Here is a 280,473-nt window from a genome sequence, read left to right on the forward strand (position 1 = left end):
AACACCTCCCCCAGGCAGGAATTGTCACACCTGGCGGTGAGCCTCAAAGGCTCACCTCCTTTGTGCCAGCCCAGCAGGACACTCCAGCTAGTGGAGTTGCCCGCCCCCTCCGGCCAGGCCCCACTTTTGGCGGCAAGGCCGGAGAAAATAATGAGAAAAACAAGGAGGAGTCACTGGCCAGTCAGGACAGCCCCTAAGGTGTCCTGAGCTGAAGTGACTCTAACTTTTAGAAATCCTCCATCTTGCAGATGGAGGATTCCCCCAATAGGGTTAGGATTGTGACCCCCTCCCCTTGGGAGGAGGCACAAAGAGGGTGTACCCACCCTCAGGGCTAGTAGCCATTGGCTACTAACCCCCCAGACCTAAACACGCCCTTAAATTTAGTATTTAAGGGCTACCCTGAACCCTAGAAAATTAGATTCCTGCAACTACAAGAAGAAGGACTGCCTAGCTGAAAACCCCTGCAGCGGAAGACCAGAAGACGACAACTGCCTTGGCTCCAGAAACTCACCGGCCTGTCTCCTGCCTTCCAAAGATCCTGCTCCAGCGACGCCTTCCAAAGGGACCAGCGACCTCGACATCCTCTGAGGACTGCCCCTGCTTCGAAAAGACAAGAAACTGCCGAGGACAGCGGACCTGCTCCAAGAAAAGCTGCAACTTTGTTTCCAGCAGCTTTAAAGAACCCTGCAAGCTCCCCGCAAGAAGCGTGAGACTTGCAACACTGCACCCGGCGACCCCGACTCGGCTGGTGGAGATCCAACACCTCAGGAGGGACCCCAGGACTACTCTGATACTGTGAGTACCAAAACCTGTCCCCCCTGAGCCCCCACAGCGCCGCCTGCAGAGGGAATCCCGAGGCTTCCCCTGACCGCGACTCTTTGAATCCTAAGTCCCGACGCCTGGGAGAGACCCTGCACCCGCAGCCCCCAGGACCTGAAGGACCGGACTTTCACTGGAGAAGTGACCCCCAGGAGTCCCTCTCCCTTGCCCAAGTGGAGGTTTCCCCGAGGAACCCCCCCCTTGCCTGCCTGCAGCGCTGAAGAGATCCCGAGATCTCTCATAGACTAACATTGCGAACCCGACGCCTGTTTCTACACTGCACCCGGCCGCCCCCGCGCTGCTGAGGGTGAAATTTCTGTGTGGGCTTGTGTCCCCCCCCGGTGCCCTACAAAACCCCCCTGGTCTGCCCTCCGAAGACGCGGGTACTTACCTGCAAGCAGACCGGAACCGGGGCACCCCCTTCTCTCCATTCTAGCCTATGTGTTTTGGGCACCACTTTGAACTCTGCACCTGACCGGCCCTGAGCTGCTGGTGTGGTGACTTTGGGGTTGCTCTGAACCCCCAACGGTGGGCTACCTTGGACCAAGAACTAAGCCCTGTAAGTGTCTTACTTACCTGGTTAATCTAACAAATACTTACCTCCCCTAGGAACTGTGAAAATTGCACTGTGTCCACTTTTAAAACAGCTATTTGTGAATAACTTGAAAGGTATACATGCAATTTTGATGATTTGAAGTTCCTAAAGTACTTACCTGCAATACCTTTCGAATGAGATATTACATGTAGAATTTGAACCTGTGGTTCTTAAAATAAACTAAGAAAAGATATTTTTCTATATAAAAACCTATTGGCTGGATTTGTCTCTGAGTGTGTGTACCTCATTTATTGTCTAGGTGTATGTACAACAAATGCTTAACACTACTCCTTGGATAAGCCTACTGCTCGACCACACTACCACAAAATAGAGCATTAGTATTATCTATTTTTACCACTATTTTACCTCTAAGGGGAACCCTTGGACTCTGTGCATGCTATTCCTTACTTTGAAATAGCACATACAGAGCCAACTTCCTACATTGGTGGATCAGCGGTGGGGTACAAGACTTTGCATTTGCTGGACTACTCAGCCAATACCTGATCACACGACAAATTCCAAAATTGTCATTAGAAATTCATTTTTGCAATTTGAAATTTTTCTAAATTCTTAAACGTCCTGCTAGGGCCTTGTGTGTTAAGTCCCTGTTTAGCATTGTCTTTTAGAGTTTAAAAGTTTGTTAAAAGTTTGAAAGTAGATTCTAGAAACAGTTTTAGATTCTTTAAAAAGTCTTCCAACTCTTAGCAAAATAATGTCTGATACAGAGATGAATGTGGTGGAACTCGACACCACACCTTACCTCCATCTTAAGATGAGGGAGCTAAGGTCTCTCTGTAATATCAAAAAAATAACCATTGGCTCCAGACCTACCAAAATTCAGCTCCAGGAGCTGTTGGCAGAGTTTGAAAAAGCCAACCCCTCTGATGATGACCTCACAGAGGAAGAAATTAGTGACTTGGAGGCCAATGTCCCTCCTCCAGTCCTAAATAGGGAGAACAGGACCCCTCAAGTCCTGTCTCCAACTGTGTTAGTCAGAAATAGTGAGTCCCTCACAGGAGGGTCCCACATTTCTGAAATCACTGAGGATGCTCTCAGTGAAGATGACCTCCTGTTAGCCAGGATGGCCAAAAGATTGGCTTTAGAGAGACAGCTCCTAGCCATAGAAAGGGAAAGACAAGAGATGGGCCTAGGACCCATCAATGGTGGCAGCAATATAAATAGGGTCAGAGATTCTCCTGACATGTTAAAAATCCCCAAAGGGATTGTGACAAAATTTGAAGATGGTGATGACATCACCAAGTGGTTCACAGCTTTTGAGAGGGCTTGTGTAACCAGAAAAGTGAACAGATCTCACTGGGGTGCTCTCCTTTGGGAAATGTTCACTGGAAAGTGTAGGGATAGACTCCTCACACTCTCTGGAAAAGATGCAGAATCTTATGACCTCATGAAGGGTACCCTGATTGAGGGCTTTGGATTCTCCACTGAGGAGTACAGGATTAGGTTCAGGGGGGCTCAAAAATCCTCGAGCCAGACCTGGGTTGACTTTGTTGACTACTCAGTGAAAACACTAGATGGTTGGATTCAAGGCAGTGGTGTAAGTAATTATGATGGGCTGTACAATTTATTTGTGAAAGAACACCTGTTAAGTAATTGTTTCAATGATAAACTGCATCAGCATCTGGTAGACCTAGGACCAATTTCTCCCCAAGAATTGGGAAAGAAGGCGGACCATTGGGTCAAGACAAGGGTGTCCAAGACTTCAACAGGGGGTGACCAAAAGAAAGGGGTCACAAAGACTCCCCAGGGGAAGAGTGATGAGACAACCAAAACTAAAAATAGTAAAGAGTCTTCTACAGGCCCCCAAAAACCTGCACAGGAGGGTGGGCCCAGAGCCTCTTCACAAAACAATGGGTACAAGGGTAAAAACTTTGATCCCAAAAAGGCCTGGTGTCATAGCTGTAAACAGCATGGACACCAAACTGGAGACAAGGCCTGTCCCAAGAAAGGTTCCACTCCAAACTCCCATCCAGGTAACACTGGTATGGCTAGTCTCCAAGTGGGATCAACAGTGTGCCCAGAGCAAATCAGGGTCCACACTGAAGCTACTCTAGTTTCTGAGGGTGGGGTGGATTTAGCCACACTAGCTGTCTGGCCGCCTAACATGCAAAAATACAGACAGCAACTCTTAATTAATGGGACTAGAATAGAGGGCCTGAGGGATACAGGTGCCAGTGTCACCATGGTGACAGAGAAACTGGTTTCCCCTGGCCAATACCTGACTGGAAAAACTTACACAGTCACCAACGCTGACAATCAGAGAAAAGTACATCCCATGGCAATGGTTACTTTAGAATGGGGAGGGGTCAATGGCCTGAAACAGGTGGTGGTCTCCTCAAATATCCCAGTGGACTGTCTGCTTGGAAATGACCTGGAGTCCTCAGCATGGGCTGAGGTAGAACTAAAAACCCATGCAGCAATGCTGGGTATCCCTGAACTGGTGTGTGTGAAAACAAGAGCACAGTGCAAGGCACAGGGTGAACAAGTAGAGCTGGAGTCTGGAAGAATGGCCCAGCCTACCAAGAGAACAGGAAAGTCAGTTGGGAAACCAACTGCAACACAGCAAAAGAAAGGGAACCTCTCTTCTCAGGAAGAAGTTCTGCCCTCTGAGGGAACTGAGCCTTTGGAGCTTGAACCTTACCAGGTTGAGCTCTTGGGCCCAGGGGGACCCTCAAGGGAGGAGCTGTGTAAGGGACAAGAAACCTGTCCCTCTCTTGAAGGCCTTAGGCAGCAAGCTGCTGAAGAGTCCAAAGGCAAGAAAAATGGAACACATAGGGTCTATTGGGAAGATGGACTCCTGTACACTGAGGCCAGAGACCCCAAACCTGGTGCCACTAGGAGAGTGGTAGTGCCTCAGCTGTTCAGGAAGTTCATCCTAACATTGGCCCATGACATTCCCCTTGCTGGACATTTGGGACAAACCAAGACGTGGGAGAGGTTAGTCAACCACTTCTACTGGCCCAATATGTCCAACATGGTTAAGGAGTTTTGCCTCTCCTGCCCCACCTGTCAAGCCAGTGGTAAGACAGGTGGACATCCAAAGGCCCCCCTCATTCCACTTCCAGTGGTGGGGGTTCCCTTTGAAAGAGTGGGTGTGGACATAGTTGGTCCACTAGAACCTCCCACAGCCTCAGGAAATATGTATATCCTGGTAGTAGTGGATCATGCTACCAGGTATCCTGAAGCTATTCCCCTTAGGTCGACTACTGCCCCTGCAGTAGCCAAGGCCCTCATTGGTATCTTTACCAGAGTGGGTTTCCCTAAGGAGGTGGTGTCTGACAGAGGTACCAACTTCATGTCAGCATACCTAAAGCACATGTGGAATGAGTGTGGGGTGACTTATAAATTCACTACACCATACCATCCACAAACTAATGGCTTAGTTGAGAGATTCAACAAGACATTAAAGGGCATGATCATGGGGCTCCCAGAAAAACTCAAAAGGAGATGGGATGTCCTCTTGCCATGTCTGCTTTTCGCTTACAGAGAGGTGCCACAGAAGGGAGTAGGATTCTCACCCTTTGAACTTCTGTTTGGTCATCCTGTAAGAGGACCACTTGCTCTTGTTAAAGAAGGCTGGGAGAGACCTCTCCATGAGCCTAAACAAGACATAGTGGACTATGTACTTGGCCTTCGCTCTAGAATGGCAGAGTACATGGAAAAGGCAACCAAAAACCTTGAGGCCAGCCAACAGCTCCAGAAGTTTTGGTATGACCAAAAGGCTGCACTGGTTGAGTTCCAACCAGGGCAGAAAGTCTGGGTTCTGGAGCCTGTGGCTCCCAGGGCACTCCAGGACAAATGGAGTGGCCCTTACCCAGTACTAGAAAGGAAGAGTCAGGTCACCTACCTGGTGGACCTGGGCACAAGCAGGAGCCCCAAGAGGGTGATCCATGTGAACCGCCTTAAGCTCTTCCATGACAGGGCTGATGTGAATCTGTTGATGGTAACAGATGAGGATCAGGAGGCAGAGAGTGAACCTCTCCCTGATCTTCTGTCATCAGACCCAAAAGATGGCACAGTAGATGGAGTGATCTACTCAGACACCCTCTCTGGCCAACAGCAAGCTGATTGTAGGAGAGTCCTACAACAGTTTCCTGAACTCTTCTCCTTAACCCCTGGTCAGACACACCTGTGTACCCATGATGTGGACACAGGAGACAGCATGCCTGTCAAAAACAAAATCTTTAGACAGTCCGACCATGTTAAGGAAAGCATCAAGGTGGAAGTCCACAAGATGCTGGAATTGGGAGTAATTGAGCGCTCTGACAGCCCCTGGGCTAGCCCAGTGGTCTTAGTCCCCAAACCTCACACCAAAGATGGAAAGAAAGAGATGAGGTTTTGTGTGGACTACAGAGGGCTCAATTCTGTCACCAAGACAGATGCTCATCCAATTCCTAGAGCTGATGAGCTCATAGACAAATTAGGTGCTGCCAAATTCTTAAGTACCTTTGACTTGACAGCAGGGTACTGGCAAATAAAAATGGCACCTGGAGCAAAAGAGAAAACAGCATTCTCCACACCTGATGGGCATTATCAGTTTACTGTTATGCCCTTTGGTTTAAAGAATGCCCCTGCCACCTTCCAAAGGTTGGTGAATCAAGTCCTTGCTGGTTTGGAGTCCTTTAGCACAGCTTATCTTGATGATATTGCTGTCTTTAGCTCCACCTGGCAGGATCACCTGGTCCACCTGAAGAAGGTTTTGAAGGCTCTGCAATCTGCAGGCCTCTCTATCAAGGCATCCAAATGCCAGATAGGGCAGGGAACTGTGGTTTACTTGGGCCACCTTGTAGGTGGAGGCCAAGTTCAGCCACTCCAACCCAAGATCCAGACTATTCTGGACTGGGTAGCTCCAAAAACCCAGACTCAAGTCAGGGCATTCCTTGGCTTGACTGGGTATTACAGGAGGTTTGTGAAGGGATATGGATCCATTGTGACAGCCCTCACTGAACTCACCTCCAAGAAAATGCCCAAGAAAGTGAACTGGACTGTGGAATGCCAACAGGCCTTTGACACCCTGAAACAAGCAATGTGCTCAGCACCAGTTCTAAAAGCTCCAGATTATTCTAAGCAGTTCATTGTGCAGACTGATGCCTCTGAACATGGGATAGGGGCAGTTTTGTCCCAAACAAATGATGATGGCCTTGACCAGCCTGTTGCTTTCATTAGCAGGAGGTTACTCCCCAGGGAGCAGCGTTGGAGTGCCATTGAGAGGGAGGCCTTTGCTGTGGTTTGGTCCCTGAAGAAGCTGAGACCATACCTCTTTGGGACTCACTTCCTAGTTCAAACTGACCACAGACCTCTCAAATGGCTGATGCAAATGAAAGGTGAAAATCCTAAACTGTTGAGGTGGTCCATCTCCCTACAGGGAATGGACTTTATAGTGGAACACAGACCTGGGACTGCCCATGCCAATGCAGATGGCCTTTCCAGGTTCTTCCACTTAGAAAATGAAGACTCTCTTGGGAAAGGTTAGTCTCATCCTCTTTCGTTTGGGGGGGGGGTTGTGTAAGGAAATGCCTCCTTGGCATGGTTGCCCCCTGACTTTTTGCCTTTGCTGATGCTATGTTTACAATTGAAAGTGTGCTGAGGCCTGCTAACCAGGCCCCAGCACCAGTGTTCTTTCCCTAACCTGTACTTTTGTATCCACAATTGGCAGACCCTGGCATCCAGATAAGTCCCTTGTAACTGGTACTTCTAGTACCAAGGGCCCTGATGCCAAGGAAGGTCTCTAAGGGCTGCAGCATGTCTTATGCCACCCTGGAGACCTCTCACTCAGCACAGACACACTGCTTGCCAGCTTGTGTGTGCTAGTGAGGACAAAACGAGTAAGTCGACATGGCACTCCCCTCAGGGTGCCATGCCAGCCTCTCACTGCCTATGCAGTATAGGTAAGACACCCCTCTAGCAGGCCTTACAGCCCTAAGGCAGGGTGCACTATACCATAGGTGAGGGTACCAGTGCATGAGCATGGTACCCCTACAGTGTCTAAACAAAACCTTAGACATTGTAAGTGCAGGGTAGCCATAAGAGTATATGGTCTGGGAGTTTGTCAACCACGAACTCCACAGCACCATAATGGCTACACTGAAAACTGGGAAGTTTGGTATCAAACTTCTCAGCACAATAAATGCCCACTGATGCCAGTGTACATTTTATTGTAAAATACACCCCAGAGGGCACCTTAGAGGTGCCCCCTGAAACTTAACCGACTATCTGTGTAGGCTGACTAGTTTTAGCAGCCTGCCACAAACCGAGACATGTTGCTGGCCCCATGGGGAGAGTGCCTTTGTCACTCTGAGGCCAGTAACAAAGCCTGCACTGGGTGGAGATGCTAACACCTCCCCCAGGCAGGAATTGTCACACCTGGCGGTGAGCCTCAAAGGCTCACCTCCTTTGTGCCAACCCAGCAGGACACTCCAGCTAGTGGAGTTGCCCGCCCCCTCCGGCCAGGCCCCACTTTTGGCGGCAAGGCCGGAGAAAATAATGAGAAAAACAAGGAGGAGTCACTGGCCAGTCAGGACAGCCCCTAAGGTGTCCTGAGCTGAAGTGACTCTAACTTTTAGAAATCCTCCATCTTGCAGATGGAGGATTCCCCCAATAGGGTTAGGATTGTGACCCCCTCCCCTTGGGAGGAGGCACAAAGAGGGTGTACCCACCCTCAGGGCTAGTAGCCATTGGCTACTAACCCCCCAGACCTAAACACGCCCTTAAATTTAGTATTTAAGGGCTACCCTGAACCCTAGAAAATTAGATTCCTGCAACTACAAGAAGAAGGACTGCCTAGCTGAAAACCCCTGCAGCGGAAGACCAGAAGACGACAACTGCCTTGGCTCCAGAAACTCACCGGCCTGTCTCCTGCCTTCCAAAGATCCTGCTCCAGCGACGCCTTCCAAAGGGACCAGCGACCTCGACATCCTCTGAGGACTGCCCCTGCTTCGAAAAGACAAGAAACTCCCGAGGACAGCGGACCTGCTCCAAGAAAAGCTGCAACTTTGTTTCCAGCAGCTTTAAAGAACCCTGCAAGCTCCCCGCAAGAAGCGTGAGACTTGCAACACTGCACCCGGCGACCCCGACTCGGCTGGTGGAGATCCAACACCTCAGGAGGGACCCCAGGACTACTCTGATACTGTGAGTACCAAAACCTGTCCCCCCTGAGCCCCCACAGCGCCGCCTGCAGAGGGAATGCCGAGGCTTCCCCTGACCGCGACTCTTTGAATCCTAAGTCCCGACGCCTGGGAGAGACCCTGCACCCGCAGCCCCCAGGACCTGAAGGACCGGACTTTCACTGGAGAAGTGACCCCCAGGAGTCCCTCTCCCTTGCCCAAGTGGAGGTTTCCCCGAGGAACCCCCCCCTTGCCTGCCTGCAGCGCTGAAGAGATCCCGAGATCTCTCATAGACTAACATTGCGAACCCGACGCCTGTTTCTACACTGCACCCGGCCGCCCCCGCGCTGCTGAGGGTGAAATTTCTGTGTGGGCTTGTGTCCCCCCCGGTGCCCTACAAAACCCCCCTGGTCTGCCCTCCGAAGACGCGGGTACTTACCTGCAAGCAGACCGGAACCGGGGCACCCCCTTCTCTCCATTCTAGCCTATGTGTTTTGGGCACCACTTTGAACTCTGCACCTGACCGGCCCTGAGCTGCTGGTGTGGTGACTTTGGGGTTGCTCTGAACCCCCAACGGTGGGCTACCTTGGACCAAGAACTAAGCCCTGTAAGTGTCTTACTTACCTGGTTAATCTAACAAATACTTACCTCCCCTAGGAACTGTGAAAATTGCACTAAGTGTCCACTTTTAAAACAGCTATTTGTGAATAACTTGAAAGGTATACATGCAATTTTGATGATTTGAAGTTCCTAAAGTACTTACCTGCAATACCTTTCGAATGAGATATTACATGTAGAATTTGAACCTGTGGTTCTTAAAATAAACTAAGAAAATATATTTTTCTATATAAAAACCTATTGGCTGGATTTGTCTCTGAGTGTGTGTACCTCATTTATTGTCTAGGTGTATGTACAACAAATGCTTAACACTACTCCTTGGATAAGCCTACTGCTCGACCACACTACCACAAAATAGAGCATTAGTATTATCTATTTTTACCACTATTTTACCTCTAAGGGGAACCCTTGGACTCTGTGCATGCTATTCCTTACTTTGAAATAGCACATACAGAGCCAACTTCCTACACTCTATCTTCTACATAAGAAAAACCACACTGCATTCAGAACTCGACTGCCAGACTACTCCTACATGTAAAGTTACTAGACCACATCTCCCCTGCCTTGAGGGCCCTGCATTGGTTACCAGCTGCCAGAAGATCCACCTTTAAGCTGCTTTGTATCACCCACAAAGCAATACATGGAACAGGAACGCTTTTCATCAGAAATAAAATCACCAAATACATTCAACAAAGGAACCTCCGCTCAAGATTGGAACCCAGCCTCAAGGCACCACCATATAAGAAAAAGACAATAGGTGGTACATCTTTCTCTGTTCAAGTGGTCAAACTATGGAATTCATTACCCCCAAATATAAGATCCATGGCTCTTTCCTACATAATCACCAGACTCAAACAGCAATAGACTGCACATCACATTCTTGTGTATGTAAACATGGTGTAATTTGATTATGTGAATTTTTTTTTACAAATATGTATAATAACTACTTTATCTTAAAATATATACATACTCTTTAGACCTGTTTAACATATGTATATTTTACATAAGTTAAATGTATAATATGTATGTATTTGTATGTGTACATATATTATGTATATGCTTCTATATATGTGCATATTATTCTACACTTGATATGTTCATAGGTCATTGCGTTGTTTCTATTAAAGTTGCTTGATTAGATGCCTATGAGTCTCTTCATTTTATCTATCACAATAGGTAAATATTATCTTAACTATTTATCTACAATCATTTCTCTATTGAAAGCTTGAGGAAAGGTATACAAGTACACAATAAATTAACTTCAAATACTGTAACTGTTGAAAGCTTGTGTTTATACGATACAACTTTAAATCTCAATATATTATATTCCTTACACATCTATTCACTTAATCGTGTATCTATGTATTCATTACGATAATCCTACTGTACAAGAGAGAAAGAAAGTACTCTCTCAAAGCTCTACTCTGTCTTACATCAGCCTATACCTCTATCTCCACTCTCTGACTCATCCCAAACCCATTCTACTACTATGATCTCCAAAATAACCCTTCCCAGACTCTTCCCTCTTCTATCCTGCCTGGCTCACCCCAAACCTCAGTTTACAACTATGATATTCCAAACAAGCCTACTAAATTCTCCCTCACGTATCTCTCCTATGGCTCATCCAAAACCCCATTTAACTACTATGATGTCCCTTATCCCTTTCTACAGACTCTTCCATCCTCCACCTCTCCTTTACTCATCCCAAACCTCATCTTACTACTATGATATCCCAATTAACACTGCTGGATTCTTCCTTCCTTTATCCCTCAATTATTCTATTCAAACCAACTAACAGATTCATGTCCTTCGCTCAAATTAACTCATTCCTCCCTATACTACAGGGAGTGCAGAATTATTAGGCAAGTAGTATTTTTGAGGATTAATTTTATTATTGAACAACAACCATGTTCTCAATGAACCCAAAAAACTCATTAATATCAAAGCTGAATATTTTTGGAAGTAGTTTGTAGTTTGTTTTTAGTTTTAGCTATGTTAGGGGGATATCTGTGTGTGCAGGTGACTATTACTGTGCATAATTATTAGGCAACTTAACAAAAAAATATATATACCCATTTCAATTATTTATTATTACCAGTGAAACCAATATAACATCTCAACATTCACAAATATACATTTCTGACATTCAAAAACAAAACAAAAACAAATCAGTGACCAATATAGCCACCTTTCTTTGCAAGGACACTCAAAAGCCTGCCATCCATGGATTCTGTCAGTGTTTTGATCTGTTCACCATCAACATTGTGTGCAGCAGCAACCACAGCCTCCCAGACACTGTTCAGAGAGGTGTACTGTTTTCCCTCCTTGTAAATCTCACATTTGATGATGGACCACAGGTTCTCAATGGGGTTCAGATCAGGTGAACAAGGAGGCCATGTCATTAGATTTCCTTCTTTTATACCCTTTCTTGCCAGCCACGCTGTGGAGTACTTGGACGCGTGTGATGGAGCATTGTCCTGCATGAAAATCATGTTTTTCTTGAAGGATGCAGACTTCTTCCTGTACCACTGCTTGAAGAAGGTGTCTTCCAGGAACTGGCAGTAGGACTGGGAGTTGAGCTTGACTCAATCCTCAACCCGAAAAGGCCCCACAAGCTCATCTTTGATGATACCAGCCCAAACCAGTACTCCACCTCCACCTTGCTGGCGTCTGAGTCAGACTGGAGCTCTCTGCCCTTTACCAATCCAGCCACGGGCCCATCCATCTGGCCCATCAAGACTCACTCTCATTTCATCAGTCCATAAAACCTTAGAAAAATCAGTCTTGAGATATTTCTTGGCCCAGTCTTGACGTTTCAGCTTGTGTGTCTTGTTCAGTGGTGGTCGTCTTTCAGCCTTTCTTACCTTGGCCATGTCTCTGAGTATTGCACACCTTGTGCTTTTGGGCACTCCAGTGATGTTGCAGCTCTGAAATATGGCCAAACTGGTGCCAAGTGGCATCGTGGCAGCTGCACGCTTGACTTTTCTCAGTTCATGGGCAGTTATTTTGCGCCTTGGTTTTTCCACACGCTTCTTGCGACCCTGTTGACTATTTTGAATGAAACGCTTGATTGTTCGATGATCACGCTTCAGAAGCTTTGCAATTTTAAGAGTGCTGCATCCCTCTGCAAGATATCTCACTATTTTGGACTTTTCTGAGCCTGTCAAGTCCTTCTTTTGACCCATTTTGCCAAAGGAAAGGAAGTTGCCTAATAATTATGCACACCTGATATAGGGTGTTGATGTCATTAGACCACACCCCTTCTCATTACAGAGATGCACATCACCTAATATGCTTAATTGGTAGTAGGCTGTCGAGCCTATACAGCTTGGAGTAAGACAACATGCATAAAGAGGATGATGTGGTCAAAATACTCATTTGCCTAATAATTCTGCACTCCCTGTAATACTGTACCCTTATTTCCCTACACTAATCAACCACTCCCCCTTTTGGGTTCTGGAGTAGCGTGTACTCGAAAAGCGCCTCGATACCTCGTCAGTGGTAGTAAGCGCTTGATAAATACAATTACAACAGTAAGGAAACAGAAAGATGTCCATCTCTGAAGATGTTAACTTCAACTAAGAATAATATGCTGGCCGAAGAAAACTCAAACTTGTGCAGTATGAACATAAGACGCTAGCCTACTACGTGGCTCATTTGTACATCGACGTCAGATAAACGGTTTTTATTGACGTCACTTGTGTACAGCCCCTGTCATAAAAGTCACTCAACTGTCCCCGCCCAGCACCAGGCAGGAGCCACCCGACAGAGGACGTTGCTTACGCACTGCGCACAGTATGGGAAGTAGCTGTACGTAATTTCTCCTCGCTGCTAAGGGTCATTCCTCTAATGTAAACAAGTCATCCTTCCTAATGCCATTCCCAAGTACTGTCGTTGTGGCCCCGGGCGGCTCTGTGAGCACTTCCGGTGCCGCGCACGTGCCGGCGCTCTGTCTGCTTCCTAGCCTGTATCTCCCTCACCAAGGGTAACGGTGCAACCCACAGCGGGCACACCCCTGGTGAAAGGTCAGTCCCGCTTCACTCTCCGAAGAAAGGTGGATCTAACACCCCGGTGCCCCGGGCGCTTACTCTCGCAGTGAAACAGCGGCGTGTGTGATCTACTTCTCTGTCCACTTCAGTCAAGGGACTACTTCTAACGGGGATCGCTCACTGGCAAGGGGGTGAAACTACTGTAACCTGCCCCATACTGCCCGTGCGTGTCATTGCTAAGGGTATCCTGGGGGAAGGGGTAGAGCCGGTAGCCCGGTTTGTCACCTCCCTACTTAAATTACTTCCTTCATTAATATCGTTCAGATCCCGCCTCCCTCCTCGCTGGTGGAAGAGCGGAGTATGCAGAGTTCAACTTATTTTTACTCTTTTCAGTGGAGTGGATCCGGCCCCTTCCCTGGTGGAAGATAAGCCCTTCCCTTGTGTACTTGTGCACCTGTAACAACGGCCCCAACAGCTTTATAAAAGCCTGGCCCTCCTCCCCGGTATTATGTTTCTCTATCTTGCTTATCACAGCAGCTTCACCTCTGTTTGTTTTACTGATAGCGAGGACGTGCATTTAGCTCTTATCTCCGTCGCATCCCATCCTTTAAGTTGTTTGCAGTTTTTCAGAACAAGTTTTTTTTCTACTCCTGGAGCCCTACTCACCCTCCTTGTTATCCGTGCATGTGTGTTTTTTGGTATTTCCTCTGCAGTTAAGATTTCTTCTCTACTCTTTTTAGTGTGTTCCAGTGCATACATCGCCCCGCGCATATTCTAACTTGTGGAATATCCATCAGGCACATTGTGGTCTACAGCGTGTGGAATACTATGGGCATTTGGACTCGAGTAGGACTCTTGGGTTCAATGTTTTACTACATGCACAGGAAGAGGACGGTGTACGCCGATCATGTTGGGGGTGGAGAGAAGCGCAGAAGAGATCGTGATGACCACTGGAGAGATGGCACCAACCGTTTCCATGACTATGAACTTAAACTAGTACAGGTCATGTTTCGACATGGAGCAAGGACACCCTTAAAACCTATTCCACACAAAGAGCAGGTGAGGTGCATCTCCTATGATAAGATAATTTTGCTTCTTCCTTAAATTTGTTTTTTCTCACATACTGCTAAGTGAGCAACGTCTGCACATCCTGGACTATAGAAGTTGGGGTGACTTGCATCGATTCCACAACATTTCTGCACCCTTGTACGCTTGGTTAAGAAGCACTTATTAGCATTATTTAACAACTACATAACTGCATCTTCAGATTGGCAACAGTTGGTTCTATAGCTGTCATTTTCCCTGGCTCCTCTTCGAGATAGTCATCAAGTGTGCTTGGTTTAATTTCCCTTAAGCTGATTACATTTTGAACAAATGTGCGTCAAAATACAACTCTTACGTGCTATACGTAAGGAGTGCTGGTTTGATTGTACAATTATAAATGCAATTTGCAAAATGAAAGCACACAGACGTTATACATTACAACTGAAGGTTACGGACAATGCGAGACACCTGAACCATAAATCAGCTTGAGCAAATATAGCAGTATACCTATACTTTGAACATTTTGTAAAAGTGATACTATTGTATATATTTGCCTGCACTTCATATTAAAAAGCTACATTCACTATGTGGCAGCGGTTTACCACAAATACACAACAGAAGGCACTAATTATAGGGCTCTTATGGCCTTTTTCTTTGGAGGGTAGGTAGAACACTAACAGCTTGTATATCCTTCAACCTGTAATTCGGGTAGTTTGTTAGTGCGATGGTGTTTATCTCTCGTTGCTTTTTGGTCCACTTTTATCATCCAAGGAACCGTGAATCCAATGAACAATAGCCAACACGTGTTTCGTCATCAAGACTTTCTCAAGGCATACATTTGAAAAAGTAGTATCCCAGTAAGAAAGCGAGAATCCTGTTAGTAAGGTAACACAAATTGTTAGGCTGTCTTGCCAAATACTGACTGGTTAATGAGTCTTGCAAGCATACACGTCCATGATAAGCTGCAACGGGTTCGTACCATGTAGTGAGAGGAAGTGTGTAAACAGGTCGTGCTATCGGGATTGATGACGACACATGTGTCGGCTGTTGTTCATTGGATTCATGGTTCCTTGGATGAATAACATTTCAACTGTTTACAGATGCTGATTCGGAACTTTGATTGATACACTCTACCAAGAAATTGACTTTATGGGCTATTGTGGTGAGCCTTGGTAATTCAGTATCAAATTTCTCTGTGTTGATTGGGTGCTGTACCAGTTTGGCACCCTCTGAGCACTATCTGTGATCTCTTAACGCTATTTCCCAAAAATATTATACACACATTTAGGAAGTGCGACCTGTAAGCAAAGCCACCTTTTCCATATTTCCGTGAAGTGTTAATTAGTACAACGATAAATGTGGGGAAAAGGCTTCTGAATTGTTTGCGTCGTCGTTTTGTCAAAAACAGACATACACTCCAGCGCCAACTGTTTTTTAAGCACCTATTGTTCTTCATGATGTGCAGGCATTTTTATGTTCAGAAGAATTAACTCTGTAATTTTTTTAAGCAAAACTCTGTTGGTTTTATTCTATCATCTTTAATTACTGGTTTGTATATATCAGTCATCGGCTATAGGTTGTGTGTTGGCCTAGCTGCGCTTCTAATGGTCTGTTTCAGTTGCTATAATGCTCTAGATTGATTAAGAACCTATCCCGGGATACGGTTGGTGTGTGTTTGGCAGGCTGTGCATAATGTCGCCTGCGCATAGGCAAGTAGTTAAGCAATACTTGTTTTCGTATGTAGGCGTAGGCTTTTGGAACATAGTTACATCTAGGATCACAGGATATTATATACACGTGTTATGGAGAACAGTGAGTGAGTTGCCTATTGAATTACTGTAGTGGTGTGGAGAGTGGAAACCTGCAGGGACCAGAGAAAATTCGGAATTTACAGTGATAGAGTGGGGAGTTTTAATCTTTGATGTTCTGTTATGCAGAGGAAATAAAATGGCACCTACTGGCATTTTAGTTACTGTGCAGGTAGGACATGTGGAAGTGACTGTTTTACTAGCTTTTGTGCAGGTCCCCAAGTATCTGAGCTGCCACGTGATGGACAGGAAATTATGAAACATTCAGTAGCTGTGTAACTAACCGAAGGCACAATTAATTTAGGATTTATCAAATCCATACAGCCTCCCTGTTGTTTTGCAGGAAATAAATAAAAGTAACATTGACATTAATTCTATATTTGCCATTAGTAACAGGCTGTTTGAAGAGACCGCCAGACTGAGATGCAAGAGTTTTTTAAACTCTCATGCATCCACCAATAATTCCAGTTCCCTGCGCTCATGACGTAGTGTGATAACGAATTTCCATCAGTCACTTACATGAAAAAAAAAATCATTCTTTAAAGGGTATAGTATTCTACCAGTACAGTTGTTTGTTTTAATATTTTATCACGTTTGTCCTGTTGAGTTTATCTGCATTTTCCATTGAACACTTTTTTGCTTCCACTGCTTTATCACAGATGAGTCATGTGTGTTACAGATGGAGGTTCAGGGGTGCAGGTCTGTTACTTTGCAACCATTCAGCAAGCCCCCTTTGAGTATTCAGGGAAATATCAGCCGAAGTATCACTTTGCACACTGACGATTTCCACTACCGCAGTCATGTGCTCGTCCAACAACTTTCAAGGACTTTTCCTCTCGGGAATTGAATAAGTCTCTTGTGTCATTTCATCAGCTACAAATGTGTTCTTCATAGAAGGTTGATGATGCATTTCCCTTAAAAGTTTCTGTCTTATGAGATGTTTCATATGATCTTGGTGTTGTCCCGCCGTCACCTTGCTCCTTCTCTTGTTGGTGACTTTCATAGGCCAGGTGTTGAAAATTATAATGAATATTTGTCTTTCAAAAGCATAAAGTCCCCCACATAGATGTCGGCTTGATGGGCACCCCATCTGCCCCTTTTGTCATTGTTGGGTTTCTCCTTTCCTCAAATTCGGTATGGCACTACAAAGAGTGCATCAAAGAAGCGGTACAAGATGGTGACCTATAACCGCGCCTGGCGGTCGGTGTGTCGAGGTGTAGAGAATAGGCAGATGCATCTGAATACTTGGGAATTGCAAGCTCTAAGTTAATTACCTTTTCTTCCATTAAGCTTTTAGGCCACTCGACCACTTGGGAGCGATGGTCGGATGCTTGATGCAAAGTGTCTTCAGGTATCCCTAGATTTCCCAGTCCTGGATTGGCTTTGGCAGTCTCTATTGCATGCAGCATTCTGGTTGAAGACATAATTTCTCTAAGTTGTTCATCACTGCTTTGGCTGATGTCGAGTTGGCGACCTGTACCTTTTGGCATGTGTAGAACTTCTCTTTTATGAGGAACAGCTTCTTTACTTCTGGTGTGCAGCAGCAGTCGGGGCTGACACTCTCCCATGGTTTTATGCACAGTTCTTTTGAAAGGAAGGTCTTTTCCATGCCTCACAGCCAGGGGCAATATTGTAGCTCTTTCTCTGCCAGCATGTCCACCTCTAGAATCTGCCCGTTTTTCCAATTTGCATTTTTTTTTCTTGTCAATCAATTTGTAGAAGAAAAACACAAAACCTGTAAAGTCTAAAGTGTTTAATGCAAAATTGCCTGCAAGCAATCGAAAAATAATGCAAGACAGTTGCCATTTCAATGGACTAGAGCTTCGCCCTTGATCATTTGGTACATGTATTGCTAAATTCCATACAATGTTTACTCTTTTTATTGTGTTGCGTGACTGCTCAGCTGTCACTTGGTTTGATGTGATCATCAGGAAAAAGAGCTTCAAGTAGCACTACTGGGATAGTAGCTTCAACTCCAGCCACGTATTGCTGGACATCCTTACAGGATTTCGCTGGGCAGAAGTGCTTGCACTGGTAAAGGGTTTGTTGCACTCCTGTTGACTCACAAGGGATTTTTTTTTTCACCCACTATGACTGGCGCATTCAAATGTATTGATGCTGCGACATCATACATGCTGCATAGTTTTAAACATAAAAATGCTGGGTTTCCATTTTACTGCTCCTGCTGGGCACGGTGTTGCAGCTGATTCATTGCTATCTGGTGGAGCAGTGGGCCTAACTTCCAGAATCAGAGTATCCCCTTCTAGGAGGCTGGCCTGGCTTATCGTGGGTACCTGATGGTATTTACACCTTGTGCCAGGTCCAGTTATCCCTTATTAGTAGATTTGTAGTGCTCTAGCAGCTTAGGCTGATAGAGGTAGCTATAGCAGAGCAGCTTAGGCTGAACTAGGAGACATGCAAAGCTCCCACTATACCACTTTTTTCATATAGGTACTATATCATAAGAAACACAATACACAGGGTTACTAAAAATAAATGTACTTTATTTTAGTGACAATGTGCCAAAAATATCTCAGAGGAAACACTCCCTTAGGAGGTAAGTAAAACACACAAAATATACACACAAACCAAAATCAGGTAAGTAAAACAGTCAGAAAATAGTGCAAACACTGTAGAATACAATAGGATGCAGTAGGGCTAGGGGCAACACAAACCATATACTAAGAAAGTGGAATGCGAACCACAAATGGACCCCTAGGTTAGTGTAGTGTGTAGAGGTTTGCTGCTGGGAGTGTAAGAAAACACTAAGGGTGTCCGAGATACCCCACCCCAAGACCCTAGAAAGTAGGAGTAAAGTACTACTCTTTCCCCAAAAACGCACTACACTCGTGATAGCGAATTTTGCAAAGACCACAACAGACTGCAACGCACTGAAGACGGATTCCTGGACCTGAGGACCAGCACAGGAAGGGGACCAAGTCCAAGAGTCGGGAAAGTGTCCCCAGACGAAGGTGCAAAATTGCCACCTCCTGATGGAAGAAACTGAAGATTCTGCAACATCGAAAGTTGCTAGGAACTTCTCCTCCATGCGAAAGATGTCCCACGGAGTGCTGGAGGATGCAGAATTGTTTCTTTGGCAAAAGACCGCAAACAAGCCTTGCTAGCTGCAAGAGTCGCAGTTGAAGAAAAAAGGTGCTGCCCGGGCCCAGGAAGGAACAGGATGTCTACTCTTGGGAGAGGAAACAGAGGGGGCCCTCAGCAATGTAGAGAGCCCACGCACAAGAAGGCAGCACCTGCAGAAGTCCTTGAACACAGGTTTAGGAAGACTGAGCACAGCGGTCGTCTCAACACTACAAAAGAGGCTCCCACGAAGCCGTAGGTCAACTCTGGGAGTTGAGCAATGCAGGATGGAGTGCTGGGGACCTGGGCTTGGCTGTGCCCGAAGGATTCCTTGGAAAGGTGCACAGAAGCCCTAGCAGCTGCAGTTCACGCGGTGCACAGGATTACTGTAGGAAGTTGGCTCTGTATGTGCTATTTCAAAGTAAGGAATAGCATGCACAGAGTCCAAGGGTTCCCCTTAGAGGTAAGATAGTGGCAAAAAGAGATAATACTAATGCTCTATTTTGTGGTAGTGTGGTCGAGCAGTAGGCTTATCAAAGGAGTAGTGTTAAGCATTTGTTGTACATACACACAGGCAATAAATGAGGAACACACACTCAGAGACAAATCCAGCCAATAGGTTTTGTTATAGAAAAATATATTTTCTTAGTTTATTTTAAGAACCACAGGTTCACATTCTACATGTAATATCTCATTTGAAAGGTATTGCAGGTAAGTACTTTAGGAACTTTGAATAATTACAGTAGCATATATACTTTTCACATAAAACACAAATAGCTGTTTTAAAAGTGGACACAGTGCAATTTTCACAGTTCCTGGGGGAGGTAAAGTATTGTTAGGTTTTGCAGGTAAGTTCACCACCTACGGGGTTAAGGTTGGGGTCCAAGGTAGCCCACTGTTGGGGGTTCAGAGCAGCCCCAAAGTTACCACACCAGCAGCTCAGGGCCGGTCAGGTGCAGAGGTCAAAGAGGTGCCCAAAACACATAGGCTTCAATGGAGAGAAGGGGATGCCCCGGTTCCAGTCTGCCAGCAGGTAAGTACCCGCGTCTTCAGAGGGCAGACCAGGGGGGTTTTGTAGGGCACCGGGGGGGACACAAGTCCACACAGAAAGTACACCCTCAGCAGCGCGGGGGCGGCCGGGTGCAGTGTGCAAACAAGCGTCGGGTTCTCTGTAGGTTTCAATGGGAGACCAAGGGGTCTCTTCAGCGGTGCAGGCAGGCAAGGGGGGGGGCTCCTCAGGGTAGCCACCACCTAGGCAAGGGAGAGGGCCTCCTGGGGGTCACTCCTGCACTGAAGTTCCGTTCCTTCAGGTGCTGGGGGCTGCGGGTGCAGGGTCTTTTCTTGCCGTCGGGATCTTAGAGTCAGGCAGTCGCGGCCAGGGGGAGCATCGGGATTCCCTCTGCAGGCGTCGCTATGGGGGGTCAGGGGGGACAACTTTGGTTACTCACGGTCTCGGAGTCGCCGTAGGGTCCTCCCTGAGGTGTTGGTTCTCCACCAGTCGAGTCGGGGTCGCCGGGTGCAGTGTTGCAAGTCTCACGCTTCTTGCGGGGATTTGCAAGGGTCTTTAAATCTGCTCCTCTGTAACAAAGTTGCAGTCTTTTTGGAACAGGGCAGCTGTCCTCGGGAGTTTCTAGTATTTCTTGAAGCAGGGCAGTCCTCTGAGGATTCAGAGGTCGCTGGTCCTGGGGAAAGCGTCGCTGGAGCAGGTTTCTTTAGAAGACAGGAGACAGGCCGGTAGGACTGGGGCCAAAGCAGTTGGTGTCTTCTTTTCTTCTTCTGCAGGGGTCTTTCAGCTCAGCAGTCCTCTTCTTCTTGTAAGTTGCAGGAATCTAAATTCTTAGGTTCAGGGGAGCCCTTAAATACTAAATTTAAGGGCGTGTTTAGGTCTGGGGGGGTTAGTAGTCAATGGCTACTAGCCCTGAGGTTGGGTACACCCTCTTTGTGCCTCCTCCCAAGGGGAGGGGGTCACATTCCTATCCCTATTGGGGGAATCCTCCATCTTCAAGATGGAGGATTTCTAAAAGTCAGAGTCACCTCAGCTCAGGACACCTTAGGGGCTGTCCTGACTGGCCAGTGACTCCTCCTTGTTTTTCTCATTATCTCTCCTGGACTTGCCACCAAAAGTGTGGGCTGTGTCCAGGGGGCGGGCATCTCCACTAGCTGGAGTGCCCTGGGGCATTGTAACACGAAGCTTGAGCCTTTGAAGCTCACTGCTAGGTGTTACAGTTCCTGCAGGGGGGAGGTGTGAAGCACCTCCACCCAGAGCAGGCTTTGTTTCTGTCCTCCGAGAGCACAAAGGCTGTCACCGCATGGGGTCAGAAACTCGTCTCTCAGCAGCAGGCTGGCACAGACCAGTCAGTCCTGCACTGAACAATTGGGTAAAATACAGGGGGCATCTCTAAGGTGCCCTCTGTGTGCATTTTTTAATAAATCCAACACTGGCATCAGTGTGGGTTTATTATTCTGAGAAGTTTGGTTCCAAACTTCCCAGTATTCAGTGTAGCCATTATGGAGCTGTGGAGTTCGTTTTTGACAGACTACCAGACCATATTCTCTTATGGCTACCCTGCACTTACAATGTCTAAGGTTTTGCTTAGACACTGTAGGGGCATAGTGCTCATGCACCTATGCCCTCACCTCTGGTATAGTGCACCCTGCCTTAGGGCTGTAAGGCCTGCTAGAGGGGTGACTTACCTATTCCACAGGCAGTGTGAGGTTGGCATGGCACCCTGAGGGGAGTGCCATGTCGACTTAGTCATTTTCTCACCACCAGCACACACGAGCTGGCAAGCAGTGTGTCTGTGCTGAGTGAGGGGTCCCTAGGGTGGCATAAGACATGCTGCATCCCTTAGAGACCTTCCCTGGCATCAGGGCCCTTGGTACCTGGGGTACCAATTACAAGGGGCTTACCTAGGTGCCAGGGTTGTGCCAATTGTGGAAACAATGGTACATTTTAGGTGAAAGAACACTGGTGCTGGGGCCTGGTTAGCAGGGTCCCAGCACACTTCTCAGTCAAGTCAGCATCAGTATCAGGCAAAAAGTGGGGGGTAACTGCAACAGGGAGCCATTTCTTTACACAAGCCCCCCCAGCCCAAAGGCCAGGAGACTCCGCCAAAGCTGGGAGAGTCTTCCTAGTATGTCAGGCGAGGAAGAGTAGAGGAAATAGGCTGGTTTGTTGCAGGGCCTACTCTGCCTTACATCCTCCTGTTCAGGTCATTCCCTCTGGGGAACTGACCCACTTCCACAGTGATAGGACCTAGTCTGAATTGCCTCTTGTCTGTGTCTTTAATGTCTCCACCCATTCTCTCTATTTTGGGGTTAGAGGTATCCACCTCTGCTAATCTTATTTTAGTCAGGGTCACCCCTAGCTTACCCAAAGAGGTTACCCAGAGCTGGAGTAACCCCACCATGACCAAGAGGGTCAGGGGGCCTATCTTGCTATTTGGCATGGGGTCTGACCACCATGCCAAGGATAGTGCAGCCATAAAGGCTAACACCCAGCAGAGGCCACTGACAGCTGTCAGTGCCCAGAACCACACCTTTAGCTCTTCACCTACAAAGGAAGGGGCTAAGTTACAGGTTTCTTTGGGTTCAGGGTGCCTGTCTGCTGTATTAGAGTGGGGGGTTACCACATCTTGTAGTAAACACCCTTCTTCCACTCTTTCTTCTGTTAGCTGAGGAGCCACCCACTCAGGCTTAACAGTTGCCTGACTAGCCAGGACTTCTTGTGGGTCAGGTTGGACTTTACCAGTGCCACTTTTGGAGTTCTCCCCTACTGGAGCAGAGCAGAATCTCCTTGGCTTGCTGGAACCTTGGCTAAAGGTTGTCCACCCTTCCTACACTGTTTTCTTTTCTCTTTCTTCTGGGGCCTACTTGCATTTACTGCAGAGGCAGGAACTCCAGAATCCTTGGGAGAGGACTGGCACTGGTAAAGTTCCTCTCTTGGGCTCTGACTAACCTCTGGGTAGTCATTTCCAAGGAGACCATCAAGGGGGAGGTCTGTACTGACTACCACCCTTCTCCAGCTAAAAGTCCCACCCACTTCTATGGGCACAAAAGCCACAGGCCTATCAGTGACCCTGTCTGGGCTAACTCTTACTCTGGCCATCTCACCTGGGATGTACTGGTTTGAGAACACCAGCCTGTCATGCACAATAGTGTGACTGGCACAAGTGTCTCTCAGGGCAGTGGCTGGGATTCCATTCACCTGTAGGTGGTGGAAGTGTCTACTTCCCTCTGGAATCTCCAACTCACCTGTTGGGCCCTTTTTCCAGTTGAAGGCTATGAAGACCTCCTCATCTGAGGAGTCATCCCCAATGGCTACACTGGTCACCCCTGGGATTTTGCTAGGGGGTTTGTTTTTGGGACAAGAAGTGTCCTTGGTGTGGTGCCCTGTCTGTCTACAGTTTTGGCACCATGCCTTAGTGGCATCCCAGTTCTTACCCTGGTACCCACCTTGGTTTTGGGTTGTGTCTCGGAGCCCACCCACCTGTTCTGGTTTTTGGGGGCCTATAGAGGACTCTTTTTCTTTGTTTCTAGTGTCACCCACTTTCTCCTGGGGAATCTTTGTAACCCCTTTCTTTTGGTCACCCCCAGTGGAAGTTTTGGTTACCCTAGTCTTGACCCAGTGGTCTGCCTTCTTTCCCAATTCTTGGGGAGAAATTGGACCTAGGTCTACCAGATACTGATGCAACTTTTCATTGAAGCAGTTACTTAAAATGTGTTCTTTCATAAACAAATTATAAAGCCCAACATAGTCATGCACTTCATTTCCAGTTACCCAACCATCCAGTGTTTTCACTGAGTAGTCTACAAAATCAACCCAGGTCTGGCTCGAGGATTTTTGAGCCCCCCTGAATCTAATTCTATACTCCTCAGTGAAGAATCCAAAGCCCTCAATCAGGGTTCCCTTCATGAGGTCATAGGATTCTGCATCTTTTCCAGAGAGTGTGAGGAGTCTATCCCTACACTTTCCAATGAACATTTCCCAAAGGAGAGCACCCCAGTGAGATCTGTTCACTTTTCTGGTTACACAAGCCCTCTCAAAAGCTGTGAACCATTTGGTGATGTCATCACCATCTTCATATTTAGTCACAATCCCTTTAGGGATTTTTAACATGTCAGGAGAATCTCTGACCCTAGTTATGTTGCTGCCACCATTGATGGGTCCTAGACCCATCTCTTGTCTTTCCCTTTCTATGGCTAGGATCTGTTTTTCCAAAGCCAATCTTTTGGCCATCCTGGCTAACTGGATGTCCTCTTCACTGGGATTATCCTCAGTGATTTCAGAGAGGTGGGTCCCTCCTGTGAGGGAAACAGCCTCTCTGACTATTATGTTTGGAGACAGGGCTTGAGAGGCCCTGTTCTCCCTAGTTAGGACTGGTAGGTGGGAATTTTCCTCCCAGTCACTATCTTCATCCTCTGTTATACCATCCTCAGAGGGGTTGGCTCTGTCAAACTCTGCCAAAAGCTCCTGGAGCTGTAGTTTGGAAGGTCTGGGGCCCATTGTTATTTTCTTTAATTTACAGAGTGACCTTAGCTCCCTCATCTTAAGATGGAGGTAAGGGGTGATGTCGAGTTCCATCACATTCACATCTGTACTAGACATTATGCTTCTAAAAGTTGGAATACTTTTTAAGAATCTAAAACTAGTTCTAGAATCTAATTCAAACTTTCACAAAACTTTTAAACTCTAAAAGAAATGCTAACAGGGACTAACACAAAGCCCTAGCAGGACTTTTAAAAATTTAGAAAAATTGTTAAAATTGCAAAAATAAATTTTTAATGACAATTTTTGGAATTTGTCGTGTGATCAGGTATTGGCTGAGTAGTCCAGCAAATGCAAAGTCTTGTACCCCACCGCTGATCCACCAATGTAGGAAGTTGGCTCTGTATGTGCTATTTCAAAGTAAGGAATAGCATGCACAGAGTCCAAGGGTTCCCCTTAGAGGTAAGATAGTGGCAAAAAGAGATAATACTAATGCTCTATTTTGTGGTAGTGTGGTCGAGCAGTAGGCTTATCAAAGGAGTAGTGTTAAGCATTTGTTGTACATACACACAGGCAATAAATGAGGAACACACACTCAGAGACAAATCCAGCAAATAGGTTTTGTTATAGAAAAATATATTTTCTTAGTTTATTTTAAGAACCACAGGTTCAAATTCTACATGTAATATCTCATTTGAAAGGTATTGCAGGTAAGTACTTTAGGAACTTTGAATAATTACAGTAGCATATATACTTTTTACATAAAACATAAATAGCTGTTTTAAAAGTGGACACAGTGCAATTTTCACAGTTCCTGGGGGAGGTAAAGTATCGTTAGGTTTTGCAGGTAAGTTCACCACCTACGGGGTTAAGGTTGGGGTCCAAGGTAGCCCACCGTTGGGGGTTCAGAGCAACCCCAAAGTTACCACACCAGCAGGTCAGGGCCGGTCAGGTGCAGAGGTCAAAGAGGTGCCCAAAACACATAGGCTTCAATGGAGAGAAGGGGATGCCCCGGTTCCAGTCTGCCAACAGGTAAGTACCCGCGTCTTCGGAGGGCAGACCAGGGGGGTATTGTAGGGCACCGGGGGACACACAAGTCCACACAGAAAGTACACCCTCAGCAGCGCGGGGGCGGCCGGGTGCATGTGCAAACAAGCGTCGGGTTCTCTGTAGATTTCAATGGGAGACCAAGGGGTCTCTTCAGCGGTGCAGGCAGGCAAGGGGGGGGCTCCTCGGGGTAGCCACCACCTGGGCAAGGGAGAGGGCCTCCTGGGGGTCACTCCTGCACAGAAGTTCCATTCCTTCAGGTGCTGGGGGCTGCGGGTGCAGGGTTTTTTCCAGCCGTCGGGACTTTAGGTTCAGGCAGTCGCGGTCAGGGGGAGCCTCAGGATTCCCTCTGCAGGCGTCGCTGTGGGGGCTCAGGGGGGACAACTTTGGTTACTCACGGTCTCGGAGTCGCCGGAGGGTCCTCCCTGAGGTGTTGGTTCTCCACCAGTCGAGTCGGGGTCGCCGGGTGCAGTGTTGCAAGTCTCACGCTTCTTGCGGGGATTTGCAGGGGTCTTTAAATCTGCTCCTCTGTAACAAAGTTGCAGTTCTTTTGGAGCAGTGCCGCTGTCCTCAGGAGTTTCTTGTCTTTCTTGAAGCAGGGCAGTCCTCAGAGGATTCAGAGGTCGCTGGTCCCTTGGAAAGCGTCGCTGGAGCAGGTTTCTTTGGAAGGCAGGATACAGGACGATAAGTCTGGGGCCAAAGCAGTTGGTGTCTTCTGTTTTTCCTCTGCAGGGGTTTTTCAGCTCAGCAGTCCTCTTCCTGTAGTTTCAGGAATCTAAAGTTTTAGGTTCAGGGAAGCCCTTAAATACTAAATTTAAGGGCGTGTTTAGGTCTGGGGGGTTAGTAGCCAATGGCTACTAGCCCTGAGGGTGAGTACATCCTCTTTGTGCCTCCTCCCAGGGGGAGGGGGTCACATCCCTAATCCTATTGGGGGAATCCTCCATCTGCAAGATGGAGGATTTCTAAAAGTTAGAGTCACTTCAGCTCAGGACACCTTAGGGGCTGTCCTGACTGGCCAGTGACTCCTCCTTGTTTTTCTCATTATTTTCTCCGGCCTTGCCACCAAAAGTGGGGGCCGTGGCCGGAGGGGGCGGGCAACTCCACTAGCTGGAGTGTCCTGCGGTGCTGGAACAAAGGGGTGAGCCTTTGAGGCTCACCGCCAGGTGTTACAGCTCCTGCCTGGGGGAGGTGTTAGCATCTCCACCCAGTGCAGGCTTTGTTACTGGCCTCAGAGTGACAAAGGCACTCTCCCCATGGGGCCAGCAACATGTCTCTAGTGTGGCAGGCTGCTGGAACCAGTCAGCCTACACAGATAGTCGGTTAAGGTTTCAGGGGGCACCTCTAAGGTGCCCTCTGGGGTGTATTTCACAATAAAATGTACACTGGCATCAATCAATCAATCACGATATTTATAAAGCGCGCTATGTACCCGTCAGGGTTTCGAGGCGCTGGGGGGAAAAGGGGGGGGGGGGGTGGAGGTGTGCTGCAGTTAGCGGTCGAAGAGCCAGGTTTTGAGGAGTCTCCTGAAGGTGAGGAGGTCCTGGGTCTGGCATAGAGATGTGGGGAGAGAGTTCCAGGACTTGGCGGCGAGGAAGGAGAAGGATCTGCCGCCGCAGGTCTTGCGCTGGATTCGGGGGACGACGGCGAGGGCGAGGTTGGCGGATCGAAGTTGACGTGTGGGAGCGTAGAAATTGAGTCTGGAGTTGAGGTAGGAGGGTCCGGCGTTGTGAAGTGCCTTGTGAGCGTGGGTGAGGAGTTTAAAGGTGATCCTCTTCTCCACCGGGAGCCAGTGGAGTTCCCTCAGGTGAGGGGAGATGTGACATCGGCGGGGTATGTCGAGGATCAGTCGGGCGGAGGCATTTTGGATACGCTGGAGTCGTTTGATGTCTTTGGTTGGGATGCCTGTGTAGAGTGCGTTGCCGTAGTCAAGTCTGCTGCTGACGAGGGCTTGGGTCACCATCTTTCTGGTCTCTGTTGGAATCCACTTGAAGATTCTGCGGAGCATGCGGAGGGTGTTGAAACAGGAGGAGGAGACGGTGCTGACCTGTTTGGACATGGTGAGTGCAGAGTCCAGGATGAAGCCGAGGTTTCTTGCGTGGCTGGCAGGGGTGGGTGGGGGTCCGAGGTCGGCGGGCCACCATGAGTCGTTCCAGGCCGAAGGAGAGCGCCCGAGGATGAGGATTTCCGTCTTGTCGGAGTTGAGTTTCAGGCGACTATTGTTCATCCATTCGGCGATGGATTTTAGTCCTTCGTGGAGGTTTGTTTTGGCGGTGAGTGGGTCTTTGGTCAGGGAGAGGACGAGCTGGGTGTCGTCGGCGTAGGAGTTGATGCTGAGGTGATGCTGGCGGGCCAGTTTTGCGAGGGGGGCCATGTAGACGTTGAACAAAGTAGGGCTGAGGGAGGATCCTTGGGGGACGCCGCAGATGAGGTTGGTGGCTTTGGAGCAAAAGGGGGAGAGTCGGACTCTGAGTTCTGTCGGAGAGAAAGGATGAGATCCAGTGGAGGGCTTTGTCTTGGATGCCGGCTTCCTGGAGGCGGGTCAGTAGGGTCCGGTGGCAGACTGTGTCAAAAGCGGCTGATAGGTCGAGGAGGATGAGGGCCGAGTTTTCGCCGTCTGATGTCATCTGTGGCGGCGAGGAGAGCAGTCTCCGTGCTGTGGTTTCGTCTGAATCCGGATTGTGAGGGGTCCAGGATGGAGTTGTCTTCGAGGAAGTGGGTGAGTTGTGTGTTGACGATCTTCTCGATGACTTTTGCTGGAAAAGGGAGGAGAGAGATCGGGCGGAAGTTTTTGAGATCGTTGGGGTCGGCCTTGGGTTTCTTGAGGAGGGGTTGGATTTCAGCGTGTTTCCAGCTGTCCGGGAAGGTGGCGGAAGTGAAGGAGAGGTTGATGATCTTGCGGAATTTGGGGGCGATGGTGGCGTTGGCTGTGTTGAAAACATGATGAGGGCATGGGTCCGTGGGGGAGCCTGAGTGGATGGTGTTCATGGTTGCCATGGTTTCTGCGTCGTCCACGTGGGTCCAGGCGGTGAGGCGGCAGTCGCGGTTGGAGACGTCGGGGGGGGGGGGGGATCTGGCGGTGGGCCGGTGTTGAAGCTGTTGTGGATGGTAGCGATTTTCTGGTGGAAGAAGGTGGAGAGGTCGTCGCAGAGTTTCTGGGAGGGCGGGATGTCGTTGGCTTTTGGATTTGAGAGTTCTTTCACGATGCCGAAGAGTTCTTTGCAGTCGTGGGCGTTGTTGTTGATGCGTTCGGTGAAGTGGGCGCGCTTGGCGACGCGGATCCGTTGGTGGTGTTCACGGTTTGCGTCTTTGAGGGAGGCGAGGTTGTCGGGCGTGCGTTCTAGGATCCATTTCTTTTTGAGCTTCTGACAACGGCTTTTGGAGGTGGTCAGTTCGTCTGTGAACCAGGCTGGTTTTTTCTTTCCTTGGTTGGCGGTGGGCTTCTGGAGTGGGGCTAAGGTGTTGGCGCAGTCGAGGATCCATTGATGGAGGTTGATGGCGGCTGTGCTCGGGTCGGTCGCGTCGGGTGGAGGGTTTTTAACGAGGGTGCTGGTCAGTTGGTCTTGGGTGACTTTGCCCCAGCGGCGGTAGGGGGGTAGATGGATGCGGTGCTGCTCGGTAATTTTCTTATAGGAGAAAAGGACGCATCAGTGGGCATTTATTGTGCTGAGAAGTTTGATACCAAACTTCCCAGTTTTCAGTGTAGCCAGTATGGTGCTGTGGAGTTCGTGTTTGACAAACTTCCAGACCATATACTCTTATGGCTACCCTGCACTTACAATGTCTAAGGTTTGGCTTAGACACTGTAGGGGCACAGTGCTCATGCACTGGTGCCCTCACCTATGGTATAGTGCACCCTGCCTTAGGGCTGTAAGGCCTGCTAGAGGGGTTACTTATCTATACTTGCATAGGCAGTGAGAGGCTGGCATGGCACCCTGAGGGGAGTGCCATGTCGACTTACTCATTTTGTTCACACCAGCACACACAAGCTGGCAAGCAGTGTGTCTGTGCTGAGTGAGGGGTCTCCAGAGTGGCATAAGACATGCTGCAGCCCTTAGAGACCTTCCCTGGCATCAGGGCCCTTGGTACCAGAGGTACCAGTTACAAGGGACTTACCTGGATGCCAGGGTGTGCCAATTGTCGATACAAAAGTACAGGTTAGGGAAAGAACACTGGTGCTGGGGCCTGGTTAGCGGGCCTCAGCACACTTTCAATTCAAAACATAGCATCAGCAAAGGCAAAAAGTCAGGGGGTAACCATGCCAAGGAGGCATTTCCTTACAGGTGGTATACCATATACCCAGGAACTGTAAGTTAAATGATGCTACTAGTGGGCCTGCAGCACTCATTGTGCCTCCCACTCAAGTGGTACTTTAAAACCTATCCCAGGCCTGCCATTGCAGCCTGAATGAAGTTTTAAACTGCCATGGCAACTTGGCATTTAAAGCCTAAAAGTCCCTTTTTAGAAAATATATCACCCCTAAGGTAGGTCATACATAGCCTATAGCACAGGGTGCTGTGTAATTAAAATGTTGGATATGCACTTTTGAGTTTTACATGTCCTGGTAGTGAAAAGCTCTTAAATTTGTTTTTCACTACTGTGAGACCTGCCCATCATATATGATAACTTTGGGGATTCCTTATGACATTTAATAAGCTGTAATTTTCAATTGGGAGCAGGTGATTGTCATGCTTGGTATCTATGAAATTGTAATGATAAACCCTTTTTAATGGTAAAATCAAATTGTTCATTATAATTTTGAAAATGCCACTTTTAGAAAGTTAAAAGAATAGATAATGGACTGAATGCTGAACAGTGTCAAACATTTACCCCAGTCAACAATCTGGGCCTAAATTGTTTTTTGCCCATCATGCCACCCCAGTTTTGATGCAGCCATATGCAAATCAGTCTTCACCCTGCTTCTCCACGTGTAAGCCCCCACACCACCCTCATTGTTCGTCGCACTGTGGCTTGGAACTTGTGGTGCACAAACCTAATGTACACGTTAAGTGCTGGGGCTGTTAGGAATCCAGCAGAACATGAAAACACTGCCTGCCAACTCATAAAAGATGCTCCCAGGTAATCATAAGATCACAATAGGTGTTTTACAAAACAGCCAAAGAAATGAATACATAACTAACTTGCCCCTCATCCATTACACTGGACTGAACTTTTATTCAGCACTGTACCTTGCACTGCAGTCAATTGGTGGGGTGGATAGGTAGTTGTTACACTGCTGTACTCTTCATTCCATCGGAACAGCAGAATCTTAACAGTGTCTCAATCCTGTTCCCTCTGTCAGCTGGTGTGTCTCCTGGTAGTCTAATTTCTAAGTAGTATGTTCAGCAGTGCCTTATGGTTATATATGTCCCAGCTCTGGTTCTCTTTGTCACCGCCATCTCCCTGGTAACCATCCATTTTCTAGCAGACCGTTTTGTTTATACAGTTGTTTCTCACAGTTAAAGATCTTTCCGCCCTAGTACCCCCATCATTTGTCTCACCTGAAGGTTTCCCTCCTTGGGCAGATGTTTTTGTACTGTCAACTACCCATAGTTTGCTTGGTTTGCTACAAAGTATTTGTTTGCCTCACTGACCCTGCCCTTCCCAGCTGCATGTGATATCAGAAACACCCTATATTTGCATTTACTTCTAAATGAGTAAATGTCGCCTCTTGAATTTTATTTCTTCTGCCTTAAGTCGAAAATGGGACAGCAAAGTATGCTGGCACTGTACATTACATCATTCCTCCGACTTCCCCAAGCATGGATTTGCAGGACCTGTTCTGTCCCTAGATCCCTAGTGACTCTGTCTGGGTGCACGTCAGCATGTCTCTGTATCAGTGCAAGGTGACTTGTCTGCCTCTGTGTTACAAATGGAAGGATGTGTCTTTAGCAGTGTAGGTTGAGAGTAGCGTCTGAGTACATGGTGAGAGATGTACATTTTTGGTGCAGGGTGAAGGGTATGCCATTGTGACTGCAGAGTGAGCAGTGTTCCTGACTGCAGGGTGAGTGGTGTGCAGGTTGAATGCAGGGTGGGGGTGCAGAGTGTCTAAGTGCAGTGTGATCTGTGTGTTTGCGGGGTGAGAGATGAGTATTTGGAGTGGATGTTGAGTGGTGCATCTCATGAGTGCATGGTAAGTGTGCCTTTGTGAGATTACACTGAACAGTGTGCCTGCATGGGTGCAGGGTGAGCAATGTGAGTGTAGGCTGAATGGTGTGCATTGTGAGTGCAGAATAAAGGAACTGCTTGTGCGAGTGTAGAATGGGTCATGTGTGAGTGTTTGGTTAGTAGTGTGCCTGTGAACATTGTACCTGCATTGGTGAATCATGTGCCTGAGTGCAGGATATCAGTGAGTAATGTGAGTGTGTTTGAATGTAAGGTAATCAGTCTGTCTCCGTAAGTTTATGCTAAGTGGTGGTCTGGGAGAGTGGTGTGCCTTTGTGAGTGCAGGGTGCAGCACATTAAAGCCAACACCTATTGGTATTGCCAATACATGTAATATATATTTTCTATCAATTCATATGAATAGATGCAAGCCCACGAGGTAAAATAAAACAACAACAAAAACTTGAAGATAACAACTAATGAACAGGTGCCAGAATCTTCTCATTGGAAGGAATGTAAGAAGTCCTTGACAATGTGAAACAATTAACACCAACAGGAGCTAACTCTCTACTTTATAAAATCCTTGCTTTGTTGTGCCAACCTCATAACGAGGTGATGCTTTACTAACATACTTGAGTAAATGTGCATAGTACTACATGTAGTTGCCTTGCCAAAGTGCATTTAAAATGTGTACGTTTGCAGGAACATTAAGGTTTTAATGGTTTTTCAACCCAAAATGAAAATACATAGCAAATGATTAATAAAACGTAACAGCATATGTTAAAAAAAACAGAAACATAAGCATTTACGTACTAAAAACATATGTAATAAGACGCGTGTATGGGTAAATCTTCTTTCTCACATTGATATGTTCATTTTTATGTTAACTGATGTTTGTAAAGTTAAATGTACATTCTTGAAAACCCGTCTGGCGCTAACTCTTAAAATGGCATCTATCAACAGTAAGTTGATCTGCAAGAGGGGAGCAAAGCTTCAGTTTCATGGTAAAGAGCCACATTTTCAGTTTTTTTCTAAAACTGAATTCTGCTCCATAGCTCCCTTGCCAGTATCCTGAATACTCTGCCTCCTGCTCTCTTCACTTTAAATTTCAGAATAGCGAACAAAGCCACTGTTTGTGACCTCAGGGGACGCCTGCGTCACTGGTTCTATTTTCCTGGCCATTCAATCTATTGGCCTGGAAATGTGACCCTGTGTTGTTTAAAGTCCTGTAAACTGTAGAGGTGGCTTTAAACATAATGGGTCTGTGGACTGATAACCAGTGTAGTTGGCTCAGAAAGGATGAGACACTATGAACCTTTCTTAAGTTGAATCTACTGCAGCCTCTGTGCGTCTTTCAGGGGATGTTAATTTAGATTGAATTACAGAAGTCAAATCGGGAGAGGATGAATACATTAGCAGCACCAATCCTCTGAGGAAAAGTGAGAAATGAAAAATGTGCAAATGTGGAAGAGGCATGGCTTAATTATGAAGAGATAAGTGTGATAAGATCTACGTTAGTGTTAAACTGTACCCCAGGGTCCCAGGCTTGGTGAGCTGGTGTGGGGCAAGTCCCTTGGCGGTCGGGGGCCCCTTGTGTCCCAGCTTTCATATTATTTGCAGTTACCACAATTTCAGACTTGGATTGGAAGATTTTTTCTAAGACTTTATCCATCAATCACTTCACTGTCTCCAAAGTCCTAGGTTAGTCTGAGGCTGTCCAGGTCTTGAGTATCTTCAGCATGCGTAATTATGGTAATCCCATAGAAGATAGATCACAACAGACTGGTACCTTGATTATGGGTTTTCATGCAGGGATTTTCTGCATACTGTAGAAGGCCTGGATCCACTGAGCTCTTACTTCTCAGAAGTGATTCTGCTGACAAGTCTCGTGAGAGAGGCTTCACTTTGGACTGGAATGTTAACTTCATAGTTGAAGGAACACTAGCTCCAGTAGAATCTTTCTATGATGCGGCAATGTCATACCTGCAAAGTAATATATGCTATATTAGATATAGTAGAGAGTGCTGGGAGCTTTTGTGTCCCATGCTTTAAATCTGGCCTTTTGTTGGTGCTCTGTTGCTGTGAAAAGAGGAGGACGCTGTTCTGTGGTAATGTCTTTGTCAGTCTGCTTCTGTTGTTGAATATATTGTTCTTTTTGGTTTTTATGGCAGGTGGAGTGGCCTTCTTCCATATTAGATGCACCTGAACGGACTCAGTTCAATTACATAGTCACTAGTTTAACCGGTGGGCCACAGCCTCCCTCCAGCCTTGAGGAGCGATACAGGTCTACCACGCTTAAGGTGAGCGCAACACAAGCCTTTGATCGGCACCTTCATCCATAAAACCGCACCCTTTGCTCATTCTTTGATTTTTGATCTCCTTTTTCTAGGGTGGTACGTTTGCTGGTCAGCTCACGACAGTTGGAATGATGCAAATGTTTAGGCTTGGTGAAAGGCTGAGACAGAGCTATGTTGAGGAACAGAACTTTCTTTCTCCGGTTTTCAAACCCTCAGAGGTGTTGTAAGTTGCATAGTAGCTGAGATTTTAATTTTCAATTTTATTGAAGAAACAGTGCCTTGTGGTGTGTGGTTTTTTTTTTTTTTCTTTTTCTCTAGACCTACATGAAGTACCAGAAATAAAGAAAGGTCTTTTCATATTTCTTGATGTATCACGATGGGTGTAGCTAATGTCTTTTTTTTGGATTATGCAACAAAGAGAATCATACTAGCTGGCAAGGTTACATTAATTATGGGTCAATAAAATACATCTCAGGGGACTTTGTGTGTGATTTAAAACAAATCATGGGCACAGGCTGTAGTCTACAGTTTAGCTAGTGCACTGTTTCGACACATATAGGCACTGAGACAAAATTGGCCTGTGTGCTTCAGAAAATGGACCAAACATTATTTAAAATGGTATTTACCAAAAGCACATCGTGATAGCTAAGGAGAGTAAAACAACATGAGGGAGGGAGGAAAGAAATGAAATGTAGTGAACTCAAACGCAGAATGTCAAAAAAAGTGGATAAGGAAAACATGTTAAAATGGAGCACCAGAATGGAAAAAGATTTCTTAGCTAAGTATTGTCCTGGACAGTATTAGTTGCCTGTTTTACAATCGCCCATGTCATGGAGCAGATTAAGGCATGTCTTTGCCCTTCCATGTCACCCACTGAGAGAACCATAGCAGTCCTACACTCTGAAATGGTCCAGTCTTGTATCAGTTTCCTACCACAAATAAAGTAGGTGATTACACAGGTGATGCTAACAGACTGTGTTGTATGCAGCCTTTCCTCTTCTCTACATGCTACTTGATTTGCCCTCATTGGTGATCATTGTTAATTTATCCAAAATCACATGAAATCCATAATTTTATGACCTACATTATGTCACCATTTTTCCTTGGTGAATGGTTCTTTTAGCATTTCTTCATTTATTTCAATGTGCAGGTAAAGAATTGTAATCCTGAAAAGCCATTTTTACCAAAGGTAGCAAATGAGTGATCATAAATCTATCAAATTGTATTGGAGAAATGCTCAGCTACTTTCCATCAAAAGGCATTCTGTGATTTGCCTATAGCTTTACCACTACCCCAACAGTTCTTTACCAAATTTGACGTTTGCCTAGCTTACCAAGCTAAGGCCTGGCATGCTAGATTTTGAGTAGTTCTGTGCATGGAGTTAAAAAGTTAGGGGACGCTGGTCAAAAAGACACCAGAAACTTTGCTTGCATCTACAGTCAAAACCACAGAATGGATTTGCACCCAACATGGCATAAAAGCAGATCTTTACTCAGAAAAGTGATTTGTTGGTTTGGTGTACATCTATCCAGAAGATTTTGTGGTATTTGACAGTGTTATGTGTTTTTGTAAGCATGCAAAAAGTTGCAAGGGTATCCTGGCGCTGAGCAGGTGTATATGCCTAGCCCTGCCTGTGCTAGGTTGGTTAATTGAAAAGTTAGTTCTTCAGCTTCTTGAGATTTCAGGAAGAGATGAGGAGGGTCTGATGTGAAGTTGGAGGCCGTTTCACGCTTTAGGAGTGATGTAAAATAACTCCAGTCCTCCTGATCTAGTTCTGTGTATGATTGGAATGTGTGTGAGTAGAAGTCCTATGGAATGGAGGTGTGTCGCTGGTTAATGGAAGATGTGGCTGATCAGGTAGGTAGGGCTTAGCAGGTGTGGTGCCTTCAATGAATGTGTGAGGAGTTTGAAATTTGTGTCTAATGCTTTTAATCCTTTGAAGGGTTAACACTTTTGTATATTTTAGTCCATAAATTAAAATAATAATAAAAAAAAAAAGTACAGAGACCTTCCATTGGACAAGTAGAAGTAAATGCTCCTGTTGTTCATTTTGGATCTCCTGGTTGCAGGACTGAGAATCTGGACACAAATGTCCTGTTTGTCTGGCTGCAAGGCATCAATGTCTCTTTCAGCTGCCTTGCAGGACGCTGAAGTATGGTTCATATGTCCCAAATAAAAGGTAATTTCGATAAGGGGTAGGTTGAGCACGCCCTGACCACCAAGACTTAGTGGGTGAACCCCTAAAAAGCCCCTTCCCACGAGATGTTAAAAATGAAAAAAATATCTTTGTGCCAAGGTACGCAGACAAATGCAAAAAGAACAGATGATGGACGGAATGCTGAACATTGCAAACATTCATCCCCAGTCACAAAGATCTGGGTTTAATCCATCGTGTTTTTGCTCACCATGCCACCCCAGTTTGGACCCAGCCATATGCAAATCAGTCTTGATCCTGCTCCCCATGGGAACATTCCAGCCCGAACTGCCAGGCCAGGTCTTCCCTGGACTGGAAACTAGCATCCTGGGACCAGTTTCGGGGTGTCTGGAAGCCAGACCCCACTGTTAACTGCTCAAGGCCATGCACAGTAAGGTTTGGCCACCTGACAAGGGTAGGGTGCCGGTATTGGCTTTAGACTCGCCTCGCTCCCCTGTAAATCAAAAGAAAAATATAGATGAAGGGACAATGTCATTGACTAGTTTAAACAAGTGTTTGCAAAGCCAATAGGTTTCACCTATGCAAGAGCTATTGGCTTTGCCAGTGTCTTTTAACTATGTTGTACAGTAGAGTGGATTGAGTGGCTTGAAGTGAAGTTGAGTCGAGTGGCATAGAGTTTAGTGGCATAGGGTAAAGTAGAGAGGACTGGTGTCGAGTGGCGTAGAGTGCAGTGGTGAGGAGTGGGTTAAACTGGAGTGGGGTAGAGAAAAGTGGCAGAGTAGGGTAGCATTGTGTGGAGTGGGATAAAGTGGCATTGAGTGGAGTGGCGTACAGTGTAGTGCAATGGCAATAAGTGGAGTGGCATACAGTGAGAGTGGTGTAGGGTGAAGTACAGAATGGCATACAGCGGAGTAGAGTAGCATAGAGTAGTGGTGTACAGTAGAGTAGACTGGTGTAGAGTGCAGTGGCGTAGAGTGGAACTGGTGTAGAGTACAGTGGCATAGATTAGAGTGGTGCAGAGTAGAGTACAGTGGTGCAGACTAGAGTGTAATGGCAGAGTAGAGTGTCTTAGAGTACAGTGGTGCAGAGTAGAGAGCAGTGGCGTAGAATGCAGTAGCACAGAGTGGGGAAGAGTAGAGTGGCCTAGAATGCAGTGGTGTAGCATGGAGAGATGCAGAGTATTGTGGTGTAGACTGCAGTGGAATAGAGTAGAGAAGAGTGGTGTAGTCTGGCATGGTGCAGAGTAGTGTGGCCTAGAGTGCAGCAGCGTAGAGTAGAGTGGTGCAGAGTACAGCGCAGTGGTGTAGCTTAGAGTGGCATAGTGTGCAGTCAAGTAAGGTGAGGGGTGCAGAGTATAGTGCAGTGGAGGGGAGTGGTGTAGAATGGAGTGGCATAGAGTGTAGTTGTGCTGATTAAGAATGTTGTGGGGTGGCTTCGAGTGGCCTAGAGGAATGCAGTGGTCTAGAGGAATGCAGTCCGAGTGTTATGTCAGACCTCAGGTCAAGTTCGACGGGGTCCTTTATCTCTGAAGAGAACCCACTTTCATGGGTTTTGTCATTGTTTCACAGAGGCACTTCACTGGTGAGTACTGTATTTTGGAGAAAGTAGAAGAAAGCACCAGAAACACTGTTTTACTTTGTAAATCATATTTGGGAGACAAATAATGTTGCGTTGTTCTCTATTTGGAAGCCATGCAGAATAACAGTCATACTTTACAGTACAAGAAAATGTGTATTCTGTGTTGCTTTGTTGTCATAATTGAGCTGATTTGCTTTGACACCGGGTGAGAGGGAAACGAAGCAACATGGAAAGTGGGCTGGTTGGAGGTAATGGAAGCAACATGGACAGGGTTATGGGAGATGGAATAAAAAACGAACTCTCATATGGAGTGCTTGAACCTAAAAAACAAGTAGCTCCATAAGTGGCAGCAGTGGAAGCACACAAGTACTTTGTCAGCGCTCCAGGGGAGCGCTAAACACAAGAAGAGGACATGATCCACGCATCCTGTGGCAAACTGGAGTGAAGTAAATGAGAGTGATGCTGGAGCTAACCAGTGGTAAGCTATGGGTGGGCTGTAAACCCACTGAATGTGAATAAAATATCTCTGAGACAGCGCATATGCTGTCTAAGCGAGACCTAAAATAAAAATGCCATTATTGTCCAAGTAAAACGACATTTTTAATGCCATATGTTTGCACATTTTAGAAAAAGAATAGAATTATGAAATTAATTACTCTGTGATTAATCTCCTGAGATTGACAGAGTAGTTAATGGATCTGAACTATTAACGTGGAACTGGTTTTACTCCTTCCACCCTACTTTGGGGCTCTTAACTCCCTGACATGCCATTTGAAGATCTTAGAGAATACCAGCTGCCTCTTATGTGAGAACCACATGTTCATAACTCAGTTTTTTTCCCTTTGAGTTCATGGATTATCTTCCTAAAGCTTGAGCCTGTTACTGTTGGCTTTGTGAAGCAAACTGCAGTCACTGCCACTGGAAAGCCTTCTTGGGAGGCTGCATGTTGCTTCCAATTTCAGTGTTTTTCAGTCTAATGAGAAGGAGGCAGATCCACTTCCATAACCTGCCATCTGCTGCTCGGTTTATAAATAGTGGTACACCAGCTCCACTAACTTGGATCTTGAATGTAGAAACCAACTTTGTTTCTTTAGTTAGCCAATAATGTGATGTATTTTTGGAACGTTTCAATTTCACCTGTAGATTATACTCCTTTCTATCTGCTAGAGGGGCAGGCATGGTTGATTGTGAAAATGCAAGATGACTGGTAAACACGCTAAATTGCATGCACAGGACAAAATGTTACAAATAATAGGTACGTGAATTACTAGATGAGTATTGGCCATTCCCTCTCCCCTGTGCTCTTTAGGGTGTCTCTCTAACATGTTCAATCTGGTTCATATCCGGCCTTTCACTTTTTTCTTTTAATATAGTGTTCGCTCTACAAATGTTGTGCGGAATATGGAGTCCACGCGATGTCTTTTAGCAGGACTGTTCCAGCAGAAGCAAGACGGTTAGTATTGATATGCAGGAGCTGAACGTCCTGCTCTTTATTTATATTACATATTATTAGCAATAATTGCTCTGTTTCATATCCCAGCTTGAGTGTTTTTGTCGATGATGATTTTTAGCTCACGTCATCTCAGTTTCTCCTAAGTTATAGATGTGTTCAAGCGACAATTTGTCATTGTTTTGCTTACCTTGAAAACTATTTATTGTTTGCCTAATGCATCATGACAGGCAGCTGTTGTCCTGTTTCTAGTGTCAATATTCTGCTCATGTTGTAAGGTGGATTTGAATCATCCATGTACATCAGAAAATCCAACTATGATGTCTGACTTCTTTGAATAGGGGAATAATTCCTGTAATTGGGAATGAAGGGAAGAGCCACCTGGGTTCCCAGACAAGCTCTTTAGACAGCATGCAATTCCCACATCCTAACATTCAGAGAACCTCATCTATAATACCTATGTGCAAAAGGATTACTGCTGCTAATGGTGTTATTAACACTTGTGTGTTTTGGGAATGGTTTATATTGTTTTTCTGGGCTTATTTCTCCTTATGTGGTGGTTTGTGATAACGTCTGGTATGTATTTGTGTTTATCACTTTGTGAGTTGTAGAACTTGGTTTATTTTTGTTGCTCATGTGCGAATAGGTTTTCATTTGTATCTGTCAATACGGTGTAGGTCACATAGTTGTGCAGTTCAAGTTCTCTGAGTTGTCTTATGAAATGATCTTTTCATTCTCATTGAATTGTCTCTGTTTTTGAACGTGTCTCATTTGAATGTATTATATGCCTATAGAAAATTTGACCTGACAAAAAATGATAAAATTAAACCATAGAAAGAAACATTGCATTTGACTTGTTAAAATTACATTTTGCTTTTTTATGAATCGATAGTCGATGTCTAAAGAGAAAAAGAAATAAAGAAATTTAAGTGATAAAGGAATGTTGCTGTCCACCATCCTGCTAGCACTGTAATTCCCAGAACTCCTCTCGTAGTGCTGTCGGGAAGTGTAGGAATTCTGGCTTGGATGGAACATGGATGTCTGCAGAGGTTGCTTCAGTGCTTTGGAGAAGCAGTTTACTTGTTGATGGACTTGGTGGCACGCATGGAATTATGATCAAAAGGAGCAGCATTCTAGAATTCTTGAAATAGCCTTCGAGCTCTGCTCTCCACACTTTAGTAGAGAATGCAAAGCCTTACTAAGGAATGCAGGAAGCACAGATGCAGTGGATGGACTGCAGAGCATTAGTTCAAGCGAGGGGAGTCTCCCGTCCATCCCCTTCCACAAAATAATCTATTGCGCTTGTGGTAATGATTCAATCCCCTAATCTGTAAATTGACTGATTGTTATGATTTATATTCCTTTTCAGTGTCTGTTTTGTTGTATTGGTTCATGCCATATGTTTAAGTGGGGCTTTGGCTTTAGAATATAGTCTTGCTCATTGAGCTATGTGAGATTAAGCTGCTGGTTTTAACAGCTCAGCTTTATTCGATAACCTGTTGTGAATAAGCTGATTGTCTGCAGGCTATTTTGTTCGATGATCCATGTCCAAATAAACTGTTACTGCTTATATGGTCTTGTTGATAAGCTGTTGATTGTAGTACATGTCTTAGTTCAGTGGCCTGTCTGTATATACAGTTCGCTGAAGGGTGTGGTCTTGCTCGGTGCATTCTTGTGAATACGCTGTTGTCTAAAAGTGAGTCTATTTTAATTTCCGATGTGTGGTTTTTTATAGGCTCTGATCTCCATCAGTGACAGGTGTGTATTTAAGAGCAGTTGCATGTATGGCATTGTAGAGACTCAAGTGTGGAACAAAACTGTTAACCTGCTTAATGGTAGGTGTGTGTATAATGTGTTGATTGTAGAGTTTTGCTAAGCTTGGTAAGTTGTGAATATGCTATTAGTTGTATGATGTAGTCTTGTTTAAGGACTTGTGGGTGAAAATGTTGCGGTTTGTTAATGTTCACTAATTTGGATATGAATAAGTTGTTTAGTTTTAGATGATGATTTTGATCTGTGACCTTTGGATAAATAAGCTGTTAATTGTTGTTTGTGATCTCATTCATTAACAAGTGTGTGAATACATTGTTGTGTTATGGTCTTATTTAAGAGCATGTATGCGAAAAAGTGTTGGTTATAGGATGTGTGTCACTCAGGAGGCTTTGTTTGAATAAGCTTTTAATATTTAGTTGTGGTCATGTGTTAAGTATTTATGCTGAGAATTAATTGATAGACTTTCATAGGGTTGGCATGATTTGGGGCCTAACTGCTGTAAACCTAATTTCGGTAAAGCTAGAAATTAATGGGAAATGTTTTAATTTTTTACGAGCAACCAATTGCATTCGGATCAAAAAGGTTCATCTTTACTTTTAGCCAAGAACCGACTCCGTCATCTATATGTTAGCTCTGACAGTCACTTAGGCTGTCATTATGAACATGGTGGGATGCACCACCGCCGACCGTGCTGATGGTGGACAGAAGACCGCCAGTGGCGGCAGCAGGCATCCCGCCATATTCCGATGAATGGAGCCTCACTGTCATTGATGGCAGTGAAGCCCGCCATGTGCCATGCTGGCGGTCGGTGGTGCGGGTGGATGCTGCTCCACCCTCACCCTCACCGCCACGTCAGTCCATACACCGCCACACCTATAATGATGGAGTTACAAGCGTGGCAGTTTATGGAGGTGTGGCGATGCCAGCGGAGCAGCATCCAAGGAGCCCGTTCCCTCCCGGAGCAGCACAACGGAACAGGTAAGTGCTGCCCGAGACGGAAGGGGGGAGGGGTGTCTGTGTTTGAATGTGTGAATGCATGTGCGTGAGTGTTTGTGAAAGGGGTGTGTGTCTGAGTGTATCAATGCGTGTGTGCATGTAGGTGTATGGGTGCATGAGGATGTGGATGGGTTGGGGTTTAGGGGGACCTGTATGTAAGGGGGTGGGTTGGGGATGGTGAGGGGGGACCTGGGAGGCGTACATGGAGATTTTGGGGGGGGGAGGGTAGAGTTAGGGGGTCGCTGTTTGGGGGGTGTGGGGGCGGTTCTAGGAACTTGGGTGTGTAGGGGTAATGGCAAGGGGAGGGGCCTGGCGTGTCACATACAGGTGACAGGAATCTGAATTCCTGTCACCAGTATGCTTTCCGCCAGGGATTACCTGGCGGGGTATCTTGCCAGGAAATCCCTGGTGGAAATGGGATCATAATCCCACCGCCGGTCAGGCCTCCACCGCCGGGTCGAATGTGCCTACAGTCGAACCGGCGGTCGATTCTGGGATGGCGGTGGGTGGCAGTGAACTGGCTGCTTTGCCAGTTAACTACTGTGTTCAGGATATGGCGGTCTGGACTGCCATGCCGTTGGCGGTTAAGACCACCGCCGGCATGGCAGTCATTACCGCCATGTTCATAATTGACCACCTTAGTGTCTCAGTTGAACATTTCTTCTCTGCTTCTCCCCTTCTTTCGCTCCTGGGTGTCATCATTCTCTTTCTCTGAGGGGTAGACTGGGCAACATTTGTATGGTATATACTACTCTGCAAGGTTTCCTTACCACTATTGCTGTGAAGAAAAGTTATGGATCTTGGAGCTGCACAGGTGCAAAATATGTTCAGCCTGTTTAGTTCTATAATTGCAGGTCGTTGTCTCTCCTTTGAGCTCAGTGGTACTCTGAATGTTCCTGTGCTTTAATTTTTAATAATTTGAAAGTCACAATACCCTGTATCTCTTTATTTTCTATATCCATGTATACCTTTCTATGTAGTTATGTATCTATATAGTTATTACTTTACTCCTACTGTAGAAAAAACACCTTCAACTCTCTCCAATTCAGTACGCTCTCATTCTGTATCTTTTTCAATAGATCCTCTACCTCCACTCACTCTCTGACTGATCCCAAACATCATTGCACTACTATGATCTCCCTAATAACCAGTTTATGCTCTTCCATCCTCCTGTGTTAAAGTTGTAAATGTTGTGGTGATAGATGTGCAGTTGCACTTTGTTAGAAATGGGGTCTTTGGTTGGCAGTCAGGTTACCCCCTGTCCAAGCAAGGACCCTCACTCTAGTCAGGGTAAAGGAGAATCACACTCAGTTAACCCCTGCTCACTCCCTTGGTAGCTTGGCACGAGCAGGTAGGCTTAATTTCAGAAACCAGGTGTTACGATTTGTACCAATACACACCGTAATACAATGAAAACACCACAAGATGACTCAATCCAGGTTTAGAAAAATAGCCAATATTTATCTAAACTAAATAAACAAGACCAAAACAACAAAAATCCAAAATACACAAGTCAAGTTATGACTTATTACATCGTAAACTCAAAAATAGTGCTTAGAAACACAAAATGCTTCGATGAGGTGTTAATACGTTCCCAACAGTCAGACAACAACGGCATCCGTGCACGGAGTCACGCAGACCCCCAGGTACAGTACTTTAGTAAAGTGTGAAAACAAGCCTGTGCTTGAAGTCGGGGATGGTTTTGTTGCTGGATCCAAGGCGGTGTTGTTTCCAGTGCTGCGGAGTGAAGGAACTAATGCATCACGAAGAGGCGTCTGGTCTTTGCTGCTGAGCGGTGGCGGTGTGAAGCGTTAAATCCGCGCACTTCGGTGTCGGGCCTGCGAGGGTCGTTGCACTCCAGCGAGGACCATGGAGTCGGTAGCAGGCGGCGTCACGGGATTCGCAGCAGCGTTGGTCCGGAGTCGTCCGAAGTCAGTTTTCTTAGATTTTCATCAGATTCTCCTTTCAAGGGCCCAGGGACTGGATAGGGCACCACTTGTCAGGGCAGGAGTCTCAGCAGAGTCGAGGTGTTGGTAGGGGAAGTCTTTGATGGCCCTGAGACTTGAGAACAGGAGGCAAGCTCAGACCAAGCCCTTGGAGACTCTTCTCAAGCAGGAATATACCACAAAGTCCAGTCTTTGTACCCTTTCACAGGCAGAAGCAGCAACTGTAGGGTAGCCCAACAAAGCACAGTCACAGGCCGGGGCAGCACTTCTTCCTCAGCTCTTCAGCTCTTCTCCTTGGCAGAGGTTCCTCTCGATTCCAGAAGTGATCTAATTTTCAGGAGTTTTGGGGGCTCTTCTTATACCCTTTTCTGCCTTTGAAGTAGGCCTTCTTAAAAAAAAAGTCTCTTGTTTGTGAAATCCTACCTTTCCCAGGCCAGGCCCCAGACACACACCAGGGAGTCAGACTGCATTTTGTGAGGCCAGGCACAGCCCTTTCAGGTGTCAGGGACCACTCCTCACCTCCCTCCTAGCACAGATGGCTCATCAGGATATGCATGCTACACCCCAGCTCCCTTTGTATCACTGTCTAGACAGAGGGTCAAACATCCCAACTGTCAAACTGACCCAGACAGGGAATCCACAAACAGGCAGAGTCACAGAATTGTTTAAGCAAGAAAAGTGGCATTTTCAAACACACAATCTAAAAACCAACTTCACTAAAAGATGTATTTTGAAATTGTGGGCTCAGAGACCCCAAACTCCATATTTCTATCTGCACCCTAAGGAAATCTGCACGTTAATAATATTTAGAGACCGCTCTCATGTTAACCTATAAGAAAAATAGGCATTGCAACAGTGAAAACTGGATTTGGCAGTATTTCACTGTTAGGACATGTAGAATACATAAGTACATGTCCCACCTTTAACATACATTGCACCCTGCCCATGGGGCTACCTAGGGCCTACCATAGGGGTGCCTTACATGTATGAAAAGGGAAGGTTTGGCCTGGCAAGTAGGTACTCTTGCCAAGTCGAATTGGCAGTTGAAAACTGCACACAGACTCTGCAGTGGCAGGTCTGGGTCATGTTTACAGGGCTACGCATGTGGGTGACACAACCAGTGCTTCAGGCCCACTAGTAGCATTTGATTTACAGGCCCTGAACACCTTTAGTGCACTGTACTAGGGACGTACTAGTAAATCAAATATGCCAATCATGAAAAGTCAATCACACATGTACTTTACCTAGGAGCACTTGCACTTTAGCACTGGATAGCAGTGGTAAAGTGCCCAGAGTAACTAAAACAGAGTCCAGCACATATCAACAACTTTAGGAACAGAGGCAAAATGTAGGGGAGACCACGCCAAGGATGCCAAGTCTGACACACTTTCACAACTTTCTTTTAGAAGAGCCCCATGTTTGTTAACACTAATTCTCCATTATTAATTTCTTTTAAAAGTGGGCATCAAACTCATTTACATAAAGACGCTTCAAAAATACATTATGGTTTCGAAAAACTGTAACATGGCCTTATTTAAGGTACATTTTTGTTGATGTATTTTATTTGAAAGTAAACCAGTTGCCCAGTAATTTAATCCGTTTAGTGCGGGTGTCGGCACCAGGGAAGGGGTTAAAAAATCCTTGGGTGTGTTGCAGCTGCGATAGAGGGCCAGGTGTCCCCACCAGGGATTTCAGTTTGGGGGGGGCGTAGGGGGTTTACTTTTGTCAATGTATGTGTGGTTCCCCTGGGGGCAGCGATCGGTCCCCAGGAAAACCAGACCCACTTATAAAAGTGATATATATATTTTCCACCAGTTGTCTTGCAGTTGCAGCTTGCGTCTTCAAAGCAATGCACATACTTCAACTGACGCATTTCAACTGTAGCTCTTAGGCAGCAATAAAAAAGTCGTGATTATGTTTCTGCTACAAAAGGATCAGACTTTTGTCTAGTGGCAGTTTTGGTGCCATAAAGAAGCGCAGAAGGTTTATATGCCTAATGCAAAGAGCAAATCTGTATTTTATGTAAATAGCTGAGGACATTAGTAAAGTCAGCTATTACCTGCGCTATAATACAAATGAAATGTATGTGCAGAGGAGGCGGCTATGGAGAGATGAAGGGCACCTTTGCTGGGTGGTAGTGAGGGAATCAGAGGAGGGGGACATGTGAGTGGGAGCACCAATAATGATTGTTGGACTGGGTGTTAGAGGTGCTAAAGACTATGACGATTGGTATGTGACAAGGTGTTTTTTGAGTGTCTTGAAAGAACGTGCTGATTGAGGGAAGAAGCGCAGGTAAGGTGACCTCTACTGTTGCAAGTATCACACACACACCAGAAAATTTGTGACTGTCTACGTAGGCTAGTGTTTTAGAGCAACAGTTTAGCCAGTAGCAGAGATGGCATGTCGGATGACTGCTGCTCATGCCCTCACTCGGGTTATAGAGGACAGCTCTGACATAGGATCAGAGGCTGAGACAGCAGATACTGAGGCAGCATCTGAGGGATAGGACAATAGCACAGACTCTTGGAGTGATTTTTTCAGTCGGAGGAGTCCCGTTCGATAACTCCTCTTCCAGTAATTATGAGGGAGGTGATGAGGGCAGTCCTGCTGTCCCTTCATAAGCACAGTCTGTGCAACGGGACAATAGCGGGTTAACCCAACCCAGAGAGCAGGTGAATGCGGCGCAAGCACAGAGAGAGAGTGCTCTCTTGGGAGCGCCCCAATTTAGTTCAGCCCCAAATTCCACTGCCCAAATCATATTGTGGAGACATCAACATTATATATCACAAAACAAACTGATTTTGTAAGTCAGGCACCTGTGTTTTTGGTCCTGGCCTCGGCAGCCGGATAGGGAAACATAATAAACCCAGACATTTCTGGAAACTAGACATCTGGGGGAGTCTACAGAGGTGTCACTTGTGTGGATTCCCCAAAGTTTTCTTACCCAGAATACCCTGCCAAGTTGAAATGTTGAATAAAAACTCTATTTTTTCTTGCACTTCTGTCAAACAAACTACCGTAATATGCTGGGATCCACAAAATTCCTACCACCCAGTGATTCCGCACCTGTCCTGATAAAAACACAACCCCACTTGAGTGCCTGTACTTAGTGCCTGCGTCAGGAATGGATCACCCCAGGGTCAACAGTTGTCTCATGTAAGGACCAACATTGACCGTTGTGTGGTCTATTCCTGTCGCAGGCACTAGGCCTACCCACACAAGTGAGGTACCATTTTTATCAGGAGACTTGGGGGAATGCTGGGTGTTACAACATTTTTGGCTCCTCTCAGATTCGAGAACTTTCTATCACCGAAATGTGAGGAAAAAGTTTTTTTTTTTTTTTGCCAAATATTGAGGGTTGCAAAGGATTCTGGGTAACAGAACCTGGTGAGAGCCCCACAACTCACCCCATCTAGGATTTCCCTAGGTGTTTAGTTTTCAAAAATGCGTAGGTTTGGTAGGTTTCCCTAGCTGCCAGCTGAGCTAGAGGCCAAAATCCACAGCTAGGCACTTTGCAAAAAACAGCTCTGTATTCTTTGGGAAAATGTGATGTGTCCACATTGTGTTTTGGGGCATTTCCTGTTGGGGGCTCTAGACCTACCCACACAAGTGAGGTACCATTTTTATCGGGAGACTTGGGAGCGCTGGGTGGAAGAAAATTTGTGCCTCCTCTCAGATTCCAGAACATTCTGTCAGCGAAATGTGAGGGAAAAGTTTTTTTTTTTTGTTGGCCAAATTTTGAGGTTTGCAAAGGATTCTGGGTAACAGAACCTAATGAGACCCCCACAAGTTACCCCATCTTGGGTTCCCCATGTTGTCTATTTTTCAAAAATGTGTAGGTTTGGTAGGTTTCCCTAGGTGCCGGCTGAGCTAGAGGCCAAAATCTACAGCTAGGCACTTTGCAAAAACACGTTAGATTTCAATGTAAAAATGTGATGTGTCCATGTTGCGTTTCCTGTCGCGAGCATTAAGCCTACCAACGCAAGTGGAGGCTTGGGGAACACAGAATAGCAAAATAAGTGTTATTGCTCTTTGTCTTTCGCTACATTTTTTCCTTCCAAATGTAAGACAGTGTGTAAAAAAGGCATCTATTTAAGAAATGTCCTGTAATTCACATGCTAGTATGGGCACCCCGGAACTCAGAGATGTGCAAATAACCACTGTTTCTCAACACCTTATCTTATGGCCATTTTCGAAATACAAAGGTTTTCTTGATACCTATTTTTCACTCTATTTCAGTAAATGAGTTGCTGTATACCCAGCATAGAATAAAAACTGATTGCAGGGTGCAGCTCCTTCATTGGCTCTGGGTACCTAGGGATCTTGATGAACCTACAAGCCCTATATATCCCTGCAACCAGAAGAGTCCAGCAGACGTAATGGTATATTGCTTTCAAAAATCTGACATTGAAGGAAAAAGTTAGAGTAAAACGTGGAGAAAAATGCCAGTTTTTTTCAGCTCAATTTCAATATTTTTTTATTTCAGCTGTTATTTTCTGTAGGAAAACCTTGTAGGATCTACACAAATGACCCCTTGCTGAATTCAGAATGTTGTCTACTTTTCAGAAATGTTTAGCTTCCCGGGATCCAGCATTGGTTTCACACCAATTCCTGTCACTAACTGGAAGGAGGCTGAAAGCACAAGAAATAGTAAAAATTGTGTTGAAAATGTGGTTTTCTGATTCAAGTCTGCCTGTTCCTGAAAGCTGGGAAGATGTTGATTTTAGCACTGTAAACCCTTTGTTGATGACCTTTTTAGGGCAAAACCACAAGCCTTCTTCGGCAGCCCTTTTATCTCATTTCTCTGAAAAGAAAAACAACATTTTCGCTGTATTTTGGCTAATTTCTTGGTCTCCTCCAGGGGAACCGACAAACTCTGGGTACCTTTAGAATCCCTAGGCTGTTGGGGAAAAAAAGGACACAAACTTGGTGTGGATAGCCTATGTGGACAAAAAGTTATGAAGGCCTAAGCGCAAACTACCCCAAATAGCCAAAAAAGGGCTCAGCACTGGGAGGGGGGGGGTTAACAAAACTGCCCACAACATTTATCTGTTTCGAGTTGCAAAGTGCATTGTTTGCTTTCAAAATAAATTCACCAGTCTTGCTTCCTTTCTGTATGTATTTAAATCTAATAAAGGAGCATTCTGTGCTCATTATAAATAGCCAAAAGTTGATATAATTTGCAAAGATCTGTACACATTTTTTATTGCAGAAAAAGCACCCTAAGTACAAGCTACGCATGCATCTCTCTGTATTTGCTCTGAACGCTTTCTTTAAAAGTAAAGGCTTATTGCTAATGAACGCTGTATATAATTTCGAAGATCCTGTTCTTCTTGTTGAATATCTTCACTTGGCAGTTGGCATAAGGGCTTGCTCTGCTGAATGTTAATCCTACGTCTTCAGTGGACACAATGCGTATGCAGGCTTGTTGTTCTGGACCCCAGATATTGTTTCCTGGCAACTGGGCAATCGGAATCCACACCCCAGAACATCTCTTTTGGAGCTGAATGGTGCAATTTAAGTTTAAGTGTAGGCATGGCTAATACTTTGTTAGGACCCCTTTATCTGAATTTGAATTTGTCACACACTGTGGTGTAACTTTTGCTCCCTTTAGCTAGACCCATTTTGAATATCTTATTCCCTGTTGATGCGACGTTGATGTGCCTATGATGTAAATGCCACAGTAACACAGCATGTGTTTTTATGGTGTGTACTGCCCTTTGATGGAAGACTTTTATGGCATTAAAATCAAATTTTAATGGCTACTAAATGCCACCAAGGTATGTTGGGATTTAGTACCGTGTAAAGAAAAGGTACATTGTACATGTATCCAAAAGCAAAATTTAAGACCACCAGTAATGAAGAGTTTTATATTTACGTTTAAAGGTTCACCAGCTCGTGCTTTTATCCTTCCTACTAGTAACACCCGTTTGGGATGTGATGTTCACTGATTTTAAAATGAGAGCTTGTTCAAAACAATGCGTGCTTGTTTGATCACCATACCGTTTTTCTGACACCTAAAAACAAAAGTTGGTATGACTGCTTTAAGGGAATGTTTATCATGAAACTGTAAAATGTTGATGTGTAACAACATCCTTTGCTTTACTGATTGGTATTTTGGTGTCCTCAAAGACCACTGCTCGGGCTGCAAGGAGTTGATTGGTTATGTGTAATTTAAAAAAAATGCAGTGTGTAGAAAACTTTAGCTGACGTCTATTAGTGTTGTTCCTCCTATGAATACAAGGACAAGCTTCAAAGATGTAATGGGACTGTTGGTTGGCTTTCCAGTACAGCAACAGCCAACAATAGCACTTACCCTTCCAGGGGGGATGTAGCATAAAATGTAAAGAATGGGAGATTTTGCTTCCTGTAGAAAAACGTGAGACTTCGCAGGACCAGATGATTTAGAATTTAAAGATTTCCCTGTTTAGTGCATGACCACTCACACTTGTTAAAAAAAAATATATATATATATATATATATATATATATATATATATAATATTGAGTAATGTATAGCTGGCAGTTTCTCTACAGCTAATTTGTTTCCATACATTGGCATAGTTTACATTTCTGTTTCAATATTTAATCTCCTCTGTCCAATTGTGATCTCCATTTGCTTTTGCGATCTGCCTCAGCTCATTGCGTTTGCTAAATTGCCTTTGACCAGTGACTATTCATAATGTTGTTTTTTCTCAATTCACATTTCTGATTCCATCTGTTCACATTTCTTCCTACCCTTTAGTGTTCTCTTCCATCACTGGCTAAACAAAATGGAAACTTGGATACCCTGTCTTTCTTGCACTGTGCATTTATTTTCAAAGTAACCCCACACGCTCTTTTCAATATGTTATAATTACACAGTGGAACAAAATGTTGCTGTGCCCTCTGCCCCTTCATCATGAATCAACTGAAGTGGCTTGCTGGTCTCTTGTCATAAAATGCCTTTCTGATAAGATTGGATTGTTTTGGCAGTACAGCAATTTATGATCTTCCTATGACACCCTCCATTTCAAAGGTTGATTCTAGTCTGATTCCCATTCAACTCTTGTGCTATTTTCCTACTTTATAAAGCTGGTTTGAAAGTAAAGTTAAACTTGAAACTTTTAGACTTGCCATACTGTCACACCAGTTCGGCAGGGCCTATGCCACTCTGTGGCAAGTGAGCATTGCTCGAAACCATTATTGCCGGTACCTTTTGAAAAACAGGAACTGTGTACCACTCTGAGCACACTGAATGTCAAGCCAAGTACCTTCTCTTTAGATTTTAACCTTCAGAGATGGCAAGATCCAACAGTCAAAGCTTATTGTTGGAGGGCAGTGTGCAGATCAAAGATTAGTTCAGGTAACACATGGACTGCTCACAATAAATATAAGGTTCAAGAAGTGTTATTTGTTTAAAACAGTACATATAAGTCTTTATCTACTAGGAAATCTGCTTAATAGTCTTAAGTAGTTTTACAGTATATATAATACCTGTGTGTTTATATAGTTATTTTAGACCTTCTCTGTGCCTTTCCCAGACTGCGTAAAGTTATCAAGCTTGCACTATAGTCAAGAGCAGGGTCTGCTTTTAAGTATTCTCACTTGAACAACATATTACCTAATTCAGTTCCCGCCCATGCATAAAAATGTTGTGGTGGGTGCAGAAACACTGCCCTCATGCAGACTTTGGTGTTACTGAAGAACTTTTTGCAATTGCCAGTTCAGCAGCGCAGGCACACAGGGTTTCATTTTAAAGATAGATTACATGGGCGTAGTGAAAGGACAGAGGCATCTCCCGTAACTGGGAACCGGTGGTCTCATTAGGCAGTATTTGGGGCCTCTAATCTGTGCATGCTCAGTACTTCTCAAATCAACACACTGGAACACTGGACTGGTGTGCTTACTGATTAAGGCAAGAGCTCTGGTTGATGATAGGTCTACGTCTTCCTCTCCTTCCTGTGTAGCAGTGCAAAGGGCCCGATGTACAATGCCTTGTTGCGGTCAAAAACGGGAAAAATGGCTGTTTGTGACCGCAAAATGTGCAGGTACAATATACCATACCTATTTTGCCCGTCGGTATGCAATTACCAACTTGCAAAATAGGGATTGTGACTCGCTGTTAGGAGGGGGCCTACTGAGAGCGTCCCTTCCTAATTGCGACTCGCAGGGGGATGTATGTTTGCTTTGTGACCATGAATGAGATAGTAAAACAGTCGTGAATAACACCAATTTCAAATTCAAAACGGGAAGGGGTCTCCACGGAACCATTTCCCCTTTGTGAATGGAAGGGAAAATATTTTTTCAGAGCAGGCAGTGATTAACATAAATATTTAAAAAAAAAAAATATATATATATATATGTAAAGAAATGGCTTCCTGTTGCAGTTACCCCCCACTTTTTGCCTGATACTGATTTGACTGAGAAGTGTGCTGGGACCCTGCTAACCAGGCCCCAGCACCAGTGTTCTTTCACCTAAAATGTACCATTGTTTCCACAATTGGCACAACCCTGGCACCTAGGTAAGTCCCTTGTAACTGGTACCCCTGGTACCAAGGGCCCTGATGCCAGGGAAGGTCTCTAAGGGCTGCAGCATGTCTTATGCCACCCTAGGGACCCCTCACTCAGCACAGACACACAGCTTGCCAGCTTGTGTGTGCTGATGGGGAGAAAATGACTAAGTCGACATGGCACTCCCCTCAGGGTGCCATGCCAACCTCCCACTGCCTGTGGCATAGGTAAGTCACCCCTCTAGTAGGCCTTACAGCCCTAAGGCAGGGTGCACTATACCACAGGTGAGGGCATATGTGCATGAGGACTATGCCCCTACAGTGTCTAAGCAAAACCTTAGACATTGTAAGTGCAGGGTAGCCATAAGAGTATATGGGCTGGGAGTCTGTCAAAAACGAACTCCACAGCTCCATAATGGCTACACTGAATACTGGGAAGTTTAGTATCAAACTTCTCAGAATAATAAACCCACACTGATGCCAGTGTTGGATTTATTAAAAAATGCACACAGAGGGCATCTTAGAGATACCCCCTGTATTTTACCCAATTGTTCAGTGCAGGACTGACTGGTCTGTGCCAGCCTGCTGCTGAGAGACGAGTGTCTGACCTCATGCGGTGAGAGCCTTTGTGCTCTCTGAGGACAGAAACAAAGCCTGCTCTGGGTGGAGGTGCTTCACACCTCCCCCCTGCAGGAACTGTAACACCTAGCAGTGAGCTTCAAAGGCTCAAGCTTCGTGTTACAATGCCCCAGGGCACTCCAGCTAGTGGAGATGCCCGCCTCCTGGACCCAGCCCCCACTTTTGGCGGCAAGTCCAGGAGAGATAATGAGAAAAACAAGGAGGAGTCACTGGCCAGTCAGGACAGCCCCTAAGGTGTCCTGAGCTGAGGTGACTCTAACTTTTAGAAATCCTCCATCTTGTAGAAGGAGGATTCCCCCAATAGGGATAGGAATGTGACCCCCTCCCCTTGGGAGGAGGCACAAAGAGGGTGTACCCACCCTCAGGGCTAGTAGCCATTGGCTACTAACCCCCCAGACCTAAACACGCCCTTAAATTTAGTATTTAAGGGCTCCCCTGAACCTAAGATTCTAGATTCCTGCAACAACAAGAAGAAGGACTGCCTAGCTGAAAACCCCTGCAGAGGAAGACCAGAAGACAACAACTGCCTTGGCTCCAGAAACTCACCGGCCTGTCTCCTGCCTTCCAAAGAACTCTGCTCCAGCGACGCCTTCCAAAGGGACCAGCGACCTCTGCATCCTCTGAGGACTGCCCTGCTTCGACGACGACAAGAAACTCCCGAGGACAGCGGACCTGCTCCAAAAAGACTGCAACTTTATCCAAAGGAGCAGCTTTAAAGAACCCTGCAATCTCCCCGCAAGAAGCGTGAGACTTGCAACACTGCACCCGGCGACCCCGACTCGGCTGGTGGAGAACCAACACCTCAGGGAGGACCCCCGGATTACTCTACGACTGTGAGTTCCAAAACCTGTCCCCCCTGAACCCCCTCAGCGCCGCCTGCAGAGGGAATCCCGAGGCTTCCCCTGACCGCGACTCTCTGAAACCTAAGTCCCGACGCCTGGAAAAGACCCTGCACCCGCAGCCCCCAGGACCTGAAGGACCGGACTTTCACTACAGAAGTGACCCCCAGGAGTCCCTCTCCCTTGCCCAAGTGGAGGTTTCCCCGAGGAAGCCCCCCTTGCCTGCCTGCAGCGCTGAAGAGATCCCTTGATCTCTCATTGACTTGCATTGCGAACCCGACGCTTGTTCTAACACTGCACCCGGCCGCCCCCGCGCCGCTGAGGGTGAAATTTCTGTGTGGGCTTGTGTCCCCCCCAGTGCCCTACAAAACCCCCCTGGTCTGCCCTCCGAAGACGCGGGTACTTACCTGCTGGCAGACTGGAACCGGGGCACCCCCTTCTCTCCATTGAAGCCTATGCGTTTTGGGCACCACTTTGAACTCTGCACCTGACCGGCCCTGAGCTGCTGGTGTGGTAACTTTGGGGTTGCTCTGAACCCCCAACGGTGGGCTACCTTGGACCAAGAACTGAACCCTGTAAGTGTCGTACTTACCTGGTAAAACTAACAAAAACTTACCTCCCCAGGAACTGTGAAAATTGCACTAAGTGTCCACTTTTAAAATAGCTATTTGTGAATAACTTGAAAAGTATACATGCAATTGAAATGATTCAAAGTTCCTAATGTACTTACCTGCAATACCTTTCAAACAAGATATTACATGTTAAATTTGAACCTGTGGTTCTTAAAATAAACTAAGAAAAGATATTTTTCTATAACAAAACCTATTGGCTGGATTTGTCTCTGAGTGTGTGTACCTCATTTATTGTCTATGTGTATGTACAACAAATGCTTAACACTACTCCTTGGATAAGCCTACTGCTCGACCACACTACCACAAAATAGAGCATTAGTATTATCTCTTTTTACCACTATTTTACCTTTAAGGGGAACCCTTGGACTCTGTGCATGCTATTCCTTACTTTGAAATAGCACATACAGAGCCAACTTCCTACAATATATATATAAAGAAACCTTTTTTTTTTTATTATTGTTTTAAATGCATCCCAGTTTCCTTTAGGGGAAAAAAAAAATGCTTTCTTTAAAAAGCAGTCACAGACGTGGTGGTCTGCTGTCCCCAGCAGTCCGCCATCCCTGTGAGTGAGACCATTTCCAATGGGGTCGCAAAATTGCGACCTACCTCGAATGAGGTAGATCATTTGCAACCCCATTGTGAATCGTAAACATTGTCATTGACACTGTTGTACATTTAGTTTTGCGACTTGAAAATTGCGAGTCACAAAATATACTGTTGTACACATGGCCCAAAGTCTTTTCCTCAGTCCTGGGGGTGTAGGCTCAATCCCTGAAAAGGGAGACAGCTAAAGATTCTGCTTATGGCCCATTCTTCCTTTGCGCATGTGCAGAGCACCCTAAAGTAAAAGGTGAATACTGAATCCACCAAATTGGTCAGCTTTGTATCCAGGGCAGTACAAGTTGGACTACAACCCACAGTCCACTCTGATTAAAGTTTGGCTCCAAACCTTCAGGGGAACCTTCCATGATAAAGTGCATTTTCTTTTCAGTGGGTGTAGGAGGCTGGCCTGGCTTATAGTGGGTACCAGAGGTAGTTACACCTTGTGCCATCCCTTTTTTAGTGTAGAAGAGGTGATTCTAGCAGCTTAGACTGATAGAAGGTAGCTATGGCAAAGCAGCTTAGGCTGAACTAGGAGACATGTAAAGCTCCTACTATACCACTTATATCATAAGAAAACACAATACACAGTTACTAAAAAGGTACTTTATTTTTATGACAATATGCCACAAGTATCTCAGTGAGTACCCTCAGTAAGAAGGTAAGTACTATGCACAAGTTATATGTACACAAATCAAAATTAGGTAAGTAATAGCAAGAAAAGTAATGCAAACAGTGTAGAATCACAATAGGTTGCAATAGGAGCACATAGGTATAGGGGCAACAAAAACCATATACTCCAAAAGTGGAATGCGAACCACGAATGGACCCCAGACCTATGTGAGCTTGTAGAGGGTCGCTGGGACTGTAGAAAAGCAGTGAGGGTTAGAAAAATACCCCACCCTAAAACCCTGAAAAGTAGGAGTAAAGTGCACCTACTACCCCCAGAGAGCACAGAAGTCGTGATAGGGGGATTCTGCAGGAAGAACAAACACCAGCAGTGCACTGACAACGGATTTCTGGACCTGAGTACCTGTAAGACAAGGGGACCAAGTCCAATAGTCGCGACAGTGTCCGGGGGGGCAGGAGCCCAGGAAACCCCAGCTGAAGGTGCAAGGAAGCTGCCACCGGTTGGAAGAAGCTTGGAGTTCTGCAAGAAAGAAGAGGACTAGGGACTTCTCCTTTGGAAGACGGATGCCCCACGCCGCGATGAAGCTTGCAGAGGTGTTCCCACACAGAAAGACCTCAAACAAGCCTTGCTAGCTGCAAGGGTCGCAGTAGAGGTTTTTGGGTGCTGCTGAGGACCAGGAAGGACCAGGATGTCGCCTTTTGGAGGAGGAGACAGAGGGGGTGCTCAGCAACTCAGAGAGCCCTCAGAGAAGCAGGCCGCACCTGCAGAAGTACCCCAACAGGCACTTAGAAGAAAAGTGAACCGGAGTCCACGCGAAGTCACAAAAGGGAGTTCCACGATGCCGGAGGACAACTCAGAGGGTTGTGCACTGCAGGACGGAGTGCTGGGGACCCAGGCTTGGCTGTGCACGAAGGAAATCCTGGAAGAGTGCACAGGAGCCGGAGCAGCTGCAAATCGCGCGGTACACAGCTTTGCAGTTTAGCGTGGGGAGGCAAGGACTTACCTCCACCAAACTTGGACTGAAGAGTCACTGGACTGTGGGAGTCACTTTGACAGAGTTGTTGTATTCCAGGGACCACGATCGTCGGGATGAGAGGGGACCCAGAGGACCAGTGTTGCAGTCTTTTGGTGCCTGTGTTAGCAGGGGGAAGATTCCGTCGACCCACAGGAGATATCTTCGGAGCTTCTGGTGCAGGGTGAAGGCAGGCTACCCCCCAGAGCATGCACCACCTGGAAACAGTCGAGGAAGCCGGCAGGACTAGGTGCTACAATGTTGCTGGTAGTCGTCTTGCTACTTTGTTGCAGTTTTGCAGGCGTCCTGTAGCACTCAGTGGTCGATCCTTTGGTAGAAGGTGAAGAGGGAGATGCAGAGGATCTCTGGTGAGCTCTTGCATTTGTTCTCTAAAGAATTCCCCAAAGCAGAGACCCTAAATAGCCAGAAAAGGAGGTGTGGCTACCAAGGAAGGAGGATTGGCTACCAAAAGAGGTAAGAGCCTATCAGAAGGAGCCTCTGACGTCACCTGCTGGCACTGGCCACTCAGAGCAGTCCAGTGTGCCCCCTGCACCTCTGTTTCCAACATGGCAGAGGTCTGCGACACACTGGAGGAGCTCTGGGCACCTCCGCTGGGAGGTACTGGTCAGGGGAGTGGTCACTCCCCTTTTCTTTGTCCAGTTTCGCGCCCGAGCAGGGCTGGGGGATCCCTGAACCGGTGTAGACTGGCCTATGCAGAGATGGGCACCATCTGTGCCCATCAAAGCATTTCCAGAGGCTGGGGGAGGCTACTCCTCCCCAGCCCTTCACACCTATTTCCAAAGGGAGAGGGTGTAACACCCTCTCTCAGAGGAAATCCTTTGTTCTGCCTTCCTGGGCCAGGGCTGCCTGGACCCCAGGAGGGCAGAAACCTGTGTGAGGGGTTGGCAGCTGCAGTGGAGACCCCGGGAAAGCAGTTTGGCAGTACCCAGGTTCTGTGCTAGAAACCCGGGGGATCATGGAATTGTCCCCCCCAATACCACAATGGTATTGGGGTGACAATTCCATGATCTTAGACATGTTACATGACCATGTTCAGAGTTACCATTGTGACGCTATACATAGGTATAGTACTTATGTATAGTGCACGCGTGTAATGGTGTCCCCGCACTCTCAAAGTCCGGGTAATTTGCCCTGAACGATGTGGGGGCACTTTGGCTAGTGCCAGGGTGCCCACACACTAAGTAACTTTGCACCCAACCTTCACCAGGTGAAGGTTAGACATATAGGTGACTTATAAGTTACTTATGTGCAGTGGTAAATGGCTGTGAAATAAAGTGGACGTTATTTCACGCAGGCTGCAGTGGCAGGCCTGTGTAAGAATTGTCAGAGCTCCCTGTGGGTGGCAAAAGAAATGCTGCAGCCCATAGGGATCTCTTAGAACCCCAATACCTTGGGTACCTCAGTACCATACACAAGGGAATTATATGGGTGGGTGTACCAGTATGCCAATGTGAATTGGTAAATTTAGTCACTAGCCTGTAGTGACAAATTTGGAAAGCAGAGAGAGCATAAACACTGAGGTTATGGTTAGCAGAGCCTCAGTGATACAGATAGGCACCACACAGGGAACACATATAGGTCACAAACTTATGAGCACTGGGGTCCTGGCTAGCAGGATCCCAGTGACGCATAACAAACACACTGACAACATAGGGTTTTCACTATGAGCACTGTGCCCTGGCTAGCAGGATCCCAGTGAGACAGTGAAAACACCCTGACATATACTCACAAACAGGCCAAAAGTGGGGGTAACAAGGCTAGAAAGAGGCTACCTTCCTAAAGTGGGACACAGCTGAAGGGTAGCTGTCACTCTCGGGTATGTAGTGACTTTCAGACAGTTTCATTCCAACCTCTCTCTCTTTATGGGATTTTCGCTCCCTAGCGGAATAGGACATAGAATAGTATGGTCAGACAGTCCACCTCTTTGTCTAAGGTGTGCACTCCTTGGGCCTTCTTTTGATGGCAGTCATTGTTCAGGTTTTGCTCATGTCAGGCCATAGGTTGACCTGCTTCTTCTTCATTAAGATGATGTGAATCCAAAACCAGAACTTGCTTCTACAAAAAAGTCTACAGAGAATTTGGAGACAGCACAGAGAAGGAAAGACAACAGACAAACACTAAACCCTGTGGATTGCCTACATTTTTAGGGGGCCATATAGTTGCCCCACCTCTCAATGCCACTGCATACAATTATGGGGAGCGGAGAGTCTATCCGTGACATACTGCTTAGATTTACCAGGCCAATCTTTCCACTGGGGCACAGACAAAAAAGCTTTTGCCACATTAGCTGCCACCAACCATCAGTAGTGCCATGGCCTGGTCCAGGGGCAGTAGCTGTACCACTTCTAGAAATGCCCTATCGCCCAACAGAGTTTACCACTATGTGGATGCAAAGAAGACATACTGGGTCTGTTAGAATGCTAAAGGGAGGAGCAATTAGTCAAACGGCCACTGCACCAGAGACTGCTACGGCTACATTTCTGACTCAAACCATCTCCCCGATGCTTATGCTCTGTTTTTGCTTTATCTCGTGCTAACTGTGCTTTGCTGTCCTCACTTCTGACTACACATCTCCCAGACTTCCACAACATTTTCCTATGTGTTGAGTGACATGCTTTGAACTATTGTCCGTACTGTTGCTTGAGGCCAGTGATTGTCAGTATTTATATATGTCTTTACTATAAGCATGCTACACATTGAAGGACAAATAGATTACATCTGAATGCCTTGTTTGATGTTTCCTTCACTTGCTTTCATATAGCCTTCCTGCTAATGTTTAATTCTTGTGTGTAGAGTGCCATGATGATGGAGGATTGGGCACAGCGTGTGTGGGGTTTGCCTTATTTTTGCACATAGCTAGCTTGTTTACATGAAATCATAACCCCTCCTTGAGACACGTATTCTCAATTTTGCTTATATGTTTTCTGTTTCTATAGGACCGGTCACTGTTGTCACTACTGAGACAATGAATGAGATTCTCTACCCCAACTACGATAGCTGCAGGGGACTGAAGCAGCTGACTAAGTAAGTCACCCTACGTGCATCTGACACAGTTTACAGTTTGGATCTTTGTGGTGTCTATGGTAGGACAGGACTGGAATACGCTGCAACATGCCATCTTTTCTCTACTTAAGGATACCGTGGCTGAGCCTGTGTGTAGAGCTCTCAGTTCTACAGAATTCTTTTGGATTGCTCTACATCCTTTCTTGGATGGTAAGATACTAGTATACAAATACATATGTTAGGGGCACCTCTCTGAAATTGACTTGGAAACATAAGTGCTTGAGCAATCTCCTGTCGCCATGGTGCTGGATCCAACCTACAGGTAACGGCCACAAGATCTCCTTCAGAAACGTTGTACTTTTCACAAAGCAAACATTCGTGTTTCTAGAGTTAAGAATTCTATCTGCTACACCTAAGAGCATTTACTGCGCTCTCTCTTTATGGGAATTAATTTAAACCACTTTATTGCTTAATATTCTCCAGAGCCTTCGCTCTCAGGCAAAACTAGTTTCCTTGTTGACATTCTAGGGTACCTGTCATCTTTCAGCTCCATGGCCTCCCTGCATCTGGTTATCCTCTTCCTGCTTAGGAAGGGCCTTTAACCCTTATTTTGAATTGTTTTACCTACTCAGAGGAACCATTTCATTCTTACTCATTAGATGATAACCTTCCCTATAATGTAGAGTCTGGTGATGTCAAAGTTCAGATGGTTGCTTTCAGTGTGCGTCTTGTTTAATTAAAATACAAAATTTTACAGTTCGACCTTGACTACTGATATATGCATGGGACAACACTATTGCATTAAGTTGTCCTAGTCATGTTCTGGAATGTCATCGGTTCAAAAGGTCTCCTTCAGGATACCGTGTCTTGGGTCGAGGGGGGCAGGAAAGATGTTGATAATTGGAGCAGGTGGATCAAAAGGGAGTATTAAACAGAAAGCTTGATGGAAGGGTAAACTTCAAACTCTTGTTCATACAGCTATACACCATGAATTTCAGAGCACAGCTCCTCTTCTAAAAGATTATTCGCTTCCAAACAAACCTATTTAAAAGTAGAGTTTATTCACTTTATTCAGTTCTTAAGAACTATTGCCATGTAGTAATTGTCCGCTGCACATGGTATAGAATCTTTTACTAGCTAGCAGCCAGTTTGTCATCAATTAAGGATGCTATTTGATCCGATCACTCCAAATCCGTTATCATTCTTGCAGCCTGTTTCTGCACTGTACAACTGTTATTCTGACTTCAAGAGGCGATGGTGTTAAAGGATTTGTATAAATTATGGCGTGGCATGTAATCTGTGCATTTACAACCATCATGTGCACGATCAGTTTACAGTAATGTTACCTTTTTCCTAAGAAGTTCATATTAGACCAGATTTCCACTTCCACTTTACGCGCGTTCTCCTAGCTGAAGACTAAACATCCCCTCATTCCGGTAGGTTATTAGATGTAAGGATATCCCGAGCATCTGAACCCTTTTCTCTAAGGATTTCACTTATACCAGGTTAATTTTCAGATCCTTTCTGCCCTGTAAAAGACTCCATTTCACAATTCTTTGATTCCATTAGTGGTTTTCACATGTTTATCTTTGATGTACCCAAAGCACACACTTTCTGTGTTCTCTCTATTTGCACTTACAGGTCCATATTTTAAGCTGAGTTTCCCATTTCTTTTTAGAAATAGGATGTCAGATGCTTCCATGCAGCCTGGAATGTCGGACGAGCTGAAGAACATTCAGCAAGAAATGGGTATCGAAATGGATGACAAGTCGGGCTTCTTTCTTCTTTTTGACAACCTTCATGCTCAAGAGGTGAGTAACCTAAAACTACCAATCCGCATCCATCTTCATCTTAGTGATGTGAGTTTAGCAGTATTAAAATGACTTTCTGACAGAGAAATTCCACCTTTTCACTTTGCATAAAACAGCAGTGGACTCTGAATGCACAGTTTATATTTTTTAAAGTACTTTTAATGTGCATACATGAATAGAGCATTGTAGTGACTAGAAAGCAACTAAAACATTTTCACTAAAAAAAGGGTCACTAATATGGGGTTTCTTATTGTCATTATTTCTGGATATTACAGGTGCATGGCTATCCGGTCCAATTCTTAAGTGTGTTTCCTTTACGTGCATATTAATTTTTAAGCAAACCAGAGAATTAGCTGTTCTTATCACTGCACCCACCACAGTTTTAATAAAAACCTGCAGGCTTTTCCCATGCTGTTCAATCTAAGTTAAAGCATCTGACAATGGTAAATAGGAGTGTCCCTTCAGACAATCGAGAGTGGTTTCTCAGATTTGATTTACAGATCAAGAAGCTTCATTTATCCACAACCAAGCAGGATACAGAATTGGTTTTGAACTAGGGAATGTTAGAGCTACTTACAAGGAAATCTGCCTTTTTTGTTAAACTAGTTGATGTTGTCCATGCTTCTTCTTCTTTTTTGGAGTAATATGCCTAGCTCCATATGTAACCCTTGTAGCAAATAGGACAAGACTTTCTTTTAAAAACACTGTTTAAGGCAGATACATTACAGTAAGTTTAGAGATTTCTTTGTGAACCGCACAGTAGGCTCCTGAGGACTATATTTGTCTGTGTTCCTGCTCAACAGCTGTAATGTTTTCTTAAGTATTGTCCATGTTTTAGTGAACAGTGCTCTGTACAGTTAGCAGCCTCTCAGAGTTCTTGCAATATCTACAGACATGGCACTGAGCTCACCCCCACCCCTTGCCTATTGTTTTTTAAAAGTTCTTTTCATAATATTCATTAACCATCGGTTCATTATCAATCACTGTGCATCGAGGTTTACCTTTACCCTAAGTGTTGTGCAACTGTTCGCTGACTTTGGCAAACAGAACATATGTTGTAACAACAGTTGTAAGGAGGGATACATGTTCAAAAGGATCTTTCTTAACTCCCTCTTTTTGAGAACGGTACCTTGCGATATTCAATGTTAGTAGATACATTACTTCTGTACCAAAAGTGTAGGATGGTGGTTGTGTTTGTAACTGCGGCTTTCTTGCATCTCTTCTGCATTTATGGTGTGAGGACTGCGGCTTGGTCAGTTTGGAAGGGCATGTCTCTATTTTAAAAGAGCAGATAGGCGATCATTTTATAGTGTAGTTGTTTTAAGTTCAGGGAGTGCATGAACCAATGGCAAGAAGCAAATCCAGATATTCATGTGATTGAAGCGGCCTTGTTTTAAATATGCAGATTATGGAATTTTGACTTACAGGCCAATACGTTGTAAGTCCTGGGGCTTCTTTGATTTGTTTTTTAAGTCCTTTTTATGAAGCATTGGTGGTGGGATCACTGAACTGTACGAAGGGAATCGTCCTAAATGTGTAATCTCTTAATGGGGCCTTGCGTGGGCTATACGCTACAACTTACGTTTTGGTAATATTGCTTTGTTACTGTCTCAGGAAAATGCAGACTGGGACTACCTGGAGAACCCCTCTGAAGGGGCACGATTAATGGTAGTTGATGGTAGTTCCTAAGGAGCACATTTTGCTTCACTGTGGAGCCAATATTATGTACTTTTTTTTTTTTTTTTTTTAGATAATTCCTTACGCTCACTTAATCAAATTCTCCTGGTAAAGTGCTTGACTCAGTGGATTGCTGTTGTCATAGTCTGAGTCCGTGAAGCTGTGGGTAATTGAGTTTGGATGTACTATTATTAGTAGATGAAAATACAGCCCTTGGTTCATGTTTTGCGGCATTTAATCTTCGACTGTATCATGTCCTCTGTGTGATTGACTATGGCTGTATTTTGATCAGGGTGTGTTTGGGCCACTCATCTAGAGGTCCTTTTGTATACAAGTGGCCTGACATCCTGTGGGCTGAAATATTTGCCCAGAGTTACTGAACTTAACTGGGCAGAATGTTGAGCCCTGTGTTTGGTCTGCTGTTTTACGTTGACGCACTTAGGAGTCCTGCAGTGCTCAAGAGCTGCTTTTTTCTATTGTTACCCGACAACCCAAGTAGGCTCCTGGGGCAGAGCCACTGCGTTCAAGCTCGTTGTAAAATATCCAGAATGTGATTTTGTTACCCAGGTTGTCATCACATGCAGGCATGTCTTGCATGCTCATGTTTGCTGCCCTTTTACCATGCATTGTAGGTTGTGGAAACCTGAAAAGTCTAGTTGATTTAGGGACTTAAAGCATCCAATGGTTATGCTGTGGTGAAACCTGTGCATGATTACAGTGGGTGGAAGAGGGGCCCTGTTTCGTTGTGTTGAAGCACTTCTAAATCAGACTTCTTTACTTTGGTCTATGTCTATTCAATGTTTGCTGTGGCCAGCAACATAAGTGTTTTTATTTAGGAAAGGATGCTGTGGTGGCGGTTATAGCTTTCTTACATCTTGGCCACTTGTCATTAAAAGGTGTGGTGACTGTGCCCTGGTTGAGTTATGCTTAGGCCTCTTTTGGCAGCAAGTACGTGTTGGATAGCCCCTATGACTATTGGGGAGTATGCTGTTGTGTACGAGATCCTTAAGCAAAGAAAAGAAGCCTCAACCCAGTTTATTGTGTAAACGACATCCCGATTTGCAGTGTCGTTTAGCAGCACCAGGTGCGGGATCACAGCATAGGGATCTGCTGCTGCCGCCATTTTGGGCTTCTGATTGGGTGCCTTTGGAGTGACTCCTGAAACCTTTTCCTCAAAGTCTTTTTCAGAGTGATGGCATGTCAGAGTAGTGAACAGTGGCTTGTAATTAGATGTTTTTGGCCAAGGAGCGGGTGACCTACATTTATTTCTACTTTGAATCAAAGACACTGCACTGCTTAATGCAGTTTGTGGCCTAAGAGACGCTTGCACCCAGACTGCGTTAGTATGCTAGTTGGACTACAAAAGCCCCTTGGCGGCTCCTTATTTACCTTTGCCAATGCTAGAACCAAGACAGCCACTGACTATCACACTCCTACAAGTGTGACAATTCAGACTATTCCAGGCCCCCTAATGCTATAAGAATGGCTTGGGTGGCAGATATTAGTCATTGTTCATATATATTCAGTTAGTAAACTGCTGCTGTTGGGTGCATCCTTAAATTGGGCAGACCGTGCCACCATATGGCAGACTGTCATAAGTACTGGTGCTGACAATTAAATGCTGCTGCCGAGCACTGGAAACCACTGACTCAAATTTAGCGCTGCCCACCAGGGAATGTATGTTCGAGAGTATATGCCATTATGGAAATGTCGGAGAGCACAAAGGAGCCACACAATAAAATTCAGTAAATGGTGTCGGCTAGCAGGGAGAGTTCAGCAGGACCGCAACTGCTTCAGCCTCTTGGCCCACGTGCCAAAGGCTGCCAGAAGGTGGATCCTTTCTGCCGCAATACTTAATCATGAAGGATTTCTTGGAAATGAGATCTTTGTAGTAGGCAGCTCTTGAATCTGTGATCTCTCTAAGTTGGACTGAAGGGCTGTGAAATATGTGGAAAGAGGGTGAGCCATGGGTGCGAACAGCCTGATAGTTACCCATTCACTGTTGTATGTAGTAGACCCCTTGGTGAAACGTACTTATGTGGGCTCAAAAGAAGTGGATGTGTCGGAGGACTGCTGCAGGTTCTGGTAGGGGGAGCTTGACGATTATTGTGGATTCTGTGATCACGACTTACTCATTTCAGAGAAAACTTAGTTTCTCTGTTGAGCAAAGCTCACTTCTGCCTCATCTGCCCACCTCCCTACTGATTAGTCTTCTTATTCAATATATGTTCATGTGCCGTAAGCATGGACCAGAGATTTAGTTCAAGGAGGACGCATATAGTTCTGAAATGTTTCTAGTGTGTATTTGCTTTGGCCACACTGCCACGTTGGACAAGATCAGTTAGTCGAGTGGTACTGGGTTGATCACTTATTATGCCCCATCCATGGAATTGTGTATTTTCTCTTGGCGCCAGAATCCCTTGCCAAATTGTTCTTGTTGGATTTGCGACTAGCTGACGCACTAATCATTTCTACCCTGTACTCTCCTAACTGTGTTATTAGGAATTAAACTGTTTTAAAATGCCTTTGATGTTTTGTTTGTATTTTATTAGTGAACTGATTATATTAAATCCTTTTTATATAAGCCATGATAAACAAGCATTGGCAAATGTAGTATGTCCTGCTTTTCTCAAGGGGCATTTTACCCTGCTACTTCATTGTTTGAAGTTGCCTGAACATTAAAAAAACCTGTAGCCCCTTGTGCTAATGTTTAGTGACGCGCCTTCATGGGAGTACATGATAAAACATGAATTTACACGACCTTAAGGCTGTCCATAAATGAGACGAAAAGAAAGGTAAATATAAGGTAACTAAGGAATTAACTTGGCGATAATAGTTAAACACGCTACTTCTTAAATACAGCAAACTTTCCAAAGCTTCTGCTGGCTTGCAGACTCTCATGCCGGATTTATGCGCAATTAAATTCACTAATCGGCCTGAATAAACCCAAAGCGTGTCCCTGTCCCACATGGTGCACAGCTTATCACATTGTGCAAGACACCGAAGTACAAGTTGCAGCAGCTGGTTCTTAATGGGAAACACCCATATGATGTAATCTGTGATTTATACAGGTGACTGTGTTCAGAGGTAATCACAGTACAAATGGCTTTGAAATGCTAATCATTAATACAACACACCACTTTGGCTGCCCATTAAAAGCAGAGTATCCTGTTAAAGTGGAACTCCTGAACACAGCCATTCAGAGTTGGATTTGGAAAGTATTTACTCTGGGATCCCATAAATTGGGAGGGGGTCAGGGTGTGACACAGGAAAGGGGGTGAAATCACGAAGGGCAGAGCTTTGAAAGCAGAGTCTGAGAATCAATGTGTACCTTTATTTTAAAAATAATCTGCTGCTTATGTGACAGTAAGTCTATTCCAGGTTTCTTAATTGGTCCCAATTTAATCCTGCAGGGTTTAGAGCCTTGTTTTTTCCTCTGTTAATCTAAGATTACAAAGAAGGGTTATTTTTGGAAAGTAAAAAAGTCTTGTTAGAACAACCACAATCACTGTGCTACGTTGTATATCCTGACTTTGTGTTTCTCTCGACCGTTTACTCTTAACATTTAATGTCTACAAGTGTGAACAATTTATTATTCCTAAACCCCTAATTGTGTTGTTTAGTGTTTCCTGTACATTGGTGTATACACTTGTATGATATATTGTGCCTCTGTGTGTGAGAGGTAAAGTGCTTTGACACCATACTCTGGGACGGTTAGCTCTATAAAACAAATTTAAAAAACGAGTATTTGCTGATCCACAAAGTTAAATCTTGCATTATTATGGTGCTGGCAAATCTCTTCCCCGGGGAGTTGAGCAAAGTTAAAAACCTGCCTCCAATAGTTTCTTTTTCAAGTACTTGTGAAGTCCTAATAAGCCGTGCACCTTTGTTTACTTCCATTGCATTGGCGTCTAGGTGTTAGGCTCCAGATTGCTCCCAGCCAGGATGATGGCCTTTATTCAGACCTTTTTTTTTTTTTTTACCCAGATGGATGTTAAAATAAGAAAGCCCCCACACTCCTTTCAAACTGCTGCTTCAAACTGAATCAATACAGATTGTGAATGCTGCTGAATTGTCCCATGTCGTAAAGTAACAGCAGTACAAATCCAGCATGTTTCCCTGGGTCAGCCGGATCCTAGATCAGGACCAGAAAAAGTTGCTGAGACTGGGTTCTGGTGTGATCCCACTACTTTCCAGTACTGCGTCCATCAAACAGGGAAGTACATTTTTCTGGAATTGCTCTGTCGGTGTTCAAACTTTGAGCAGAGTAACTCGGAAAAGCTGTTTAATAAAACTATCAGAACTGCCAGGCTCAATATATCCAAGGCAAAAATACTGAATACGGAGTGACAACAACCGGCCATTCAATAGACGAGGCAGGCAACAGTCCTCCACATATAGCACCTTAATGTAGACTCACTGCTGTGGCTCGAGTAGACTACGCTCTGCTTCCCTTTCACTTGCTGTAGGAAGTTGGCTCTGTATGTGCTATTTCAAAGTAAGGAATAGCATGCACAGAGTCCAAGGGTTCCCCTTAGAGGTAAAATAGTGGTAAAAAGAGATAATACTAATGCTCTATTTTGTGGTAGTGTGGTCGAGCAGTAGGCTTATCCAAGGAGTAGTGTTAAGCATTTGTTGTACATACACATAGACAATAAATGAGGTACACACACTCAGAGACAAATCCAGCCAATAGGTTTTTATATAGAAAAATATCTTTTCTTAGTTTATTTTAAGAACCACAGGTTCAAATTCTACATGTAATATCTCATTCGAAAGGTATTGCAGGTAAGCACTTTAGGAACTTCAAATCATCAAAATTGCATGTATACTTTTCAAGTTATTCACAAATAGCTGTTTTAAAAGTGGACACTTAGTGCAATTTTCACAGTTCCTAGGGGAGGTAAGTATTTGTTAGGTTAACCAGGTAAGTAAGACACTTACAGGGCTTAGTTCTTGGTCCAAGGTAGCCCACCGTTGGGGGTTCAGAGCAACCCCAAAGTCACCACACCAGCAGCTCAGGGCCGGTCAGGTGCCGAGTTCAAAGTGGTGCCCAAAACACATAGGCTAGAATGGAGAGAAGGGGGTGCCCCGGTTCCGGTCTGCTTGCAGGTAAGTACCCGCGTCTTCGGAGGGCAGACCAGGGGGGTTTTGTAGGGCACCGGGGGGGACACGAGTCCACACAGAAATTTCACCCTCAGCGGCGCGGGGGCGGCCGGGTGCAGTGTAGAAACAAGCGTCGGGTTCGCAATGTTAGTCTACGAGAGATCTCGGGATCTCTTCAGCGCTGCAGGCAGGCAAGGGGGGGGTTCCTCGGGGAAACCTCCACTTGGGCAAGGGAGAGGGACTCCTGGGGGTCACTTCTCCAGTGAAAGTCCGGTCCTTCAGGTCCTGGGGGCTGCGGGTGCAGGGTCTCTCCCAGGCGTCGGGACTTTAGGTTCAAAGAGTCGCGGTCAGGGGAAGCCTCGGGATTCCCTCTGCAGGCGGCGCTGTGGGGGCTCAGGGGGGACAGGTTTTGGTACTCACAGAATCAGAGTAGTCCTGGGGTCCCTCCTGAGGTGTCGGATCGCCACCAGCCGAGTCGGGGTCGCCGGGTGCAGTGTTGCAAGTCTCACGCTTCTTGCGGGGAGCTTGCAGGGTTCTTTAAAGTTGCTGGAAACAAAGTTGCAGCTTTTCTTGGAGCAGGTCCGCTGTCCTCGGGAGTTTCTTGTCTTTTCGAAGCAGGGGCAGTCCTCAGAGGATGTCGAGGTCGCTGGTCCCTTCGGAAGGCGTCGCTGGAGCAGGATCTTTGGAAGGCAGGAGACAGGCCGGTGAGTTTCTGGAGCCAAGGCAGTTGTCGTCTTCTGGTCTTCCGCTGCAGGGGTTTTCAGCTGGGCAGTCCTTCTTCTTGTTGCAGGAATCTAATTTTCTAGGGTTCAGGGTAGCCCTTAAATACTAAATTTAAGGGCGTGTTTAGGTCTGGGGGGTTAGTAGCCAATGGCTACTAGCCCTGAGGGTGGGTACACCCTCTTTGTGCCTCCTCCCAAGGGGAGGGGGTCACAATCCTAACCCTATTGGGGGAATCCTCCATCTGCAAGATGGAGGATTTCTAAAAGTTAGAGTCACCTCAGCTCAGGACACCTTAGGGGCTGTCCTGAATGGCCAGTGACTCCTCCTTGTTATTCTCATTATTTTCTCCGGCCTTGCCGCCAAAAAGTGGGGCCTGGCCGGAGGGGGCGGGCAACTCCACTAGCTGGAGTGTCCTGCTGGGTTGTCACAAAGGAGGTGAGCCTTTGAGGCTCACCGCCAGGTGTGACAATTCCTGCCTGGGAGAGGTGTTAGCATCTCCACCCAGTGCAGGCTTTGTTACTGGCCTCAGAGTGACAAAGGCACTCTCCCCATGGGGCCAGCAACATGTCTCGGTTTGTGGCAGGCTGCTAAAACTAGTCAGCCTACACAGATAGTCGGTTAAGTTTCAGGGGGCACCTCTAAGGTGCCCTCTGTGGTGTATTTTACAATAAAATGTACACTGGCATCAGTGTGCATTTATTGTGCTGAGAAGTTTGATACCAAACTTCCCAGTTTTCAGTGTAGCCATTATGGTGCTGTGGAGTTCGTGTTTGACAGACTCCCAGACCATATACTCTTATGGCTACCCTGCACTTACAATGTCTAAGGTTTTGTTTAGACACTGTAGGGGTACCATGCTCATGCACTGGTACCCTCACCTATGGTATAGTGCACCCTGCCTTAGGGCTGTAAGGCCTGCTAGAGGGGTGTCTTACCTATACTGCATAGGCAGTGAGAGGCTGGCATGGCACCCTGAGGGGAGTGCCATGTCGACTTACTCGTTTTGTCCTCACTAGCACACACAAGCTGGTAAGCAGTGTGTCTGTGCTGAGTGAGAGGTCTCCAGGGTGGCATAAGACATGCTGCAGCCCTTAGAGACCTTCCTTGGCATCAGGGCCCTTGGTACTAGAAGTACCAGTTACAAGGGACTTATCTGGATGCCAGGGTCTGCCAATTGTGGATACAAAAGTACAGGTTAGGGAAAGAACACTGGTGCTGGGGCCTGGTTAGCAGGCCTCAGCACACTTTCAATTGTAAACATAGCATCAGCAAAGGCAAAAAGTCAGGGGGCAACCATGCCAAGGAGGCATTTCCTTACACAACCCCCCCCCAAACGAAAGAGGATGAGACTAACCTTTCCCAAGAGAGTCTTCATTTTCTAAGTGGAAGAACCTGGAAAGGCCATCTGCATTGGCATGGGCAGTCCCAGGTCTGTGTTCCACTATAAAGGCCATTCCCTGTAGGGAGATGGACCACCTCAACAGTTTAGGATTTTCACCTTTCATTTGCATCAGCCATTTGAGAGGTCTGTGGTCAGTTTGAACTAGGAAGTGAGTCCCAAAGAGGTATGGTCTCAGCTTCTTCAGGGACCAGACCACAGCAAAGGCCTCCCTCTCAATGGCACTCCAACGCTGCTCCCTGGGGAGTAACCTCCTGCTAATGAAAGCAACAGGCTGGTCAAGGCCATCATCATTTGTTTGGGACAAAACTGCCCCTATCCCATGTTCAGAGGCATCAGTCTGCACAATGAACTGCTTAGAATAATCTGGAGCTTTGAGAACTGGTGCTGAGCACATTGCCTGTTTCAGGGTGTCAAAGGCCTGTTGGCAGTCCACAGTCCAGTTTACTTTCTTGGGCATTTTCTTGGAGGTGAGTTCAGTGAGGGCTGTCACAATGGATCCATATCCCTTCACAAACCTCCTGTAATACCCAGTCAAGCCAAGGAATGCCCTGACTTGAGTCTGGGTTTTTGGAGCTACCCAGTCCAGAATAGTCTGGATCTTGGGTTGGAGTGGCTGAACTTGGCCTCCACCTACAAGGTGTCCCAAGTAAACCACAGTTCCCTGCCCTATCTGGCATTTGGATGCTTTGATAGAGAGGCCTGCAGATTGCAGAGCCTTCAAAACCTTCCTCAGGTGGACCAGGTGATCCTGCCAGGTGGAGCTAAAGACAGCAATATCATCAAGATAAGCTGTGCTAAAGGACTCCAAGCCAGCAAGGACTTGATTCACCAACCTTTGGAAGGTGGCAGGGGCATTCTTTAAACCAAAGGGCATAACAGTAAACTGATAATGCCCATCAGGTGTGGAGAATGCTGTCTTTTCTTTTGCTCCAGGTGCCATTTTTATTTGCCAGTACCCTGCTGTCAAGTCAAAGGTACTTAGAAATTTGGCAGCACCTAATTTATCAATGAGCTCATCAGCTCTTGGAATTGGATGAGCATCTGTCTTGGTGACAGAATTGAGCCCTCTGTAGTCCACACAAAACCTCATCTCTTTCTTTCCATCTGTGGTGTGAGGTTTGGGGACTAAGACCACTGGGCTAGCCCAGGGGCTGTCAGAGCGCTCAATGACTCCCAATTCCAGCATCTTGTGGACTTCCACCTTGATGCTTTCCTTAACATGGTCAGACTGTCTAAAGATTTTGTTTTTGACAGGCATGCTGTCTCCTGTGTCCACATCATGGGTACACAGGTGTGTCTGACCAGGGGTTAAGGAGAAGAGTTCAGGAAACTGTTGTAGGACTCTCCTACAATCAGCTTGCTGTTGGCCAGAGAGGGTGTCTGAGTAGATCACTCCATCTACTGTACCATCTTTTGGGTCTGATGACAGAAGATCAGGGAGAGGTTCACTCTCTGCCTCCTGATCCTCATCTGTTACCATCAACAGATTGACATCAGCCCTGTCGTGGAAGAGCTTAAGGCGGTTTACATGGATCACCCTTTTGGGGCTCCTGCTTGTGCCCAGGTCCACCAAGTAGGTGACCTGACTCTTCCTCTCTAGTACTGGGTAAGGGCCACTCCATTTGTCCTGGAGTGCCCTGGGAGCCACAGGCTCCAGAACCCAGACTTTCTGCCCTGGTTGGAACTCAACCAGTGCAGCCTTTTGGTCATACCAAAACTTCTGGAGCTGTTGGCTGGCCTCAAGGTTTTTGGTTGCCTTTTCCATGTACTCTGCCATTCTAGAGCGAAGGCCAAGTACATAGTCCACTATGTCCTGTTTAGGCTCATGGAGAGGTCTCTCCCAGCCTTCTTTAACAAGGGCAAGTGGTCCCCTTACAGGATGACCAAACAGAAGTTCAAAGGGTGAGAACCCTACTCCCTTCTGTGGTACCTCCCTGTAAGCGAAAAGCAGACATGGCAGGAGGACATCCCATCTCCTTTTGAGTTTTTCTGGGAGCCCCATGATCATGCCTTTTAATGTCTTGTTGAATCTCTCAACTAAGCCATTAGTTTGTGGATGGTATGGTGTAGTGAATTTATAAGTCACTCCACACTCATTCCACATGTGCTTTAGGTATGCTGACATGAAGTTGGTACCTCTGTCAGACACCACCTCCTTAGGGAAACCCACTCTGGTAAAGATACCAATGAGGGCCTTGGCTACTGCAGGGGCAGTAGTCGACCTAAGGGGAATAGCTTCAGGATACCTGGTAGCATGATCCACTACTACCAGGATATACATATTTCCTGAGGCTGTGGGAGGTTCCAGTGGACCAACTATGTCCACACCCACTCTTTCAAAGGGCACCCCCACCACTGGAAGTGGAATGAGGGGGGCCTTTGGATGCCCACCTGTCTTACCACTGGCTTGACAGGTGGGGCAGGAGAGGCAAAACTCCTTAACCATGTTGGACATATTGGGCCAGTAGAAGTGGTTGACTAACCTCTCCCACGTCTTGGTTTGTCCCAAATGTCCAGCAAGGGGAATGTCATGGGCCAATGTTAGGATGAACTCTCTGAACAGCTGAGGCACTACCACTCTCCTAGTGGCACCAGGTTTGGGGTCTCTGGCCTCAGTGTACAGGAGCCCATCTTCCCAATAGACCCTATGGGTTCCATTTTTCTTGCCTTTGGACTCTTCAGCAGCTTGCTGCCTAAGGCCTTCAAGAGAGGGACAGGTTTCTTGTCCCTTACACAGCTCTTCCCTTGAGGGTCCCCCTGGGCCTAAGAGCTCAACCTGATAAGGTTCAAGCTCCAAAGGCTCAGTTCCCTCAGAGGGCAGAACTTCTTCCTGAGAAGAGAGGTTCCCTTTCTTTTGCTGTGTTGCAGTTGGTTTCCCAACTGACTTTCCTGTTCTCTTGGTAGGCTGGGCCATTTTTCCAGACTCCAGCTCTACTTTTTCACCCTGTGCCTTGCATTGTGCTCTTGTTTTCACACACACCAGTTCAGGGATACCCAGCATTGCTGCATGGGTTTTTAGCTCTACCTCAGCCCATGCTGAGGACTCCAGGTCATTTCCAAGCAGACAGTCCACTGGGATATTTGAGGAGACCACCACCTGTTTCAGGCCATTGACCCCTCCCCATTCTAAAGTAACCATTGCCATGGGATGTACTTTTCTCTGATTGTCAGCGTTGGTGACTGTGTAAGTTTTTCCAGTCAGGTATTGGCCAGGGGAAACCAGTTTCTCTGTCACCATGGTGACACTGGCACCTGTATCCCTCAGGCCCTCTATTCTAGTCCCATTAATTAAGAGTTGCTGTCTGTATTTTTGCATGTTAGGCGGCCAGACAGCTAGTGTGGCTAAATCCACCCCACCCTCAGAAACTAGAGTAGCTTCAGTGTGGACCCTGATTTGCTCTGGGCACACTGTTGATCCCACTTGGAGACTAGCCATACCAGTGTTACCTGGATGGGAGTTTGGAGTGGAACCTTTCTTGGGACAGGCCTTGTCTCCAGTTTGGTGTCCATGCTGTTTACAGCTATGACACCAGGCCTTTTTGGGATCAAAGTTTTTACCCTTGTACCCATTGTTTTGTGAAGAGGCTCTGGGCCCACCCTCCTGTGCAGGTTTTTGGGGGCCTGTAGAAGACTCTTTACTATTTTTAGTTTTGGTTGTCTCATCACCCTTCTGCTGGGGAGTCTTTGTGACCCCTTTCTTTTGGTCACCCCCTGTTGAAGTCTTGGACACCCTTGTCTTGACCCAATGGTCCGCCTTCTTTCCCAATTCTTGGGGAGAAATTGGTCCTAGGTCTACCAGATGCTGATGCAGTTTATCATTGAAACAATTACTTAACAGGTGTTCTTTCACAAATAAATTGTACAGCCCATCATAATTACTTACACCACTGCCTTGAATCCAACCATCTAGTGTTTTCACTGAGTAGTCAACAAAGTCAACCCAGGTCTGGCTCGAGGATTTTTGAGCCCCCCTGAACCTAATCCTGTACTCCTCAGTGGAGAATCCAAAGCCCTCAATCAGGGTACCCTTCATGAGGTCATAAGATTCTGCGTCTTGTCCAGAGAGTGTGAGGAGTCTATCCCTACACTTTCCTGTGAACATTTCCCAAAGGAGAGCACCCCAGTGAGATCTGTTCACTTTTCTGGTTACACAAGCCCTCTCAAAAGCTGTGAACCATTTGGTGATGTCATCACCATCTTCATATTTAGTTACAATCCCTTTAGGGATTTTCAACATGTCAGGAGAATCTCTGACCCTATTTATGTTGCTGCCACCATTGATGGGTCCTAGGCCCATCTCTTGTCTTTCCCTCTCTATGGCTAGGATCTGTCTTTCCAAAGCCAATCTTTTGGCCATCCTGGCTAACTGGATGTCCTCTTCACTGGAGTTATCCTCAGTGATTTCAGAGTTGTTGGTCCCTCCTGTGAGGGAACCAGCATCTCTGACTATTATTTGTGGAGTCAGGGCTTGAGAAGCCCTGCTCTCCCTAAGTAGGACTGGAGGGGGGGAATTTCCCTCCAAGTCACTATCTTCATCCTCTGAGTTGCCATCCTCAGAGGGGTTGGCCTTTTCAAACTCTGCCAAAAGCTCCTGGAGCTGTACTTTGGTAGGTTTGGGGCCCATTGCTATTTTCTTTAGTTTACAGAGTGACCTTAGCTCTCTCATCTGTAGATGGAGGTAAGGTGTGGTGTCGAGTTCCACCACATTCACATCTGTGCTAGACATTATGCTTCTAAAAGTTGGAATACTTTTTAAGAAACTAAAACTGGTTCTAGAATCTAATTCAAACTTTTAACAAACTTTTAAACTCTAAAAGAAATGCTAAACAGGATCTAACACAAGGCCCTAGCAGGTCTTTTAAGAATTTAGAAAACTTTTCAAATTGCAAAAATCAATTTCTAATGACAATTTTGGAATTTGTCGTGTGATCAGGTATTGGCTGAGTAGTCCAGCAAATGCAAAGTCTTGTACCCCACCGCTGATCCACCAATGTAGGAAGTTGGCTCTGTATGTGCTATTTCAAAGTAAGGAATAGCATGCACAGAGTCCAAGGGTTCCCCTTAGAGGTAAAATAGTGGTAAAAAGAGATAATACTAATGCTCTATTTTGTGGTAGTGTGGTCGAGCAGTAGGCTTATCCAAGGAGTAGTGTTAAGCATTTGTTGTACATACACATAGACAATAAATGAGGTACACACACTCAGAGACAAATCCAGCCAATAGGTTTTTATATAGAAAAATATCTTTTCTTAGTTTATTTTAAGAACCACAGGTTCAAATTCTACATGTAATATCTCATTCGAAAGGTATTGCAGGTAAGCACTTTAGGAACTTCAAATCATCAAAATTGCATGTATACTTTTCAAGTTATTCACAAATAGCTGTTTTAAAAGTGGACACTTAGTGCAATTTTCACAGTTCCTAGGGGAGGTAAGTATTTGTTAGGTTAACCAGGTAAGTAAGACACTTACAGGGCTTAGTTCTTGGTCCAAGGTAGCCCACCGTTGGGGGTTCAGAGCAACCCCAAAGTCACCACACCAGCAGCTCAGGGCCGGTCAGGTGCCGAGTTCAAAGTGGTGCCCAAAACACATAGGCTAGAATGGAGAGAAGGGGGTGCCCCGGTTCCGGTCTGCTTGCAGGTAAGTACCCGCGTCTTCGGAGGGCAGACCAGGGGGGTTTTGTAGGGCACCGGGGGGGACACGAGTCCACACAGAAATTTCACCCTCAGCGGCGCGGGGGCGGCCGGGTGCAGTGTAGAAACAAGCGTCGGGTTCGCAATGTTAGTCTACGAGAGATCTCGGGATCTCTTCAGCGCTGCAGGCAGGCAAGGGGGGGGTTCCTCGGGGAAACCTCCACTTGGGCAAGGGAGAGGGACTCCTGGGGGTCACTTCTCCAGTGAAAGTCCGGTCCTTCAGGTCCTGGGGGCTGCGGGTGCAGGGTCTCTCCCAGGCGTCGGGACTTTAGGTTCAAAGAGTCGCGGTCAGGGGAAGCCTCGGGATTCCCTCTGCAGGCGGCGCTGTGGGGGCTCAGGGGGGACAGGTTTTGGTACTCACAGAATCAGAGTAGTCCTGGGGTCCCTCCTGAGGTGTCGGATCGCCACCAGCCGAGTCGGGGTCGCCGGGTGCAGTGTTGCAAGTCTCACGCTTCTTGCGGGGAGCTTGCAGGGTTCTTTAAAGTTGCTGGAAACAAAGTTGCAGCTTTTCTTGGAGCAGGTCCGCTGTCCTCGGGAGTTTCTTGTCTTTTCGAAGCAGGGGCAGTCCTCAGAGGATGTCGAGGTCGCTGGTCCCTTCGGAAGGCGTCGCTGGAGCAGGATCTTTGGAAGGCAGGAGACAGGCCGGTGAGTTTCTGGAGCCAAGGCAGTTGTCGTCTTCTGGTCTTCCGCTGCAGGGGTTTTCAGCTGGGCAGTCCTTCTTCTTGTTGCAGGAATCTAATTTTCTAGGGTTCAGGGTAGCCCTTAAATACTAAATTTAAGGGCGTGTTTAGGTCTGGGGGGTTAGTAGCCAATGGCTACTAGCCCTGAGGGTGGGTACACCCTCTTTGTGCCTCCTCCCAAGGGGAGGGGGTCACAATCCTAACCCTATTGGGGGAATCCTCCATCTGCAAGATGGAGGATTTCTAAAAGTTAGAGTCACCTCAGCTCAGGACACCTTAGGGGCTGTCCTGACTGGCCAGTGACTCCTCCTTGTTATTCTCATTATTTTCTCCGGCCTTGCCGCCAAAAAGTGGGGCCTGGCCGGAGGGGGCGGGCAACTCCACTAGCTGGAGTGTCCTGCTGGGTTGTCACAAAGGAGGTGAGCCTTTGAGGCTCACCGCCAGGTGTGACAATTCCTGCCTGGGAGAGGTGTTAGCATCTCCACCCAGTGCAGGCTTTGTTACTGGCCTCAGAGTGACAAAGGCACTCTCCCCATGGGGCCAGCAACATGTCTCGGTTTGTGGCAGGCTGCTAAAACTAGTCAGCCTACACAGATAGTCGGTTAAGTTTCAGGGGGCACCTCTAAGGTGCCCTCTGTGGTGTATTTTACAATAAAATGTACACTGGCATCAGTGTGCATTTATTGTGCTGAGAAGTTTGATACCAAACTTCCCAGTTTTCAGTGTAGCCATTATGGTGCTGTGGAGTTCGTGTTTGACAGACTCCCAGACCATATACTCTTATGGCTACCCTGCACTTACAATGTCTAAGGTTTTGTTTAGACACTGTAGGGGTACCATGCTCATGCACTGGTACCCTCACCTATGGTATAGTGCACCCTGCCTTAGGGCTGTAAGGCCTGCTAGAGGGGTGTCTTACCTATACTGCATAGGCAGTGAGAGGCTGGCATGGCACCCTGAGGGGAGTGCCATGTCGACTTACTCGTTTTGTCCTCACTAGCACACACAAGCTGGTAAGCAGTGTGTCTGTGCTGAGTGAGAGGTCTCCAGGGTGGCATAAGACATGCTGCAGCCCTTAGAGACCTTCCTTGGCATCAGGGCCCTTGGTACTAGAAGTACCAGTTACAAGGGACTTATCTGGATGCCAGGGTCTGCCAATTGTGGATACAAAAGTACAGGTTAGGGAAAGAACACTGGTGCTGGGGCCTGGTTAGCAGGCCTCAGCACACTTTCAATTGTAAACATAGCATCAGCAAAGGCAAAAAGTCAGGGGGCAACCATGCCAAGGAGGCATTTCCTTACACTTGCCCATACTCCTTGCATCTACCGAATCAGAAGTGGAGGACGCTCCTTCTCTCCCATCACAGCAAAAACATGGAACAGCCCCCTTCGGTCCATCACCTCACTGTCGGAATTTCGAATGGCCCTGAAGACCTGGTTGTTCGAATAAGTCTCCAGGACCTGAAAGCGCCTGGATACTCTATTGGATGATTAGTTGCTTTTTATATATCCTGACTGATTATGGTTTGGTAGCTGGAGGTATGTCCTGACTCTGTGCAGAATGATTTTATGTACTGTGCGCCCTAAACAATTGAGAGTGTAATTGACAACATTCTCAATTGTAAGACAGGAAGGATGAAAGGTCCTGCTGGCATTTGAACACCTTTTATTCTATTCCAAATCTCGGCAGTGGATGCAGTCGGCCACTGATCTATCTTACTATCAAATATATATACAGGGAGTGCAGAATTATTAGGCAAGTTGTATTTTTGAGGATTAATTTTATTATTGAACAACAACCATGTTCTCAATGAACCCAAAAAACTCATTAATATCAAAGCTGAATATTTTTGGAAGTAGTTTTTAGTTTGTTTTTAGTTTTAGCTATGTTAGGGGGATATCTGTGTGTGCAGGTGACTATTACTGTGCATAATTATTAGGCAACTTAACAAAAAAATATATATACCCATTTCAATTATTTATTATTACCAGTGAAACCAATATAACATCTCAACATTCACAAATATACATTTCTGACATTCAAAAACAAAACAAAAACAAATCAGTGACCAATATAGCCACCTTTCTTTGCAAGGACACTCAAAAGCCTGCCATCCATGGATTCTGTCAGTGTTTTGATCTGTTCACCATCAACATTGCGTGCAGCAGCAACCACAGCCTCCCAGACACTGTTCAGAGAGGTGTACTGTTTTCCCTCCTTGTAAATCTCACATTTGATGATGGACCACAGGTTCTCAATGGGGTTCAGATCAGGTGAACAAGGAGGCCATGTCATTAGATTTCCTTCTTTTATACCCTTTCTTGCCAGCCACGCTGTGGAGTACTTGGACGCGTGTGATGGAGCATTGTCCTGCATGAAAATCATGTTTTTCTTGAAGGATGCAGACTTCTTCCTGTACCACTGCTTGAAGAAGGTGTCTTCCAGGAACTGGCAGTAGGACTGGGAGTTGAGCTTGACTCCATCCTCAACCCGAAAAGGCCCCACAAGCTCATCTTTGATGATACCAGCCCAAACCAGTACTCCACCTCCACCTTGCTGGCGTCTGAGTCGGACTGGAGCTCTCTGCCCTTTACCAATCCAGCCACAGGCCCATCCATCTGGCCCATCAAGACTCACTCTCATTTCATCAGTCCATAAAACCTTATAAAAATCAGTCTTGAGATATTTCTTGGCCCAGTCTTGACGTTTCAGCTTGTGTGTCTTGTTCAGTGGTGGTCGTCTTTCAGCCTTTCTTACCTTGGCCATGTCTCTGAGTATTGCACACCTTGTGCTTTTGGGCACTCCAGTGATGTTGCAGCTCTGAAATATGGCCAAACTGGTGGCAAGTGGCATCGTGGCAGCTGCACGCTTGACTTTTCTCAGTTCATGGGCAGTTATTTTGCGCCTTGGTTTTTCCACACGCTTCTTGCGACCCTGTTGACTATTTTGAATGAAACGCTTGATTGTTCGATGATCACGCTTCAGAAGCTTTGCAATTTTAAGAGTGCTGCATCCCTCTGCAAGATATCTCACTATTTTTGACTTTTCTGAGCCTGTCAAGTCCTTCTTTTAACCCATTTTGCCAAAGGAAAGGAAGTTGCCTAATAATTATGCACACCTGATATAGGGTGTTGATGTCATTAGACCACACCTCTTCTCATTACAGAGATGCACATCACCTAATATGCTTAATTGGTAGTAGGCTTTCGAGCCTATACAGCTTGGAGTAAGACAACATGCATAAAGAGGATGATGTGGTCAAAATACTCATTTGCCTAATAATTCTGCACTCCCTGTATGTGACCTCTTTCACATGCCTCCTCTTTTCGGTAAAAGAGTACAGTGTATGTATTATTGGAAAAAAAAACTTATTTTCAAGATGTACCTATCACTGGTTATGGTGAATGAGCAAATCTAGTTTCCCCGTCTCTGTGGTCCAAAATCATTCTTGTGTGTGCTTCAGATGTTCACTGTCAAGCAAATCACTATTCTCATTGTGCCCAGGTGAGCGACTTTTATATTGGCTTCACTTGATGACATCTAACATAAAATGCAAAGTTTCTCTTTCCTAGGCATTAAACCTAGGTTCCTAAACACCAACAGATTGGAAAGCAGACAAGCTCAACACAACGCTGTGCAAACCTTCCCATGCATGGAGTCTCTGCACAGAGACGTCTTTCCCTTTATTCTCACATTTTTTCACAGACAAAATTCAGCAGGTCTTTTGGGTCTCATCTTCTCCAAAAACACACAAAGATTCGTATATCTGAAATCCAAAGTTTTCTTTCATTGTGTTTCCTAGAAAAAGTGTGATTTCAGTAGGACTACACTGAGATGAAACCTCTCTATAGTACTAATCCGTAGCAACCTACACCACGGCTTTCTTTATTTAAATAATTCTCTGGTTTTAGGTCACACCTGAGACCGCACGTGCTGTCACTTGCGAGTCTGTTGTTTAAAAAAAATAATAAAGCCTGCCCACTACTTGCCTTTGGTTGGCTTGATCATTTCTTTGTTTCTCACTGGTCAGTGCATCTCGGCTTGACTTCCTTTTTGTGTGTTTGGCTTTACAATGGAGTTTGGACCAAGTAGTATTTGATGGATTTATTGATGTCCTTCCACTGCGCGTGCTGAAGGCACTTTTATTTCTAGCATTGTCAGGCCACCTACACAAGCTGAGCTATTTGCAGCCTGAGTGACCATTTCAGCAAAGTATACTGTTGCTTTGTTCTCTTTATTTAATTTATCATGATGATTATTTGGCTTACTGAACGCTCGATTTTTTTTTACAGATCTGAAGCTCACTACTAAATGAGTTGCGTACCATCTTGTTAAATGCTGTCACATTCCACACTTACAAAGAAAAGAATAAAGAGCAGCTTTTGTTATTTAAAGCCTTTTTATGGAAACTGGATTCTTTTGTATTCTTTTAGACTCTATTTTCAAGAGGCCCAACGAAAGCACCTTTTCCAAAATGGCAGTTTCCTTTCACTGCAAACTATGCAAGATCCTGCTTCACCGTTGTCCTTCTTCTTTCTCTAAGATTTGACACGTAACGCTCTTGCACTGTCTGCCAGTAGAGCGTCCCGGGTTGAGTCCTGCTTTGGTGAAAGCTCTGCTTTTGAAAGGTGGCTGACAACATAGACCAGGTGAGGGGTGCACTGGGCACGGTGGGATGTGGGGAACCAATGTAGGACGTCATTAGCTAGTATAAAATTAGAGTAACATATTTTGGCGGAGTGCATAGTGGGCATTTTCGTCCAGCTTACTGCTCTTCTTGTTGGTGGCTTGACAGGAAGAGTGAAATGTAAGTTGTGTGTTTGTGCAGAGTAACTCTCACTGCAACCACTGTGTACTCTCACGTTGCATGAACATAACCTGTTTAATTTTATTATGTTTCCTGACATTTTTAGTGTGATATATCACTGTCGACACGAATCATGTTATTTAGGAAGTGTTATTTTTACTTAGTTTCGATATACACTGTGCATAAGAACTTTTTTGAGTGAAACTATCTGTGTGGGTGAAATTGCTGTGACTTGGAAGGCAATGATTTGCGGCAGCCAGGATCAGTATGTTGAAAGCAGCGCTCTGAAATGAGGCTCTGGATGTCTGTCTCTAGCTGGCCAGCTGAGATGTGTAGGTCGGTGCGCTCAAAATGTATTCTGCTGCCTGGCAGGCAGGTTACATGTTAATCTGATTGCCCATTTATTTTTGTGCCTATTGGCCAGCATTGCATTTTAGGTGCTCACTCTTCTCCATTTGTTAACTCTGGTGTGAATTTTTAGTAAATTATTTCAGTTATGAGCAAGTAACTAACTGTGAGTGATCACTAAATTAATTAACGGGAATAGGATGGCGATTGTTCCAGAAAATTTGTTAACAATTTATTCAGGAACTACGCTATGATTGAACCACCCAAGATAATGTGCTGCATTGCTAAAATTGAAGGTCCCAAAGGTGAGACCTATTGGCTATGCCAATGCTTGTTTCCTTTACTTTTAGCCATGCTGCACAGCAGCCGTTTTGCTGCACAACATGGCTAAAAACACAATGGCAAAGCCAATAGATCTCTTGTAGGCGAGACCTGTTGGCTTTGCCTATGCTTCTCTTTTACATAGGGCTCCGTGTCGGTGTTTTTCTACTTTTACGACCTTTAAATGTCTGGTGCTGTGTATACCAGTAAAACAGCAGTCTGTCTATCTCAGGGGTTCTAAAACATGTGTGCCTTGCCAGATTTTGAATTCTAGATCTTCAGCTCACCACAGAGTTTAAAAACTATTAATAAGGCGTGCTCAGCTGTCCGAGCTAGCTTTTTCCCATTGCTAGTCTGTTTGCATGGTGTTTTCTGAAGCCATCGATGAATTTATTTGCAACATGCATCTCTTTATGTTTGTTTATATGTTTTTTACAGATTGTGTTTTCCTTTGTGTCTTACATTTTTAGTCCTGGCAATGTCCATGACATTTTGAAATTACTAAAATTATTTATAGTGGTTTCAGTGGGCCAGCCCACTTCAACCATTGGCTTACTTGAATGACAGCGTTCTATCCTGTCACAGGGTGCACACCCACACACAAATTAGTTCCCTTCAGTGCCAGGAACTACCATAGCAATGCATGCTTTTTGGCCCCCAAACATATTTGTGCTGTTAGCCATTTCTTTTTGATAGACAATTTATGTATCAGTAGGTTGTTAGTTATGGGCATGCTGGGTCTTGGCGAGGACCTGCAGTAAAGTGTGGACAAGACAATGCAACTATGCTGCTGGACGAGCAGGCGTGCAGTGTTGTATAGCGAGAGTTAGAACAGGAAGAAAGCTAGACTGTATTTACTTTTCTGCTCTCACAAATGAGTTCATGAAGGCTGAGGATGAAACCTGCTTAGTAGTAAACCTTGCAGCTTTGTGTACCTGTGGAACTGTAGCCCTTGAAATGGCCGAGTGGAAGTTAGCAGTCTTTATCTGCGTTTTTGATGTAATTAAAATACTAAGGGTAGTCCATCGTGACCAAAGATACAAGGCCCACGGTTAATTAACCAGCATACGAAGGAGTGCAGTTGTGGCCTCCAGTTATGCGATATTCTCTGCTAATTATATAATAATCTGAATGATTCTTTTTGTGCCCTAGGGTGAGTTGAGTATTCCTCTCTGCGATTACTAAGGTTTCTCCACAACTTCAGTAGGGGGATCTGTGCTTAACTGCCCTATTCCCTGCCCGCTGTTCCTCTGTGAAACTGTTACTGTGCTTGAGCCTGGGGGATGGAGAGCCGGTGTTTGGTCATTGACCACAAAAGACCGAACTGACAGTCGGTTGGCCCTTGTGATTTCTTGCAACCTCTGGTGGCCTTCCTGATTCAATGCCCCTATGGCCTCTGCCCAGGAAGTCTTAAATAAAGTGCCATTGAAGCAGCTATGCACAAAGGAATTATGCCAGTGCTTATTTCTACAGGTTTGGAGGACCAAGTTTGTTTCTATGCTTTTCAAACTAGATTGACGTTAAATCAGATTTAGAATAGACCACTGTGTGTGTTTATTTTTTCTCTTGGCCGATGGTGGATACAGAACGATTATCTGTCATATGTGAATGTTTGGTAGCAGGTAGAGTTCTAAGGTGAATGTAGCACTCAAACTTTAATATTGAAGTCAAACTGTTAACTCCAGAGGGGAGGAGACGGTTGGTGATTACTGCATGTTTGGGACACACCACTTATGAAAATGGAACCTGACATTTAGTCTTATTACTTGGATTCGACAAAAGTGGCGTGGGGAATGTGTGGAAAAATCCGAAAAAAGCCTAAGTGCACCTGACTAGGATTCGTTTAATTCATGTGTAGCTTGTTTGTCAAATTGTGAACATTTGAGATGCCCAGTTGAACTGCATTTTCCTGTGTGGCTTGTAGTTTCTAAAAAGACTGGGTGCTGAATTTTACTATGAACTTTCTGTATGGGAACAAATGTATTTTGTTTTTTAAGTGGAATTGGTGTGAAAGTTCCATCAAGTAACTGGAGCATATAGGTGCCTAAGTATGCTTTTACATCTAGGGCAACTTAAGACGTTATATAGTTAAGTTGAAAGTCTTTTTAAAAATACTCTTTAACTCTGTGCAGAAATATAACTGCTTTGGTTATTAATGGCAATAACAGCAGGAAGCGTATTCACAATCAGCCCTATCTTCAGTGATAGCCCAGGGCAGAAGACTCCTGCACTGTAGATTAATTGAGTCAGGAAGTATTCCAAGGTCTGTCTGTCTTTAGGGGGAGGGGGATCATTCACTGACTCTAGCACTGGGGTAAGGTGAACAGTCAGTCTTTTCAATGAGCACAGTCTGCACATTAGTCCCAAAAAAATGGGTTTCTAAGTCCTTAGCAGAATATTGTTCCCATAATTTGGAAGCAGATGTTCAATAAAGCTCATCTTTTGAGTGATTTTCTACTTTTATTTCAGTGCATCTTGCAAGACCCATAGTCTCGTCTTCTACCCACAAGTATGGAGAAGATTGCATTAAGTAACAAGCCAATGGGTATGCATTTATCTTCCTTCCGAGAAGATTACATAAATTGCTTAAGTTATCTTTTTCAGGCTTGAAGCCACTTCATCCCTATGTAGGTGAGTTTGCCTGTGCATTGGTAGAAGTGTGCTTGAATGTAAGACAAGATTAGTGCATGTTTGTTTATAAAACGTGTAATTGTCTCTCTTGAAAATATCAACCAATTGTAGTGCCTGAACGTGGCCACATTGATACAAATCATTTATTAACATCCTGTTATAATACATCCAGTGCAACATTATTTTACCACTCCCTAGACTGAAACCTAAGTGTCTTGCTGATACTCATAAACCTAACCGAGTCTGTGTAACCGCAGTAGATACCGTCCGTGCTCCCCATACCTGGTACTTATGTGGGCATCTTTAGCTTCATGTATTGGAATCTCCAGCACCTTACAGTAGTCTAGTTCTGCCTTCCATTTCTTGGGTGCCTTTGCTGACCACCACTACTGTGCCATATCCCCTGTAGCTAGGACTATACCTAATGCCAAATGCCTTGCCACAGCGATTGGTCTCTGTTACATCTAGTTTACTTGTCTGCACTATTTGTTGCAAAGATTTTACTTTCCAACTTAGCCACTCTTTCCAGAATTGCTGGCTCTCCCGGCATTCCCACACCATGTGGTGAACATCTCCATCAGTCTCCCATAATGTAAGGCGTTCTAGCGAGGAGTTCTGCCTGATCCACCAAAGTCTAGATTTCTTAAAGGTCACCTAGTGTAAGAAATTGAATGGGTTTGAAGAGGGATGTGATTGATGGGGATTAGTGCAGTTTACCAGTCATCATCGTCGAATGAACCTAAATCTGCCTCCCAGGCAGAATGTAATGCAGGGTGTAGGAAGTTGGCTCTGTATGTGCTATTTCAAAGTAAGGAATAGCATGCACAGAGTCCAAGGGTTCCCCTTAGAGGTAAAATAGTGGTAAAAAGAGATAATACTAATGCTCTATTTTTTGGTAGTGTGGTCGAGCAGTAGGCTTATCCAAGGAGTAGTGTTAAGCATTTGTTGTACATACACATAGACAATAAATGAGGTACACACACTCAGAGACAAATCCAGCCAATAGGTTTTTATATAGAAAAATATCTTTTCTTAGTTTATTTTAAGAACCACAGGTTCAAATTCTACATGTAATATCTCATTCGAAAGGTATTGCAGGTAAGTACTTTAGGAACTTCAAATCATCAAAATTGCATGTATACTTTTCAAGTTATTCACAAATAGCTGTTTTAAAAGTGGACACTTAGTGCAATTTTCACAGTTCCTAGGGGAGGTAAGTATTTGTTAGGTTAACCAGGTAAGTAAGACACTTACAGGGCTTAGTTCTTGGTCCAAGGTAGCCCACCGTTGGGGGTTCAGAGCCACCCCAAAGTCACCACACCAGCAGCTCAGGGCCGGTCAGGTGCAGAGTTCAAAGTGGTGCCCAAAACGCATAGGCTAGAATGGAGAGAAGGGGGTGCCCCGGTTCCGGTCTGCTTGCAGGTAAGTACCCGCGTCTTCGGAGGTCAGACCAGGGGGGTTTTGTAGGGCACCGGGGGGGACACAAGTCCACACAGAAATTCCACCCTCAGCGGCGCGGGGGCGGCCGGGTGCAGTGTAGAAACAAGCGTCGGGTTTGTAATGGAAGTCAATGGGAGATCTAGGGATCTCTTCAGCGCTGCAGGCAGGCAAGGGGGGGGGGTCCTCGGGGAAACCTCCACTTGGGCAAGGGAGAGGGACTCCTGGGGGTCACTTCTCCAGTGAAAGTCCGGTCCTTCAGGTCCTGGGGGCTGCGGGTGCAGGGTCTCTCCCGGGCGTCGGGACTTTAGGTTCAAAGAGTCGCGGTCAGGGGAAGCCTCGGGTTTCCCTCTGCAGGCGGCGCTGTGGGGGCTCAGGGGGGACAGGTTTTGGTACTCACAGTATCAGAGTAGTCCTGGGGTCCCTCCTGAGGTGTTGGATCGCCACCAGCCGGGTCGGGGTCGCCGGGTGCAGTGTTGCAAGTCTCACGCTTCTTGCGGGGAGCTTGCAGGGTTCTTTAAAGCTGCTGGAAACAAAGTTGCAGCTTTTCTTGGAGCAGGTCCGCTGTCCTCGGGAGTTTCTTGTCTTTTCGAAGCAGGGGCAGTCCTCAGAGGATGTCGAGGTCGCTGGTCCCTTTGGAAGGCGTCGCTGGAGCAGGATCTTTGGAAGGCAGGAGACAGGCCGGTGAGTTTCTGGAGCCAAGGCAGTTGTCGTCTTCTGGTCTTCCGCTGCAGGGGTTTTCAGCTGGGCAGTCCTTCTTCTTGTAGTTGCAGGAATCTAATTTTCTAGGGTTCAGGGTAGCCCTTAAATACTAAATTTAAGGGCGTGTTTAGGTCTGGGGGGTTAGTAGCCAATGGCTACTAGCCCTGAGGGTGGGTACACCCTCTTTGTGCCTCCTCCCAAGGGGAGGGGGTCACAATCCTAACCCTATTGGGGGAATCCTCCATCTGCAAGATGGAGGATTTCTAAAAGTTAGAGTCACCTCAGCTCAGGACACCTTAGGGGCTGTCCTGACTGGCCAGTGACTCCTCCTTGTTATTCTCATTATTTTCTCCGGCCTTGCCGCCAAAAGTGGGGCCTGGCCGGAGGGGGCGGGCAACTCCACTAGCTGGAGTGTCCTGCGGGGTTGGCACAAAGGAGGTGAGCCTTTGAGGCTCACCGCCAGGTGTGACAATTCCTGCCTGGGGGAGGTGTTAGCATCTCCCCCCAGTGCAGGCTTTGTTACTGGCCTCAGAGTGACAAAGGCACTCTCCCCATGGGGCCAGCAACATGTCTCGGTTTGTGGCAGGCTGCTAAAACTAGTCAGCCTACACAGATAGTCGGTTAAGTTTCAGGGGGCACCTCTAAGGTGCCCTCTGGGGTGTATTTTACAATAAAATGTACACTGGCTTCAGTGTGCATTTATTGTGCTGAGAAGTTTGATACCAAACTTCCCAGTTTTCAGTGTAGCCATTATGGTGCTGTGGAGTTCGTGTTTGACAGACTCCCAGACCATATACTCTTATGGCTACCCTGCACTTACAATGTCTAAGGTTTTGTTTAGACACTGTAGGGGTACCATGCTCATGCACTGGTACCCTCACCTATGGTATAGTGCACCCTGCCTTAGGGCTGTAAGGCCTGCTAGAGGGGTGTCTTACCTATACTGCATAGGCAGTGAGAGGCTGGCATGGCACCCTGAGGGGAGTGCCATGTCGACTTACTCGTTTTGTCCTCACTAGCACACACAAGCTGGCAAGCAGTGTGTCTGCGCTGAGTGAGAGGTCTCCAGGGTGGCATAAGACATGCTGCAGCCCTTAGAGACCTTCCTTGGCATCAGGGCCCTTGGTACTAGAAGTACCAGTTACAAGGGACTTATCTGGATGCCAGGGTCTGCCAATTGTGGATACAAAAGTACAGGTTAGGGAAAGAACACTGGTGCTGGGGCCTGGTTAGCAGGCCTCAGCACACTTTCAATTGTAAACATAGCATCAGCAAAGGCAAAAAGTCAGGGGGCAACCATGCCAAGGAGGCATTTCCTTACACAACCCCCCCCCCAAACGAAAGAGGATGAGACTAACCTTTCCCAAGAGAGTCTTCATTTTCTAAGTGGAAGAACCTGGAAAGGCCATCTGCATTGGCATGGGCAGTCCCAGGTCTGTGTTCCACTATAAAGTCCATTCCCTGTAGGGAGATGGACCACCTCAACAGTTTAGGATTTTCACCTTTCATTTGCATCAGCCATTTGAGAGGTCTGTGGTCAGTTTGAACTAGGAAGTGAGTCCCAAAGAGGTATGGTCTCAGCTTCTTCAGGGACCAAACCACAGCAAAGGCCTCCCTCTCAATGGCACTCCAACGCTGCTCCCTGGGGAGTAACCTCCTGCTAATGAAAGCAACAGGCTGGTCAAGGCCATCATCATTTGTTTGGGACAAAACTGCCCCTATCCCATGTTCAGAGGCATCAGTCTGCACAATGAACTGCTTAGAATAATCTGGAGCTTTTAGAACTGGTGCTGAGCACATTGCCTGTTTCAGGGTGTCAAAGGCCTGTTGGCATTCCACAGTCCAGTTCACTTTCTTGGGCATTTTCTTGGAGGTGAGTTCAGTGAGGGCTGTCACAATGGATCCATATCCCTTCACAAACCTCCTGTAATACCCAGTCAAGCCAAGGAATGCCCTGACTTGAGTCTGGGTTTTTGGAGCTACCCAGTCCAGAATAGTCTGGATCTTGGGTTGGAGTGGCTGAACTTGGCCTCCACCTACAAGGTGTCCCAAGTAAACCACAGTTCCCTGCCCTATCTGGCATTTGGATGCCTTGATAGAGAGGCCTGCAGATTGCAGAGCCTTCAAAACCTTCCTCAGGTGGACCAGGTGATCCTGCCAGGTGGAGCTAAAGACAGCAATATCATCAAGATAAGCTGTGCTAAAGGACTCCAAGCCAGCAAGGACTTGATTCACCAACCTTTGGAAGGTGGCAGGGGCATTCTTTAAACCAAAGGGCATAACAGTAAACTGATAATGCCCATCAGGTGTGGAGAATGCTGTTTTCTCTTTTGCTCCAGGTGCCATTTTTATTTGCCAGTACCCTGCTGTCAAGTCAAAGGTACTTAGGAATTTGGCAGCACCTAATTTGTCTATGAGCTCATCAGCTCTTGGAATTGGATGGGCATCTGTCTTGGTGACAGAATTGAGCCCTCTGTAGTCCACACAAAACCTCATCTCTTTCTTTCCATCTTTGGTGTGAGGTTTGGGGACTAAGACCACTGGGCTAGCCCAGGGGCTGTCAGAGCGCTCAATTACTCCCAATTCCAGCATCTTGTGGACTTCCACCTTGATGCTTTCCTTAACATGGTCAGACTGCCTAAAGATTTTGTTCTAGACAGGCATGCTGTCACCTGTGTCCACATCATGGGTACACAGGTGGGTCTGACCAGGGGTTAAGGAGAAGAGTTCAGGAAACTGTTGTAGGACTCTCCTACAATCAGCTTGCTGTTGGCCAGAGAGGGTGTCTGAGTAGATCACTCCATCTACTGTGCCATCTTTTGGGTCTGATGATAGAAGATCAGGGAGAGGTTCACTCTCTGCCTCCTGATCCTCATCTGTTACCATCAACAGATTGACATCAGCCCTGTCGTGGAAGAGCTTAAGGCGGTTTACATGGATCACCCTCTTGGGGCTCCTGCTTGTGCCCAGGTCCACCAGGTAGGTGACCTGACTCTTCCTTTCTAGTACTGGGTAAGGGCCACTCCATTTGTCCTGGAGTGCCCTGGGAGCCACAGGCTCCAGAACCCAGACTTTCTGCCCTGGTTGGAACTCAACCAGTGCAGCCTTTTGGTCATACCAAAACTTCTGGAGCTGTTGGCTGGCCTCAAGGTTTTTGGTTGCCTTTTCCATGTACTCTGCCATTCTAGAGCGAAGGCCAAGTACATAGTCCACTATGTCCTGTTTAGGCTCATGGAGAGGTCTCTCCCAGCCTTCTTTAACAAGGGCAAGTGGTCCCCTTACAGGATGGCCAAACAGAAGTTCAAAGGGTGAGAATCCTACTCCCTTCTGTGGCACCTCTCTGTAAGCGAAAAGCAGACATGGCAAGAGGACATCCCATCTCCTTTTGAGCTTTTCTGGGAGCCCCATGATCATGCCTTTTAATGTCTTGTTGAATCTCTCAACCAAGCCATTAGTTTGTGGATGGTATGGTGTAGTGAATTTATAAGTCACTCCACACTCATTCCACATGTGCTTTACGTATGCTGACATGAAGTTGGTACCTCTGTCAGACACCACCTCCTTAGGGAAACCCACTCTGGTAAAGATACCAATGAGGGCCTTGGCTACTGCAGGGGCAGTAGTCGACCTAAGGGGAATAGCTTCAGGATACCTGGTAGCATGATCCACTACTACCAGGATATACATATTTCCTGAGGCTGTGGGAGGTTCTAGGGGACCAACTATGTCCACACCCACTCTTTCAAAGGGCACCCCCACCACTGGAAGTGGAATGAGGGGGGCCTTTGGATGCCCACCTGTCTTACCACTGGCTTGACAGGTGGGGCAGGAGAGGCAAAACTCCTTAACCATGTTGGACATATTGGGCCAGTAGATGTGGTTGACTAACCTCTCCCACGTCTTGGTTTGTCCCAAATGTCCAGCAAGGGGAATGTCATGGGCCAATGTTAGGATGAACTTCCTGAACAGCTGAGGCACTACCACTCTCCTAGTGGCACCAGGTTTGGGGTCTCTGGCCTCAGTGTACAGGAGTCCATCTTCCCAATAGACCCTATGCGTTCCATTTTTCTTGCCTTTGGACTCTTCAGCAGCTTGCTGCCTAAGGCCTTCAAGAGAGGGACAGGTTTCTTGTCCCTTACACAGCTCCTCCCTTGAGGGTCCCCCTGGGCCTAAGAGCTCAACCTGATAAGGTTCAAGCTCCAAAGGCTCAGTTCCCTCAGAGGGCAGAACTTCTTCCTGAGAAGAGAGGTTCCCTTTCTTTTGCTGTGTTGCAGTTGGTTTCCCAACTGACTTTCCTTTCCTCTTGGTAGGTTGGGCCATTCTTCCAGACTCCAGCTCTACTTGTTCACCCTGTGCCTTGCATTGTGCTCTTGTTTTCACACACACCAGTTCAGGGATACCCAGCATTGCTGCATGGGTTTTTAGTTCTACCTCAGCCCATGCTGAGGACTCCAGGTCATTTCCAAGCAGACAGTCCACTGGGATATTTGAGGAGACCACCACCTGTTCCAGGCCATTGACCCCTCCCCATTCTAAAGTAACCATTGCCATGGGATGTACTTTTCTCTGATTGTCAGCGTTGGTGACTGTGTAAGTTTTTCCAGTCAGGTATTGGCCAGGGGAAACCAGTTTCTCTGTCACCATGGTGACACTGGCACCTGTATCCCTCAGGCCCTCTATTCTAGTCCCATTAATTAAGAGTTGCTGTCTGTATTTTTGCATGTTAGGCGGCCAGACAGCTAGTGTGGCTAAATCCACCCCACCCTCAGAAACTAGAGTAGCTTCAGTGTGGACCCTGATTTGCTCTGGGCACACTGTTGATCCCACTTGGAGACTAGCCATACCAGTGTTACCTGGATGGGAGTTTGGAGTGGAATCTTTCTTGGGACAGGCCTTGTCTCCAGTTTGGTGTCCATGCTGTTTACAGCTATGACACCAGGCCTTTTTGGGATCAAAGTTTTTACCCTTGTACCCATTGTTTTGTGAAGAGGCTCTGGGCCCACCCTCCTGTGCAGGTTTTTGGGGGCCTGTAGAAGACTCTTTACTATTTTTAGTTTTGGTTGTCTCATCACCCTTCCCCTGGGGAGTCTTTGTGACCCCTTTCTTTTGGTCACCCCCTGTTGAAGTCTTGGACACCCTTGTCTTGACCCAATGGTCCGCCTTCTTTCCCAATTCTTGGGGAGAAATTGGTCCTAGGTCTACCAGATGCTGATGCAGTTTATCATTGAAACAATTACTTAACAGGTGTTCTTTCACAAATAAATTGTACAGCCCATCATAATTACTTACACCACTGCCTTGAATCCAACCATCTAGTGTTTTCACTGAGTAGTCAACAAAGTCAACCCAGGTCTGGCTCGAGGATTTTTGAGCCCCCCTGAATCTTATCCTATACTCCTCAGTGGAGAATCCAAAGCCCTCAATCAGGGTACCCTTCATGAGGTCATAAGATTCTGCATCTTGTCCAGAGAGTGTGAGGAGTCTATCCCTACACTTTCCTGTGAACATTTCCCAAAGGAGAGCACCCCAGTGAGATCTGTTCACTTTTCTGGTTACACAAGCCCTCTCAAAAGCTGTGAACCATTTGGTGATGTCATCACCATCTTCATATTTAGTTACAATCCCTTTAGGGATTTTCAACATGTCAGGAGAATCTCTGACCCTATTTATGTTGCTGCCACCATTGATGGGTCCTAGGCCCATCTCTTGTCTTTCCCTCTCTATGGCTAGGATCTGTCTTTCCAAAGCCAATCTTTTGGCCATCCTGGCTAACTGGATGTCCTCTTCACTGGGGCTATCCTCAGTGATTTCAAAGGTGTTGGTCTCTCCTGTGAGGGAACCAGCATCTCTGACTATTATTTTTGGAGTCAGGGTTTGAGGGACCCTGTTCTCCTTAGATAGGACTGGTAGGGGGGAATTGTCCTCCAAGTCACTATCCTCTTCTTCTGAGTTGCCACCCTCAGAGGGGTTGGCCTTTTCAAACTCTGCCAAAAGCTCCTGGAGCTGTATTTTGGTAGGTTTGGGGCCCATTGTTATTTTCTTTATTTTACAGAGTGACCTTAGCTCCCTCATCTTAAGATGGAGGTAAGGTGTGGTGTCGAGTTCCACCACAGTCACATCTGTGCTAGACATTTTGCTTCTAAAAGTTGGAATACTTTTTAAGAATCTACAACTGGTTCTAGAATCTAATTCAAACTTTTACAAACTTTTAAACTCTAAAAGAAATGCTAAACAGGGACTTAACACACAAGGCCCTAGCAGGACTTTTAAGAATTTAGAAAACTTTTCAAATTGCAAAAATCAATTTCTAATGACAATTTTGGAATTTGTCGTGTGATCAGGTATTGGCTGAGTAGTCCAGCAAATGCAAAGTCTTGTACCCCACCGCTGATCCACCAATGTAGGAAGTTGGCTCTGTATGTGCTATTTCAAAGTAAGGAATAGCATGCACAGAGTCCAAGGGTTCCCCTTAGAGGTAAAATAGTGGTAAAAAGAGATAATACTAATGCTCTATTTTGTGGTAGTGTGGTCGAGCAGTAGGCTTATCCAAGGAGTAGTGTTAAGCATTTGTTGTACATACACATAGACAATAAATGAGGTACACACACTCAGAGACAAATCCAGCCAATAGGTTTTTATATAGAAAAATATATTTTCTTAGTTTATTTTAAGAACCACAGGTTCAAATTCTACATGTAATATCTCATTCGAAAGGTATTGCAGGTAAGTACTTTAGGAACTTCAAATCATCAAAATTGCATGTATACTTTTCAAGTTATTCACAAATAGCTGTTTTAAAAGTAGACACAGTGCAATTTTCACAGTTCCTAGGGGAGGTAAGTATTTGTTAGGTTAACCAGGTAAGTAAGACACTTACAGGGCTTAGTTCTTGGTCCAAGGTAGCCCACCGTTGGGGGTTCAGAGCCACCCCAAAGTCACCACACCAGCAGCTCAGGGCCGGTCAGGTGCAGAGTTCAAAGTGGTGCCCAAAACGCATAGGCTAGAATGGAGAGAAGGGGGTGCCCCGGTTCCGGTCTGCTTGCAGGTAAGTACCCGCGTCTTCGGAGGTCAGACCAGGGGGGTTTTGTAGGGCACCGGGGGGGACACAAGTCCACACAGAAATTCCTCCCTCAGCGGCGCGGGGGCGGCCGGGTGCAGTGTAGAAACAAGCGTCGGGTTTGTAATGGAAGTCAATGGGAGATCTAGGGATCTCTTCAGCGCTGCAGGCAGGCAAGGGGGGGGTTCCTCGGGGAAACCTCCACTTGGGCAAGGGAGAGGGACTCCTGGGGGTCACTTCTCCAGTGAAAGTCCGGTCCTTCAGGTCCTGGGGGCTGCGGGTGCAGGGTCTCTCCCGGGCGTCGGGACTTTAGGTTCAAAGAGTCGCGGTCAGGGGAAGCCTCGGGTTTCCCTCTGCAGGCGGCGCTGTGGGGGCTCAGGGGGGACAGGTTTTGGTACTCACAGTATCAGAGTAGTCCTGGGGTCCCTCCTGAGGTGTTGGATCGCCACCAGCCGAGTCGGGGTCGCCGGGTGCAGTGTTGCAAGTCTCACGCTTCTTGCGGGGAGCTTGCAGGGTTCTTTAAAGCTGCTGGAAACAAAGTTGCAGCTTTTCTTGGAGCAGGTCCGCTGTCCTCGGGAGTTTCTTGTCTTTTCGAAGCAGGGGCAGTCCTCAGAGGATGTCGAGGTCGCTGGTCCCTTTGGAAGGCGTCGCTGGAGCAGGATCTTTGGAAGGCAGGAGACAGGCCGGTGAGTTTCTGGAGCCAAGGCAGTTGTCGTCTTCTGGTCTTCCGCTGCAGGGGTTTTCAGCTGGGCAGTCCTTCTTCTTGTAGTTGCAGGAATCTAATTTTCTAGGGTTCAGGGTAGCCCTTAAATACTAAATTTAAGGGCGTGTTTAGGTCTGGGGGGTTAGTAGCCAATGGCTACTAGCCCTGAGGGTGGGTACACCCTCTTTGTGCCTCCTCCCAAGGGGAGGGGGTCACAATCCTAACCCTATTGGGGGAATCCTCCATCTGCAAGATGGAGGATTTCTAAAAGTTAGAGTCACCTCAGCTCAGGACACCTTAGGGGCTGTCCTGACTGGCCAGTGACTCCTCCTTGTTATTCTCATTATTTTCTCCGGCCTTGCCGCCAAAAGTGGGGCCTGGCCGGAGGGGGCGGGCAACTCCACTAGCTGGAGTGTCCTGCGGGGTTGGCACAAAGGAGGTGAGCCTTTGAGGCTCACCGCCAGGTGTGACAATTCCTGCCTGGGGGAGGTGTTAGCATCTCCCCCCAGTGCAGGCTTTGTTACTGGCCTCAGAGTGACAAAGGCACTCTCCCCATGGGGCCAGCAACATGTCTCGGTTTGTGGCAGGCTGCTAAAACTAGTCAGCCTACACAGATAGTCGGTTAAGTTTCAGGGGGCACCTCTAAGGTGCCCTCTGGGGTGTATTTTACAATAAAATGTACACTGGCTTCAGTGTGCATTTATTGTGCTGAGAAGTTTGATACCAAACTTCCCAGTTTTCAGTGTAGCCATTATGGTGCTGTGGAGTTCGTGTTTGACAGACTCCCAGACCATATACTCTTATGGCTACCCTGCACTTACAATGTCTAAGGTTTTGTTTAGACACTGTAGGGGTACCATGCTCATGCACTGGTACCCTCACCTATGGTATAGTGCACCCTGCCTTAGGGCTGTAAGGCCTGCTAGAGGGGTGTCTTACCTATACTGCATAGGCAGTGAGAGGCTGGCATGGCACCCTGAGGGAGTGCCATGTCGACTTACTCGTTTTGTCCTCACTAGCACACACAAGCTGGCAAGCAGTGTGTCTGCGCTGAGTGAGAGGTCTCCAGGGTGGCATAAGACATGCTGCAGCCCTTAGAGACCTTCCTTGGCATCAGGGCCCTTGGTACTAGAAGTACCAGTTACAAGGGACTTATCTGGATGCCAGGGTCTGCCAATTGTGGATACAAAAGTACAGGTTAGGGAAAGAACACTGGTGCTGGGGCCTGGTTAGCAGGCCTCAGCACACTTTCAATTGTAAACATAGCATCAGCAAAGGCAAAAAGTCAGGGGGCAACCATGCCAAGGAGGCATTTCCTTACACAGGGTTATTAATTATTCAGGTCCTGGACATCCTGGACATCTTTTTATTTGTGTAGTTTTCACATCATTTGCATTGTCTCAAGGAGATTAAACTCAACTATCTTCTTCTTTGAAGTGAGGTCCGGTGTCAGTGCTTGTCTGCGTTGTAGGCCATAGTAAAATTGTATTCCAACAGGCCCGAATTCTTCCTGCAGTTCTGCATATGTTTTCTTGTGGGTCGCAATGGTCAGAGACCACAGTGTGTAAATTCCTATGGAGTCCTATCCCTCGAAGCCCTCTAGGCTTTGAGGTTACTTGAGGTAGCCATGTTTCCACCCATAATGTGATTATTCCAGACATTTTACCTTGCTGTCCTATCATCCTCTGGGATTCCCTCGATATCTGATGATGTAATGGATATGATGAGTTGCACGTATTTGTACCTTAAAGGAGGTTTTCCTTAACCGATGGTGACCGAATCAGCTCTTAATGCACTCTTGTGGTCATCTAGTCTCACGAATATGTCAGACAGTAATACCAGCTACTAGGAATGGACAGCAGCACCACATGCACATATGTGTTTCTTGTCCGCCATTTTTAGTTTTGACGTGTAATGAGGCTGCACAGTTCATTACAAACCTATTACTCTTGGATACGTCACCTGTATATCAGTACTTTCTTTTCTCGATCCCTTATAAGTAGAGATTTCTTCTGTATTTATTTTCACTCTAAGGTCGGTGGACAAGTTTCCCTTGTTGACTACACAGGTGCTGCCGGGCCAGAATTTGATGGCTTCTTTGTGTTTCACCTCCTTTCTTTAGGAAAGCAAAAGAGGTTATGAAACTGGGTTGGCACCGGGGATAAAATAGTTTAGTTATTGTATCACAGAAATATAATTTTGAATTGAATCCTTCTTGTACCCGAGGCGCTGAAAGCTCTTTCTTTTCTGTTGCTCAGCAGCCAATAAAACATAGCTAGTTGGGTTATCATTGTAATAAACACCTTTATGCCAAATAGGCAATGTGACTATAGTTAGTATAACACTTGCTTCCTTCCTGTAGGCCATGGCGAGGAATATTACTATATTTTCAAAAGCAATTAGCCTGCCAAAAAACGAGTTGGCAGCTTAGAACATTTCTACTTCAGTTGGAAGCTATGCAAAAACCTCAGTGTGTCTTATTGGCCTCTGTAAACCTGATGTGTCCAAACACTGACACCAACTTCAAGTGGTAAGTCATTTGAGCTTGTCAGTATCCTTATGGAAAGGTTGTTCATAAGTGAGTCTGCACTGCTTTTGGACACACCTATTACCTGGATCTCAGTAGTCTAGATTCATTGAGACTGCTATGGACACTGTCTGGAGTAGATTAGTTGTGCAGTTAGTGATTGATTGTAGTCCTTCACATGGTTATTTGAGTTGAAGTACTGGGAGCAGTAACGCAGTTGTATGCTATTTTTTATTTTACACGTCATGACATTTGAAACTAGGTGTGAGACCTGTTCCTTAAGTGCTTAATGCCAGTGTTTCACGTTTGGAAATCTGTTGGCTTAAAGGCCACATAAAGCCTAGAATGATTTGTGAAATTTTCTGTTCCTTGTGGCTTGCTAGAAAAGTATAAGTCATTTGTGGAATCTCACCCTATTAGTTTCCTTTGATAATGAGCATCACAACCTAATGGAGTGCTGTCTTCCAGGCATTGGTCTCAGGGTAAGTACATTTTAGCGCTTTCTAAATAAATACCCCAACTATTATTCTTTTTCTCTTACTAATGCTCACATAATAGGGCTTCAAAGGGGGTAGTGGAAAAGCCCTATAGCTGTGTTTGAATTATTAACAGCACTACATGTTCCAAATTAATGAGAACATAAAATCCAGAGTTCTCCAACATATGCTGAAAGCTGCCTGCAGAAATGCTGTCTGCTTTTCTCAAGTTAAATATGCGTGGGCTGTTTCTCATGGTAGATCACTCACCCAAATCAGCCAAGAGGGCAGAGTGTTTGTTCAGGTTGTAATTGCAGGTTTAATAGGTAAATTTGTGAATCGAGAAACAGGGTTTTTGCACTCCTCTGATTTTTTTATTTATTTGCGAAACAGTAATAACATGATTATAGGAGTCTGCACAGCTGTGGAGCATGCTCCTTTTTTATTTATTCTAGTTTGAACATTCACATTTTTAACTCCCAGCCCAACCTGATGCATAACTTCTCGAGCTGATGAATGGTCCATCTTAAATTTGTAAACAGCAAAGACACATGAAACGTTATTGAGAATTTATTTCTGGGAGAAATTCTGCTGTAATTGCACTAATAACATATATTAGTGTTGTTTAGTAGTTAAACATAATGGCATTCTCAGAATGGTTGAAAAATGTCCCTTCACCTGCCCAGCTGTGAAAATTTGAATAGTGCCCTCTGCTTCAGATAATTTCAGAGATGTTTATCTTCTGTTGCTTGTAAGGACTGTTTGCTTCTATTTGTAACTGTCTCTGAAATTTACTGGGTAACATCTTTAATTATATGCCCCATGAATGTAAAAACATTAGGTCAACATGTCCTAGTTCCATAGCATTTATTTTCTAAGTCTGTGGGAAAGACCTGTGCCAAGGCTTGAAAATAATTTTGCAAATTGGCTTTGAAAAATGAAGATTGTTAAATGGTAATTGCGTTATACCTTTGATTTTGTTATTCTACCTATGTTATGACAGACCGTGACTGCCTTTTTTTTTTACCTGTGTCTCATGCTTTGGTTAGATATTTGGTTATGAATTTGAAAATTGCAATGGGCACAGCATGGCACGGAGTCCTCCTTGGAATATTTGTAAATGTGTTTTGATGACAGTATAGCAATAGAAAGTCTAATGCTGATCTATATTTCTCTTTACCTGTTACTTCAAGGTTCATGGTTTGTCAGGTACACCGAGGCTGAAGAAGTTGTTGCATCGAACCGAGCGGAGAGTCATTGACATTGTGTCCTACGTCATGGAAAACAGGTGAGATGGAATATTGTGCAGAGTAAACAACATACACCTGTTCGATGAAACCTTCTGTGCTCCAGTTTTGTAGCATTGACAGTGTAAAGCGCTTAAGTTATTTTCAGACCGCTCACATGCACAGCACTAGGGCTTTGTCGGATGTATTCAACTGGATGTGCCAAAGTCTCTTCCGAGAGGAGGCCGCTTCCGTTTATCAGCGCCGCTTCTGCTTCTGCTCCTGCACCAATAGTCCTAATTCTTAATAACTTGAATAGGGATTTCTGCGATGTAAATTAATGTCGACATTCAGTGGTACAAATAAATCATGTCATTTTTAGTAGTTCATTAATTTCATTTGTAGTTTGCTGCTTCATTGTAGGTTAGATCTTAGTAGTTGAGATCTGTTCTTTGATTCTGACAACCTTCAATTTGATGTATGCGTTGCATAAGAAAACTGTCTTCTCAAAAGCGCGTGATGAAGTTACAGAAACTGTCCTTACAAAGTCCATTGTAAGTAGGGAGGCAGCTCAGTCTCCCTTTGCCCCTCTCCCGTTCTGCGGAGTGATTTTTAAAATAGTTCCTTTCATCTCTTGCCACAGTTACTCATTGCCTGAACGCCCCTAATATCCGCGGTTTCATTTACATACATTGAATTTTAATGCTTCTTGAACACTGGCTAGTGTACAGTTTAGGATCTTTTCTTTTTAAACAATATCTGTTGGGAGGGAGGAACTTGGCTGCTACTAAGATGCCAGCTCTCTTATTGCAGTCGACTGGTAGATGACTTTTAGACCATACTTCTATCGTCTTGTGGCCCATGACACCCCAAGTGTTGATGTCTAGGTCGCGGACACCACCTGGCGCCCAATGCTGCTGCCAGCGTCCGGCTATTAAACGAAGGATGCACTCTCAAGCGAGCAGCTTGGCCACCTTGCAGTAGTGCTAACAGTCATACACTCGGGCTGATCCAGTTAAGAGTGAGCACCCAGCACACCCTGGCACTGCCTCCGGGCTTGTGTTGAACACCGCCCCGTCTGGGGCCTCCTGCCTGTAGCTAGAAGAGCACCTTCTATTGTACGTGATAAACAATCCCAGAATACCAGAATACTCCAGTATTCTTAGTGACATAAAACCTAGAATTTGATTTTCAGTCTTGCCATAACTTACCATAAGCATGCAAAAGGACAGTGTCTGTGGCATACAATACCTGGAATAACCACATTCAGTTATTATAGGCTGCTCACTAATATTCATATGTGTCATCCGCATGAAGAGTGCAATAACTGCTCTCAGCTTTGCAAGTATAGTAGCAAGAAAAAAAATTCTGATTCTGTTGACAAAGTCCTAGCCACGAACGGAGGTTGAAAGAACCTACAAAGAACTGTGAGCACTCTTCTGTGGCCTTGCCAATGACTGTGAAGTGAGTCTGTCAAAACTAAGAGGTGGAGATTAATGCCAAGCTGCTTAATATGGTGAATGCTTCCTCTCCTCCCTCACACCCCAAACACAATATACATTGGACAAAGGGGTACATATGCCCTTCCACAGGAGCACGGAGATACACTGTTCATGATAACCATCACTCTGCTGGACACTGAGCTAGCGCTTGAAGTGGGTTCAAACTGTATGTTATATTTTCCACCAAATGACCACACGCTACTGCACCTCCTCTGGGCGGTCAACACGTGAACTCCAAATGATACACATTTTGTTGCATTGGCTTCCACCATTTTCAAGGATTCACCCAACTGTCTACTACCATTAATCATCTTACAGCTATTGCTATATCATTGCAATGCTTTAGGAGATTGTAAGGAAATGCCTCCTTGGCATGGTTGCCCCCTGACTTTTTGCCTTTGCTGATGCTATGTTTACAATTGAAAGTGTGCTGAGGCCTGCTAACCAGGCCCCAGCACCAGTGTTCTTTCCCTAACCTGTACTTTTGTATCCACAATTGGCAGACCCTGGCATCCAGATAAGTCCCTTGTAACTGGTACTTCTAGTACCAAGGGCCCTGATGCCAAGGAAGGTCTCTAAGGGCTGCAGCATGTCTTATGCCACCCTGGAGACCTCTCACTCAGCACAGACACACTGCTTGCCAGCTTGTGTGTGCTAGTGAGGACAAAACGAGTAAGTCGACATGGCACTCCCCTCAGGGTGCCATGCCAGCCTCTCACTGCCTATGCAGTATAGGTAAGACACCCCTCTAGCAGGCCTTACAGCCCTAAGGCAGGGTGCACTATACCATAGGTGAGGGTACCAGTGCATGAGCATGGTACCCCTACAGTGTCTAAACAAAACCTTAGACATTGTAAGTGCAGGGTAGCCATAAGAGTATATGGTCTGGGAGTCTGTCAAACACGAACTCCACAGCACCATAATGGCTACACTGAAAACTGGGAAGTTTGGTATCAAACTTCTCAGCACAATAAATGCACACTGATGCCAGTGTACATTTTATTGCAAAATACACCCCAGAGGGCACCTTAGAGGTGCCCCCTGAAACTTAACCGACTATCTGTGTAGGCTGACTAGTTCCAGCAGCCTGCCACACTAGAGACATGTTGCTGGCCCCATGGGGAGAGTGCCTTTGTCACTCTGAGGCCAGTAACAAAGCCTGCACTGGGTGGAGATGCTAACACCTCCCCCAGGCAGGAGCTGTAACACCTGGCGGTGAGCCTCAAAGGCTCACCCCTTTGTCACAGCACCGCAGGACACTCCAGCTAGTGGAGTTGCCCGCCCCCTCCGGCCCGGCCCCCACTTTTGGCGGCAAGGCCGGAGAAAATAATGAGAATAACAAGGAGGAGTCACTGGCCAGTCAGGACAGCCCCTAAGGTGTCCTGAGCTGAGGTGACTCTAACTTTTAGAAATCCTCCATCTTGCAGATGGAGGATTCCCCCAATAGGGTTAGGATTGTGACCCCCTCCCCTTGGGAGGAGGCACAAAGAGGGTGTACCCACCCTCAGGGCTAGTAGCCATTGGCTACTAACCCCCCAGACCTAAACACGCCCTTAAATTTAGTATTTAAGGGCTACCCTGAACCCTAGAAAATTAGATTCCTGCGACAACAAGAAGAAGGACTGCCCAGCTGAAAACCCCTGCAGAGGAAGACCAGAAGACAACAACTGCCTTGGCTCCAGAAACTCACCGGCCTGTCTCCTGCCTTCCAAAGAACTCTGCTCCAGCGACGCCTTCCAAAGGGACCAGCGACCTCTGAATCCTCTGAGGACTGCCCTGCTTCGACGACGACCAGAAACTCCCGAGGACAGCGGACCTGCTCCAAAAAGACTGCAACTTTGTTTCAAGGAGCAGCTTTAAAGACCCCTGCAACTCCCCGCAAGAAGCGTGAGACTTGCAACACTGCACCCGGCGACCCCGACTCGGCTGGTGGAGAACCAACACCTCAGGGAGGACCCCCGGACTACTCTCCGACTGTGAGTACCAAAACCTGTCCCCCCTGAGCCCCCACAGCGCCGCCTGCAGAGGGAATCCCGAGGCTTCCCCTGACCGCGACTCTCTGAAACCTAAGTCCCGACGCCTGGAAAGGACCCTGCACCCGCAGCCCCCAGGACCTGAAGGACCGGACTTTCACTGGAGAAGTGACCCCCAGGAGTCCCTCTCCCTTGCCCAAGTGGAGGTTTCCCCGAGGAAGCCCCCCCTTGCCTGCCTGCAGCGCTGAAGAGATCCGTTGATCTCTCATAGACTAACATTGCGAACCCGACGCTTGTTTCTACACTGCCCCCGGCCGCCCCCGCGCTGCTGAGGGTGAAATTTCTGTGTGGGCTTGTGTCCCCCCCGGTGCCCTACAAAACCCCCCTGGTCTGCCCTCCGAAGACGCGGGTACTTACCTGCAAGCAGACCGGAACCGGGGCACCCCCTTCTCTCCATTCTAGCCTATGCGTTTTGGGCACCACTTTGGACTCTGCACCTGACCGGCCCTGAGCTGCTGGTGTGGTGACTTTGGGGTTGCTCTGAACCCCCAACGGTGGGCTCCCTTGGACCAAGAACTGAACCCTGTAAGTGTCTTACTTACCTGGTAAAACTAACAAAAACTTACCTCCCCCAGGAACTGTGAAAATTGCACTAAGTGTCCACTTTTAAAGTAGCTATTTGTCAATAACTTGAAAAGTATACATGCAATTGAAATGATTCAAAGTTCCTAATGTACTTACCTGCAATACCTTTCAAACAAGATATTACATGTTAAATTTGAACCTGTGGTTCTTAAAATAAACTAAGAAAAGATATTTTTCTATAACAAAACCTATTGGCTGGATTTGTCTCTGAGTGTGTGTACCTCATTTATTGTCTATGTGTATGTACAACAAATGCTTAACACTACTCCTTGGATAAGCCTACTGCTCGACCACACTACCACGAAATAGAGCATTAGTATTATCTATTTTTACCACTATTTTACCTCTAAGGGGAACCCTTGGACTCTGCGCATGCTATTCCTTACTTTGAAATAGCACATACAGACCCAACTTCCTACAGAGATCCTCTCCTCTAATGAAATACTCAGATGTGGTTGTATTACTTGAATACGGTGCTCATGTTTTCATAGCGTCAAACACGACAATTGCTTTTTACTGCAGCACTTACTGGGAGCAGACACACTGTATAACAGAAACATGCAGAAGGTCAGAAATTTCCCTTGCGACAGTTGTGAAGACAAATTGATTGGCTCAAAAATAGCCATACTGTGCTCAAAGGTATCGGATTTAACCTATCAAATTCTGTTTGTACTGACATCTCGGCCTTCCACAAGCACCTGGAATCAACTGAGAAACAAATTGAGGCAGTAGAGAGAATACTGGGTCAATGCAGACTGAGGCCAACATATTTGGTACCTTGTATTAATCAGGTCACAGATTTTCCCAACTGGGCTATGGCATACCTGAAAAAGCAGAACAATAACATTAATGGGCCTTCTAGCTGTCATGATTCTGCACCTATAAGGGACACAATTAATGGGTCTGTTAGAGTAGCAGAGGACACTTTGAGTCAACCATGTAGCTCAGGCACTAGAGATTGGCCTCTGCCAAATTCTTTTTTTGTTTTCTGCATCAGCTTCAAGAGCATTCCTCCAATACGCAAAAAATAAAAATTACCCGTTTCAAATATGTCGACCTATTTACATATAAGCTGATTACTCATTAGGCCTTAGCTACTTTTTTCTCTTGAAATTATCACTTTGCCCTTGGCTGTGGCAGTAGGACATCCATTACAGCCTATTGTACCCAGTAAACATTAGCATCACAGCGCCTGGTTAACAACTGAATAAACAGGAATCGTCAGACTGACTTTGACTCGGTCTGTGGAGGTTAAATCACTAAGTCAGGAAAAAGGACATATCCACATGACAGTACATTCCCAGTGTGCATAATGGACGATGTTTGTTCCCTAGAGCGACCCACAGGTATTCTGCATGGGAAGGTCTTCACCAGATTGTTGAAAAATTGTGAAAGAAAGAGGCAAGTAGAGATCCTACTTAATGGCAAATTCAGTGCAGAACAGCAACCTCTCTCTGGAATGCTTGGGTATTTGGCCCTACAAATATCCTTTCAGATTGTTCTTGATTCATTGTAGCTTTCCCTCTCAAAGCAGTATTGTCATATTTAGATGGGACTCACTACTACTGTTCTAATGGACCTCAGTCTGCAGAGCGGATATGGGGGAGCTGTGCAAAGGGAAGAATGTGCCACTCTTCATTCCTTTCTACTCTAGTGAAACCCAGATGTTATATCCTTAGACTGTTAATGATGCAAAAGCCACATGTATACACTGGATAATCAATAGGTCTGAATCAGCCAGTGTACATTTAATCATATACTCTTGTTAAGGTGAACTATATCCCTTACTGAAAATAGTGGCCATTCAGACTTGTTTGGGGCTGAGCCTTGATGCATACGATCAGCTCCGGGCTTACCGTAGTCTGCGAGAATTCCCATTACATACATCCTGCATCCCATTGAACACCTAAACCCTCCCCTTCTGCTACACCTTCATTCCCTTGAACAACCAGCCCTAGGTCTTGCTCATCGATACAAACCATACTGCTGGTTTTTGTACCTCATCAGCACTTGAAAAGCCACATGGTCTCTGCCTGCAAATCCCACTGTCAGAAGACCTGTTATTAGTCCTGCCTTGAACCATTTACTTACTTCCATATATTAGACCACTATATTTACAGCCCACACTTTAATATACAGGTGAGCAATTACATTATCATGACCATCACTATCCTCAATTGTAAATTGCTTAGGATCACATCGCTTAATGTCAATGGTAGGACCCATTATAGTGTGTGAAAACATAATGCTCCATTACTTTAACACTATTGCAGGTTTGGAGGAGATCTACAGTATTTGTCTGAAATGGAAGCTAGCAAACTAAATAGGAATTGTTGAGCACAGTAGCGTTAGAAATTGCTCAGTTTCCTCTTTAGGAATTCCTGCCAACTCTAATTGGTCTAAAAATATGCAGTGGCAATTATCATAAGGCGAAGTCCCAAGAAATGGTAAGCATTTGTGAAATTGGCCACACTAGAGATGTTGATAGTGGGGCTGAGCTATGCTCCTAATTTATATTAGCTCATTTATATTGGCTCATTTATATTAGCTCATTTATATTAGCTCCGTTTCCTTCCTGTGGTGTCTAGAATGGTCTTAACAAAAGTGTCATTCAATAGTGATGGAAGTTAGCCACCTCACCCGATCCTTTACACATCTGGGCCATCAGACAGGCATAATGATAATCTCAGGCAGCCCTGCCTGGCTAAATAATGGATCATGACTTGCTCAACATATGTCATCTTAACACACTCCTACAATACTCCATTTTAGCTTGTCCCCAAGGCAAATCCTCACAAATTGACCACTGCTTAGCAGAGGGTCTCTAATGCCTGACGTTTCTAGCTGTGAAACAGGCTTTTCCACAGTACTATGTGATACCATTTGATATAGGACCCGAAATTATAAAAGCATTCTCAGATCATACATTTGAGGTTACCTACCTTCAAATATAGTATCTTTAAGCTAGACAGTAATGGTAAGTGCATCAGGACACACATCATGAAAACTCATGATGTGCAAATCGGCTATAGCCAGGTGAAAATCAAATAATCACCTAGACTCCGTCAACCATCCCACCTTCATACACACCTTGGGGCTCTCAAATGGGATTCACCAGCAGCATACATCAATAATTCTCCTCCCACCTTTCCAACTTATACCAGTTTGTTCACATGGGAACCGCCAAGTTCCAAAAGATTCCTGTCACCTGTGGAGTCCCCCAGGGTTCCATACTGTCCCCATTATCTTCAGCATTTACGTAGAGCAGCTTTGTGCTCTACTCTTAGATAACGACTTCAAGATTTACCAATATGCTGATGATACACAGTTCTACTTGAAAATGTCTTCTGCTTCAGACATCTAATGCCTCAAATGCTGCCCACACCTCAATCACACATGGAAGTTCTGCAAATACCTGGAGCTCTACAAAACTAAGAGTGAATTGTTGATATTTGCTAAGTACAGTTAGCAAGAAACTGTACAGATGTAGTTCAATGACTCCAACTTTCTTCCTTTTTTTGTATCCCATGTCTTTATTGGCATTATATCAAGTATTAAAATTGTGGGTATGCCAAGTACATCTGCCAACACCAAAGAAAACATCATCATCATAGTCACTGCTCAGTTCTTCTCCCATTATATCCTCAGTAACATGTTTCCCCACCCCAATGAGGGAGCCAGAAACAAATTAGACTTTAAAGTCAAAGGGTTATACATTCCAGAATGGGAGTGAGAGGCCCCTCTCCCTCCCATTTGGGAACCCCACAATACTTCAGTGCATCTCATCCAGTGATGCATTATGCAAAAAACACCAAGACTTAGTCTTATACCATTAGAACAGCAACTTCTGAAAGTAGCTAACAATGGAGGAGGGTAGTGATGGGCATCAGTCCATAGTGGAAGCAGTGTCCTCCTGGCCCATACAGTCGAGATCTCCATTCTCCTTCTGCTGTTTTAGCGATATATTCTAAATTACTATCAGAGGTGGGGGGGTCCAACTGGGAAGCAGGTAGATTGCAGGATTGTACCTGAAGGGTGACAGAATTACAGTCCCTCACTTGCAGTACAAAAATAGACAACAAGCCAAGGATGAAGAAAAAACATAAGAAATAAGTGATGCAAGTCAAATCTCCCTTGAGCAGGTGTGGCCTACAAGAAATCTCCCCTAAAGTTCCTGGAATACCTGCAACTTAGACTGTAAATCACCCTTTCAAATTCTGCTATCCCATGCATATTTTTAGCCCTACCTTAGAGATTCCCAAAGATGTAGCTGGCCATCTATTCACATGGCATCTAACTGTATGCAGATCTGATTTGTCATGTAGCATTGCCAAATGAGTACTCAGGGCTACTGAGTCACTATGTTCAGTTTTCATGCACTGGTATATCCACTTCCAGTATCCGTCCACAAGTTTGCACTCCCTCACAGTGTCTACTATATCACTATCTGAGTCGCCACGCCTGGAGTCTCTGCTAGGCTGAGCACTATACAAATTAGCGGGGGACCAGCGCCATCAGTGCTGGATCTTATAGAAGCCATACTTCAGTCTGGATTCCCTAAGATCCCTATTATAGTCAGCAAGTATTGTGTCCCATTTGCCCTCTGCAAAAGGGTTATTGTAGCATGGTGCCCACCAGTTGTGTATTGAGGTTGAAGTACCCTGAGAAAATTGAAGGTCTACTAGTGTGGCATACGGCCCTGAATACCGTACCTCCATAATCCTTCCAAGTATGAATATACTGAGCTATAGGGGACCTATTATGTGTAACTGGAGGTGTACCCAGTGGAGCAGGCAATGCATGTTAAAGCTGAAGATATTTCCATCTTTGCGTGTTAGGTAGGCCGTACATGTGTTGTATGCCAGTGAATGCTTTTAGGGAGCCGTTCATCAAGACATCATCAATCTAGAGCGGATCTTACTTGCCTTCCAAAGAGACCAATTTGTCTCATTTCCCCCAGTTCATATCCCCGCATTATGTCATAGAGGAGCCTTAGAATGGAGGAGCCCGGACAGCTTCATCATATTGTGCACCCGCTACCATGCATATTAAGAAGTTGAAGATGACCGGATTAGGTTCAGGAGTCATTTCTGGGCTCTTATAGTCAATAGCATTTGTCCCCGGTATTGAGAATATAGGGTTCATAGGGAACCCATGAAGGAGTTGAGCAGTAGGTTTTCACCGTATATACTGAATGGGTCAGTTGTTGCACCAGCCTGTAGCTTTCTATTTGGGGTAGGCTTAGTCCAACCCTGTCCGTGGCTGACTAAAGATTAGCACTTGCAAGAATGGTCTTGTTCCAACCCAAACAAAACAAAGAATAGCGTGTTCTATCTCCTTGAAAACAGATGTTCGATGGCATCTGTCGCTGTAGATACGCATGTTCTGCAATAGCTCGCCATCTGGTGTTGGGCCGGAGTGTTACAAGTTGTTTTTCTTCGAAGAAGTCTTTCGAGTCACGGGACCGAGTGACTCCTCCTTTTGTCTCCATTGCGCATGGGCGTCGACTCCATCTTCGATTGTTTTTTTTCCGCCATCGGGTTCGGACGTGTTCCTGTCGCTCCGAGTTTCGGAACAGAAAAAATAGTTAATTTCGGAAGATTTTCGTCGGTATTGTTGCGTTCGGGATCGGCGTACTTACATTCAACACCGCATCGAAGATCGAAGAGCTCCGGTGCCCTTCGGGGTAGTTTTTCGATCCTCCGTCGGGGCCTGGTCGGCCCGACCGCGTGCTGAGGAACGCCGATGGAACGGACCCCTTTCCGTTTCTGCCCCAAATGCCACAATAAATACCCCTACACAGACCAACACTTGGTCTGCAACCTGTGCCTGTCACCTGAGCACAGCGAAGACACCTGCGAGGCCTGTCGTGCGTTCCGGTCCCGAAAAACACTCCGAGACCGTCGAGCCAGAAGACTTCAAATGGCGTCCGCACCGACAGCCCGACGGGAGTTCGAGGAACAGGAAGAGGAAGGTACCTTCTCGATCCAAGACTCAGACTCCGAAGGATTCGACGATACACAAACCGTGAGTAAGACGTCGAAAACCACACAAAGAAACATTTACAAGGCCCAGGGGACGCCACTGCCACCAGGCCATGGCTCAACCCATAAAATCGGTGACCGACCGTCGGCACCGAAAAAGGCCCAAACGGTGCCGAGATCGTCCGACTCCGGTCGAGACACCGGCACGCAGCCTTCTCGGGACCGAGAAAGTGCTGGAGACAAGCCTCGACACCGAGATGCCGGTGTGGACACGGCTCGACGCCGAGACAGCGGCACCGAAACAGATCGACGCCGAGAGGTTTCGGCCCCGAAAAGGAAAAAAGTCACCTCGGAGCCGAAAAAACACGCAGACAAAGTTTCGATGCCGAAACAAACTGCAAGCGACCCAGCTTCAGGCTCTTATACAGAAGAGCACTCGCTAACCTCCCAAATGCAGAAGCATAGGTTTGAGGAAGAGCTACAAGCAACTGATGCGGACCATACGCAAAAGCGTATCTTCATTCAGCAGGGGACAGGAAAAATAAGCACCCTTCCCCCCATTAGGAGAAAGAGAAGGTTGGAGTTCCAGACGGAACAAGCACCACAACCAAAAGTGGTGAAAAGAGTTACACCACCACCCTCTCCTCCGCCCGTGATTAACGTTTCACCAGCACAAACGCCATCACACTCCCCAGCTCACACCACCATGAGCCAGGGTGACCAAGACCAGGACGCATGGGACCTATACGACGCCCCAGTGTCAGATAACAGCCCAGAGGCATACCCTACAAAACCATCTCCACCAGAAGACAGCACCGCGTACTCTCAGGTGGTGGCTAGAGCAGCACAATTTCACAACGTAAGCCTCCACTCAGAACAGGTCGAGGATGATTTCTTGTTCAACACACTCTCCTCCACCCACAGCTCCTACCAAAGCCTGCCTATGCTCCCTGGTATGCTCCGGCACGCAAAAGACATATTTAAGGACCCGGTCAAAAGTAGGGCAATCACACCAAGGGTGGAAAAAAAGTATAAGCCGCCTCCTACGGACCCGGCTTTCATCACAACACAGCTGCCACCAGACTCTGTTGTTGTAGGAGCAGCTAGAAAAAGGGCCAACTCTCACACATCTGGAGATGCACCACCCCCAGATAAAGAAAGCCGCAAGTTTGATGCAGCTGGTAAGAGAGTCGCAGCACAAGCTGCAAACCAGTGGCGCATCGCGAACTCCCAGGCACTACTTGCGCGCTATGACAGAGCCCACTGGGACGAGATGCAACATCTCATTGAACATCTGCCCAAAGACTTCCAAAATAGGGCAAAACAAGTGGTTGAGGAGGGACAGGCCATCTCCAACAACCAGATCCGCTCCTCCATGGACGCTGCAGATACAGCTGCACGGACAATTAATACATCTATAACTATCAGAAGGCATGCATGGCTCCGAACGTCTGGATTTAAACCAGAGATTCAACAAGCAGTTCTCAATATGCCTTTTAATGAAAAAGAACTGTTCGGTCCAGAAGTGGACACAGCGATTGAGAAACTCAAAAAAGATACGGACACTGCCAAAGCCATGGGCGCACTCTACTCCCCGCAGAGCAGAGGGAATTACAGCTCATTCCGTAAAACGCCCTTTCGAGGGGGGTTTCGGGGTCAAAGCACACAAGCCAGCACCTCACAAGCCACACCGTCCAGTTACCAAGGACAGTATAGAGGAGGTTTTCGGGGACAATATAGAGGAGGGCAATTCCCTAGAAATAGAGGAAGATTCCAAAGCCCCAAAACCCCTACTACTAAACAGTGACTCACATGTCACTCACCCCCTCCACACAACACCAGTGGGGGGACGAATAGGTCATTATTACAGAGCATGGGAGAAAATCACTACAGACACTTGGGTTCTAGCAATTATCCAACATGGTTACTGCATAGAATTTCTACAGTTCCCTCCAAACATACCACCAAAAGCACAAAATTTAACAACACACCATTCCAATCTCCTAGAGATAGAAGTGCAGGCACTATTGCAAAAGAATGCAATCGAATTAGTGCCAAACACACAAATAAACACAGGAGTTTACTCACTGTACTTTCTGATACCAAAGAAGGACAAAACACTGAGACCAATCCTAGACCTCAGAGTAGTCAACACTTTCATCAAATCAGACCACTTCCACATGGTCACACTACAAGAAGTATTGCCATTGCTAAAGCTGCACGACTACATGGCAACTTTAGACCTCAAGGATGCTTATTTCCATATACCAATACACCCATCGCACAGGAAATACCTAAGGTTTGTATTCAAAGGAATACATTACCAATTCAAGGTACTGCCTTTCGGATTAACAACCGCACCAAGAGTCTTTACCAAATGTCTAGCGGTAGTCGCTGCACACATCAGAAGACAGCAAATACATGTGTTCCCATATCTAGACGACTGGCTAATCAAGGCCCATTCGTTAATAGAGTGCTCAAATCACACAAATCATATCATACAAACCCTCTTCAAACTAGGGTTCACCGTCAATTTCACAAAATCCAAAATTCTGCCACGCAAGGTACAACAATACCTGGGAGCCATAATAGACACATCAAAAGGAGTAGCCACTCCAAGTCCACAAAGAATTCAAAATTTCAACACCATCATACAACGCATGTATCCAACACAAAAGATACAAGCAAAGATGGTATTACAACTCCTAGGCATGATGTCATCATGCATAGCCATTGTCCCAAACGCAAGACTGCACATGAGGCCCTTACAACAATGCCTAGCATCACAGTGGTCTCAAGCACAGGGTCACCTTCTAGATCTGGTGTTAATAGACCGCCAAACTTACCTCTCGCTTCTGTGGTGGAACAACATAAATTTAAACAAGGGGCGGCCTTTCCAAGACCCAGTGCCACAATACGTAATAACAACAGATGCTTCCATGACAGGGTGGGGAGCACACCTCGATCAACACAGCATACAAGGACAATGGAACGTACATCAAACAAAACTGCATATCAATCACCTAGAACTTCTTGCAGTTTTTCAAGCACTAAAAGCTTTCCAACCAATAATAGTTCACAAATACATTCTCGTCAAAACAGACAACATGACAACAATGTATTATCTAAACAAGCAGGGAGGGACGCACTCCACGCAGTTAAGCCTGTTAGCACAAAAAATTTGGCATTGGGCAATTCACAACCAAATTCGCCTAATTGCACAGTTTATACCAGGGATACAAAATCAACTCGCAGACAATCTCTCTCGAGATCACCAACAGGTCCACGAATGGGAAATTCACCCCCAAATACTGAACACTTATTTCAAACTCTGGGGAACACCTCAGATAGACTTGTTTGCGACAAGGGAGAACGCAAAATGCCAAAACTTCGCATCCAGATACCCACACAAACAATCCCAAGGCAATGCCCTATGGATGAACTGGTCAGGGATATTTGCTTACGCTTTTCCTCCTCTCCCTCTCCTTCCTTACCTGGTAAACAAACTCAGTCAAAGCAAACTCAAACTCATATTGATAGCACCAACTTGGGCAAGGCAACCCTGGTACACAACGCTGCTAGACCTATCAGTGGTACCCTGCATCAAATTGCCCAACAGGCCAGATCTGTTGACACAGCACAACCAAAAGATCAGACACCCAGATCCAGCATCGCTGAATCTAGCAATCTGGCTCCTGAAATCCTAGAATTCGGGCACTTCCAACTTACCCAAGAATGTATGGAAGTCATAAAACAAGCAAGAAGGCCATCCACCAGGCACTGCTATGCAAGTAAATGGAAGAGGTTTGTTTGCTACTGCCATATTAATCAAATACAACCATTACACACAACTCCAGAACATGTAGTGGGTTACTTGCTTCACTTACAAAAATCTAACCTAGCTTTCTCTTCCATTAAGATTCACCTTGCAGCAATATCTGCATACCTGCAGACTACCTATTCAACTTCCCTATATAAAATACCAGTCATTAAAGCATTCATGGAGGGCCTTAGGAGAATTATACCACCAAGAACACTACCTGTTCCTTCATGGAACCTAAATGTTGTCCTAACTAGACTTATGGGTCCACCTTTTGAACCCATGCACTCCTGCGACATACAGTTCCTAACCTGGAAGGTGGCATTTCTCATCGCCATTACTTCCCTGAGAAGAGTAAGCGAGATTCAGGCGTTTACTATACAGGAACCTTTTATACAACTACACAAAAATAAAGTCGTCCTAAGGACCAATCCTAAATTTTTGCCAAAGGTTATTTCACCGTTCCATCTAAATCAAACAGTGGAACTTCCGGTGTTCTTTCCACAGCCAGATACCGTAGCTGAAAGGGCACTACATACATTAGATGTCAAAAGAGCATTAATGTATTACATTGACAGAACAAAGAACATCAGAAAGACTAAACAACTCTTTATTGCATTTCAAAAACCTCATGCAGGAAACCCAATTTCAAAACAAGGTATAGCCAGATGGATAGTTAAATGCATCCAAATCTGCTACCTTAAAGCTAAACGACAGCTGCCCATTACACCAAGGGCACACTCAACCAGAAAGAAAGGTGCTACCATGGCCTTTCTAGGAAACATCCCAATGCAAGAAATATGTAAGGCAGCCACATGGTCTACGCCTCACACATTCACCAAGCATTACTGTGTAGACGTGTTATCCGCACAACAAGCCACAGTAGGTCAAGCTGTATTAAGGACATTATTTCAGACTACTTCCACTCCTACAGGCTGATCCACCGCTTTTGGGGAAATAACTGCTTACTAGTCTATTGCAGAACATGCGTATCTACAGCGACAGATGCCATCGAACTGAAAATGTCACTTACCCAGTGTACATCTGTTCGTGGCATCAGTCGCAGTAGATTTGCATGTGCCCACCCGCCTCCCCGGGAGCCTGTAGCAGTTTGGAAGTTACCTTCAATTATTTATATATGTATCATCTCAACCTTAAATAAGTGCATACTTAGTCACTCCATTGCATGGGCACTATTACTACAATTCAACTCCTACCTCACCCTCTGCGGGGAAAAACAATCGAAGATGGAGTCGACGCCCATGCGCAATGGAGACAAAAGGAGGAGTCACTCGGTCCCGTGACTCGAAAGACTTCTTCGAAGAAAAACAACTTGTAACACTCCGGCCCAACACCAGATGGCGAGCTATTGCAGAACATGCGAATCTACTGCGACTGATGCCACGAACAGATGTACACTGGGTAAGTGACATTTTCATTACCTTGAGTATTATAGACATTGTATTAAAGTGAACCTTCTCCCAAAGGGATACGCTTAGGGATGCCCATTTTTGGAATTCTTGTCTCATTTGCACAAGAGTGTGGGGGGCATATTAGTGTGCACCATGCCCTGCAATATTCTGTTTATATAGATCCCCTGTATTTCAGCCTATTTCAAAGCCATTTAAATGGTACTTCCATGGAAGCTGCATTCGCCGTGGGGTAAAGGGAAAGGCCTCACATTTAGACCAGTTGATTTTGTAACCCAGAAAACTGGTGAAAGACCATTTGACCCATGAGTGCTGTTTTTGGCAGGTCTAGCTCGAGTCAAGAAAGTCATCTGCGTGGAATACTGCTTTCATTTTACTTCCTGGTTTGAGGATCCTGTGGATTTGTGCATTAGGACAGAGAGCAATCAATAGGCATTCCAATGCTGTCAAGAATAGCAGTGGGGAGAAGGGGCACCCCTGATGCATCAACCTATATATTGCAAAGTATGGAAAGTTATGGCCGCCATAGTTTACCGATGCAGTGGGAGAGTGAATCATGCCTACAGTGAGTTTGAGGAGGTTCTTACCAATATTCATCCTTTCCATTGTGTGGAAAAGCTATCCTCATTGTACCTGGTCGAATGCCTTTTCAGCATCTAGTGATAAGATAATTTACTCATGAAATCTCCCCTCATATGCCATAAAATATGAGCAAACATTTACAAGTGTTTGTGGATGATTGCCCTAGCACAAAGCTGCCTGTCCAGTGTAAATAAAGTGGGCAATAACCCTCTCCAGGCAGTTCGCCAGGAGCGTTGTCAGTATCTTGTCATCCACTTTGATAAGGGATATTGGTCTGTACCTTGAATACTTGCGGTGGTCCTTGCCAGGTTTGGGTATGACCAAGATTTTAGCTAGTAGTAAGTCTCCATTCAGGTGTCCAGCATCCTGGGTAACCTGTATAACCACCACCAGCAAATGGACTAACCGGTTTAGTCAATTAGTAAAATTCTACTTGGAAACCATCTTCCACCAGGGACTTACCAGTAGCCATGTCGCCATTTGCTTACGCTACTTCCTCTAGGAATATTTCTCTATTCAGGGTGTCCGTTTGTTCCTACTTCATTGTCTGTATTTTTAACTGGGTAAAAGGTTTCAGCTGGAAAGTGTGTGTTAGCAAAATGATTTCAAATCTGTGACAATGTCCCAATTGTCACTTTCTGATCTCTAGCAAGTGGACTTCTGCTCAATACGTGCCCCTCTAATGGAATCTCATACAATTCCAACTCTGCAACTTGTAGCGTCTATCTTTTAATCTAAGTTCAGATGCCTGTGAACAGCTAATGTAAAGGCTCAAGATAGGTTGCAGAGGACATGTCTGCAGATTTCAGTGTTCATGTTTCATGTCGGGGTTATATTGATCACAGAATGGTGCTTTGCTGTGTGAGGACATTAATCCACATTGAGGGGTCAGGAATCCCTTGTGTGTGTGGTCCACAGGATGTAGGATAGTGAGGCTGTCGGATAAGCATGTAAATTGTAGGGACATCTCCGAGGTCCTTTGCAGTCGACCAGGTTGCAGTCGACTATGCTGCTGTACAACAAAAGAGGGTGAATGATGCCCAATTTAAGTGTATGGACAGTCCCTGTCTCACCTACCCCTTTCCTTTTCATTTTTATTCTGAAAGCAGTGATGCTGGAACAATTTATAGAGTGTAGAGGTGCTGCCATCAATGTTACATTACAGAACTCCTAAGGAGTGTGAAAAATTCAAGCTTCACAAAAGGAAGAAGTGTAGCAAATGAGCCATGCCTATTCATAGTAAGGGTGTAGTATGTCGCTGCTGGTATTTTCGGAGCACACTGTCACAAATATATTACTAAAGCATGATGTGGCAGTGCACTGCCATTTATAGGCAGCAGCTTCACCGATGAAATGGACACTAAACTTGCAAAGACATTCAATTTTGATGACTAAACTGTATAGCGCTCCACCAATAATGTGGAAATTGGATTTCAGCACATATTTGTTGTTTGTTCATCACCAAGTAATGTATCTTGATTTGTTCTGATCCTATTAAAATGTTTGTTTTCATTACACTTCAAAATTATTTTAAAAAAGAGCTTCATATGTGCTTAATCAACTGCTATTTTTGAAACATATGTATAGTTCTTTAATAGGTATTTAAATGTCCTTTTCTTTCACACCATCAAGATTGTCACGTAGCTGATTTTACAGCATCCTTTAACTTTGCAGTCAGAAAAAAAGTAAACACCAATGTTCGGTGGCATGTGTAGCTGCAGATACACATGCTGTGCATAGTCCGCCGTCTGGTGTTGGGTCGGAGTGTTACAAGTTGTTTTTCTTCTAAGAAGTCTTTTCGAGTCACGAGACCGAGGGACTCCTCCTCCTTTGTTTCCATTGCGCATGGGCGTCGACTCCATCTTCGATTGTTTTTTTCCGCCATCGGGTTCGGACGTGTTCCTTTTCGCTCCGGGTTTCGGGACGGAAAGATAGTCAAAACTTCGGAAAACTACGTTGGTATTGTTTCGTTCGGTATCGGGTTAGATAGAATTGACACCGAATCGTGAAGAGCTCCGGTAGCCCTTCGGGGTAACTTCGACCCCCCCCCCCCTGTCGGGGCCTGGTCGGCCCAACCGCGTGTAAAATCGACACCGATGGAACAGACCCCGTTCCGATTCTGTCCTAAATGCCACAGCAAATATCCGTATACAGACCAACATTTGGTCTGTAACTTGTGCCTGTCGCCCGAGCACAAGGAAGAGACGTGTGAGGCCTGTCGTGCGTTCCGGTCCCGAAAGACGCTCCGTGACCGAAGAGCCAGAAGGTTGCAAATGGCGTCCACGCCGACAGGACAACGTGGGTTCGAGGAACAAGGAGAAGAAGAGGAAGCCTTCTCCATCCATGAATCTGACTCGGAGGAGTTCGACGTCGAAGAAACCGTGAGTAAGACATCGAAACAAGCACCACACGGGAAAACAGACAAGGCCCAGGGGACGCCACTGCCAACAGGCCATGGCTCAACCCATAAAATAGGTGACCGTCCATCGGCACCGAAAAAGGGCGAACTGGTGCCGAGATCGTCCGACTCTGGTCGAGACAAAGGCACGCAGCAATCTCGGGACCTAGAAAGTGCTGCCGAAAAGGGTCGACGCCGAGACAGCGGAACCGAAGCTGCTCGACGCAGAGACAGCGGCACCGAGGATGATCGACGCCGAGAACACTCGACTACAAAAAAGAGAAAATTCTCCTCGGAGCCGAAAACAAGCAAAGACACAGTTTCGGTGCCAAAACGCCCTGCAACCGAACCGACTGCCAGCTCGTATTCAGAGGAACAATCACTGTCCCCTCAAATGCGCAAACACAGATTTGAAGAAGAGTTACAATCCACTGACGTAGACCACACCCAGAAGCGGATCTTCATACAGAGTGGGACAGGGAAGATCAGCACTCTTCCCCCAATCAGGAGGAAAAGGAGACTCGAGTTCCAAACACAAGAACAAACACCACAAGCAAAAGTGGTGAAGAAAGTAACTCCACCACCCTCTCCTCCACCTGTAACTCATACATCACCTGCACAAACTCCGTCACATTCACCAGCTCATACCACCATGAGCCAAGATGACCAGGACGCTTGGGACCTATATGACGCCCCAGTATCAGACAATAGTCCTGAGTCGTACCCTACCAAGCCCTCACCACCCGAGGACAGCACAGCGTATGCACAGGTGGTAGCTAGGGCAGCAGAGTTCCATAACGTGTCGTTACACTCAGAACCTGTCGAGGATGACTTCCTTTTCAACACCCTCTCCTCCACCCATAGCACCTATCAAAGCCTGCCTATGCTCCCGGGAATGCTAAGGCACGCAAAACAGATCTTTAAAGATCCTGTCAAAAGCAGAGCGATAACTCCACGGGTGGAGAAAAAATATAAAGCACCGCCCACAGACCCTGCTTTTATCACATCACAACTGCCACCAGATTCAGTTGTAGTAGGGGCAGCTCGCAAGAGAGCCAACTCGCACACATCAGGCGACGCCCCACCTCCGGACAAAGAGAGCCGCAAGTTCGACGCAGCTGGAAAAAGGGTTGCTGTACAAGATGCAAACCAGTGGCGCATCGCGAACTCTCAGGCGCTCCTAGCGCGATATGACAGAGCCCATTGGGATGAGATGCAGCATCTCATCGAGCATCTACCCAAAGAATTACAGAAACGGGCAAAACAAGTAGTTGAGGAGGGACAAAATATCTCTAATAACCAAATACGCTCCTCTATGGATGCAGCGGATACAGCTGCAAGAACAATAAATACCGCGGTAACCATAAGACGGCACGCATGGTTGCGCACATCCGGGTTTAAACCCGTGATACAACAGGCAGTGCTCAATATGCCGTTCAACGAACAACAATTGTTTGGACCCGATGTGGACACGGCGATTGAGAAATTGAAAAAGGACACTGACACAGCCAAGGCCATGGGCGCACTCTATTCCCCGCAGGGCAGAGGCACTTTTGGCACATTTCGCAGAACACCCTTCAGAGGGGGGTTTCGGGGTCAAGCCACACAAGCCAGCACCTCACAATCAACACCGTCTACCTACCAGGGACAGTACCAAAGGGGAGGCTTTCGGGGCCAGTACAGAGGGGGACAATTCCCTAGAAACCGGGGAAAATTTCAAGGTCCCAAAACCCCTACAACCAAACAGTGACTCACAAGTCACTCAACCCCTTCACACAACACCAGTGGGGGGAAGACTAAGCCAATTTTACAAAGCTTGGGAGGAAATAACAACAGACACTTGGGTCTTAGCAATTATCCAATATGGTTATTGCATAGAATTTCTCCAAATCCCTCCAAATGTCCCACCAAAAACACAAAACATGTCAAAACAGCATTTAGACCTTCTGGAATTAGAAGTTCAGGCATTACTGCAAAAGGACGCAATAGAACTTGTACCACGTACACAAAGGAACACAGGAGTTTACTCACTGTACTTTCTAATACCAAAAAAAGACAAAACACTGAGACCAATCTTAGATCTCAGAACACTAAACATCTACATCAAATCGGAACACTTTCACATGGTCACGCTACAAGACGTATTACCACTGCTAAAACAAGACTATATGACAACCTTAGATCTAAAGGACGCGTATTTCCACATACCATCCATCCCTCGCACAGGAAATACCTAAGGTTCGTATTCAAGGGAATACACTACCAATTCAAAGTGTTGCCGTTCGGTATAACAACCGCACCAAGAGTATTTACAAAATGCCTAGCAGTAGTAGCTGCACATATCAGAAGGCAGCAAATACACGTGTTCCCCTACCTAGACGATTGGCTAATCAAAATCAACTCCCTAACAAAGTGTTCACACCACACAGAGTATGTCATACAAACCCTCTACAAACTCGGTTTCTCCATCAACTGTGCAAAATCACACATTCTGCCGTGCAAAACACAGCAATACTTAGGAGCGACAATCGACACAACAAAGGGGATAGCCACTCCAAGTCCACAAAGGGTTCAAAATTTTTACAAGGTTATACAAGCCATGTATCCGACACAAAAAATACATGCAAAGATGGTATTAAAACTCCTAGGCATGATGTCTTCATGCATAGCCATTGTCCCAAACGCAAGACTGCACATGAGGCCCTTACAACAGTGCCTAGCATCGCAATGGTCACAGGCACAGGGTCACCTTCTAGATCTGGTGTTGATAGACCGCCAAACATACATCTCGCTTCTATGGTGGAACAGTATAAATTTAAACAAAGGGCGGTCTTTCCAAGACCCAGTGCCACAATACGTGATAACAACAGATGCTTCCATGACAGGGTGGGGAGCACACCTCAATCAACACAGCATCCAAGGACAATGGGACGTACATCAAACAAAGTTGCATATAAATCACCTCAAATTGTTAGCAGTATTCCTAGCGTTGACAGCATTTCAACCCATCATAACCCACAAATACATTCTTGTCAAAACAGACAACATGACAACAATGTATTATCTAAACAAACAGGGGGGGAACACACTCGACACAGCTGTGCCTCCTGGCACAAAAGATATGGCAATGGGCGATTCACAACCACATTCGCCTAATAGCACAGTTTATTCCAGGGATCCAGAATCAACTAGCAGACAACCTCTCTCGAGATCACCAACAAGTCCACGAATGGGAGATTCACCCCCAAATTCTAAACACTTACTTCCACATTTGGGGAACACCTCAAATAGACCTATTTGCAACAAAGGAGAACGCAAAATGCCAAAACTTCGCATCCAGGTACCCACAAAGGCAGTCTCAAGGCAATGCTCTATGGATGAATTGGTCAGGGATATTTGCATACGCTTTTCCCCCTCTCCCTCTCCTTCCATATCTAGTAAACAAATTGAGTCAAAACAAACTCAAACTCATACTAATAGCACCAACATGGGCAAGACAACCCTGGTACACAACACTACTAGACCTGTCAGTAGTACCCCATGTCAAGCTACCCAACAGGCCAGATCTGCTAACACAACACAAACAACAGATCAGGCATCCAAGCCCAGCATCGCTGAATCTAGCAATCTGGCTCCTGAAATCCTAGAATTCGGACATTTAAACCTCACCCAAGAATGTATGGAGGTCATAAAACAGGCTAGAAGGCCATCCACTAGACACTGCTATGCAAGTAAATGGAAAAGATTTGTTTGCTACTGCCATAGTAATCAAGTTCAACCATTACATGCATCTCCAAAGGATGTAGTAGGATACTTACTACATTTGCAGAAATCAAATCTGGCCTTCTCTTCCATAAAGATACACCTCCCAGCAATTTCTGCATACCTGCAGATTACCCATTCAACTTCACTATTTAGGATACCTGTCATTAAAGCGTTTATGGAAGGCCTAAAAAGAATTATACCACCAAGAACACCACCTGTTCCTTCATGGAACCTCAACATCGTCTTAACAAGACTCATGGGTCCACCTTTCGAAACCATGCATTCTTGCGAAATGCAATTCTTAACGTGGAAGGTTGCATTTCTCATTGCCATTAAATCTCTAAGAAGAGTAAGCGAAATTCAAGCGTTTACTATACAGGAACCTTTTATTCAAATACACAAAAATAAGGTAGTTCTAAGAACCAATCCTAAATTTTTGCCAAAAGTTATTTCACCGTTCCACTTAAATCAAACAGTAGAACTACCAGTGTTCTTTCCACAGCCAGACTCAGTAGCTGAAAGGGCACTACATACATTAGACATCAGAAGAGCACTAATGTACTACATTGACAGAACAAAACTAATTAGGAAAACAAAACAACTGTTTATTGCATTTCAAAAACCTCATACAGGAAACCCAATATCAAAACCGGGTATAGCCAGATGGATAGTTAAGTGTATCCAAACCTGCTACCTTAAAGCAAAGAGAGAGCTGCCCATTACACCAAAGGCACACTCAACCAGAAAGAAAGGCGCTACCATGGCCTTCCTAGGAAATATTCCAATGAACGAAATATGTAAGGCAGCCACATGGTCTACGCCTCACACATTTACTAAGCACTACTGTGTAGACGTGCTATCCGCACAACAAGCCACAGTAGGTCAAGCCGTACTAAGAACTTTATTTCAAACTACTTCCACTCCTACAGGCTGAGCCACCGCTTTTGGGGAGATAACTGCTTACTAGTCTATGCACAGCATGTGTATCTGCAGCTACACATGCCACCGAACTGAAAATGTCACTTACCCAGTGTACATCTGTTCGTGGCATTAGTCGCTGCAGATTCACATGCGCCCACCCGCCTCCCCGGGAGCCTGTAGCCGTTTGGAAGTAATCTTCAACATTTGTACATTTGTAAATATATTACTTAAACTTTATTTTGTACATACTTATTCATTCCATTGCATGGGCACTATTACTAACATACACAACTCCTACCTCACCCTCTGCGGGGAAAACAATCGAAGATGGAGTCGACGCCCATGCGCAATGGAAACAAAGGAGGAGGAGTCCCTCGGTCTCGTGACTCGAAAAGACTTCTTCGAAGAAAAACAACTTGTAACACTCCGACCCAACACCAGACGGCGGACTATGCACAGCATGTGAATCTGCAGCGACTAATGCCACAAACAGATGTACACTGGGTAAGTGACATTTTCATTCCATGTTGAAATAATATGCTGCAATTTGCCAGATTATACAGCAATACATTTAGCCTCTCCTTTGAATGCACTGCAAATGTGACAAAATATAAACCAAATCTTTGGAACTCCAGTAAGGTTATTTTGGGAGTGCTGCAGCATCTCCCATACCTATATGTCCAGCGCCTGAGTGTAGAAGTGCTACTTCCGCCAGTTTGAGAGTTGGATGATTGATAAAGCCTCTCCCTTTTCTGCGCCTTTTTGTGTTTGTGTTTCACTAACTTGGAAATTCTGAGCCCCACCTGTTAGTCTTGCTGACACCAGAGGGCAGACTGACTTGACCAGTTTGGAAGAGATGTTAGATCAGGCCCACCAGAAACCTGTTCCAGAAGTTGATCATTGGAATACACCTTGTTGTCTGGAAAACTCTGATAAATACTAGGTGGAAACTTGGGTCACTGTGCCAGTGTTATTGTTGACTACTGATTGGACTCTCACATAGGGATGAGTGAGAATTACTTGAGGGCCAGAGCCATGATCTGGGATTGCTGGATTCCTTTCAGGTGGGGTCACCCTGGGCAAAGCTCAGAGTGCCTCTTAGAAAGAATGCTGTCTAAAAAAGAGCCTAGCTGCCACCATTCAGAGTGCCTCTTAGAAAGAATGCTGTCTAAAAAAGAGCCTAGCTGCCACCATTCAGAGTGCCTCTTAGAAAGAATGCTGTCTAAAAAGGAGCCCAGCTACCACCATTCAGAGTGCCTCTTAGAAAGAATGCTGTATAAAAAAGGAGCCCGGCTGTCCAGCAAGGACAAAGGAATACCAACCAATATCTGAGGGTCTGGAGGTCTCCAGAAGATAGTACTGGTGGTTAAAACCTACCACCAGGATTGTTCTTCTGTTTTACGGGCTGCCAGACCGTCACACTCCTACATCCCCAAGGCCCCATGCAGAAGAACATTTCTTGTGCCCTATGAAAGCCAGGAGCGAGTCTTGGTGACCTCTGAGAAAGCTGGAGTTTGTTTTCAAGAGCTTCCAGTTCCTGCCTGTGTGAAGGCCTTTCAATTTGGAATCCTTTCAGTTGTGAAGTTTTTATAGCAACCTAGTGTAACATGTAGAAGTATGAATTTTCTTTTTTTGTGACAATCGTTTTTAAAAAATTTCACGTTAGTCAGTGCACAGAATCTACCAGATCCACAGCTGTACCAAATACAGTCTGAAACAACAAGCTAAGTGTTACCTGCACTACAAGGGGAAAAAAAAGAACAAAACCAAAATCTTCCTCCTACATTGACTCGCAAGTGCACTGGGTAAATACCTATATCAAATAGCGTCAGTCCTTATTCACCTCAGTGGGTAGTAATGTTGTTAAGTGACTGAACACCAATACAAATAGAAGAACCGTGTTTATATAACCCCCAGAAGAAGAGGCCAAGGATGGTGGATCGAATAAACATGTATAATGCAGTGTAGGGGGAGAAGATATGCTCAACTTCAGTAAGTCCTCATGTAATAACATGCTGTTGACCCAGTACTAGCGTATTAGAATGAGTTCTATAAGAGAAAGGGCCCCCATATTTCCATAAACTGTGCCAAAATATCATTCACTTTATAGATTAACTTTTATAAGAAGCCAAGTCTAGGATATTTTTCCATCCAGGATTTAAAAGAGAGAATTGTGTCCATTTTCCATAGGTGTAAGATACTAATCTTAGCAACTTCCATCACTGTGGATACCCACCAGGGTAATGGATGTGTAAAGAAATGGCTCCCTGTTGCAGTTACCCCCCACTTTTTGCCTGATACTGATGCTGACTTGACTGAGAAGTGTGCTGGGACCCTGCTAACCAGGCCCCAGCACCAGTGTTCTTTCACCTAAAATGTACTTTTGATTCCACAATTGGCACACCCTGGCATCCAGGTAAGTCCCTTGTAACTGGTACCCCTGGTACCAAGGGCCCTGATGCCAGGGAAGGTCTCTAAGGGCTGCAGCATATCTTATGCCACACTGGGGACCCCTCACTCAGCACAGACTCACTGCTTGCCAGCTTGTGTGTGCTGATGAGAACAAAACGAGTAAGTCGACATGGCACTCCCCTCAGGGTGCCATGCCAACCTCACACTGCCTATGCAGTATAGATAAGTCACCCCTCTAGTAGGCCTTACAGCCCTAAGGCAGGGTGCACTATACCATAGGTGAGGGCACCAGTGCATGAGCACTATGCCCCTACAGTGTCTAAGCAAAACCTTAGACATTGTAAGTGCAGGGTAGCCATAAGAGTATATGGTCTGGGAGTCTGTCAAAAACGAACTCCACAGCTCCATAATGGCTACACTGAATACTGGGAAGTTTGGTATCAAACTTCTCAGAATAATAAACCTACACTGATGCCAGTGTTGGATTTATTAAAAAATGCACACAGAGGGCATCTTAGAGATACCCCCTGTATTTTACCCAATTGTTCAGTGCAGGACTGACTGGCCTGTGCCAGCCTGCTGCTGAGAGACGAGTGTCTGACCTCATGCGGTGAGAGCCTTTGTGCTCTCTGAGGACAGAAACAAAGCCTGCTCTGGGTGGAGGTGCTTCACACCTACCCCCTGCAGGAACTGTAACACCTAGCAGTGAGCTTCAAAGGCTCAAGCTTCGTGTTACAATGCCCCAGGGCACTCCAGCTAGTGGAGATGCCCGCCCCCTGGACCCAGCCCCCACTTTTGGCGGCAAGTCCAGGAGAGATAATGAGAAAAACAAGGAGGAGTCACTGGCCAGTCAGGACAGCCCCTAAGGTGTCCTGAGCTGAGGTGGCTCTGACTTTTAGAAATCCTCCATCTTGCAGATGGAGGATTCCCCCAATAGGATTAGGGATGTGACCCCCTCCCCTTGGGAGGAGGCACAAAGAGGGTGTACCCACCCTCAGGGCTAGTAGCCATTGGCTACTAACCCCCCAGACCTAAACACGCCCTTAAATTTAGTATTTAAGGGCTTCCCTGAACCTAAGAATTTAGATTCCTGCAACTTACCGAAGAAGAAGACTGCTGAGCTGAAAACCCCTGCAGAAGAAGCAAGAAGACACCAACTGCTTTGGCCCCAGTCCTACCGGCCCGTCTCCTGCCTTCTAAAGAACCCTGCTCCAGCGACGCTTTCTCCAGGACCAGCGACCTCTGAATCCTCAGAGGACTGCCCTACTTCCAAGAGACCAAGAAACTCCCGAGGACAGCGGCACTGCTCCAAAAGAACTGCAACTTTGTTGAAGTAGCAGATTTAAAGACCCCTGCAACTCCCCGCAAGAAGCGTGAGACTTGCAACACTGCACCCGGCGACCCCGACTCGACTGGTGGAGAACAACCAACTCAGGGAGGACCCTCCGGCGACTCTACGACTGTGAGTAACCAAAGTTGTCCCCCCTGAGCCCCCACAGCGACGCCTGCAGAGGGAATCCCCAGGCTCCCCCTGACCGCGACTGTCTGAACTCCATTTCCCGACGGCTGGAAAAGACCCTGCATCCGCAGCCCCCAGCCCCTAAAGAAACGGAACTTCTGTGCAGGAGTGACCCCCAGGAGGCCCTCTCCCTTGCCCAGGTGGTGGCTACCCCGAGGAGCCCCCCCCTTGCCTGCCTGCATCGCTGAAGAGACCCCTTGGTCTCCCATTGAAAACTAAAGGAAACCCGACGCTTGTTTGCACACTGCACCCGGCCGCCCCCGCGCTGCTGAGGGTGTACTTTCTGTGTGGACTTGTGTCCCCCCCGGTGCCCTACAAAACCCCCCTGGTCTGCCCTCCGAAGACGCGGGTACTTACCTGCTGGCAGACCGGAACCGGGGCACCCCCTTCTCTCCAATATAGCCTATGTGTTTTGGGCACCTCTTTGACCTTTGCACCTGACCGGCCCTGAGCTGCGGTGTGATAACTTTGGGGTTGCTCTGAACCCCCAACGGTGGGCTACCTTGGACCAAAAACTGAAACCTGTAAGTGACTTACTTACCTGTGAAAACTAACAAAAACTTACCTCCTCCAGGAACTGTGAAAATTGCACTAAGTGTCCACTTTTAAAACAGCTGATTGTGTTTTATGTAAAAAGTATTCATGCTAGTGTAATGATTTAAAGTTCCTGAAGTACTTACCTGCAATACCTTTCAAATGGGATATTACATGTAGAATTTGAACCTGTGGTTCTTAAAATAAACTAAGAAAATATATTTTTCTAAAACAAAACCTATTGGCTGGATTTGTCTCGGAGTGTGTGTTCCTCATTTATTGCCTGGGTGTATGTACAACAAATGCTTAACACTACTCCTTTGATAAGCCTACTGCTCGACCACACTACCACAAAATAGAGCATTAGTATTATCTCTTTTTGCCACTATCTTACCTCTAAGGGGAACCCTTGGACTCTGTGCATACTATTCCTTACTTTGAAATAGTGCATACAGAGCCAACTTCCTACAGGATGTGAGAGGGTGGAGAGGTCGGATGTGTCATGCAGGATTACTAGTCAGACTGACAACCCCCTGCATGTGCTCAGTCTGTCCATATTGTCCCAGATTTGACTCCAGTATCCCTGTATCTTTCTACATTTACATAAAATTCACAATGTCACAGTTGAGTTTTCCACATCATCAGCACTTAAGAGCCCACTGTTTTGCTTTGCACAGCTTTTCTGACGCCCAATGCCAGCGATGAAGGACCTTGAAGAGACTATGGGGGTTATTACAACTTTGGAGGAGGTGTTAATCCGTCCCAAATGTGACAGATATACCACCAGCTGTATTACGAGTTCCAAAGGATATAATGGACTCGTAATACGGCTAGTGGTATATCCGTCACTTTACCGTCACTTTTGGGACGGATTAACACCTCCTCCAAAGTTGTAATAACCCCCTATATTTTATACAGGATTCCATTTAACCTTTGGTATGGTCTCCCAAGAGCAACTTTTAGTAGTCATCTTGAAATAGACTGCAAGTGATTGGCCCAACATTGCCTTAGCGCAGCCAAAGCTCTTATCAAGAAAAGCAAGCTGACCAAAATGGCATATTGACCAGCTATTGTCCCTTCAAAAATGTTCCAAGTGTATAGGTAGTTAACTATAGGTGCTCTGCAAGATGTGTCCAATTCAGCAGTGAGTGAACGTATTAGTTCAATGTAATGCCATTTCTGTGTAGATGGCAGCTCATGTTCCTACTGAAAGTCTTCGAAGGTTTCCAAGTATTCTACTTAATTAAATCCTGTTTAAAGTCTATTTTACCACATTTCCATTGAGACCAGCTGATGTCATGCCACCCAATCCTATGGTGCAGGATTGCACCACAGGGGGCCCTTAACGAGGATATGTGCTTGTACTAGCAGCAGTGAATGGGCTCTGCACCATGCTTAGGTAAATGCAGCTTTTTTTGGTTTGGTTTTATTCTTTCCTAGCTATGCTTGTCAGATAATGTTGCAAAGTCTTACACATTCAAAGCATGGTGTTCAGTAAGCACCCATAAAGGAGTAGACCTGGGCGTCTTCAGCATCTTGATAGCATGAACCAATTGGTGTGCCCACCAGTATGATCCCATGTGAGGTAATCTGAGTCCTCCCTTTTACATATCCGCATATAGTTTAGTATTCTTCAATCTAGGCTTCTCTCAACCCCATAAGAATTACAAAATGTCCTTCTCAACACCTTATAGGATGGGTTTTGGCCATTTAATGGGTATCATACTAAATAGCTAGTTAAATCTAGAAGATATGCCAATTTTTACTATTTGAACTTTGCCCTTTAGGGAGAGATTCAGATTAGTCTATTTTTATTCTATCAACCAAGGACGAAATATGATCATGAACATATTTGCACCGTTCTAATTGCTCTAAATCCCCAAGTGTTCTAGTCTGTTCAGTAGCCACATAAAGGATAAATTGCCCATGGAGGCCTTTGTAGTGGAGGAAGTCGAAGCCATAGCCTCGCATTTTGTCCAATTTTATTCTATAAACGGAAAAGCAGTGAAGGAGTCTATGCATCACACAAATGCCATGACTGAGTCTTCAGGTTGAGATAGTCACTAAGATGTTATCCACATAATAAAACACCGATTTCTCTGGCAGGGTTCATTACCCTTTTAGTTTGTTCATTGGAGTTCACAGTTCCAGTGCTGAGAGGAACAACAGAGGCAACAAGAGATAAACCTGTCTAATTGCTCAGTTTCTTGAAGAAGGGTAAAATATGTCCCTTACAAGTAACTGACGCGTCTGGTGATGATACCTCCCGCTAGTGTCATGAAGTTTTGACTGATCTATGATCTATTTTGTCAGACGGCCTTCCTTGCTAAAATTTTGCTTCCATTCCAAGTTGGCTAATCTGTCATCTTGTTGACATTCTTTGATCCGCCTGATCTCTCAAAAAAGGAGAGGCGCTATCGCCTTCCTCTCAAGGGGGTGTTGAGATTTTACATTAACATACAAAAGATCATCGCATAGGCAATCATTTATTTGGTTTCTTGGATAAAAAGAAGGGCAGGGCAACCCAAAGGTGCCCTTTTAAGGTGGATTGTGCTCTCTTTTAAGATCTGTGTAGTGACCAAAAAGCAGCCACTCCACCTAGAGCCTGGGAGCCCATTTGACCAGGGCCCGGGCTACTACAGTGGTGCAGGCACGAGGGGTGTCTTTTCCTGAAATGAGCTAGGCTGCGATGTCAGAGTCGGTACATACATTCATGAAGCACTACTGCTTTAACAGCAAGGTCCGACAAGAAGGTCACACAGCTTGCTCAGTCCTTCAGGAATTTTTGGTTTGTGTCCACTCTAGGTGGGGAACATACTGCTTTGGTATCTAATTTGTAGATGAGGATTCTGCAGTTATAAGTACAAGTACAAGAAGAACAAGGTACAATCTCTAGAGTGGTCTCCTTTTTGTAATTGTATTTTAAGTCAAACATAACAAGTAAATCTTGCCATGACTACATCATTGTGTAGTACATATGATCGAAGCAGAGGTCAGTTTTCTGTTGTTGCAAATCAAGTGTGCAAACTTCCCAGCTTTGTAGCATGGAACTCCCTGTGCAAAGCATTAGCTGAACTAAAGTTTCTATAGTGGTTGATTTCTGCAGGCAGCAGTCTGGGTGGAAAGCTAGTATTTCGGTGCAGAAGTAATAGAAACAATACTAAAATCTTTATCTTTATCAGTGTTTTGGGCTGATGCGCAAGAATACCCTCCCGGATGATAGCGCAATCTGCATAACATGATGGGCTTGCCTTTGGCACAAGAATGGCACAGCCTATAACACAGGAGGCTAAGTAGCTGTCACCCCATTGTAAGCGAAGGCATGGTGTTAGGGCGGAGCCTTTGTTACCCAGCAACAAGAGATGCCTGGTGCAGATGAAGCAGCAGTGACTTCTTGCTCATCTTTTGTATCTTAAAAGGGCAAGGTGGCCATCAAAAAAATGAAACTGAGCCCAACAACTCCCGGTGTTGGTGTCAAGCTACCTTGGCACTGCAACTGTTGCAAAAAAAACAGTAGCTCAAATAAGTGCCAAAAACTATTAAAGATAAATAACTAAAATGTTAATTAAAGTAAGAAACAAGTGTTAAGTGTTCATGTTTATTTTCTAGCAATGAAGGAGGACTAGTGGAGTCTGGAGCTTCCAGAAATGTAGGGAAATAAGTGGCCGCATCAATTAACACCAGGCACCACAGCACAGAACTCATTTGATACGCTCTCTGAAGGCAGCGACACGTTTAATAGCTTCTGGCTGTTTGGGAGACACTGTTTGAAAGAATATACAAGAAGACACTGGAAAGTGTGGTGTGATCTGACACCAAAACTGACTAGGTTGCAGTGTCGCGTGGGCTCTCATTATCCTAAATGAGACTACTGGATTTCTAGGCAGCAGGATCGATAACGGTGTGGGGGACTGAGTCTGACCCACGTGTAAGGAACTCTGTCACCCTAAATCCGGTTGTTGCTCCGGCTAACTAGCAGTGCCTCATTTCTCCCACGGGGAAGAAATGATTGGGCAGCCGAGCGCATGACATCTTCGGAACTTCTCAGGGAAGTCGTGGTCACTCAGATCCAAACCAACTCTCTCATTCACAATATGGTCTCATATACAAATGACAAAGACAGTATAAGTTTTATATAATGTTTTAATAAAACGACTGTATTTTAGATATTAAGGCGTGAGCCGCAATAACCAGAACAATACAACATAGTAGGATTGATATAGTAACCAGGAGAGTAAAACATAGAAATAAAGCTATCATAATTCCTAACCGTTTCTACTCTCCCTCTGCTTGTTCTATTTAGAGCACAGCATGTTAAGCTTTCAGCTTGCCTTTCTGTATCACTAGGGAGACGGACACACTCATACCTGAGCAAAGGCCTGTGATCTGGTTCAGCATCTGCAACGAGGCAGTCAGCGTCTAGTTGTGGTTCCCTGGTCGGAATCTCCCTCTTGATGTATTGGGACGAGGAAGTGATTTTATAACTAACATGTCATCGTGATCACAAAATGTTCCTGCGCAGGAATGGCAAGTCTAGACTCCTACCACGTCTATCGGCAATGTACCAGACTGTATCCTTGACTAAAGCACAGAGTGAATATGTTATGAAGAACTCCAGTGCTGAAGTAGGCAAAACAGTGTGATATGAATAAAAAACAACACCGTAGAACTGGCTATTCTGTAAAATAACAGTACGAAGCCTAATAGAAAGCATTTAGAGTAAAGTGCACAGAGGCTCTAAGCTGTTAGCAAATGAATAAAATATATTTAGGGCAAAGTGCACAGAGGCCTAAGGCCTGAAGCTAATGCGCAAAATATACGTAAAACTGACCACACTACACCCTCCCCTTGTCGGTAGCAAGTGGTTCTAACAACATAAAAAAAAAACATGACCTAAATTTAAACCCAACATTTCGACAAGATGAGAAGACAGCAAAGTCATAAATTTAAGAAACATGTGACGGGAGAGCGAATTGCAATATAGTGTCAATTTAGTCGGGAGAGAGAGAAAAAAAAAATCCAATTGTCAGACAGAAGCAATAGAACGTAGAAGCTCCTCCACTTCGAGATATGTCAATATCGGAAGATCCACGCCACAAAGTACCATGGAGCAGGTGTGTTCCAAAGCCCCAAAACCATTCAGGGTGGCACCCCGTGTAGTGCCAAGGAAAGAGACAAAACCATCTTCCTCCAGGAAGGGAATCTCATAATCCGCTTCACGAAGCAAACGCAACCGTAGTGCACAAGTCTGGGAATGAGCCCTAATCGGGAACATCAACAGATCAAGATCAACCACTGGAGAGCGCTGCAGTGAGAGACAGAAAGCCAGTGCATGTTCAAACGAGCACCAAAGGCATCGAAACACGGGTTGCACACAATCCAAAACCGGTCGGAACGACAAAGACCAGTCACACTCCAAATGAGCCAGGAGTGTTGCTCCAAAACACTGCATCATGCGTTCACGACACAGCTGCGCTGACGGGAGCAGCAATACAGGATCTCGTTGCGGCGGGACAGCCATTGCGAAAAAATAGCAACAATAGCAAAACTCCAGCCAATAAAGCCAAAGTAATTGGGAAACCCCAAAAAATGCTTCCGAAAATAGAGTGTATAGCCGAAGGTATCAAACCGAATATGGAAGAGAAGGTGTGAACGAAACCAACACCAACGGCTTTGAAAAAATGAGCAATACCAGCAGTGCTGGATGCATTAAATATACGTCCCACAAGTTCACCGAAGTGACTCGGAAAGTTAGTATTCAAAAGGGACTGTATCTCCGCCGATGACCTTGCCACTTGAAGTGCGTAGGTCTCGCTAGCAGATGTAAGGGCCACATGCTTTTGAAACAATAAAGCTTTCAGCCGACTCAACTTGTCGAAATCAACCTTGGAAGTAGCAATATGAGGCCAGATGTCCGCTACCTCCCTAAATTCAGTAGGGGGAAACAACACATTTCCGCAGCACGTAACGGCCTTGTTGACAACGACGATGTAAACTATTCCGGCACGCATGCCACAGCAGCGTTCGCTGTTAAGAACAATGTAACTGCCGTTAGAAAGCACCTGGAAAGTGTTTTTAATTACCGGGACCGGAACTCCCTTCAGATAACAAGCTAAGTTAGCAATCGAAGCATTACACGCTCCGTGCAAGGACAGCTGTTTACAAACCATGGAATGGCTAACAGAAGTTTCGCAGTCGCTACCGCTAAGAAAAACTTCCCGTAAACCATTAACACATCTGTACTGAAAAGGAAGCTCCCACACCTCGTGTATGTAACTGTCACCCAATAGTTCATATCTTCCCACCGGAATGTGCTTCAAACAAGAAGTAAATTGCAGAGTGGAGATAGGCAAATTAATAACCCCATGAATCAACCACTCAGCTGACGGAATCTCAGCCACCGTAAAAGGCAGTTTCTCCAATTTTTCAATATTTAACATAACATACGTCGCTTCCTTCTTAGCCATCAATTGTTGTTGACGAGTTAAATTAAAGGAGATAAAGATCTCTCTGGCACGAATGTGCTGCCATGGAACGCGACCCGCCTTCAATGTCTGAAGAGTCCAACCCAGCTGCATGATAGATCGTGTCTGACTCTGCCCATGATATAAAGAAGACATGTCTGATTTTATAATGTCAATAGCAGAAGAGACAATGCTGTCAATCGTGTAAACACGGTCAGAAAGGGTATGCATGCCATTATCAACAACAGACAAAGTCTGCAGCAGATTTTCTCGATCAATCTGTCTTAACCTGGCTGCAGCTTCCTGCTGGGAAAGTTTCCAAAACTCATTATACACTTCGTATAAGAACCTTTTTCTCCGGGGCACCTTGGGACCTGACAAGAAATCTTGTAAATCAGTACCATTAGACAGTAACTTGAGGTGTGACTTAACTGCACCCAGCGTGGAGTACTTCAACCATTGTTGACAAAGTTTCCCCACACTGTATGTAGTTATTATATCTGCATGTTCTGGTGAAATGTAATAACAATATCATTCATTGATAACTTAAGAACATACGGTATTTTAATCAATTCAGTGGGACCATATATTTCAAACATTACTTTATCCCACACAATTCCATCCGGAATTGGTATTGCAGAAATGTTCACATGGGATAAGTCTCTTCGAACTATATGAGAAGAAAAATGTGGTCTCAACCCAGTCTCCACGTGCTCAATGTCTGATCGATCCGGAAGAAAATGACCATGTATTACCAGAAAAAAGGTAACCACAAATCCCAACCATAAAAAAATAGTCAGTACAGCCATAAAAAGCCACAAATAGTTCCAAGGAACAACAAAATATGTATGTTTAAGCCAACTTAGTAGCTTACGTGGACCTCGGATTGAAGACAGCGAAGACGAAGAGCTGGATACAGCCACATCTGCGTCGTTGAAGCAGCCAGAGGCAGTTCTTGCAAAAGGTGCAACAGTGAACAAGGAAGCTGATGGAGGTTCTCTCCTAGGCACGCTATAAATCACATGTTCAGAAACATCAGTAGAACGTACAGCAACTTGAGAAAAAGAATCAATATCAATCGTTGACTGTGGAACAATCGCAAGATCATCTTCCACCCTCCCCAAGCTCGGAGAGGAAACGTGGTCGGTGCTAATCACTTGCAGCGGGACTTCTTCCCCAGTAGTGAGAGGGATGCCGGAACTACTGGGTGTCCCTCTTGGTCTGCTGTGCAGAATCGGCCACATGTTGTAACTTGACATTATCAATGGAAACAAAACGATTTCCTTTGGCCCCTTGCAGCGGCGGCAAAATCACAGTTCTCGTGCCGCTCACCCCCAACACCGGGACAGGTGCTCGATAAGAAGGACCAAATTCTTTCTTTACTGCGACCTTTTCACGCACTAGATCCCCAATCCTGGGTATCCAACCAGTAGGTGTTACTGGCTCATCCTTAATTCCAGAGGAGGCAGCACTCGCAGAAGAGTTATCTTCACGAAATTGTTGTAAATCCTGCAAAACAGTGACACGATCATTTATGTCAAAGGGCGTATCTGCCGCCTCCACACCAGGACCATCTAGATCAGGAACATACATTCGTGTTCCGAACAGGCACTCATATGAAGTACGACCCCCCAGTGACCTTCTAGGCAAGTTATTAAGTGCTCTCTGTACTCCATACAGGTGGGCTAGCCAACTACGAACCGTACCTATAACCCTGGCTGTTGAGGATTGCTTTAAATCACGATTTAAACGCTCCACGACAGAATTTCCCTCGGGATGAAATGGAGACGAGAATTGGAGTTGGACCCCCAACGAAGCCATGGTGTCCCTGAATGCCTTAGAGGCAAAAGCAGGGCCCTGGTCCGAATGAAAAGCGCTGTGTGTTCATTGGAGGCGGGGCAGGAGCCCTTTAAAACTCGTTCGCGCTCCCGCCGTCGCGGGAAGCGCTGTGTGTTCATTGGAGGCGGGGCAGGAGCCCTTTAAAACTCGTTCGCGCTCCCGCCGTCGCGGGAAGCGCTGTGTGTTCATTGGAGGCGGGGCAGGAGCCCTTTAAAACTCGTTTGCGCTCCCGCAGCGCGGGACGCGCCCGGGCCAAGGGCGGGCCCGTCCTGCGCCCGTCCAGCGGCTGACAGAGGCTGGGCTGGGCCACCCCCCTAACATCTATCTCCCAAGAAGGCCATATTGTACTCAGTCCCTTTTGTTATTTCCAACTCTGTCTCCCCAGTCAGCTGCTCCATTTAATCTGACACCTTATCATTTAACCTTGCACCTACACTAACACCAGATGGGCAAAAGGAAAGCAATAGAGGCAGGGGCCGGGGCCGTACTAAAAGCCAAGCGAAAAAGGCATAAGCATGCAGCTAGCAACTGCGTTATGGATAGAATCGACTCTCTCCTGGGCGAATGCAACGGAATACTAACTAGCCCCCAGGGAAACATTTCTATTGCAACTGGGGAGGGTCCCACTTCAACTAGCAGGAAGGAAGGTTCCATGAAAATCGCTGAGATTTTCGTGAAACGTGGGCAACAAGTTACTGACACTACAGGGGTGGGTGAAAGTAGGAACGTTATCACCCATGCGGCCCCCTCCCTAGCAGAAGACCTACCACTTGCCACCAACGATTCCATCCAGCTCAGTAACCGCTTCAATCCCCTAACCAACCTCCCTGAATCACGCAACGACATCAACCCAGACACCCTGGCAGATGGGCCAGCAGCAACCAACACGCACTCTCCTCATGTAACCCCACAGCATATCGAATACATACAAGCTCTAAGGAAGGAAGTCACAGAACTCAAGCATATGGTTAACTCATTACTTGCAATAGTAAAACAGCTAACCCACGCAAATAACACGACCACCAGTAACCTTGCCCAAAATCCAATCCTATCAGGCATCACAACAAACTCGCCCAACTCCTCTGCTTCTTGCCACGCTGGCCCTCACCCTACCAAAGAAAAGACCATGAACTCCCACCAGACTCCCCTCTTCCACAATTTAGGCATAGGAAATTCACTAGACATCTATCATAATACCCTCAAACCCATGAGCAACACCGCCTCAAAATACTCTACGCAACCTGCCACTGACCAGTCCCATTTAGGTAATATAGTTCTAATGGTTAACGTTCCCAAGTTAACCACATTGGCGCGCAAGGAAGGAGTAGACTCTATCAAAAACAAGGCAATTCCCTGGATTCGCCATGTTAGAGGCTGCCGATCCATAATACGTGAGGACCTAATTAACGTAGTACGACGGCCAGACCCGGGAACTCACTTTGATATCCTAAAACTGACACTCAAGAACAGGACCATGGCGAGCAATCTGGTGGCCCTAGACGCAAGAACAAGCCCACCTGCACACTCACGCATCCAGTTTAAACAGCCCAGGTCACCTACGCTCCACGAGGAATGCCCGAGTTACCACCCGGCAGAAAACCTATCCCCTCTTGGTAAACATGATTGACTCACAGCCCCACCTAAAATCTATGCAGGCAAACCTTGCAACCTTCCAACATCTATCACCCCCAGATCCTCCTTTTACCCCACCACTGTCTGTCCATGTATTCACCCCCCTACCCATGACACCGAGACCATTTCCGGCTCACCGAGCAATCATGACAACGATGCTCGACCCATCTTGCAGGCACATTGCCCACCAAACCTAGAGCTGCTGTCTAGGCCCGCAAGCATCTCCTTGATCAGGACCAGGCCTGTTCCAACAGAGGAACATCACCAACCACCACAAGCATCACGGGCAAACATTGGTATCAACCCATCTCTGCTCCCTCAGCCACATCTGCCAAACCAACCCCCGACAGCCAACTTCACAAACCCCGGGCATTTAGGCAGGACAACTCAGTCACAATCTGGGGTACGACTTGTCTCATGGAACGTGGCAGGTCTGAAATCTATTCTTCCCCTTCCATCCTTCTCCTCATTTATTGACGAACATGACATATGTCTCCTACAGGAAACATGGTCAATCGACCCACTCTTCCGAACAGGCTACTCAAATTTCCACATCCCCGCTGTGGCCAGCACGAGAGGCAGGCCCTCAGGGGGTCTGACCATCTGGATCAAAACATCGCTTAGCTGCCATATATCGCAGCTACCTACCGCCTCTCCCGACCTGTTAGGCCTTCGTCTATCCTTTGGGCCTGACTCTGTGGTGAACATCTTTAATATCTACGCTCAAGGGGTCAGGGGGGGTCAAGTCTCCAAAACCCTCTGCGCCCTCGTAGCCCTCTTACAAAATTATCCCCGCCATCATAAAACCATCGTGGCTGGGGACTTCAACGTCACATTCGAACCCCTTGACTGGGACGATCTCAGGTCCACCCGCGAGGAAGATCAAGCCTGGTCTATCCCCGCCCTGTCAATTCCACCCATCAAAAGGTGGACGTCGGTTGCCATTCAGGTAAAATCATTGACCATGGAGTTTGGACTCAGGGCGCTAAATGGCAGAACTAATTCAGACACCAACGGTAGTCACACATACAACAAAACGAACCACACCAGCAGAATCGATTATTGCCTATTCGATATAAGATTATGGCCTCTAGTCATCGATATGACAATCATCGAAAGGACCGAAAGTGATCACAACCCTCTCTCTGTCCACACATTAGCCCTAGGTAACCTCCCAGCCACGTCTAACCCCGCAGCAGTAGCACCCGAGGGTATTAACCTGGCCAACAACAAAAGACACCTAAAATGGGACAATATTGTGGCCCGGCCCGCACTCATCAATGCTGCCAACAACACCCTAAAATCCACACTAAGGGACCTAGAGGCAGGTTCTGCAACACCCCACCAGGAAATTAGCTCAATCCACACCTCCTGCTTTAGGGATATCGCAGCCCACTTCTCAGCACCCCCAGCCCACGACGACAAACGACCCAAAGCCAGGCACCGCTGGTTCAACAAAACGTGCCGGTCCCTAAACAAGCGCCTAGTTCAAGCCATTAAATCCAAGGACCCCATCGCCATCCGCGTAGCTAGGAAGTCCTATAAATCTGCAATATGCATAGCCAAGCGTGATCAAGATAGCAAATGGTGGACAGCACTCAGTGACGCTGTGCGCGAGAGAAATTATAGTCTGTTCTGGTCCCTGGCAGCGCGAGGCCCAGAAACCAGTGGTTTGGACATCACAACCAATATTGCCCCAAGAGACTGGATAGCCCACTTTAGTAGTCTGTACTCCCCTGATCATGATAGCCCCACCTCTGTTTGTACGGGCCCCCTCCTACTTCACTCATTAGCACCAACCACCGCAGCACCCCTGTTGTTCTCTCAAAGTGATATAACTTATTCTCTAAGCACTCTAAAACGCGGCAGGGCCCCTGGTTCAGACTGCGTCCCAGCAGACCTATTCTCAACAGACCTAGCATCCTGGTCAAGATATCTCACCATTCTAGCTAACGCAATAGCATCTGGGGCGCCAATTCCCGACTCTTGGAAAGCGGCCATTGTTATTCCAATCTTTAAAAAGGGCGACAGATCTCTTCCCTGTAACTATAGACCCATTAGTCTAATTGACTGTGTCCAAAAAGTCTTCTGCCACTGCCTCCTAGGGAAGATCGAAGAATGGATAATTGACCACGATATCCTTAGCCCCCTCCAAGCCGGTTTCCGAAAGAAGATTTCCACCACTGATCAAGCCCTCAGATTCCTATTATTATATTGGAAAACAGTGTTCATTGGTAAAGGCAGCCTTTATGTAGCTTTCGTGGACCTCAAATCTGCTTTTGACCTAGTACCTCGCAACAAACTGTGGGTCACTCTCTCTCGGATGGGAATCCCGGAACACATCCTTGCCATTTTGATACGACTCCACGAGGACAACTACGCACAAGTCAGGTGGGGCAACAAGGGCCAACTTACCGATAGAATCCATGCCTCCCGGGGTGTGCGGCAAGGTTGCGTACTTGCCCCGACCCTCTTTTCCCTGTACATCAACGAAATTGTCCCCTCCCTCCTCAGACTGCAGGCTGACGCACCTTCACTTGGCACACAAAAAATCCCAGTCTTACTCTTTGCCGATGACACTCTTTTGATATCTAAGACCCCTAGTGGTCTAAGGAAACTCCTTGCGTTCTTTGAGCATTTCTGTTCATCCCAGGGACTCGAAATCAACGCAACGAAAACCAAACTAATGACCCTTAATCCCCACAGATCTTTCAAAGGGAAATTTACTTTAGAGGGCTCCTCACTCGAGAAGGTGGGCATTTTCAGCTACCTGGGCATAACACTCACTGACAACATGTCCTGGAAGCCACACATAGGAAAACAAGCCCTTAAATTAAGACAAACAACTGGGGCTCTACTAAAAAATTTCCACCTCTCACACACAAAACCAATTCGCCCAGCATTACAGTTATACGAAGCCCAGGCAGTTTCCTCAGCGCTCTACGGGGCTGAACTTTGGGGTTATACCAAAACCCAAGACCTAACCACCGCTGAAAACAACTTCTTAAGAAACCTTGTGTCCCTTCCGCTAAGCACCCCACTGTTCCCTCTTTTCAAGGACCTCAGCATCAAACGCATTGGTCACAAAGCCCGCCTGCGACCTCTGCTGTACTGGCGGCGTCTCTGGACCACTCCGGAACTTGCCATCTTCACCGAAGCTCTACAGGTCATCCTAAAAGCCGACCACCTGCACAGAATCCCCTGGCTACGATCCATCAAGGATTTACTTCACTCTATCGGGCTCGATGATCTCTGGAACTCACCAGCCACGTCAGTCTTTCCCTCGAAAAGCGAACTAAAGAAACTATACTGGCAAAGGGCCAACAACGAAGACACTCGGGCTGCACTCCACACTACATTATCTTGTGACTTTGCCAACCTAAAAGAGTCATGCAAGTACGAAACTTTTTGGGACCTAATCACGGCCCCAAGGGAAAGGAAACTGTACTTCCAGCTCCGCATTGGAACACTCCCATTAAGACTTTTCACCAGCAGCTGGTCACACAACGAATCCACCGCATGCCCTGCTTGCAAAGCCCCCGTCGAGAATCTCCCTCACCTCCTTTTTGCATGCCCCGCGTATACTGCCCCCCGTAGGAAATGGCTGGCCCTGGCATGCAAACTACTGGGAGCACGCTGCTCTGCGCTAGCTCTGCGAATCCTTAGATCAGACACCAGGCCAACGCTAGTGATCGCTATCGCCAAATTCCTCGGAGCTAGTTGGCTTATCAGAGGGAAAACTCTTCTGGACAAAGACTCCAAATAAGACTGTCCCAACATCCTGCACAGCGCATTTCATTTCATCTAATTTCATTTCATTTTATTCTATCTCATTTTTATTCCATTTTAATTTTTATTTATTTTTTACTCCCTTTTATCACCATATTTACCTGCAATTTTATTTTATTATGTGCATTTATTTGTATTTATTACTGCTCGCGCTTTTTTGGCTCTTGTAGCCGCAATAAAGCTTCTTTGAAATTGAAAAGCCGCAACTGCAAATGTATCGACAAAGATACGCAAATCTTTAATAACAGTCTGAGCGTCAGCCGAGCGCTGTGGCCAGACCCACACAAATCTGGAGCACGAATCTACAGCAACCAATATGTATTTGTATGCACTATCTGGTGTCAGTGGACCACAATGGTCCAAGTACACACACTGTAATGGTCTATTTGATATCAGAAGAGGAGTCTGCTGCGGGCGTCTAGCCGACGATGCTTTAATTTGTTGACAGACGTCACAACAAAGGACATACTGCTTTGTCTCCTTATAGAGACCCGGCCACCAATAACGGGCCTGTAAAAGCGAAATCGTGGCAGCCACACCAGCATGCGCAGATGCCACCCCTTCATGCGCTGCAGAAATTAATCGAGGTCTCTCAATCTTATTCGGTAACTCACGTACACCAACGCCTGGAATATTAACAACAGCATTTAGTGCACCACTCAAGCAGTAACTATATTTACAAGGGAATCCTGTAGGAAATGGCGTGCCATCAGCCGTAGCTTTTATGGCAGCCGAAATCTCTATGTCTGGTTTTGAACTCGAACGAGTTACCGCGGCTACAGTGGCGATAGCCACTGCCGACTTTGCAGCCTCATCAGCCAAAGTATTCCCAGCAACGTGTATTCCAACGCGCTGGTGTCCAAGTGTATGTACAACATGGACTTTAGGAAGCGTTTCTTTCAGACCCGCAACCTTACCCCACAACAATTTATGTTTAATGGTGTTGCCTTTAGCATCTCTGAACCCATTCATTTTCCAATAATGCAGATATTCATTGAAGGATTGCACACAGTAGTAGGAGTCACAGACCAGCAAGGTCAATATCGCCGGCTCTGCATGCTCCAACGCTAACAAAAGAGCTTTGAGCTCAGCCAGCTGCGCCGTGCAATCTCCCAATGTTTTAGTATAAGTATGTCGGGGGCAGAAGACTCCCCCCTCCATAGTCCCGCTCACCACCGCACATGCAGCTGAATACTGTTGTTTAGTCCTAACCGCCGGTTGCGCAGAGCCATCGGTATACATGACCACTTCATATTGGTCAATAGGTAATGTGCCAGCAGGAACCGGGTACTCTATTTCATATTGAAGAAATTCTTGAGTCTGAAGCTTATGGTCAAATATGTAATCCACATCAGTGGCCGTCAAAGACGTAGCCCATTGTATCCACCGCGGGTGTAAAGCTTTCGAATTAGGAACACTCGCTTTTGTAACAGCCTCCAAGGCCGGAATTGGGGAAACGACAATAATGCGTTGGCCCTGGGCTAGCGGTCTTTCTTTGATCACAGCCATCTGTACTGCAGTGAGAATTTTCTCAGTCTGTGCAAAACGTTGTTCTGCAGCAGAATACAAGTGGGACTTGTATGCTATCGGGACTGTCTCCCCTTCATTAAAGGTGACATACGTAAATCCAAGAGCCCCAGGAATCACCCTGATGACCAAATTAGTTTTATTGTCCCGCGTGTGTAAATGTTTAAGCGCTAAGAGATCATTCTGCAGCTCTCGCAGTATGTGTGTATGCTCAATCGTCCAAAATCTACTTGAAAAATTTGGGCGAATCAGTTCATATAAGGGTTTTATACGTGTAGCATAATCAGGAATGTAAGTTCTGCCAAAATTCAGAAACCCCAACAAAGACTGGAGCTTCCGAACCGTATTAGGAGGCTGCAGTAAAGCACATTTCTCCAAAAAATGTGGCGCCAGGCTCTTGCCCTCACTCGATAACTCATATCCCAGGAAAATAACACTGAGGAAGGCAATCTTCGATTTCTTAAAATTAAACTTATAACCAGTATCAGCAAAACCCACAACAATGCACGATACGCGACTGAGATGTTGTAGAATCTCATCGTCCGTCAAATAAATGTCATCAACATATGATAACGCCTCAGGGTCCAACTCGTGCAGAAGTTCAGTCACACGAGCCGAGAACAGTCCTGGGCTATTCTTATACCCCTGAGGTAAACGACAAAACTTTTTCTGAGAGCCAAACGCACTGAAACCGGTATAGTCCCGACTTTCGGGTGCTATATTCTGGCAGAAAAATCCATTCGAGATATCCAATGTTGTTTTGTATTTTTTACGCACTATATTATTCATAAGCGCAGCGCTATGTGAATTCTGTATAGCATATGTGCGTGTATGACTATTCAAATGTCTGTAATCCACCACTATCCTATAGGAATGGTCCGGTTTAGCAACCGGAAATAAGGGATTATTCATCGGCGAGACACAAGGCTCAATCACACCTTGGTACTCCAATTGTGTAAGAATTTTCCGAACCGATGCCCTTGCTTCAAATTTAATAGGATATTGCGGCTGTGGCTGAGGTTCTCCTTTAATGGGAATGACATGATAAGGTGATTGTTTATCCCACCCCACATTATTTCTATATAGGGCGGGGGCTTGTGCTAGAGCCCATGATTTACCATATGACTCCGCTAGTTCTCTCGGAACAAGTGGTGAAAAGGAAGGCGCAATAACCTCCTCCCCAACTGGACAGTCGCGAACAAAGTCAGGTGGCCAATCTTGTTCGGCCAACAGGACATCATATGATTTCACCATATGGTCCCAAAAGATGGCGTGTACAACGCGGTCAATGTCCCCTTCTAATCGTAGAGTCACAAGATATACTTGATCAGGATCAGAGACTCGCATATCCGCCGTCTCGACTTGTATGAAGTCATCAGTTGCTTTCGCCTCCAGATGCTCTAGAAGACTCCGGCGAACTATTGTGACCTCTGCCGCGCTGTCTAACAGCGCTAACGCCCATGTCTTGTTCGTCAAGAGAACTCTCTTCTTGAGCGGCATGTCTAACTGAGACTGCTGCCACTTTCTTCTTTTTAAACTGCTGTTTTTGTTGCAGCGGTTTCTCTTCTTGTTTAATAGAAACCTCCGCTGAGCGTTGTGAATCCTGTCTCGGTTTCACGTACTCCGTCCTCCGCTCTGACCGCCCACCTCTCTCCCTTCTTTTCTCCGAGGAGTCCTGAAAGGAACGAGATTGGCGCGTATCAGTATATTGATATCTATCAGGCGTCTTCAAAGTATCCCTATTCCTGAGATTATACTTATTTTGTGGGGTCTCTGGTTGCGGAGACTGCCCACCATCTTTCTTAGGTGTTTGCTGTTTCTTATCCCAGCGCTTTTTCGCACCCTCAGGTTGCTGTTGCTTAGAATTATCCTTATTATTTTTACCCTGCAATTGTGGTTTCTGCGGTCGAGCCCCTAGGCTATCACGACCAATACTAGAATATGTTTCAGCTATTATTCTCGGAAGTTCCCGCTCCTGATTAATCTGCGGAACGTCCCGAAGACGCATTCGCACTGCTAGTGCTACAGCCTCCCCCTTGAGATTACTCAAAATAATAGAAGAAACCGCGTCAAAATTACCCATCAATTGCATGCCTAAATCCAAGGCAGGGGCAGCCCCATATTCATCCTGAATTTGTTTAAGCACCTCCGGCAAATTAGCCAAAGTCGGTGTACCGTGTGCTGTAGTATAGAGAGCGGCAAACACCGTGCCCCAAGTATTACAAAGATCCACCGTAGGAACCATCCCATACGGCAAACACATCGTCAAAATTCTATGCTTATCCTGAGGTCCCGTATGGGGAAATACTGCTTCCAGCGTATTAATTTTTTGCGCCAGCCAAAATGGAGTCTCCTCACGTTTAGCCGGTACCTTGCCCATTACAGAGTGTACAGTGGCCGGATTTATTCCCGGCACCACCGCATGTGGATGAGCTGGAGCAGCACGCGCTGCATTAGTATTTAATGTCTGCATCACAAACTGAACTAATCGTCTGTACGTTGCAGTTAATTCCACATATAAACGACGCACTTCAGCCACTGCCACATTTGCCACTCCAGGATATGGTGTATATGTAGCCAATAAAGGCCAGGTCGGACCATCATTACTCAACGGACCTAACCGTACTGGTGTTACTGAATGTGGGAGGGCGCCATCAAGCCAATTATGGTGTTCTTGATAAGATAAAGGTATTTCTAAGTATGCAACAGTATATTCGTGAAAAGTATTTGTACCCCCATCAGCTGCTGGAAATACGACCCAAGAATAAAAAAGTTCTGATCTATAGGCTGCATGGGCGTCCACCACAAAAGTGACCGGACCCCCCTGGACCGTCAGTCCATGTGCTATCAGATGACCCGTGAGTGGAAATCGCATATTAAGCGGTATATCTACTACAACTGGATTCGCCATTAGTATAACAATAATAGCTCTAGGACAGAGAAGGCACACCAATATCGGGGTATTTCCTTTCAAAGTTCAAGCTTGAACAACCAACCACAAAGTATGAGGATGTACCCAACCCGTGGTGGCGGAAACCCTCAGCCCCACGGACGTCTCCGCATACGGAACCGAGGAGTCAAAATATATACGAGACCAAGAGAGTCAGTCGGACCCAAACATTAGAGCCAGACCAAACGTTGGCGGCGCCATGTCGCGTGGGCTCTCATTATCCTAAATGAGACTACTGGATTTCTAGGCAGCAGGATCGATAACGGTGTGGGGGACTGAGTCTGACCCACGTGTAAGGAACTCTGTCACCCTAAATCCGGTTGTTGCTCCGGCTAACTAGTAGTGCCTCATATCTCCCACGGGGAAGAAATGATTGGGCAGCCGAGCGCATGACATCTTCGGAACTTCTCAGGGAAGTCGTGGTCACTCAGATCCAAACCAACTCTCTCATTCACAATATGGTCTCATATACAAATGACAAAGACAGTATAAGTTTTATATAATGTTTTAATAAAACGACTGTATTTTAGATATTAAGGCGTGAGCCGCAATAACCAGAACAATACAACATAGTAGGATTGATATAGTAACCAGGAGAGTAAAACATAGAAATAAAGCTATTCCTAACCGTTTCTACTCTCCCTCTGCTTGTTCTATTTAGAGCACAGCATGTTAAGCTTTCAGCTTGCCTTTCTGTATCACTAGGGAGACGGACACACTCATACCTGAGCAAAGGCCTGTGATCTGGTTCAGCATCTGCAACGAGGCAGTCAGCGTCTAGTTGTGGTTCCCTGGTCGGAATCTCCCTCTTGATGTATTGGGACAAGGAAGTGATTTTATAACTAACATGTCATCGTGATCACAAAATGTTCCTGCGCAGGAATGGCAAGTCTAGACTCCTACCACGTCTATCGGCAATGTACCAGACTGTATCCTTGACTAAAGCACAGAGTGAATATGTTATGAAGAACTCCAGTGCTGAAGTAGGCAAAACAGTGTGATATGAATAAAAAACAACACCGTAGAACTGGCTATTCTGTAAAATAACAGTACGAAGCCTAATAGAAAGCATTTAGAGTAAAGTGCACAGAGGCTCTAAGCTGTTAGCAAATGAATAAAATATATTTAGGGCAAAGTGCACAGAGGCCTAAGGCCTGAAGCTAATGCGCAAAATATACGTAAAACTGACCACACTACAGCAGGTGGTTTGAGAATGCTGAAAGCGAGCACTTGGGAGAAGAAAAACGTTTGGTTTGGACCCACAGGATCAAGGTGTTAGGAGAGGAACCACCGGTGAGAAAGCAAATGGCGTGGGTCTAAGAATTCAAAACAGGGAACCCACTGGTGTGGGCACTTATGCTGAGCATTTTATGCTGAATTCACCTGAAATCTCCTTACCCCTTGCTATGAACATAGTTCTGGAGCAGGCTAGGTTAAGAAGTGTGAGAAATTGGGTGTTGGTTGAGGGAGGTGTGAGCCCTTTTCAATCAACTAGCACAATCCTTGTCAGGGTGAACCACAAAAGCCACTAAATTATCTTCTGCCTAACTCTCTGGTAGCTCTGCTCAAAAGCAGCCAGGCTTAATTTAGAGGCATTGTGAAAAGTATGTGTGCTGCACTTAAACCAATAAAAAAGTGAAAGTGCTACACAAGAATAATTCCACACCGATCTAGTAAAATATAATTAATTATTTGACACCAAAACAACAAAAATCCAATCTGTAGAACCAGAGATATGCAATTTCATAATTTTAAGTTAAGTATAGTGCCTAAAAGCATACAGCGCCACACACGGTTATCTGGTTGTTTTTGATGTGAGAGGGAGTGAACAGGGAGTTGGGAGTCACAATTTCAGGCGGACCGTGATTGAGTGCGGTCCAGATACAGGGACGAGGCTAGTTCCACGTAATAGGTTACGTTCTTAGTGTCTGGAAGGGTCCAGTTTGTGGTGGAGGAGGCCGCGAGGAACAGGGAAAGTGCTGCAGATAGTATTCACTGTAGAGGAAAGAGCAGGCCTGGCGTCACGGATGGTTGTTGCACGAAGATCCTGTCAGGCATTGCGGATGGTTGTTGCTGGTGCTTCGCGTTGGCGATCACCACCGGCTGTCAATGCTGTAGAGTGAAGTGCAGCTCTGGCGTTAATGGTTGGCACTGGCGATCGCTGTGGAGCGAAGATTCTGGCTCACTGGAGCTTCCCATTGGCAAGCAGCAGGATCTTGCTGCAAACAGGCCTGTTTATGGTAGGGAAGAGCCAAAAATTCCAGGATTTGTCCTTTGTGTTCAGAGGAATGCACTCTGATGCCAACCAAGGGCCCAGGACCTGGTGAGGTGCCTGTTTGGTATCAGGGACTCACTCTTGCAGAGATCAGCAGAGCTCAGGCTTGTCCAGCTGCAGCAGGCCAACTGGGCGGTTGCAAGGTGGCCTCTGAAGTTTGTGTTTCTGTAGCTGTGAACAGAAGGTCAATCAGTTGACCCTTGAAGTCATGTTAGGTAGTCTGGGATGAAGGGAGCAGGTCCAGTCTTCCTTGTCAAACAGCAGGGCAGCCCTTTGGCAGCAGGGCAGTCCTGTTGTGTCCACAGGTCCAGAATTGTACTAAAGAGTTTGCCGATGGCCCATTATTTATACCTAGTGCCAGCTTTGAAGTGGGAGAAACATCTAGACCTCCCCCACATTTGGTTCTGGAATTGTATTCCTCCCTGTCCTAGTACCGGAATGTCTAGAGTCACAAAAGACTAGTGTGAAGTTCTTTGGGTATGTGTGCTGAGGCAGCTCCATTGAAGTGTCAGTGCAGTAGTTGACACCTTCACCCCTCTCATCAGGTCAGTGTGGCCTGTACTGAGAACATCCAGTCCCCCTTTATGATATTGTCTGGGAGAAATACACAAAGGCCAAGTGCAACTACACATGGTTATGTGACCCAGAATACAGTCTGCAGGCAACAAATGGTTAGGACAAAACAATGTTCAGTGAGTATGCAGCTCCTAGAATTCAACTCTAGAGAGAACACCACTTGTGTCATACCCATATCAACAATAGTCAGTGAAATATGAATATTCAGGAGCAGGAGCCCTCACTCACCCAAATGGGTTTCATCATGGGGCAGCTCCTCGTTGGGCTGGCGCCACACTATCCAAAGGGGCCCTTGAGGGGACTATTTGCCGGAGATCTTTTGAGATGAATTGCCATGATGAGCACGAAGTGAGGGGCTGAACGTTTAGATTGGAGGAAAATAGTGAAACATTAGGACTAAGGGCCATCTAATGGCTACTTTATTCGGATACTTGACCTTGTCATCTCTGAAAACAAGGTGAAACGATAAAGGAAATAATGTTCCTTCGTATCCCAAGGGATCAGCTTAAGTAAAGGTCAACATGTTTCTTGACAAAAAAAGAAAATCACAGTTGATGTAGGGCAGTTTGTCAGGACTGTCAAAGAATCCTCATCTACGTGGATATGGGACCAGTGTCTAAATAGGTAAGGTACCTAATCCAAAACAAGCACCTCTAAAGTGTGGATAATACAAAACCTCAAGTAAATAAGGATGAGTCCGACCTGTAAGACAGAATGAAAAAGGAGGAAGACAAGTCTTTGAGTCTCACTTATCAGGAAACATTTCCTATTACAGAAATATGTAAACATACAGTGGCAATCAGTTACTAAATGTAATGGCACTATAAATAACTAAACTGGATAAAACAAACACTTAGCACTTTGCATCACTTGTCCAATGTTGTTGTAAAGAATATCATGAGACTGTTTGATTGCAGAGCATGGTGATAATGGCAAACAATCCCTGTCTTAGAGTAACCAGCGATGACAAACTGGACAAGATACAACCTGAACATATAGACTAAGTCACCACAAAGCAACCATGTCATGCATGGTGAAAGCCAGCAAGTCAAACCTAGATAATGTACATGCCCCGTGGGTATTGCAGATAATACTGTGCATTGTCCGGTGTCTGTTGACCAAGAAAAAAAAAAAGGGGGTCATACTCAGCCCCTTGAGCATTAGGCGCTGAGGACTGAAGAGGATCCGATGTGTCCTGCCCACTGACACAGAAATACAGAAGATGCGGCTGGAAGCCTTTTAAGCTGCGACCTCCTCTTCCTCGATATCGCCAGGATTGCATAGAGGGGTAGGTCACTAGGAACTGACTGCGTGTGACGCCATAAGTATCATCTTCACCCCCTGGTCCTAATTTGTGCATGCTTGTCAGTCGGCAAGGTTGGCGCCACTGCACCACTCCCACGCCCTTTCCTTGCCACACCGCTAGGCCTCAGTGCTGCGTCTGTGCTGTCTTGCACTCTTCCAGGCCGCAGTGGGAGACTCGACGTCTGGTGACCCAAAGTCAGGGCTACTGTTCGATCATAAGGGGAGGATTATAACATGGGGATACAGAACATGGTTTTAGTGGGTCCGACCGGTCATCTTGGCAGGCCACTCCCCACTCTTTCTACATTGATTACACATGGGAGTGTGTATGGTGGACCTTGATTGCTCCCAATCCCCCCATATGTTGTAGGACAAGAAGGTGCCACCTTTCTAAAAGTGCCATTTTCATAATTGTGACTTACAACCTGACACTACCATTAAAGAGGCTTTTAAATCCCATTTAGATTACAATTCCTTAGACATCAAGTATGAAATGTCTACTGATTCCTGAACAAAGGTTATCATTAAATGTAATTAGGTAACCCAGTGCTATCCAATGCCAGAGGTAGGCCTTACAGTAGTGAAAATCACATTTTAGACTACATTTTTAAAATGTACGTCCAACTCTTTAAATAGAATGCACCATGCCCTATCAGCTGTTTAGGGCTTACCCTAGGATTGACTTATGTGTATTATAGGGAAGGATTAGGCCTGCCAAAAGGTTCACTTTGCAAGGTTGAAATGGCAGTTTAATAATGTACACAGGCTGCAATAGCAGGCCTGAAACATATTTTAAAAGGGCTGTGTATATGGGGCGTGAGGGGAGACATAATATGTGCTGCAGGCCCATTAGTTACATTTCTTTTACAGGCCCTGGATACCTGTAGTGCCACTTTATTAGGGACTTAACAGTTAAGTGTGATAATTGGGTGTAAGCCAATTATACCATGTTTAAAGGAGAGAGAGCGCACACACTTTAACACTGGTTAGCACTGGTAAAGTGCCTAGAGTGCCAAAAGCCAACAAAAATGGGTTCAGAAAATAGGAGGGTTAAAGGCAAAATATTTGGGGGTGACCCTGAACAGAGAGCGAAGTCCAACAAGAAGCATGTTTCAGATCAAGCTGTGAACAAAGCAATTGGTGAATGTCAAATGTACATGAACAACCATAATGATAATTGTGGTGTGAACTTTCTGTGTATTTAATGTCTTCCAGGGAACATCTCCAGATGAGTGTTGGCCCGTTTTTGCATACTATACAACAGAATATATTGGAAGTTGTAGAATCTTCTATTCAGCCCAAGCAGTCCAGGTAAAATTGGCACTAAAATCTGCCAGCTTTTTAGACTTACATTGTAAATCAAGGAGTTATCTTGGTAGAATGTAAGCTCTGGGGTGAAATGTGATCCATGTAAGGCTGAGTGAGTTTGCTTGTAGCTAAACTTGGATACTAAGGGTAGAGGCGCATGTACCCACTTTTATTTATGTGCAGGAATGTGTGTAATTACCCACAATTTTAAATCTTGTGATTTCATGGCAGTAAAATTACTCTAAACATTTTGTGTTGTCTTTAATATCTTTACTCCTAAGGGTCTGTATTTCAAAATGCTTAGTTTTCTCTCAGCCCTTTCCACCCAACCAAATGTTGTCAAAAATGGCAGCAACCCAGACTTAAACACTTCCCTAAGTAAGTACTAAGTTAACTTTCATTTATTTCATCATCACCCCTGTTCTTTGTCAGCCACAATCCAACAATCCAAAATTGTGGTTTAGGAATATGCATTGCTAATAGTTTAATTCAAGCCCTTTTGTAATGAGTGTAGGGTTAGTAGAGTTCACAGTTTTGGTGGAGGAGAGGTCACAATGGAAAATTCAGTTTTTGGGAGGTTTTGGCTGCATGCACGTTAGGCCTGAATTTACAGGTTCCCAGACAGATGATTAGGCTTTGAAAGGCTCTAGGGTGTGCCAGGGTGTCTAGAAGAATTGAGGAGCATGTTTAAACTTGAATCCTGCTTATTGTGGGATCCCTGGAAGGGCTTTCCACCATGGAGCAATTTGATTGTAGCCGCTTGGAACATGTAGTGAGGCTTGCTTCTGTGCACAGAACAGCTGTTAGGCAAGCAAATGTGTACGGGCGATTCTGCTTTTGTCTAGTCAAAAAAAATGACCAGAGTGGCAGAGCAGAATCTGGCTGCAAAAACAAAGGTTTTGGGTAAATTAACCTGTAAATTTGTGGATTAAGCAAGTCGTTTGACATCAGAGTTTGACATACAAAGGGTTTTGCTTAAGATGGTGTGGTGGTACTGGGGGGTTTAGACATTGGTGCTCGAAAACAAATTGTCAGGATTCCTCAGAGTAAGCAGAAAGAAAATATGTTTTGTTATTAAGCATTATGACGTTTTTTATCACCCGGGATTTAATTTTTTTCTACATTAACTTTAATGTGTAGTGCACAGTTGTTGGTAGATGTCATTGGTTAGCGCTGCATGTCGTCCACACATTGGGGACTAGGGTCTTCATCAGAATTAATAGTTTTAGGGTCCTCCTCCATTTACAATGCAGCAAACATAATCTAATAAATTTATGGTAGCTGTTTCCTTGCTGCAGCGGGTTACAAGGCAAGTTGGTGGCAACTAAGGAGGTGTTCTTTGTCATGTTAAAAGGATGCAGGCTTTCCGAAGGTTTGGAGTAATGTGAAAGTGCTTACTTACTGAGCCAATTGCTTCCAAGCTCAGAATCAACATTATCCTTTTTTTAAAAATAGGCTGAAGGAGAGGTGTTCCTTACCACTTTTTGAAATTTCTAGGGAAGATAATGGGAAGGCAAGAGTTCTTGTGAATGAAGTTCACTGTGGTTATTGAAGTTGAGCGAAATACTTACAGGAATAGCTTGGATGGCATCAGCAAAATAGTTGGAAAAGTCTTAGATGGCAATGGTGACCCTGGTTAGTGCTTGCTTTGTTATGGGAGTACACAGAGACCAGAACTTCCTACATTTAGAGAGATTACATTTCAGATGCATATAATTTGCTTTGCTCTACTTATGTGATTTATTTCTTCTGACAGATGTACGTATTTAGTGTATTTTTTCTTTAGAAGCTGATTTAGAATATTTTACAGCTTTGTGTTGGCTTGAAGAGTTTGGAACTGTTATAGGCATTAAAAAACACCTGTTATCCCTTTTTGTTTTAAGATGTTTTATTTGAGTATGCAAAGAACCATTGCAGATCATGACCATACTTATGACAGTATAACATATGTTTTTTTCACAAATCCCTCTTCCTAACAGGAGGTGCAACAGGTTTTACATATCTGACTCGTAGCAACTGTACAGTTGTAGCAGTGTGTTACCTAACTTCAAAATTAAACAAATCCCTAAAAAGTGATGTTCCTTTTTGTATTTTTAATCACCAATGGATACATACTCCAGATGTTGGATCCCTGTTTCAGTCAAAAAGTTAATGATAATCTCCGGCTAGGGGATTTCACTACAATAGGGTCTGCCGCACAAGAATGGGAGGCGCCTTCACTTTACCATTATGGGCATCTATGATGGAGTTCGTGGGCGAATTGCAGGTTGTATGCATGTGTTGTATAATCATGGTTGAGGGGGTAAGGTTAGGGAAGTGTGGGGGGAGTTATATCACTTTAAAGAGGAGCATGGTTAGGGAGCAACAGTGTGGATGCCAGCAGCAGCAGCATAGAGTCCTCCTTTTCTGGTTCTGTCATTCATCATCCCTAAGATGGGTCTTTGGAGCTAGCCTCTATATTTTCCTCATTGCAATGCTTTATATTCTAAATCAGCCTAGTATGCCATATCCTTCATGCATGTTTCCATGTTGGGGGAACTGGCTGATTTCCATCCCATAGTAATTGCCCTCTTTGCTAAGAGCAGTAACATCTCTATGAACCTGGAGCTAACTTTGACTGTCTTGGGTCTAGGGAATATACCCCGTAAGCAGCTTTTTAATTGTATGGAAATTCTCTCAACCAGTTACCTGTGTCACTGCTCTCAAAATTGCCTTCCAATAGATTTGAATGTTAGGGAATACCCATACCATGTGTGTGAAATCATCATGTGGTGCAAGACATCTGGGGCAATGTTGCATTTTGGTTGGAAAAGATGTGGTTTAGTGTCTGAGACGTGAGACAGGCACTGTGGAAGAAAACTTAACTCTATGATTTTAAACCGGGCAGTAGGCAAGACCTTGTTGGGATAGCCGAGGGTTGTCTGCCATTCTTAATCATGCAGACTGCAACCTAATATTATGTCCAACTTGTTTCTGAGGGGTTATAGATGAGCTCCTGTATGTTCTAACAAGACATTATATCCATGTAACTGTGTGGCGTTCTGACCCAATTGTGTAAAAGGTGTTTACTAGGGCACGTGTGGGGGTTCACTGACTTTTGCTTGGCAACGTAAGTGCAGTGCCTACGAATCCTACCAATTAGTAAAAAAATGCCCTAGGGGTAGGTCCCCGTGTTCCATTGATATAGGGGAAGGGCAGTAGTGTGGATTCAGAGAATAAATCGCCAGCAGTGTTGATACCTACTGTATTTCAATGATGCAGTTCATGGAAGCTTAGTGCACCTGTACCTGCCATCATTCTCTGAAGTGGGATCACAGGAGCGTAAGGGGGCAACAGTACAAGTATGTGTCAATGCCCATATCCAGCAGCTCAGAGCAGTAGTAGGCAGCACTTGCTAGGTGGGATGGAGGGCAAACCCTAGCTGGAAAGGACTAAGCCAACAGGGTAACCTCTCTAATCTTCCAGGAGGTTAGGTGTATCTCCTCGAAGTGTCTATTGGCCAGCCAGCATACCGCCCACCACAACTGCTCCCCCAGGAAGTAATTTAAAAATCTAGTGACCCCAATCCTCCCCTATCCATTGGTAATCTTAACTTATTATGCACTACCCTGTGTCTGCCAGTGGCCTAAATCAGATGACCCAGTAGTATATCTTAAGCTCTGAATAGGCACATGTTGGGACAGAGAAGTCTGCATGGTAAGAGATGTGTACCCCTGCCCTGAGTGTCCAGCTGTTAGACTTGGCATCCTTGGCATGGTCTCCCCTAACTTTTGCCTCTGTTTCCCAGGTTGTTGTGGTGTGCTGGACTCTGTTTTTGCTGTTTTGTTACTCTGGGCACTTTACCACTGCTATCCAGTGCTAAACTGCAAGTGCTCCTATGTAACATATATGTGTAATTGAATTTTCATGATTGGCATATTTGATTTACTAGTAAGTCCCTGCTACAGTGCACTAGAGGTGCCCAGGGCCTCTAAATTAAATGCTACCAGTGGGCCTGTAGCACTGGTTGTGCCACCCACATAAGTAGCCCTGTAAACATGGCTCAGGTCTGCCACTGCAGTGTCTGTGTGTGCAGTTTTAAACTACCAATTCGATTTGGCATGTGAACCCACTTGCCAGGCCTAAACCTTCCCTTTTATACATGAAAGGCACCCCTAAGGTAGCCTCTAGGTAGCTTCATGGGCAGGGTGCAGTGTATGTAAAAGGTGGGACATGTACTAACAGTGAAATACTGCCAAATTCGGTTTTCACTGTTGCAAGGCCTATCTCTCTCAAAGGTTACATTGGGAGCTGCCTTTAAATATTAATAAGGCTCAGATTCCTTTTAGGAGCAGATAGACATATGGAGTTTGGGGTCTCTGAACTCACTATTTTAAAATACATCTTTTCGGGAAGTTGTTTTTTTAGATTGTGTGTTTGAAAATGCCACTTTTAGAAAGTAGGCATTTTCTTGCTTAAACCATTCTGTGACTCTGCTTGTTTGTGGATTCTCTGTCTGGGTCAGTTTGACAGTTGGACTGTTTGCACCTCTCTCTAGACAGTGACACAAAGGGAGCAGGGGTGTAGCCTGCATATCCTGATGAGCCATCTGTGCTAGGAGGGAGAGGAGGAGTGGTCACTCACACCTGAAAGGGCTGTGCCTGCCCTCACACAATGCAGTCTTCAACCCCCCGGGTGTGTGTCTGGGGCCTGGCCGGGGCAAGGCAGGATCTTGAAAACAACAGAGACTTCTCTTTGAAGTAGGCCTACTTCAAAGGCGGAACGGGGTATAAGAAAAGCCCCCAAAACCCCTGAAAATTAGATCACTTCTGCAATCAAGAGGAACCTCTGCCAAGGAAAAGAGCTGAGGAGAAGTACCTTGCCTGCCTGTGACTGTGCTTTGCTGGGCTATCCTGCAGTTGCTGCTTCTGCCTGTGAAAGGGGACAAAGACTGGACTTTGTTGTGCATTCCTGCTTGAGAAGATTCTCCAAAGCCTTGAACTGAGCTTGCCTCCTGTTGAAGTCTCAGGGCCATCAAAGACTTCCCCTGCCAGCACCTGGACTCTCTGCTGAGACTCCTGCCCTGCCAAGTGGAGCCCTATCCAGTTCCTGGCCCCTTGAAAGTGAAGTTGGCAGACAAGAACTGAAAATCCACGCACAGACCGCCGTGCGGGGAAATGTTTGACGCACCTTCTGTGACACAGCTGATAAACGATGCGGCGCCGCCTTCACAGCTGAAATCAATGCTCCACCTGCATTGTGGCTGAAAGATCGACGCAACGCATCTTGAGAAACAACACGCAACACCCGCTAACAGAGGCTGATAACGGCGCAAATCCCACGCAGGGCGGTTTTGGGATACCGTAGACCGGATTTTCGACGCAACATTGCTGATTGCAGAAAATCAATGCAAAGCCTGCCCGGACCCAAGGTGCTTGCCCGGATCGACGCATCGCTCTCTTGCGGGAGAGAAGAAACGATGCACGCCGACCAGAGGAGGAATGATGCACGTTTTCGTTTGCGAGTGAGAAATCAACGCATTGCTGGCCTTTTACGACGCACTAACCCATGCAGCTTTATTTTGACGCAACCCAGGTACTTTTGTGAAATAACAGCATTCTCACCGTTTTCTAAGGATTTTCTTTGAAAAATAATGACTTGTGTATGTTGGATTTTTGACGTTTTGGTCTTGTTTTGTTTAGATAAATATTATCTATTTTTCTAAGCCTGTGTTATAATTTGGTAGTGTTTTCACTGAGTTACTGTGTGTGTTGGTACAAATACTTTACACATTGCTTCTGAAGGTAAGCCTGCCTGCTCGTGCCAAGCTACCAAGGACAGGGGGGTAACCTGACTGCCAACCAAAGACCCCATTTCTAACACCAACTGTACTGTTGTCTTGATTCCTAATGCTGCATTTTGGTCATAGAAGAACCTGGATCATGCTTGTGTGCTGTGAAATAGGCCTGTCTCTCAGATTGCAGTCTTCTTGGACCAGGAGGGCTGTCCAAAATGCTGCCCTCATAATGGTGGAAGGATACCGCATTCACCAGGAGTTAAGCAGCACAAGCATGGTGGTGCCAGCATAATGTGTAATGATCAGTAATACCCTGTGTAACTGGAGTGAGGCCTCCAGACTCACTCCCCTTTTTAAACGTTCCACTGCTGTATTCTTAACTCACCCCTGGCTTACATCAGGTAGATGTGGAAGGGCGTTCGCAATGGAAACGTGCTGAGGGCATGTGTGCTCCCAATATGTACACTACACAAGGAGTGAAGTGTGGTACAGTGCGCACATGTAAATGTGCCTACGCGGGCAGTGTGTGTTTCTAAAATAACACACTTTGGTATAATACAGAAATGTTGCATTTCTGAACAGTGTTTGCAGACAGTGAATGTATTTGTTCCATGTATTTGTGCTTGTGGTGGTATAATACATAACAGTGCTGTGCATGTACACCGAGTGCAAGGGTGCCTGCACTGGTACATTACATGGAAGATCTTGTGTTCCTTTTTGGGAAGCCCAGGCCTGCCTGGTGAGCACATAAGGATTAGAGGAATCCCTCTCAGACAGAAGTATATATTGTTGCATTCCTGTAAGCTGGGAGGCTCATGCACTGGAGGGTGGGAGAGCCAGACTATTTCTTTGCATTTCAAGGAGTTCTTTGATTCGATGATAGATCACAAGTAAGGGGTGTGGACACATCTCACTAAGAGAGAGATGGGGTGATAAGAGAATCAGAGTAGGCCTGGGAGCCCAGGATTAATCTTTTGATGCACATATTACTGTTCCGACATCCAGGTGTGAACTCTGGTCAGCCCCATGAATCTTGTTCCCATGAATCTTGTTGTAGTTTAATCCGCTTCGGAGTCCTGTCTGCTCTTGGTGTAGATTTCCTTTAGGAGGAATAAGGAAGGGGAAAAATGTTGATTTAAAAGAAGCAGAACCCCTATAAAAAAAACTTCAAAGACTTGGTTACTAAAATACATTTTGTGCATGAAGGAGCACTCTAAGTAGGGGAGTTTGAAATCCCAAACGTTATCTGCCAAGCAGAGGAGGGAAGCTCTGCAAGACTTCTGCCTGTGACCGGGACAGGGGGCCCAGGCCTGCTAGTTTGCCTGCTGGGTGAGGGGACATCACCCAGTGAAACCAAGACCACCTACCCTGGAGCACCAGCGCCTGCCTACTCGCTAAGACCAGTGTGCTCTGTGAGGAAGAGAGGAGCGTTGGAAGGACCAAAGTCCTGGTGGGAGCTTTATCATGAGGATTTCCCTGTGCAAGGGGTGAGGAATCTGCTCTTGCACTGATCGGACCGTAGCCTGTATGCTAGATTGATTTGGTGACCCCTGTGTGCCAGGAGGGGCCGCCGTAGACTGAGCCGAGGAGCGGGGGTTGGGGTGGAAGGCACCAGGCCTGCACCACCTGGTGTTGGGTGACCCCATGTGCCAGAGGAAAGGGAGGTACGGGGGAGGACGGGCGGGTCACTGTGAACCTCAATGTCAGGTCAGTATAGCTGGGCTTGTGAGTGCTGTGGCAGTGCTCCCATATGCCATGAGGGTCCGCCAGAGACACTGAGGCCAAGGGTTCAGGCTGTCACCCAGCAAAGAGAAACTGCTGCTATGACCAATGCGGGCCCAACCCACATTCTGAAAACTGTACTGAAGGGGGACTGAGGATCAAAGGACATTGCTGGAGCCCCATCAGAGGAAGGAGGTCAACCCCGCCCCCTGCAAAGGGAAGTGTGAAATTCATCACATGCATGACACTTAATGTTGCTACATATATTGATGTGAAATCCTTTAGCTAAACTCAAAGCAGACAAACATAGAGTGATAGAGGCAAAGGCATTGATTTACAAGAGGTAAGGTTTGAGAACAAATGGAAGGATATGTTTAGAGTAGTGAAGGAACTTGACCAAGTATCTCAATCTTCCATTTTACTTTGTTTCATTTCATTTTGTATTAGTGGATGCATGTGAAATAGTGCTTTGTGCAGGAAAAAAGATTACGATCAGTCTCTGATCAGATGTATTAGCTAAGATTCATGTGAAGATTACTCACAATCATGACAGCTGATTGGTCTTTTCTATCCCTGTAGAAAACTGTTTCTCTATGCTGTCCATGACGTTACCATCATCCCCATTCTTATGGCCTTGGGAATTTTCGACAAGAAATGGCCACCATATGCCTCCAACTTGACCCTGGAGTTGTACCAGCACAAGTATTCGCAGGAGTGGTATGCACGGCTGTGTTACAATGGAGAGGTAAAGAACTAAGACTTTTCTCTTTTACATCCATCCAAAGATGCTCAGTTGAACTGTTCATGGAACTTTCTCGCACAAACTGAAGTCTGTAAGTTCCAATGTATGTTTTATGTTTTCACAGCTGGTTAAGATTTTTTTTCTATTTCTGTGTGTTTGAGGGCCTCTCAAGTTTATGTAATGTTAAGTATGAAATTATCTGCTGATGTTATTCTGTTACTATTTCACAAGGCAGTTACAATGCCTGGAAGTCTTACTTCTTGGGTGAGGCTACAAACTGTCTACATTTTGGCAAGTAGTGTGTTTTGATAGTATTTATCCAGGACTTCAAAGATAAAGAAATACTGTAGATGTCAGTTACTCATTTAGCAACTGACCCACAGAAGTAGAGGTTTCATAGCTGCAGTTTGGTCTCAGGACTTTGGTTTCATCCCAGAGTTGGTACTAAGCACTGTGGTTTCACATCTACTCATCTTTAAATTGGTAGCGCTGTTCATTAACAAGAAGCTCTATGTCAATAAGTATGGCACAATATATCAATATTTAGTTTCCACCACTTTTAGGTCTTTGTCATCAGCATACGCATGAGTAACAATGAAGATTGAGATTATTTGTAGGGTTATGGCCTGTTTCTCACCCCTAGATCTCCTCTTTCTGGTCCTCTGCCATTCTTTGTTGGGAGATGGGGTGCCAGCTGCTGAGGTTTAAAGGCCTTGGGGAATGATGTCTGCATAGGCCATCCAATGCTGCTCACATATGACTGTGAATTATGGCTATACCTATCTTAATGCTTGTATAAATATCTGGGCAGAACGTGTGCTTACTGTAATTGTAAAGTAAAATTGTCTCCTTGATCCAGTGGTTGTGGATGCTTTAGGATTTCTAGGATATTTTATTTAAGTCAAAGGCAAATCTCATTTGTCAGGAATATCTGAACCAAATAACAAAAGCTTGTCCCCAAAAGATTAGATCATATCAAACCCTACGTGCTGCTACTTTCACTGGTGAATGTTCTGTTCCTTAAGTTTTGATCCTGATTTTCTGTTTAGGAGCAAGTGGTGAGAGGCTGCAGATCTGCTCTTTGCCCACTGGAAGACTTTCTGAGGGCCATCTCAAGATACATCCTAACCTCAAAAGAATACCAAGAGATTTGTTCCAGGTCAGACGTGGCCCAAGAAGAAGAAAAGAAAGTATAACCTGACATTTTGCATTACTGCAACATTTTATATATTCAATAGTGGATTTGTTTGAGGAGGTTTGTTTGTAGCTGTACTTTGTTGAACTGTTCTCTGATTCCCAACTGATTGGGAATTTTCTACATTTTTTCTCAGGATAAGACAATCCTTTGAAAAAAGCACTGCCACTTTAAATAACTTTGGAGGCTTCTATTTGAGAGCATCCCTCTTGACCAGATTCGAAACTAAAGATCGTCCTGGCAGCAGTGTTCAACCAAAGACACACTGAAGGAGGGTGCATCTGTAATGAGACCAGAGGGTATCGTTGGATCATGGCAATCCCTCCTGTGCAAACAGCCGAGATTCCAGAGTGGCAGCGCGACCTGCATTCTATTTGCAAGAATTCCACCCTCACCTGTGCAACACCAACTGCTACACCCAGTTCCTGCTTTTTTCATTTTTAAGGCTGGACTTCTTTGGCACCTTCCATTTCTGTTTTGGGCATTTTGTTTTCGTTTTGCCAATGTCATATCTTCCTGTAAGGTGTGTGATTTTGATTTAGTTTATATTTGACTGATTGGACAAGACCTCACCTCTCACTGCTGCACTTGTTAAAAATGGGCTGTAAGCAGTGCATTAGCTAAAATATTTAGTTTTCAGCATCTGCATTTTGTGCTAAGGTACATCTTCTGCCTGAGGTACCACATAGTTGAGTTCTGCTTTATTTTCTGGAGTTCAGTTAGAGCAAAGGGGCCATCTATGGTCAGTGTCCAAGTAGAGGTTGTGCCAGAACGGGACTATGGGCAACTTGATGGTGGAAAGTAAGCTGATGCAGGTGTATAATAGAAGTTTGCAATCTCTCCATTTCTGGAACCATTTGAGTAGAGGAAGCACCTCTTGAAGAAAAAAGACCAGTTGCAAGACTTGAGGTTGTGTGGTGCCTGATGACCTTTTCAACTACATCTGGTTCAGAAGGCACAAATGGGGGCTGCTCCTTCCTAAAAGTCATCGAAATATACCTTCAGCATTATGTTTTGTATAAGCTCCTCAAAGTGGTTCATATCTCTAGGGGCCCATCCGTCAAAGAAGAATGAGCCTGTCTTCCTCCAGGATGTGGCTAAATGTCGAAACGGAGGGTATCTGGGACTGGTGAACTGGAATGGTTCAAGGTACTCTTGATTTCAATCAAACAAAACTTAGTATGAACTATTATTTTTCTTATTTGGAGACAGCTTAATTTTTAATTTATGCTCAGAGTGCTGGGATAATTTGAAAAATGTATTGTCCTGCAGTTTTTAATGTAAACTGATCGTGAGTTGGTTGAAGGGTGCTTTCTTATGACCTGCACCTCTTGGGTCTGTGCAGAGTTTCGCTGACCAGCAGGCCCTTGTGATTACACTCTGCTAATAAGTGTCCACTTTGGTTCTTCCAAAACAGGTCTATGGAATGTTGACTGGGTGGTGTCACTTGCAGAAGCCAAGGATTAGTTTTTTGCCAAACATATCTAGTGACTGGAGCCAGCAACATAATTTAAATAAAAGTTCTAACAAGTCATGGATGCTCAGTTGAAAGCAGAAAGTAAGCAGTTGAATTGGGATGAAGATGGCTAATGTCATTCAATGTCAAAACAAAACGTTTTTCTGTGGAAAGTCTGCTTTAGTGTGTAAAATTGATTCACATAAGGTGATTTTCAAAGAACAATACCTGTTCCTCTTAATTGCTACTGGGTTCGGTACTAGGGTTCGGCATTAGTAGGTTGTTCACCCAAAAATAAAATAAATTCTACCTGTAATTTAAACAATGAGTAAGATAAGTAGTGGTAATAGCTACCAACATTTCTTCTTGCATCTTGCACTTTTAAAGTGAATGGCCTTACTACACTACGCAAAACTAGCACCTTTTTAGCTTTACCATTGTTTTGCTAAACTTCAGTGAACATAGTTACCTCTAAAACAAACTTCAGCAATAAACTTCTGCCCTTTTTCCATATATACATATTAGTGACGTTCCTTAGCTGCAGATCTCGCCTTTATTTCACTCCTACCAGCCTATATCCTCACTGGGATTCCCCTCCAGACCGACCGACTTCTAAGGACCAGCCGGAATTGCTTCCCCAGAGGAGCAGAATTGCACAGCCTTCACCTTAAAAGTAAGCTTTCTCAGTTAAGCACTGGTGAAAAGGAATTGGTACAGCAGAAGTTATGCTCTCACTATCAGCCATCTCCTTTTGACACAACAGTAAAAGCATTTCCATTGCCTCTCACCTTTTTACATTTTCAACTTTTATGTGGCCACACCTGTTTTAAACCGTATTATAGATTTTTCCGCACAAGGTAGGTAGGTGCATTTAATCCCTCAATAAAAAGCAACTAGGTGTGGTTAATGCTCTATTGTATCATCTATTGTATCAGGTTTTGGTCCACTATTGGCTCCTCTCACGTTCAAACATTTTCTTAAAAAACAGCAAGGGTCTGGTATCCAACCTTTCCCTTAGCAAATGGCAGGCCTAATCCTCCATTACTCTTGTGCATAACTTGATATTCGTACACAGTAACCAATCCTCACACATTCCTCCAACAACAGCAGGAACACCCAGTGAGGCCTGGACAATGCCACCGGCTACCTATCTCCTTCAACGTATGCGTACCTCAACACTAAAATCTTAGTTCTTAGGACATTACCACCTCGCCAGTCTTCCTCGCCACAGTAATCACTGAATGAGCAGTAGCTCCTTCCTGGAACTTTTCAAACCTCACCAAAACAGTCTAGTTGTTCCCATACCTCTACTAATATAGCAGACTAGAAAGGGAAAGCTCCACCCTTTCTTCTGCCTGTTTTTTTTTTTTTTTTTTGTTCTGCACTTGGCCACCTTCAGACACGTTTTCAGGTAAGTGTGTTTAGTAAATTACTGGGGTAAGGCTTTGCTTTAGCAAGCTTACATGCCCCTTGCAGTTGCTCATGCTGATTGAGGGTAGAGAAGCGCACGACATAGAGGCCCTACTGTAGCAGGTTCACTCATTTTTAAAGTAGATATCCTGCTGTAGTGGATTACAGGCTGGGGTCTCCTTTGAGGTGCTGACTTACTTATGGGAAGGTGCATGCTGGTTGGTAGGGTCTTTAATTATGTAGCGGGAGCCACTGACTTGAGCTTTTCGTCTCATTCTGAGACACCCTTGGTTGGAGTGCTTTTGTAGTTTCCTAGCAATAAAGAGAAACTCAGGTTTTTGCTGGGCTCTTTGCTTGGCACCTACATAAGTAGGACGTAACTGATCTTGTGATGTTTTTTGCTTGAGAGCATCATAGAGGGGCCAAGTAAAGAGACCCATGACACTGGGCCTGATGCTTCTGCCACACCTTCCTTCGAAGGTAATCTTGCAGGAGATACTCTAGGCTGCAGTGAACGCTGCATTTAAAAAAAGGGAGTCATCAACCTCTCCCAAGAAGCAAAATTAGATCCCTCTATCAACCCCTCTAAAAGAGATGATCTGTAAGGAGACAAGCAGGATCCTAAAGGCAGATTTGTGCAGGGGCAGGAGCTAACGGAGGGGCTCCAGCACATTAGTACCAGTATGGCCTTTGCAAATGCTGCCACCATGAAGGATAACAATGAGTTCGATGGCATCTGTCGCTGTAGATACACATGGTATGCATGAGCTCGCCATCTGGTGTTGGGTCGGAGTGTTACAAGTTGTTTTTCTTCGAAGAAGTGTTTTCGAGTCACGGGACCGAGTGACTCCTCCTTCTGTGCTCATTGCGCATGGGCGTCGACTCCATCTTCGATTGTTTTCTTTCCGCCATCGGGTTCGGACGTGTTCCTGTCGCTCCGAGTTTCGGAACGGAAAGATAGCTGAAACCGGAAGATTTTCGACGGTATCGTTGCGATCCGGTTCGAGATAGACACATACGACGACGAGTTGAACATCGAAGCGCTTCGGTGCCCTTCGGGGTAGATTTCGGCACCCCGTCGGGGCCTAGTCGGCCCGACCGCGTGGAGAACAACGCAGATGGAACGGACCCCGTTTCGATTCTGCCCCGAATGCCACAACAAATATCCTTATACGGACCTACACTCGGTCTGTAACCTGTGCCTGTCACCCGAGCACAGCGAAGAATCCTGTGAGGCCTGTCGGGCGTTCCGGTCCCGAAAAACTCTGCGCGACCGTCGAGCGAGAAGACTGCAGATGGCGTCCACGCCAAAGGAGCGTCGACAGTTCGAGACAGAAGAGGAACAGGAGGAATCCTTTTCCATCCAGGATTCAGACTCCGACGAGCTAGACTCTACAAAAACTGTGAGTAAGACGTCGAGATCAGAACTTAAAAAAGGAAAGAAGGCCCAGGGGACGCCACTGCCAACCGGCCATGGCTCCACCCAAATTCTCGGTGACCAACAATCGGCACCGAAAAAGGCCCATTCAGTGTCGAGATCGTCCGACTTCGGTCGAGACACCGGCACGCAGCCTCCTCGGGACCGAGAGAGTGCTAAACAGAAGCATCGACACCGAGAGTTCGGTGTCGACACGGATCGACGCCGAGACAGTGGCGCCGAAGACCATAGAGGCCAAGAATTTTCGGCACAGAAAAAGAGGAAGGTTACCTCGGAGCCGAAAAAACAATCAACAGGGTTTTCGGAGCCGAAAAAAGCGACATCAGACCCTGTTTCAGGCTCCTATACTGAAGAGCATTCTATGTCTTCACAAATGAAGAAACATAGATTTGAACAAGAACTGCAATCCACTGACGTGGATCACACGCAAAAGCGTATCTTTATTCAGCAGGGGACTGGGAAGATCAGTACCCTTCCACCTGTCAAACGAAAGAGAACGCTTCAGTTTACTCCTCAGCAACAAACAGCACAAAAGGTAACACCTCCTCCCTCGCCTCCACCTGTAACTCCGGCTTCGCCAACTTACACCCCGTCACATTCGCCAGCTCACACCGCCATGAGCCACGATGACCAAGATCAGGATGCGTGGGACTTGTACGACGCACCAGTGTCTGATAACAGCCCAGACACATACCCAACTAGGCCATCACCACCGGAAGACAGCACAGCCTACTCACAAGTGGTGGCTAGAGCAGCTCTATTCCATAATGTGGAACTACACTCGGAACAAGTAGAGGATGATTTTTTATTTAACACCCTCTCTTCAACCCACAGCTCCTACCAAAGCCTGCCGATGCTCCCAGGCATGCTACGCCATGCAAAGGACATTTTCAAGGAGCCAGTTAAAAGTAGGGCAGTGACGCCTAGGGTGGACAAAAAGTATAAGGCGCCTCCTACGGACCCTGTATTCATCACCTCTCAGCTGCCACCAGATTCTGTGGTGGTAGGGGCTGCCAGAAAACGGGCAAATTCACACACTTCTGGGGATGCACCTCCCCCAGATAAAGAAAGCAGGAAGTTCGATGCAGCCGGGAAGAGGGTTGCTGTCCAAGCAGCAAACCAGTGGCGCATCGCAAATTCACAAGCGCTGCTAGCGCGATACGACAGAGCCCACTGGGATGAGATGCAGCATCTCATTGAACATCTCCCAAAAGATCTGCAAAACAGAGCAAAACAGGTTGTTGAGGAGGGTCAAAACATTTCCAACAATCAAATACGCTCCTCCATGGATGCAGCAGACACGGCCGCAAGGACCATTAATACGTCGGTTACCATCCGTAGGCACGCATGGCTCAGAACGTCTGGTTTCAAGCCAGAAATTCAGCAGGCAGTGCTTAACATGCCAGTAAACGAAAAACTTCTGTTCGGTCCGGAGGTCGACACAGCCATAGAAAAGCTCAAGAAGGACACTGACACTGCCAAGGCCATGGGAGCACTCTACTCCCCGCAGAGCAGAGGATCTTATAACACCTTCCGCAAAACACCTTTTAGAGGAGGGTTTCGGGGTCAGGCCACACAAGCTAGCACCTCACAGTCCGCACCGCCCACCTACCAGGGACAGTACAGGGGAGGTTTTCGGGGCCAGTATAGAGGGGGGCAATTCCCTAGGAATAGAGGAAGATTTCAAAGCCCCAAAACCACTACCAACAAGCAGTGACTCACACGTCACTCACCCCTCCCACACAACACCAGTGGGGGGGAGGATACGTCAATATTACGAAGCATGGGACAAAATAACTACAGACACATGGGTCCTAGCAATTATCCAACATGGTTATTGCATAGAATTCATGCAATTCCCTCCAGACATACCACCAAAATCACAAAATTTATCAAAATACCATTCACAGCTTCTAGAGATAGAAGTTCAAGCACTACTGCAAAAAAATGCAATAGAATTAGTACCAAGCACACAAATAAACACAGGAGTTTATTCACTGTACTTCTTGATACCAAAAAAGGACGAAACACTGAGACCAATTCTAGACCTCAGGGTAGTAAACACATTCATCAAATCAGACCACTTTCACATGGTCACACTACAAGAAGTGTTACCATTGCTCAAAAAACACGACTACATGACAACCCTAGACCTCAAGGACGCATATTTCCATATACCAATACATCAATCACACAGGAAATATCTAAGGTTTGTATTCAAAGGAATACATTACCAATTCAAAGTATTGCCTTTTGGTTTAACAACCGCTCCAAGAGTATTCACAAAATGCCTAGCAGTAGTCGCTGCACACATCAGAAGGCAGCAAATACATGTGTTCCCGTATCTAGACGACTGGCTAATCAAAACCAGTTCGCTCACACAATGCTCAAACCACACAAATCAAGTCATACAAACCCTCTACAAACTAGGGTTCACCGTCAACTTTGCAAAATCAAACATTCTGCCAAGCAAAGTACAGCAATATCTAGGAGCCATAATAGACACGACAAAAGGAGTAGCAACGCCAACTCCACAAAGGATCCACAATTTCAACAGGGTCATTCAACACATGTCTCCAAACCAAACAATACAAGCAAGAACAATACTACAGCTCCTAGGCATGATGTCCTCATGCATAGCCATTGTCCCAAACGCAAGACTGCACATGAGGCCCTTACAACAGTGCCTAGCCTCACAGTGGTCTCAAGCACAGGGTCACCTTCTAGATCTGGTGTTGCTAGACCGCCAAACTTACCTCTCGCTTCTATGGTGGAACAGTATAAATTTAAACATAGGGCGGCCTTTCCAAGACCCAGTGCCACAGTACGTAATAACAACAGATGCTTCCATGACAGGGTGGGGAGCACATCTCAATCAACACAACATAAGAGGACAATGGAACATACCTCAAACAAAACTGCATATAAATCATCTAGAATTATTAGCAGTTTTTCAAGCACTAAAAGCTTTCCAACCAATCATAACCCACAAATACATCCTTGTCAAAACAGACAACATGACAACGATGTATTATCTAAACAAACAAGGAGGAACACATTCAACGCAGTTAAGCTTGTTAGCTCAAAAAATATGGAAGTGGGCAATCCACCATCAAATTGGTCTAATAGCACAGTTTATTCCGGGGATCCAGAATCAGCTGGCAGACAATCTCTCTCGAGATCACCAGCAAGTCCACGAATGGGAAATCCACCCACAGATTCTGAACACCTACTTCACACTCTGGGGAACACCACAAATAGACTTATTTGCAACAAAAGAGAACGCAAAATGCCAAAACTTCGCGTCCAGATACCCACACAAGCAATCCCAAGGCAATGCCCTATGGATGAACTGGTCAGGAATATTTGCTTACGCTTTTCCTCCTCTCCCTCTCCTTCCTTACCTAGTAAACAAATTGAGTCAAAACAAACTCAAACTCATTTTAATAGCACCAACGTGGGCAAGACAACCCTGGTACACAACACTGCTAGATCTGTCTGTAGTACCACACATCAAACTGCCCAACAAACCAGATCTGTTAACGCAACACAACCAACAGATCAGACACCCGGACCCAGCATCGCTGAATCTAGCAATCTGGCTCCTGAAATCCTAGAATTCGGACACTTACAACTTAGCCAAGAGTGTATGGAAGTCATAAAGCAGGCCAGAAGGCCATCCACTAGACACTGCTACGCAAGTAAGTGGAAAAGATTTGTTTGGTACTGCCATCATAATCAGATACAACCACTAGACGCAACTCCAAAACATATAGTAAATTACTTGCTCCATTTACAAAAAGCAAAGCTAGCCTTCTCTTCTATTAAAATACACCTTGCAGCAATATCTGCATACCTGCAAACTGCATATTCAACTTCCTTGTATAGGATACCAGTTATCAAAGCATTCATAGAAGGGCTTAAAAGAATTATACCACCAAGAACACCACCTGTTCCTTCATGGAACCTAAACGTGGTTCTAACAAGACTCATGGGCCCACCTTTCGAACCCATGCACTCTTGCGGAATACAATTCCTAACCTGGAAAGTTGCCTTTCTCATCGCCATTACATCTCTAAGAAGAGTAAGTGAAATTCAAGCGTTCACAACACAAGAGCCTTTTATACAAATACATAAAAATAAGGTCGTCCTACGACCTAATCCAAAATTTTTACCCAAAGTTATTTCACCATTCCATCTAAATCAAACGGTAGAACTACCAGTTTTTTTCCCACAGCCAGATTCTGTGGCTGAAAGAGCACTACATACATTAGATGTCAAAAGAGCATTAATGTACTACATTGACAGAACAAAAAACATCAGAAAAACTAAACAGCTATTTATTGCATTCCAAAAACCTCATGCAGGTAACCCAATATCAAAACAAGGTATAGCCAGATGGATAGTTAAATGCATCCAAATCTGCTACCTTAAAGCAAAAAGACAACTGCCCATTACTCCCAGGGCACATTCAACAAGGAAAAAAGGTGCTTCAATGGCCTTTTTAGGAAACATCCCAATGCAGGAAATATGTAAGGCAGCCACTTGGTCTACGCCTCACACATTCACCAAACACTACTGTATAGATGTGCTATCCGCACAACAAGCTACAGTAGGTCAAGCTGTATTAAGAACTCTATTTCAGACAACTTCTACTCCTACAGGCTAAACCACCGCTTATGGGGAACTAACTGCTTACTAGTCTATGCATACCATGTGTATCTACAGCGACAGATGCCATCGAACTGAAAATGTCACTTACCCAGTGTACATCTGTTCGTGGCATCGGTCGCTGAGATTCACATGGACCCACCCACCTCCCCGGAAGCCTGTAGCAGTTCAGAAGTTACCTTCAATTTTGAACATTTGTATATATATTATTTAATCCTTTAATAGGTACATACTTACATTTTTCATTGCGCGGGCACTATTACTATAGTACAACTCCTACCTCACCCTCTGCGGGGAAAACAATCGAAGATGGAGTCGATGCCCATACGCAATGAGCACAGAAGGAGGAGTCACTCGGTCCCGTGACTCGAAAACACTTCTTCGAAGAAAAACAACTTGTAACACTCCGACCCAACACCAGATGGCGAGCTCATGCATACCATGTGAATCTCAGCGACCGATGCCACGAACAGATGTACACTGGGTAAGTGACATTTTCATTTCTTATCACAATAACAAAAAGGAGCCAGAGGCACTCCCTCTGCATGCCTCTGTAAAAAAGGGTGATGGAGAATGAGTGGAAGAATGTTGGCAAATCCTACTTCCCTAGTTATCTCACAAAGAACTTTTCCACTGACTCCAGTGTCTGTTAAAGTGTTCTCTTTAATGGCAAGGCTGGAATCACAGTGCACTGTTATTTGGGAGGAGACTTCATCATCACACCTGTTAATAAGAGAGTGGGTACAGCTGTTAAGTGCAATGCAGCAGCAAATTTCTCCCTCAGGGCAACTGCGTATTCAATGTTTGCCATACATTTAAAGGACTTTTGAAGTTTGGCAGAGTTGATGGCGCAGGTAGCAGAGATTACATCAACTGTTGCAGTTATAGAACAACAGATGAGAATGCTATCTGATATTTCCTACGACACATTTAACACTGCGGCTGCCAGAGCTGGTTCTGTGCACCAGGCCAGAAGACAGCTTTGGATGAGAAACTGAAGGTCAGACAGCTCAGAAATCCCTCTTTGTGAAAATCTCCTGTTCCGGTTATAAACTGCCTGGAGCTTCTTTTAAGGAGATCATTAAAAAATCAGGGTATGACTTGATGCCTCTAGCAGCAACAGAGACTCCACTGGAGACGTTTTATGGATTTAAAACAGCTTTTGGACCATCTGTGATGGGCAAGTCGAATCAGCCCATTTGAGGAAGAGGACGTGGATGGGGTGGGAATGGGGTGGATTCAATACTGTTCCATGTACAGAAGGCTTCAGGGTAGTACAGACCTCAAAAGAGTAAACTCATACATCCCTCGTGTCAGGTTTAAGATGATGTTACTATGAGATTCTGCTTTGTTTGAACCAGGGAGACGTGCTGGCATCCCTGGACTTGTTGGATGCGTACCTTCATGTGTCAATGCATCAGTCATCTCAGAGAGTCCTCGGGCTGTGGACAACCAGCATTACCAGTTCTAGGTATTACCATTAGGCTCTCTTCTTCGCCAAATATGTTTACAAAGGTGTTAGCACCTTTGGTGGGGTTCATGCATAAGAAGGGGATTCAGATCGTTCCATATTTGGATGACTAGCTTAGCTCCACCTCTTCTTTTTCTGCATGTCCAAGGAGTTTGCAAGACTCAGCGGGGACATGAGTTTCTTCTAAACACCAAGAAGCCCTGTCTGGTCCCAAGTCAGGATCTGTTGTTTATTGAAAACCATTTCAACACTCAAGTGGGCCTGATATTTCTGCCGGCAGAGAGGAAAGGAACTCTTCAAAGAGTGATTATCAGGTTCTGGGGACAAAGAGCTCCACCAGTGTCACAATGGTTGAGGGTGCAGGGCCTGATGGCAGCAGCAATGTACTTCCCTGGGCATGGCTTTACATGTATCATTCAAACAATCACGTGCTCAGCCTTTGGCTTTTGTGTTCATGGGAGTACAGGCAACAGGTGCTCATTTAGGACCAACTCAGGAGTGTGATGGGTTGGTGAAACAAAATCTGTCCAGGGGTCTTCTATTTCATATACTGCCAACAAAAGTCATTGCCACAGATGCCAGCAAACAGGTGTTGAGTGCCACCTTGGCTTCTTGGTGCATTCAGGGGAAGGGGAATCTCTCTCAGGATTCATGTTCCTCAAATTTCAAACTATTGAAGCCGGTTCAGTTAGCTCTACAGAGGTTTGCTTCCCAGATCATCTGTCAACGTTTTCAGATCCGAACAGACAACAAGGTAATGATGGGATAACTGAATCATCATGGGATTCCAGAGTCCAGTCTCTGTGGTCATTGACACAGCAGATTGTTGCCTTGGCAAAATCAGGTCTGGCGCCTCTGAGAGCTGTTTATCGTCTGAAGAGCGAGAGTCTGGCAGAACACAGGTGTTTTTCCAGATATTGCAGAAGTATTCAGTATTCAACAGTGTACCTCTTTGCCAGCATGGAGAATGCTTTGCTTCTACGAATTTGCACAATTAATGTCCTGTGTGGAAGTTGGATGCAATGTCATTCAAGTGGCCGGAGGAGCTGATGTATGCTTTTCCACCCATTCCAATGGTATCACAAGATAGTAGTCCAGCCCCATTAGGAGATCCGGAGTCATTCTTACTTCAACTGTGGAGCTTCCTTTTGTAGGCCATTCTAAGAGAAGTGGGAGTCAGCCATCTTTGGGGACGGATGAGAACAGCTAGACCATTTTGTTAAGCTTGAAAGGTTATGGGGAGGAGGTATTGCTCATTCAGAGATTACTGTGGTGAGGAAGACTTGGAGTAATGAAGGTTACAGTCAAGTAACCGGGGAATCAACGATGTTCACAAAAGTGCACATGCGTATAGGTATCAAATAAATTAGCAGTAACTCAAGCTGTTACGGATAGGACCTCACAGTCCAGTCTTTATTTTCCAGAATTTTGCAGAACTGAAAAGAAAGTTTGAAGTTCTTCATAGTTAAATTATCCATCCACACTGCATGATTAGCTTTGCGTTGAATTGGATGTTTTAGATCATGACAGGAATTTCCTAATGTTTAAAAGCATTGTTTCTCTTCAACCCTTCCATGACCTCTGTCTGAACATTGAATGCTATCTGTGGAATCATGGTGATGGGGACCTTGGGAACCTAGGCAAAAGAGACATAATAATGTTGACTTAAATTGGATGAGCAAAAGATACTACAGTAGCATTAGAAGACACTGGTTGTTTGTTTATTTGAACTGCAACTGGTGAAGGTTGAGAATTAAATCTACTGAAATAAACTCCATAATTTTCCCACTGTTCTCCAGGTAATTAAGCTCACACAAAGCAGTTTTATTGGATTTAAATATTTTCTCTCTCACAAGAAGTTTCACTCTGTGAATCTGGTGCAGGTTTCAAAGTTAGGAGGAACAATATGCATCTTATGTGAACGATTTGAAGGCAATCAACAGAGGTGTCTTGATATGCTCAGAAATACTTTTCAGTTTTCTGATGTTACATTAAGCTTTGGCTCCGTAAACATGTTCATGGGCAGAAAATGGTATAGATAGGTGACATCCCATTTCAAAGCTCTTGCAGTCAATAAACTGATACAGTACTGCCTATTTCAAAGCAAGGTAAACCATGATTTCTTCAATATCCTGCTGGGAAGCCTTAAGAAACTTGGAGTTGGTTATACCAGACTAAGCACAGACAAATTTTCCAAAGAGTAGATTAATTCCTACCATCTTATACTTTCTTGAGACAATGTAGTTGAAATGGTTATGAACTCATGGATGCTATGGAACTCTGCAACAGCAGTTGCCTGTTCACTTATCCCAGGAGATCTGTAAGCTCATCAATTTTCTTGCCAAATTCAGTTTCTAACATAATACAACCAGAGATAGTCTACTACGGCCTCGATCATGTGCAATACCTTTGCCACTTTGAGCAAAACCTTGCAGTGATTTTGATGAGTTGATGTTTGTGTTTAAGCTGTAGATGTTTTCTATAATTGCCAACATCTGGGTGCACAGACATGGACGTGGGTTCTTAATTCCTTCCTCTTTCCTTTTACTCCTTCATTCCATCGAGTGCTGTTGTCCTAGTGAGAACTTTCACCACTCAATGACTTACCTTAGCTCTCTTACCCATCCTGTGTATTAGCTGTCTTTTTTTGGTGGCTAGTCATAGAATATATTGACTTGCCATGGTCCATTACTCTCCTCCTTCTGCTTCATTCTTTCAACACTATGACCTACTGCTTTCAACACTAAAGACAGCCTAACACTATCTTTGCTTTACAATTGTTTTAAGAATGTGCCTTTACTTTTGCACTTCTTTTTTATTAATACAAGGTGATAGATGTAGATTTAACATATAAATCACACTGTAATTAAACACTGTAGAGACAATACAGTTGTCGAAAAAAAAACATTGGGCTTTAAATTAGAAGCATAGTTTTTTATCCTTATGTAAAAAGACTACATTTTGAAATAATGTTTGAAAAGTCAAGCTGCTTTACTTTTGAATGCTGACTAATCATTTTACAATCAGTAAGTGCCCATGATAAACTGGCACACTGCATCATCCCAGAATTGCATAACTTAAACCTTCCTTTGTTGCTAACACTATCCCTCAAAAGTCCAGAGGTCATTACAGAATTTCCTGGAAAAAATACAAAAAGGAAAGGAGTAGTTGTAGTCCGGGAGACGCCAAAAAATCATTAACACTATCCCTCAAAAGTCCAGAGGTCATTACAGAATTTCCTGGAAAAAAAACAAAAAGGAAAGGAGTAGTTGTAGTCCGGGAGACGCAGAAAAATCATTGTTTTTGACTCCAGGTATCTTCCTGCCCCCATATCCGGGTATCAGTCTGAGTTTAGACCTTTAGGGCCCGAATCCATCTTTTGCCCGTTGAGTATTTCCTCATGGTTCCATTATCTAATGTCTCAGTGACTAGGTAACATTTGTTTGTCTCTATGATGCATACCTCAGTATTCCAGTAAAGGAAATGTCACTAGTTTGTGAGCCTTCCCACTGGAGATCAGCATTATCAATAGGAATGCCTTCACTAAGACTATGTATGTCTTCTGTAGGAGATAACAGAGTTTCTCTTCCCGTATAGCTGGCTTATTAATGGTCAGTCTCCAAATGCTTTTCAAGTGAGCCTCTGTTTCTCCTTTAGTACTGGTGGTGCATGTTTTTCAGTCAACCAGAAATGGTCTCCTCTGGTCCAGCCCAGAGTTTCCTCTCAGTAGAACTGCAGCACTCATTGCAATTGCTATCAGACTTGCGATTCTCAAACTTTTTAGTTGAGAAATATTCATGTCAACCAACTAGAGCTCTTAATGGCCCTTCTCCAATGTTTTACCTTAAGAATATATATTTTAATGCTAATTACTATAAAACGCTATTGAAATGAAAACTAGATTGTTTCTTCATTTTTATGTGTGTAATTATTAAGAAATATGTTTAAGTATTTTTTGTGATATTAGTGGTCACCAAATGGTAGAGAGTTGGAGGCCCACATACCTTACTTACAAGCCCACTGAAGTGGGAGCTCAGGATAGCCTCTTTTGACCACGTATAGGCTACCTGCTTCCTAAGAAACGTGCTTATTCTGATTGAGACTTCCAAGCACAGATTCCTCACCTTGCAAATCCCCCCAGCTCACAAAACAGACACAAAAGGGATGGTGGGAGGTGGCATGATTGGCTTCTGTCACAACTGTGCTTCCTCTGGACATGACGACACAGAGCCTCATGCAGGCATCACCTCTGCTCTTTGAGTGTCCTTCGAAAAGGATTTGTAGCTCTCCTTGTGACATTTTTGGTACTTTTTATTAAAACTTTTTTTTTAACAAAGTATTTAAGCAATGGATAGGGTTGTTGACCGTGAAGACGACAGGTTTCATGCCATGCCCACCAAAAACAGACGACGGTTACACCTAGTCTTTTGACAAATACCATCTATTGCACCCTAAAGCCATCCGGGCCGGGAAGGTAAGCTTTATGTCCCAGAGCACAAGCAGCAGGGTCTTTCTAGATTGTAAGGATGATCACCATTGTCAGTTAAGGTGAAATTGAGAAAAGTCAAAGAAGAAACCTAGAAAAACGTCTCTTTGACGTCCAGGTACTCCCACTAGAGAGAAAGTGTTAGAATTGGTCTCTGTTTGGCAGCCAGTTTGCACTCTGTCCAAGCAGGGACCCTCACTCTAGTCGGGGCAATGAAGATACACACTTGGATAAACCCTGCTCACACCCTTAGTAGCTTGGCACAAGCAGTCAGGCTTATCTCAAAGGCAATGTGTAAAGTATTTGTACCAACACACACAGTAATACAGTGAGAACACTACAAAATGTACACCACACCAGTTTAGAAAAGTAGCCAATATTTATCTAAATCAAACAAGACCAAAACGACAAAAAAACAACATACACAAGTCAAGTTATGAATTTTTAAAGTAAAAAGTGTCTTACTCCATAGAAAACAATGGAAACGTTGTTGTTACAGAAAGTACCTGGTTTGTGTAAAAAATAAAGCCGCACGGGTGAGCGTGTGTCGGAAAAGTCAGCGATGCGTCGATTCCTTACTCGCAAGTGAGGCTGTGCATCGTTTCTTCTCTGGTCGGGTAGGCGATGCATCGTTTTTCTCTCCCGCAAGAGAGCGAGGCGTCGATTTCCGGACAGGACACCTCAGATCCGTGCAGGTTCATGGTGATTTTGACACCCAGCAATGATGCATGTGAAATCCAGTAATACAGTGATGGAAAAACCGTGCTACGTGGGTTTGCGACGTTTTCAGCAGCCACAAGTGGGTGGCGCATCGTTTCTCCAGGCGTGATGCAGGTGGTGCGTCAGACTTTTCCCTGCATGGCGTCCTGTGCGTGGATTTCTGTCCATGTTCTACCAGCTTCACCTTTCAAGGGCCCAGGGACTGGATAGGGCACCAATTGGCAGGGTAGGAGTCTCAGCAGAGAGTCCAGGTGCTGGCAGAGGAAGTCTTTGATCGCCCTGAGACATCAAAACAGGTGACAGCCTCCGTCCAAGCCTTTGGAGACACTTCACACGCAGGAATAAACCACAAAGTCCAGTCTTTGTCCTCTTTCAGGCAGAAGCAGCAACTGGAGGCCAACCCAGCAAAGCACAGTCACAGGCAAAGGGGCAGTACTCCTCCAGCTCTTCACCTTGGCAGAGGTTCCTCTTGATTCCAGAAGTAATCTGAAAATCTGGGGTTTTGGGTCCACTACATAGACCCCTTTCTGCCTTTGAAGTGGGAAAACTTCAAAGGAAAGTCTCTGTTGTTCACATGATCCTGCCTTGACCAAGCATGGCTCCAGAGTCACACCAGGGGGTTGGAGACTGCATTGTGTGAGGGCAGGCAAAGACCATTCAGGTGTGAGTGACCACTCCTCTCTTCACTCTAGCCCGGGTGACCTATCTGAATATGCAGGCCACACCCCAGCTCCCTTTGTATCACTGTCTAGAGGGGATTCACAAACAGCCCAACTGTCAGCCTGACCCAGACAGGGAATCCACAGGCATGCAGCGTCACAGAATGGTTTAAGCAAGAAAATGCACACTTTCTAGAAGTGGCATTTTCAAACAGACAATTAAAAAAACAACTTTACCAAAAGATGTTTTTTTAAATTGGGACTTGAGACCCCAAACTCCATATCTCTATCTGCTCCCAAAGGGAAACGGCACTTAAAAGATATTTAAAGGCAGCCTGCATGTTAACCTATGAGAGAGAGCTAGGCCTTGCAACAGTGAAAAACGAATTTGACAGTATTTCACTGTTAGAATGTGTAAAACACATGGAGTACATGTCCCACCTTTAACATACAGTGCACCTTGCCCATGAGTCTACCTAGTGCCTACCTTAGGGGTGCCTTACGTGTATAAAAAGGGGAGGTGGGTACACTTGCCAGGTCGAATTGGCAGTGCAAGGCTGCACACACACTGCAGTGGCAGGTCTGAGACGTGTGCAGGGCTACTCATGTGGTTAGCATCTCAGATATGCCAATCATGGATAAACCAATCTCCAATACAATTTATACAGAGAGCATATGCACTTTAGCACTGGTTAGCAATGGTAAAGTGCACAGAGTCCTAAAGCCAGCACAAACTGGTCAGAAAAAAATAGGAGGAAGGAGGCAAAAAGTTTGGGGATGACCCTGCAAAAAGGGCCAGGTCCAACAGAGAGGTAACAAAGTAGGCATTTGAAAATCCAGACTCTGGTTTTGCCTTCCTCCTTGACCCAATACAGATGCTGGACCGGATGCACCTTTTGGCCCCCTTGAACTGTTGTGGTAACTTCTGATGGTGGACTTTTTCCCTGGCATCGACTGACCCTAGACAAAGTCAACCAGCTTCACCCCTGCACTTAGCTGTGTCTCTTTACTAATCTGCTGCAAGCCTCTCCAATTACGCTCCCATTTCTTCTGTCTCTGGCTCAAGCAGCGCCCAAGCTAGTTTTGGCTCTGGCCCTGGATTCGTATCCGTCTTTGGCTTGAGTTTGCCCTATGTCTATACTATAATATGTCTGTACTATAAACAAAGGGCAATATCATTATGAGGATGACTTGGCTCAGGTTCCTCTGCCATGACAGCAGTACTTGGAAGTGATGGAGGATTTTTTATTTTATTTTTTTGCATCGAACTCTGATGTTGTATAGGACTTTTAGTCAGTCTAGAATTATGATGATGTTGATGAGGAGACAGATAATTTACTTTTCTACTTGACATTGATGGTGATTTGTACAAAATGCCAGTGGCTTACATACTTCTCTTGCATCAACATTAGATTGGCCTTTGGGAATCCCAAAATACAAAGCATACCCTTTGTGGTGTTGGTCTGGACAATATAGAAGTTTTGGGGCTGCCTTTCCCTTCTAACGAGATTACGTTTAATCCCTCTGTGGAGATTTCACAACCTAGCGTTTACATTTCGGAGCCTCTTTATGAGGTTTTGGTCAACCCACTCATGGGCGCTTGATCAAAAACAGTTCTGCTTCAGTACTGATTCTTGCCATAGCTAGGCACCATGGGCCAGCACCTGGAGAACCTAAATTCATGTCACAGCATCCTACTCCAGAGAGCCTTTTGGTAGATTTCGTACTGTGCCAGATACTCTGCAGATTGAATGTCAAAAATAATCTATGTATTATGCTAGAAAGTGTTTCCTTCAGGCAGTAAGGGACTGTGCTTCTTGAATGCTTTGTCCTTTTGATCATTGTGTGAAGTTTTACCTACTTTGTCTGAGGGCATGCATGATACTTCCAACCATATTGTCCATGATGGAAAATCTGGAGATGAGCAGGCTAGACACCACAGACGCTGTGGCTATGGTTATGGACACCATTACCATTATTTAAAGCAACGCTTGGATGATCTCCACCAAATTGTACAAATATGTTGAAGTGTCACTGACAGATGTGCTTCTTTTATGGGGTCAGACGTTTTGCGGAAGAGGCAGATGCAGCATTAGAATGCTTCAAAAACAGCAGGGATATGGATTTTTCATAGGGGGGGTTCTGTCAGTGGCTTACCGATTCAATCACCAGTGCAGAAGGTTACTCTAAAGGCCTCGCCTTTTCCCAGTGAGAAACTTCTCAGCCCATCCAGCAGCCATTGCAGACTTTGATACTTGAGAAAGAGGTAGTGCCAAAATTTGAGAACAGCATTAGTAGCATCAGTTTCTGATGGATACACCTACCTGTGGATTCCTCACCTAAAGAATTCTCCCCTCGCGCTAGCTTTGACGGAAATTTCTTCTAGCTCTGCACGTCGACGATGACGTCACAATAGCCCAACTCCACGCGACGCCGTATGATGTCATCTAGGCAATAAGAAGCCCTTGTCGACGTGCAGACGTCAGTTCCCTTTTTTCCGTGCCTTCGAATAATGTTTTTTCTTCGAGGCTAACAGGAAGCTACAGTTGCGCATCTGTAGTTACTATGCCGCAGCCAAGAAAATCTGGCTTTAAGCCTTGTAACCAGTGTGGGGGTCGGATATCGGTCACTGACCCCCATGAAAATTGTATATGGTACCTTAGTTCCGTCCATGAGGTCGAGTCATGCGGTTCCTGCCAGCTCATGAACCCTAAGGCGCTTAAGGAAAGAGAGGCTAAATTGTCCCTGGCCCGTTTCAAGAAGAGGAAGGAAAGGCGGCATCGTAGAGAGTCTTCTTCTAAATCTTAGAGGACTCATCGTCGCCATGGAGACTCTCGGCGCCGTCACGACTCTCGGTGCCGATCGAGTAGAGGTTGGTCCAGGTCCAGATCTGCATCTCCATCAGCTCGGCACCGTCCGACGTGGGAGATTAGCCTGGCCATCACTCCTCCGCCTCCTACGACTCCGGCTTCACCTTTGTCGGTGTTTGAAGTCGAGCCTCTTCAAGAACCGGCAGCTTCTCCAGAGCAGGAGATGCCTGGTCCATCATCGGCTTCTATGCCGGCACCGCAAACATATCCAGCTTTCCCGGCACCGGGTACGGATCCTGCAGCATTTTTAAATGCTACGTTTAATATCTTTTCCACCATGGCGCCTGGTGGAGGGCATGCGGGTCCATCAGGCCCTTTGGCTTTTAATTTGGGTGCTCCGGCTCCTTACAAGCCAATACCCTTCATGCCATTTTTGCCTTCTGGAGCCGCTGCGGTGCCGATGCCCTTGGTGTCACCAAGGAGACCTGTGACGCCTAGAACGTCTGCTACTCCGGCGGATTCTCCACAGATCCAGTCCACAGTCAAGGTGCCTGTGGCGCTGGAGGGTCTGGCGTCGGATGGATCCGAAGAGCGGCGTCGGCGAAGATCTTCGGCGTCGGCCGATGCCAGGACTCGAATCCAGGCTCCGGTCCAGAAGACTAGCTTTGCGCCTCCTGGAGGAGGAGGAATATGGCAGACAACATCTGGAGGAAAGCAAAATCTTGGAGCCTTCAGGTGATTTTCAGGGCATGGACACTGCAAGTGGTATTGACACTTCACCTGAATGGGATTTGGCTTCCCCTGGGGAGTATACCGAAGAGGACGCATCTTTTCATGCAGTAATAAGAAAGGCTGCAGACTTTTTAGATCTTCCTCTTCCAGCTGCTGAGGTGAAGAGGAACCTTTTGACGGAAGTGGTGCATCCGGCTTCAGTGGTGGCGGAGCCTCTCTTGACCTTCAATGAGGCTCTCCTGGACCCCATCAAGGACATTTGGAGAAAGACTGTGACTTTTACGGCTGTCAACAGGGCGGTAGCAAGGTGCTATCGTGCGGCTCCAGGTGACCCGGACTTCCTCTCCAAACACCCAACTCTGGAGAGTTTGGTTGTTCAGGCATCGTGTTCCTCCCGGTCATCCCCTGGTTTGTTCCCCGGGACCCCTGCGGACAGGGAATCAAAGAAAATGGGACCACGCAGCAAAGAAGGCCTTTTCGTCATGCAGTATGGCCTTGAAGTCGACCAATGCAACCTGCATTTTGGGACGTTATATTCATGCCCTTATGGAGGAAGCAAAAGGTCATCCAAACTTGCCACAAGAGGTGTTGCATTTGCTAACGGACGCTCAGGCGGCGGCGACCCAGGTGATCCAGTCTGGGTTGGACACCGCAGACTCTGTGGCAAGGGCTATGGGTACATCCATAGTATCGAGGCGTCAGGCTTGGCTGCGCTCATCAGGCTTCTCTTCGGATGTGCAGGCAACTCTTCTGGATCTGCCTTTTGACGGGGAAAAACTCTTTGGGACAAAGGCAGATTCTGCTCTTGAACGTTTCAAAGAGAGCAGAGCCTCAGCAAGGTCATTAGGACTTCAGGCAGCCACTTCCTCTACCTTTAGGTCATATAGGAAGTTTAGGGGTTTTGGTCGTGGCTCCTCCTTTCATGGCAGGTTCCAGTCACCGCAACAATCTGCAAGCTCCTCCCTGCCTTACAGATCCTTCAGGGGCAGGGGCAGAGTACGTACAAGAGGAGCCACCCAGCAGCACTCTGCCTCTTACTCTTCCTCAGGAGGGGTGCAGCAGGGAAAGCAGCCTTAGTCCTCCACCACTCCCTGTTCACTTGTCTCCGGTAGTGGGTAGACTTGCCCAATTTCTTCCAATGTGGGAGTTTATAACGTCAGACTCTTAGGTCATCGACATTGTGAAGAGAGGGTACGCTCTTCCCTTTCGGGAGTTCCCTCCTCCCCGCCCATCCTTCTTTTCGGAAGACCATCTTCTGTTACTGCAACAGGAGGTGTTATCCCTATTGTCAAAAGGCGCAGTAGAGTTGATTCCCGAGCAGGAGAGGGGTCAGGGCTGTTATTCAAGATACTTCCTGATCCCCAAAAAGGATGGTCGGTTGAGAACGATTCTGGACTTGAGGATTTTGAATTGGTTCCTCAGGCAGGAAAAGTTCAAAATGCTGACCCTTTCACAGGTTCTTTTGCTGTTGAACGAAGGAGATTGGATGGTGTCTGTCGATTTGCAGGATGCGTACTTCCATATTCCGATCCTCAAATTGCACAGGAAGTATCTCCGGTTTGTGGTGGGATCGCAGCATTATCAGTTTGCGGTCCTCCCGTTTGGTCTTACTTGAGCACCTCGAGTCTTCACAAAGGTGATGGCGGTGGTAGCGGCAGAGCTCAGAAGAAGAGGGATAGCGGTGTTTCCCTATCTGGACGATTGGTTGATCAAAGCCAAGACTCCGGAGCTCGTGCGGCGTCACCTGCAGTCGACAACTCAGTTGTTGTTCGACCTGGGTTTTTCAATCAATGTGCCCAAATCTCACCTGGAGCCCTCTCAACGCCTCCTGTTCATAGGGGCACTACTGGATACGACATTGAATCGGGCCTTTCCTCCGCCCCAGCGGGTTCAGGACATTCAGGCGTTGATTCAGATGTTTTGAAATGGAGCGGTAGTTCCAGTCCTCAAGGTCCTTCATCTGCTCGGTCTGTTTGCTTCTTGCATACATTGGTCACTCATGCACGCTGGCACATGAGGGCTCTTCAGTGGTGCGTCCACAGGCAGTGGTTTCAGCACAAAGGGGATCTCGAAGATTCGATCATGATCACCAGAGACACTGCTGTGGATCTTCAGTGGTGGGATGCGATCGGCAACCTGTCGCAAGGAAGGCCGTTCTCGCTGCCTCTGCCAGTGGCCACAATTGTAACGGATGCTTCCACTCTAGGGTGGGGAGCTCATCTGGGGGTCCTGGAGGTCAAAGGCCTTTGGTCTCCAGTGGAACAGAAGTTTTACATCAATGTGTTGGAATTGCGGGCAGTATGTCTGGCTCTCAAGGCCTTTCTCCCTTCCATTCGCGGTCGGTCAGTCAATCCAAGTCCTGACGGACAACACTACCGCGATGTGGCATATAAACAAGCAGGGAGGAGTGGGGTCGTACCTTCTTTGCAGAGAAGCTCTTCAACTCTGGTCCTGGCTTCAGGACAACAAGATTTGCTTGGTAGCAAATCATTTGGCCGGAGTTCTGAATGTACGTGTGGATGTTCTCTGTCGACGCAGCTCGGTCGACCACGAGTGGCGTCTTCATCCGGATCTGGTTCTTTTCATCTTCCAGATGTGGGGGTGTCCGCAGATAGATCTATTTGCTACTCAGGAGAACGCGCAGTGCCCGTTATTTTGCAGCCTCCAGTATCCGATGCAAGGAGCTTTGGCGGATGCGTTTCAGATGTCCTGGAAGGGTCAGAAGCTTTACGCATTTCCTCCCATACCCCTGATTCCTCGAGTTCTGAGGAAGATCTGCCAATACGGGGCCCAGGTCATCTTGATAGCCCCGTATTGGCCAAGAAGGGTGTGGTACACAGACCTTCTCCAACTCTCTCTGTGCCCTCCGCTCCGTCTCCCTTACAGTATGGACCTCCTCTCGCAGTCGCAGGGACAGATTCTACACCCCCACCTCCAGAGTCTGTACCTTCATGCCTGGAGATTGAACGGGGCAATCTGAGTGCTTTGTCTCTCCCACCGGAAGTGGGGGATGTTATTTTATCGGCCAGGCGACACTCCACCAAATCGATCTATGCAAGTCGATGGGCTAAATTTGTACGTTGGTGTGGAGAGAACCGAATTGATCCCTTAAAGGCTCACTTGTCTGATGTATTATCATTTGCTCTTTCCTTGGCACAGAAGGGATGTGCAGTTGCCACAGTTAAGGGCTATTTATTGGCACTGTCTGCTTTTCTGTGCCTCCCAGATCAACCTTCCTTGTTTAAATCTCCAATTGTTTTGAGGTTTGTTAAGGGGCTCACTAATAAGTTTCTGCTCTCACCATTTGTTATGCCTCAATGGGACCTTAATTTGGTATTAGCATTTCTAATGGGATCGCCATTTGAACCAATGCATTCTTGTGCTTTGCGTTTGCTGGTTCTTAAGACTGTATTTCTGGTAGCCATAACATCGGCCAGAAGAGTCAGTGAGCTTCAGGCTCTTAGTGTAGAGTCTCCATACCTTTCCTTCTTTAGAGACAAAGTGGTGTTAAGGACCAAGGCGGCTTTCCTCCCGAAGGTTGTTACACCCTTTCACTTGGGGCAGTCTATTACTCTCTCTTCATTTTACCCTCCGCCTCATCCATCCAAGGAGGAAGAGAGGCTCCACCAACTGGATCCACGAAGAGCATTGTGCTCAAGATTGTCTGAGTTGGTTATGCACTCCTTTTTCTGAACACTACTGCCTACACTCCCTCTGTTTACACTCTGACATTGGCAGATCAGACCACAACACAGTCCTTTTCAAGGAGATGTTGATGTTCTTTGCTAAAGAAGGGGTCAGTAGCGTGCCAGAGATTAGGTTGTTTCTTTTGCTATTTCTTGATCCTCAAGAGACATTGGGGTTTGAGACCTGTTCTAGGCATGAGGTGTCTGAACTTGTTCCTTAAAAAAGGAGAGATGGTTCTGCTGGCCTTGAACCATGAGATTTGGTTGATGTCCATGGACCTGCTGGATGCATACTTTCGTGAGCCAGTCACATGTGAAAGTATGTTTGTTTTGTGGTAGGATCAAGCCAATTTCCAGTTTACAGTCCTCTATTTCGGCCTTGCAGTGCCCCTATTCCTGTACCTTGATGACTGGCTTGTGAAGGAAGACTTACATCAGCTAGTCTTGAACGACCTGCAGAAAACAAGTGTGTTACTATCCAACCTGGGATTTTCCATTAACAACAACAACAAATCTCATCTTCAATCCTCAGAGACTGCCCTTTGTTTGTGGTCTTGAAGGCCTTTTCACTTCTGCATCGAGACTGGAACATTCAGACTGAGCTCTTAATGGCTCAGGCACCAGCTACTGTCCTGCTTTTTAATGGTTTTAATGCTGCTTGGTCTTCTGGCATCTCCCATCCTCCTGGTGCCTTGCTTTCATTGGCCTGTGTAGCCTAGTATTGTACCACACCTTTGCAACATCCCTCTGGCCCTGGTGTGACCCCTCCGCCCCTCCTTCATTCACTGTATGGTGATTACTGTCCTTATTGCGAGAGTATGCCGAAAGCTCCCTCCTTCAATAACCATACTCGTACATCCCCTCCCTTTTACCCTACGTATAGCCCCCCCCTGCCTGCCAATCAGACATCTCATGCTTTTTCACTCTACCAGTGATCAAACTCATTCCACACGCTCTGTGTGCCACAAAGTATCTTGCCTTGACTGTGAACATCAGCGGCAAGATGCATTGTATCAAATTCAATAAGATACTGAACTATCTCACTGCTAAACATTCTAACATTGGATTGATCCAAGAAGTGTCCACCATAGGTTCTGCCAACATGAAACTGGAATGGATGGGTACGTTGGGGGAGGTGGGATGCCTTTTGATAGGATCTCTGTGTTCGATGACGTGGCTTGAGCCTTTAATTGGTGGTTGACTGGTACCGATCTGGCATGTGTCTGGCCATTCTCCAGGAGTGACGGTGGTGATGGATGCATTGCCCTTCAGCTATGAAGGTCACCACAAAAGTCTTGAGATCAGAGACCATCATACTCTGAAGGAGCACCTGTATCACCTAAATCTTCTGGTGTTGCATGTCAGCCAGCTCTCAAGATATTTCCACCCTTCATCAGAGCCAAAATGGTCCAGGTGCTAATGGGCAGTTTGACTGCCATGTGGTATTCTCAGCATGAAGACATGGGTTAACATGCTCTGTCTGGAAGCGTTGAGGCTGTGGTGCTGGCTGGCACTTCGCATAATCTCCCTGATGGTCATCTGACATGATCCCTCAACCCTCATCTGTGCAAACAAACTCAGCTGATGTCTTCTTGCTGCTCAGGAGTGGTGCCTGTGCTTGGAAGTGGAGCAACAAATCTTCGACCAAAGGGGCTCCACCTTGGGAGACCTTTTTTGTCACCTTTGAAAATGGTCACTGTCTTGTTTTCTAGAGTAGTGGTTCCCAACCTTTTGACTCTTGACGACCTGCACTGAATCACTACAGAAGCTGGGGACCCCCAAGCAATTTGTATGTTTTAAATTTCAAACATTAAAACAGTAATTCACAAAAAAATACAGAAACAAGTACACACAAAACAGATATCCGAATTACCAAAGATTGTATTATTGTATATTGAAAAATATGCAAATCGTGAAAACTTTTAATGGGAAGGTTGGTGCTGCATCTTGGCGACTAACTTTTCAATGTTTGGTTTTATTTCGGAACGTTGAATCCTCAGGTCAGATTCTACATTTCCCAAGCTATTTCTGTATTTATTCTTTAGGTATATAAGATCTGAGAATGCTCTTTCACATAAATATGTGGTAGGGAAAGGTAATAAAACCTTAAGTGCCTCTCATCTCTCTATAGCCCCACTTACGCATGTATTTCTTTTTTTTTTTTTTTTTTTTTTGTCCTCATATTCATCCCCCGTGCTTTGATTAAGTAAAAAAGGGCAATGACACAACAAACGACAACGTGCCACCAAACCTCAGTAGATCATCCCCTCTAATCTACTGATTGTACTTTCTCGTACGGGAGTCATTGATCAAAAGTTATCACTTTCAATCGTAGCCAAAGCAGCACCTCCAGAGAACGAGGGGGAGATCTTAATCATTGGACTTTAAATTATTATTTCTTTTTTTTTTTTTTTTTTTAAAGTATACGAAGTTTATATGACACAAAAAAAAATAATAATAATATGTTATTGATACACATTTTCCCAATATAACCAAAAATTATCTTTTCTAGACAAGGGGCCCCATTGTTCCAATGTACAGATTCGATTTACAGCTGTCTGCCAATCCAACACCCGAGGAGGCAGAGGATCAATCCATTTACGACAAATTTCTCGCCTAGCTAGAAGAATTAATATGAACAGCAAATGCTCTTGCTGAACTGACAGTTTCTGATAATTTGTATCCTGGTCCCACACCCCAAACACCACCAATGCTGGATTTACAACTAAGTTTACATTAAAAATTACTTTAAAAATACTCTCTATGTCCCCCCAATAATTCAACAACTTAGTGCAATGCCAAAACATATGAATATCATCCGCCTTATCATCCCCGCACCTTGGACAATTTTTCTGAGATTTCCCAATAGCTGTTAATTTGGCCGGAGTCCAGTAAACCCTATGGAGTGTGAACAAATGATTTTTCTTCAGCCCTGCAGGACTAGTAGTAAGCCACAGTATTGAACAAGACTTTTGCCACAGTGTTTTAACATCTAAAGTTGGGAAAGTTGCTCCCCACTTCGACAAGGGGAGGGAAGCGCTATCATCTGATGATTCTAACAGAGCGTGGTACCACAATGCAACCTCTTTGTTGATAGCTCCCTGATTTAGCTTCCCTTCCCATATACTCCTCCCTATTTCCCCAATTCGACGAGACTTTACCCAACTAGATATTTGAAGATACTTAAATCTAGAAACTGTCCTGCCAGTACCTTCCTGGAATGCACCCCAGCTTAACACTTCGTCTCCTTCCATCAATTGGCCCCATCTTTCCACCCCACTTGTTCTCAAAGGAGTTGATAGTTTGTCTATGAGGCATTCCGGAGTGCCAGGCGAATCCCAAATGGGAGCTGAGCTACAAAAATAAGGTATCTCTAACGCCCTCCGAAAATGCATCCAAACTTTACATGCATGTCTGGGGAGTTTCAAGCGAACTTTCTTGAAGTAACTGGGGTGTCCAAATTTATATAAAAAGTGATCTGCTCCTTCTTCAAGGTGAGCCGTTAATGCTCCCCAGACTGAATCGTGCTCAGTCCTTTTATTCAATAAAACTCTAATATTTTTTAGGTGAAAAGCCAAATAGTACTTAAAAAGGTCTGGAGACGCAATACCTCCCCATTCCCTTTTTCTACTCAACTTCTTCCAAGCAATCCTAACTCCCTTGGAAGCCCATACAAATGAGGATAACTCCCCTTGTAGTTTTTTAAACCAACTCTTCTCAAACTCTAATGGGATAGTGTTGAACAAAAAAGTAAATTTTGGAAGGATACACATCTTCAAAATATTAGATCTCCCAATTATCGTAAGAGGAAGAGCAACCCACGCTTTTAACAGTTTTTTGGTTTCCCTATATACTATATCAAAGTTCAATTTAGCTACCTCGTTAAAAGCAGCTGTTAACCGAATACCCAAATATCTGATCTCTTGTTTAACTAACGGGGAAGCATACATCAAATTCCAACACATTATTTCTGTCTTTTCTGCATTTATGCTGTACCCAGAAAGTCTTCCAAATTGTTCCATCAAAGCAGTGACCTTAGGTAGAGTAGAGCTAACATCACTCGTATATATCATCAAATCATCTGCGTATAAAGCCAGTTTTTTTTCCCATCCCCCAGTTCTAAATGGGATAATCTCTTTAGAAGACCGGAGTAAAGTTGCCAAGGGTTCAATGTATAAATTAAAAAGCAAAGGAGATAGGGGGCATCCCTGTCTCGTACCTCGCCAAATCCTAAATTCTTGTGTTAAATGGCCATTTACCAGAATTCTCGCTAGAGGACATCTATACAGTTCTCCTATTGCCCTGATAAAAGGGATTCCCAAGCCCGCTTTTTCCAGAACCACCTTTAGAAACAACCAATTAACACGGTCAAAGGCCTTGGCCGCATCAAAAGACAAGATCGCCAGAGGCGCCTTCTCGTGAACCGCCAAATCAATTGCAGCAAATAACTCGTGAGTTATCTCGTGAAGCTGCCTCCCCTTCATAAAGCCCTTTTGGTCCGAATGGATTAGATTGCCAGCAACTCTCCCCAGTCTCTTGGCTAAAAGTCCTGAATAAAGTTTATAGTCTACGTTCAGCAAAGAGATGGGCCTATAGGAGGAACATGACGTGGAATCCTTACCCGGCTTTAGCAATAAGCAAATTGTCGCCTCTCTCCAGGAATTGGGAATTTGGGTCCCTTCTATCAACATAGAGTTGAATAACTCTAATAAAAAAGGGATAAGTTCCTCCCCCAAAGCCCTATATAATTCGTTAGGGAGACTATCTGGCCCCGCTGCCTTACCTTTTTTTAGTGCCTTTAGACCTTCCGCCAACTCAGCCTCATTTAACTTATCATTCAGTAGGAGCCTCTTCGACTCCTCTAAAACTGGAAGATCTACATTATCTAAGAATTCTCTTACCGGCTCTTCTAAGATACGAATGCCCCCTCAATCTCCTCTTGCTCCGTACAGACCTGATTCGCAGGCTCTAATTTGACTGATAAAATGTGCCTTTTAGAAAAGTCTGACTTAACCTTCCACGCTAACAGTTTATTGCAGCCTTCTCCATAATCAAAATGAGCATATTGACTACTTTCCCATTTTAACCTGCAGCGGTTTTCCAAAAAAGCATCTAGATTAGACCGGACCTTTTCCTCTTGACAAGACAGCTCCATTACTAAATCCGTTTTCCCTTCTAACTGCGCATTATACCTTGCAACCTGCAAGGTTTTCAATGACAACTCCATGTTTCCCAACTTTTCCCTCTCTTCACGATACTTATAAGCTGCAAGGTTAACTAGCCTCCCTCTTATAAAAGCCTTGAACGCATCCCAAACACACCCCAAACTTGCTGTTCCTTGATTCAACTGAAAAAATTCTCTAGTATCTTTTTTTAACACTTCTACTAATGCGTCGTCTAAAAATAGAGCACGATTGATTGTGCTCCTAATTGTCCTGTTACTCACCCTAATATCTAAATGTAGTATTACTGCAGAATGGTCTGACAAGTGTGCTGTGTTGTGAGCTACCCTTCTTACCTCCGGGCATAAACTTTTATGAATTAAAAAAAAATCTATTCTAGATCTATGCCCATATTTTTTATTGTGGAATGTATATCTATCTCCTTCACCCCTTCTCCAGTGCCAGACATCTACCAAGCCTAAATCCTGCATTGCTTGCTTCACTACTGCCCTTGTTTTAGGTGAATTAACCGTACCCCTAGGGGTTGACTTATCCTGTACAGGGTCTAACAGTATATTAAAATCCCCACCCAACACCACTGGGTACCTAGCTGAGAGTAGAATATTAAATAAGTCTTGAAATGGCGATGGGTCGTCAATATTCGGCCCGTAGTAACCCGACACTGTAATCCAATGACCACCTACACACAGCTCTACCACTACCCACCTCCCTCTAGGATCAGCATGTACTATTCCTACCCTGCACCTCATGGATTTCTTAATCAAAACTGCCACACCTTTTATTGTACTAGTTTGAGAAGTGCATACGCTAAACGCAACCCAATTCAGCTGTTTAAGCCAGGTCTCCCATTCAGTTTGGTGAAGATGTGTTTCCTGCAATATAATAATCTCCTCTTCAACCAAACGTAAGTACTCAAAGATCTTCCTCCTCCTACCAGACACCCTTAACCCATTCACATTCCATGAGATAAATCTCAACTTTTCAATACCCTGCATGCTCATTCAAAGCGAGAAGGAAAACAAAGGGAGAACAGCAACCCCCCGACCTATATTAGCAACATATGAGGACTTTCTTATTTTATCCCTTTCAACCCACCATACCCAAAACACACCCAGACTCCCCGTGTCACCCACCCCTACACCCACCACCACCAACGTGCCCCCCAAACCCCATTCCCCCCCCAGAGGAACCCTCCCTTTTTCTACTGGGATAACCATCCTGTTATCCTATATTCGAACCCCACGCCGGACGGGGGCTTCCCACTAGATCTTATTGAGACGCCTTAATCTGCTCTATAAATATACTGACCTCCCCAGGATCTCTCATATTGTACATTTTATTCTTCCACATTATGCGGAGAGCTGCCGGGAACCTTAGTTGGACCGTCGCCCCTAGCTCGCGGAGCTCACGCATAAAACTTCCCAGCTCCCACTGCCTATCTAACGTTGCCTTAGACACATCAGATCTTATCCTAAGAGACCATTCCCCTTTGGGAAAAGCCCCAACCTTGAGAGCTTCGGACAAGATTCTTTCCTTAATAGAGTATGTGTTGAAATTTATCAAAATCCTCCTGGGGTTTTTCCTTCCTGGATTTTTCTTGAAAGGATCACGATGGACTCTCTGAATGTCATCCTCCAGATTGACCCCTACCATACTGGGGAGGACATCCCTAATCAGCGAAATCACATAGCTCTTAATATTTTCCCCTTCCAACCCCTCTGGAACTCCCAAGAGCCTTATATTGTTTCTCCTCATATTATTTTCCAACATTTCCAATCTGTCCTGCAACATCTTTTCTCCCCGTTTCAATTGTGAAATGTCCTTAGCTTGAGCTAACACTCGTTCCTCGTGGGCCTCCACCACAGCCTCTAGTTTCCCCAGCCGGTCAGATAGCAGGTTGATTTTACTTTCCAAGACCTCACAGGCTTCCCGAATCCTAGTTTGATTAGTTTCTGAAATTTCGAATTTCCCTCTAATTTCTTTGGTGAGAGAAATTAGCAGAGCCTGTACATCCAAGTCATGCGTTATTGATCCACTGGAAAAATTACCATCAACTTCCGGCAAGGGTAGTATCTTTAAAGGGCCCTCTCTCACTGTAGCTGGTTCCATATCTAACAATTCTTGTGCTGGGCTGACAACTGAACCACCTTCAACTAGCTTAGAAGCCTCTAGCTTGTCTAAGGCCGGTTTAACGTTTGCCATATCCTGTGGTGGGGGAATTGCGGTCTGGAAGTACCTTGTGATCAACGAATCACTCCTCCCCTGGATCTCAATTTGACTCTCTTCCCGGAGGGGTAAAGGATGATCCACTAATAGTGTTGTGTGGGGTGGCCCTTCACCATAGATTTTAGGATCTAAGTCCGTTATACCTGTTGTTATAGTTCCAGAAACCTGAGTCCGAAGATTAGCACTTGTACCACGGGTACCGGGCTTACTTTTCCTGGCCACAATCACATCGTTGACTTCTGCCCGGGCACCCCTGGGGCGTCGCTTGATTAATGACATGCACTGCGGGGTTCCAACACTCTTACACTCCTTTCTTGCCCCCGTCCCACTTAAGTTGGATCTGGTGTGGCTCCCCGGGGACTCCGGGAGGCTCCCACGGAGAGAGCAGCGGGAGGTATAAGATCTCCCACGTCGCACACCCTTTACCGCTTCTGCCCAAATACTGGAGTTTAGAGCCCGCTTCCAAGGCACCCCGCCACCCCTCTCCGTAGATAATGACCCCCCCCTTCTTGTTCACCGTTTTTCCTCCCTAGTTTTCCCGACAAAAGTCGGAAAAAGGAAAACACAGTAGAGAGGAGGAATGAAATTAACAAGGCACAATAACCAAAAGTATTCTTCTTGCCCCTTTTTTCTCTTTTTAACGCCTAGAAATCCAGGGGAAAAACAGCTCAAGAAGTGGAGGGCCAAGTACCCCCACCCGACAAGGAACCTATCTAAGCGATGTCCCACCTCCTTTCTCAAGACCCTTAAACCTGAGGAGCTCTCAATTGAAACAACAATTACACTCTCAGTCCTTCCAGGAAACGGCAAAGCACCATGAATACAAAAGCGTTTTGAGTTTTGGCGTCCCTCTGAGTCTCACTACCCTTCTGTATAAAGCAACAAGTTTTGCACAGAATTTGTGATTATAAAATGACAAGCGCTGAAACGTAGCAATCCCTAGCGAATACGCAGCTGTAAAACTCAATATTTAGGCTTGGAGTTCCTCTAATACAAACTTCTAGTAGAAGGCTCTTGCATCTGGTTATTGTTGCAATAGGCAGCACTTTCACAGATATAAATGTTTTCTTTAAGCTCCCCAATACTCCTGGGAGGGCAGCAACGATAATGATAACAGTCTCTGCCTGCTGGAGACAAGCTATAGTCAAGCAAAAATCATAGGACTAGTCACCCAGGCACCCCCCCACTCCACCAGAAAAACCCTGTCACCGTCTTTGCTGCTCCTTGCTCCGTTAGCGCAGCTCCAGGGGCTTCCCTCAAGAAACGCTGAAACGGGAGATCCAAAGCTCACGCTCCCGGGCTCCCAATCCGTTGCACGAAGGCGAGAGGAGAGAATCCTCACCCTCGCCTCCCTGTCGATCAAGCCGTCGCCCGGGTGGGGGCCGGGGGCACAAACACACACGGATCCGGCAGTGAAAGCTACCGCAGCTTTCCCGAGTCTCACGCGCCCAGACTCCCAAACCGGAGCGCGAAGGCGAGATGAGGAAACTCCTCACCCTCGCCCCTTTATCCTTCAGGCCGTCGTCCGGGGGGGTGGCCAGGGGGGACAGACAAACGTGGATCCGACGGGAAGAAACCTCTGCTGCTTTCCCGAGCAGAGACCGAGGGAAGGTCTGCTCACAATGCAAGACGCGCGGTTTCGGCGTCACATCCGTCCGACGGGAGTTCACGGCAGCTCGTTAGCTGACCGTCATGTTCCTCTCCTCTCGACAACCGCATGTATTTCTTTTGTTTTATAGCATCTCTCCTACCAGTGTATGGTGTTGGAGCATGTTACATCACATATACACAGAGACTATCATACTTCTGTAAATCAGTGTATAGAAAATGTTACACAAGGCAAAGGGGACTACAAAGTGTAGGATTCACATGTCATTCATGCTGGTAGGCATTTTCTAAGAGTACTTAAGGTGGAGAAGAACAAACCCAGGATTAAGAACATAACACAGTGGTTAGTGTTGTCCTTAATAATAAGAATCAATTTCGACACAAACAAACCTTTTTTTTTTTTTTTTTTTTTTTTTGCAGCATCAAGATAATGAAAGACTGGGAAAAGCGTAACTTTCTAACTTGTACCATGCAGTTTGCATGTAGCCCTTTGATAGCAGTTCATAGCTCACTGTGCTAGATTGTATCTTATGGTACCTTAACAAAAGAATTTCTGTGACAAAAGCAGTAACCCACTGTGTGATGCACATAAAATACAGATTTTGTTATGTATGATAGTCGTTCTTTGCAGCAGGCATATTAACCATCTGCGCTACCTTAGATGAGTCAAAACTGTCACTAGACAAAACTCTTATCTCTCTCCAGCAGATACATAAATCACCAGAATTATCTTGACCCTTATTTTTGCCCGAAAAGTACTGGATATAAAAGGAACTATGCAGTGCTTTTAAAACTGATGCACAAATGAAGTAACAAATATTTTAAAACTCATTTGTTTCTCTCGAGAGGCTCCAGCTGGATAAGTGCTGTTCTGAGCTTCCTGCAACCATGCTTGGAATGTCACAGTCCCCAGGGGACCGCAGACCACAGGGTGAGACCCACTGCTCTAGAGTTTCCCTGTAAGGTACGCATTTTATTTTCGAAGGGATGTCTACCTGCTGTATGTGATCCCTCCTCTCTGTGATTCTAAAGGTGCTGTAGAAGGTAGGAAAGCCCAAGCACAGCTCATTCTGATAGTTCTGGATTCTGCTCAGGGGAGGGCAGAGGGCCTGGTATTCATAGCTCTTTACCCTAACTGTTAGAAATTGGGTTGATGGTTGACTGGGGTGTAAACCTTAGTCAAACAGCAACCATAATCCTAGTCTGGAAGTGACAGGCAAACCCTAAATTAACCTTTGCTCACCCTCTGGTAGCTTGGCACGAAGCAGTCTAGGCTCAACTTGGAGGCAGTGTGTAAATTATTTGTGCAACACTTCAAACAAAAACAGTGAAAACACCATACAAAATGAATTTACACCAATTTGGAAAACATAGGGTAGAATTTAATAAATAAAACAAAACCAAAATGACAAAAATCCAATAAGTAGAACTTGATTTATGAATTTTTAAAGATTAAACTGTAAAATGGAGCTTAGAAGCAATAAGCACCAATCAGGGAGATCTGGTTGCGCCGGACTGGGACAAAGTCAGAAGCTCATGCCGCCTGCGATGGAGTGTGGGCTGGATACAGGGACCCAGCGAGGCCCCCAGAACAAAATTACCTTAATCCTGGTTGTGTCGATGACAAAGATGTGGGGTGCAACTGAAGTGATGCACTGGTGTCAATCCCTGCAGCAGAGGTGATATGTTCAATGTTCCCAAGCAGTAGAGGGGATGTGTTGATTTTCTCCATGGTCCAAAGGCGATATGCCTGTTCTCTTCCTGCAACAGCAGTGATCCTTTGGGGTCGATTCACGCAACAAGGGCGATGTGCCAGTTCCAAACCATGCATCAGTGGCGATGCATTAGGTTGATAGAGGATGCGTCGGCTCTGCTTGAGCAAGCACCTTAGGCCCACTTCCAATGGTCCAGAACTGGGGTGGCACCACTTGGCAAGGCAGACTTATATCTGGTTGAGTCCAGGGGCAGAAGTAGATTGGTTGGAATTATTTTATGTCCCTGAGACTTGCGAGCAGGAGACCAGTCACCTGGCCCTTGAAGTCACTCTGGGTTCTAAAGATGCAGGTCCAGTAGTTCTCATCCCCAGGCAAAAAGGCAGCAGGCCAGCACAGCAGAGCAGGAGTCCAGCAGAGTGGCAGTACGTGTAGCAGCACAACAGTCCTTCTTTTGGCAGGGTATTCTCAGGTCCGGAGGTGTACGGTGTCAGAAGTCTAATACATATACCCAGTTGGGCTTTTGAAGTCGGGGAGATTTCAAAGACAGGTCTTTGAAGGGCACAGAGGTCCTGTCCTTGCTCCAGACTCACTACAGGGGATTATGCAACCCTTTGTGTGGTAACAGTACACAGCCTATTCAGGTGTGAGGCTGTGGCCAGCTCCTTTCTCTCATCCTGCCAGAAGGGCCCATCAAGTCATGCCCAAGCCGTCCAGCTGTCACCAGCCCCAGACAAGTGATCAGTGATCAGTGACAGGAAGCAGGCACCAAGCACCAACTGGCTAAAGTCAGAAAATACCAACTTTATAAAAGTGGCATTTTCAGAATTTCAGTTTAAAATCTGACTTCACCATAAATAGAATCACAATTTAAAATCACAAAGACACCAAACTTAAAAGGTTTCTCTTCAAGATTGTTAATTGCATTTATAAGATGTAATAAGGTAATCCCAATATTATACTATGGGAGAGATAGGCCTTGTTGCAGTGAAAAACAAGTTTGGGCGTTTTTATGTAACAGAAAATGTAAACCTTAAAAGTACGTGTCCTGCATTTTAAATACATTGCTCCCTGCCCTCTGAGTTTTCCTTGGCCTACCTTAGGGGTTACCCATATGTATAAAAAGGAACAATATGGGCCTGTCAAATGGGTTCTTTTGGCAGTGTAAAACTGCATATACAGGCTCTGCAATGGCAGGCCTGAGACATGGTTAAAGGGCTACTAAAGTGAGTTTCACAATCAGTGCTGCAGGCCCAGAAGTAGCATTTAATTTATAGGCTGCTGGCACATGTAGCGCACTTTACTAGGGACTTATATTAAGTATGCCAATTGGGGATTAGCCAGTGTTATCATGTTTAGGGGAGAGAGCACACGCATTCTAGCAATGGTTAGCAGTGGTGAAGTCCTAACGCCAACACAAGTGTGGCCAGAAAAGTAAAGGAGGTAGACAGAAAGTTAGGGGGAAGACCACCTGAAGGCTGTCAGGTCTAACACTGACCATGGCATACACCTTTCACTTTGTCTTCCTCTTATGGAGAATCTGTTGTTCCAGCAGCAGGGCGCAGTTCTACACCCAAACCTGTGCAATCTACACCTCCATGCATAGAGATTGAGCGTAAACACCTGGAGGGTTTCAACCTTCAATCAGATATAATGAATGTTATTCCGGCTGCCTACTGTCCTTCCACCAAATCTATATAATTGGCCCTTTGTTCTTACTTTGTCAGCTCATGTGAGGAGAAGTAAGTTGCCTTCTACAGGCAAATCATTTTGATATTCTTTTATTTGCACTGTCTTTAGCCAGCCGAATCATCCTCTGGAGGCGCACATCCCTGCTCTGCTGTGGGATCACTACCCATATACTCCCCCCTCCTACTTTGAGATCCATGCAGTAGTCTAATTATGTTATGTGAGGAAAAAAAAGTAATTTTGGAATAATTAGGTTATTTACTATTGGGTTTTGCTTTTCGGATGATGCAGGTTGTTGTGACTAGTAAACTTTTCATAATAATTAGCAAATGCATGCAATGTCCTAAGTCCCTTCCCTCAAGGTGATGTTTGATGGTCAGACTCTCATTTAGCTCCAGATGAGTATCAATTTTGTCTCATCAAATCTGAAAGCTTTTCACCTTGTTTTCAGATGCCACTGGTCATTGACTCATTTCTGAGAGCGCCACGGTTGTTATTTCTAGATGGGAATAACCAGAGAGGCAGCAGGGCAGAACTCTGGCTCCAGTGACCCCAACTGCAGAGATAAACAAATAATCTGGCTTCGAATAGGAGGAAAGTGAATAGGAATAAAATGTGAAATGTAAAGATGTCTTACCTGCCAAACATCGCTGAGTCCCAGGGAGTTGCCAACTCTGAGAGTGACACTGGCCTACATTGCCTGATGGTGAGTTTCAGTCCATTTGTGGATTCACCAGTGTATCTGGCAGAGGCCAGCCCGTGAAGTGAGTATAAGAAGGACTACAACAAACGTTGGCCACGCGAGGGGGTGATCACGGCGAAAAGAAAAAGTAGAAAATGGTGGCTGGAAGGGCAGGAATTGAATGAGACTCCCACACTTCAGGGAAGTGGCAAAGGAGGCACAAAGCAAATATGGGCCAATGTTCAAAGAGGGCAATAACCAGACGTCCCAATGAGGCTATAGAAGCAGAGGGTGATTTAAGGCTCCGGCATCCAGGTTACTGGTCAGTGTGAGTGGGTCAACGGGCATGTCGGATGAAGAGCAGGCATAGGGGCTAGGTTAATTCTGGAAGGAGGACAGCTGCCTATCTCTCTGGCTAGTCATGCAACTTCAACTGATGGAGAAGAGGGACGAAGGCTCAGAGTGGGCAGCCAGTGGGAGGATGTTACATCTAGAGTACTGCCCACCCATGGCCCACGTGAGTGAGTAAGGTCCCTCGCGGGTAATTGGGGTCAGCCAAACATCCGGTGTCACGATCCAACTTACTCCACTAGGCCACACATCGAATCCCTCTTGAGCTTGCGGAGAACGGTGCAACCGGAAAAGTGATCCACAGTTAGCAGTCAAGCTGTGCAGGAAAGTCCTCCCGAACCCGCTCACCTGCAAGTACCAGGACCAAGCAGCAGAGACACAGGGGTGTCACCAGCGGCGTCATAGAACCCTGGACACGAGAGAGGTCGGTGGGGCAGCAGCCCACAACCAAGAATGAGTGGGCATGGATTACACTGGCGCACAGGGAAACAAGGAGCGAGTGGCAGCAGCTCCAAGGCAGGAATCACTGGGTGTGCATGCAGTAAGAGTGCAGGGGGACCCCAAACATCACGAGATGAGTGAAGAAGCATGGGAGATCAGCAGCTTGTGCTCAGCAGCTGATGCGCAAGCAGACTACATTGAGGAGTTGGAGCTGGCTGCAAGGGTGGCTGCAGCCAAGCATAGAAAGGAGTGGTTGCTGAGACATCTGACTTCTGATTTAGGGGAAGGTCCAAGCAGCCAACCCAATGTGGAGAGACCCAGTGATACTGGGACACAAAGGTCGGGGATGACTTAATGGAGGAGCAAGAGATGTGGAGAAGGCAAAGAAAAGGCAGAGGAATGCAAGCAGGGGATCAAAGAGCAGCAAACAAGAAGAGACTGGAAAGGAAGGACCCTGCCTCTGCAGCCACCACTGTGACTACTGGGTCCAGTAGGCACACCAAGAACAAAGGCACAAGCATTGAGCACATTTGTGTGAGTGTGCTGAAATGCTTAAAGTCTGTTCCCCCCCATTGTGATTTATGGGACAGAGGCCACCGGGGGAGCACAAGGGAGGAACTGAAGTGACACGGCGCAGGCCCTGAATCGGGGTCAGGTAGGCTTGTTAGGGATAAAGGCAGTGATGCTTATGGGGGGCTTTCAGCTCCTAGACCAGAACCCAGACGGGCATGGGCATCCTTGCGTCCAGATCATTCAACGGGAGTATAGGTTAATGACCCTTTATCAACCCCCCCTTTCATAGAATGACGTACCAGAATCACTATAAATGTAGTTGTTAAATTTATTAACTTCAATATCGCAAGGCTTAGTAATCTAGACAGCGATACAGGGTTGTGTTTTTGTTACGTTCTTCTGCAAAGGAGTGAGTATAGGTTCATCAGAAGTGACAAACGGCACCAAAGATGTATCTGGATTTTAACAAACCCGGGAGACTGACTATGGGTATTTCCTGGTTGGGTGCACCAATTAATAAATCTGGTTGAACCTTTTTTCCACTGTCAGTCGGATCTACAGCCATGCCTCTTCTGTGAAGAATTTGTTGAATTGCTTAGTGCATAGCTATTTAATCAGTAACAGATTATACAACACAGTGGGATCTCCTCTTTGTTGAAATGTAGACGACCAATAAGACTGATTCTCTTGGTGGCCTAGCCCTCTACTGGTTTAGACAAAATTATCAAAATATTCAAACATTTTGAAGCTTCAGTGATGGATGTATTTTACTAAACAGTGCATTCATGCCTTCCTGACGCGATGTATACTGATACCTTAAATGCATTTTAAAAAATTACCATTCTTCCACAGTAACAAAGTTTTAAAATCTGAATTTGAATGTACAATGTTTCCCTTCTCTGGCAAACAGGATTATTTGATTGTATGGGGCTCTTTTCAGTAGAGGTTACACTAGACCAACTAGTTTTTATATGCATTTTTTAAATTAGAGGACTTCAGTGGGTCAAGACACAAATGTAGATTGGATGGACATAGTCATTTGGAAGATATTTAAAACCTGTCAATGGATGTGTGTGTTATATGCTAGACATTGGACTAAACCACCTTTGTTGTATTATTTGTGAAACCAATCAAGGATTAGATGTTACAAACAAGCACATTTGAAATCCTTCTCCAGGCTTTAGGCAATCTTCCTACAATATTGATGAAGAAAATAGTCTATTCTCAATCATATTCCACCCAACACAATCCTACATCTAAACTCCAGATCTAGACCTCATGGGTCACGGGGAGCACTGGATTATTTTGCTTGAATCCACCTTCTTCATCCTAAAATGGTACCTTGGCTTATTGCAAAATTGGCCACTACCAAACTGCCGCAGACGACCCTAAGTAACTACTACGTGCCCTCTTTGGTGAGAGATGGAAAACAAACAAGCATTTGCATGGTTTCTAAATGAGGGGAATACTTGGAAACAAGCTCATGAAAACTCTTAGCAGTGATTAATGGCGTATATTCGTTTGCATATATAGCAAGAACTAGCATAACAGCCACAAAATCGAGCAAGGTTTAGTCGCTGTGGTCTAATAAACTATAAACTGCTTCGTCGGGGGATGAGGGGCCCAAGGAAAATGGTAGTTGCATGACCATCGTGCTTATTACCACAAGATAACTTGGTGATATCAAAAAGGGCAAACACGATAGCAAAATTAGTGTTGATAGCCATTGACTAAAAAACATCCAGAATTAACCACCAACAGTAGAAGCACTAGTAGATAATTCACCCTGAAGCAAACATTTATCAACTGATGATGCCACAGCTGAGACCAACAGAACTCTGGTAAATATTCAGCCATCAATGACATGCAGAAGAGGGTTGGAGTAGCTAGGTATTCCCTCCACAGAGATAGAACCGGGCGACCTAAAAACTGGAAGCCCTCACAGGAGTCTGCATGCTACTATGAATAGAGTAGGAATGAATTTTAAAAGGGTAAGTAGTCATTTTTCTGTAAATAGTGGTTCTCCTACACAACTGCAAGGGTCTCTGGGTTTTCCCCAAAAAATCAGTGTAAACCACTTCCTAATGCATCTATGTTTTTAAAATGTCAACCTTGACTCTCACAGTATTGAGACAGAGCAACCCAAGGCTGACTCATGGAAGTGTTGCAGGACTAGAAATGCAGAACTGAACTGCATACATACATAACACAATACATTACTGCCAAACCAATGATTCTTCCTTTAAAAAGGTACAGCACTTTAATGCACACATACCTAAGTACTATACTCAAATGACATATTTTTCTGAGATTTCAAGTAGAATTACAGATTAGAACCCTCCTTTCGTGGTCCTGCATCTTAACCAGGCTGCACCCAAATGAAATATCACAATGGTCAACTAACCCTGTAAATGTCGCCTCCCATTATCTGTGAGGGACCACATTGCAGTTTGCACACCAACAGGTTTTAATCCTAAAATCCTTCAATATGTCTATGTGGGCAACATGAAGAGTTTCACAATCAAAAAGGCCAAGCCTGCATGCTTTGTTCACTCTTTCAAAATGTAAAATGATATGACTACTGTCTTTGTCACCAAATTTAATAATCAATAAAGCCAACTGTTTTCACTTGAACTTTGAAATAAATAAACATAACCATCTGCTTCCCTCCTAGGCAGACCTAAAAATATTTTAGAAAGACTTAAAGTGTGCGTTGACATGAATCTTCTTCTGGAGATATTAAGTATTTTCCTTTCCTTGGCCAAGAAAGGGGTGTATGTATTAAAACACTTCTTATTGCAATTGTCAGAAAATACGGAATATAAATAATCTTCACACTGTTTTTGTCAATTGAAACTGGAAAGCCCCTTTCTGTGATATTTGTCCTGGGGTTCACAGTGTAAAAACGTGTTCCTATTGTATTTATCAGGAGTTCATAATGCAAAGCCCCCTTATTGTATTTGGGATATCCAGTTCGGAAATTCCTAGGGCAGTCACTGTGCACCAACTGTGTCAACAGGAGTCTTTCTTCGTTGGTGTCCTAGAGGCTCTATACCTTGGTCCATCAAACTGGGTGCGAAGTAGCCCTTTTAGTACTTGAATCTAAGGGTAATGAGGTAAAGCAATTCAAGGCCAACTCAGGGAGGTGATATGAGCTAGAAAATCAATCTTGGCAATGTACTAAAATATCAGCAAATCAAAATATATCCAATGCGGCTTTATAAAGAAAAAGCGCTGTAATGAGCATGCAACCAAAATAGACACCACATTACAAATATTTACAAGATTTCAAGTGGAATTGAAAATTGAAACACCCCTAAATCTGCTTTGTCCAATTGTAAGTACTCCAAAGAAATATCACAGGTGGCAAGTAACTTGGAACATCTAGACTGTTTCTCTTACGTGTGGTAAGTGACTATTTGCACACACATAAACTTTTCATGCTCTCCAAAGATAGGCCTACAGGCTTTGTGAAGTTGTAAAAAATATAAAATGAGAGGTCTACTGCCTGTGCCACACTTAAAAATCAATTAATTAAGCCTATTTACTTTAACATGAACATAAACATTACCATGTGGTCTCCTATAGACAGCCTTCAAATATTTTAGGCAGACCCAAATTCTACATTGTATATCAAGTCATAAAAATGTTTGAACTGTTGACAATCATAAAATAAGTGCTATGTACCTGAATGCCTGGTAGTTGGGTTGGGCTGTTCCCCCCCCCCATTGGAGCAGGGTCAAGACTGATTTGAATATGGCTGGGACAAACTCCTGTGGCAGGTGTGCAAGGTAACAATGGACTGGAATGTGGCCTGAATAGTTACCAGTGGCAGAGATTAATTCAAGCTTTCCATCCATCACTTTATGTAAGCTTCAGTGTGTCGCCCTAAGTGGGACAGGTATGTCCAGACGGTGGTCCTGAGCACTCTGAAACTGGAACTAAACTATACCTGGCTGATGATCCAATCAGGGAGAAACTGGTCATAGGTTGCTTGTGTTCCAGTTGATGGAGGACCTGGACTGTTCCCACTGAAGCAGGGTCAAGAAACATTTGCTTATGGTTGGGCCTAAACTGACCTGACATGGTGTGCAAAGTAAGGATGGACTGGGATGCCGTGCTACCTCAGTTTCGATGTACCCATATGCAACTCGGTCTTTACCCTGCTCCGATGGGAACAATCCAGTATGAACTTCCAGGACAGACCCGCTCTGAACTGGAATACAAGCAACCTAGGACTGGTTTTGCAAAATGCTTGGATTCATTTGTGCATTCCATTCAGTGCAGGGGAATTGATTGTTTTATGATTATTTTTAAATATATTTTTTTATTTCCTTTCGCAATGACCTGTCCTATGTCTTAAAAAACGCGCTCAGTGGTCCATGTAGAGACGCACTGCAAGCAATGTTGAAACCTCCCTAGAGTCCCGCCGCACAATACTTTCCAAGCTGCCTTACTCGTTTTTCACCACTTGGTGGCATGACTGCAAAAGATTGGACATGAACAGTCAGATAAAGAAGTGCGTTATAAATCTATTACGTTCTCTTCTACTCCATCTAAACTGTGGAGTATTCCAACACAAGAATACTCCCTTCCTTATATATCTGAATCAGTGCAGATTGCGGAACACGCAACCAGCCCCCCTACACGCGATAAGATAATCATTTTCTAAAAGTGGTAGTCACAGTGTGAGATGCATTTTGACGCTAATGTCAATTGTTCTTAAAGACCCCGTCCGTGCATTTTTTTTATTATTATTTATTCACAGTGCTGTCGAGTTAAAAATATATATTTGTTCAAAACCACCCGCAAATGACAAAAGAACAAATAATGCACCAGCAAGTCGTGTGCTTCTGGCCATACTTCAGCCCCCAAGTCCTAGTTAGATACTTTGGGGCATATTTATAGGCCCCTAGCGCCACCTTGCAGCACATTAACGTCATTTATTTTTATATTAATGTGGCCCAACGAGGCCAAAATCCCCACGCCGTATTTACAGAATAGCGCAATGCATGTATTGCGCCACTCTGTAACCCTTTGCGCTACATTATGCCTGCGCCAGGCATAATGTATGCAAAGGGGGTGTTGCCCCGTTAGGGGAGCCGGTAAAATGGTGCAAGGAAATCTATGAAATTTCCTTGCGCCATTTGTTACAGCACTTTTAATGCCTGCTCAACAGCAGGCGTTAAAAGGGGGCTTCCATTCTTTAGAATGGGCCCCTATGTACTCTGCAGGAGTAGAGCCAATATTTTGGCGCTACTCCTGCAGAGTACATCAATAGCCTCATAAAAATGACACTATTGCCCCCTACCCTGGGCCATGGTGGGCTGTATTTTAAATACGGCGCACATATGGTGGTGGTAGCGGGGTGCCTGAGGGGCGCAGGGAAAGTGGCGCTGCACTCGGTACAGCGCCACTTTCCATAAATCTGCCCCTTTGTACTTTGCCTTGCTTTGCTCATTCCTTCACGCCAGAAGTTACTTCTCTTATATTTATATGTAGATTATTATATACATTTATGATCATGGTTGTGGATCCAGTTGTTTGTAAGTCTACATTTCCCAAGCACTGGGCAGTTTTGTCCTTCGCCTTTCTGTTTGACAGTGGCATGGTGGTGCCCATTCTCATTGCTTGAGGGCATCAAGGCCCGAGTGTCACACATGCTGGACACTCATGCACAATGATGCCATGAATCTTCCATCTCGCATTCACATAGTGAGGCCCCATGGTCTTGGTGCCCAACGGTGTATGTGGCAGAGGCCAATGCACATCTGCATTAGCAGCTCGAGAACTGTTTACAAGACCAGTGGAAGAGTTTCAGGAAAGTGTTCTGAATTGTGACCATTTACTGGCTTTTTAGGACTGGCCAGAAGGCAGCTTTTGCTGTCTTGCCAGCCTCTTGTAATTGAAAAGATAATAAATAAAAATACATGCATATATGCGTAAATAAAATGGCTTTGGGTCAGCATTCTTTATCCACTGGTTTGTTCCTGGCATTCACATTTTGTTTCCACCCTCTATGGCATGGGGCGGTGGGTCGGCCCACATCAGCTATTAGCTCTCTTGCACTGAGTGACCGCATTTTCCAGATCACAGGTGCACATCCTCCAAAAAAGAAGTGCACTTTAGTGCCAAGGTAGGTTTGCCAATACATTACTTCAGCAATTCGTTTTTCCTTCACTTTTTAAACATGTTTTTAAGCTAGTGTGTGTGTATACTATAACGCCAGGCTACAGTCATTTAAAGCCAGCAGTACACTTCTTTGAGCCAATAAGGAACCATTTTTTATACAATAGGAAGTAAGACTAAAAGGGTTATACATATGTTCAATCTGCATCTGTCTGCCAGGAAACACCCATGGTGTGCTATTAAAAATTATGTGCTTCGTTTCTTTTTCCTTTAGATATAACATTTTAATTTTGTGGTATATTGTTGCAATGTGGTTACAATGAAAACAATTTAAAAATAACTATTGCACACACTGACAAAGATCAGACCAATTTGGTTTGCCAATGCTTGTTACAGTGAGCTTTTGAAATAATGTTCAGGCTGTTGATAATACGCTAAGCAAGGTACAGTCCCAAACATTATTTATGTCTATGTTTAGATCCACTTACAAATTTGTGCAGAATCTTCATTAGGACTATTTTGACTGAGTCTGCACTGCACTGTAGCATCAGGGACAAGCCTTGAGTTTAAGCAAAATGACCAACTTAGGCAGTCTCAAACGTCAGGGTTGGGAATCTAATGCCCTTCAGGATAACACACTTAATTGCAATGAAGATAGAGAAATCAATCCATCAATATGCACATAAGCAACTTGAGTCGGCTCAGGGTTTTAACTCGGAACGGCACAGGTTAGAGCTTCAATGAAGACCCTGCAGAAATTGGCCCATGGGACGAAACATCAACATAAGTAAAGTTTTGGACTGTACCTTTTTTGGAGTCGTAACAAGATGAAGTATTAACACAGAATAAATCTAGAGCTTTTTCTCAAAAATTGAAAAAGTTCTTTAATGTACACACTACTAAATTCTATCATCAAAATCACAAATATTTACAAGATGTGGATGGAAGTACAAATTGTAACCTTTCCTATAGTGCCCTTGCAGATAAACAAGGAGACAAGCTATGTACCCCAAAGAAGTATCACAGGGGCAACCAACCTTGTAAATGTACTCCATTACTATTATATGTGAGCTACCATGTGACACCTTACTGTGACTCCAGAAATCAGCAATGATCCTATATGAGCCTATTGGGAAACCAGGGGGAGGCTTTTCACAGTCAAAAAGATAAAGTCTACAGGCTTTCTTAATCATTAACAACGTAAAACTACAGGCCTATTGACTTTGTCACCACATTTAAAAATAAATAAACTAAGGATATTAACTTTAACATGAACAATAACATAACCATGTGGTTGTTGCCTGGCAAGAGCCATAAAACAGTGTAGGTAGACCCAAATTATACATCAGCATTCATGTTAAGTCCTTTTTCTCCAGACATTAAGCATTTACTGTTGGGTGGTCCTAAAATCCAGAGTCAGGGAGTTCACAATATAAAACACATTTCTATGGTATCTGTCAAATAATCCTTAATGTAAATCCCTTTTTATGGTTTTTGTCTTGGCATTCACAATGTAAAACTCCTTGTTTTTGTATCAGAGAACAGGGCATTTGCCAGTGAGTTCACAATGTAAAAGTCCTCCCTGTTGCATTTGTCAGAGGGTTCACAATGCAAATCTCCTTTATATGGTATTTGTCAGAGAATTCAGAATGTAAACCCCCTTCCTATTGTATTTGAGAAATCCAGTTCAGGAAAAACCAAAGCAATCAGAAGTTACTACCCCCAATTGTGTTAATGGGGGATTTAATTTCTAGTTTTTTGGTCCTCCATACCCCAGATCCACAAGCTAGGAACCAAGTAATCCCTTTAGTACTTATATCTAAGGGTAACTAAGTAGGGCAAACCAGGGCTGACTTGGAGAGATACTGGGAACTAAAAACTCAGAATAGCAACACACAACAATGACACTTAAATCAATGTCCAGACAATGCTTTTAAAAATTAAAAATTGAAAAAAAAAACGCAAAGTACTGTAATGCACACACAACCATACATTACAATAACAACCACAATTATAAAGATTGCAGAAGGTAGATCGCATGTGATACAGAAATAGCACGTGGCAGCTAACCCTATAAATGCATTCTACTCCTGTTAGATAGATCCAAAGTATATATTATTTATAAAGCCATAAATAATTTTAATATTTACAGTCAAATAAAATAAGAACAACAGCTCTAATTCTGAAGATGCCAGGCATTTACTACGGCCGAACCTGAAAAGGGATATACAACCCATCCCTATTGCAATTGACAGAGCGCTCACAATGTAAAATCCCTGCCTCTTCTGTTTGTCTCATGACTCAAAATAGAAAGCCCCCACTTCCTATGTTGTTTGTCATGGCATTCACCCCCACCTTTTTGCCTGATATTGATGCTGACTTGACTTGACTAAGAAGTGTGCTGGACCCTGCTAACCAGGCCCCAGCACCGGGGGTTCTTTCACTAAAAATTTACCATTGTTTCCACAATTGGCACACAGATAAGTCCCTGGTAAAAGGTACCAGTGGTACCAAGGGCCCTGTGACTAGGGAAGGTCCCTAAGGGCTGCAGCATGTGTTGTGCCACCCTAAGGGACCCCTCACCTAACACATGCACACTGCCATTGCAGATTGTGTGTTTTGGTGGGGAGAAAAAGGAAAAGTCGACATGGCATCCCCCTCAGGGTGCCATGCACACAAAACACTACCTGTGGCATAGGTAAGTCACCCCCTCTAGCAGGCCTTAAAGCCCGAAGGCAGGGTGCACTATACCACAGGTGAGGGCATAGCTGCAAGAGCAATATGCCCTTACAGTGTCAGTCCATTCTTCGACATTGTAAGTACAGTGTGGCCATATTAAGTATATGGTCTGGGAGTTTGTCAAAACAAACTCCACTGTTCCATAATGGCTGCACTGAATACTGGAAAGTTTTGTATTAAACTTCTCAGAATAATAAACTCACACTGGAGCCAGTATTGGATTTATTTAAAAAATGCACACAGAGGGCATCTTAGAGATGCCCCCTGTATTTTACCCAATCCTTCAGTGGAGGACTGACTGGTCTGTGCCAGCCTGCCACTGAGAGACGAGTTTCAGACCCCCTGGGGTAAGAACCTTTGTGCTCTCTGAGGCCAGAAACAAAGCCTGTACTGGGTGGAGGTGCTTCACACCTCCCCCCTACAGGAACTGTAACACCTAGCAGTGAGCCTCAAAGGCTCAGGCTTCGTGTTACAATGCCCCAGGGCACTCCAGCTAGTGGAGATGCCCAGCCCTCAGACAAAGCCCCATTTTTGGTGGCAAGTCCAGAGGAGATACTGAGAAAAACAAGAAGGAGTCACCCCCTCAGCCAGGACCACCTCGAAGGTGTCCAGAGCTGAAGTGACCCCCTCCTTGAGAAATCCTCCATCTTGTCTTGAAGGATTTACCCCAATATGGATAGGGATGTGCTACCCTCCATAAAGGGAGGGAGCACAAGGAAGGTGCAGCCACCCTCAAGGACAATAGCCATTGGCTACTGCACTGTGACCCTAACACACCCCTAAATTCAGTATTTAGGGGCGACCCTGAACCCAGGATTTTTGATTCCTGACGACCTACAAAGAAGAAGGACTGCCTAGCTGAAAAACCCCGCAGAGGAGAAGGAAGAAGACAACTGCTTTGTCCCCAGCCCTACCAGCCTGTCTCCAACTTCAGAGAACCTGCACCAGCGACACATCCTCCAGGCCCAGCAACCTCTTCCGACTCAGGGGAGTGCCCTGCAACTACAAAGGATCAAGAACTTCCGTGGACAGCGGACCTGTCCAACGAAAGAAAGAAGAAACCATCTTTAAAGGGACTCCCACCTCCCTCCAGAAGCGTGAGTCCCGACTACTCTGCACCAGACCCCCCTGGCCCGTGTCCAGAGAAACCAACGACCCAGAGAGGATCCCCAGGCGACTGTGATGATGTGTCCACCCTGGGCTAACCCCTCTCCACCCCCATGACGACGCCTGCAGAGGGAATCCCGTGGTCCCCACTGACCGCGACTGCCTGGGACAAAGATATCCGATGCCTGGAGAAGCACTGCAGTCGCAGCCCCCAGGCCCGTGAGAAACCGACCACTGGTGCAGCAGTGACCAGCAGGCAGCCCTCACCCTTGCCCAGTCCGTGGCTGGCCCAAGGAGCTCCCCCTGTGCCCTGCCTGCAACATCTGAGTGACCCCCGGGTCTCTCCATTGAATCCTATTACAAACCCTACACCCTGTTTGCCCACTGCCCCCGGCCGCCCCTGTGCCACTGAGGGTGTGCTTTGTGTGTCTACTTGGGACCCGCCCAGTGCTCTACTAAACCCCGTGGTCTGCTCCCCAAGGATACGGGTACTTACCTGCCAGCAGACCAGAACCGGAGCACCCCGTCTCCATAGGCACCCATGTTATTTTGGCTCCTCTTTGACCTCTGCACCTGACCGGCCCCGTGTTGCTGGTGCTGGGTGTTTGGGGTTGACTTGAACCCCCAACGGTGGGCTACCTATGCCCCAGAGACTGAACTTGTAAGTGCTTTACTTACCGTATTAACCAAATTGTACTTACCTCCCCCAGGAACTGTTGAATAGTGCACTGTGTCCACTTTTAAAATAGCTTAATGCCATTTTATGAAAAACTGTGTACATTACTGTTTTGGTTCAAAGTTCTACCTATACCTATGCAAAGTACCTCACATTTAATGTACTTACCTGCAGTTTGAATCTTCTGCTTCTAAAATAAATTAAGAAAAAAGTATTTTTCTATATAAAAACCTATTGGCCTGGAGTTGTTATTGAGTGTGTGTTCCCATTTATTGCTTGAGTGTGTACAACAAATGCTTAACACTACCCTCTGATCAGCCTAACTGCTCAACCACACTACCACAAACAGAGCATTAGTATTATCTATTATTGCCTCTGTCAAGCCTCTTGGGGAACCCCTGGAGTCTGTGCACACTATATCCCATTTTGATATAGTATATACAGAGCCAGCTTCCTACAGCCTGGAGTCTGCAGTTGAAAAAACGTCTCTACAGTTGTTACCACAATGTAATCAAAATCCATCCATAATAGCCTACTGACTTTAACGTCTCTTTTCACAATGAATAATTCCGGCCTACTGCTTTCATTATACCTTTCTCTAATAACACAGCAAACCTCCTGCATCTGACATACCTTTTCCCTATGTAGCAATTGGGCCAAAAGCCTTTATCACTGGCTTGTCACCCTACCCAACTTAGACCAATTGTATTCAGCAGAATTCGAAATACAAATCGTTGTTTCCAGTGCCCTCCCAATCACATTTAGTAGGATCGACATGTGGGTGGAACCAATGCCCCTTTGTCAGTAATGCTACTTAAAGTTCTTCTGCTATTAATTACGTAAGATCCAGTGTTGTAATCCCTTTCAGAGGGTCACAAGGCACGCAAGAGCTATTGGGCCCATCACAGGGTGTAGGTATTTTACTCCTCATATGCCGGAGCTCGATCTGCTATGGATCCCAAGCAACTGGGCCAAGTACCCCTTCTGCACTTGACTTCCAGTGGTAGCTGTGCACAAGCAGTAAAAGGCTCTCCCGGGGTGAAGTGTAGATACAGGTAAGTGAATACGACATAACTCAAAGTGCACACAGTATGAACAATAAATCAATGTTCAGTCCAATACTTCTTTTTCTTATAAAAATATTTTATTTCTAGCTCTACACATTCAAGGGAATAATGTCATTCACAAGCAAACACACAATTCCCTTTAGGGTGGTGCTCTAGTAGTTTTCAGGCAAATCCCTGTCACACCTTTGTGCTTATAACATGGTTGGGGTCACTGCATTCAATGGAGGCTGCATTTGGGGGAATGCGTACTAGTAGGCTGTACTCAAGATTTCACCTTTGAATTATTAGCTATTTGTCAAAATTGTATGATGCTGCAGCATAGTTAGCAGCAAGTCCCCCAGACACCACAGGCCCAGTTCCAGCCTTGCCCTGTCTGGCAGTATGGAAGCGTTCAGTGAGCACCCACTCCACAGGCAAAGTCAGGCCGCCTGCGGTTCTCACAGCAGCACGCAGCAGGCGCAGGCTGTCTCCTTCAAGCAGCACTACTGGTTCATTCCAGCGATTGGAGCTTCTCCAGTTCAGCAAACACTTTGTATGTCACTCTTGCCCTATTGGATAATGGGGGTATTCTTTGGCTTCTGACTGTAGCCCCATCGAGGGGGCAACATCCTCGGTGGCACCATTGCAGTCCTCAGGGAATCAGTTGTGCATGTGTTTCAGTTATTTTGTCACTCTATGGTTTTTGAATGGTTTTTATGGTTCTCTAATTTGGTATTGATTATATTGTATATCCAGCCTTGAAAAAGCCTCAGGCCTGCTTATCCTTTAGGTGGCGCAGCACGGATTGGCCATATGGCTGTATGTCCAAAGAGTAGTTTGGAGAACAGTAAAAGGATTCATGAGATTGCATCTCAATAAAGGACTGTATTTTTGAACGATTAAACCCGGGAGCCTGTACCTATCACTGGATTGACATGGGATCAAAATATTTTGTATTTTCAGCTTTGTCCTCTGCTACTGAAATGCACACACTCAGCACATGCACTAATCCCACATGTACTACACAGTACTGCTCTGTACCTGTACTGTACCCTCTCTAGGCACACAGTTGTCCAGCACAGAGTCACTATTCCTGTGCAGCACTATCTGATGCAGGCCAAGGGTGAGCTAAATACACAGAAGCTGAACTCTTAAAAAGGTGAGTGAGCCTGTAGGCCTTGTTCCAGTGACACAGGGCAAAAAGTTCCTGATAACTGCTACTGACCGTGACACGGTTTGCTGCCACCACCATGCTCGCGCTGCTTAACTCTTGGTGAGGGAGGTAGCCTTTCATCATTATGAGGGTAGCGCTTTAGGCACCCCTCCTAGTCCAACAAGTCTGCAATCCATGAGACAGGTCTCTGTCGTGGTGCACCTGCATGATCCGTGTTTACCTATGACACAAAAATCAGCATTAGGACTCCAGGTAACAGTGTGGTTTGGCACTCAGGGCAGGAGTTCACGTCTCTTACTATTCAGAGAACTCGTACGTCTCCACATCGATCAACAACGGCGCTGTCAAGAAAAACCTAAAAGTGCTTTCTTGGCAACAATATTTTGGTGGGTGAGTTATAGAGCACCAGAGTTTTAATTATATAATAACTATACCGCAAACGCACTTCTATAGGCACCACCAGCCTGAGGAAGGAGAGTATGTCAGTGCCTGTACATTATGTGTCCTCAACTGACACTGCATCTTCCTGCCTTTGCTGTTGGCCTCAACATAAAGTGTATTGATTTTTTGAGTGGAACAAATGCCATACACCACCAGCTTCTAAGCGCCAGCCAGCATAATACATACAACAAATACATAATAAAAGTAAAACAGAGATAGCAAAGCCAACATCTGTGTAATCAACTTCCATTTTTGCAACTTGGAGCTTCCACAATACCCTCAATGAAATGTAAAAACAGCAGTGTACCTCTTGCTCCAAACTTGGTGGGATTTCCAGGGATCAACATTGCACGTTTTTGTAAAATGATCTCCCAGGTTCCACGGCATGCACTCCCTCTCAGCAGCTGGACACTAGCAGCATAGGATCTGCCCCTGCACCTCGTTCTTGCATCGCCCTAATTCCGCCTTTTTCTAACCCCTTGTAGGGAAACGTTCGCTGCTCTGTGGTGTCTTTTTTATTTAGTACCAGTCTACTAGCCCAATCCTATTACCAGTAACTTCTCGGAGAGACGTCTTTGCCACCCATAAACTTTTATTGATCTTGGCGGTACAGCTGTGCGCCGTTAGTTGACTTCCTATGTGACTATTTTCCTCGCACAAAGAAGTTGTTCTGAACCCACAACCGGAAGAGAAGCACGTATTTCATATGAAACTTGATACAAGTATGTATACCGGACACATACGCTAGGAAGTATGCCCACTCGTGTTGGTTACCACCAGCCAGAACCAACCTAGGAGGAGTGCCTGCCACCCGAGAGGGGTTTGTAGCATGCCTAACACACAGACCAGGAATTGTGCCCACTTCCGTACAGATCAGCATCGACCAGATACACACATGCCACCTGATGGAGTCTATGTTTTCTACAACACACAGATCGACAGCGTGCCCACTCCTGTGCTGATCAGCACCAACCAAACCTGCATATGGAGGGGTGTCACTCGAGGAGGGTTCAGAACCAACCAAACCTGCATATGGAGGGGTGTCACTCGAGGAGGGTTCAGAACCAACCAAACCTGCATATGGAGGGGTGTCACTCGAGGAGAGTTCAGAACCAACCAAACCTACATATGGAGGGGTGTCACTCGAGGGGGGTTCAGAACCAACTAAACCTGCATATGGAGGGGTGTCACTCGAGGAGAGTTCAGAACCAACCAAACCTACATATGGAGGGGTGTCACTCGAGGGGGGTTCAGAACCAACTAAACCTGCATATGGAGGGGTGTCACTCGAGGGGGGTTCAGAACCAACTAAACCTACATATGGAGGGGTGTCACTCGAGGGGGGTTCAGAACCAACTAAACCTACATATGGAGGGGTGTCACTCGAGGGGGGTTCAGAACCAACCAAACCTGCATATGGAGGGGTGTCACTCGAGGGGGGTTCAGAACCAACTAAACCTACATATGGAGGGGTGTCACTCGAGGGGGGTTCAGAACCAACCAAACCTGCATATGGAGGGGTGTCACTCGAGGAGGGTTCAGAACCAACTAAAGCTACATATGGAGGGGTGTCACTCGAGGGGGGTTCAGAACCAACCAAACCTGCATAAGGATGGGTGTCACTCGAGGAGGGTTATAGTGCACTAGTGAGAACCAGAACTACAAAGCTCACTCACAAGGACTGCTGGGTAGATTTGAACCAATCACTCGGTAACGTCCCTCTTACACCTCTATGTGCACAGATTGCACGCAGGAAACTACCGAATGTGTGCTTCTGTGTGGACTTTGAACGAAGCCAGAAGCTACAAGGCTTGTGGTGAGACAGGTGCTTAATTTGTGTTTGTGGTTTTCAGGTGCGGGGCACCAGCACTTATTTGTGAGGGCCGCCACTTATTTTTCTACCTCATGCATTTACTGTCAGCAAAAGACACAAATGGAAAAGATGAAGGAAGAGAAAAATGAAAAGGCGTCACAAAGGGAGAAAGCTGCAAGAGTGAGCTGAAGGGGCAGGGAGTGGCTGTAAATGAATTGAAGAGGCTGGTGATGGTTTCAGGAATACGCTGCCTCAGTGTTCCGCGCTCGCACATTTAATTGTAGCAGCCGCAAGTTTAAGTGGAGAGCTTTGTGCACAGCACGTTTTTATTTACAAATTAAGCCCTGGGTGAGACACAATGGCGCTGCGAGGCTTAGGTAGGACCTCCAGGCGCTACGTCTACAACGCCTCCACCGACAGGCCTTTGTGGCCTGGTCCTCAGAGGGCGCCAGCATTTCCGACAACAGCCGCCCGTCCTCCTCTGGTGCAGTCTCCGCGCCTCAGCTGCGCGTTATTTACGGAAATGCAGCAATCCCACGGGAGGTGAAAGGTCAAGGCTGCCTGGATGCTCCCGAAGCCCGGGGTTAACGGGCCCCGGGGCGTGTGGCGGGATTGTTGGAATACCAGGCGCGTGCCTGTTAGTCGTGACTCCCGCGGACCGTGCGCCGCCGGCCGAGCCCTGGGATGTCTGCCGGTCTCTGCGGCCGTCCCAGCGCACCTGTGCTCTCTGTGCCCCGGCGTCCTTCCGCGCTTGTCTCACTCGTCCCTCGGTATTTATGGCAGTGACGATGAGTGAATGCCGGCTTTTTTTGAAGCAGGAGCCCTCGGCTTTGGTTCCGAATCTTTAATGCTTTCGAGGTAGCTGCATGACGTCGGAGCCCACGTGCACCTGTCACTATGCCAAAACGTTCACTATTTTAGGTTAGTAGCCCTGCACACTTCATAAAACTGAAAAACTAACGACGATTTTTTTTTTTTAATAAACACTATTATAATCAGCTTACTTTTTCGTGTTTTTTGAGTACTTTTACACTTTTTACAAAGTGCATGATTACGTAATATAAATAGTAATTCGTCTCCCCAGCCGTTTGCTGTCCACTTGGTTAACGTCATTGCTGCTAGCACCGCTGCCATCAATAAATACTGTCAGACCAGCACTAGCACGACCGGCTTTAGGGCGGTGCGAGCGGTGCGGCCGCACCGGGTGCTGGCCTGGATGCGAGGCGCCGACCTGAGTGGAGCGCTGTGTTTAACATTAACTTACGAAACGTGTGATTTAAGAGCACTTGCTGAAAAAATCCTGGTGCGTCCAGCCTTCAGGAAGCAATTAAAATGTCAAGATAATGCTGCGAAAGCTATAAGAATAGTGTGAAATACACTGAATTGTCATTTTTAATGTTCATTGAATTATTAAACACTGTTGTTTTGCTCATCTTCAAATAAGACAGACAGTGCCACCATGTGCTGGACTGTCATTAGTGCCGCATTGAGAATTAAGTGTCAGTGCCCATCACCAGAAACCACCGGCTCAAATTAAGCACTGGTTGTGGTAATAGGCGGGGGAATCAGCAGTAAATACCAGCCCACCAGTTCATAAACCAGGCTCCCCCACTGACCTATCAGACTGCCCCTTCTGGCTCTGACAGATTGTCCTATAGACCAGTCTGACCCTTATTAGCACAACAGCCTTCACCATCGCTACCCCCAGAGCCATGACCAGAACCGCGAGCCTCACTACCAGCGCCACCCCCGTCTCACCATCATCATACTACTAACATCACCAAAAGCACAGCATTTAAGAACATCAACTCTGACTCTTATGAATTAGCTCATTTCATTATGTCTATTATAGGGAGGGGAGATTTGGAAGTGGACTGCTCTGCTCTCAAAAACTGCAGGGATTCATTTTTTTAGCACAATTTTCAAAAAGTGGTCAGAAACGCCATATTCAGTCCTGAAGTGAAAGCCATAAAATATTGCAGTACTACAGGGGCTGTTCCAGCACTGAGGAGTGTTATTTCTCTGCATTAGTAAATCATACATATGCACTTGAGGTCAATGTTTGCCTCACGCTCTCAGGGCTGCTGGATGTGTCAGGATCCCACACCAAGCCTAGCAGGGATTTTGAAGTCTCTAGCTCAGTTCAGATTCCGGGTGTCTGTGCACACCCACATTTCCAGTCTCCTATGAATAGCACCATACCTGATGGGAAGAGCCGGCTCAGCGTTTGGAAGCAGGACGGCCCTGTGAAATGGATTATGGGAACGTCAGGGATCACGCATGTCTGAGGCTTTCTTGAATAGGGGTGAGATTCACTAGAAAAGGACTGCCTTTTCATTGACATCTATTCACAAAAATGCTAGAAGTTGCATGAGTGACGTCACGCACCGCAGCTTTTGAAACCCGGTGACGTCCCTTGGCCCACCTGTAGGCCGTGGGCAGCCACCAGTTTGCTGCCGAGGTGCAGTTGATAGGCAAAGGGAAAACAACTCAAATTTACGGTGGTCTTAGGCCCCAATTCTGAGACCAGGGCTAGATTCAACCCCTTCACAGACTCATGTCTGTGTAGAAATCGGAATTCTAACCACTGCAGTGTTTCCCACATCGAATAATTACCATCATACCATGGAGTTTTCCCAAGGTCTATTTCAGTGGTAGATCAAAATTGTCATTTATACTGTGAGTTAGAAGCGCAATGGAATTGTTACCGGGTAGGTCGCACAAGGAAACGTTCCTCTTTTTTAGGCACCGAGAAATTAAGTGATGTGCCCAGAAAATCTGGTAGGTTTGTAGTAGTGGGTGCGGGACGGCATCTCAGAGCGATAGGGTAATTAAGGACAGGTGACCTAGTTCTGGGATTTAATTTCCCTGTGCATTCTGGGAGATGTGGTCCTCGTTCATCTCATTTGATCCAATTGAATTAAGATACTTCAAAACAATGATTTCTAAAAGAAAGTCTAATACTGAAGCACTATGGGGCATATTTATACTCCGTTTGCGCCGGAATTGCGTCGTTTTTTTTTACGCAATTCCGACGCAAAACTAACTCCATATTTATACTTTGGCGTTAGACGCGTCTAGCGCCAAAGTCCATGGAGTTTGCGTCATTTTTTAGCGTGGACACCTACTTTGCGTTAATGATATGCAAGGTAGGCGTTCACGTCTAAAAAATCGACTCCGAGGCATGTGCGTCGGATTTATACTCCCGGGCAAAATTCACGCCCGGGAGTGGGCGGGTCAAAAAAAATGACGCACGGCTGCTTTAGCGCCGTGTTTTAGCGCCTGCAAAAGGCAGGCGTTAAGGGACCTGTGGGCTCTGAAGGAGCCCAGAGGTGCCCTCCCATGCCCCCAGGGACACCCCCTGTCACCCTTGCCCACCCCAGGAGGACACCCAAGGCTGGAGGGACCCATCCCAGGGACATTAAGGTAAGTTCAGGTAAGTGTTTTTTTTTTTTTGTGGCATAGGGGGGCCTGATTTGTGCCCCCCTACATGCCACTATGCCCAATGGCCATGCCCAGGGGACATAAGTCCCCTGGGCATGGCCATTGGGCAAGGGGGCATGACTCCTGTCTTTGCTAAGACAGGAGTCATTTCTATGGGGGTTGGGAGTCGAAAAAAATGGCGCAAATCGGGTTGAGGCGAAAAAATTGCCTCAACCTGACTTGCCCCATTTCTTGACGCCCAAGCCCCATATCACCCTACGCCGGCGCTGCCTGGTGTACGTCGTTTTTTTCCACGCACACCAGGCAGCGCCGGCGGCTAACGCCGGCTAACGTCATTGATTAAATACGGCGCCCGCATGGCGCTTCAGAATGGCGTTAGCCGGCGCTAATTTTTTTGACGCAAAACTGCGTTAGCGCAGTTTTGTGTCAAAAAGTATAAATATGGCCCTATGTCTTTGGTGACATGGAGTCACCTGGACCCGGCATTCCGAGGCACGCTTCCGGGTTGCACGTGTGTTGGGTGAAGCACATCTCTGCATTACCCAATGGCATATCATTTACTATTGCTAGGAGTTATTCCCTTTAATAAACTGAACGGGCCTCAAAATGCTTCCTTAGCTTGCAAAGGGCCCTTGACCACCTTCCGATGGAGCGTCATCAGTCGGAACGTGCCTTACGCCGTCCGTGCCAGGTTTGTTGCATATGTGTGTCAGGGGCACTCTTGAAAAATGCTGATCCGAGCTCAGTTGCAGGTGGCATTTGCTGAACACCAACAGCTGCAGATTAATTTGGTGAAATCTGATCTTAATTAGCGAGTTGCCGTTGGCGAAGGGTGTTATTTCTGCGGAGATTGGACTGCTTATAAATATACCTATGCGCGCGGGGGTGGGGATTAACATTCCGGGGCCTCTAGAAAGCAGAATGATTACTCTGCAACTTTCAGGCGCCAAAATATCTTTGAAAGTCCGAGGTTAACAAAGCGGATATTCTCATTCAGCGCTTCGCTCGTCTCCCCGATATGCACACTGTCGAAATGCAAAGGGGCGTAAACAAAAGTGGGTGGACGCGGGGGCGTAGCTTCAGCTGGTGCAGAAGCTACGTTGCATACTTAGAAGTGGAAAGTGGGAGATTTAAAAAAAAAAAAAAAAAAAATCGGGAGAAATATATTTTCCCTATTGGCTTCTATTGAGGGCGAGACAATTTCAGGCAGGAAGCTGGCAAGTTTTTGGTTTAAGTCTTTAACTTTAAGAAATCGGGAGTCTCCCGCCTCAAACGGGTGCTTTGGCATGTATGCCAGGCCCTGAGAGGCCTGAGGGGCACACTCAAACCTCTGCTTCACAGTCCAGACAGCAACCGATTACTTCCTCGCTGTAGGGTGCATGACACTGGTTACGCCTCTATATGGACGCAGTGCTGTCCAGTGCTTAATTTGTGTTTGTTGTTTCCGGTGCTCAGCACCGGCACTTATTCTTCTGCCTCAAGCATTTACTGCGAGCAAAAGGCACAAATGAGAAAGACGGGGGAAGACAAAAACGAAAAAGCGTCACAATGGGAGAAAGCAGAAAGCTGCAAGAGAGAGCTGGAGGGGCAGGGAGTGTCTTTAAATAATTAAAGGTGTCCGAGATGTCTTCCGGATTACGCTGCATCAGTATTCCGTGTTCACACATTTAAATGCAGCAGCCGCGTGTTTAAGAGGAGAGGTCTGGGCACCAGCAAAACATTTCTAGGTTTACATTTACTATATTTGGACACTGGTTTAAGTTTACACTTAAAAAAACTATCCGAAAAATCTCAAAATAGCCATGGGCGTAGCTTGGTCAGTAAGAATGGGGGAGTGGGAGCTGCACATTTTCCAACATTCAAGCTGTCATTCTATTTTCATACGATTAACAGGGCACGAAGGGGCCTGAAAGGGATGTGAAAATGAGAAGAGTGCACATTTTGCAAATTAACTAACATTTTAAAGACCTTGAAAGAGAGTGTGTGTCTTTGTCTGAAAAAAAATCCTGGTGAAACTCAACAGGCACCTCACCATTCCGGACTGAGAGCACCCGAACCCAGCTATTTACTACAAAATACATTGATGAGCACTGTGTAACACCCCGAATACACCCCTCGAAGCTACTACGCCTCTGAAAATAGCGATAGATGTGACATTTTGGTATTTTATCAAAAAATATACGGTTTGTACTTTTTTAACTATTACGTATTTTTGTGACGTTATCTTGCTACTTTTCCACAAGAGAAACAATGTATACAAATCTAATACATGTTTAGTGAAAGATTAAAAAAAAAAAAACTTCGAGGTTTTTTGCTATTATATGACTGAATAAAGGCTTTTTGCTTTGGAAAATATGTCGAACCCAAGTCACAGGGCCAGTTATGGTAAAAAATGCTTGCATCACCGTCCTCGCCCGTATCTCCCTTGCCACAGTTCAAACAAGAGGAGCTATTTCCTAGCTTGTGCAGTGTGATACAAAATTTAAGCCCCACCCTCCACATGTACAGGAAGTGCATCACCACCTGACTATAATGGTGGGGCTTACCCAGAAAACTTCTTGTTTTTCTTCTGTGATTTCAGCAAGATGTTTCACCCGAAGATTTAAGTTAGTTGTGTGTGGTTTATTTACATTTACAATAATTTCATATTATTTCTGGTGTCTGGCAGCTGCCTGCTGCAGCAGGTGCTTTTTTGGTCAAGCGTGCTAGTGCTCTGGCCTCTTGTAATCTATCTGTGGGCTTTTAACCACGCCCACCGTATGCCCATCACTATCACTCGTTCATGGGCTTGCCTTTCAAGAATCCTTTGTCATCATTAGTAAATGCTTTCCATTTGTCTCTCCTTGGGGCAGTTTTGTTATCGCCTTGGCCATCGACCCTGTTACATGGATAATCACACTTTTGCTGATACGTTTGACTGCGAGCGAACTTCTTTTTCCTTTTGTGTCTCTCCTTCGTGCTCATGACACTAATAGCTCTAACTTGTTCCCTCTGCCAATACTTGTTTTGTTACAGCAGTTGATGCAGTCTTATAGGCTTCAAGTACAAAACACACTGGCTCAGTCATTGTCTCGGAAAGAATAGCAACAAACCAGCGAGCATGCTTTGACGTAGGCACATAGAAATCCTCTTCTTGGGTGCCACCGGTCCTCACAAAAGCCTGTGTGAGGCACCATTCAAAATGTGCAGAGTTAAAGGAGCCGATAGTACGACTTGAGCAGGAAAAGTATTGTACTGCAGCCTTTCCTGTCATGGGACCTACAACTAAATTTACATATCCATAATTCCGTGTCACTTCTGAGTTCTCCTGTTGTTTCCTTTTGTGGCAACAAGTGCTTTATCAATGTACTGGAGTACAACAATTATTATAATTTGGTTGTACTTTAAAGGGTTTTCTAAGATGAATTTAGTAAACTAAATCACCCTGACAGTCTGGGGAACCGTCTTTCCTGGCGACAGAGACGGCAGCCATGAAAACTATACTCTGGTTTCTCTTCAAACCGAATAAATGTTTCACCTTTTTACTAAAGATTTCAGTGGAGAGGAACATTTAAGAGTTTCACGAAATTTTTGAAAGCCCTGCCAAGTGCAAGGTTACCCTTATTTAGTAAACAAAAGTATAACTACATAGTAGACAGATTGATTATTTGCTTGTTCCTCAAGTGTGACTAAAGGATCCACTACCATGTGGGAAGCAGCAATATATAACAAAAGGTAAGGAGGGATCAATTGATAAATGAAACAATTAACCAAGTCCGATCTGGGTTTTATATCTGGATCAGCTCTTGGCTTCTCCTTTCTCATCTTTTATTGGGATTTTCTTCAAATCCCCTCTGTGACTTAATTGCAAAGATGTGTTAAGGTAAACATTTACAAACATACATATATGTAAAGTGTACATATATTTATATCATGCCACGGTCTAATGGCAGACTTGGAAACTGGGCAATAAATCCAGCACAATTAACCTCCTGCGATCCTGGGAAAATCACTTAATCAAACCCTGGCTAAAAACCACAAGCAATAGCAAAGCCAATAGGTAGTACTTATGCAAGATCTATTGGATTTGTCTATGCTATTTCGCAGCCATGTACAGAAGCTTGTCTGCTACGCAACGTGTCTGAAAGTAAAAAAAAAAAGTGCCATGGCACGGTGAATGCTTGCTCCATCATAGTGCTTTTTAATTTTATTTTATTTTGAACCATACTACACAGCAGCCGCGGAGCTGTAAAACGTGGCAAAAAAGATTGGCAAATCCAATAGGTTTCACTTTTTTCCCAAAGCATCGATCAAGCCTATTGGCTTTATTGGTGCTTTGGGAAAAAAGAGATATGATGAGGCTAGCACTGGACGTGTCTGACATATACAGTAGGTCGAGTGCGCAAGCGCTTTGACCTGTTGTGATCTATCTGTGGGCTTTTACTCACACCCATCACTATCACTCTTTCGTGGGCTTGCTTTTCAGAAATCCTTTGTTATCATTGGTAAATGCTTAATATTTTTTCCTCCTTGGGGCAGTTTTGTTACCGTCTTGGACTCTGACCCTGTTACAAGGATAATTGCACGCTTGCCGATACGTTTGACTGCGAGCAAACTTCTTTTTCCTTTTGTGTCTCTCCTTCGTGCTCATGGCGGCTGTGGTGCTTTAAATCGGCTCGCATATGTCAATTGTTTTACTTTTATTTTAAATTTAGGTGGCAAGAAAAGTCCAGTTAGGAATTTACAATGCTAATAGCTCTAACTCGAGCAAACGTGAGACCCATTGCATTGCAAATGCTTGTTTAACTGTTCCTTAGATTTCCTTGCTGCCTCTCTCCTGAGCAATTAAGGGGCTGTTCTTATTGAAGGAGGTTCACTCTTTGAGGACTCCCAGTTAATGGTTGTCCCAGCTGCTTTGTTGAGCTTGGAGGCCGGGGTGATATGGCTTCCACACCGTTGTTTGTGTAATTGGAGGTTATGTCAGACGTCTCGAGTGTTCGGTCTGGTTTCCATTTGTATTGTGTCTAACCTGCTCATCGGTGGGGCAGTAATGAGCAGGACCTCCTCAAAGTTGCTAGGCAAATGGAGATGGGGAAAGAGTCCCACCAGGTTATTTAGATGCACATTATTCCTTCTCTTTTTTGTGCTGGCATGAAGGGAAAATGGGCATCTGAACTACACCACACTGCAGTATTCTCAGGAGAGGAGGTTCCTGACCCTGTAGCGCCTTTTCAGGACGGCTCCTCACTTGACCTGGAACTGATTCAGAGGATGATTAACAAAGCAGAGGGATCTGCTTTTGCAGTTAGAGAAGGAGTTCCAGCTCCGAAAGGGCCTGAAGATTATTCTGCAGATCCAGATTCTTTGGGGAGGAGGAAATCGGGGGCAAATTTGCTCAGGGCTCTGATTTGAAAGATCTGCCGGCCCACATAAGGGAAAACTTGACTTTTCTATCTTTAGATTCCCAGGCTGGGGATGGTTGCTTTTTTCTTCAGTATTGGAAGAAAGATCCTGAATCTCTCCCACATACATAAAGCCATTAGAGGTCTTTTGAGTTGCAAAACTGGTTTTCCACATTTTCTTTCCAAGAGGTATCTGCTGTGGAATTTTGCAGAAACATTTCCCTCTTCGATGAAAGCTGACTGTTTGATGGCAGGTCTCGCTTTAGTGGTTCCATTAGTTCAGAAGACGCCTCTCCTCCAGACCAGGTTGGTAAAGTGGAGGGGTCTATTAAAAAGGTCCATTTAGCTATGGACCTTGCTATCAACTTATGTCTTCAAGTGTCTACTGTATGATTTTCAGAAGTAGGTGGAGGAGTTACAGGACAGGGAGATGGCACATCCAAATGGTCAGTGAATGAACAGAAGTTGAGGTTATCCATCCGCTGCCGCAGCAGCTTCAATTTCCGCCATATCCGCAAAGAGCCAGATCTGGATGCTGGCCTGCTAGGTGGATAGTCAACAGAAGTGTCTGCTTTCTCACATTTCTTTTCATGGTTCCAAACTCTTCCATTCACAGCTGCAGGAATTGGTGACACAAATCGTAAATTGCTTATGCTGGTGAAAAATCCTTCCAGAGGGAGGGGTATTGGAATATGTAGGGCCTTTGGCTCTAACTCTTTGACTAAAGGAACAGGCCATCCCTTTCAGAGCAGGGGGTATTGCTGTGGTATCCCCTCCCAAGACAAATTCCAACAGCAACCTCTAGTGTCTGCTGCTACTGTTCCTAAATCATGACTGTCCCTGAGCGGTAGGTGCCAGAATTCATGCCGATGTTTCCAATTCCTGGGTCCTCCAGGTGGTCAGAGACGCTTACAGGACTGAGTTTTCTTCTCTTCCAAGTGAGCTCTTCATTCAGACCCTACCTCCTCCCAATCAGGGCAAGCTATTGGCCGTGCAAACAGGGATTGAGGATCTTCTTGCCAAGAACACAATAGTTCCACTTCCAGCGGTAGAAAGTGGCCAAGGATCGTATTCTCTGATGCTCTTGGTTCAAAAGACTTCAGGAGATTTTTGCACAGTCCTGGTCCTCAAGCAAGTGAATCTGTATATACCTCATTAAAGATTCAAAATGGTCAGTTTGCAGGATATTCTCCAGCTGGTGTCTCCTGGCATGTTTCTGGCCTCACTTGATCTGATGGAGGCCTATCTCAGATGACCTCCTCCTACGTTTTCGCCTAATTAATTAGATAATGAGGCTGCCGCGCCTCACAGATACACCCAGTTCCCAAAGTTAAATGCCCCTCTCCCCTCGGGACCTCTTGTTTTAGTTGCGTTTTCGTGACCTGGGGAGTCGCGACTCAGTTGCGGTAGCAGTGCATTTAATACTTTAATCTGACCTTCTTTTGCCTTGAGGAGCCGGCAGGAGTTTGTTGGCCAGGTGGCTCACACTGTGTTCAGCGAGTGCTAGTAGTAGATTGCGCTCTGGGCGCTGAACCCAGAAGTGTGCACAAGATCTCTAGCATTGTTGAGGATCTCCGATCTGATCTTTCTGTGAGTACAGGGCAATTTACTGGAGCTGAGAGCAATTTATATTAAGGGGAAGCTGAAGGTCAGAGAGGACAAATTAGGCAAGGAAATTCCCTCCTCTCAGGACTTTTTGTCCGGACAGGCCTTTCGCAGGATTTGTCAGAAGTTGGGGCTCTCAGTAGTTGATTTGTTTGCATCAGCCCAGAATGCCCTTCTTCCCCTGTTCTGTTTGAGGCTGAAGAAGGATAGGGCTTGGGCAGTGGATGTCCTGTCTTGTGTCTTGGCAAATGAGGATTCTTTATGCCTTTCCCTCTTCTTCTGAGGCTCTTGATCAGGTTGAAGCAAGGGGATTCAATGGTGATACTGGTGGATTCAGCGCACTCTGCTTCGTACCCTCTGATAATGACCATGAGGATCAGCAAGTTTCTTACAGTAGTCCCATCCCACCTAGTGTTCCCCTGCCTTCAGGTCAAAGCATCGAGAACCCTCAGGCTGGCGGCTTGGAGATTGAAAGGGAAGAGTAACAGGGGATCTCTGAGAGGGTGGCTTCCTCCATTCAGGCGTCCAGGAGAATCTCCACACTTTCTTCCTATTGCAGACATTGAGCCCCTTTTCGGCAATGATGTACATCTAGTTTAGTTTAAGAATTTATAAAGCGCGTAGTGACCCGAAGGCATCCCAGCGCTAACCTAACCTGACCGGTGCTGTCACTAGGAGAGTTGAGAGCGCTACCTACAGAAAAGAATGGTCTTGAGTTTTTTCCTAAAAAGTAGTTCTGAATGTTCCTGACGTAGATCGGAAGGAAGATCATTCCAAAGATGGGCGGCCTTGGTAAGGAAGGAGTTGGCCCCCCAAGCTCTCTGAGACCTCAAGATGGTCACAAGACGAGAGGAGGAGGACCTCAGACTTCGAGAAGGAACATAAAGACATAGCCGCTTTCTAAAGAACATTGGGCCCTTATGTTGAAGAGCTCTATGAACAATGCATACATCTGAGCATTTAGTCCCACAGTCAGTTGAACTGGTGAAGATGCTGGATTTCCTGCAGGATGGTTTTGATGTGTGATTAAAGTTTTCTATTCTTAAGATCCAGTGTGAGTCCATTAAGCCTTTTCGGATGTTTTGGGATAATTTGCAAGATTCAGATAAGCTCGTCCAAAGGCTTTTTAAGGGTTTTCTGTATCTCAAGCCTACGGCTAGGGCAGTGTGTTTGTCTTGGGATCTTTCTTTAGTCCTGCAGGTGTTGCAGAAGTCTGCTTTTGAACCCCTTGAGAGGGTGGATTTGAGATTACTTACCTTGAAATTGTTCTTCCTGGTTTCAGTTACATCTGGGAGGAGGTTGGGGGATTTGAGTTCCTTATCAGTATGGCATCCATCCTTTAGCATCCCTTCTTTAGGGTGTTCGAGGACAGGATCATTTTGCATCTTGGTCCTTCTTTGATCCCTCAGGGAAATCCATTATTTCACAGAGAGCAGGAGGTTATTTTACCAGTGTTTCATCCTAATCCTTCTTCCCCGGAGGAGTTGGAGTTACATTCTTTGGATGCTAAGCGGGCTATTCTGATTTATCTGGGTAGGGTTTCTGATTTCAGGATTTTATCGTCTTTGTGAATTTTGGTCCTGCTAGGAAAGGGTCTAACCCTTCCAATCAGACTCTGGGTAGGAGGATCAGACCTCTGATAGCATTGGCATTTAGAGAGGCAGGAACTCCGTATTCAGCAGGGGTGGAAGGTAAATCCACTAGAGCCATGTCTACTTCCCTTGCGGAGGCTCAGGGAGCATCTTTGGTTGAAATTTGTAGTGCTGCAGCATGGGCAACGCCTTCTATGTTTGTGCGGCATTGAAGAGTGATGCAGGAAATTGACCTAGAGGAGGTTTTGAGCTCAAAAGTGTTGTCTTCTAAAAAGTAATAGAAGGTTTGATTACAGGATTAAATAAACGAAGTGTTGCATGGATTATCAGTTGTCCTGGTCAATGTTATTGCTTACTATGTCCAATTATGTAATTAATTAGGGGAAAACATAGGAGGAGGTAATGCTTTAATTATTTACAGGTAATTGCATTACTCTGACTACATTTTCCTTTATTTAATTAACCCCCCCTTCCTGCCCTGTTATGACCAGGCCAACTGTATTGGGTGGGGACTTGTATTGGTATTGGGTGGGGACTTGTGCCAACGAAAACAGGAGGTTGTGGGTGCTTTTAACTGTGGTAACTGGATGTGTCTGTGAAGCATGGTGGCCTCATTATGTAATTAATTAGGGGAAAATGTACTCGGAGTGATGCATTTACCAGTAAGTAATTAAACCATTCCTGTGCATTCTGCTTCCGAGAGGTTTCTCAGATACTCTATGTTAGTGCATCACTTTGGATTCTATGTTTTGTCTTTCGGTCTCTTTTTAGCACCTCAGGTGTTTACAAAGACTCTAGCTCCTCTGTTGGGGATCCTACACTTGTTAGTCTTTCCATAGTTGTATGATTGGCTAATCTGTGACACTTATTTTTCTAAGTCTAGTCGAGCAGGTATGAAATTGCCTTGAGTGATGATTTTCTCCTGAATCCAGAAAAATCCTTTCTGGTTCCTTCTCAACAGCTTCAGTTCATTGGGGCCCACTCCAATACTCTCCAGGGCAAATTTTTCCTCCCAGAAGTACTGCAGCAGAGGTTTGACTCAGTTCTCTCTCTTCTGGCCAAACACCAGGCCACAGCGAGGGATTTGGCTTCATATCCAAGGAGACATGACTGTGTTCCCTTTGTTAGTACCATGGGCTTGTCTTCATCTGTACCACCTTGTGTCCCACCTCATCTCTCGGTGGGATCCCAATTCGGAAGATTACAATGCCCTCGTACCCGTGACTCCAGCTGTTTCTCACAAACTACAGTGGTGGTTGGAGGTTCAGAATTTGAGCAAGGGGGTTCTCCTCTCGTCTCCAGTTCCTCAGATGACTATGACAGATGCCAGCAGTCGTGGTTGGGTAGCGACCTTGGGGAACTCTTGTACTCAGGGTCTACGGATCATGACAGAGGCCGGACAGTCGTCCAATTGGAGCGAGCTGGCAGTGGTTTTCAGAGCTCTCCAGTGTTTTCTTCCTCTGATTCACAGTTGTCCCTTTCAGATCAGGAAAGACAACCAGGAGGCTCAAGCGCATGTGAACCATCGGGGGGCACCAGGTCGAGTCAGTTGGCCTGCCTGGTAGGAGAGATTGGGTCATGAGCAGAGGTAAATGTGATATCTTTGAAAGCAACTCATCTTCCAAGGAGGGAAAATGCGCTTGCGTCAGGTTTGTCCTTCCTTGGTTTTCCTGTGTCTCTCTCCTTGGACATTCCAGGAGATAATGGTTCGGTACAAAGTTCTGTGGCTGGACCTGTTCCCATTCCAGAGACTGCCCTTCTTCCAGCTTCTGCTTTTTCCTTTCCTGCCAGAAAGCCTTTGGGGGGCATGGGGAGTGCTTTGATGCAGTGGGCTTTTTTTGGCCCCAGGGCCGTCTTCTTGCCTTTACCCCATTCTCCTTGATCACCAGGGTTCTAGCCAAATTGCAAATGGAGAGGGTCGAAATGTTGCTTGTGGTATCAACTTGGAAGAGGCACCCTTAGTTTTCGATTCTTCTTCAGCTGTCTATTCAGCCTCCCTGCATCTGTCTACTCTGTGTTTCCCAACCCCCTTCATCGTCTGTCTCTGGGGGTTTGGAGATTGAAATAAGGAGATTAGAATTGTTAAGATGTTGTCCTGAGATATTTCTCTCTGTTCAGAATTAATTGAAAAGCAACAATCGAGTCACTGGGGTAATTTCTGTAAGTGGTGTTCTTCCAGAGGTTTTCTCCCTATTTCTTGTGAGGGTGGTAGCATTTTGGAATTATATAGATATGGTTTTCTTTAAGGGTTATCTGTGTCAACCTTGAGAAGCCAGTGGGAGGCATTTAAAATTATTAGAGGGCCTTCCATTTCTCAGTTTGAGTCTCTGCCTCTAGACTTCTTTGGAGTTTTCATTTGCAGAGACCTGTGTTTCACACTCATATTCCTCTTTGGGATCTTCCGCTACAGCTATCTTTTCATGAGCCTCTCCCTTTGAACCCCTCTCGTCTGTACCTCTAAAGTTTCTGAACTTGAAGGCTTTTTCCCTCGTGGTTATTTCCTCTGTAGACTGGGGGAAATATGTGCTCTTCTTTCCATCTTACTCAATACATTGTTTTACCTTATTTGTTTTCCTCTCATTCTTCAGAGCGAGCTGGAGGTGCTATGGCATACTCTGGATCTGGTCAGAGCTGTGACTATTTATTTAGAAAGAGCCTCTTCTTTTCTTTTGCTTTAGGCATAGAGGTCAAGTCCTACAGTATCCACCTTGAGTAGACAGGTAAGGACAGTTATTATTTTGGCCCTCCAAAATGCAGGCGTTTCCCTGACTGCAGTGATCCAAGGGTGTCCTCTAGGGGGGTTTCCTCATCATGGGCTTCTTTCAAGGGTGCTTCACTACAAGATATTGGTGTAGCTGCAATGTGGTCTACTCCCCACACTTTTATTTCTCATTATAAACTTTAAGTAGAGGGGGTTATTTTAGACAGCCTTTGGTTCTGCGGTTCTTTCGGGAGTTGGTTAATACATATTAATTTTGTATACTTTTCAATACTTGGTGTTGCAGTATGTTTGCGGCTACTGCCATCAGTTTCCTTCTCTCCCTAAACAGGCCCTCATTACGACCTTGCCGCCCACCAAGATCAGACCGCCGGGCGACCGCCAATGCAGCGCACTCCTGCCGCGGCCATTTGGAGATCCCCGCTGGGCCAGCGGGCGGAAACCTAGTTTCTGCCCGCCAGCCCAGCAGGGATCTCGGCCGCAACACAGGAGCCGGCTCCAAATGGAGCCGGCGGTGTTGCGGCTGTGAGACGGGTGCAGTTGCACCCGGCGCGCTTTTCACTGTCTGCATAGCAGACTGTGAAAAGCTGCAAGGGGCCCTGTCAGGGGGCCCCTGCACTGCCCATGCCAGTGGCATGGGCAATGCAGGGGCCCCCAGGGGCCCCGTGACTCCCCGTACTGCCAGCATTTTCCTGGCGGTTCAATCCGCCAGGAAAAGGCTGGTGGTAGGGGACTCGTAATCACCTGGGCAGGGCTGCAAGTGAATGACGGTTCTTCATTTTGCTGTTTGTAAAAACAAAAAAAGGAGGTGTGTAGCATTCTGTGCATGGCATTCCCTGTATATCTGAGCTGGTGGCTGGAATGCTGAGAGTGAGTGAATGATGTAATAGAATGTTGGTGTTTGGTGTTCAGTGCGACCTAGGAGAGGGAGACAGCATGCAGCCCTGGCAGGACCTACCTGCTGTAGCTGTAACTTAAGGGCCTGACTTGTGATAAAGAACTTGCCTCATACCTCAGTGGCTCTAGGCTCTTCCAGCAAAACCTGGGCCCTGTCAAAACCCTTGTCAAATCCCAAGGATCGCATTGGTGTCGAAGGTCTGTACCTGATCTACACGTACATGAAAGTGATAGTAGATAATGGACCCTGTGCTGTGCCATAAGGAGCAGCTTAAAACAGTGGCTGTTGCTGTCATTTGTTTCATCATGACTTTAAATCCCCATCATCATTACCGAATAAAGATACAGTATTGCAGTTCCCACAATCCACTGTTTACTCCCTAATTACAATGTATTTATTTATTTATTTCGTTGTTCAAGCAGCATGCACATTTCGATCAGAAACAGTGTTACAAACAGGCACTGGCAATGCAGAGCTTGACAGGGTGGATGGTTAACATTTAACAAGGGATAGAGGTGTGATGTACAAAGGACCATGTGTGTAGGAGGAAATAATAAATGCAAACATTTATTCAAGATTCACATCAAAATGTCCTATTAATTTCTTCTATTGAATGCAAGTGTGGAATAAGTATTTTCTTCCTGATCGCAAGAGATAACTTTTCAGGACAGTTGTACACTTGTTGAGTGGACATGGTTTTTTACTTCTGGGAATCCATAAGATTTCGAGAATTTTCTTACATAATGGTTTCTGGAGAGTTAATATACTAAGGATGCACATTTCTGCAGTTTCAGCCAGAGAGTCAAGTGCTGCCTTTTTATATGTGGGTTTCAGAAAGACCTCCACCTCTTCCTCTGTTGGTATATATGTATACATGTGTGCGTAGGTGTGTGAGAGTTCACTGATGCTGCTTAAAACCCAACTGTATCTTTGTTTGGAGCTACAGCTCAGCTTTTGAAGTTGGCCGTCTCATTCCATTCCATGCGTTTCCGGTTTCCACAGGGTGTTTTGATGACCACCAAGTAAGCGTCCAAACAAACTGAGGATCCAAATGTATTACTCCAGTTGCGATTGATGATCTTAAAGTCTTATGAGGAAAGTATCACCGCCTTTGTTCTAAAAATCGGTGTTATTCGGCACCATCGCCAACAGCATGCTGTCAGGGCTCATGTACTGTGCAATTCATGGCCTGCTCCAGCCAATATTATTTAGTCCCTCCTGTTTCTAGCTCTTGGCTACTGACAGCTTTAGCTGTCTGCTAACCGGACATGTTTCCAATGTACAGGGTCAGCCCCCTGTTCAAGATTGGATGACCTTTTTGTCTAGCTGCCAATTCTGCTTCTGATTCGATGGCTTTCCTTTTTTGTTCCTACAGATGCGTAGGCCACGCCCAAGAGCATTTTGGTCTGGCAGTGTTCTGATTGGTTTCTGAAAGCACTCAATGGGAGTGATGATGTTTTCTTGTGTTCTCCCTCTTATGCTGCTTCCTCCTTCGACTTTCCCTCTCATCCTCTAATTATCCGTGCTCTTTACTCTGAGCTTCCTCATCCCTATTGTTTTCCTTTTATATGCCCCACTCATTTTTTAAATTATTTTAATTTAGTGATCTAACATGGGCATCCACGTGGGCATGCAGTCATCTTTGGTTGTCTCCCACACCTTGTAGTCCTCATTGGTTTATGTAAACTCTCCTGTACTTTGATTTACATACTTGTATGATTCATTGTCTCTGTATATATGTGTGCGATGGAAGGTGCTGTGACACCCTACATTGGTATGCATAGTACTATAAAAGAAATCAAATATATGTGAGAGAGGGGCTCTGGAGAGGTGAGGGACTATGTTGGAGAGTGGTAAGTCAGAGGATCTGTGGAGAAGAAGTTCATTGGGGCGTCAGGATTGTTGCACCGCGTGCCACCAGTGCTAATGCTGGCCCTGCTCACAGCAACCATAACATACCTTATTTCTGCAACAATTTTCTGGGATTAGGAAAGCAAACAGGCTCATCAATAAAATGTATCAGAATTCAATATTTCTTCAATACATTTTTGGTTTACATGGTGGCTTCTGTTATGATTGGCTTCAAAGCACTACGAAAACGAGACCAATATTAATAATTAGGTTGTAATTTCATAAACTTTTTTTAAAACTTTTTTTTTGACTAGGAGGTCGCTTTCATGTTGTTTTTGCTCTGTCTCTCAAATAAATTCCGAATAATTCTGCAATTTCGGGCACTTGCTGCTGAGTGCATCAAAGTACCCCCACTCCTTATTTGTGGATGAGGTTGGAAGTGCTAAGAGGGGCTTCCATCCCTTCTGATACTTCCCCAGACACTGCCGGGTAGCTGTGATTGCTCCCTTACAAGTGGACTGATTAGGATGGGGCAGTGGTGAGTTCAGGGGCCCAGAAATTGAAAGACAAATCCCCTCCAACCTTTAAATGTCTTTACAAGAGCCGAACAACACTCTAAATAAGGCTGACTGAGGCCTTAGTTAAGGCCCAGCCTGCACCAGCCGAAGTAGTCTGTGTGCCTGTCTTCTGATCCTGCAGCATCCCAGAGATGCACATGTCTTGGCACTCGTGTCCTAAAATGAGAAGCCCGAAAAGGATGGAAAATAATGTATGCGGGTGGACCTTCATTCAAAATGGTACCCACTTAAACATGTACTCCCAATGTACATCCAAGCTTCAGACCCTCATCTGGATGGGTGTAATCCTCAAACCTTCCCTTCTCCTCGGCTTCTCGCTTCTTGCTGACTGGCATGGCAGCAAGCCTCGAAGCATGTGATGCCAGCCTTTCAGCATATGGTGCCAGCCTTTCAGCATGTGATGCCAGCCTTTCAGCATATGATGCCCATCCTGTAATGTCCCACCTGTCAGGCTGCTCACGATGTCAAGTAAAATTGGTGAGATGTACCATCCTTTTGGTTTTTGTCCTTTTCACGTGGGTCTAAGAAGTATTGAACTGGCTCTGCCATCTCCTATCTCAGATGAAGGAAGCCACAACCTTGGCATTGAAATGAAATTCAAGCACTTACATTACTCTGTGCCAACCTGTGTTCAGTTACTGAAGGGTCTGGCCCAGCTTCCTTCAGCATCTTGTATCCTGGCAGACTTAGCTTGTATTCTCTTATAGGTTTCTGTTTAAAAACAGTTCCTGCATAATGTTCAGGGCGACACCTGTTCCTTCGTCTCTGGCGCACACCGCCCCCTGCCCTGGGTGGATCGGCCGCATCACCTCATGTGTTTATAGACCTGCTATTTATACAGGACTTTGGCGCAGTCTGTGCTCTCATGCAGCTGTGTAGCAACCTTAATATTTACATTCCAAATCTAATGACTTCAAACCTTTAATGCATGCCATGAAAATGACCTCTCTCAGGGCTGAGGAAAATAGTAACTGGGCGAGTGAAATGTTGAATACATTGGGCAGATACAAATAGCCAGATCTGAGGTGAGTAAAAAGTACACAGGGTTCCTTACCAGGACATAACGTGTTAATTCTATTATTAAAACATCCCTCAGGTACACTTCACTGCCTTAGCCATCTCCTAGTAATTGAATGGATATGTTTTTATAGTGCCTGGCTGCAATCTCACTCGTCTCAAAGCACTTTCGAGTAACAGGAATGCGTGCATGTTGATTAACAAACAATGAATTTTGAGGGGTTTTCTGAAGGGAGTCGGCTGGCTTTGGTGTGGTAACTTCCCATACCCTGGGGCTCTTGAGCTGCAAAGGATCTGTCTCCCTTTAGAGATAATGGCCGTGACTGACAGAACATTTATGCTGGCGTAAAGTGATGCAAAACGGCTCATGTTATCTACTGTCCAGTGCAAAAGGTAGTTGGCACTGGGAAGTTGCCTTTTTTTCAATGCAAAAAACATGTGCGCTACTTTGTAGCAAGGCAGCATTATTGGGGCGCATCAGCGCAAACAACGCTAGGATTTCATCATTAATCGATCTGCTAAGATAGTTTGACCAGGCTCTTTGTCAAAAGCTAATTAAGCAGGTGTAAAACAAGTGAAATGTACTCATCTCCTAAAAAAATATACTTTGTCAGGGCGGCCCCTCTGCTATGGCGGAGGAGCGTTGCCCCACTGCTAAAACGCAAATAAAATGATAATAAAAGTATTCTGTTATCATTTTATTTTTTTGCTCAGCTAGGGCTGGTCCATCAACCAACGTGTCAGCAGGGAGGAGAAGTGGTAGGTGCACTTTAAGTGCGCATGTTGGTTGGGCCGGCCGTCTTAGGCTGGCCAAACTGACATGCGCACTTAGAACTCTCCACCCGGGCTGTGTTGCACAGCCAGGTGGAGACCAAGTGCAGGGTCCCACTCCCTCACTGAGCAGCATTTCAGCCCAGTCAGGCCAATACCGGCGCTTCTCTCATGCTGGGTAACAGCATGAGAGAAGCGTCTAGATTGGGTGGTGAGGGGAGCAAGGCAAGTAAAGAAGCACCGAGGTGGTGGGAGCGGCAGGAGCAGAGGAACACTGAGGCGGCAGGTATGGGTTATTTTGTTTCTTTTTATTGTTGCCCCCCTCTCCGCGTACTGCCCCACCAGCCCTTCCCGGCAGCAGTGTACTATGCATGTGTGCTGTAATGAACAACGCATGTGATCCTTCTGAATATGTCTGGGGATGTGAATTTGTGGTCGTAGTGTACGCTTACTTTTGCACCATGTTAGATGGCTGTGCATCACACAAGTCAGCCTTGGTAGAGCACCAGCGCAGGACATGACACCATCAGCAGGGGATGACACCAGCAGCAGGGGATGACACCATCAGCAGGGGATGACACCAGCAGCAGGGGATGACACCATCAGCAGGGGATGACACCAGCAGCAGGGGATGACACCAGCAGCAGGGGATGACACCAGCAGCAGGGGATGACACCAGCAGCAGGCCAGTCTTAGTGAAAAGTGCTCAGCACTATGTTCCCCTCCCCTGCTCAGCACAGCAATTCGGTTGCTCCACTGCATTGCTTGAAAAATTAGTGCATCTCATCCAAAGTGAATATTTTTTACACTGCCTACCTCCCTCCAGCTGTCCCCCCCAGGTGTGTATAATACTCCTCATATAACCGTACACCCCTTTCCTAGGGTTGGCCGCATTAGCCCTTATGTTCATACATGTGCCATACCATACTTACCTTCCAGGAGCGGCTTGCGGTACTTTGTCAGGGCAGGGTGGCACGCGAAGACGGGGGAATTATTTAAAAAAACAAAAATACACTTAACTGCATCGTTGCAGCCACCGCTGCCGCCACCACTGCGCTGCTCATCTGCTGTAGGCTCAGGCTCCCAGCCTGCCCTGCAGCTAATCCTGACGCTGCTCAGAGCGGCATTAGGATTGGCTGGGAGCGCCCACCCAGGGCGCTCCCAGGCAGACTGGCAGCCTGTGCGTGCTCTCTCCAGCCCGGCAACACAGTGCCAGGCTGAAGAGAGCACAATGCACACGTGTGTCTGGCCAATCTACGAGGGCCCACCAAACATACATGCACAATGAGGGGGAGTGCTGAGTGCACGTCATCTTTACTACAAAACAATAATAAACATAGTTTATTATTGTTTTGTAGTAAAAGGTTTGCAGCTGCTGCTGCTGCCGGGGGGGGGGGGGGGTGGAGGGGCGCTCCTCCACCCTAGCAGAGGAGCCGCGCCTGTTACCTTCTTGCCTAACTCAAAGGCATGAGGCCGACAAGACGGAAATTCTAGCGAAGTGACTTTTGCGACAGGTACAGCGGCATACGCTAAAGTGATCAGTGGATCTCTTTGCTACCTTGTAAACGGGAGGTGAGGCAGAGAGCTAAATGGACGTGAACTCTGTCCCATCCTTGTGAGTGGGTAGCCAGTCTAGTGTTCGGGCTGTCCCCAGACCTTGGATTGCGCATTCTTAAATCAGCGCATACCATAGCTCGGGCCACTGTCCCATCTTTACGTACTACTACACCTGACAGAGTTAGGCTCCTACTTGGAGATCACCAGGAGGAGCAATAGGTCATGCTCAGTAGGCACAAAGTGGAGATACTTAATTTAACTCGATTTTTGTATTTAGAGAGAACACTACACTTGAAATCTCTATTACCACCAACTACAAACCGGTGATAACTCCAGCTCTTTGAATATGAAAAAATGCAGAATTAACATCATTCCCTTGTTTAATTCTAAATTATTTGTAATAAGCTGTTTAGGCACCACTGGCTGCAATGACATTTATTTACTGTTTTCTCATCGAATTAATTGTTTCCTACCTTTTTTGCATATTTTTTTTAATGTTCTGGTTTGTTCATCCCCAGTGCCCCTAACCCAGTGCAGCTCACGAATTTTAATTCAAAAAAAGGTTTAATCGGGATGCAAATGAGCTTAAATCAAGCTTTTTAGAGTCACCAGCCTTGGACTGTGAACAGCGGGACATGCTGCCCTAAGTAAGCCTTTTCTAAACATTATTAGATTTAAGGCTCTCCCATTTGAAATCACTTTATTAAACCTGGCCGTCTGAAGTCTATGGCTTCAGGAGCGCCAATATCCAATGAAAATACCCCCAGTCTCTGTGACTTCAACACAAAGGACGGAAGCATTCCGCTTCGCAGCCTCTTGGGCTGCACCTAACAGCAGCAGAGCTCTCTAGTTTTTAAAGTCCATCTGGCAGTATTTAATTCAGTACAGGCCTTTTGTATTTGCATGCTGGTACCTGGAGTCCTGATTTTATAATAGGATTAATAGTACTACATGGACTAGAATGGAAAGATAAAACCTGGCCTGGATTGCTATTCTTGGATGGACCGGCGGAACATAAGTAATGTTACTAGATGACTCAATGTCACCAAAGACTCTGTATTCCAGTCCTGGGTTTTCATTTAACAATCTGATGCATTCTGGGAGTTGTAGTCATGGTCCAATTGGCCCACACATCCATAAACATTGACTTGTGAAAGAAAAGCCTTGGGCTTGACTATCATGTCTTTGGCCTCGTGGATTTATCTGATAATATTTTGTACTGAATTTCTTTATGTATTAACATATGTATCTTTGTTCTGCAATTCTTTTTTGAAGTATCACAATCCATTACAAGGGAGAAACACGGGGGAGGAGGGGTGACTATGAGACGTCAGGGGAGCATTAACTAAACCAATATGTGCATAAGGTACATTGATCATATTGCAATTGCAATGCATAGTTCCGTACAAATAAGAAGATTAGGGCTAAAGCATAAACTGAAGCTCAAGTCTCTGAAGGGGCCTTAGTGACGTCGAATCGGTGTCAGAGGGAGGGTCACTCCGGGGCATGCAGACACATGCCGAGGCTCAGGTACAGAGGTGGGGGTAATCACTGAGCAGTTCTGGGTATCCGCGTGCATCTTCACGAGCGGGCATGGGAGATGGGATGGGAAAAACAGGAGGGGAGGGAAATGGGATAAGAGGGCAGAAGTTGGGGTGGAGTGTTGGTGGTGGTGGGAACGTTGTTATGTATGGCCATAGAATGAATCAGAAAGGATAAGTGTACAGATAGATGAAGGGGGGGATGTAGAGTTGGGGCACATTGTCATGGAGGAAGGATGCCAAGGTTTGAAGGAAATCCTCAGTCCTGTCCTGCAGATTATAGAGAATTTGCTCATGAGAGGTTGTCGGGTACATTACCATGAGCCATTCATCATGAGAGGTGGGTGTGGGGGAGGGCCAGTGTCTGAGTATGCATATCTTGGCTGTGGCAAGTTCAGTGTGGAGATTGCGGTCTCCGGGCGGGATAGGTTTGGGGACTCTGCCATGTTGTGTAAGAAGATCAGGGGTCGGTGGTTCACTATTGGCAGGGTTTCACTTAGGGTATTCCCCACTGCATCCCAATAAGGCTGAACGGAAGGAGAGTCACATAAGATGTGCAATTGGTCCTATACCAATTGTGTAGAGTTTTAAAGAGGCAGAATCTCATCCTGGCCTCCCTTGCTCTGCGGTCATGTGCTTCTGCTAATTTGGCCTAGTCCTCCGCTTCATAGTCCACCTGCAACCTCATCTGCCATTTAGGATGAAGATTGGTTAAAAGAGGTCGCGAAAATAGCTGTCAGTTAAGTAGATTATAAAAGCTCGAGATCACTCCACAGAAGTGGCACCAAGCCCTAACATAGGAAACCACGGGGGAGGACTGGAGGATCCCCATGCAATGATTAAGATTGTGTTGAAGCTGTAGATACCTCCAGAATTGCTGCGGTGGGAGGCAGAACTCCTTGCGGAGCAATATGAAGGTCTTAAGGGTCATGTCATCTAGGATCTGGCCCGGGTGTGTAATACCCACCGAACACCAACCTTCCCAGTCCAGCATCTCTCTGCCGATCCGCAGTCCGACATTGCCCCAGAGTGGCACATGTTCGTGGAGGTGGGGGTCTACTCCAAATAGATGATGAACTCACCGCCAAGTCTTCATCATGGCTTGTACAATTGGTTTGACAGGATGCAACGTTGAACCCTCATCACTATAGAGTGGGCTTAGACCCTGGGGACAATGTAGGAGTGTGCATTCTGTTTTTGGGTCCTGTGTCTCGGGGAGGATATAGGCCAGCTGAGACAGGTGGAGGGCTAAAGCGTAGTGCTCCACTGAGGGCAAGCCCACCTTACCACAGGAGCGATGGGCCATTAGTTTAGCGCCGGCTGGATGGGGGGGAGGGATGGCTAGTCCCCCAGACGAAGGAGCGTATGCACTTATCCACAAAACGTAATATGGAGAGGAGGACCAACAATGGTAACATACCAAGGGTATATGTGTACGTTGGTAACCTCACCATGTGGACAGCCTGCACTCTCATCCACAGGGAGAGGCCCAAGTTTGGCCATTTTTTAAAATCTTGCTTCGTGCAGGCGAGCAAGGAGTCAAGGTTGTCCACTGGGATGCATTCCAGCCCTCTATTGATATAGTTCCCCAGGTACTTGAGACGTGATGGCTTACATCGGAATGGGAAGTCAGATATGGCTGTGCACCTGGTCACGCGCAACAAGGGTAATGCCTCGCTTTTATCTCAATTTACTCTATAGCCCAAAAAGTGCTGCAAATTCGGCAAGGATGTCTTGTAACATTGGAAGAGAGTGGGGAAGATCTGTGAGAGTAGAATTTCATCTGCATAATAATAGATCGTCGGATTTGCCACTCAGTACGGGGATACCTGAAATTAGTGACAAGTGTGGGATGGAAGCCACTAACAGTTCCATAGCCAAAAGGAACAGCAGTGGTGACAGTGGGCAGCCTTGTCAGGGTTCTCATCGTATTGGGAACAGGTCTGACAGGAAACCTCCACAGTTCACTGGGCTGTAGGAAAATCGCAAAGCCAACAAACTTTGGCTATAAAGCCATCTCCCAGGCCAAAGTGTTGCAGGATCTCGAAAAGGTACCACTATTAGATCCCGTTGAACGCCTTTTCAGCATCTAGGGAGAGATCGAGGGCTTCATCCTACAGGTCCCTGGCATACCATAGGGTGTGTGCAAGGGTGCGGAGGTGGTTCCTGGATGAGCGACCGGGTACAAATCCCACTTTCATGTGGTGTATGAGGGACGGGATCACGTTCCGTAGGTGGGCCTCCAGGTCTCCTGCTAGGATCTTAATATCCCCGTTGAGCAGGAAGATGGGTCTATAGCTCCCGCAGAGTAGAGGGTCCTTCCTTTACTTTGGTAGGACTGCTATTATTGCCTTATGAGAGATGGAGCCCAAGGAGCCCATGCATTCCGTCTCACCGAAAGCCTCATATAGGGAATTAACTAGATCCTTGCTTGCCCATTTATAGAATTCTGCAGGGAATCCATCTTTCTCTGGGGCCTTATGGTAGGGAAGCTTAGAGATGGCCTGCGCTATTTCCACTTCCATGAGCTCACAGGTAATATCTTGTGGTTGGGTGAGGATAGCGCCTTTCTCAGCCTGGGTTGCGGAATGGCTTAGCTGCTTCCTTTTGTCACAGCTGGGCCACCAACAGGGTGTTTAGATCCATTCGGGTCCATTTGAGGCAGCAGTGGATCGGAGGGGAGGGGCCCGCGGTATATCGGTGGGTGAGAGCCACTTTCTCACCCTCTAGGTCCTTCTGTTGAGACATTCTCTGGGCGTTGGCAAGGGCTGCGTCCCTCATGAGCTGTCCACGGATGGTCGCCTTAGTGACAGCTCACAGGACCCACTGGGAGGAAACAGACCCCTTGTTGTTATCCAGGTAGATTGAAATGTGCAAACGTAATTGGGCTTCGCCTCAGGTGTGCGGTATCATGAGATGTTCAGGCACTATGGTCACATCCCGGGTTGGTAACTCCCAGGTCAACAGCCAGTAGGACAGAGGAGTGGTCTGAAAGCACAGCCTCCATGATCTCGGATTCCCTGACAAGGGCTACCATCCAATGGTAGATCAGAAAGTAGTCTAACTTAGGTTGTATGCCATAGACTGGTGAAAGGAAGGTGTATTCAAAGGTCTTCCGGGTAGTAGAGACGCCAATGGCCCACCAGGCCATGATCCAATAAGATATCCCCCAGTAGGGCCCTGTCAGCATTATTGCCAATATTCAGAGGGCTAGTGCAGGCGAGCACTGTGTCATGGTCTGGGTTCCAGTCTCCCCTGAGGAGGTAATGGGAAGCTCTGATCTCTGTCAGGACGCGGTTAAGTTGGAGAAAGAAACAATGTTTGGAGCCTGTGGGAACAAATATCGAACCAACACACGGTAGTCGTTCACCTAGTGTAAGTTTGGCGAGGATGTAGCGACTGTTCGGGTCAGACCAGGTCTGAAGGACAGTAAGTGGTAAAGATCTGCGTAAAAGGATTGCAGCACCACATTTGCTGGATAGTCCGGGTCATACTGCTGGTGCGTCTAACTGCTGCTATGTAGCACTCGCCCTACCCAGTCTCTACATACTTTCTTGCTCCCCAGGTGGGAGTGGTGCATTTCCTGCAGTAAGGCCACATCTACACGTTTAGATTGCAGGTAGGACAGTACTTTCTTCTGCTTAATGTAGGGTGTTAGGCTGTTGACATTCCAGGAGATGGCACATAGGGAAGAGAAGGGAGAGGAGTCCAGGGTGGACATCAGGGCACTTAAGGGAGCAAACAGTGGGGACACATGTCATGAGCTTCAAGTTGAAAACGAAGGGGACCAGGAGGGAGGAGTAACCAATGTTGGAGGGAGAGAAAGAAAGGGCAAGAAGAGGACTGGGAGAAGGGATGATGTGGTAGAGACTCAGGGAAGAGGGAGAAGTCTGCTGCAGGAAGTGACGGGGGAATGAAAAAAAGGAAGTGGATAAAAATAAGTGGAGAGTAGGATGCCAGTAAGTCAGCACTGAGCCGGGAGGAAAACAGCGTAGGCCGAGAACCATTAACCATGGGTCTAAACGTGTGCAGCCGGCACGCCATATGCTCCCCGGGAGGGGCAAGCAGAGGGTATAGACAATGATGAACCAGATTGGCAGTGGAGCTGGGGGTAGGAGTAAGGAGGTGGCAACAAGGACGTACTCCTGGGGGAGGGGCCTCAGGAGTCCAGGGGCCATTCTAGAGTGTGCAGATTAGGTATGGATATATGTGCTGGGGAGGCAAGCGTCAGCCGTGCAGTGAACCATTGCTGCGTTTGGGTAGGCTGTGATGTTTACATGTTGGAAAGTCGGAGGGTCATGGGAGCAATGACGGAGTGGTCAAGAAGTAGGTCTGTCTCCCTCTATGGAGTTGTGGGAGGGAGACAAGAGGGGGAGGCATGAGGAACGTGAAAGCGACTAGGACAGGTAGCCTTTGCGGCAGCCAACATGGAATAGCAAGACAATTTTGCAATAATCCATCCGTCACCGGGGCGGTCCGGGTTTTGAGAAAACTTGACAATGCAGGGCAACAGGCCCCTTAACAATGCAAAGACATATCATTACATAACTATGCATAATATCACAGCTTGGAAGCTCGGAAGCAGAGAATATGGCAACCTGTCGTAACCAAAAAGCCCTGTGTGTGGCGATGGTGACTGCAGTGGGGTGGAGTGGTGTAGGGCGCTAAGCCCCGCATCAGTACAAAGACACACAGAGACTCAAGCATATGTCTCATAATCCAAAGGCAGGGCAATTGGTAGCCAAGTAGGAAGCAAGAGGACTAAGGGGCATATTTATACTCTGTTTGCACCGAATTAGTGTCATTTTTTTTAACTCTAATTCGGTGCAAAACTAACTCCATATTTATACTTTGGTGCTAGACCCCTCTAGCACCAAATTTATGGAGTTAAAGTCATTTTTTGAAAGTGGAGACCTACTTTGCCTTAATGAGATGCAAGGTAGGCGTTCCCGTGCAAAAAATGACTCTATGGCCTTAACGCCATATTTAGGGGCATATTTATACTCTGCGGCATATTTATACTCTGTTTGCACCAAATTAGTGTCATTTTTTTTACTCTAATTCGGTGCAAAACTAACTCCATATTTATACTTTGGTGCTAGACCCATCTAGCACCAAGGCCCTGATTTAAACTTTTTTTGCACTGCATTAACGTCATTTTATGACACAATAGTGGCGCAAACTTACAAAATATTGGCCCTTATTTATACTTTTTGCTGCAAAACTGCACTAACTCAGTTTTGCACCAAAAAGTTTAGCACCGGCTTGCACCATTTCTGTGCACCAGCCGGGCACCGTATTTATGGAATGGTGCAAGCCGGTGCAAAGGGTAGGCTAGCGTTTAAAAAAATGACTTTAGTCGGGTGGGGCTGGCAGTATAGAAGAAGAGGGTTTAGCACCAAAAAATGGCTTTAGGCAGGTTAGAGTAAAAAAAAAAATGACTCTAACTAGATTAGCGTCATTTTATGGTGCTAAACCTACCATGCCACATGACTCCTGCCTTAGAAACGGCAGGAGTCATGCCCACCACCCCAGTGGCCAGCACAGAGGACAGGGGTCCCCTGGGCATGGCCATTGCACCCGGTGCCATGTATGGGGGCCCATTTCAGGGCCCCCTATGGCACTTTCAAAAATAAAATGCACTTACCTGTACTTACCTGGGATGGGGTCCCCCATCCTCGCAGTCCCTCTAGTGTGGGTGGGGGTGCCCCTAGGACCTAGGGAGGGCATCTCTGGGCTTATTCCATGGTGTTCCACCATGGAAATAGGGCCACAGGTCCCCTAACACCTGCCCTGACCCAGGTCTTAAAAAATGGGGCAAAGCAAGCTTTGCCCCATTTTTTGACCCCTCCTCCCTCCCTTGCACCATTTTTACATGGGAGTATAAATATGGTGTTAAGGCCATAGAGTCATTTTTTTGCACGGGAACGCCTACCTTGCATCTCATTAAGGCAAGGTAGGTTTCCACTTCCAAAAAATGACTTTAACTCCATAGATTTGATGCTAGACGGGTCTAGCACCAAAGTATAAATATGGAGTTAGTTTTGCACTGAATTAGAGTAAAAAAAAAAATGACGCTAATTCAGTGCAAACAGAGTATAAATATGCCCCTTAGCGTCAAAAAATGATGTTAATCTGGTCAGAATCATTTATTTTGACTTAAAACTGCCTAACGTCATTTTTTTTTAAGCTAACCTACCCTTTGCACCGGCTTGCACCATTCCATAAATATGGTGCCAAGCTGGTGCTAAAAAATGGTGCAAGCCGGTGCAAAACTTTTTGGGGCAAAACTGCCTTAGTGCAGTTTTGCACCAAAAAGTATAAATAAGGCCCTAAGTATGTAAATAGCAGTAACAGCAGTTATAAAGGTGCGAAGGATATACTTATCCTTCTGCCGCATGGATACCAGAAGTCTCTACAGTCAGCAGTTGATGCGGGGTGGGTCAGTATCCAATATCAAAAGTCTAGTCTCAGCCCTCTGGGAGAGAGGGTTTGAGCGGGGACCTGTATTTGTCTCTGCCCTGGTCATGAGTGAGGGCCACCACTGTTTGGAGAGCCATATCACTGCCATCCTGAGATCTGGGTGGTCGCTCAATGAGCCTTCCCTGCCTTTGGGTCCCACTCGAGCTCCAGCAGCTTCTGGAGGTGGTAGGAGGAGAGGATGTTTCCATAAAAGGGGAGACAGTCGGCGCATCCAGGGGGCATGCTCCATTATCTGTTCTAGTAGGTCTTCCAAGAAAAGGCGTCGTGCATCTGGTTCAAAGAAGTCTCGGAACCTGCCGTCTTTCGTTATCCATATGTGAGCAGGTACAAATCCAGCAAATCCAAATTGAATGTCCAATTTCCGCACTTGGGGGTCAGAGGGCCAGGAACGCCTTCCTTTGATCATTGGTTTCACGTGAAAAGTTGGCAGCTATGCAAATCTCATGTCCCTCAAAGTCCTATGAGCTGTGGGTGCAGGCAGTGGTCAGTAGCTGTCATACTTCCTTGTGCCAGAGAAAGCATGCTATTAGAGGGTGTGCCCTTCCTGATGTGTCATTGCATGGGGGACCAATCTTGTGGGTACGCTGGAACTCCAGAGGAGAGTAAAACAAAGGCCAGAACAAAGACAACTTTGGCATGCATTTATGCCTAATTTAGAGAGGAGCATTTTACTGGCATTGTATGGCAGCGTCATGTACCTTTCCGAGGGATGCCTGAGAAAATATTGTTTCTAATGGTGTTTGAGATCTGCCTACCAGGAGTCTTCTTTCTCCATTCCCTGTCTAATGTAGTGCTTGATGGAGTTTTAACTACCCCCTCCGTGGTATGTGTTAGTGTTCTCTGCAATCTTTTTTAGTTCCAGGTATTTCGCCATCAAAAAAAATCTCGCAGCCTGTTTGGCTCTAATGTACCACTGTTTAGAAGTTGTGGTCAGTGAGCCCAGCCAAGAAATCGGGATTGTAGACTGCAGGTGTCAGGGGAGGTGGGAAGGAGGTTGCCTTTTTGCTTCTGATCAATGTGAAAGCAAGACCCTTGTGGAGTGTGTGAGTCTATCATCCTGGCAGGAGCCACATCAGGTATTTGAATGGTATTCGGGCTTCCACTTCTCCTATTGCTAGATATAGTTTTGTTTGGGTGGTACCCGTTGAGTTCAATACTGGGTGGATTTGTGCTGCTGTTATATATCAAGGTAGTTATGGAGATAATTTGTCACCCGTTGAGCGTTTCCTAAAGAGTCCCTTCCAGATAAAGCTCAGCAAGTAGCTCTGTATGTCTTTTTTATTTTTGCCTTGCAAAGCATAAGGATAATGTTTGCTCAACATATAATAATCGTACGAGGATGTTTATTTTTATGCTGTTGATGCACCCAATAATAGGAATTCCAGCTGACCCCATCTGTACAGGTCTTTGTGTACTACATCTCACAATGCTGGAACATTATGAGTATGCAAATCATTACAATCTGGTGGTTTCTGAACTCCCAAGTTAAGTACTGGAGCTGGTGTTTACCAGAATCTCCCTCCCTCTAGTGAGGGCCTGGAGTTAGCTTCTGAGTCTGGTACCCCATTCCAAAGGATTTGGTGCAGTTTATTCTCCACCGTGAGTCCCTCAAGAACTGTTATCTGCTACTGTGGTGGGAATACAAGTGGCTGGATCCGTTAGGAAGCATGATATATCAAGCGACGAAGACAGATCCTAAATGTGCCTGTCTTTGAGATTAGTCTCCTTATTGCCTGATTTCCTTAAATTTCTGTATCAGGTGCTCCACTATGAGGGGAAAGAATATAGGCAAAATGGAGCAACTCTGCCTCGTTCCTCTCTTGCGTGGTATGCGTTGTGTTAATTGCCCATTTATTTTGATTCAGGCTGTGGGTTGTTTAGAATTAACTGATGAATGAGGTAATTACTGGCCCTATGAATGTTTTTATGAGGACTTTGAGAAAAAAAGTGCCAGTCAATCCTTTCGAAGACCTTCTCCGTATCAAGCGAGATAAGGACCACCAGGATGCCATGTTTTCTTGTATTAATAATGTTTATTACCAATCGTATATTATCACAAATTTAAAATCTCTGCACAAATCCTTCCTGTAACAGCGAAATTATTGTCAGCCAGACTGTATGCAATCTGGAAAGCAAAACTATGATTAAGTATTTTTGCATCATTGTTGAGTGTTAGACGTGACATGCCTTAGGGTGGTCACCCCTAACTTTTTGCCTGCCTCCCTCCACTTTTTGGACCCTGTTTTGCTGGCTTTTAGACTCTGTGCACTTTACCACTGCTAACCAGTGCTAAAGTGCATATGCTCTCTCCCTTTTTTTAAACATGGTAACTTTGGATCATACCTGATTGGACTATTTAATTTACTTATAAGTCCCTAGTAATGTGCACTATATGTGCCTAGGGCCTGTAGATTTAATGCTACTAGTGGACCTGCAGCACTGGTTGTGCCTCCCACCTAAGTAGCCCCCTTAACCTTGTCTCAGGCTTGCCATTGCAAGGCCTGTGTGTGCGGTTTCACTGCCACTTCGACTTGGCATTTAAAAGTACTTGCCAAGCCTAGAACTCCCCTTTTTCTACATATAAGTCACCCCTAATGTGTGCCCTAGGTAACCCCTAGAGCAGGGTGCTGTGTAGGTAAAAGGCAGGACATGTACCTGTGTAGTTATATGTCCTGGTAGTGTAAAACTCCTAAATTCGTTTTTACACTACTGTGAGGCCTGCTCCCTTCATAGGCTAACATTGGGGCTGCCCTCATACATTGTTGAAGTGGCAGCTGCTGATCTGAAAGGAGCAGGAAGATCATATTTAGTATGGCCAGAATGGTAATACAAAATCCTGCTGACTGGTGAAGTCGGATTTAATATTACTATTCTAGAAATGCCACTTTTAGAAAGTGAGCATTTCTTTGCACTTAAATCTTTCTGTGCCTTACAATCCACGTCTGGCTGGGCTTGGTTGACAGCTCCTTGTGCATTCACTCAGACACACCCCAAACACAGGGTACTCAGCCTCACTTGCATACATCTGCATTTTGAATGGGTCTTCCTGGGCTGGTAGGGTAGAGGGCCTGCTCTCACACAAAGGACTGCCACACCCCCTACTGGGACCCTGGCAGACAGGATTGAACTGAAAGGGGACCTGGTGCAGTTCTTAGCCACTCTTTGAAGTCTCCCCCACTTCAAAGGCACATTGGGGTATAAAACAGGGCCTCTGCCCTACCTCATCAGACACTTGCTGGAGAAGAAACCTGAACCAGAAACTACATCCTGACAAGAAGAACTGCCTGGCTGCTCAAATGACTCACCTGTCTGCTTTCTACAAAGGACTGCTGCCTTGCTGTTGGCCTGCTGCCTTGCTGAACTCTTGCCTGGCTGTGAAAGTGCTCTCCAAGGGCTTGGATAGAGCTTGCCTCCTGTTCCCTGAAGTCTCAGGACCAAAAAGACTTCTCTTTTTCACTTGGACGCTTCGTGCGCCGAAATTTTCAACGCACAGCTTGTTCCGTGGTGAGAAAAACGCTGCACACCGACGCTGATCGACACGACGCCTTCGGTACAACCAGAACTTCGACGCACGGCCTCGCAAGGACAACGCCGCCCGACCTCCCGAGGAGAAATCGAGGCGATGCCTGCCGTGAGAGCGAAACTTCGACGCGCAGCCCCGCATAATGACGCGCAGCTGGAAAACAAGCAGGAGAATCCACGCACAGACCCGGGACATCAGGTAATCCCTGCGATCCACAGAAAGAGACTGTCCGCGCGCCGGAAAACGACGCACGACTTCCCCACGTGAAAAATAACGATGCAAGTCCGTGTGTGCTATGGAGAAATTGAAGCCCACACAATTTTTCCACATATCTCTTCTTCTGTGGCCCTGTCAGGAGATTTTCCACCCCAAACCAGGTACTTTGTGCTTGAAAGAGACTTTGCTTCCTTCTAAAAGACTTAAGACACTATGGGGGTGATTCTAACCCTGGCGGTCGGTGATAAAGCGGCGGCCAACCCGCCAACAGGCCGGCGGTCCAAAAAATGGAATTCTGACCCTGGCGGGAACCGCCAACACAGCCCGCCACATTAACACTCCGACCGCCACGGCGGGACCGACAGACAGCGCGGCGGTCACCGCCAACAGCCAGGCGGCAGACAATGTTCCGCCCACACTATCATGACCGGCCAATCCGCCACCATTTCCGGGGCGGGAGCACCGCCGATAAAAACACGGCGGAAACAGACTACGAACGGGAAAACGCGCACCTCTGCGCACTCCACGAGGAAGGAGGACAGCATGGAACCCGAATTAAACATCCTACCTGCTCTCGTCTACCTGCTCATCTACCACGAGTACGAACGCCGGCGCAGACGACAACGGTGAGTACTGCACCTACGACACAGGGGGGAGGACGAAAGGTCACGTGCACACACATACGCGATACACCCACCCCCCCAAACCATGTACACACCAATGCAGAGCAACAAGTCACAGTGAAACCACCCAAACCCCCGTAAAGAAAACAAGGACATAATTAAATAGTGACTCGAAATTTATGGGAACTAAAAACCACTTATAAGTCACGGTCAAATAGCAATAACAACTCAAAAATCCAAATTCTATATCCAGTGCAAACGAAAAACCGAGGCAATAAGTCCTGCACAACTGACGAGATTCGAAGTGTCCGTGGGCCAAAGTGTAGCAACACAAGGGCAAAGCCCACACAGGAGACCTGAGTCCTTTGGAGAGAACACTGCAGGGGCATCTGATGAAAAAACTACAGGCACCTCAGGGGGAATGGAAGGGGGGGGGCACCACAGCCACATGAGTCCACGACGCCAGATCCACGAAGGGGCCACAGTCTCTCAAGTCTCTACAGTGGGTGGCTTGCCCACTCGGCCATCCTGGGGAGTGCAAAGCCACAGTCTCTCAAGTCTCTACAGTGGGTGGCTTGGCCACTCGGCCATCCTGGGGAGTGCAAAGCCACAGTCTCTCAAGTCTCTACAGTGGGTGGGTTGCCCACTGATCAATCCTGGGGAGTGCAAAGCCACAGTCCATCAGGTGGAATACAGTCTCCACTGGTGAAGGAGGAGGCATGGTGGGCACAGTGAACCGTGAACAGTGCTTGACAGGAAGGGCCCAGCGGAGCGGTGCTTGAGATGAAGGGCCCAGCGGAGCGGTGCTTGAGATGAAGGGCCCAGCGGAGCGGTGCTTGAGAGGGCGGTGCCCAGCGGAGCGGTGCTTGAGACGGCGGGGCCCAGCGGAGCGGTGCTTGACAGGAAGGGCCCAGCGGAGCGGTGCTTGAGATGAAGGGCCCAGCGGAGCGGTGCTTGAGATGAAGGGCCCAGCGGAGCGGTGCTTGAGACGGCGGGGCCCAGCGGAGCGGTGCTTGACAGGAAGGGCCCAGCGGAGCGGTGCTTGAGATGAAGGGCCCAGCGGAGCGGTGCTTGAGATGGCGGGGCCCAGCGGAGCGGTGCTTGAGATGAAGGGCCCAGCGGAGCGGTGCTTGAGACGGCGGGGCCCAGCGGAGCGGTGCTTGACAGGAAGGGCCCAGCGGAGCGGTGCTTGAGATGAAGGGCCCAGCGGAGCGGTGCTTGAGATGGCGGGGCCCAGCGGAGCGGTGCTTGAGATGAAGGGCCCAGCGGAGCGGTGCTTGAGATGAAGGGCCCAGCGGAGCGGTGCTTGAGATGAAGGGCCCAGCGGAGCGGTGCTTGAGACGGCGGGGCCCAGCGGAGCGGTGCTTGACAGGAAGGGCCCAGCAGAGCGGTGCTTGAGATGAAGGGCCCAGCGGAGCGGTGCTTGAGATGGCGGGGCCCAGCGGAGCGGTGCTTGAGATGAAGGGCCCAGCGGAGCGGTGCTTGAGACGGCGGGGCCCAGCGGAGCGGTGCTTGAGATGGCGGGGCCCAGCGGAGCGGTGCTTGAGATGAAGGGCCCAGCGAAGCGGTGCTTGAGACGGCGGGGCCCAGCGGAGCGGTGCTTGACAGGAAGGGCCCAGCGGAGCGGTGCTTGAGATGAAGGGCCCAGCGGAGCGGTGCTTGAGAGGGCGGTGCCCAGCGGAGCGGTGCTTGACAGGAAGGGCCCAGCGGAGCGGTGCTTGAGATGAAGGGCCCAGCGGAGCGGTGCTTGAGACGGCGGGGCCCAGCGGAGCGGTGCTTGACAGGAAGGGCCCAGCGGAGCGGTGCTTGAGATGAAGGGCCCAGCGGAGCGGTGCTTGAGATGAAGGGCCCAGCGGAGCGGTGCTTGAGACGGCGGGGCCCAGCGGAGCGGTGCTTGACAGGAAGGGCCCAGCGGAGCGGTGCTTGAGATGAAGGGCCCAGCGGAGCGGTGCTTGAGATGGCGGGGCCCAGCGGAGCGGTGCTTGAGATGAAGGGCCCAGCGGAGCGGTGCTTGAGACGGCGGGGCCCAGCAGAGCGGTGCTTGACAGGAAGGGCCCAGCGGAGCGGTGCTTGAGATGAAGGGCCCAGCGGAGCGGTGCTTGAGAGGGCGGTGCCCAGCGGAGCGGTGCTTGAGACGGCGGGGCCCAGCGGAGCGGTGCTTGACAGGAAGGGCCCAGCGGAGCGGTGCTTGAGATGAAGGGCCCAGCGGAGCGGTGCTTGAGATGAAGGGCCCAGCGGAGCGGTGCTTGAGATGAAGGGCCCAGCGGAGCGGTGCTTGAGACGGTGGGGCCCAGCGGAGCAGTGCTTGACAGGAAGGGCCCAGCGGAGCGGTGCTTGAGATGAAGGGCCCAGCGGAGCGGTGCTTGAGATGGCGGGGCCCAGCGGAGCGGTGCTTGAGATGGCGGGGCCCAGCGGAGCGGTGCCTGAGATGAAGGGCCCAGCGGAGCGGTGCTTGAGACGGCGGGGCCCAGTGGAGCGGTGCTTGACAGGAAGGGCCCAGCGGAGCGGTGCTTGAGATGAAGGGCCCAGCGGAGCGGTGCTTGAGAGGGCGGTGCCCAGCGGAGCGGTGCTTGAGACGGCGGGGCCCAGCGGAGCGGTGCTTGACAGGAAGGGCCCAGCGGAGCGGTGCTTGAGATGAAGGGCCCAGCGGAGCGGTGCTTGAGATGAAGGGCCCAGCGGAGCGGTGCTTGAGACGGCGGGGCCCGGCGGAGCGGTGCTTGACAGGAAGGGCCCAGCGGAGCGGTGCTTGAGATGGCGGGGCCCAGCGGAGCGGTGCGTGAGATGAAGGGCCCAGCGGAGCGGTGCTTGAGACGGCGGGGCCCAGCGGAGCGGTGCTTGACAGGAAGGGCCCAGCGGAGCGGTGCTTGAGAGGGCGGTGCCCAGCGGAGCGGTGCTTGAGACGGCGGGGCCCAGCGGAGCGGTGCTTGAGATGAAGGGCCCAGCGGAGCGGTGCTTGAGACAGCGGGGCCCAGCGGAGCGGTGCTTGAGACGGCGGGGCCCAGCGGAGCGGTGCTTGAGATGGCGGGGCCCAGCGGAGCGGTGCTTGAGACGGCGGGGCACAGCGGAGCGGTGCTTGAGATGGCGGGGCCCAGCGGAGCGGTGCTTGAGATGGCGGGGCCCTGTTCAGCGGTGCTCTTCTGCACGGCGGGGCCCTGTTCAGCAGTGCTCTTCTGCACAGCGGGGCCCTGTTCAGCGGTGCTCTTCTGCACGGCGGGGCCCTCTTCAGCGGTGCTCTTCTGCACGGCGGGGCCCTCTTCAGCGGTGCTCTTCTGCACGGCGGGGCCCTGTTCAGCGGTGCTCTTCTGCACGGCGGGGCCCTCTTCAGCGGTGCTCTTCTGCACGGCGGGGCCCTGTTCAGCGGTGCTCTTCTGCACGGCGGGGCCCTCTTCAGCGGTGCTCTTCTGCACGGCGGGGCCCTCTTCAGCGGTGCTCTTCTGCACGGCGGGGCCCTGTTCAGCGGTGCTCTTCTGCACGGCGGGGCCCTCTTCAGCGGTGCTCTTCTGCACGGCGGGGCCCTGTTCAGCGGTGCTCTTCTGCACGGCGGGGCCCTCTTCAGCGGTGCTCTTCTGCACGACGAGGCCCTGTTCAGCGGTGCTCTTCTGCACGGCGGGGCCCTCTTCAGCGGTGCTCTTCTGCACGGCGGGGCCCTGTTCAGCGGTGCTCTTCTGCACGACGGGCCCTGTTCAGCGGTGCTCTTCTGCACGGCGGGGCCCTGTTCAGCGGTGCTCTTCTGCACGGCGGGGCCCTCTTCAGCGGTGCTCTTCTGCACGGCGGGGCCCTCTTCAGCGGTGCTCTTCTGCACGGCGGGGCCCTGTTCAGGTGTGCTCTTCTGCACGGCGGGGCCCTCTTCAGCGGTGCTCTTCTGCACGGCGGGGCCCTGTTCAGCGGTGCTCTTCTGCACGGCGGGCCCTCTTCAGCGGTGCTCTTCTGCACGGCGGGCCCTCTTCAGCGGTGCTCTTCTGCACGGCGGGGCCCTCTTCAGCAGTGCTCGTCCAGTAGGTCAAGGGAGCCAGACCTGGCCTGGACTCCCTGCTCAGTCGCCCTCTGACCGTGCTGTTGCTGGACCCTTCGGTGACGGAGTCCTGGGCCCTTTGGTGTCCTTCCTAACACCCGGGATGGGGCTTGTGGGCCCCTCCTGCTCCGCGCTACTGCTGGCTGACTTTTTCGCCCTGCTGCCCTTTCGCTCCTTAGATGGGGCTCTCGGGCCCTTGCCTCCCCTAGCTGTTGTGGCTGGTGAAGTGGCCGTGTCAGTCCTCTCACGGCGGCCCTTTAGCTTCCTGGTCTTCTTGCCTGGTGGGGGGCTGGCTGTCCCCTTGCTGCTGATTGAGGTGTCACTGCTGGCAAAGGGTGGGCTCCAGAGCCCATGCACCACAGTGACACTCGAAGCTGGGCTGGTGGTGGCTGAGGTGCTCTTGGGACTCTTTGCAGATGGAGGGGGTGGGTCAGTGGAGGGAAAGAGGTCAAGATTAGCAAGGAAAACTTTCTTAGGACCAAGGTAAAAGGTAGGAGAAGTGGAGATGGAAGTGGAGGAAGAGGATGTGGTTGTAGGAGAGTCAGGTGTGCTGTCTTTGGGTGCAGGTGCATGTGCTGGAGGCTGTCGTGAGGTGGATGGCTGTTGGGTGGGTGGCTGCCTGCGTTTGTGTGTCTTGGAAGAGGGGGTGACAGACACAGTGGGAGAGGACACAGGGGACTTGTAAATGGTAGTGGGGGTGGTGACTGCACGTGTGCGGACTGGACTGGAGGGTGTGCTGGTGATGGAAGCACTGGCTGATGGTGGTGTGCATGCAGGTGTGAGTGTAGACATCACAGGGAGGGAGGAGGGAGACGAGGAGAAGGGGGACACAGAGGTGGTAGTGACTGTTGGAATGTCTGCATCTGGGTGTTGCTTGCGTGAATGCTTGTGGGTTCTGTGGTGCTTGTGTCTGGATGAGCTGCCCTTGGGTGTTGAGGTGTGTGCAGGCTGGTCTGATGCTGTGGATGGGATAGGCTGAGGAGCAGGAGACAGAGACAGGCTGGAGGCAGTCAGAAGAGGGAGGCTGGAAACAGGGACAATGGCTGCCGTCAGTGCTGAGGCCAGAGCATTGAACGATCGTTGATGGGCAGCCTGACCCGAATGAATGCCCTCCAGGTAGGCATTGCTCCGATGCACCTCCCTTTCTACCCCCTGGATGGCATTCAAAAGGGTAGTCTGCCCAACAATGAGTGTCCTGAGGAGATCAATGACCTCCTCACTGAGGGCAGCAGGGGTAACAGGGGCAGGGGCTGAGGTGCCTGGGGCGAAGGAGAGGCCCGCCTTCCTGGGCGAGCGGGCACGGAGCGTAGGCTAAGGGGCTGCTGGGAGGGCGGGGCTGGTGCGCTGGGTGGCGGCTGTACCTGTAGAGGCGGGGGGCCCGGATGTTGCCGCCACCGCTAGGGAGCTCCCATCCGAGGACGTGTCGCTGTCGCTGGTGTCACCACCGGTCCCCGTTGTGGTGCTCCCCTCGCCCTCCGGATCACTGGTGCCCTCGGTGTCTGTTCCTGGTCCCACCGGGGCCTTATGACTTGCAGCTCCCTCGTGCTCCGATGCCAATTCTCCTCCGCCTGATGATGCTAATGCACAGATGCACAAGAAGACGAAGAAGAAGGGTGGGGGGAGAAAAATTAAGACCAGGTTGAGTGCATGCAATGTCAACACCGTTGGCGGAGAGGACAGACACAGGAGCCTCATGCACTAAGCCGCGCATTCGGGGTACACTACTCAGTACTTCTGACTAGGACTACAGGTCTAGAGACGACAAAGGCGCACATGTGTGATGCTGGACCATCAATAGCTGTACTTGTCACCCTACAGAGGTGGGGGCCGGGAGCACAGGGCCATGCCTAAAGGAGAGGACTACACTACAGAAAGCGCCCTGGCCTAATGTCACCCCCAACCCTCCTCCCCCACCCAGACGCCTCCACTGCGCAGAGAGATAGCAGAATGTGCTGATACTCACCCCCTTGTGTCTGCTGTGATGTCCTCAAGCACCCATCCAAATCAGGGTAGGCCACCGCCAGCATCCGGGACATCAGGGGGGTCAGGGTACGACTGGCACCCCTCCTATGTTGGGAGGCCATCCCCAGCAGTGACTCGGCGGTCTTCCTGGTCCCGCGGCGGATGTCCTCCCACCTCTTGCGGCAGTGGGTGCCCCGTCTGACGTGGACCCCCAGGGCCCGGACTTCCTTGGCGATGGCACGCCATATGTCCACTTTCTGATGGGCGCTGACCTATTTGACATGTACAGGGTGGGAAGGAGAAATCATCATATTCCTGCATGTTAGATGCGATTGGCCCCCCCCTCCCCAACCTTGCCATATGGCACATGCTCTCATCTGTCGTGCGTTGCACTCCTCATTCGCCCCCCACCCCACCAACTTAGCATCCACCCCACTCCACACAGGCATAGCCCATTCAATGTGCACCCAGTGTACTTACCTGTTGGTCTGGAGGACCGTAGAGTAACGCATACTGGGGGAGGACCCCGTCCACGAGCTTCTCCAACTCTTCGGAACTGAAGGCAGGGGCCCTTTCCCCAGTCGCAGCAGCCATTGTCACTTCCAGACCGAGGTCACAGCAGCACTTGCAGTATAGGTCCTCTCCTGTGGAAGATCAGGTCTCGAGTGATTAAGCAGATAGAAAATGGCGGTCACGCCCGCGGCGGTGCGTACCGCGGCGGTGCGTACCGCGACCGCCGGCGCACCTCGTCATTGGCTCCTGAAACCCATAGGCCTCAATGTTAGCCAATGCGGCTTCGTATAGCGGTCTTCGACCGCCTACCGCCACGGTGTGCCACGCCAGCGCATTGACCTCACATCCCATTGTCCCACTTCACAGGTCAGGCAGCCGCCATTTCAAGGGCCCACATGGCATAATTTGTACTGCGTCACACAGGCCTAGGCCTTGCATTGCCACACATACACGCCTTTCAAGACATAGATAATCGTGTGCTATGCATGCAGTGGTGAACGTACCTGTGACTTGCTTGACTCTGTGCTCCATGTTGTCCTTCCTAGGCACCGTCCGCTGGGACTTGCGAGGAGAAGGATGAATCCTCGCGTGTACCGACCGCTGGTTGACCTGTCGACAATGGAAGAACGCCACATCATACTACGATACCGACTTGACCAAGCCACTATACATGAACTGTGTGCCGAGCTGGAGCCAGGCCTGATGTCCCCCATCCGCCAACCCACAGGAATTCCCCCTCTAGTGCAGGTTCTGTCAGTCCTCCATTTTCTGGCAAGTGGCTCATTCCAGACAACAGTGGCCATGTCATCTGGAATGTCTCAGCCTATGTTTTCAAAAATCTTGTCTAGAGTGTTGTCTGCCCTGATGAAACACATGCGGCGCTACATTGTATTCCCTGAGGAGGTAGATTTGGCCACTGTGAAGGGTGATTTTTATGCCCTTGGACATATCCCCAACATAATTGGTGCCATTGATGGGACCCATGTGGCTTTAGTACCCCCCAAAAGACGATGAGCAGGTGTACAGAAACAGGAAAAGTTACCATTCGATGAACGTCCAGGTGGTCTGTTTGGCTGACCAGTACATCTCCCATGTGAATGCCATGTTCCCTGGGTCAGTGCATGACGCGTATGTGATGCGAAATAGCAGCATCCCTTATGTGATGGAACAGCTACAGAGACAACGTGTGTGGCTAATTGGTGACTCTGGTTACCCCAACCTGCCTTGGCTATTGACCCCAGTGGGGAATCCCCGGACCAGGGCAGAGGAACGGTACAATGAGGCCCATGGGCGAACTAGGAGGGTAATTGAAAGAACCTTTGGCCTCCTGAAGGCCAGGTTTAGGTGCCTACATATGACAGGGGGATCCCTGATGTACTCACCAAAGAAGGTGTGCCAGATCATCGTGGCCTGCTGTATGCTTCACAATCTGGCATTGCGACGTCAGGTGCCCTTCCTGCAGGAGGATGGTCCAGATGGTGGGGTTGAAGCAGCTGTGGAGCCTACGGAGAGTGAAGAGGAGGAAGACGAAGAGGACGACCCAGACAACAGGGACAGAGTTATCCAACAGTATTTTCAGTAGCACACAGGTAGGAATCACCCACGCCATTTAACATTTACTGAATGCCCCCTGCATCTGTACTTTGTGTATTTCCCCCCAGTTCTTTTAAACTGAAGTTTACTTTTCCCTTCCCTTTTCAGTGCTGTATGACCCACTTCGTGACTTCTGCTTGGTTAGCCCATGGACTAATGCATATTGACATCGGTATGTTGTCCACACATAAATAACAGAACATTATTGATAAGTAATGTGTTATACATTTGTAATTAATACAGGCTGACTCCAGAATGATTTATGTGCAATGAGTGATTTATTTTTAGTGCTATATTTTGGTATATGATATTAAAACGATGAAGGGTGAGGGTGGAGTTATGTCCATGGCAGAGTCCAGTTCTCGGTCGCACAGGTGCATTGTTCATATGGCTGTGGAAGGATGGAGCAGGGGCAGTTCAAGGTTGGACAGGGTGACACTGTGGGACAGTGGAATGACATCCGGGGGGAAATTAGGCTGGCGGGGGTCTTGGCATCCTACTCTGTCTTCCTTTGAGATCTCAGGTTCCTCTTGCGGGGTGGTTGTTCTTCAGCAGGAGGTGGGGTTCTGGTGGCCCGTCGTTCTGTGGGGGCCTCCTGACCACTAGCGCCGGCGGAGGTGGTAGGCTGTTCCTGGCTAGTGACAGGGGCCCTTTGCGGTGCCACATGGTCCCGCAATGTGGTTTCGATCCGGTTGAGGGCCTGGACTATGGTCCCCATTGCGGTAGCGATGTCCCGGAGTTCATTGCTGAACCCCATGTACCGTTCCTCCTGCTGTGCCTGGATCTCGGTGAACCTGGCCAGTACCGTCGCCATCGTCTCCTGGGAGTGATGGTATGCTCCCATGATGGTGGTGAGGGCCTCTTGGAGAGTCGGTTCCCTGGGCCTGTCCTCCCCCCCCCTGTCGCACAGCAGCCCTCCCAGTTGTCCTGTTTCCCCGGGCCTCTGTCCCCTGGACGGTGTGCCCACTACCACTGCCCCCAGGTCCCTGTTGTTGTTGGGGTGTTGGGTCAGCCTGGGTGCCCTGTAGTGGCGGACACACCGCTGATTGACACGTCCGCGAGACAGAGGCATGGGCCCGCTGGGTGGGAGCTGTGCTGGTGTTCCCAGATTGGTTTGGGTCTGCTGTGGCCTGGGTCTGTGTGTGGGGAACCGACTGTCCAGAGGTCCCCGATGGTCCGGGCTGGTCGTCAGGTTCTAGGTCGACAGAGCTGCTGTCCTCGCTGGGGGCCTGTTCTGGGGGTGGGATGGACATCTCTGGACCCTCCGTGGCGGTGTGTTGCCGTTCGGGCCCTGCAGGGGTGAAGGAGTATGGTTATTGTTTCTGTGTGTGCCATGGCGTGCATTTTGAGTGCCCTTGTCCCCCAGTGCTGGCATTCCCTGGTGGGAGGTGTTGTGAGGGTTTGGGGGGGGTGTATGGGTATGTGCAATGGTCATGCTTTGGTGGTGGCTGTCTATGGTTTGTGTTGGCATTCAGGGGTTGGTGTTGTTTAGGGTGGGTTGTGCTGGTGAGACATTGGCAGGGAGGTTATGTGCTGGGGGGTGATATTGGGGGTGAGGGAGGGGGGGGGTTGGCATGCTGGTGGTTGGGGGGGGTGAAGTAGTTGAGATTCGACTTACCAGAGTCCATTCCTCCGTGTACTCCAGCGAGGCCATCAGGATGCAGGATGTTTACCACCTCTTGCTCCCATGCTGTGAATTGGGGTGGGGTGGGTGGGGGTCCGCCGCCAGTCTTCTGCACAGCGATGTTGTGCCTGGAGATCATCGAGCGCACCTTCCCCGTAGGTCGTTCCATCGCTTTCTGATATCTTCCCGATTTCTGGGATGCTGTCCCACAGCGTTGACCCTGTCTACGATCCTTTGCCATAGCTCAGCCTTCCTTGCTATGGTGGTGTGCTGCACCTGTGTGCCGAAGAGCTGGGGCTCAACCCTCATGATTTCCTCCACCATGACCCGGAGTTCTTGGTCCGAAAACCTTGGGTGTCTTTGGGGTGCCATGGGGTGGTGTGGATGAGGTGTGGGGTGGTGTTTGTGGTGATGTGCGTGGTGATATGTGGTGATGTGTGCGTAGATGTGGTGTGGGTGATGAAGTTGTGTTCCTGTGTGTGTTGGGGTTTTCTATTGCTGTGCTCGCTATCTCTATCTCTCTCGCTCTTGCCTTCGCTCCGATTTCCAACTAGTGGGGGTTTGTGGGTGATGTGGGTGTGTGTTTTATAGTTGATTGGATGTGTGGGAGCGTTGTTTGTATGTGTCTCAGGTGTGCGTATTTCAAAATGTCCAATGTGGCAGTGTTTTGGAGCTGTGTGTGTATTTTGACTGCAGCGGTGTGTACCGCCAATGGAATACCGCGGTTGAAAGACCGCCGCGTGGATTCGTGGGTCAGAATGGCATGGGCGTGTTTGTGTTGGCGTGACGGTGGAGGTTTGGTCATCTCCAGTTTTCCGCGGCCCGCTGATGTGGCGGCCTTCCTTGGATGTCGGATTTTTGGCGGTTTCACAGTTGGTGGTCAGAATGACCGTGGCGGTCTACCGCGGCTGCGGCGGTAGAATGGCGGACTTCTGACCGGCGGTAAGGGCCTTTTACCGCCGAGGTCAGAATGACCCCCTATATATCACTTTTCAGTGATATCTCTACAAATTCTCATTGCAACTTTATTCGTTTTGACCTACAAATATCCTGATAAATATTATATATTTTTCTAAACACAGTGTGGTGTATTTTTGTGGTGCTATATGGTGGTATTGTATTATTTATTGCACAAATACTTTACACATTGCCTTCTAAGTTAAGCCTGACTGCTCGTGCCAAGCTACCAGAGGGTGGGCACAGGCTAATTTTGGATTGTGTGTGACTTACCCTGACTAGAGTGAGGGTTCTTGCTTGGACAGAGGGTAACCTGACTGCCAACCAAAAACCCCATTTCTAACATTGGTGTTCAGCAGTGAGGATAGGACTTGTATTTGTGCAGTGACATACAGTAGCTAAGTATTTCACTACCTACCCATAGTTGAAGGTCAACTTGATTGTTATCTCATTTTGCAAATTCGTTTTTTCCTGATAATTTTCAAAAACCAAATCCTCACTCAACATGTCTCTGACTGGGTCTCAAATAGGAGACTTTGACCTAGTCCTGTTGGATACATATACGGTCAAACAACTAAAAGGGTTCTGCAGGGCAATGAGGGTACCCACCCAAGGGGCCTCCAAAAAGGAGGACTTTCAAGTGGCGCTGAGGGCCTGGGCAGAAGCCCATTTAGAAGAGGATGATGAGGAAGAGGAGCCAGAAAATGGCCCCTCATAGGATTTGTTGCTATCTGTGGATGATGTTACCACTGCAATTATGCCCCCTTCCAGACCAGGGAGCAGTGTCTCTGTGCAAAGCCTGACCGCAGAGGAAAGGAGAGAGGAAAGGGAGTTCCAATTGCAAATGGCAAAACTGAAAATTGAGGCTCAACAGGAGGAGAGAAGGGCAGAGAGAGAAGCCAAACAAGCTGAGGCTGAAAGAGCAGCCAAACAGATTGAAGCTGAAAGAGCAGCCAAACAGATTCAAGCGGAAGCTGAAAGGGCAGCCAAACAAGCTGAAGCTGAAAGAGCAGCCAAACAGGTGGAAGCTGAAAGAGCTTTGGCTGAAAAGAAACTTTTATTGGCTCATGAACTGAGTCTCAAGGAGCTGGAGATAAAGGCGAGACAGTCTGAATCCAGCAATAATGGTGGCAGCATACAGACAGGACCTGCTGGAGAAAAGAAGGTTCGTATACCCAAAAATGTGGTGCCCATTTTTGTGGTGGGAGATGACATAGATAAATGGTTAGCTACTTATGAAGTTGCACTAAGGGCTCATGAGGTTCCTGAAGGGCAATGGGGGGTATCTATGTGGGGTTATGTGCCGCCATTGGGGAGGGACACACTTCTCACATTGGATCAACCTGATCAAAACACATACCCACTTCAGAAAGCCACTTTACTTGCCAAGTTTGGGCTGACCCCTGAGGGATACCGTCAGAGGTTCAGGGAGAGCACAAAACAAACCACACAAACATGGCTAGATTTCTTTGGCTTTTCCAGTAAGGCACTGAATGGATGGGTGCGGGGCAACAAAGTAGATAATTATAAAGGGCTATATGACTTGATTCTGAGAGAGCATATACTCAATGTTACCTATACAGAGTTGTGCCAGCACTTGGTAGATAGTAAGCTGACTGATCCCAGGAAGCTTGCTGAGGAGGTGGAACTCTGGGTTAGCACCAGAGTGTCCAAAAAGGTACCTGGGGGGGACTCCCACAAAGGTGGTCAGGGTTCCCAACAGAAGAAAGAGGGGGGAGATAAACTTACAGACAAGGAACTCTCAAAGGCCCCCAAAAGAATTCCCAGGGAAGGGGTGGCAACCATTCCTTTTCCAGATTTGGGAAAAAGCCAGGGACATATGATAGGTCAGGGAAATCCAACCCCAAATGTATGGAGTGTTACCAGTATGGTCACTATAAAGGCGACCCTCAGTGCTCAAAAAGGACACCGTCCACTACCGGACAGACACCTGGGTTGACTAGTGTAGCGCTTGTGGGGGAGATGGACCCAGATAGCTTTGGGGAGCAGGTAGAGATTTCCCTAGTGTCCCTGGGAGAAAGAGAAATGGTGCCCAAAGCCCACATGCCCCGAAATACTTCCAAGTACAGGCAGTGGGTCACCATTAATGGGCAGAAGGTGGAGTCTCTGCGTGACACAGGAGCCAGTATGACTACTATCCAGAGTCAGCTGGTGTTAACAGAGCAGATAGTCCCTAATACATTCCACCAGGTCATAGTCGCTGACAATCGTGAGAGTCACCTACCGGTGGCTCTGGTTCCCTTTGAGTGGGGGGGGGGTCTCTGGTACTCTGAAAGTAGCTGTGAGTCCTGCCATGCCTGTAGATTGTCTGTTAGGCAATGATCTTGAGCATACTACTTGGAAAGAAGTGGAGCTCAGATCTCACCTGGAGATGTTAGGGCTACCTGAGTGGGTCTGCATGACCACACGGTCCATGGCTGCCCGGGAAGGGAGTCAAGGGCGTCTGGAGCCTGGAAAGATGGCCCAGACAGCTGCCAAAGAGGGGGGCCAGGGGCGCGGGAAACCCGTCTCCAATGTTCCCACGGTGGTAGATGAGGCCCCTGAGGAAGAGGAGGCCCCTGAGCCAACCGGGGAGGACATAGCTGCCCTGGGTAACCCACCTGAACTTGCTGGCTGGCAAGTAGAGGGGGGGGCAACCAGGGAAGCATTCTGCAAGGCGCAGAAAGAATGCCCCACCCTTGAGGGTCTGAGGAAGCAGGCCACAGACCACGCAGCAGGTGGCTCCTCTGGCGCTCACCATATTTACTGGGAGAATGATCTCCTTTACAGTGAGCGTAGGGTTCCAGGTCCTGGGGCCCACCGTGTGCTGGTGGTCCTCCAGTGTTACCGGAAATTCCTACTAGGCCTGGCTCACGACATTCCCCTGGCAGGACACCTGGGCCAAGAAAAGACCTTTGACAGGCTTAACACCCACTTTCATTGGCCCAGAATGAGGAAAGCCTCAGATAACTTCTGCAGAGCTTGCCCCACCTGCCAGGCTAGTGGGAAGGCAGGGAAACGGCTTAAAGCTCCCCTGCTCCCACTCCCGGTCGTTGGCACCCCCTTTGAAATGGTGGGCATCGACATTGTTGGTCCCTTGGACCCCAAAACTGCCTTGGGCAACAGGTTTATCCTGGTTTGGTGGACCATGCCACCCGCTATCCAGAGGCAATCCCTCTGAGAACAGTGACTGCAAAGGTGGTGACCAGAGCCCTGTTGGGAATATTTACCCGTGTGGGATTCCCTAAGGAGGTCATGTCTGACAGGGGCACAAACTTCATGTCTGCATACATGAAGACCTTGTGGGATGAGTGTGGGGTGACCAACCGGTTTACCACCCCTTATCATCCTCAAACTAATGGGCTTGTTGAGAGATTCAACCAGACCCTGAAAGGCATGATTGGTGGCCTGACTGAGGCCATGAGGCGTAAGTGGGACGTCCTCTTACCCTGTCTGTTGTTTGCTTACAGAGAGGTGCCCCAGAAAGGGGTGGGGTTCAGCCCCTTTGAGGTTCTCTATGGTCACCCTGTCAGGGGACCCCTAAGCATTGTGAAGGAGGGCTGGGAGAGAGCTCCCTAAGCCCCTCCCCAGGATGTGGTCAGCTACATGCTGGCCCTCCGCAAACAAACCCAACGCTTCTGGAAGCAGGCCCAGAGTAACCTCGAGGCCAGTCAAGAGGTGATGAAGGAGTGGTACTACCAGAAGGCCACTCTAGTTGAGTTCTCACCTGGAGACAAAGTTTGGGTGATGGAGCCAGTAGAGCCCAGGGCTCTCCAGGACCGCTGGACTGGCCCCTTTGAGATCAAGGAGCGTAAAGGAGAGGCCACTTACCTAGTGGACCTCAAGACCCCTAGGCAACCCCTAAGGGTCCTCCATCACAACCGGCTCAAACCTCACTTTGAGAGGTCTGAGGTCAGTATGCTCCTAGTCACAGATGAGGGCATGGAAGAGGAGAGTGAACCTCTCCCCGACCTCCTCGCTGTCAAAGAAGGGAATGGGTCAGTAGGTGGTGTCATTCTCTCTGACTCCCTGACTCCAACCCAGAGAGGGGACTGCACTAACCCACCTCTGTGTGCATGACATTGACACAGGTGACAGTGCCCCTGTAAAGAACACAATTTACAGGTTGTCAGATAAGGTGAAGGCCAGCATCAAGGAGGAGGTCTCCAAGATGTTGACTTTGGGGGTTATTGAGAAATCCAGTAGTCCATGAGCCAGCCCTGTGGTATTAGTTCCCAAGGCTACTGCCCCAGGTGCGAAGCCAGAACTCTGGTTCTGTGTGGACTACCGGGGTCTCAACTCAGTCACCCGGACTGATGCTCACCCCATCCCCCGAGCTTATGAGCTCGTTGACAGGCTAGGCGCTGCCAAGTTCCTGAGTACGTTCGATCTTACTTCCGGGTACTGGCAGATTGGCCTGACTGAGGGGGCTAAAGAAAGATCCGCTTTCTCCACACCTGATGGCCATTACCAATTCCGGGTGATGCCATTTGGGCTGAAAAATGCCCCCGCTACCTTCCAACGGTTGGTTAACGGGGTCCTAGCTGGTAAAGATGCCTTCTGTGCAGCTTACCTAGATCACATCGCTGTCTACAGTTCCAGCTGGGAGGAACACCTGCTCCACCTGCAGGAGGTGCTTCAGGCCCTGCAACAGGCAGGCCTGACTATCAAGGCTAGTAAGTGCCAGATTGGGCAGGGTTCCGTGGTGTACTTGGGACACCTAGTAGGTGATGGCAGGGTGCAGCCGCTCCAGGCCAAGATTGAAACTATCAAGGCCTGGCAACCACCTAGAACACAGACTGAGGTGAGAGCCTTTTTGGGCCTCACTGGATACTACCGAAGGTTTGTCAAGGGCTATGGTACCATTGTGTCCCCCTTGACAGAACTCACTTCCAAGAAACAACCTAGGTTGGTGAATTGGACAGAGGCCTGTCAGAAAGCCTTTGATTCTCTGAAGGAAGCCATGTGCACGGCCCCCGTGCTCAAGGCCCCTGACTACTCCCAGGAATTTATTGTTCAGACAGACGCTTCAGAGCATGGCATAGGGGCTGTTCTAGCACAGCTGAATGAGGAGGGCTCAGACCAACCAGTAGTCTTTATTAGCAGAAGACTATTACCACGGGAACAAAGGTGGAGTGCTATTGAGAGAGAAGCATTTGCTGTGGTCTGGGCACTGAAGAAGCTAAGACCCTACCTGTTTTGGACTCGATTCCAGGTTCAGACAGACCACAGGCCCCTCAGATGGCTCATGCAGATGAGGGGTGAGAATCCAAAACTCTTGAGATGGTCCATTTCCCTACAGGGGATGGACTTTATGGTGGAGCATCGCCCAGGGGTTGACCACACCAATGCTGATGGTCTCTCCAGATACTTCCCCCTTAGCGATGAGAGCTCCCAGGAGGTCGGGTAGCTCTCCCCACTTTCAGCTGGGGGGGGGGGGACATGTTAGACCTGACATGCCTTAGGGTGGTCACCCCTAACTTTTTGCCTGCCTCCCTCCACTTTTTGGACCCTGTTTTGCTGGCTTTTAGACTCTGTGCACTTTACCACTGCTAACCAGTGCTAAAGTGCATATGCTCTCTCCCTTTTTTTAAACATGGTAACTTTGGATCATACCTGATTGGACTATTTAATTTACTTATAAGTCCCTAGTAATGTGCACTATATGTGCCTAGGGCCTGTAGATTTAATGCTACTAGTGGACCTGCAGCACTGGTTGTGCCTCCCACCTAAGTAGCCCCCTTAACCTTGTCTCAGGCTTGCCATTGCAAGGCCTGTGTGTGCAGTTTCACTGCCACTTCGACTTGGCATTTAAAAGTACTTGCCAAGCCTAGAACTCCCCTTTTTCTACATATAAGTCACCCCTAATGTGTGCCCTAGGTAACCCCTAGAGCAGGGTGCTGTGTAGGTAAAAGCAGGACATGTACCTGTGTAGTTATATGTCCTGGTAGTGTAAAACTCCTAAATTCGTTTTTACACTACTGTGAGGCCTGCTCCCTTCATAGGCTAACATTGGGGCTGCCCTCATACATTGTTGAAGTGGCAGCTGCTGATCTGAAAGGAGCAGGAAGATCATATTTAGTATGGCCAGAATGGTAATACAAAATCCTGCTGACTGGTGAAGTCGGATTTAATATTACTATTCTAGAAATGCCACTTTTAGAAAGTGAGCATTTCTTTGCACTTAAATCTTTCTGTGCCTTACAATCCACTTCTGGCTGGGCTTGGTTGACAGCTCCTTGTGCATTCACTCAGACACACCACAAACACAGGGTACTCAGCCTCACTTGCATACATCTGCATTTTGAATGGGTCTTCCTGGGCTGGGAGGGTGGAGGGCCTGCTCTCACACAAAGGACTGCCACACCCCCTACTGGGACCCTGACAGACAGGATTGAACTGAAAGGGGACCTGGTGCACTTCTTAACCACTCTTTGAAGTCTCCCCCACTTCAAAGGCACATTGGGGTATAAAACAGGGCCTCTGCCCTACCTCATCAGACACTTGCTGGAGAAGAAACCTGAACCAGAAACTACATCCTGACAAGAAGAACTGCCTGGCTGCTCAAATGACTCACCTGTCTGCTTTCTACAAAGGACTACTGCCTTGCTGTTGGCCTGCTGCCTTGCTGAACTCTTGCCTGGCTGTGAAAGTGCTCTCCAAGGGCTTGGATAGAGCTTGCCTCCTGTTCCCTGAAGTCTCAGGACCAAAAAGACTTCTCTTTTTCACTTGGACGCTTCGTGCACCGAAATTTTCGACGCACAGCTTGTTCCGCGGTGAGAAAAACGCCGCATACCGATGCTGATCGACGCGATGCCTTCGGTACGACCAGAACTTCGACGCACGGCCTCGCAAGGACAACGCCGCCCGACCTCCAGTGGAGAAATCGACACCTGCCGTGAGAGCGAAACTTCGACGCACAGCCCCGCAGAATGACGCGCAGCTGGAAAACAAGCAGGAGAATCCACGCACAGACCCGGGACATCTGGTAATCCCCGCGATCCACAGAAAGAGACTGTCCGCGCGCCGGAAATCGACGCACAACTTCCCCGTGTGAAAAATAACGACGCAAGTCCGTGTGTGTTGGGTAGAAATCGACGCCCACACCATTTTTCCACGTATCTCTTCTTCTGTGGCCCTCTGAGGAGATTTTCCACCCCAAACCAGGTACTTTGTGCTTGAAAGAGACTTTGGCGGTCATTCTGACTGCGGCGGGCGGCAGTAGCCGCCCGCCATGCGGTCACCGCCATTTGGCCGCTCCGCGGTCAAAAGACCGTGGAGGCCATTCTGGCTTTCCCGCTGGGCCGGCGGGCGCCCGCCAAAGGAGCGCCCGCCGGCCCAGCGGGAAAGGCCCTACAACACAGAGGCCGGCTCCGAATGGAGCCGGCGGTGTTGCAGGGGTGCGACGGGTGCAGTTGCACCCGTCGCAATTTTCACTGTCTGCTATGCAGACAGTGAAAATCATGCTGGGGTCCTGTGAGGGGGCCCCACGACACCCGTTCCCGCCATCCTGTTCCTGGCGGTAAAAACCGCCAGAAACAGGGTGGCGGGAAGGGGGTCGGAATCCCCATGGCGGCGCTGCTTGCAGCGTCACCATGGAGGTTCAGCCCTGCCAGGGGTATTCCGGCGGGAAACCGCTGGATCCCCTTTTCTGACCGCGGCTTTACCGCTGCGGTCAGAATGGGCAATGAAGCACCGCCAGCCTGTTGGCGGTGCTTCCGTTGCCCGCGGCCCTGGCGGTCTAGGACCGCCAGGGTCAGAATGAGGGGCTTTGTTTGGTTTTTAAAGACTTAAGACACTATGGGGGTTCTTCTAACTTTGGAGGAGTGTTAATCCGTCCCAAAAGTGACGGTAAAGTGACGGATATACCACCAGCCGTATTACGTGTTCCATAGGATATAATGGACTCGTAATACGGCTGGTGGTAAATCCGTCACTTTTCCGTCACTTTTGGGACGGATTAACACCTCCTCCAAAGTTAGAATAACCCCCTATATATCACTTTTCAGTGATATCTCTACAAATTCACATTGCAACTTTGTTCGTTTTGACCTACAAATATCCTGATAAATATTATATATTTTTCTAAACACTGTGTGGTGTATTTTTGTGGTGCTATATGGTGGTGTTGTATGATTTATTGCACAAATACTTTACACATTACCTTCTAAGTTAAGCCTGACTGCTCGTGCCAAGCTACCAGAGGGTGGGCACAGGCTAATTTTGGATTGTGTGTGACTTACTCTGACTAGAGTGAGGGTTCTTGCTTGGACAGAGGGTAACCTGACTGCCAACCAAAAACCCCATTTCTAACATTGAGTAACACAATAAGGCAGTAGGTGCTTTAATGAAAGTGAGAATATGGTCTCCATAATCAAATCTGTAATTCTTTAATCTTCTCTTCTGTTTTTGAATACCTTATACAATTGGTCGGACAGTAAGTCTTATAGAAGATCATTGAGTACCCATCAGGGCCGTATTGTGGAGTATTAATTGAATTGCGAGTTTGACTTCAAGTGGTGAGGTAACAATTTTCAAGCTTTTTCATGACTTCTAATGGTATGGCTGAAGGGGTGTATTGTACTAAATATGGATTTTGTGCCTCAGGATCTGTGGTTTGGCTCTGGTATAAGGGTAGAGTAATAATTGAAAATCTGATTTTGATCGTGGTCTGCTCGTTCTCCTCATTATCCTTTAGCGTACATATGTATTTGGATCGTTCTCCAATTGTAAGCCAGGATTTGGTCTGCCTTGTCTCCCTTGTCATAACATCTCTTCTGTATGCACAGTATTTTGTGTAACCATGCTCCTATCAGTAAATGTTCCACGTCTCATTGTGCCTTGCACAAATTGCTGTAAGTGCTGGGTTGACAATGTGCTATATAATTTCTCCAGCTTTAAGATTTGAGTTTCACTTTTTTAATCTCTGTTCAGCTTTTGGGAAGCACTTAAGTGTGGTATGATTGCTCCTCCATTGCAGCATCCCACACTATTCTAAGAGAGGTCTCTTGCAGGTCATTTTCATCAAACTAATGATCAATGGAAGCTGTAATCATATTCGTTAATATCATATCTCTAAAGTCACCCTGTTGATGTTGCATGGTTTATCCTTGACATTAATGGGGATTGGATCACTAATGTGACCGGAAAGTGGTCTGATAAATTCACCTGCACTTATTGAGATATCTAGAGTGAAACTGAAGGCTCTCCTATTCAACAAAAAATTCTATTATGTATTAGGTTTTGTGGACTGTAGAATACAAAGTGCAATTCCTCTCATTTTGGTGTTGTAACCGACATGCATCTAGTAATCCCAGCTCCCTCTCGTTAGTGCATCAATTGTTTGGTTGAGGTTCTGTCAGGGGATGGACCTACCTTTTGAAATATCTAGTTCTGCTTTGAAATCGCCACCTAATATTATGTGGGCTTCTGTGAATGATGCCATCTTTGGGAATATGGACAAGAAAATTTGATTTCTGTCCTCAGTGGGGCAGTATACGGCATCCACCTTGATTACCTTCCAGTGTAACCCCTGTTCAATCCTGTCATTCCACCTTTCTTGTCTCTCAATGCCTATTTTTAGATCTTTCAAGCAGAGCGCATAAAATAAATGTTGGAAATTGTCTAAAATACTTATGGGATGGTAATCGGCTGGGTTTTCTCAATCTCCTTTCTTATGTAAGTGTTCCATTTCTATGTCAAGCCTGGTTGGGGGTGGGAGCTTTACTTAGCATAGCACTACTCATGCGTGTGATGTATCTTCAAAACTACACAGGATTTGATCTGTATAGATCAGCTGACATTTAATCTGGGCCTGGTTCTTTGCCTCCCTTTTGCCTGTTGATTTTCCTGTATGACTTTGTTCAATCAGAATTGTCGTAATTCAAAATATTCACCTATTTTGCTATGTGATAGGTAACCCTCCCGATCTGGGTTCATAGTGCAAAGTGATCTTTTGCAATATGCAATTTTGACCTAGTGATCATTTGAATGCTACTACAAAACGTAACACGGCAGAACATACATGTATTTTTAGATCTCACTGCCCCCAGATGATCCTGCCTCTATTATACTCTCACAACTCTTTCCTTACTATTAATAATTTTTTGTAATGCTTCCTTTTAGATAGAGGATCCTCTCCTACATCATTCTTAATGGCTACTGGTGATGGTTCCCTGGCTAATTTGCAACCTTTATCAAACCAGTGATGTGAATCGTGTGTGGTTAATTTCTTAGCAGCCACTAGTTTCATCAAAAGGAGAGCAATGTGCTCTACCTCGATTTTATGCACTTGTATAAATTGGTGTGGTTCTAGAGCAGAATTGCCTTCTGGTTCCAAGATGGACTTTATAAAACTATTTATTCAACAATTTTGTAGCAATTTTTCCCTAATTGCACTTTAATCTCCTGTGATTACTTGACATGTAGATATTATTGTGACTTTTGATGTGCACTAACGTTGACATAAATATTATTCTTTTCAAGGAGAGGATATGTGGATCGTGGTTGCTTTCAATACAGGTATTGAGTTTCTTATCAATCATGGTACTCCAGCTGGGTTGATCTCATATTAAATATACTTATGTAAAACACATTAATATATGTATAGAGTCTAGGAAACTCATACCTAGACCTTTGGTTACAGGCTCGGAGGTCGTCAGTGAGTGTTAATGAAGGTTACTGGCCCATACGCAAGAGCAATGTTTAATCGTGTCCCCCATTGAAGTGGGGATGCTCCATCTGCTGTCTTCTTCTTCACTAATCACTGTATAATCGTTGCTTGCTTCATCTGGATCGTTCAAATCACAGCAGCCAATAAATAGGTTTCTTTCTGATGCCTCTGCAATTACCAACCACCCAAAGTCTGTCATGAAGACACGCTTGAGTTGGGGACGCTGCCTTGTCTTTATCTCTTGAATGTCAACAGTGGCTATTGGATATTATAGTGATTGCATTCAATTTCTTGAACCATGCAATTCAATGACGTGTGCACCCTGACCATTAGGCCACCAGACAGTCTACCTCTAGGTTGTTTAATTACTAGGATAATAAAAGACGTATATCCTGCTGTGTGATAGGCTTTAGCACACATGATTTCCATAAAATGAAAATTGCATATTTCTCAACAAAATGACAACAATTGTTGATCTCCATTTTTTCTGCTAGCCCACAACATTCCAACTTTGTAAGCTGATGGATGAGGATCCTCTCAATTAGTATTTGTTTCCTCCATATATTCAACTGCCAGACACTCAGGGTGGATAGTAGTTGTATTCTTAAGGTGGTTAATGGGGGTTCGGGCTAGCAAAGGTCTATTGGGTGACAGCAACCTTTTACTATAGCTTGTGCTAGGAGTGATGCTGTGACTTCTGTAGTCGGGATTGTATTAGCCACTCACTGATCCAAGCGGTTGTCCCTACAGTTGGTCACAAACCTATTGTCTCTATGCCAACCACAGTTAACCTTCATACTCAACCCGTCAACCATAATAGTGGAATTGGGGTACTTTGCATTAACCAGCCACCTACTTAGCACTTCTCCCTTGTCTCACGTGCAGTCTCTTTTGTGGGAAGTCTGTCTCTGGCAGGGCCTTAACAAGAATGGACATTTTTCCAACTGGACCGTAGGCACAAGTATTCCAATATTATTTTCTGCTTTGACATCATTCATGCTCTGAGGTGGCCCGTTCAACACATTCTGGTTGTGTCTACACCTTATGTTTCCAGGATATTCAGCAATTCAACAAAATATATGTCATTACAAGTATTAGCATCAGAGCTTTGATTAGTGTGGTGGCACATGTTAGGATTGTCAAGCTTGTTTTTTTTTTTGGAAAGGCTGTCCAGACCTCCTTCACTAGTGCTATTAATGGTCTGTATCTATTTATCCTGCGTGCAACCTTTGCCCGATCCAGAGATTGTGTCTTGGGGTTCCGTTTTTATGTGTGACTGTCTTTCAGAGTGGTGGCTGTGGGGTCATCTGAATGATTCAGAATTACGTCGTAGTTTTCTGTCTCACCTTCTCCCTGCAATTTGTTGCCCCTTTCCCATTGTGTGGCAATGATGGCAAACCCATTTTTTTCGTCGTTTTCTTCTAAAAGATAGGGTCAACGGGTTTTGCTTGTTGGGCCCTACTGAATATCGATAGTGATGCCGTTTCTTGATTTTTGTCACAGTTGGCTTGGCCTCCTCAGTTTACACAAGTTCCTCCTTGTTTTTGCTGCATACATTTGAGAAGGCTTCATTCTGTAATGCATCCACAAAGGAGTCGTCAATATGTGACTCATCTTGAAACTGGTTTGCGTTTTTATGTGCATGCATGCTTGATCTGAATTAACATGTGTGTTTATGTAGAGTAAGGTTGTTTGCACAAGGACAGTTGAAGGTTTACCACAAGTGGCACTCATAGGATAGCTAATGTGCATTTCATTTAATAATAATCCGCTGTCGTGTACACAATCCTCACATGATGGAAGGCGACTTTGCAGATGGGGGAACCCATAACAGACAGTCATAATGGGTGCTTCAGATGATAGCAGAGCCCGAGCATTGACCTAACCGTCTTTGAACTCCTTAAGCTATTTGATAACAAAAATATCAATGGTCCTTGGGTACAAGATCAAGGGCCTGATTATGAGTATGGCACCGTACATGCTGTGGTGGTCTGACCGCCTCATCCCTGGTGGTCCAACCGCAAGATTACAATGCTGGCGGCCGGACCATCACCACCGTCAGGATCAGAGATCCTGATGGGTTGGCAGCGGTGAAAGTCATGGTCAGCAACGGCGGTGCCGAGTTCGGCACCGCTGTACTGATTACGGCATTCCTATCTGCCAGCCTTTTCATTGGGGGGGGGGGTTCCCCCATGAAAAGGCTGGTGGAAAGGCAGCAATGGGACCACAGCGGGCAGTGCAGACAGCACACTCGGAATGCGCACTGTCTGCCATGGCAGACAGAATGCATTCCGAGTGTATTGTGTGCGGCAGCATTGGCCTCAGCCAAGGCCAATGCTGTTGCACTGTTTCTGCCGTCAGACCTAGCGGAAACATTGTAATACTGCCGTGGGGATGCCGCCGGCTTGGCGGACGCCTCTCCACTACTGTATTGGCGGTCTGACGGTCCCACCAGTGAGGTCGTAATTGAGCCCAAAGTCTTTAACATATCCAGTAAAATTGCTGATGATTTTGGTCTTAATTCTGTTAAAGAGTTACGCTTTTCCAAGTGGCCGCTGTCTTGCTCAAGATCCCTAGATGCTTGTTGCTCTCTTCTACCAAGGCAATAAGAGACACAGAAACAGATCCCAAAGTTTTTGCTACAGCGGTCAGTGCCTTGAGTACTGGAAAGACTACAGAGGCCTCATGGAAACTTGTGCTTCCTTGTTGTTTCCCTCCGGTATGATCTCATTTATCTTTGTTGCCTCAACTAAAACAGGAGTCAACACTTCTGGTGTCATACTGCTAGCCATTTATGTGCCTTGTGCCACTAGGTCTTGTAAGACTTCAGATCCCTATATGTAATTGCCCTGTTCATGGAGCTATTTAGGAAACTGTAAGACCATTACATTTCTCTCAGCAATACACAGAGGTCAACAAATCACAGCGATCAATACACTGTTAATAACACCTCGTGCTCCCTGGTTGAATTGATGTGCAGATGGCCAGGGATGCTATAACTTGGGAACACCAAGCTGGGTTGTTGCAGACTGGAATCCTTGCTTTGTGTCCTCTGCGATACAAACACCCACCCTACCGGAGCTCCCAAGCTCAAGAATAGATAAAAGGGCCCTGTCTGTTCTGGTAGGGTGGGCTGTACCTCCACTCTTTTCCTTAGTCTACACACAACAACCTGGTGAGGAGCAACTCTGACACCCCACCACTGCCCACCAGATGTACCCCAGAGTGGGTGCATTGCAAGCCAGTGGCATGCTGTCTGTCTCTGGACTCTGAGTGCACAGACAGACACACACTCAAATGCAATCTTGTTACAACTTAAAGAATGAACAGGCTTTGGCAGAAGACAGTCTGATACTGAAAGGAAACCTGAATTTAATCCTGTCTAATTTGATGTCTAAGTTGCCCAGGTGATTAAGTTTGCATAGCAGACACACCATGGAATTGTAAAAATGAAGACGAGACTCTGGAGGAATGTCTGGTGTCATGACCTAGATATAAAAGTAGGAGTGACCATTACCAATTGCCTACTTTGCCAAGTAGTGGAACAACCTGACGTACCAGCACCCATCCAGTCCTTGGATCCACCTGAGCACCGATTTTGTAGCACTGCTGAACAGTCAACACCTCCTAGGCATAAAGGACAAATACATTCAGGGGCATATTTATACTCTGTTTGCACCAAATTAGCGTCATTTTTTTTTCACTCTAATTCGGTGCAAAACTAACTCCATATTTATACTTTGGTGCCAGACCCGTCTGGCGCCAAGTCTATGGAGTTAAAGTAATTTTTTGGAAATGGAAACCTACCTTGCCTGAATGAGATGCAAGGTAGGCGTTCCCGTGCAAAAAATGACTCTGTGGCCGTAAGGCCATATTTATACTCCCGTGCAAAAATGGTGCACGGGAGTGGGGAGGGGTCAAAAATGGTGCAAAGCTAGCTTTGACCCGTTTTGTAACTCCTGGGTCAGGGCAGGCGTTAGGGTACCTGTGGGCCTATTTCCATGGTGGAACACCATGGAATAAGCCCACAGGTGCCCTCCCCAAGCCCCAGGGGCACCCCCACCCACACCAGAGGAACTGCAGAGGATGGGGGACCCCATCCCAGGTAAGTACAGATAAGTACAGGAAAGTACTGCATTTTATTTTTTAAAGTGCCATAGGGGGTCCTGAAATGGGCCCCCATACATGGCGCAGGGTGCAATGGCCATGCCCAGGGGACCCTTGTCCCCTGTGCTGGCTATTGGGGTGGTGGGCATGACTCCTGCCTTTCTTAAGGCAGGAGTCATGTGGCATGGTAGGTTTAGCTCCATAAAATGACGCTAATCTGGTTAGAGTAATTTTTTTTTACTCTAACCTGTGTATATTAATTTTTTGGTGCTAAACCCCCTTCTTCTATACCGCCAGCCCCACCCAACTAAAGTCATTTTTTTTTTACTCTAGCCTACCCTTTGCACCGGCTTGCACCATTCCATAAATATGGTGCCCGGCTGGTGCACAGAAATGGTGCAAGCCGGTGCTAAACCTTTTGGTGCAAAACTGAGTTAGTGCAGTTTTGCACCAAAATGTATAAATAAGGGCCTCCATATCCAAAAAGTGGAAATAGTCCAGACCACGCCAGCGGAAGTTATTCCAAAGCTTGAGAAAATGTTTACAACCCACGGTTTCCACACAGGAGATCAAGAGCAATAAGTGATTCCCCCTTCCAGGGACAAGACATAGCCAACTACTTTGCCTCCCTAAACATCAAACAACAGAAATTCAGGCCCTGGTGGCCACAGGCTAAGCACAGAGGTTCATGAGAACTTTATTACTATGCTCTGTATAGCCGAAGAGGAGAATGAACATACAGAGTGGGCCACCTGCAAATTTCTCTGAGTCTACTTAAATACTCTACATGCTTCCATGAAGATTTTGCCATCAGCCTTGCTAGCTTAGAGGCTGAAACCATCCCTCACCATGTTTTATGGACATCTAGGGGCACATTTATAATTATTTCACACACCGCAGACAGCCACCTTGCTGCGCTGTCTGAAATCGAAAGGGCAGGAATGCGTCGTAGTTAACATGATGCAGGGCAGTCCTGACCTTTAATTGCACTGGCACACAATGTGGGTCATTACAACTTCGGTGGACGAAAAAGCACGTCCTCCGAAGTCTCGATGGGCAGGTTGCCGCCAGCGCGGCCGCCTTCCCGCGGTCCCCATTAAGAGTTTCCCACTGGGTCAGCGGGCAGAAACAATGTTTCCGTCCGCTGGCCAGCGGGAAACGCCCAACAGCATTCTCTCCGGCTCATGATAGAGCCGGCTGCAATGTTGTTGTGCGTTGGCTGCACCAGCACTCGTCGCGATGTGCACAGTCTGCAAAGCAAAGCAAAGCAAACAGTGAACATTGTGACTGGCATGGCCGGGTAGGCCTCTGCATTGCCCATGCCAATGGCATAGGCAGTGCAGGGGCCCCTCTGGACCCCCCGCATCCTGTTTCCACCAACCTTTACATGACAGGGCTACCGCCATGTAATCACCAGTGGAGAAGGAACTCGTAATCCCCATGCAGCGCTGCCCTGGCGGATTGGGACCGTCAGCACCACCAGTCCCTCCTGTGGAGGAAAACTGGCAGTGCTGGTGGTCCGACCGTGGTGCAACTACCACGGTTGTAATGTGGCTGTTGGACTGCCACATTGGCGGTGGTCCGTCTGCCACCGCAGCCCTGGCAATCTTAAGGCCAGCAGGGTCATAATCAGGCCCAATGTGTTGACTTGTGCCCACGCTGGCACTCTTACACCATGGTGTATGGGTGCCTGCGTTGCAGGCAGGATTGTTTTTGTGCAGGAAGGGGCCTCACAATTGAGGAGCCACGCGGTTTCTGGAGCTAAATCTGCATCTATGTGCGGATCAAGCCAATGGCACTTAAAGATTCAAAAGCTTAAAACAATGTAATGGTGCAGCAAAAATGCAACAAGGGTGCAGCAACCTGAAGTTAATATTAATCTCGAGAACTCTCAGCTATACAGACCGCTATGAGACCGCTATGCAATGCAATAAAAATGTCACAGCCCGAAAGCGTCATGCATGTACTGGCAGAAGTCTTCCATATTCTTTTAACGTTTTTACCTTTTTTTTTTTTTTTTTAAAGTGGTGTATGATGTTCTTATCTGTGATAGTGATGATTGTGAAAATTCTTTGCTCTTTCATTGTAGCAAAACCGTGGGCTTCCCCCTTTGTTTACTGCAACACTCAACTCGCCACACCTCACCTCCATAAGTTCCAGCACGGGAGAGCAGCCACCACAAACCACACTCTCCATGCACAGTTGTGTTACCACTAGACACAAGATTTAGCAATAGGTTGAAAGATACAGTTTGCATGATCAGAGTTGGAGAGAAGAATTTGCAAGTGACCATGGATACCTATTAAACTAATTTCTGACCACCCACATGAAAATGTATTTGTTAAATGCTAATTCGAATTCTCCGAAATTCATTGCTTCTGATTTATTGGGGTATTTTGAAGAAGCCATTGCGTTTCAGTGAAGACACATTTATTTCTCTCTCTTTCTCCAGTATTTCTCTTTCAGCAATGTACAACCATTCCCTGAATAAGCGTGACCCACCGCTGGATATATTTCTTCTTTCATAAATGTGTGTCCATTCTCTTGCATCAGCGTGTTTCCCGCCTCTAGCTCTCTCATTCTCTTTCTTCAGTTTTAGTTATCTGCTGAAAACCTATTAGTTTATGTGAAACTGCAGTTAACTCTGTCATCATCCCTCCCCTGTACCTCCCTTCTGTATTTATCACACGTTTTCTAGATTCATGTAATAACTGCGTACATACTTAAACAGTTTTTATACAGTGACAGGCTGCCTCTTTATCAGCTACTTTGGGTTAGAGCAATGCATAATTTGAGCCCGTGGTTTACTGCGAGCAAAAGACACAAGGACAAGACCGGGGGAGAGAAAAACGAAAAAGCGTCACAAAGGGAGAAAGTAGAAAGCTGCACGAGTGAGCTGAAGTGGCAGGGAGTGGCTGTAAATGGATTAAGCAGGTCCTAGATGGCTTCAGGATTACTCTGCCTCAGCATTCTGTGCTTGCACATTTAATTGCAGCAGCCGCGTGTTTCAGAGGAGGGCTTTGTGCACCGGCACGTATGTATTTACAAATTAAGCACTGGGCTAGAGAGATAATTGTATTGATAAATAAAGAGCTGCTGCCTTCCACACTTTCTGACTCTTTTTCTTTCTATCTCTGTCTCTCCCATTCACCCATCAGTGCCAACCCCACTTCATTTAAGTTATTTCTAGTTGTATAAGGGCACCCATTCCTTGAGGAAATCAATGAGACCACTGAAGTCAGCTGCCTCCAGCAGTGACTGCATTGAGAACATAGAGCACCAGCAAAGTGATGGTGCCTGGAAAATGCTTAGTTATATGTGGCTGGGAATCACCCATACTCTAGCCACAAAGGGCTGGCACATCAGACTGAAGTTCGTGCATCATAAATGAGGGCCAGCACATCAGACAGAAGTCTTGTTTTATTTTAAGTGTATTGCTTTCAGGAATTCTCTGAAAACAATACAGTACGACTTGCAATTTAACAGGCTTGTTTTATTAAAAATGCATTGGTTTTTGGATGTCTCTGTAAACAGTAGATTTAAAATATAACACAATGACTGCACATGAATTCCATTTCCACTCTGACATGGGTGATGCTGATTTTCAGTGGAGGGCAGGTGAAGTAACTGCACAGCATTTCCAGCTGCTTACCCCAATCGCCAAGTCCTTGATGCGGTTATTGGAGTCTGCTCGAGCACAGGTGCTCAGTGTAGCTAGGCATGTCTGCTTGTGCATGCCTGCTTAGGCCTTCGTACACTGGCAATCTGTTTCACTATGCTCGTTCTAATAGGCTTCTGAAATACTGGAGATGACAATATCCATATTTTAATTTGATAAGTTATTGATTAAGTGATCCAGCCGGCTAAGAGTCTCAGACAGGCTGATAGCACAGACTGACATATTTTATTTCACGGAGGACAGTTACTGTAATCTTATTAGATCTACTTGTTACTTTTTCGAGAACAAGTGCGGAAGAATGTACCTGTAGCAAATCTGCCTTTTGTTGCATGGTCACCCCAGAAGTTTCACCTTCTTCTGGACCTTTTATTGATGATCTTGGAACTCTGTGGACCTTACCTGTGCTAAACAGGAGCAAAATGCCTGGGCTCCCCCTTTAAATATGGTTTAATTGTCTCATCCCTGGTTCACATATGAGCTGGCATATACGTCCCTAGTATATCGTGTAACAAATACACCCAGGACTTGGAAGTTAAATGCTGCCTGTGGATTGCAGCAAATATGGTACTATCTACAAGGTTGGTCTGTAAAACAGGGCTTCAGGCTTACTATTTGTAGCCTGACTGCAGAAACCAAATAACCTCCAGTCAAACCTGTCATAATGATACTTTTTATCAGGTGGGAAAACCCTGTTTGTAAACATTAATAAGTCACCCTTCAGTACAACTTGTAACATAAAAGTGCCTTATATATAAAAGTGGAACATGTGTGAAATTAATGTTGGCATGTTTCTCCAGTCACTAGATCCCAAAAGCTAATTTTGCTTGCAGGACTGTAGGTGAATCCTAGAAAATGTCAAAGTATAGAGTCTAAACTTATATCACTAACTTTTGATGGGAAACTTCTACAATAGTCATTCAAAGATTAGTTTTCATATTTGGTAAAGTGTAGTTCATTGGTGAAGTTAGAAGTTTAATAAATATTTAGGGAAAGTAACATTTAGAAAGTTACCTTTTCCCTGCCTGAAGCTCCTGGAGACCAAGTTGCATTAGCCTGCCAACAGTGGCTCAGTATACTAGACAGGCTGGCTCCGAACCCAGTGGGAGGGATGCTACCCCAAGAACTGTTTTGGAGTTGACACAGTTTAGGTGACTGTTAATTTCCCTGACGACAACTCTGGGCGGAGGAAGAGTTTCCTCTTATGAGATTTTAGGAGTAAGGGTTATTGTAGGGTTGTCTGCAGTAGAGCAAACAGGAACTGTGATTAGGTTTTCCACTGGGAACATTTACTCCACTTGGTTAAGAAGGAGCCAGGAGTGATCCCCCCCACAAAGTACATATTGCCACCCATGAATGTGGATTTCAAGACACTCTCTTCAGAACAATTTCTGGACCTGTCAAAGATCAGAAGAAGGCTTGACCTTCTGCCTGTGACCTGACAGGAGCCCTGAAGGACTAGATATGCCCCCTTTTGTACCTAACAGAAAGAAGTGGACTCCAGGAGTCAGTTGGCTGACCTCCTGTGTGGCTATAGGGACACAAAAAGCTGCAAGAGTCAACTGGACCTGGACTGAACCTTGCTAGTGGCCTCTGCTGGAGTAAATGGCTCTTAAGTGCAGACTCTGAGGTGGGGTCCTTGAAAATGACCCAGACGAACTACTCAAGAAACCCTGAAAAGTTCGGACTTGAAAAAGGTTTTGGACTTCCAAGACCTCCGGAGCTATCGGGGGACCTCGTGGCAAAAGTGTCTGAGTTTGATATCTTCAGCCTTGCCTGCTGGAGGATTTTGAGCTCCATAAAAAATATGAACAGCGTGATTTAAAGTTTAGAGGTCAGGTGTGTACTATATCAGGGCAGCAGAGTAAAGTAATGCCACATTTTGAGATATTTCCTGGCCCACCTTATGCAATGCAAATTGGAATTTAAATTTGGAAAGTAAAAAAAAAAAATCAAAGCTCTCTCTCGCCATGGGCGATTTCTCCCATGGCACAGGGGGCATTTTGCAGTTTTCACTGCCCGTTACTGCCAGCTTTTACCTGGCAGTGACAGTGTAAACTGGCCATCTGTTTGCCCAATCAAAATCTGGTCGGTGGAGAGATGGCCAAACCTCAGACAGCCCTTAGCCTATCAGGCCATGGGAGGTTTATGTCAGTGGTAGAGACAGAGTAGTCTCCGCCATCACCTTAATTAAGCTTTGCCCATTTCTAAATTAGACGGATGGACCTTCAATTTGGCTCTGTTGTGACAAAGTACAATCTCCGCCAAAGTCTAAATCAGCTCCTTAGTCAGAAGGTAAAATCTTTGACTAGGGCAAACCTGTTGGTGTATCTGACCCGCACTGCATCACGCTGGGCCTAAAATAATGCAGAGGTCCCAGTCAACCACTTCCATAGACTGTTGTTGGTGCCTATTACTTTTTACTGTTATTTTTTACTTAAAACTTTAAAAATGCATGTCTCCTGTTCCCCTTATTGGAGTTTTGCCATTTTGGTGTAATTCTGTTTATTAAAATATGTTCTACTTTTTTAGTACTGTTTAGGATTGTTAATAGTTGGTGTTTGGCTTTTATTACTGTTTTGTTACTGCAAAAAATACTTTACGCATTGCCATAAATGAAGCCTGCCTGCTCTGTGCCATTGATACCAGGAGGGTGAGCAAGGGAAGCTCTTGTTCCTTTCGCATCACAATCATTTGGGAATGGTACATGACGAGCCGATCTTCCTGGAAGCCCCGCTTTATGTGCAATAGGTATACAGGAAGTCGTCCTTGACTTTTGCTGGAACACATGCCTTTGACTTTACGGTGGACCTTATTTTTCCACCACTCATTAATTTGTTGCTTCAACAGATTTATTGCTCTGGCATTTCTTTAATTGACTCTCTGGTCCTGATGATGACTCTTAAATAGCATTGAGTCGACAACCCTGGCAATAAGGACACTAACTTGATGAACTGCTTCTGTCTTTTCCATATACTCAGAGTTGTACCTTGCATAATAATATTAATGAACTGTTTCATTGCTTTTATCTACACATTATTGTACTGGTTTTGGCATTGTACACCATGTAATCTCTCGAGCACAGATTCTTGCACACTTATGCTTCAATTAATTATACATGCTTTATAACATTTGCCTATTGGGTCCAGCTTTTTGTCGATTTAAAAAGATTGTTGCATCTGGTAGGAACCACTGTTCTTGTTACATAGTTACCTTCTTCTCAGGCATCGTTAAAAAGTTGAAGCTGCAGAGGGTTGAGAATGGCCATCAGAGGTTTAAAGAAATCTATCTGGAGCCTGCTGTGGCCAGGGACTTTCCTCAAATGGGTCTGGCTTACCTCTTTTGAGTGTTTCTTCCAGATCACTCCTGTTGGTGTCATTCATTTATGGCATGCCTAAACCTAGCAAAAATTTGTCTACGTCCTCTCAAGACTCTTCAGTCTTAGATCCACTTCGGTACTCATTTGCCCTTGTGGAATGGAGTGGTTCTTTCTAGCTTTACAGTTTCCTCCTCCAAATCTCTGACCTTTTGGGTCGACTTACATTTTGTGACGGCTACATACAACACTGCTTGACACATCACAGTCTTGTGTGCTACCTGTATACACACCCAAGAGTAAATAGCTCCTTTGTTTTCATCAAAGAAATGTGTTGTCCCTACCTGAGCATGTTTCACAAGGGATGCATCCTTCAGCTCTAAAGCATCCAGTAGCCACCCCTTGTGCCTGTCTCGACACAGTGGCCCCAAAGTTAGTTGCAGAAGTGAACGATCTGACATTACCTGTACTAAATATTCCACCAGTTGAATAGTAGGTGTCTGTTCATTCTTTCTAAAGGGAAGAAAACAAATTAGCCTAGAGGGAAAGAAGGATTAGATTCTCCCCCACCCTTGATTTGTCCTCCACATAAACCTCAGACCAAATGCCAAATGCTAAAGCAAGCTAGATGAGTGTATTGCCAAGGAGGCCTCATCCTGCTCGAGGTGTTCAGTGTGCAGGTCTCCCCAGCACTGGGATCCCAATCAGTGTCATTACTCTCTCCTACGGTCTTGGGGCTTTTTACACGTGATGGTTACCGCTTGATGGCTCTGGTCCCCCAAGAATAATGCAAAGCAGCCATCAGGGCCGACTCTTCTAAATTTACCAGTAGCATATATGGCTGCCCCTCCGGAGCCCCTCATATAGCCTGCACGGGCCAGTAGCTGCTATTCACCTTCTGCCCATTAAACCAACGTTAATTCTCCAACATGTGCTTTTATCCGTAGCAGCATCAAATGTGGCAAATGTCACAGTAGGAATTTGGGGCCTGATTTAGATCTCGGCGGATGGGTTACTCTGTCACAATGGTGACGGATACCTGTCCGCCGCGATATAAATCCCATAGGAAATAATATAGCCTTAGAACCCGCCGTAGCGGGCTCTACCGGCTATTAAAGGCCCGTTCCCCATGTTAAATGCCCGAGCCGAAGGCTCAAAGCGAACATTGGAATGTTGGCGCTGCGGGCTTTTACCGGCCAGTAAAAGCCCGCAGCACTCCATTGTTTTCAATGGAGCCCCCAGCATTCCAATGTTCTAATGAGATTTATTTTTTGATGAACGGGATATCCATCACCGTTGTGACTGGGTAACCCATCTGCCGAAATCTCAATCAGGCCCTAGGTAACTAGTCTCCCTTTTTCTTTTATCAGGAAGCCCAGTTACATTTGTTGAGATAATTCCGTTATGTCTCTGGGAAAATGTTCCTTGTATTACTCCCCATCCGGCAGATGTCTCGACACTGACAGACCCAGAGTTATCCCTAGCA

At 46.4% G+C, this 280,473-nt stretch overlaps 1 protein-coding gene and 1 non-coding gene across 5 annotated transcripts; both read left to right on the forward strand.

Annotated features, from left to right (window-relative positions):
• Window positions 1-12,942: 12,942 nt before the first annotated feature.
• Window positions 12,943-161,468, forward strand: ACP6 (acid phosphatase 6, lysophosphatidic). Of its 4 annotated transcripts, none has more exons than XM_069202621.1 (11): window positions 12,943-12,963; window positions 13,893-14,201; window positions 33,884-34,012; window positions 34,102-34,232; window positions 39,116-39,195; window positions 59,709-59,796; window positions 61,454-61,586; window positions 99,070-99,164; window positions 150,160-150,255; window positions 158,330-158,495; window positions 159,542-161,468. In XM_069202621.1, the coding sequence occupies exons 2-11, from the start codon at window positions 13,971-13,973 to the stop codon at window positions 159,686-159,688; spliced, it is 1,296 nt and encodes a 431-aa protein (XP_069058722.1). In that variant the 5' UTR covers window positions 12,943-12,963; window positions 13,893-13,970; the 3' UTR covers window positions 159,689-161,468. The 4 variants fall into 4 exon arrangements, with proteins under 4 accessions (XP_069058722.1, XP_069058720.1, XP_069058723.1 ...); XM_069202619.1 differs by lacking the exon at window positions 12,943-12,963 and adding an exon at window positions 13,042-13,178; XM_069202622.1 differs by lacking the exon at window positions 12,943-12,963 and adding an exon at window positions 13,139-13,207.
• A 58,211-nt stretch (window positions 161,469-219,679) lies between these two features.
• On the forward strand, window positions 219,680-219,796 carry LOC138252451 (U5 spliceosomal RNA). The gene has a single exon (XR_011195198.1). It is a non-coding gene; the product is annotated as a U5 spliceosomal RNA (small nuclear RNA).
• Window positions 219,797-280,473: the final 60,677 nt, after the last annotated feature.

Source organism: Pleurodeles waltl, chromosome 8 (genome assembly GCF_031143425.1).
Source record: "Pleurodeles waltl isolate 20211129_DDA chromosome 8, aPleWal1.hap1.20221129, whole genome shotgun sequence".
Taxonomy (NCBI): Eukaryota; Metazoa; Chordata; class Amphibia; order Caudata; family Salamandridae; genus Pleurodeles; species Pleurodeles waltl.

Coding starts and splice junctions, on each gene's coding strand:
- ACP6 (XM_069202621.1), top strand. CDS start 13,971: ATGGGCATTTGGACTCGAGTAGGACTCTTGGGTTCAATGTTTTACTAC. Junction 99,165..150,159: donor TCCTACGTCATGGAAAACAG/GTGAGATGGAAT, acceptor AATGTCTTCCAG/GGAACATCTCCAGATGAGTG. Junction 150,256..158,329: donor ATTCAGCCCAAGCAGTCCAG/GTAAAATTGGCA, acceptor CTATCCCTGTAG/AAAACTGTTTCTCTATGCTG.